Source organism: Channa argus, chromosome 11 (genome assembly GCF_033026475.1).
Source record: "Channa argus isolate prfri chromosome 11, Channa argus male v1.0, whole genome shotgun sequence".
NCBI classification, from domain to species: Eukaryota; Metazoa; Chordata; class Actinopteri; order Anabantiformes; family Channidae; genus Channa; species Channa argus.
Genome location: NC_090207.1, coordinates 23,453,145 through 23,671,507, shown reverse-complemented (window position 1 = coordinate 23,671,507; position 218,363 = coordinate 23,453,145). Strand labels below are relative to the sequence as shown.

The 218,363-nt window shown below is 40.5% G+C and overlaps 10 protein-coding genes across 40 annotated transcripts; 5 read left to right on the top strand and 5 right to left on the bottom strand.

The window, feature by feature from the left end:
- The first annotated feature begins 4,326 nt into the window (after positions 1–4,326).
- On the top strand, positions 4,327–45,601 carry LOC137135678 (citron Rho-interacting kinase). Of its 14 annotated transcripts, none has more exons than XM_067520108.1 (41): positions 4,330–4,689; positions 8,822–8,941; positions 10,882–11,025; positions 11,244–11,363; positions 16,753–16,923; positions 17,502–17,555; positions 17,708–17,761; positions 18,423–18,572; positions 20,844–20,969; positions 22,554–22,649; positions 22,904–23,020; positions 23,238–23,347; positions 23,568–23,742; positions 24,742–24,939; positions 25,045–25,098; positions 27,766–27,963; positions 30,508–30,701; positions 31,367–31,502; positions 31,591–31,695; positions 32,005–32,145; positions 32,486–32,605; positions 32,824–33,049; positions 33,196–33,354; positions 33,548–33,571; positions 35,521–35,691; positions 36,058–36,238; positions 36,872–36,960; positions 37,067–37,171; positions 37,407–37,576; positions 37,968–38,012; positions 39,926–40,006; positions 40,250–40,385; positions 40,688–40,827; positions 40,933–41,025; positions 41,235–41,343; positions 41,733–41,861; positions 42,087–42,167; positions 42,257–42,335; positions 42,427–42,600; positions 42,914–43,202; positions 44,333–45,601. In XM_067520108.1, the coding sequence occupies exons 2-41, from the start codon at positions 8,939–8,941 to the stop codon at positions 44,354–44,356; spliced, it is 4,971 nt and encodes a 1,656-aa protein (XP_067376209.1). In that variant the 5' UTR covers positions 4,330–4,689; positions 8,822–8,938; the 3' UTR covers positions 44,357–45,601. The 14 variants fall into 14 exon arrangements, with proteins under 14 accessions (XP_067376202.1, XP_067376211.1, XP_067376200.1 ...); XM_067520106.1 differs by having other exon boundaries at positions 4,331–4,689; positions 8,822–8,924; XM_067520101.1 differs by lacking the exon at positions 8,822–8,941 and having other exon boundaries at positions 4,327–4,689; positions 32,498–32,605.
- Positions 45,602–45,683: 82 nt separating this feature from the next.
- On the bottom strand, positions 45,684–69,339 carry mtmr3 (myotubularin related protein 3). 3 transcript variants are annotated; one of them, XM_067520114.1, is made up of 21 exons: positions 69,151–69,339; positions 67,081–67,154; positions 66,383–66,439; positions 65,048–65,137; positions 64,267–64,383; positions 61,556–61,638; positions 61,204–61,370; positions 60,993–61,089; positions 60,570–60,683; positions 59,722–59,912; positions 59,238–59,369; positions 58,953–59,064; positions 58,062–58,257; positions 57,659–57,844; positions 57,256–57,426; positions 56,456–56,601; positions 54,533–56,021; positions 54,306–54,416; positions 54,056–54,144; positions 51,852–51,878; positions 45,684–50,029 (listed from the first exon to the last, which is right to left on the bottom strand). In XM_067520114.1, the coding sequence occupies exons 3-21, from the start codon at positions 66,383–66,385 to the stop codon at positions 49,858–49,860; spliced, it is 3,693 nt and encodes a 1,230-aa protein (XP_067376215.1). In that variant the 5' UTR covers positions 66,386–66,439; positions 67,081–67,154; positions 69,151–69,339; the 3' UTR covers positions 45,684–49,857. The 3 variants fall into 3 exon arrangements, with proteins under 3 accessions (XP_067376215.1, XP_067376214.1, XP_067376216.1); XM_067520113.1 differs by lacking the exons at positions 66,383–66,439; positions 67,081–67,154; positions 69,151–69,339 and adding an exon at positions 66,003–66,371; XM_067520115.1 differs by lacking the exons at positions 51,852–51,878; positions 66,383–66,439; positions 67,081–67,154; positions 69,151–69,339 and adding an exon at positions 66,003–66,371.
- A 314-nt stretch (positions 69,340–69,653) lies between these two features.
- On the bottom strand, positions 69,654–154,427 carry cux2b (cut-like homeobox 2b). Of its 10 annotated transcripts, none has more exons than XM_067522106.1 (23): positions 153,356–153,773; positions 153,182–153,261; positions 120,789–120,899; positions 118,892–118,939; positions 97,620–97,698; positions 87,801–87,941; positions 87,491–87,650; positions 86,474–86,562; positions 86,010–86,076; positions 83,151–83,199; positions 82,354–82,443; positions 81,137–81,328; positions 80,948–81,006; positions 80,810–80,858; positions 80,457–80,556; positions 79,457–80,089; positions 77,992–78,093; positions 77,005–77,846; positions 74,834–74,999; positions 74,369–74,671; positions 74,087–74,275; positions 73,708–73,984; positions 69,654–73,541 (listed from the first exon to the last, which is right to left on the bottom strand). In XM_067522106.1, the coding sequence occupies exons 2-23, from the start codon at positions 153,188–153,190 to the stop codon at positions 72,740–72,742; spliced, it is 4,557 nt and encodes a 1,518-aa protein (XP_067378207.1). In that variant the 5' UTR covers positions 153,191–153,261; positions 153,356–153,773; the 3' UTR covers positions 69,654–72,739. The 10 variants fall into 10 exon arrangements, with proteins under 10 accessions (XP_067378207.1, XP_067378204.1, XP_067378205.1 ...); XM_067522103.1 differs by lacking the exons at positions 153,182–153,261; positions 153,356–153,773 and adding exons at positions 150,089–150,170; positions 151,031–152,492; XM_067522104.1 differs by lacking the exons at positions 153,182–153,261; positions 153,356–153,773 and adding exons at positions 139,807–140,292; positions 140,573–140,752.
- Positions 152,640–162,537, top strand: myl2b (myosin, light chain 2b, regulatory, cardiac, slow). Of its 5 annotated transcripts, none has more exons than XM_067522117.1 (9): positions 152,641–152,745; positions 155,669–155,756; positions 159,265–159,308; positions 160,681–160,770; positions 160,881–160,956; positions 161,284–161,388; positions 161,560–161,638; positions 161,716–161,764; positions 161,860–162,537. In XM_067522117.1, the coding sequence occupies exons 3-9, from the start codon at positions 159,306–159,308 to the stop codon at positions 161,962–161,964; spliced, it is 507 nt and encodes a 168-aa protein (XP_067378218.1). In that variant the 5' UTR covers positions 152,641–152,745; positions 155,669–155,756; positions 159,265–159,305; the 3' UTR covers positions 161,965–162,537. The 5 variants fall into 5 exon arrangements, with proteins under 5 accessions (XP_067378220.1, XP_067378218.1, XP_067378217.1 ...); XM_067522116.1 differs by lacking the exon at positions 152,641–152,745 and adding an exon at positions 152,996–153,133; XM_067522119.1 differs by lacking the exon at positions 159,265–159,308 and having other exon boundaries at positions 152,640–152,745.
- A 923-nt stretch (positions 162,538–163,460) lies between these two features.
- Positions 163,461–168,621, top strand: LOC137136598 (serine/threonine-protein phosphatase PP1-gamma catalytic subunit A). The gene is made up of 7 exons (XM_067522113.1): positions 163,461–163,848; positions 164,250–164,381; positions 164,566–164,796; positions 165,009–165,113; positions 165,373–165,596; positions 165,907–166,041; positions 167,950–168,621. The coding sequence occupies exons 1-7, from the start codon at positions 163,794–163,796 to the stop codon at positions 168,037–168,039; spliced, it is 972 nt and encodes a 323-aa protein (XP_067378214.1). The 5' UTR covers positions 163,461–163,793; the 3' UTR covers positions 168,040–168,621.
- Positions 168,622–169,074: 453 nt separating this feature from the next.
- Positions 169,075–177,518, top strand: pptc7a (protein phosphatase targeting COQ7 a). Its single transcript, XM_067522114.1, has 6 exons — positions 169,075–169,624; positions 170,705–170,884; positions 172,870–173,068; positions 174,935–175,058; positions 175,150–175,279; positions 175,412–177,518. Exons 1-6 carry the CDS (start codon positions 169,423–169,425, stop codon positions 175,468–175,470), a joined length of 894 nt encoding a protein of 297 aa, XP_067378215.1. The 5' UTR covers positions 169,075–169,422; the 3' UTR covers positions 175,471–177,518.
- A 158-nt stretch (positions 177,519–177,676) lies between these two features.
- On the bottom strand, positions 177,677–184,292 carry rad9b (RAD9 checkpoint clamp component B). The gene is made up of 11 exons (XM_067522111.1): positions 183,346–184,292; positions 182,891–182,961; positions 182,557–182,694; positions 182,243–182,357; positions 181,784–181,883; positions 181,326–181,432; positions 181,049–181,155; positions 180,163–180,227; positions 179,804–179,917; positions 178,594–178,816; positions 177,677–178,194 (listed from the first exon to the last, which is right to left on the bottom strand). Exons 1-11 carry the CDS (start codon positions 183,377–183,379, stop codon positions 178,069–178,071), a joined length of 1,200 nt encoding a protein of 399 aa, XP_067378212.1. The 5' UTR covers positions 183,380–184,292; the 3' UTR covers positions 177,677–178,068.
- A 391-nt stretch (positions 184,293–184,683) lies between these two features.
- LOC137136600 (ubiquitin-conjugating enzyme E2 G1-like) lies at positions 184,684–189,157 on the bottom strand. Its single transcript, XM_067522115.1, has 6 exons — positions 188,988–189,157; positions 187,393–187,495; positions 187,192–187,289; positions 186,831–187,009; positions 186,633–186,739; positions 184,684–186,542 (listed from the first exon to the last, which is right to left on the bottom strand). Exons 1-5 carry the CDS (start codon positions 189,028–189,030, stop codon positions 186,653–186,655), a joined length of 510 nt encoding a protein of 169 aa, XP_067378216.1. The 5' UTR covers positions 189,031–189,157; the 3' UTR covers positions 184,684–186,542; positions 186,633–186,652.
- A 3,063-nt stretch (positions 189,158–192,220) lies between these two features.
- Positions 192,221–196,922, top strand: anapc7 (anaphase promoting complex subunit 7). Its single transcript, XM_067520233.1, has 11 exons — positions 192,221–192,431; positions 193,186–193,372; positions 193,632–193,751; positions 193,986–194,097; positions 194,266–194,419; positions 194,530–194,672; positions 194,853–194,970; positions 195,140–195,336; positions 195,426–195,650; positions 195,744–195,894; positions 195,984–196,922. The coding sequence occupies exons 1-11, from the start codon at positions 192,331–192,333 to the stop codon at positions 196,171–196,173; spliced, it is 1,698 nt and encodes a 565-aa protein (XP_067376334.1). The 5' UTR covers positions 192,221–192,330; the 3' UTR covers positions 196,174–196,922.
- A 235-nt stretch (positions 196,923–197,157) lies between these two features.
- Positions 197,158–217,737, bottom strand: LOC137135731 (sarcoplasmic/endoplasmic reticulum calcium ATPase 2-like). Of its 3 annotated transcripts, none has more exons than XR_010915484.1 (21): positions 217,225–217,737; positions 216,104–216,121; positions 215,930–216,012; positions 213,222–213,326; positions 211,960–212,098; positions 206,063–206,143; positions 205,577–205,662; positions 204,943–205,407; positions 203,846–203,934; positions 203,655–203,757; positions 203,149–203,280; positions 202,935–203,054; positions 202,620–202,838; positions 202,152–202,487; positions 201,703–201,923; positions 201,322–201,524; positions 201,121–201,206; positions 200,908–201,041; positions 200,679–200,796; positions 198,430–199,873; positions 197,158–197,877 (listed from the first exon to the last, which is right to left on the bottom strand). XR_010915484.1 is itself a non-coding variant. In XM_067520232.1 (21 exons), the coding sequence occupies exons 1-21, from the start codon at positions 217,340–217,342 to the stop codon at positions 197,864–197,866; spliced, it is 2,991 nt and encodes a 996-aa protein (XP_067376333.1). In that variant the 5' UTR covers positions 217,343–217,737; the 3' UTR covers positions 197,158–197,863. The 3 variants fall into 3 exon arrangements, 2 of the variants coding, with proteins under 2 accessions (XP_067376333.1, XP_067376332.1); XM_067520232.1 differs by having other exon boundaries at positions 199,753–199,873; XM_067520231.1 differs by having other exon boundaries at positions 197,158–199,873.
- Positions 217,738–218,363: the final 626 nt, after the last annotated feature.

Sequence of the window (218,363 nt, the reverse complement as noted above, 5' to 3'; positions counted from 1 at the left end):
ACTATAACTCAAAAATGCTAAGTAATGTTAACCGAGCCAATGTGAGTTAAGTTGCTAGCTACACGTAACTGCAATTAATGCTAACTTTACATTCTAATTAGTCGTTTCTTTTTTACGTGTCAAAATGTATTAATTAAACTAGCATCTATTATTATCAGAGACTAATTCAGATGAGTGTAATTGTCAGCATTGTACATAACATAAGAGTCTGTAACTTAATAGTCTGGCGTAGTGTTAAGTACTGTATAAAGAGAAATATTACACTGGCTACTGCTTGGGCTAAACTTGTACTACTAATTTCAAAAGTCCTTTAAAGCATAGTTAAAGGCACTGTTTGTTTGTTTGTTATTTTAAAAATTAAAAATGGTGATGGCACTATCTAGTCAATAAAGTATGAAAATGATCCAGATAGTGTATCAGAATGCTTGATCTCACTCATGATATGTCGAAATGGCAAAATCAAGCGAATACAATAGATGATTACAATAATCAAATGTATAACTATGCCATGTTTGTTTGTTCTTTCTCCTAATTGATTTGTCTATTATTTTTAATAGAGGGAGTACTATTTTTTAACTAAAAGGGTCTGATTTAGGTTAAGCATGTTAAATTCAGGGTTAAGATTACAGTTAGGATTGGGCTTATGAGTAGAGGTTAAAGGTTACAAAATAAATTCACTTAAAAGGAGCACTCACTGAAAGCAGTATGTGTCTATCTGTGTGCAGTGGAGAGGGTGAAGAGTATAAATAAGGTCTAGATGTTGGGGGCTGGGTTTGGTGATGAATGATTACAAACAGTGCCTTTTGAGCTGATAAAGTGATGGCACAAAAGAAGTGGGTCACGGCATGCTGCTCCACTGTACCCCACCCTCAGAGGCCCAGAGGGACACACATTTGATAAAGGGTGATTTCGTCTGAGCACATCAAAATCTCAGTGCTTTGATAAACTGCTAAGCTTTGCTAAACATTGTCCTTATTATGCTGCTGGTTTTGAGTCGCTGGAAAATACAACCAAAACTTAGTCATTTTTTTTAATTCAAGGCAGCTTGAACCTGTGCAATGCAATAAAATCTTATTGGAGAGCTGAAAAAAATATAATGATTAATGTTAAAACACTGCAACATATTTAGTACAATAGTTTGCAACATTACATAAATTATTTATTCATGTTTATTGTTTGTAGAAATAATTTTGACAATGTAAGGAATGCTACTCAAGTAGACATTAGTCGGGCATATTTAGCTACAATTTTGTCTTTGAATGACCGTAAGCATTTAAAACTTGGCATCATTGCTCTTTATTATACAATGTGGCTCCCTCTGTGGAAGAAAGATGATATTACAGTGCATTCACGTAACCCAAAAGGATCAAATGGTGAACCATCAAAAGCCTACTTCAACTGCACAGCTGCACACATCAGATATGAAAGTATTTTTGGCTTTTTGTGCTATGTGTAAATGATGGCCTATGACAAATCTACTGTAGCAGACTTGTACATTGGTTTACAGCATGTCACAAAGTTTCTCTGAGAACAATAATAAGCTTCTTTCCGTGATGGATTGTCAACTAGTCACGACCTTATTTGTATATTTGCAAGTGGCATTTCTCCATACCCTCTTCTATATTGTTTTGTGGGATTTGTGTAAATTGCCAAATAAGTACAAAACCCTCTAACCGCAGTTGTCCTAGTACTTATTGTTCTGTGCTTATGTAACACCATCCCTTAGTAATACAGGACCGAATTTTCCATTTTTTAAATAATGCATGGTTTTGCTGTCTATTATATAACAAAACCAAGCTCTTCCAAGCTCTAGATTGCAGTATTTCCCTCTTTTAGCCATTACCTTACACTGATTTAACAGAATACATCATGTTGGCTTAATGCTATTTCAATGTTTGGCCAGTGGATGGCAGTATTTTTACACTGGTATTTCCTCTGAGTTTTACCCTAGTAGCATGTGCTGAAGAGATACATCTCTGATCATTTAGTGTCCTCCTGTCAGTAGTTTATGCCACTGCTATACCATTTGGCATTTACATTTTTTTGCTTGAAAATATATCATTAATTTGCTTGAAATGAAAAATGCCAAAATAGCCGTGCTATGCTTGCACACTGCAGAAAGATACGTCAACCAAACCTGATGTGTTTTTTAAGTAACTAATTACAGCAGATTATAGTGGATCTCAGCAAAACGCCCAGCATCAGAATCTTTCTTTTTTTATTTCTACATTAAACATGGATTGGCCTTAGAGACATGCAATACCTTGTTGCTAGGTAACATCAGTATGATGCCTTTGCCTCAACTCAATATTCCTAACACTATTAAAATGCAACCCTTTTTCTACTGATGTGAGTAAAACAGAATCACTAAGATATTACATTAAATATACTGTTATTAATTCGCTTTCACATGTAACTTAGCAATGGTAGGTATTCATAATTTACAGAAGAGAATGCATGCAGATATTAAAACGTTTTTTATGTGAGGGGGAGTTCCCTGTAATGGCAGGTCTAGTTTTAATGTATCATTTATTGTAAGTACACAGTTACCACAACATGTTATCCAGTAGCTGCAAAGCCTTGAGAAACTGTCAGGCTACAATGATATACTACCAACATGCTGTAATAGTATGATCATGTAATGGCATAAGCAGAAAGTATGTTATATTTCTAAATGACATATGTTTTTTAATTAAGTATTACATGTCTTTAAAACAAGTGTTAAGTAGGTAAACTGTCATCCTGGAGCCATATGGGGAAGTTTTTAATGTAGGACTCTTCCTGGATGTGTTTGTCTAGATACACACTTCCACTTAGATTACAGTAACAGGGAAGAAAGAAATGTTGGTAAATCACTGGATTTAAAGAGAAAAAAAATTCAAATTCAGAGAATTCTTAGGATGAGAGATGGATGAGAGAAAGTGGAGGGGTGATATGATTACAGGCTAGCATATGAAGCTATGCTTTCTCGGCCCTAGGTACAAAAAACCTAAAAAAAAACTTTTATTCTACAACTAAGCCAAGAATGTGACATGCTTTTGTTAGTACACCAGTCATACAAATCTGATTAGCAGCCTGTAGGGAGCATAAGTGAGTACTGCACTCGTGCACTGTCTGCCACTGATTACTGTAACACTTACTGTTGTTACAGTAATGTGCTTTCACCTTGTGAGCATTTTGTCCCTTCTGTTGCACTAATGTAGTACTACTTGCCAGGTTATGTTCTGCCATCTGTTACTGTGTGTGTGTGTGTGTGTGTGGGTAGCTTGCAAATCAGTAACACAGTGACACGTCACTTGCCTTATATTAGCATACAAACAAGTAAATTAAGGTGAGCCTCATCTAGTGTGTCAGATACTTCAGATCTGACAAGTACCATATTCCTGCTTACTCTTGTACATTAAAACTTAATAAGCTTTTACATTGCTTTCTTTGTACATTCTATCCCAGTACTTTTAAAATATAGTGTTACAGAGCTATAACTTTCCGATATATTGTGTGTGTCATATAGCAGGAATGCAGTGTAATTGCTTGGAATCCAGGCAATGATATAAGAGCAGTTTCTAACATGGTGGGAGAGAGGGGGAAATTTTGTCTGTACAGGTTTATGACTTATTGTTAGAAAGCACCTGTTGTGTCTTGCTGGGCTTTATATGAAAGTACTAAGAATACTTTTATAGCAACACAATGAACTTGACAAGAATTGAAAGTGAAAAGTATGTCTCAAGACTCAAAACTCCATAACTCAGAAAAATGGTTTTCATAATCCAAGTAAATAGGATGATTGATGAATTTATACATTATGTCCTACAGCAATGTCATTACATGTTATGAATCAGACATTTGAAAGTAAATGTTTTTCCTCTTCTGTGAAAGGAGTAAATTGGGCTAAAGTAAAAAACTTATCAAATTTTATTCAGAAATGCTTATAATGTAATTTCTGAAAAAATATTCATGTTGCACTTATGTAGCATCTTTCTTCAAAAAAGAACTGTATCATTTCCTTTCTGTCATTATAGTTTACTTGCACATAAAAGCAGAATTTACTATTTTACTGATTATCTTGTCATTATAACTCAATGCTCCTACTCATTTAAACATGGTTTAGTAGGGGTGTTGTGTTTAGACAATAATGAGCTGCACAACTGAAGGACTATTCGGTAGCTGACTCGAACATACTGTAGTTTACAACTATTGAGAGCAGAATGTTAACGCTCTCTTTCCAGCTGCATACATTAGTGTGATTAGTGATGGCTACTGCAATACAGGGAGAGGAAGAATGAGTTAGGGGATGGTAAGGATACGCGGGTGACTGAGAAGAGAGAGAGAGAGTGAGCGCTTCCGCTCACTCTCTACAGTATGTGATCACTGGTTTACTGCATTACTCTACAATGCAATTTCTCCGTATTCCTCCTCTCCCTCCCTCTCTCTCTCCTTTCTGTTAGCAGTAATATGTAGTCGCTCATGCTGCCTCACACAGCTTTCTGCCCTGCCACAGCACATCTCTCTCTCCCCTCAGCTCCACTTTCTCCCGAGTGAGGATGACATCCCCAAATTTGATGAACCAGCGAAGCTCTCATTCTGGCTGGTGGCTTCCGAGGGAGACCCCGCATGAACGGGCTTACTGGACGAGGAAGTGCCGTGCCTAAGGAGCTTCACAGAAAACCTGTCAACTGTAGCAGTCTCCGAGTAAGTGTTACACTATTTCACTCAGTCCATCAAAGATACAGAAGGGCTTGAGGGCAATGACTTTGTCAGGGAAACAATGAAAACAAGATCTGTACTGTGAATTGCTACAGTGCATTGTATTTTTCCCAGCCTCAGCAACTATCGCCTAATTGATTGACTAACACTACAGCTGAAGAATTATGGAGTGAGTGAGATACACTATTAGCACCGAGCTTATGCAGCATCTGTATCTTGTCTATTATGAGTGCGCGCTATTCTTGGTCACGACACTGAAATGCTATGTCTTTGTTTGCCCATCTCTCTTCATTGCTCTGCTTACTGTAGCATACATTCATACAGATGGCTGTCACTCCCTGGGGTAGAGTTTAAACTCTCCACTGTTTGTATGTATGTATGGTCATAATTAGACCACTCATGATATTAGCAGAAATGAGTTGAATCAATATCAAAAATGGAGAAGTTTGGAGACAAAGTTTATCTATGATGCATTATTTTCCAAATGATCTCAACTCATCATAAGCTAGCTGGAAATGTGCTGGAGAGTTACGGTTGAGATTTAATGCAGAAAGACAGCTGAAATTATAAAGTCTGTGGGAAAAAAGTATGACAACATGAAGATTGTGGTTGGAAAAATATATCTCTATGGTAACACCAGGTTTTACCAAGTGTAGAGGAGATAAAAAGGTTTTGCTGTTTTCTTTCTGCCATCTCTTCAGCTGGATCACAAATTACAATACTGACAGGATGTTTGACCAAAAAATAATAAATACTAAATAATACTAAGATTGTGGGAGACAGAGAAAGAAAATTTATGATAAATATAGATTGATAGATACACTAGATGCTTTATAAGTTCTCAGACTACATATTCTTTTAATGTAATCTTTTAGCTCACTCTATAAGTTAGGTTGACACAGACGATCATGTGGTCTGCATGTTGATTTGGCACAGGTTTTTTATGCTGGATGCCCTTTCTGATGCAAGCCTCCCAAATTTTATCGGGCTTCGGACCCGGACTGTGATATATGCAACCTTGTGCAACATCAACAGCTCATGTTGGGTAGTTTAGGTATGTAATGTCTTGCCTGGGAACACATCGGCATATTGCCAGGTGCCGTCAGGCTGCGAACTGCTGAACCTAAAGTCAGTGGGCGGCCACTCTACCAAATGGGCCACATCCACCCCATCTCAAAATATTCTGAAAAGTCTCTGCCATAATAACTGTGCTGACATGTGTGTTTGTTGGAATGCAGTTACCTGTTTGTAGAAGTAAACCAAACTAATGATAGATGGCACAAAGGGAATGTAAGACACCTGTCCGTAGTCATAAAGAAACCAACTCTCTACAGAACAGCTCTATCAATGTTAATGTGATGAGGTGTAATAAGAGAGAAAGTACTGCTTCATATCCTCAAGTGTCATTTTCCCAAAAGCGTCTTTAAGAAGCCCACACTGATCCTCTTTGTCATTTGGATTTGTGATAATATGATGGTCTAGATTTTTGAAGTGCTTTCCCAAGTGCTCAACATACTTTTATAGATGGTGATATCCAGTGAGTTCGACCACCTTAAATTTCAACTTAAAAAATGACAAATTATAATTGCATTGAATTGCACAGGTGGTGATAAAATTGTGCCTGATCGGTGTATAACTCCAATCAATATGTATAGAATTATAATATCTGCATTTATTCTTTGAACAAGGTTATAGTTCCCTAATCTTTAGGAACCTTATGTTTTTAGTAAATATCTCACTCCATTTTAGACAGCAATATTACTCATTTGTATTCATAATGGCAGTAGGCATAAAATGTACCTTGGGTATATGTGGAGTGCATGGAAAGCTCAAACTAGGAGGCAAAGGATTATGAGCTTTATCTAAGAGGAGAATCTGTGCCACTACAGTGTGGCAACAGGTCCGTGATTCACCCACTGCCTACAGCCCATACAGTAGCACTGGCCCCTGGTCATCCTGCAGACTGAATGTAGAGCAACGCCATGACTGGGATGCAACCTTTCTCTTCTCTCCTCCTCTTCAACAACTCTGACTCATGCCCCAGCACACAATATTCAACCCACAAAAAGAGCTCCTCAACTGAGTTGAAGCTAGGGTTCCACTGTAAATGTTACTGGTCTGTTGTTGGTGAACTCTCATAAACAAGCAGGATTTGCTAAGCATCTCTGAGTGCTGTAAATATAGGTGCTGTAAATATATTGCTTGCATTCATTGTAAAAACAAGCAAAAACGTAGGTTTGTTTTCTGGAGTGTAAAACAAATACATGGAAACAGCATTTGGAAATGCAGCCATAGTGTAGATTGGGCAATTCAGTTGTCAGAATGTCTTGTTGTTGTAAGGAGGTTTTAAATGTATAGTTATTAGTAATTGGTTTCAGGGAGCTAATTATTGCAGAGGAGGAGCCCAGCTGCACAGTCTGTTAGCTCAGCTCATTATGGGCAGTCAGCTAACGCTTCAGTCTGGGAGGAAGACAGCCAAATCCAAGTCCCAGCTGGTGTTTCATGCTAGGATAGTACCCTGTAACCAACAACTTTACCACTGGCTAGCTGATGAAGTTCTTCGCATTGTTAAGAAGTATAAAACACCAAATCATCTAGTGTTGCAAGAGAATGTACAGTTTGAGATTCATTTGTGGATTTCAGGTCTCAGATCTGCCAGGAGATATGAACCAGGGCAAATAAGGCTTTTGAAAATCTCACCTGCAGGGTTAAAATAGGTTCTCTCTATCCACCTAGCACATGCTTTCAGAACAGCAAATACAAATACAATTTTGATATCTTATCCAAACCAGACAACACTATTATGTATCATTGATGCACTGTGCCTACAGGGTAATCAGCAGGTGCTATAGCTCACCTCAAGAAATGTTTTGCTCATGCCATCACTCATTACAAGCCACCTGCTTCTGCATCATGTTGTGCCAATCAAACTGGAAAACCATACAGAATTCTGGTGCAGCTTGAAAACATGCTGTGTGGCCTGTTGTGTGGCTGTACAGCCCACCCCCAAAATTACCCTCAAGGCATAATGATTACATCATTCATATTTCTGGGCAAATATCAGTAAGTACCAGTGTCATCTCTAGAGACTCATAATGTCTGTTCTTCAGCTGCAGTGTCTGTGTAGTTTTGTTTTTTGACACATGTGCCACTGTATATGATCTTCTAGGCAGCTTGGCCTGTCACAGACAGTATAGACAAGGGAGCACACAACAAATGATACAGACAATATACAGTAACTAATGAGAATTCACATCAACACAATCATGGAACAGTAACTACATAGCAATGCACTACAGTCTACATGTTATTTAAGCTTGAGTTGAGCATGTAACTGTAGGGAAGAGTGGGAGGTAAGCCTCTGCTTTTAATAGATATTCTTCCTCTGTCGCTCATTCTTCTGACTGCCTCTTGATCACGAAAGTTGCCAAATATATCCAGTGGTGGTAAAAGAGGCTGTTGTGTGAATATGAGCAGGCTATTTATAGTCATTGTTAAGCTAGAATCAGAGCGCATATTTGGCCAGCACAGTATGGGTCTCCTGTGATATATTCAGTACCAAAACAGTGAACAGCATACTTTATCTGCTAGTGATCTGCATAAACACGTTACTTTATAAACAGAATAAGTGCTAATGTTTAAAGCTGTGGAATGACTATGTGTCATGTGAATTTCTCACGTCTTGTATGCTTGATTGCTAATTGCTGTTCTTGGTATTAGAGCCAATATTAGAGTCTGGTTTTGAAATGTAGGACATATTTGCTTCATTAGCTCTTTATCATCAACCTGACCTATTGAGTTTTGATTACAGTAATTGCAACTGCGATCTAGGGCTTGCTAGTTATTGTTTACAAGTCTGAAAGGTAAAATTTTAGTTAGACAATGATGTGACTTTTTATGAGTGTCAAAGAGCATATAGAAAGAAAATTATTCCAATTAACAGACTGAAAATAGTGGTCTATACTGTATGATTATAACAGAGTTAAGTGTTTTACATAAGTGCACTGACTCAGCCCTTCAGTTTTCAAGAGCGGTTGTGCATAAAGACTATTTTCTGTCATGTTTCTCTCCCCCTTCCCCCTCTCTCATCCTTTCTTCATGCTCTCTTCTTACACAGATTAGTGGCTCCATCCATCAACTCGCTAGATAAGAGAGTTTTCTTTGGAAAAACATCATTACGTCAAAAACACAAAAACAGAATTGCTGGACACATGTCACAGGTATTACTCTTAACATGGTAAGAGCTTGATTCCAAAGCAAGCTAAATCAGCTATCAGTTTGCCTTTATGCTTAACTTTTGCTTTTAAGTCCACGCCTGTGTGTGTGTGTGTGTGGGTGTGTGTGTGTGTGTGTGTTTCTTTTGTTTGTATCTAAGTATGTGAGTCTTACTTTTTTGGAGCATGAGGCTGTCCTTGTGCATTTAAACATGTTAACATCTACAGTATAAAAAATAAGTCATGGGTGTATAATTAAACAGAGAACAACTTATAGTATGTTTGATTTTAAACGTAATGGTGTAATTAAAAGTGAAAAAACCTTCAAATTAAATGACTGCTGCTGTAGGATTATTCCATGGGTTTGACAAAGTATGAGGTACTGAGGCAGTTCCCATAAATGGAAGAACTGTGAAAAGATTAAGGTCAAATTAAGATCATGTAAGCAAAAAGAAACCAATTAAGTTTATTTGTGATTCACCACAACACAATACATATTGTATTCTTTCCCATCTGGAAATTATTTACAAAATCTTCATCATCTTTTCCTATTTAAAAGAAAGAAAATGCTAACTATATCTATTTCCTTTTAATAATGTCATATTGATGCTTGCTTTGCTAAGGAAAATGCAACAAATGATGTGTTAGATGTGTTAGTCCTGGGCGATAAAGCTTTTTCAGTGGATTTGCTAGCAACTCCATTAACTATGACAAATCAATGTTATATATAACATTTTGTCTTGTAATACTAACAAAACACCAAATGTAAAATTTAGCAGCTAATTAATAATGAAATAACTGTAGCTAGGTGGAATGGTTCGTTTAGAGGAATATGGATTTATACACGAGCACTAACGGAACCATTTTACCATCTGGTATACATACCACTATAAAACATAAATGTAAAATCTAAGAACAGCAAACATTGCTGACTTGGAAGCCTGTATGATTCGCAAACATAATCCATCAATGTCATGTGAAATTGTCTGGTTTTGGCTACTTTCCCATGCTTATGTAAGAATGTTAAAGACTGGCCAGTTGCAATGCATTGTATCCTACAAAAATATTCAAACTTGCGCATGTATATACTGAGCTAAATGAGAGTTTGTTTGTATAATAAATCAATACTATATGTTATCAGATTACGATACAACAATTTCGAGCTGTCTCTTAAATGTTTGTAAATGGCACATACATTTTTGATTATATCTGGTCTTTCTGTCAAGTATTGTTGGATTTTTATATAGTGATGAGCCACCGGTTTTACCGGCTGGAGCCCCATGCTGTGACACTGTGTTGTTATGAGCATGTGTCTGCATTCTGACTGTGTGTTAGTGCTGCTATACTCTAAGCACTGTGACTGTGTATCAGTGACTGTGCTGCCAGCCCTGCTGTTTCTCTGGTTTCCAATGTTCCTCAGGCCTTGTAATGCTGTAATGGCACGTCTGATTGTATCATCACTCACTACCAATGCCATGTGCCACCAAACAAGAGCAGTCCTGCACACTTGCATGCACACATACAAACACGTTTGTCTTTCTATAACTGTGAGGACAGCTATTGGCATGTCCCAGCACTTTACTATAACCTTAACCATCACAAATGCCCAACCCCCACCTTTACCTGGCCCTAAACTAAATCAAATTACAGACTTATTCTTAAAACTGTCTTAATCCTCACAAAACACTTTGTGGATCACCAAAATGGTCCACAATAACACAGTCTCTTCACAATATCAGTGAACTAAATACAAAAATCTGTCCACACAACTGTTAAAGACACAAACACACACACACACACTGCAAGTTATATTTTAGACAGTAAGAACGTATGGCCAACAAATCTACACTCAGGGGAAATGCGGTGTACTGTATGCATTCAGATCCTTCAGGGCCACATATTAATTAAATTACACTAAGCTATCATGAAAAAAGCTTGTTTAATTTTATGTTGCTCTTTCCAGGTTGAGCAGGACATTTCACTTGTCCAGAGGAAGATGTCTGACCTTGAGTCAGTGCTGCAGCAGAAGGATATCGAGCTTAAGGCCTCAGAAACTCAGAGGACCATCCTGGAACAGGACCTGGCAACCTACATCACAGAATGCAGTGTGAGTAGCCTTTACTACTGTGTGCATGTGTGTGTGTGTGTCTGTGTGTTTACAAGTCAAAATACATGTGTATTATGTTTCACTTTTACAGATGCAGTATAAATTTGTGATAGCATTTGAGATTTACAGATATAATTTGGATGGATGAAAACATTTCACAAATATGTTCCGTTTGTCATTTTATCAAGAGATCATGTGTTTGCGTGTCTTGGTTGCAGAGCCTAAAGCGTAGTTTAGAACAGGCTCGTATGGAAGTATCACAGGAGGACGATAAAGCACTACAGCTCCTTCATGACATCCGGGAGCAGAGCAACAAGCTTCAAGAGATCAAAGAGCAGGTAGGACAGAACCTTGGATGTCAAATTATGGTTCAGACTATGCTGTGGGCTCAAAACTGAATTAACACACAGTACTTGAACTCGTTAATTTATGAAACATTACAGTTATGTCATTTTATTGATGTTTTACTGTGTAGAAATACTGCCAACTCACCAATTGCAAGGTTGGCAGTCCATGTTGCAGTGTTTTTGAGTAAGACACCTACCGCCAAGTTGAGCCTAGTGTGTGTGTGTGTGTGTGTGTGTGTGTGTGTGTGTGTGTGTGTGTGTGTTTAACATTTGTAATCTACTTAGCATAAAAGTGTCTGCCAAATGAATACATGTAAATGTATTTGAGGGTGTATACTGTGTGTATACTATGCATGCATTAATCAGAAATGTCAAAAGAAATACTTTTTTTTTCAAATTGGCAGTCAGATGAAGCAGGTCAAGTCACAGGGCACAAGTGTGTGAATGTTAATTAGACAGGCAAATGTTGGAACCCTCCCACTTTTTGTAGATGTGCAGCAACCGTAACACTCAACACCTACAGCATGTGCAGTACACCTCGTGTTGCATTATCTTCGAAGGATATATCAGTAATAATAAGGAAATTATTCTCCTTTTTACAAAATGATACACAGCATAAGAATCCAATTCATTTAGTGAATTATTAAAAGTTATTCTTTGTAAAGTAACTTTAAAATAATTGAACAAAAGTTTAATTAAGTTTGGTTGTAAGAAAAGACACCCTACTGCATTTTTCAGACTAAGTTGATTATTGAACATTTGTCAGATTGGGTGACCACATTGTCAGTGTGGTCAGAAATAATTGTGAAAAAGGCAGTGGAGCTTTAATGTACATGTAGTCCTTAATTACTGAAAATGAATGTGGTTGCATGTATGAGTATGTGTAAGTGTGTGTATGTGGCAGCAATAGATTAAGCTGTTACAAGACTGAGGACAACACACAGAAAACATGAGAATTCATAGTCCTGGCATTATGTGCCACTTTTTCTTAAAAAAAGTAATAGAAATGCAACCTGTTTTTCTCAGCCTACACTAGCGCTGGTTACCAAGCACTGAATACATTGTGCAATGGTTGCTATGGTGATGAGAGCCATATACCTACAAGTGAAGAGAGCACTGATGCAGTGGGCAGGCTGTCGTGATGAGGTGCTGGGGCCTTAGCTCATACTGTTTGAGAAACTGAATTTTTGACCATTACTGGATAAAATACATTTAATAATAATATATATATATATATTATTATAAGAGGATTGCACCCTATCCTTCATATATATGTGGGTGTGTGTGTGTGTGTGTGTGTGTGTGTGTGTGTGCGCGCGCATGCCCCTGCGTGTGTGCATGCGTGCATGTATATATATTCAATATTAGTATTTAATATTAGTTATTAGTGCATGCACTTCAAGTTACAAAATTGTAACAACTGTTTTAAATGTATTGTAGTTCAGAAATTACATTAATACAATATAAAACAGTATTTGATTAAAAGAGGTTTGCGCAATTCACCAGGACCTCAGAATAAAAATGCTGCATCTTTGTGAAAACAGTTTGTTTAACTGGTACAGACAGATGCCCCGCTATCCATGATCAGATGTGTTTAAAGCATGACCTCAATGCCTAGGATTTTGGATCTTCCAGCTATCCTGGGAGTTCTTATGGGTTTCCTCAAATTCTACAGGAACTCAAATTGAAGGCCACTAGCTTTTGATTGCTACACTTGAAGGGGAATTTAGAAGCCTGCTGCCTTTGCTGTATCCCACTGTCTCACTGATCTTTCTCCAAAAACTCCATGGCTCTGTGTCATTTTTGTCCTAGTCCAATGAATCATGGAAAAAAGAGAGGCTATCTGACAGTCTATCTTTGAAGGAATTCATAGTGCACATGAACATAGTGACATAGTTGTGTGATAAATAAAGGGAGGCTATAATTGGTTTAATGTGTATTCTGGACCATTTAAAGACTTGTAATAATAGCTTATGGAAGGCCTGAAAACATCTGGATGCTCCCAAAGCATGACTTAATAATGTCTGCATCAGTCATAGACAGAGAAGATCAAATTTTAGCGTTGTTATGAAAAAGGGCAGTGTTGGTGGTATCTTTCTTTGTGTTGTATGGAGAGGCTAAGGTCAAATTTAACACCAAGGTTTTTGGCTGTCAAAAGGTTATTTGCTGTTTTAGAAAACTAAGATTTTAGCCATGCAAGAGCCAATCCAGAGATACCAAACAAGTTGTTTCAGGAGTATAAAGTATTTTATGGTGTCAAAAGCTGCTCTGAGATCCAACAAGAGAAGCACAGAGGTGGAATCTAAGTAGAATATAATTTACCACTTTAGTGAGTGCAGTTTTAGTGGAGTGAAAGGACCTAAAAGCAGACTGAAAAGGTTCAAATATGTTATGTTTAGATATTAGGACTCTAAGCTATTCAGATACATCTCTACATCTCAGAAGAATGTGAGGTTAGAGACTGGTTGATAGTGACTTTGGGTGAAGATGAGATTTCTTCAGAGAGGTTAAACCATAGTAGCTTTAAAACTAGTGTGGACAATGCCAGTGGTAAGAGATAAAGTAAAAATATTCAGTAGTTTAGGTCCCAACACTGGCCAGAAATGTTTAGAAAGTTTAGCTGGTAGAGCGTTAAGAGTGCGTGTAGTAATGTAAATCATTCACTCATTATCACCACCTGGGATATTGTCTTAAATTTTGAAAGACTAGAGACTAATGAGTGTATATCATAATGCTCTAGTAAGTCATCTTACTCCTATTTTGTAAGAAAAAACGAATATGAGGAGCTTATTGTGTAGCTAATATCATCATTTGTACTGCCAAAAACTCAAGAATAGCTTGTGCGCCAAAGGGCAAGGAATTAAGAAATGTATTCTTTTCAGTAAGTCTGACAATGGTTTCAAACAGAAATCTATGATTATGTTTCTTTTTACTATTTAAGTGAGAGAAATATGCTGCTCTTGCAGTGGACAGAGCATGTTTGTAAATCAGCAAAGACTCATGCCAGTGAAGTTAAAGAGATTCAGATTTCCATTTCCACCATTTGCAGCTTCTGCAGGTCTGTTTAAGGATACATCTTTCTTCAGTATACCCAGGTGCAGAGCTTCTTAATTGTATAACTTCTATGGTGAGAGGTGCAACTGAATCCAGGAGATTAGACAAACTTGTGTTTATGTCACTGGTGTTCCTTGTTTGTTTTTGGTTTTTTTTGAAAGGAGCTAGAACTGCCTAAACAGTTTTGTGTTCATAGGGTAGGTATGAATATAGTTATTAGATAGCCAGTTTGACATTTGCGGTGTGATTTGCTGCCAAAGTGACTGCTGGATCTCTGCTCGCCAAGATTAGTTTGCCAGTAGATAGTTTTTGGCACAAGTTAAATGCTATGCTATCAGAACATTCATAACACAATCTTTGTCGGGAAATGTCAGGAATTGTGAGTGAAGTTCATGGTGGTCACTAGCTACAGTATAAAACTATTCTTGTAACTGAGCACCTTGCAACTTGAGACTAAAATCTAAAACCTTCTCAAAAGAAAGCCTTCTCTGTATACATCATGATTAAATTAAAAAACTAGAGTCTGTATCTATAAATTTATAAGGATAGTTTTCTGCTCATGCATATTACATTGCTCTGTAGTGGTGCTGCACAGCAGGGTATTTACGCCAGCTAAATCCAGCACTTCATCTTGAAAAGCATCTGTCTCCCACGCTATGTCATATAACTGCAGTGTTTATCATTTTCACGCAGAACCCATGCAGTGTTGGATCAACAAACAGTAGAGATTGGGGATAGATTCCTGTTCAGAGAAAAGCAATCTGTGCCAAAGCCATTAAGACCTGCAAACATGTGCAAACAGACAATTTTACTAAAGACAGAGCAAAGAGAACACCACACTCTCCTTATCTAAGACAGCAAGAATATTGACAGAGGGAAGGTGCAAATTCATTTATGTTTAAGTGAAACTTAGGGGTTAACCTATTATTTGATAGTTTACCACCTTTGAGGCTGATTAGCCTCAAAACACAAAAGTTGTCGTTTGATATTTCTTTGACATATCCTGTTTTTGAAATAAAAATACTTTTAGTCAGACTCATTTTAAATAAACTCTCATGCACAGTAAATTCATGCATATAAATGTATGTGTTTTATGGTTTATGAATAGAAGATTGTAGAGATTGTAAGGAGCCTCAAGATATAAAAGAAATATGAATTTGAATGTCTCTTCCTGTTCCTGGGGTGTAGTAAATATGTAAAGCATCAAAGTAAATTGATAGTGTTAAGTCTGACTTCCTGTTTTTTGAGGAATTGTGTAAGTTTTCAATCTGCTTTCATGGAAATGTTTTTAATATCAGTAAATGATTCACAATAGCTAAAACAAGTGTTGAATGTATGTTTTATAACATGCCTTTTCAGAAAATATATTGTTTGCTCAGTTTTCTTTGCTTTAATTCCCTTACACAGACATTACACCCCCACCTGACCCACACAAATCAATGCTTACATGTCAAGGACACAATGGTCTAACTAGTAGGGGAGTCCCTTTACCCAATGATCCAGGGGTGCTTCCTTTTCCAATTAAGCATATAACTTATATAACTTAGCCTTGTTGTAATCATGTCTGTTACTGTCTCGGTTGTCTTAATACGTGTCATCTGAGCATCCGCTTCCCTGGATGCAGAAGGATGCTACTTTTATTAGTGTGACAGACAGGCTGATGTGTCCTGCAAGCTGATGAGAACGTTCAAATTAGATCTGTTAAGCAATGACAGATACTGTTAAGCGGACATGTGCATAAAGTGACTCTGGCTGATGCACACACGTTCTCTTCACAGTGCATTCTGTATTTATTGACTTTATTTTTACCATCGGTGTGGTATGCTTGGACCAGATCTTGTGTGTCTTCTCTATTCCTATAAGTGTTAGAGAATTTGACATATATTATATTGGCTTATGCAAGCATTTTAATTACCTTTACTATGCTGAAGTGTTTCCATCCTGGTAAATTTGAGTGTGCTAGCAGCATATCTCAAATACATATCTTATTAATAAGTTTGCTCTTATGAATGATGTAGTGTCTTCTGACAAGAACATTTTCTTCAAACAGCACTGAGGCTGCTGGAGGACTCTTCTTTACATTAGACATAGATTAATCACTCTACTTTCCAAACTTTGCCGTAGCAGTAGAAGGGCACCCTAATGGCTGCTAAACAAATATAGTCAAGCAAATGAAGTACTTATAAGGGGCCAGAATTCAAAAAGGCTCCCAGTCCATGCACATTTAACAGATGTATATACTCTGATACTAAATGGCATCTACTGGTTACCACTATTGTCTCCTTCATTTTCTCGTTCATGCAACTTTTCTGTGGTCTTTGTGCAGGAGTATCATGCTCAGCTGGAAGAGATGCGTGTTTCCATCAGACAACTCGAGGAGGATCTGTCGGCTGCCCGTCGCCGTAGTGATCTGTATGAGGCTGAGCTGAAAGAGTCTCGGCAGGCCAGCGAGGAACTAAAGAGGAAAGCTGCGGACTACCAGCACAGGATGCAGAAGGTCCTCACTGTAAAGCTGTTAATGATTCTGAAATGTTCCACATGCAAGTTCGGTTTTAGAGTAAGGCTCACAGTGTAGCTCATTTTACTAGTGGGATGCTATTGTGATATACATCTATCCATTATCTTTACCTGCTTATACTGTTCAAAATTGTGAGAGACTGGAGCCTTTCCCTGCTGTCACTGGGTGAGAGGCAGGGTCCATCATGGAGAGCCATTCACTCTCAGGGCTAAAACAGAAAGACATACATAAACAGACAAATATAATATATGCTCAAATTCACACCTACGGGCAATTTAGTCATCAATTAACCTAACATGCATGTTTTTGGACTGTGGGAAGAAACGAAAAGGAATACCCAGAGAAAACCCATACAAGCACAAGGAAAACATGCTCAAGAACACAAGCACAAGGAAAAAAGGGCCGCTGCCACGAGGTGAATTGATCTAGCGGCCTTCTCGCCACGAGGAGACAGTACTAACCACTCCATCACTGTGCTGCACAATATTGTGAGATTTACCTGTTAATTATTGATAAAGACAATGCTGTCTGTATCATCATTTCTTTTATCTTTACAGGCCAAAGAGCAAAGCAAAGCAGAAGCAGAGGAGATGATCAGCAAATTAGAGAAGGTAGTTCATAAAGTTCATTAAAATAAGACTCTCAGATTCGTGAGGGTGCCAAAAATATTTCTATGCAAAGACTAGGCAAAGAAAAGTTCATGGACAACAAAACACTAGTAGCCAATATTTTCATACAATAATGACTGTGTATTTTGTTTTAGACCAACAATGAGCAGCAGACAAAGATCCAGGAGCTTCAAGACAAGCTTTCCAAGGTAGACTATTTTTGCCAGCAAGATTAATGAATAATTTATTCTAGTCTGTGCTTCCAAACAAGAGATGTAATACCATTTAGCACTTTCAGATGGGTGTATAAACTCCCCTTTGTCTCTCCCAGGCTCCTTTCTTTTCTTTTTTTTGTTTCCATAAAACGTTTAATTAGTTTCATGACTATGATTTACATTCTGCCAAGATTATATGGGTTTATAGTGCTGATATTCAAGGCTGTCATTCTACATGTAGGATAGGTCTACTTCTAACTTAATTCAGACTAGTTTAAGAAATTCCTTTCTTCATATTTAGTTGAAATTCTTAGTCTCAGTTCTTTTAATTGATATACTGTACACCAAGCACCTGCAACATTAAGTGTACCTAGTGGTTTTAACATTTTGGTGGACACAGGTCAGTAGGGTAACATTTTAATGCTGCCCATGATTGACAGCTATGAATGTAGCTTACTGTGTATAAGAACATGTAGCCAAAGACTAGTCAGAATGCCTCTGGTGACCCCTTTTCATTACAACATGTCACTGATGTATTCAATATTTAATCTCCCATGTCACGTTCTATCTTGGGTTGAACTTTGTAAATTGTAATGTAAATAAAGTAATGTTTGTGTAAAACAGTATGAGCACATGCTTTTTTTTTCATCCTAAGGCATCGAAGGCTAGTGTCGAGGCTACAGATCTCCTTCAGACTATGAGATTAGCCAAAGAGCGCATAGAACGAGATCTAGAGAGGCTACAAAACAGGGAAGACTCAAGTGACAGCCTCCGCCGACGCCTCCGTGAGACTGAGGTACATACAGTTAAGTACAAATCTTTGCATCCCCATATTTTGAAACGGCAAAAAAATTCAAGATTTGTTTTTCGTCAGTAGTATCGAAATGGTCAAGGAGTAAAAGAAAGTTAATATAATGAAAATTATTGCAGTGGAACAGCTTGCATTCCCCTTTATAAAATGTTCTCCAATACTTTGCATGTCCTTGCTTTGCCTTTAAAACAGCCTACAACATTTTTGAGTTTAACAGCATTTGTTTCCTTACAGGTGTAATTTTAATCAATTCTTCATGATATTTTTCCTGGTCCGACAGATTGCTTGGCTGTTTGCCACATACAGCCTTTTCTTTTAATCTGGCTACAGGTTTTTAATGATATTTAGGAGACTGGGAAGGCTATGGGAAAACACTTACCTCAAACCATTTCTCAGTTGACTTTGTGCTTTGGATCATTGTCTTGTTAAAGGATCCACTACATCTTAGCTTTTAGGCTTTTCACTACTTGTAGAAGGCTTCACTTTAAAAGCTTGTGATACTGGGCTTTATTCATTCTCCGATCCACTTTATGCAGAGATCCAGTGCCTGATGCAGGCATACACCCCCAAAACATCAGCAAGCCTCCACCTTGTTGGACTGTGGGAGTGGTGTTTTACTTATTTACTTATTGACAGACTTTTTTCTTGCTACATATGTGTACCAAATAATTAAACTTTAGCCTCATCAAACCACATAATCTTCTTCCTAAACTCATTTGGTTTGTTTTTATGCTCCTTAGTATACTCAGAGCATGCTGCCCTCTGGTCTTCCACTTCTTGGACTTAGTGTGTCCTGCTATCCCTAAACACTTTGAACTATTTCAAAAATCCTCTCCAGCTTTATGAAGGTTAACCAATTTTATTGTGAGGTCTTTTGAAGGCTGTTTTCCTGATCCCGCTGTTTTTGTTGATCAGCAAACTGCTTCACACTTTCCTTGGAGATCTCCCCACTTGCAAATTTATAGTGCAAGCCCAGTTTAACAAGCCTTTTGCCACTTATGAAGCATTAAGTGTTGACAATCCTTTTAAAGGATCAGACACCTGATTTAACATTTTAATTATTACTTTATCAAAGGGGAACCAAAGTTTTGCAGTGATATAATTTTCATTATTTTACTTTAACTTGTTCATGAAAACATTCTTTATTTTACTCTTTTTTTCCATTTCAACATAAAGGGATGCAAACTGTTTTACTCAACTGTCCTTACACACCTCCTGAATACACAGTGCACAAAGACGGCTCTGGATACGTGTTCTGGCCTCCTGCTTGTTGCTTTTCATTATTCCGTGTCTCATATCATTTGTTGCTTTGCAACCCTCTTTGTTAAAAGTGTTGCATAAATAAATCTGGCTTGTGGATCTGTTAAGCAAAAAGAGCCCATATGTTCTCTCATGTTGTTTTTGCACTTTCTGAGGAACACTTGTGCTGTGATGGCATGATAGCATGTCAGATAGCCTGAATGTTTTACACAGTTGATCATAATTTGAACAGCAAAGACACTTGTGTTCCTGTGAATTTTGTACATACTGGTTTGTGAAGCTACCTACTTGTCTCATTTTTGTAGGCACACAGGGAAAAAGTTAACCAAAGTGTTTTTAAGCTATACACAAATGGCCGTGTCAGATGTTCATCTATCACAAGCCAAATGCTGAGGGAATGTAGTGTGTTCAGTTATTTGCATGTACACATATTGCCAAATTGTTAAGAGTACGTGGACAGTTATTGTGAATGGTGATATAAGGCTAACAAGTCTGCATTAATATTTTGCTAATAGATTCTCTATTGACAGTTATTCCTATGGTTCAGTGCTCCGGCTTCTGCTATAATATTGGCAAACTGTTTATGTACCATTTTCATGCAGGCCAAATCACTAAGTAAATTTGAATTCCTTAACAGCTTGGTGGTATATTTTGCTGCAAATCAGGAATTAGAAGAAAGAATGTACATGTGGTCAAATTTGAACAGCTCCAAAGACCTCACACAACATGACACATGAATGCAAATGGGCTTATCATTGTGAGCAACTATGAATAATGAGATATAAACACTCAAAACGAGCCCAGTGGATGTAGCTGATACTATTATATCAATTCTCTCTTAAAGTTAAAATGTTAAGTCTTTATTTGTAGTCTTTCTAATAACCCAAGAGCAAAAAGCACTATTGTGCTCTACAGCTTTTTAATTGCATTTTTAAAAATTAAAGGAATAGGAAACTATTCTGTTAAAGCATGTAGTGTTTACATATCACTGTCCATTGTGTGCAGGATGGTAGGAAGACTCTCGAGAACCAGGTGAAGAGGTTGGAGATTGTTGAGCGGCGAGAAACTAAACTGAAAGATGAGATCCAGAGCAAGGCCCAGCAGATTCAGCAGATGGCAGATAAAATTCTGGTAACCCACCTTTTAACTCCTGTGTAGAGCTAAAATAATAAGAGGAGGTGTGAGATAAACATAGCTCACTGTCATAATTGCAGAGGAAGTGTTTGCATAACATTTATGATTTCAGGTGCATCCTTTAATATCTTAATGAATACAATGAATGTAAACTACATACCACCCAGGATGTACCCAAGACGCAGAAAGCTACCCCATATTTTTATCCCATTAGTTTCACATTATACTGTCTCATTTATCCCTACATAGCCATAATACACCCACAGCAGTGCTTTTAATATTTTTTCTTGTGTGGGCATAAACTGACTGTTTGATTGACATCTCACTTTCCTTCTTCTTTTCGTTTGGTTGCACTTGTCAGGGTGGGACAAAACCCACCTTTATTTTCTTAAAAGTGTAGCATAGCATTTGTTCACATCACCTAATCCCCTTCTTTAGTCTAATTAGCCAGGATAAAAAAAAATAACTGATTATATATGCATTGAAGAAGGTAAGAAGCCCATCTAAATGACTCTAAAGCTTCATAATTTGTGTCCTTTTAAAACTACTTGTTCACACACCTGCAGAGTGGACCTTTTTGGTCGGGTTTAGAAATATTTTACTATAGGAACTGAGCTTTTACAACAGTTAGTTAGATCTAGGGCTAAAGATTCTGTTTTAGTCCTACCTTTTCTTTCTGTAACAAGTTACATTGTATGCTGTGAAAGGTTCATAAAGAGTGTCTGATTACATAATATGCCTACTGTACTTACTAAAACCATATTGACATAGACAAGTGACTGGTTTTAGTATTTATACATACTAAGTCATGAATACATGTGTAATACATTTTATGAAAATGTTTCAATGGTTTTATATAATAAAGTAATATGCTACCTTGATAACGTTCAAAACAAAACCTGTCTGTTGATAAAGTGATTTAATCTCTTATTGACTCCACTAAAGTAGAGACACCAAAGCTAACCAAATCTTCTAAACTCATGCTTTGTAGTTCTCTTTCTTCATTTCAAAACTGGTGACATTTCTATATTTAACAAATGGTGCACCATATGCTCCAATTTGGCACTTCCTCGTACTGTGGCGGTTGAACAGCACATACACAACATTTAAGGTGGAATTATCTAGTCTCCAAAGAGTGTCTACAAAGTGTTTTTGGGAATGAAGAAATATGTCATCCAGTGGAGTGTTAATGCTTTCTGGACAACAGAAAAGGCATGTGGCATCAATGAACAGAGAGAATCCAAGCTGCGGGCTGACAACTAACCAAACGTTAATACAAAATTCAGTGTTGGCTTTAGCATATGAATTGTAAATGTAGAAAATTTTGAAAATGACTGAAGCTAATTAAGTCAGTAATTAAAATTGTTTTTCAAAGCATAGTGAGTAAAATTAAAAACGGCAAATAACAAAAATTATGAATCATTTTGATTTATGACTCCTTTGAATTACCTTTAAATAATTACCAAATGTATAGGTTTTTTTGTGATTACCTTCCCATGAAACTGTTCTTAAGTTATTTCGGCTGCTTTTACGCTTTGTGCATGTGGCTGCTAATTTTAAAATGTTTGCCTTTTTGTGTAGGAGCTGGAAGAAAAACTGCGAGAGACGCAATCTACAGCCCAGCGCTTAGAAACTCATCTGAAGCAAAAAGAGAAGCTCTATGAAGACAAAATCAAGGTAAAATTTCAGAACACATAAAAATACTCATATATATGCAAACCCCATTGGCTCTATGCAAAACAACTTTCAGGTATGTCTTGGTGAATACACAGGAAATGCTCTGTGCTATGTTTAGTGGTCAAGCTTCAGCTGGTTGAGGTGTGGGTGCACTCTATGCTTAATAGATCTACAGTATGTCCTCTTCACACCATTCTCTGTCCTGTTAAGTGATATCCTGGTTATGGTTCTGTGGGCTGCCTGGCATTGAGCAGGTGTTGGAGGCCCAAATGAAGGCGGACATGGCTGATAAGGAGATGCTGGAGTCCAGTCAGAGCAAATATGAGGAGGAGGTGCAGGAGAAGTGCAGCATCATCAGTGAACAGAAGGCGGTAAGAATCGACACCAGCTTGGCAGTGACACTATTCAGGTGTATTTTAACATTTATCATACTGACATAGATTTTTTTTTTTTTTATTAAAATAATTTTGAGTCAGACCTCAAAATAATGAGCATATATACAGTATGTGAGCCAAGTAAAAGATGAAGTGATGTAATGATCTGACTGAATGTTTAATTAAGGTTTTAGTGTCCATAACTTCTATTCAGACCATAAATGCAATGGACTCTAAGATGAACAGCTTGGAGCAGAGAATAGCTGAGTTGTCAGAGGCCAACAAACTGGCAGCTAACAGCAGTATCTACACCCAGAAAAACATGTAAGTACTGTTTACATTTGGCTAATCGTGGTATTGAAAAGTTTTTGCCTATAGAGAAGATACACTAAGGTCCATGCACAATGAGGCATAATATAAGATGAAGGGAAATAACTTAGTTAAAGAGACCATGGCATGTGCAAACTAATATATGTACATTACTTTTATTTTTTTGTTGCCAATATTAATCAATTTTGATCATGTTTATGTGTGGTCATGTCAGGAAAGCCCAGGAAGAGATGATCTCCGAGCTTCGCCAGCAGAAGTTCTACTTGGAGTCTCAGGCCGGGAAGTTGGAGGCCCAGAATGCCAAACTGGAAGAGCATCTAGAGAAAATGAGTCAGCAGGAGCAAAGCAATAAAAGCCGTGTCATGGAGCTGGAAACTAGGCTGCGAGAGGTGAGGAGATATAAGGGGGTGGAGTTGAACACTGTGTTGTGAAGCAGGATTCAATTTCCCACCAGTGTGACAGTTTCACTTTATTGTTGTTTTCCCTTTTCACAATTAATTTCACATTTCATTTCATGTCCTGTCAGTCTCAGATCAATTATTGTTACTTCTTTGATGATGTGCTGTTATGGAGCTTTTACAGGCAGAATCTATACTATGTATACTACCACAGTTTGTATAACAGTTGGACCCAACCACATACAGGCACAGGGAGTGTAATAAATCCAGGGGATTATTGGGCAATAATAAGAAACGAGTAGAGTGCAAGAATAAACTAAAAATCATTCCAGAATGGAGGACATAAACCAGTGTTAACAAAAACAAGGCCAGATAACTTAACATGGGGAAAAACGTGGGAAACTAAGTGAGCCAGAGAAGCTATATAGGAGCTGGAATACCCCCAAGAACATGACAAGGACTGAGAAGAAACCAACCAACACTCAGTCCAAGACTAACTTTCAGAAAACATGTAACAAGAACAACGTGAGGGCTTAAAAAGGTGAAGAGCTGAATGCTGGTGCATCATGACTTCATGTAACAGCGGGGGCAGAATATAAAGCGGTTGTTAAATAATAATACAGTAAAATTATCCTCAGCCACTAAGTTGCTGATTTAAAAAAGACCATTTGATGTACAATACATAAATGTGAAACATGAGAAAATTATGGAATTTAGTAGTGATTTCTTAGGGTTTTACTTTTGAAATGTTCCAAAATATTCCAGAAAGTAAATTAGACAGTCTGATTTTGAGAATTTTGAACTCATTGGTATTGAGTGACTAAGTATTAACTCCATGTAAAATGGACAGGACAGCAAGTCATAGTGGAGCAGGTGAAGCATCCTGTGTAATCTCATTCATGTGGATGTCAGCATATCACTATGGGGTAATTCACCTCTTCGTCCTCCTCCTCTCTGATCCCCAATGCCCCTTTCTGTCTGCGTTCGTAGATTGGTCTGGAGCATGAGGAACAAAAGCTGGAGATTAAGCGTCAGGTGACAGAACTGACCCTGTCCCTGCAAGAGCGCGAATCCCAGATCAGCAACCTGCAGGCAGCTCGCCATGCTCTGGAGAGTCAACTGCAGCAGGCCAAGACTGAGCTGGAGGAGACCACTGCGGAAGCTGAGGAGGAGATCACTGTCCTCAGAGTGAGAGAGAGAGAATGTACAGGAGTACTGAAGATGATGTGTACTTTAATGATTTCTAATTCAGGCAGTAAAATGTGTCCCTCTTGGTCTTGTCATTACTCTTAGGCACATAGAGACGAGTTACAACGCAAGTATGATGCCTTGAGAGACAGTTGTGCGGTAAGCTACTCAGCTTTTCTGGCATTGAACGCTGAATTATCACACATCATCACACACAGCTAACAATGGAAATTAGCTATAATGTTTCAGTCCATATGTGTTTCTGTCCTTCTGGGATAAATTTAAAATAGTCATTTAAATAAAACAGGATATAATGTGATTTTAAACAAGTTCTATCACGTTTTCTTGCTGGTACATTTTTTTGTGTGAATTGAACATTAACTGGCTGCATTTCTATAATCTTTTTGAGCTGCCTCAAAACATTGTGTCTATGGTCAAAGTGTTTCAAATAGGACCAATTTAACCATTAGTGGTAGAGTAATTCTCAATTGAATGGTTGTTTCCACGATGCCACTGTGCACATTAAGAGCTAAGTGAGCTATCAGTACCAAAACTACCCCTGCTGGAACTGTAACAAGAAGATAATGGCAGTTATCTAGCTATCATGGTTGTTTGGAAGATATTTTTTTATTATTATTTGTGTGTGTGTGTGTGTTAGTCAGCTAACAAAGAATCTCTCAGTCTGACTGAATTAGAGGATTTTTAAACATGTAAATGTTTTGATTATTTTCTTTCCCATATCTGCAGAAAATTGTATTTTCTCATATTGCTCTATTTGCAATATCACCATCAGCTTCTGATAATGAGACATCATCTGAAGCCAACCAGCTAATAATACTTCAAGAATCTACTGCTCAGTGTAGCAAGCTGCTTCTTATAATTTAACCTCCCCATATTACTAACAGTTGTTAGCTAGTTAGCTTTTGGTTGCTTTGCATACAATCAGGGCTTTGTTTTGGTAGTGCATGTTAAAGTAACTTTATTCGCCATTTGTATTCTCGGTTGCTTAGTTAATTTTCGCATTGTTTATTTTATTATGTCATAATTTTTATTGGACAACATGTGATTGTATTATTCTGGAGCCGCATTGTCTCTCACCTTGAGAAAAGCATTTGAGAGGCCTTCTTATACTTTGAAAAAACACCATCAAAAAAGACCATCTTTCATCGAATTGCTCAACTTTTGAGATACTCCTACTTACAAACTGCTGGCCAGTGTTCAGTCAGCGAAATTCTGCAACAAGCAGTATTTGAAATGCCACTCTGTTTCTTTATCCTCCTAACATTTGCTGGCCTATATGTTGGACACTTTGGACCCAAGAGAAGAGATCTTGACAACTACAGGCTAAATAATCATTACATTTAGTCTAGTCCCCAGGGGGTGATTCTTAATCATTTTAGCACCCCTTAACATTTCATCTGCATCATTTTCAATGTTCCATCATAATCGTCAGCATTAGCCCCTTTTTATTTTTACAGATATAACAAATTCCAAAGTGCCAAAATCCTTGAAATATTCTGAGAACATTCCTGTTCTTTAAAGAAAAAAGTCTTTTCAGTTTTGTCTTACATTTCACTGTTAGTCTTTCACAGCTGTCAGAAATGTTGTTTCACTATATAATCTTCTCGGTTAAATTACCAGTATTCTGTGTACAGCTTCAACAGAACATGTAACTTTAATATATGGGTTATTGCAGCGTATTATTTTTTACCATTTGTATATGTAGAAATGATTTCACTAAAAAAGTGGTTTAATTTAAAAACCTATGAGTAAGCCAAATCCAGACTGATTCACTGTTTTCTCTGATAAGTGTTTCATAGAAAGAGCAGATGTTCCTTGGTATTTTGTGCCATCAGTGTACATTAAATGTTAAATCAATTTTCGTCTGAGAAATTGTGGGATTGATTTACAGCCTATTTAACTGGGCTTTTTATTGGCTGTACACCCACAATCCTCACAAATAGTAATGAGCAATTTCTATTTAGCAACGTTGAAGACACACAGCTCCCGATGTGATTTCCTTTAGGTTTGCAGGTTGCTCTGTAGATGGGGGTAACAGACAAGTAGAGTAAATATTCAGTAGAGGTTCACTTCTGCATCCACTGCAACGTTGACTCCCTCACCCCGCCTTAAGTATTTAGTAGCTGCTGTCAGTCCCCTGCCTTAGGGGAGCAGAAGTACTGAGTCAGTGTAGAACAGACAGCTAATTTATGTACTTAAAAGCTTTGCCCCCCCCCCACCCCACACTGCCACCTTGAAGCTCTGCGTGGTACACACGTTTCCTTTGAGAGCTGAGAATAAGGCGGTCTTAACAGGCAGCCTCATCAGCCTCTAACCCTCATTTCCCTACAGCATGCAATAGTCATGGTTGATTAAGGGAACAGACTGATGCTGATGAAATGATTAGCCTGCTCCTTTCTCTCAATACTGCCTGGGTTAAACAAGTGGCCTAAATACCAGTTTAAAATGATTACTGCATTATATCACTAACCTAGATATATGCATCATGTAATAGTGTGGCAGTAGTGTTTAAACTGTGTGGGGTGTTGGGTCAAGTTTTTGTGTGGATGTAAAATCGTTTACACTAAGCTATATCTATAAGTGTGATGTAAGCAATAAATGTAATGTATGTAAATTAGGAAATGAATGTACACTACAGTAGGATGCTTGTCTGCACAGTGTAAACTGTGGTCATTCTTAAGAATCTTATTTGGATACAGGTCATGGCCATGTAATTAATCCAAAGCACCTTTCTGTTTGAAGCATATCATACATTAAATTAAGAGTTTTTATTTTATCTTTGCAAATATTGATTATTCTCTGTAGGTGATAACAGATCTGGAGGAGCAGTTGACCACACTGACTCAGGAGAATGCTGAGCTGAACCGCCAGAACTTCTACTTATCGAAGCAGCTGGATGAGGCCTCCGATGAGAGAGAAGATCGCCTTCAGCTCAGCCAGGATGTGGACAGACTGCGTCGAGAGGTGGCTGACCGCGAGATGCACCTTAATAACCAGAAACAGGTAACTGGCTGCTGGCTGCAGAAGAGGTGGTTTTGGCCACCCTATTTAAAATGAATAAGGTGGCCAAAACATTTGAGCCACCTCTTCTTATAATTCACTCCAGTACGAATCTACTACCCACTTATCACCTTTCTGACAGTTTCAACTTAAAAACTGAGACATTATAACCTTGATGGGAGAGCTGCTGTATTGGATTTGCAAAGGTGTACCTAATAAAGTGGCTAGGGAGTGTGCATGTTTATATTGAAATTGGAACTGTGCATTTAACCTGTCCTCCACTGGGGGGAGCAGTGGGCAGCCCCAGGCACCACCCTGGATGGTAGCACTGCGTGTCTCACTCGAGTACACACCTGGTCCTGCATCCCAGCCTAAGGTCCGACATCTATGCAGAACTCATAGCATTTACTTTTTCTGGTAAACAAACTCAAGCTGGTCTACTGAGATTATTTCTTCAGTTTAGTAACTCACTGTGTGCCCCTGTAGAGGGAGCGGTGCATCAGAGTGTGTGGCATCGCCAATCTGGTAGGAAGCTGATTCTTGGTGTCTGTGAGTGACTGCGTTTGTTGTGGTCCATGCTTGCGATCTCAGAGCCAGTTTACAGTTCAGTATTCATCTGTTTTCTAATATTTTGGCAAATGTACTTGGTGAAATTACACAAAAGCGTTTCATGTTTTATTTCTCTAACTATCTAGCTAAATGGCAAACACACAACAAATTGTACCTGGTACTCCACAGTATCCCAGCCTGGCAGGAATAAAAATATTAAAGTATTTTTTTTTCAGTATAAGTAGGTAGATACTGTATATGGTAATAGCTGCATGCATCATGAACTTAATTTCCAAATTATTTTTTAAATTGGGCATGTTTAAATACAACACTGGCCGATGTGTGGATTTGATGGGCAGGTTGTGAGAGACACTGTTTGTATTAATTTTACTTTACCAATATTCCTACCTAGATTATGACTTTTTTGTGAATATGTCAAATCAGTCTGGATTAAAAAAACATTCAAGCATGTGCACATGAACCACTGTGTGTACGCATTTACCCCGTGCCTCCCTCTTTCTGAAAAAACAGTCATGCACCAATGTTATTGTAGGCTGGCACAAAATATCAGCTGTCATTAGTAGATCATTTTGATTAATTAAAAAAACAAGTTTTCTTTTTTATAAGACCGCTGTATTCCTTCGTGTAACTCAGCTTTCTTTCCCCTGCCTCCCTCCCACTCAGACACCAGGTTTTCACTTACTCACATTATGTGATACCTCCACAATAACTGTGACAGGTGACCTAGACATCTCTTGCGTCTCTGACAGTGTTAAGTGTAAATCAGGCAGCTGAAACCCTGGGAATAGTTCAGTATTGTTATGCGCTGTATTCTTGATGCAGCAAGAGAGAGAGCACAAGCGAGGAGGCTGTGTGATGTGTGTGCTGCCCCTGTGGGAGGATATGTGTGTGGGTGTCCAGTAGCGCTCTCGGTCCTGATGGTTGTGTAACCAGCGATGGAAGTCATACACGAAGGATGGGGTGGTGTGTGGGAGGGATGTGTCATCCCCATCACTCCCAGGTTGTGTCAGCTGTGGAAGCGTTGGACTTCAGAGGGCCATGGTGTTGCTGCAGCACCGGCACAGGCTATATTTGTCTCCCTGTGCTTTGTCTAAACCGGTGTGTTGTAAGACATGAAACACAGTGCTTTGTGTAGGCCCTGTGAAAAATGTTATGTGTCCAAACATGTCATGTAAATAACACCACATAAATACGGGTTCGGGGCTTTTATTTCTACATTATTAGTATTGTTAGTATGTGTTTTGTCAAAATTCAGATATGTTGTTTTAAGTTGCTATCAAATGTTCCTTATAAACCCCTCCAGCAATATGATCATGGTATTATTTTAATTGTGTCATGGCTAAATGAAGTCCATATTGGGACGACTGTGGCAAAGGAAGGTAGAGCAGTTGTCCACCAATCTCACAGTTGTTGGTTCAATCTCTGGCTCCTCCAGTTGAAGTGTCCTTGAGCAAGACACTGAACCCCAACTTAGTTGCTCCTGGTGAGTGTTGGTCAGCTACTTTGCAGCTCCCCCATCGGTGTATGAGTGTGTGAGCGAATGGTTTAATAAGAAGCAATGTAAAGTGCTTTGAGTGCCAATAGGTAGAAAAGTGCTATATAAGTGCAGACCATTTACCATATCTGACATGTAAAGTAAGAAGCTACTGTCAAGACAGCTTGATAGCCCCCATCTCTTTTCTATATAATGACTCTTTACCAACAGCTTCTGGTAGGACAAAGACTAGATGGTGGATATACTGTGTTTGTGTATTGTGAGTTTCGATAGAGACTTCACTCGTGCATAATATGCATTGAGCTTGGTGATGCAAAAAACGATGAAAAGCTGAAACACAAGGTTCTTTTGATTTCTCTTCTTATGTGTCTTTCAATAAAACAGCTTTTTTTGTTAAAATGATTAACTTGTTAAGTTGTGTCCCTGGCACAGTTTGACCTTAAAACAGAGGTAATGCTCATCCAAATCCTGTTTTGTCCCAGAACCTTGAGACACTGAAGACCACGTGCACCATGCTGGAAGAACAGGTTATGGAGCTGGAGACGCTGAATGATGAGCTAATGGAGAAGGAGAGACAGTGGGACGCCTGGAGAGCAACACTGGAGGAAGAGAAGAACCAGGCTGAGCGGAGAACCAGGGAGATCCAGAGACTGCTGGACACAGAGAAACAGAGCAGGTGACAGCCAATTATATATAAATGCCATATCCCCATAACTGTTGGACATTTATTGGTTAAACTGACCAAAATTGACTTTGTGTACAGCTTCACTGGCAATTCTATGTCAATTTTTTTTTGCTTGTAGTTTTTGTTATTGTGAGTATTCAAAGATATATTTGGTTCTTTACCCCTCAATATATATAAAATATATACAGTGTATTTTAAATTTTGAGAAATGCTTATCATATGAGAATTAGAACTAGAAACTATGAGAACTAGAGAACTATGAGAACTAGAAAAACCCTGTTTTTGATTTCAATGTTTCTCTTGCCATCACTGTTGGATCTGGCTCACTCCACCTACACACATTGAATGCAACAAGTTTGGGCATATTCTCTAGAGTTTGTTAAAAGGTATTTTGGGAAATATATGAAATTATTTTCTGAGTCGGTGTAGGTGGGGTAGTATGATGAAAATTGGGTACACAAAAAACATATTGAAACAGAATGTCTTAATATGCATTTTCCTTTTACATGAAATTAACCCTATGACAAACTGCAAAGACCTCTGGCTCCCTACTTTGCAGTATTGTAGAAATACAAAAATACACACACGTTACAAGAAACTGGATTTAATAAAAGAAAAATTTTATTGCATTAAAAGTGATTTGCTGAATGTTGTAGGCTGCGTGCAGAGCAGCGCAGCTCTGAGTCTCGCCAGGCTGTGGAACAGGCAGTCAAGGAGCACAAAGCTGAGATCCTGGCCCTGCAGCAGGCCCTCAAAGACCAAAAACTCAAAGCCGAGAGCCTTGCAGACACTGTAAGCATTAGCACACTGTTTAAAAAGCACGTTACTTTTTCTGGTTAGCAGCTGTTACAGCACACTGTTTCTGATTTCACTTTCTTAGTTGAATGATCTGGAAAAGAAGCATGCCATGCTGGAGATGAATGCTCACAGTTTGCAGCAAAAGCTGGAGAGTGAGCGGGATCTGAAGCAGAGACTGCTGGATGAGGTATATTCTGGGATTCCACTGCTCTCTACTATTTTTCATTATGCACTCGGTATACATTTCAAATTTTCATTGTGATTACTGCTGTATGGCTGTTTGTTTGATAATATGATTTATTGCTTTGCTACAAATCACTGGCAAGAAAAAAGTGACTCATTTTTTTTTATAAACTCATATCAGTAACAATTGTTAAAACATGCTGCAAGGCATAGCTTGTGCTATCATTGGAAGCAATCAATTCCAAGAAGCACAAGTGGCAAAGTCACAGGGTCCACTCCAGATGGTGATGTAACAACTGTTTTACCTCCATAGCAAGAAAAGCTGCAGCAGCAGATGGATGCCCAGAAGACCCACATCTTCCGTCTGACCCAAGGGCTACAGGACGCTCTGGACCAAACTGACCTGCTGAAAACTGAGAGGACTGACTTGGAATACCAGCTGGAGAACATCCAGGTGCTGCGACACACAAATACATGTACACCTATCACAATGTATGTATGCAGAAAAGAAAAACACATACTTAGAGAATATGAGTTTCCAGTCACTGCAGGCACATGTGTACATGCTGGACTGAGAGCACATCTTTCTGTCATTTGCCGTCTTGTTTCACCCCCTGTTCTGTCCGTTTGTCTTAACAATGAAAGTCTCATAAACACATACATAAATGCACTCCACACATTGTTTTACCACAAAACATACACCCTCCTCCTCCCTTAGTTCTGTCCCTCTGTCACTCTCTGTGTGAATTGAAGTACTTGAGGAGAAATTCATGGCAGTAGTGATGTTCACTTAGCTCCACCTGCAGGCTGTGTACTCCCATGAGAAGGTGAAAATGGAGGGCACCATCACCCAGCAGACCAAGCTCATAGACTTCCTCCAGGCCCAGGCCCATGGTGGCTCCAAGAAGAAAAAGGTCAGAGGGGATTTTATGTATAACTAGATTGGTATACAATTTGTCATGAGGCTGGAAGGTTTGGGTAAATCAGGAAAAATTAATTCCCACAAGAACTCACAAGAAAGGAGGGTACACAAGTTCCTGCCAATAAAAGTTAAATGCAATCTAGATTTTTAATTCTTAACTCTTGTTACATGTCGTTAATATGTGCACGGTTGCTTCTGTGTGTGTCTCAGGGTCTGTTTGGGCGTCGTCGGGAGGACCTGTTGGCGGCCATGGCTGCTCAGGCCCAGGCTCAGGGTCAGGGCCAAGGCCAGGTTTCCCCTGTGCCCCCCATCCAGCCGGTGCCTCTGCAGTACAGCGATATGAAGACAGCCCTGGACAAAGAGCGTGCTCGTTGTACTGAGCTGGAAGATGCTCTTCAGAAAATGAGGGCAGAGTTGCGATCTCTGAGAGAGGAAGGTCAGCAGTTTACACTGTCCAATTCATCACAACGTACATTTTATCAGAAGCCTAACCTTTTTGAACATCAGAAAAAAGAACTTTACTCTGTATCATAAAAAATATATAAATAATTAAAAATACGCCATCGATTATTTCAAATGCAGCGCTCCAGTATAAAGATCACAGTAACTCAACAAACCCAGCCACAGCACGGCAGCAGATGATTATGTCTGCCATGGTGAAGTCTCCTGAGCATCAGCAGGGGCCCACCAACCTGCCCCCCTCTAATTCTGGACGCAGGAAGGAGACAGCAACTCCTGAGGGTAAGTGAAGTGATATTGTTTACTGAAGTGCAACTTTTTCTTTTTAAAGGAAACATGCATTCATACTTGACCCCCTTTCCTGTAAGCATATAATACATAATAATATGCACATACAGTACACAGTCACACATCTCACTCATGAAGGATCGTTTCTGGAGCTCTTACTATCCTTTCTCTTTCACACACCTTTCAGAGAGAAGGAGGGTCACTTTTGAAAGTAAGTTGTCCAAACTCATGGTTTCTGAAGTTTGGTCTCTTATCTCTCTTCTCCTTTTGTCTCATCCACATCGTTAAAAGCCAGATTTTAAAAGCTCTGCACTTTTATGAAAAAGGTCAAAACCCACCAGGCTGGTCAGGTGAGGCTGAGACAAGTATATTTCCTCTTCAGTGCACAGCTTTAGAAATCTGAAGCATTATACTGTATCTTGGTTGCTGAAGCTTATCCTCTGATTTGCAGAACTCTCTGCTCTGCTCTTTAACTCACTATAATCCCAACTAAACTTAACATCATACACTAACAGAGATGTGCAGTGCACAAAAAACCCACACTCTAAAAAAGACTAAAGGTATTATTCAGTCACTGTATTTCTTACAGAAGAGTCGAGCTTACACAGTAGAGACTGGATGATCACTGTCCTAATCTTATGTCACTAGTATTTTTTGTTCCCAGAAGTAAGAAGTCCAAAAAAAGGGAGAACATAAAAGTTTAAGAGTTAAAGTAGACGTGAATATTAAAACAGCAATACAGTATCATTATTGTTGTTTTAGAACATTTGTTGTTATGGTAAGGAAAGACTAAGAAATTATTTAAGAAAAGATGTACATTTTATTTACGGAGTTGTTTGCTTTTATGAATATACAGTCCTGGCCAAAAATATCGGCCCCTGTGCAATTCTGTCAGAAAATGCAACCCTTCTCTCAGAAAATTGTTGCTTTTGGTATTCACGTTTATTTTTTTGTTTTGTTTTTTGGATTGGAACACACAAAAAAAGAACAGTCAAATCTGATACAGTTTCACACAGAATCCAAAAAATGCACTTGACAAAAGTATTGGAACCCTTAACTTAAAATTTAGTAAAAATAACTGAAATCAATCACATCCTGTAACCATGACTGAGTTTCTTACACCTCTCTATTGGAATTTTCGACCACTTTTCTTTTGCAAACTGTTTCGGGTCATTCAGATTTGAAGGATGCCTTCTCCCAACTGCTTAAGATCTCTGCACAGGTGTTCTATGGGATTCAGATCGTGACTCATTGCTGGACATTTAAGAACTCTCCAGTGCTTTGTTGGGAACCATTTCTGGAACCGATTTTTGAAGTGTGTTTCAGGTCATTGTCTTGCTGGACAGTGACACTGGCCACAGTGTCAAGATCTCTGGAGATGGACTTGTAGCCTTGAGATTTTCCATGTTTACCACATCTTTTTCTCTCAAATCCACAGACGCCTCTTTACACTTCTATTTTCAAAACAAAGGTTGAGTCAACTTTTCTCCAATTTAACTGTTTGCAAGTGTGATTAGTATATTGCACACACCTGTTACTTGTCACAGGTGTGTCTAAATTAAATTACGGGAGCATCACATGCTTGAAAAGTAATTATTTCTTACAATTTTGAAATTAAGTTTAACTTTTCTTCTCTGTTATTTGTGTTGTTCCAGTGCAAAGAAAAAAAATGAACAAATACCAAAAAATGTGCAAATGGAATAATTTTCTGAGAGAATTGCACAGGTGCAGATATTTTTGGCCATGACTGTGCAGATAACAGGTCATTATCCAAAAGTGAATATTTATGTTTACGTGTTATGACTAGTACATCATGTCCAAATGTACCACAGGAGACCAAATGTTGTACAGAAACCAAGATACTGGGCATGCAAAAGGGAAACAGAATTTTGACTGGATAATGCCTTTAAAAAGCAGCAGTGAGTGGGCACAAGCAAAGGGATTGATGAAATCAATATTCTTTTTTTAAGCATTTTTGTCTTCAGAGTTTACTTGCTTATGCATTTTGCTAAACATCTTACAGTTCTTTTGGAGACTTTCTTTTGTTCAACTGATTTCATAACTGTTGCGGCATGTCACGTATTGGAGTGATGGATGTGCCTGACACAGTAAGACATGTTGGAGCTGTCTGCCCTCACTGTGTTTCCTGACTGTGCACAGAGTATAGCCGCCGTTTGAAGGACAGTCAGAGAGACAGAGAAAGGGAGAGAGAGAGGGTGGTGCACCACAACACCCCTCATCGCTTCACAGTAGGACTCAACATGAGAGCTGCCAAGTGTACAGTGTGTCTGGATACTGTGCACTTTGGTCGCCAAGCTGCTACCTGTCTTGGTGAGTTACACGTGTGGTTATTAGATCAAAACTCAAATTGTATGTATGAATGGTACATGTTTGAGCCTGACCTGGCCTATTTGAATATTTTTTGAATATTTGAAGTTTTTTTAAAAACTTATATGAACAACTTCATTTCTAAAGTATAACCAAAAAGTTTTTGTTTGTATGGCTTTGCTGGGGTGAAATACTGTTAATGCTTCTTAAAATTATGACATTAGATAGAATTTTTGTATTTTTGTTCCTTCTAATCTTTGCTAAGATCCCGTTTCTTTTTGTGCTACAGGATGGGACAGTTGAATGCAGGCAGCAGCCAGAACCATGTGTAGCATTTCCTTTCTCTTTAACACTGTTTTTCTTCTTCAGAGTGTCACGCTTTGTGCCACCCAAAATGCTCCCCCTGCCTTCCAGCCACTTGTGGCATGTCCAGCGACTGTTCACTGCATCTGTCTGAGGGCCTGTGTCGGGACAAAGGCACTTCCCCAGGCCAGCAGCTAAAAGAAGCCAGCGGGCACATGCACCTGGAGGGCTGGATGAAACAGCCCAGGTTGGCTACAAACACAGTGTTGGGATTGTTTGTTTGGGATTTTATGTTCCAACGAATGGATTTACTAGAGTCCACTTCATTAATCGTTATCAACAAATCCATTAAGTTGTCTAAAAACATGCATAGCATAGTAACACATGATGGTGTGCTGTGTCTTGGTTTACCCATATGAATGGCTGACAAAATAAAGGTAGAACCTTTGAACAAGTGTAGATGGTTCTATACAGTGCACAAAGAATCACTGAATGGTTGATCATATGTTCTAAAGAGTTTAAAATCTTATCACAAGCAGCGCTGATGCCATTCCGGAGGCCTGTGCTGCCCAACACCTTACTAACACATTCGTCATGTCTTTAACACCGTTAGTTTATTTGTGTTGTGCAATAAAGTTCCTCTTGTGTGCTCTCTCCCTGTGATGCTCCATCACCTCCTCCCACTGATAAGGCCTGATGTTACTGAACACAAACCCTCTTAGGCGCTTTTTATTATTTTCTGTCTGGCAAATTCCACCCATCTGGTACTTAAACCAGTTTAAACAAAGGCGTTGGTTATAAAAGGCAAAGATAATTTCAGTAGGTGTTTAGTGTTCAGTTTCAGTTCTTGTACTTTGTAATGATGCATTTGTGTTTGCAGGAATGGGAAGCGAGGCCAAGGCTGGGAGAGGAAATATGTTGTCCTGGATGGGACCAAAATTTCAGTCTATGAGATCGAGCCCAGAGAAGGTTGTTTTTCTTTTTATGCCTGCCTGAATATTTAATACAGATTCTACTAAAGCTGCCAAGTACTACTACTAGATACACAACAGTTCTCTGTGTGTATTTAACTCAGAGTCAGTGAAGCCCCTGGAGGAGTTTGACCTTTGTCTGTCAGACGGCGAGGTGGTGGTTCATGGAGCAGTCGGAGCATCGGAGTTACCAAACACTGCCAAGTCAGGTAGACAAAAAGTGTGCTGGTCTTTAAGTTCTGTTAGAAAAAAAATCCTTCTTTAAACTTGATCTGTCGTGTCCTAGAATTACGTTGAATTTATTACAAAATATATTGTCATGTCTTTTAATTCATGTCAAAGTTGATTTTGAAAACCCTAACCCTTAGGGGTCATTATCCAGAAATCATTAAATGAACAGAAGAATTGTGCAGTCATAGCTTCACTCTATTCCTTTTGTGTCAGATGTTCCGTATGTCCTGAAGCTGGAGTCCCGTTGTCACACCCCCTGCTGGCCTGGACAAGCCATTTATTTCATGGCTCCGAGTTTCCCAGACAAGCAGCGCTGGGTGGCTGTCATGGAGTCTGTGGTAGCCGGGGGGCGAGCCTCACGGGAGAAGGCTGAGGCCGATGCAGTGAGTATCCCCAGAGCAGGCGAGGGGCAACTCGGGAGTTGGCTCTCTGCATCCTTATCGTCTGAACCATCGCCAACTGTTACGACCACATTCACAGATAACTGTCTTGTCTGCGCCTGTAGTTGTAAACACATTGTATAACTGAGGAAGAGACTTGTTCATTTTTTAAGACAAGATTGAGGTTTAGAGTTTAATGAAAAACCGCCAGTTTCACTTACATGTGTCGTTAATTGTCAACTTCTTCTCTCCTCTTCTCTTTCTCCCCTCTCTTTGTCTTTCTCACTCCTGTGTGTTGCTTTGTCATCACGCCTCATTGTGTGTCCAATATATGGGCATGTTTTATTGATTTGCTCTATTCTGCCCATTCCATTGGGTTTCATTGTACACATAGGCTGCTGTGTCCAAAAGACAAATGGTTCTGTCTCCTCTGGTCCAGGTAAACAGTTACCAAGATATAGACACAAGACATCGCGACACACGCACACACAAACTTGCATATCTTTCATGAGAAGTAGTGCATGTCTCTATCATTTTGTTGGTTGTTCATCCCCTCCTCCCCCTCCTGCTCTCACCTCACCTGCTGCAACCACTGCTCACTCTCACTCTCCTCACGTCTTGTACAAACTCTGTGTGTTGAAGTACTAGTTTGAATGTTGCTCAAGTATTCTTCCCTCTCGTTAAATAATTTAGAACCACAGTACACAAATCATCAAGATGTTTAATCGTCTTTGGGTTGACCCTCCTCAGCTGCCCAGGAATCAGACTGGGGGTCTCTACCTGCTTGTGTACTCGTCTGTATTTTTACTCAGTTCTCCCTCTGCACACACTTGGGACTGGGACTCAAGTCATTAACATTTAGTTTTAAGGATCTGGGATACAGCATATTTAAAACTCATTTAAGTAATTTTTGTGAATGATGCCTCCTGTTGCTGTTGTTTTTTTGTTGGTAAATTACATTCAGTCAGTCAAGACTGAGGTACTTAATGACACTAAACTTCATGACACTAAACTTAATGCGGTTAAACGAAATTGATAATATTGTAATATTCTCTAAAAACAACTGCTAAACCAGAGTGCAAATGGTGATGTCTTCAGTCAAGACAGAGTCACAAGTGCTGTACAGGTGACACTGCTTGTTATACTGGTAATAATGACTTCATCACGACAAACTTAAAAGCAGTAGTGGTCTGGTCTGGGCATCGGTAAAATTCTTTCAATATGTGCGTACTGCTACTTTGGCTTCAATACTGGTTCCTGGCGGATACTTTTTCAATACCAACTTTATGAATCCGTTTTGACAGAAAATGACATTGTGTCTTTGTTTTTAGTATAATTTTTCTGCTCCTTGACATTTTTCTGTGAAAGGGTTTCTCCTTCATAAAGGAGGGTTTAGTGTAGGACTGTTGGATTAGACTGGTTTAGTTTAGTAACTGCATGACAAATAATTTCTAAACTGGGTAAAGTTTAAAGAATGAAGAAATAAGAAATCAGTCACTATCACTCACTGATCATCTGTCCCCTTCTCTCTGATGTAATTCGCTGCTGAGCAGCTTTCTATGTTAACACAGAGCAATGTTAGATGAGAGACCACGAAAAAGTTGAAACTATCCCTTTTCTGCATGTTTGCGCTTGTTTAACAGGGGTTTTATTAAACTACTTTTATTGGCTTGTTAGTTGCAGAGCTTATATTGCATGAGCATAGAAGCTCAGCTGGGCTCTGTCTCTCCTCCTGCAGCTCACCACTTGTTCATCCTCTAGTCGTGCAGCTCTCCAGTCTGTGTGGAGCTCAGCTCTGCCCTCAGCCTCACAGTCACAGAAGACAGACTGCATCATTAACATAAACACTATGTTTTCAGATTGGCTAATCTTTCTCACTGCTTTCTTCAAGTGCTAAAAAAAAACAGCTGCCCAAACTCTTTTACATTCACATTCTTTCATTTTTAGTCGCATATGTGAAATGCTCAAACTGTCCTGCTTACCAATAAAACTTAAATTATAAGGCATTTTTCAATACTTGATAGGATTATAGCATCTCTGTTAGTACTATAAAAGTATCAAAGACCGATACCCAGACCTAGTAATGCTTGTGTGGTTTACCAGCTTCATCACTGAGACATTGCAATATCCTAAAGCCTGTGTTCAGACTGAAGTGCACAGGGAATACTTGAGACTGACTTGTGCCTTGATCCCACCTCTGACACTGTTATCCTGCACACAGTCCTGTAGCTGCCCGGCCCTTTTTGTCCTGCTCCTTTGCTGCCCCCTGCCACCATTCCCCACCACCCCCCTAACCGAGGTCATGTTGAGCTTGTGATGCAACTGACCCCACACTTTTCTCTAATCTTACAGAAGCTACTAGGAAACTCTCTACTGAAGCTGGAGGGAGATGATAGGCTGGATATTAACTGCACCCTCCCTCTCACAGATCAGGTACTGCTATACACCATATGCTATAACATAATTTACCAGTTGTTTCCATGTATTTCAGTCATCCAGAAAAAACATTTATCCACTATAGCAGTTTTCCACAAAACTAGAATGATCTTAATTAATGGAGGAATGTGGAGCACAGAGCAGATGCTTGGGGCTTCCCTGCCAAGGTTTGCCACATAACTGCTCCTGTTTGGGATCTCACCAGAATAATTATGGTTATGTTTTTATGCTGTGCTACAGATCGTGCTGGTGGGCTCTGAAGAGGGTCTTTATGCCCTGAACGTTATCAAGAACTCCCTGACTCACATCCCCGGTTTGGGATCAGTCTTTCAGATCCACATCATCAAAGAGCAGGAGAAGCTGCTGATGATCGTTGGTGAGATGTCCAGATTTGCCGTTTTAAATAGATAAGTGTTCCGAGAGCAGTAAGAGTTGGGTCTTTTAGCTAAATTCATTCGAAATCCATTATCCCCTGCTGTCGCCAGCTGCCACAGTGCTATAAGTAATCAGCACAATTGAAACAATACTGTTAATAATTGCTGTCATTAAGAGGCCACACTGACATTCTCATCGTTTTGGTGAAACTTGTAGGACACGGGGCAGCTTGATGACATAGAAGTAATTTGTCCTCTTGCCCTGGATAACGTGCTGTGTATCATCTGTCTTTGTGTGCTGCAGGAGACGAGAGGGCATTGTGTTTGGTGGAGATTAAGAGAGTCAAGCAGTCTTTGGCCCAGTCCCACCTGCCTAACCAGTCTGATCTGGCTCCCTACATCTTTGAGACAGTGAAGGGCTGCCATCTGTTTGCTGCTGGGAGAGTAGGTATTCTCCTCTGTAAAACTTCAGAAAAAGGAGATGTGTTTCCTGAAAAAAAAAAATCACTGCAAAATAATTTTAGGAAGTAACACATGATCTCTTTACAGATAGACAACAGTCCTTGTATATGTGCTGCGATGCCTAACAAGATAACCATTCTGCGCTACAATGACAATCTCAACAAATACTGCATTCGCAAGGTCAGTATGAAAATAATGTTAATGATTAGAGTTTTGCTGTGTTGTAATAAAAAAGAGACAAATGCGAAAAATAAAGGCAATATGTTTCTTGATACCTGATACCTTAAGTGTCAGGATTGCATAGCCGATACTGGGATGTTTTTTATACTAAAGAGAATAAGATTTCTTTGTGGCATCTTTTAATCTTCACCAAATCCTAAATTTGACAGGAAATTGAAACCCTGGAGCCCTGCAGCTGCATCCATCTGACCAGCTACAGCATCATCATTGGCACCAACAAGTTCTACGAGATCGAAATGAAGCAGTTTGTGCTTGAGGGTAAGGGACTTGTCATATTTGTTTGCTTTCATTTAAAAAAAAAAGCTAAGCAGCAGTTGTGGGTTTGTCTAATCCACCAACAGTACATAGAAACGTTAGCTCCAGTATGACTGCACAATGGGTTCTTACAGAGAGCCAATCATTTTGTCTGCTGGGGAGAATAGTTTTGTCTTTACTGGCCCCTTTGGAACCCAGCATCATACATCAGGAACCAGGTAATCACAGGATAATACTTTAGTGCCGCCTGACAATATTGTCTTCTTCAACAATATAAGACAATATTGTCCCCTCAGGCATCAGGGAGCTGTCTAATGAAGCAAGATTATGTTTGCTTGGTCAGCGTGCACCGTTAAATAGAAACAGTGTTTAAAGCAGCTCCTCTGTTACAGAGTTCTTGGATAAGAACGACGTGTCACTGGCTTCAGCAGTGTTTGCAGCTTCGTCCCACAGTTTCCCCATCGCCATCATGCAGGTGGCCAGCGGCATGCAGAAAGAGGAATACCTGCTGTGTTTCCATGGTGGGTTTCTATATTTTGGCCTTCCAACAGAAAACAGTAAAGTGCTGTCATTGTAGTGGATAAGGTGCCGTTACTATAGCACGGAGCATCACTGTAAGGCAAAAACCACCTGTATTGAAACAAAAGTTTATTTGACGTGTTAATCAAATACTAAAAACATAAAATCCATACTTGTATAGAAAGTATAAGTAAGATGAATGATGATTGCATTTTATTATGTGACAGAGTTCGGAGTGTTTGTGGACATGTACGGACGTAGAAGCCGCCCTGATGAAATTAAGTGGAGCCGTCTGCCTCTGTCCTTCGGTGACTAAACCTAATTCTGCATTACTACAGCAGTGAGAGATTCACCCTTCAATATTAACACGTGCAATGTTTACTCTCCTCTGGTGCAGCTTACAGAGAACCCTACCTGTTTGTCACCTACTTCAATTCCCTGGACGTCATCGAGGTTCAGGGACACACCGCACTGGGGTGAGACAAACCAGCTATGTTGTACTAAACACTTGTAAACATTGCCATTGGCTGTTAGCTGTATCACCCACATCAATGTCCTTCGTCCTAGTCCTACAGTGCTGGCCCACCTGGACATCCCTAACCCTCGCTACCTGGGCCCAGCAATCTCCTCTGGTGCCATTTACTTGGCCTCCTCCTACCAGAACAAACTACGGGTTATCTGCTGCAAGGGAAGTTTGATCAGAGAGTCTGGAGAGCTGCAGAGAACCGGCTCCAGCCGAGGGTCAGTTCTCACCTTCATGTTTGATCTTTTTGGTTTAATTTGAGACGAAAAAAAACAAAACATAATTATACTGTGTAGGAGAGATTAAAAGCACTTGAACACCTCCAAAACACTCACAAAAACAAGGCCTCAAAACACATTTCAGTTCAATTCCACAGGTGGGAAGGTGTTTTTTTGTTTTGCTTTGTTTTTGCTTTTGGCTGAGCCAACAGTGCCACCTGCTGTTCAAATAGGAAATGTCCTTACCTTTTAAGAGACTTGATTTTCCTGATAATGCTGAAAGACACGTTGCTCTCTGCTGTGCTTAATACAGCAGCCCCAGCAAGCGAGGCCCACCCACCTACACAGAGCACATCTCCAAGCGTTTGTCCTCGGGCCCTGGCAGCCACGATGGTCTGCATCGTGAGCCCAGCACCCCGCATAGGTACCGGGAGGGCCGCACTGAATTCAGACGAGACAAGTCTCCTGCCCGACCACTGGACAGAGAGAAGTCACCCGGCAGGGTGCTAGACAGTCGCAGGGAGAGGTCCCCAGGGAGATTTGGTGACAGTACACGACTCCATGCTGGGTCCGTCCGAACACAGCTCGCTCCTGTTAACAAGGTGATGTGGGGGGGGGAGTCCTGGAGGCTGGATACAAAGTGTAACTGGATATATCCACTTTAGTTCTAGCTGTGGTCTTTCCTTATGCCTCTTTCTTCACCTGCTTCTTCACCCTGCCTCATTACCTTTAGCCGTTCCATTAACAATATAAAAAAGAAGGAAATAAATCGAACATTGAGTGTGCGTTTACATTTGAACTAGAGGGAACTATTTCTCAGCCTATGTGCTTTTGAGGCTTTGTAGCCAAGCAGTGTCTACATTGCAACAAACGTTTGAGTAACAGTAGTGTTTTTTTTTTTAATCAGTGTGCAAAGTATTAACCACAATAAAACTAGACAATAAAGGGAAAAAATAAAAGTGCACAAGAACCTGCATAAATAAAAGATGGTTAAACCACAATATACAACAATCCTCAATAGAAAGAGAAATATTAAAATAAAATATGAAGATATAAACAGCATGCAACAAATAAGAAAATATGAGAATATTAGATAGGGACAAAACAAAAACACTGGTATTCTTCTACTTACTGATATAGTAATAATAATAATAATACTTTGCATTCTGGATTTGATTATAGTCCATATTTCTATTCTTCAGGTCACCTTTTAATACAAAGCTTCTAGCTTCTATTTCTGGTCTGTGGTGCGGCTCTGAAGTGATGCATCTTTCTCACAATAAATCTTAACGCTAGGCCCTGAGTTTGTTTATGCAGGTTGAATATTAGATAATTCTGGTATTCTGTTACATACGCCGTACTATCAAAGAATCCCAATAAAAGCCCAACTAGAACCATAACAGATCCTGCTGACTCAGACTACTCTGTACTCGTATACTAATCAATTAAAAACCCATCAGTGAGCTTCAGTGTAGCACAGGATTCCATGTTCTTTCATCAACATCAACACACAAATTGTAGTTTATCCGGAATCAGTCCCACATTCGCCAACCTGCTGGTTTAAATATTTATTACATCAAACGTTTATTTATCTGCCCCTAAATAGTCCCAACAAATGTGAATAAAAGCTACACTACTCAGATGTTTTAGGATGTTATTTAAATGTCTGTATTTTAACTGTGTCTCTTTAGTTGATCAGTTTTGATCCTGTGCCTCTTTTATCATCTTGCAGGTGTGGGATCAGTCATCAGTGTGAATCTAGTTCTGCACTTCTCCTAAACTGGAGGATGAAGAGAAATCCACGGGAAACCCTCAGTCCACACTGAGTGCAAGCACACGCACGCACACACACGCACACCGACACACACGCGCACATCACTCAGGCTGACTGTCGGCCTCATTGCCTGTACATAGTGCAGTCTCAGTTTCTCGTTCAACAACACATAAAGCTGCACTGGGAAAAGTCATCGACGACAATCCTCTCTTTTCTGACACGTGCTTTCATGGGAAAAATCCCACAGTAGATTTGGTGACAGGAGCCCTAAGCTGATCTACAGATCATGAGTATCTACTTTATAATATATACACAGAGTTGTAAATATTGCTGTCTGCATTTTTATAGACAAAGGGAATAGTCGGCTGGTAAAGCCATGTCTATTTTTTTTAAAAATGAGTTTCTAAAGATGTTGCAGGGAGATTAATGATGTTGTTGGTTAAGAGATGCTCTTTCAACATTTCATTAGGATCTGAAATATCACATTAGCTTTTTTCTCTGTTCAGAGAAGCAAACCAACATCTAATTACTCACATTAATCACAAACAAAAAGTCGAAGGAGGAAACACTTTGCACATCAGATTGGATTTGAACAGGAGTTACAAACTTGTTCTTGTTACATGGCCAGTCTTCTCCTTTTGGATCAAGTGTATGGTCCTCCTGACTAAATAGCCTTTGATTGATAACTGCATATGAATGCTTTATTGACAGTCGTCGTCTGGCCATACTTTGTATAACAACTATTAAGCAATGTTTTGCTCCAAGTGTTCCTTGTGTTGTTTTTTTTTGTTTTTTTGTTTTTTTTTATTAGCAAACCTAAGATAAAGAAGCCTGCAGCTCTGCCTCTGATGCGGACATCTTGCAGTCAGGCTGCCTGTCGCTGCCTCAGCTTGCTCTTAGTCCGCCGCCGCTGCTGATTGTGGTACAGGTGTCCTGTTTCTGTGCAGTGATATGAAGTCTAATAGTCATCAGAGGTCATCACTTCCTAGTATTGTTTCTTCAGAGCCAGTAACACCACCTCCATTCGTCACATCAGTGAGCATGACTAACTTAGAGCAGCACTTGTTGCTTTTCGATCTTGATTCTTTCTCTCCGTTGTTCTTTTCTGTCATGTATTCATTTAAATTTGCATTCAGTAAGTAGACATTGATGTTAGACAGTAACTTAAGGTTTTCTTGATTTTTAGAGATGTATAACAGTACATGCATTAAACATGATTGAAGTGTTTGACTGTTTTCTTCTTTGCGTGTTTTCAGCTGCAGAGTTTCTATCATGGTTCAGCTTGTGTCAGTTTGAGCAGACAACACAGTAGGTTTATCTAGTTTATTTTTGACCTTTAATTCTACAACAATGTAATGCTCTTTAAAGTAAATCCAACAAACAAATTCAGACTAAAAAAGGAGCACTTGTTGTTACAGGAAACTGCTATGTACAGCTACACACTCCTCTGACAGACACGAGAAGGTTCAAAGTGCTTATCAAACAGAAGGGAAACAAGGAGGAAAAAAAAAAAATCAAACAAAAGCATGAGTGATCCCTTTGTGAAGAGACCCATAATAAAACTGCTTGGCACCAGTCTCCACTAAAAGAGACACAAACACACACACACACACAAACACACACACACACACACACCGACCAATGCTTGATGCATTGACATGCACACACTCGCATCAAGAGATTACTGGGCCAGAGCAGCAACGCCTCTAAAAGAGTATGTCAGCGTGAGTGAGGAGAAATATAACATATGCAGACCAAGACAACTTCTTGGAAGGGTGAGAGAAAAAACAAAAGAACAGCAAGGGATCATCCTGGCAAATTGTGTATTCTGGTGCTGCCCGTTTACCTCGTTAGACAACCCTCAATATCATAAAACCTGTCTTCATGCTTGTTACAATACTGCAAAGCACAGCACACTTTCAGCTGTTTCAATGCATTCTGTGGCAGTATCTAGGTAATGTGCAAAAGAAAATGTTTTTTAAAATCCTCTGATTTGTTTTTGATATTTCACATTCATGGATTGTTGAGAAAGATTGGTGCCCCACATGCGAGAGAGAGAGAGAATTCCTGCTTCCAGCCATCAGTGTGTCTGCGGGGAGTGTGAAGCTTTGGGATAAATCATCTGTTAGAATCTCAGATCACAGGACCAGGTGTTACATACACACCAGTACAAACTTTACAATTTAAAGTTACACATTCCAGTTTATCTAAGTGTCTGCAGACAAAGAGCTGGATTAGAGAGAGGCTGATCAGGGTCAATCAAAAAAAGGGTTCCTCACAGTTATGTCTAGTAGTACCATCTTCATTAAATTCAAAAAGAAATTTCTGTTTGGTCAGTTAATGCCTCTCTCTTGTTGAAAAAAAAATTTAATTTACAGAAATGACAAACATTATAAGGGCCCAACAACCCCCCGCCCCCCATTTCTATCTGAAGTGCTTCTACAGCAGGGCAATGACAAAAGCACTTTAAGCCTGTTGTTCTGGCCAGTTTCAACAGCGGCTCCACTGCACACTTCCATTACTTCTCATTTTACACCATGTTTGAATCTAAATGGAAATGGTCAGGACACACAGTCAGAGATACAACTCCAGTCCCATGTGGTCACAGACAGTCAAACTGATGCATAATCCATTTAGTTGTCCAGTGTGAAAAGTCTACTGCTAAATGAAGCACAGTGACAAGCTGGATGGTGAGGAATTAAAGATCGGCATGAGAAGATCACCATTAAAATGAAAGCCTGCATCTATGCTGTACCCTTAAATGCTCCTTCTGAACATTGAAGAAAAAAAATGAACACATTTTCAAAAAGTCCAACAAAGGCATTCTTGATTATCTAAATATGGAAAGCAATTCTGCAACTACAAAACTGTGTGAATGTGTGTGTGAACGTGCATGGATGCATGTTTGTGTATAAAGTAGAGGTAGTGTGTTTACAGGGGTTTAAATGGAGTGATGTTTGTGTGAGTCAGGGTGTTTGTATTTCGGGTTCAGGCTTGTTTTGGACCACAGTTCTCTCAGTGCATAGATGTCTCATTGGCTACAGACACTCGTTAGTTCATTTTGACATGTTGTGGTCAGAGGTGTCACAATGCTCAGTGACAACTTCACCCCCATTCTTCCAAGGTGAAATGCTTGAACACGAATGGGGAAGTTCACGCTGTGATGCAAACAAAAGATGACGAGGGTCATCACAGCCACAGATCAGAACCTTCTCTCACTCCCCGTATCATAAACAATGATAATCCTGTGGCAATTTGAATTGTCTGGATCTTTCAAACAGCAATTCAACAAGAAATAAATAAAATCAAGGAAATGGCGCATTTAAAAGGGAAAAACCACTGCAGCATCAAGACAGGACACCCTGCTTTTCTATTTGAAGAAAAAAAAAAAGAAAAAACACCTGGTATATGTTCAACAGGTTGCAAAATATAAGTACTTTTTTCGCAATTTATAACAAAACAAAGAAATAAAAAAAAAAACATTTTGGTGACTAATTAAGTGAGCCACTATTCAAGGATTCTATACATTTTCTTAAATGCTATATAGGTATCTGAATATATTATTTTATTCAATTATTTTACAAAATATGTGTGTCAGTGTGAGTGCAAGGAGGTCAGTGAATAGGTGTTAGGCAGAGTGGGCGTCTCAATGAAGGCTCTAACAGACTTTTAGAGCTCTTCCTGCTGCCACCACTCTTCTCCATGTTTCAGCCAATCAACGCAGAAATCATCAGCATGGCAGTCATTGATCGGCACCTCAAGAATGTAAAAAAAAGGTGTCATCTTCACATTATGAACAAGGACATTTAATTGTCTCATATTCACAATGTCAGGTCTGATTTCTGCTGAAGGACTGAAAAATGAAGCAAGACATTCAGCTCCCAGTGCCTGCTGGGTAAGTTCAGTAAAGGGGAGACGACCCTGTTGTGAGTGAAGGCGCATGACGGAGAGATTACACAGTCAACCTGCAGCTCAATCAATCAACACAGCCATCAAATTGTGCTCCCAGCAGAGGAGTCCTAACAGCCACGAGCTGTTAAAGTCTTCTACAGATCATTGTCACATGGCTGATCTTGCTTATAAATAATTATAACTATGGTATTTAGAGAAGGAAAAAAAGTATGTTTGTGTAAATGACAAACCACAAAAGTAACCTTCAAACAATTCAAACATCTGACTGCGCCTGGGACTGAATCTCAAACTGTATATACACACATTTGCCATTCTGTTGGAAAAGCCGCTAAATCTCAATCAAACCAAAAGTAAACAATTATACAGAGTTGAGATTCAGCCCATTCTGTGTTAAAGGGTCAGTTCACCCAATACACCAAACAGTAGATTAACACAGATCATACCACTGCATGCTGGTGACAATGTTTTAAGACAAAATGATTTTGCACCTAAAAGTGTCTACACCTATCACAGGGAGACCTGGAGGAGAGATGCTTTTTCCAAGTCTGAACAAATGACCCAGATGTTAATATGGTGACAGCATCTCATCTATCATCTTGAGTATTAGGACAAAAAATGTATGTGGACAACAGCATGAAATTTGAAAGATGTACAAGGCTAACAGGTAAAAACATTTTGAGAATCCGACGCCGTTTGGCTCCTGTTTTTACAATTCTTGGATGGAAGTGCAAAACTACATCACTGCTTTTAATGTGACTGTGAAAGCCACACAAACAACTATGTAATAATTAATCAAAAAAAACAAAACAAACCTCTCTCAATTTATGATTCCAGTTTGTTATTAAATGAATATCGAGCTCTAACACATTATAAGTGCTACTGGTACATTTCACAACAAGTAAGGATTTTGGTCATTTACGTGAACTGACCCTTTAAGCTCTTCCTTAAGAAACACTTGTGAGCATCACTATCCAGATATTTTTGATGCTGAGGGACTCTCAAGATTGCCAGGAGATTTTCCCTATCGCTCACATTTTTCCACCCTCCAGGGAAGAAGGACGTCCATGATGTAAAATTCTGATGACGCGTGGATGAGCGGGGAATTAATTTAATAGACCAAAGCCCTCTAAGAAACTTTAGCCCCACAGTGAGACGACCTTCTCTGCCTGCCTGGCTCAAGTCACCAGGATGTCCATTCTTACTTCTCTGGCATCGGAGTGTAGTCCCATCACTGCCACAAACCTTCTGCTTTGTGTGGCCCATGTGCAATTTTCTCTCTCTCTCAAACACACACACACACACACACACACCAGTGCACACCCACTGTTCAGAGCACTCTGCATGTGGACAACACGTCTTTCAGTTCTTCCGACGTATAATCTTCCGTATATACATATAATTCCAAATCTGCAATGCACGAACACACGTGCACACACAAAGTACATGGGACATTCTATGTAGCTCCTGTGCGCTTCTTCAGCGATGCGCCTGTGTCAGTGCCTGTGTCAGTGCCTGTGTCACTGGATGGCAGCTCATTCGAAGTCCCCCCTCCTGTCCCAGGGCACCGAGCCTCAGTTGGAGCTGGCAGCAATGGGTTTTTCCAGCTCTAGGTCCAGGGGGGGTGTGCTAACCTGGAGGTTGCTGTAGCAGGTCTTACAGACACGACTGGGTTCGAACAGCTGCTGGCTTGGCACTGGGATCTTCTGGTCGCAACAGCTGGCGCAGAACACGTTACCGCAGTTCCTGCAGGGGCACACAAACCACTCACTGCTGAATTCTCAGACAGAGCTTCTTTACACCTACATTAACCATGTGTCTCTCTTTCAGCTCATACTTACATATGATTTTACTTCCATCATATTTAAATGAAGGACCTGTTCTTCATACGTGGAAAACGAGTAAGATCAAAATGCTAAAGCCTAGATTTGAGAGTTCCTCAAAGCTGTCCTTAGAGTTTCTCTTTTTAACAATTTTAAAATTAACAAATTTGTCAAATGAGTCAACTTGGGGGTACACACTAATACAATGGATACTTTATATACTGTTGTTCTCTCCATCTTTAAATCAGTGTAGATCACTAAAAGGAAATCGTAGTCAGAATACTGATAGCTGTACTTTTGCTTAACCTGCTCCTTCAGAGGACAACATCTGGTTTCAAAAACTTCTCCATGTGATGTTATCTGGATTTTTTTCCAAACATAAATATAGATATGTTTTAATTTAGACACAGCAGAGGGATGTTTAATATAATTCATGTACATGTATTTATAACAAATTAAGACTAATTATCCAAAAAAATCATCCATCCATTAACAAATCAAATGTCTGTGTTTAAAGATCAGCGTTAGCTGAATGGGTATTAGAAGGAGATTAGAGCCTGAATTAGTGAGCTCACATGTGAAGAACTGGACCCTGATATGAAAATGTGTCTGCTGTGAGCAAACAAACTTTCAGAAGATGGTTTTGGACTTGTATTTGCTGTGTGTGATTCCAATCCGATGATGACACATGATAAACAGGAGTAAAGCAGGTCCGAAAGTCAAACTTAGTGGCTCATCTTGAGCTTTGCACTAGAGGTCTTGACAGGTCCGCTTGGTTCTGTCGAACTAAGAGCTGACAGGGCTCCTTAGTTGGACTGGGTTCAAATTCTATCCAGTCTAAATGGTCAATTAGGGTTTTGTTTTACTGCAGTAGGTCTCCAGAATCCAGATGTTAATGGAGAATAAGATCAGTGTGCTCTGGACCTGTGAAGACCTTTATGTCACACACTGCTCCCGTTTGTAGTCCCACTCTGCTGTAAAGTTTCACTCCATGCTAGGTCAGCAGAGGTGCCCTAACACTAAGTGGTGGTAACTTTATTATTCAGCCCATTAAAAACATGTTACCATCACTGGACAGGAGGCTTTAGATACCCATGCTTAGACTGATATGTAAGGCCATGCTCACACACTTGCACACACAGTGGTCTCTTCTATTTGCCTGTACTCACCATAAACAGGGGGAGACAAATAAATACATATCTAATTCTCTCTAATTCTCAAAGCTTTTGCACCACAAAGTGAAATTAGTTGCTTTCAGTACCATGCTGAGCTCCTGGCAGGTGAGATGCAGGGGGCTGGTTTGGGGCAGCATGCTGCCAGGGTATGTGGTGACAGTGGGTGCTGATGTGCAGCTATGGCAGGAGGAGGGTTGAGCAAGACCACTGTTTATTTTTAAGATTTTCATTATTGTGTTGAGATAATCAGCCCTCGACCAAACACAGCTTGCCCACTGACAGCACTGTGCGTAGGGTCACAGCCAATTTAAAAATGCTAAATGGAAACACAGTGATACTGCAGTCAATACATCCCAGAAATGAAGAAACAGTTCCCTTACAATTTCATGATGTCAGAGGGAAATCAGATGCAAGTGGAGAGGGAAAGGAACGGGAGGGGTGGGAGGGGGGGGGCAGGGAAGGAGGGTAGAGGGGAAGGTGCAGTGATGCCAGGTTAAAAGGGTGGGGGCAACAGGGGTAGGGTGAAGTTGGAACAGGGGATGGGGGGGGAGAGAGGGGGGCAGTTCTCACCAGACCTCCTGGACAGGCTCCCTGCCACTGTAGAGGAGGAGAGGGGTAGACAATGGATAAGATGGAGAGATCCTAACACACTGAAACACACTTCATACTTCGTGTTTCAGCTTTGCAAAGTAAGGTAAATAATACTAGAATCTAACATAGCCATAAGTGTAAGATAGCTGCTTTACAACTCTTTTGTTTCCAGAGTTGTAACTGCAATAAACAGTCCAGACTACACTGGATGAGCACTGAATACTGTCATTGGTGACTCTGATCCGACCCACCAGGTAGAAAAACATACAATAGGGCTATGAAAAATAAAGGAAATGTATAAAATCCTACCAGCCGGTAGAAGACGAAAGACAACTACAATACACCGAATTCATCTGATGTGTTGTGCACAGTGTCAAAACATGTCCTTGAGACTTCCAATATTCTACACTTTGAACACTGATTTGCACATCAACATAGGACAGCAGCAAGTGCCGATATATCACCAAGGCAAGTTTGAATTAAAAACTTCATAAGTGTCTCCCAGTTTATATTTCATGGACACCAGGTACTTACCTTGTGATGCATAATGTTGCATGCAAAACATATTCATAATGACTTTAATGGCTGTAAAAGAACTTTCTAAATTCTGAGAATCTCACCATCATTATGCAACGTTTACCGTATGTTGACTATACCTGGGTAGGTTGATTTATGTGGCCACCTGTTTATTGTCCAGGCCAATAACAGCATCTGTGATAGATTAACTAGGTCTATCTCCCCTCATTCTACTCCTCCTGTAGACGCCTTACTTGCTGCTGAAATTGTCAGCAGCTCAGATCAGCTGTTGCTAATGTTAATTCTAAGATTTAAATTAATGACAGAAAATTACATTATGTCTGTGTATCTGCTTTCGACATATTGGTGATGAAACAGGTTTCAACAGCACTGCGGTGCCTATTTATAATAAGAAGTATTACTCTGTAACACCTCTGAATATTGGACTGAGCATCTTGTTAGTTCCAGAAACTCTCAAAACAGAGTGAGGACTCTTATCTAGTAAAAACACCTGCTGATCAATACATTACTTTTAGAATCTCCTAATTAAAATGTTTATATCATGTCAATAAATCAAATTTTATAGTTTTCAATCCAGGGTAGCAAGTCACTTTTGGAAAAAAAGGCCATTCAGTAGACCGTTGATCTATAAATACATTAAAATACTATACAATCTATATTAAATCTTCTTCTGATATATACAAGCCTGCAGCAATATATGTATTTGCACTACTTTTTGTGAGCAATGCCAAGTACAAATACTAGATAACCCTCTAACCACTTTCATTTTAAATGTGTAACCCAACCACAGTCAGCAGTTACCAGAACGGGTTTGATTCACACATCAAAACTTATTGAGACACTCAAGCTCAACAATGAATTGCACTTACTCACCACAAGAATTGATTTGTGATTTAGCTTATTTGTCTGCGAAAAACAGATCATTTGTTGCCTGCAAACTATTAAAAAGTCATCAGTGAGCCACAGCTTTACACCTCACCTGCTTCTTCATTGCGATAAATATGGGCACTGTAGCTCATCTATACACAGCTCCCCAATCAAATGACCTCTTTCACTATCACAAAATCTCTGGTCACTATGTATAACTCATGATCAAAGTTTATACTGTCAACAATCACCATTTAAATTTTTATTACATCAACTGCAAAAAAAAAAGTTGAAAGGGCATGAAATACTCTGCATCCGGTCTAGATTGCACCACCCCATCTTGCAGCTCCTGCTATATCTGATCAGAATTGTTTCAGTGATTATATCACCTCCGTTACTTACAGTCATACACTCTTTATTTATATAATAATTAACGCACAATAAGCCAATATAAATATTTCTTCATCAGTTAATGAAGTTACTTTTATATTAATTTTAAAAAGGTGATGCAAACTTTTGCACTCTTTAAATTTTCAGCATTATTCTTTTTCTTTTTTTGTATCTTGGTTATATCTGATGGACTCTATCAGTGGAAATGCTAAGAAAAACTACAGTATATTGCCCATATTTTCATAACAAAGATAAAAAAATGGATGTCTACGGCACAACATTTTATTCATATTCTCAGGCATTACGGTGAGGAGATACAATTCAGTGTTGGGTTTAAGTCTCCATTGTAAGTGATTTGATGTTCTGCAGCTCTATTCTTACATGCGTACCTGCAGTGATGTTTTCTAGTGGCAAGCCAGAATCTGCTCTCACACCCATAACACTGGGCTGCCAAATGGTCGGGTAACCAGCGGGTGACCTATAATATACAGAGTGAGAACAGTTAATAGCTCTCACCTATAAACATCAACTTAAGAAATCTGAAGAAAAACGAAACATAAGCTCTCAACAAAAATATCCATTGCCATTGAAGTCAGTTCCTTCTCTTAACAATGCTTTTACTTTTGCCTGGCTCCTCACCTCAGTGTCCTGCTTGTCCACCTGCTCCCAGCTGGTCTCAGAGAAGAGCTCCGTGCTGCACCGTGACAAACAATTTGGGTCCAGGTTGTACTCTGAATCTGTCATTGAGGTCTACATGAAGGGGGACACAGAATCAAGTTCACTCTAACCAGCAAATTTGAAAAATTCCATCTGGCTGCAGTTATAACTTAAAAGTCAGTTTCCTTGTCAACTTGTCAGTATCTCACCACTTCATCTCCCATGTCTCCATTGATCCTGTGGGAGACAGTGTGCTGCTGATTCTCTAGACGGCTCCAGAGCTCCTGCACCTGCTTCTTCAGAGTCTCAACTTCCATCTGGTGCCCAACCTCAATTTGTCTCAACCGCTGCTGGATGGCATCAGTATGCAGCGTGAGCCCGTCATCATCCAGGTGGCTACGGGATGACTGCTCCGAGCTGACATTGACCCGGCTCAGCAGGGCGTGGCACCAGCGATGCTGGGAGCAGCTCCCTCGTGGGTGGAAGATTAGGGAGTTACAGCTCACTAGTGACACCTGTCGACTCAGAGGGACCCGCTCCAGATTCCCTTTCGCCCAGTGAGGGGCTCCACAGGGCTCTGCATCAGAGCTGTCACCGTTAGAAAGTCCATCCCTGCTAATATCAGCACTCACAGACTGAAAGGCACTGACAGAGGGTCTCTTGGTGCCCCCATTTAAAGTCCCGATTAACCCGTGCTCACCGGTCTCCAGCCCTTTCTCTTTCCTGGGGCAGGGCGGGTGGCTCAGACAAACAGATGGCTGTGCTGGCAGCTCCAACCTGCTGCAGGCCTCTTCAGTTAAAGTCTCTGTGGAGCTTTCCATCAGGGAGGCCCTGATATCCACTTGCTCCACTGGCTCAGTCACACTACGGTCAGATTCAGATTCCGGACAGGTCTCTCCATCCACCCCTATTTCTTCAGGTGACTTGTCCACAAACCCGTTAGTCATAGTTCTATGAACTGCGTGCTGCTTTTGCTCGCCTGAGCAAGACTCACTGGGTCCATATAAAAGTTCTTTTGGTGCAGAAGAGTTTTCATCATTCTGCTTCAACAGATCATCTGGTGCCTGAGTGACCTCAGTTGCCTGTTGGTGCAACAGCTCTGCCTTCTCTGTGGGCACAGGGGGAGACTCACCATCCTCCTCAGACACTATTGTATCATTTTCTGTTTGGTGACCATTACCAAGTGCTTTACTGTCCTTCTCAGCCCTGTTGACCTTTGCACACGGATCCTGCTGGTCAACTTTTGCTTCGCTTTCCACCTCCGTGTCAACAATGTTAAAGGCATAAGTGACAGCAGCACTTCCCTCCTTCTGATCTGCTCCTACTTCCTCCTTTGTGGCTTCTTGAAGAATGTTCTCCATTTGGCCCTCAGCCACTCCCACTGCCACAGAGAGCTCTGCCTCCTCTGGTTCCTCTGCCGCTGGGGTCACAGGGGCTCCATGTTCAAGATCGGCAGATGAGCCTATGGGCTGCGGGCTGTTATCCAGCTCAGAGTCCACTCCATCTGGGTAAGCTCCCACTCCACTGGGCCGCACTTCTTGATCTTGGTCCCCTCCTCCCATATTGAGCTCCAAAGAGCGCCGGTGGTCCTGCCACTTTTCATTGAGGCTTGGGTCACTAGAGCGGCGGTTGGGAGCTAACGAGCTTCCTAGCTCACATGCGCTGGGCAAGTTATCAAAGGATCGAGTCTTGGTGCGCCTGGAACAGAAAACAAAAGTATAATTATACATAGAAAACAGTAAGCATTTCCATAACAATGGCTGAGTGGGTAAAATCTTTTGAAACTGCTGCAACCATATTTGTTTAATCCAACATCAGCATCATTAAAAACCAACAAAGATACAGCAAAAACTATAAAGAGAAGCATTCAAACTTGACCTCTATAACTTAGCACTAACTGTCTTAAACTGTGTCAACATTAAATAGAAAATTTTGAAGTCATTATGCATCCAGGTATGAGGATGACCAGAGCATTAAACACTAATAGTGAGTGTGAGGGCTGGAACAGAGCAAAGCATTTAAGCAGACAAGTTGAAAAGTCGGGCCTCTGTGGCTGTGGGAGTCCTCAGCCTGTGTTTATCTTACATGAGGGAGGAAGAAGGGGGGGTCGGGTGCCAGCGCGCCAGGCTCACCTGCCCAGAGGCGCATCCTCCGGGTTGGCACCGGGTACAGGGTAGGGGGCACAGGAGTCATCAGAGGGCGTGGTTGGGGAGGAACTAGGCAGGTAGACTGCCGTCCACAGCATCAGGTTGCGCACATGACACACTGGGTGGAGAACCTGTAACAACAGCTGCCAACTTAACTTGGGATGTAATAAGGACTCGGATCCAAAAAAGGAAAGAGCAAATAACTCAGAAAACAAATCCTCAAGGTATTAAAGACAAAAAATTAACCAAAATATTTGTCTATAGGACTTTCTGATTGAGTTATGACAGGAACATCTGAATGTATTTGTGAGAACATGATTCTCCAATCGTGTTAACTGGAGAATATTTACGGCCATAACACCCACACACAAATGTAACCACAAAAACGCAATTCTCGGGAGGGTGGTGAAAGACTCCTAAATCAAGCCTGAAACAATTAACAATAATTTTAAAGAGACATTGTGAAAAAAAAAAACATAGCTCTGAGGCTCATCTGAAGAATTTGTTGTCTGGACCTACAGGATTTAAAAACCCACAGCTGTTTTCTAAATGAATTCCACTGACACATTTTCTCTAAGATTTACTTGTTATTATATTTTGACTAGCTGAGCTTTAATCATATTTGTTGTGTGCAGAAAACTTTTTGAACTTTCTTCAGGAAATGTTCTGTTGTGTTGATTGAAAGATTATCAAAAATTGAAATATCGGTTTAAATAAAAACAAACACACAAACAAAAATAAACACATCCACAAAAGCAGTACTTAGTACAAGGCAGTGGACATACAGTCTCAGAGTGTGAGGAGTATAGCATGTTCCTCAGTGTGCGATTAGCTGGTCTCAGCAGTGACCAGATTGAACAGGTCCTCTCCTGGACATGGCGGTCCTCCCTCTCTTTCCCACTGTTACACAGGAAAGTGCCAAACAGACAGGAGTAGGTGTGCTGCACTAGTTTTACCTGCATGCAGACACAAACACACGACATGTAGAGGCATGTTTACACATTTCAAGTATGATAATCAAAGCAAAGATCACAGGAGTTTCCTCAAGAAGACACACAACAATAGAAAACTGAACATGAATTAGAGTCATGCCATTCCCACTGCTGTAAATAAAAAAATTCTGCAACATCTAATCTCCAGATGAACACTTTGTTATCACAGCATTTAATTTCCACCACCAGTACGCACCAAGAAGGCTTCATTAAACTCAAAGGAGCATGGGAACTGCCTCTGCAGCTGGTGAACACAGTCCAGCCACTGCAGAAAGACGGGGCAGCGCTCGTTCAAGTCCTCAGAATTTTCTCCATGGCCACAGCGGTCAGCAAACTTATGGCCAAAGTCCAGCCACTCAGTTTCCACCAAAACCTGGAAGCCCTGGATGAAGATTTCCCTCTTTACTTTCAATAACAAAGTTCACCATAGCATATAGCAATATTTAGTCTGTTAAACTAAAAACTAAAACGTCAAGTCCATTGAACGTCAAAATGAATCGATAGCATTTTTCTGGTGTCAAAAGTAGTTATAGAACCACTGATTTATGTCAATGTCAGTGGAGCTGGTTTGAACAAAAAAGAAAAAAGAGTCCTTATACCTCAATGGTGCGGTAGTATGGGTCCAGCAGCAGCTTAGACAAAGCAACAATCTGAGGGGTGCGGTCCCAGCCATCAGAGCAGTGCACCAGAACAGGCCTCTGGTCTCGGTCCACAGCGTTGACAACGAGTAGTGCAGCTTTCAGCAGCAGGGACAGGTGCTGCAGCCATTTTGTGCTCTCCAGTGCAGAAAGCCAGCTGCACACACATATAAACAAACACACACACACACACACAAAATCAGGACCTCACATAATAATACTCCAATATATTACAAGACCATTGTGAAGTATGACACCTTGAACTTCTTCTATTATTATTACACTTCCCTTTCTTATCTAACACTACAGAGTCCAGCAGAGACCGTTTTTGACTTTTGAAAGACAAGTTCAGCAGCAACCATATGACTAAATACTTGAAAAATAACAAAACACTTGAGAAATTGCCATAACCAAGTGCACTTGTATAAACATAAAGAAGCAAAAAAACACTCAAATAATGAAGCTCACATCCATGACAGCATAGGAAGATGAGTTGTATAAACCATGGATAGAGTCTATGGATGATTATTCTGAAGTTGTTTTTTCTTTTAACCACTTTCAACTACATTCCCTTAATCTTGCATGATTCAGTTACACATCATAATGGAAAAAGTACAGATGGAAAGAGGTCCACTTGGGTTTAGGCCAGACTTTCAAAATCAGGTACAGATGTACGGCCAAAGCCAAAAGCACAGCTGTAATTACTAGTTACCTTCAGTTACTACAGAATAGCTTAAGAGTTTTGGGTTTATTCGTTTTGTTTCTGTTTATTAGTGTTGTGGAGTTACAAGTAGTATAAGCTGGAGGCACAGCTGGAGGCACTGTTGGAGGCATAAAAAAAAAAACCCTCACTTGGCTGGATCAGGCATCTGAGTGCAGAGGAACCGCAGTGCCTGGAAACTTTTGCGGATGGAGTGGATGTTGGCCATGCCCATAAACACGACCTCACAATTGGGATAGTACTCTGGAACAAAGTGAAAACAACGGCTTGGGAAAAAAAAGAACAAAAAGTGGTGGGGGCTTTAATTTTAGCACAAAGAACAATCACATTTGTGGCTAACTGAGCAACTGAATCCATTAACAGAACACATTGACCTAATAGTGTTCTTAAGCTGGGACAGCGCTGAGAGCACCTACCTGGGCATTCGCAGCCTCCCCCCTTGGCTCTGTTAGCTACGGCTGCTGCATAGGACCTAGCATCCAGGATAAGCAACTTGTGGGGTTGGATGGCTAGAGTCTCCACCTCTGAGCTATTGGTCATGGAGGATTCTGATACGGACACAAAATACTGCAACGTTACAACTGAGGATGAGGGAGATAGTAGAAGCGTCCAAATAAACTATGATGATGTGATTTTGCAGCATCCAGACACATCCGTCAGAGTGAGTTTAACATAAGAAGCTACTGTGCGTGTGCTTGTGTAAAGCTGCTGCTCCAGACAAGCGCTGACAGGTGAGATTGCACAACAGTCTGTTTTACATTTAAGACTGAAATATCTGTCTTTGTGTGGTGGTACAGTAGTGTGTGTTCAGCTGGAAGCAGGTGATTGTTTATGGATGAATACAGTGTGCCAGTGACTGAGTGAAAGGGTAAGAGAGGGGGACTGGGTGGGAGCTCTCACCAAAATCAGTGTCAGGCAGGTCTGAGCCATTGGTGTAGCTGCCGTTGGGAAAGTGTTTGCGGGAGCTGCCATCCACAGCACAGGCCTTGGCGATAGACTGGACAAGGTGCTCATCATCAGCGTTCCTCCAGCCCCACCAGCTGACCTCTGGTTGACCACATCGGGCAATCACAGCCCCTGTGCTCTGGTGCCTATGTGAGCATTCAAAAATCTAGTCTGTGTTCTGCCATAAACAAAGAATATTAAGGAAGCAGGAAGCAGGAAGCAACAGTATAGTCCATACACTAATACAGAGATGGAGGTTATGTGCTAACTACACTAGCACATCAATTTCCATTAGCCATTAATCTGACAATTAATTTTAAGTAAAAAAAAATGAAATGCAATTCATGGGTTAAGCTGCTCATAAATCATTTGATCTATGATTACTCAAAAGTTGACCTTTTGTTTTCATAATCTACAATAAGTTAAAAGAATCAAAGCAAATTATGCTTCATATAAACTGTTTCCATGCACAAAACACTGCCATTTTGAAGTAATTTTCCAAAACCGCATAACAGATCAAAGGCTCTGAAGTGCTTCACTGAAGCCATTATGCTTTGTAAAGTCAGTAGTTGCAGTGACAGTGACACATTTTAAATAGAAAAAAAAAAAGAAATGTAGTCTGGAGGCAGTTTTCTAGGCAAAGTACAGTCTTTCTACAGTGGCACTAATATAAAAGTCTAAAGATATGATCTGAACAAACAAAGCTAAATAATCAGCTCCAAAGGAAGCTTTTCATTTCTATGTGGTGGTACACACATTAACCCTCTGGTTTGAAGAGCTCGGGGAAAAACAAACACACCAACCTATAAACCACGGCAGGAAATCTCTTCCAGGAACGGAAGGCTGCCACATTTTCCAGCTCCTTGTCAGTGATCCAGGCTGGCACCAGGAGCTGTTGAGGATAGCTGGGGCAAAGCCTGGGAGAGCAGAGGGACAGAGAGAGCAATGGCTAAACAAGGAGAGAAAGAGAGAGCACCAAAGGATGGCTCAACTAAAGTCTCTGTCAACTGATACCTAATCTTGGGCTGGGCCCTTATCTGCCCAGGTAGCACAACCACCTACTGTCTAACACACACAGACACACACACATGCATGCACAAACACAGACACACAGGAAGACTTGTGCTGCATGCCAATGAAAGCAAAGGACGGCTCTATCCTCAGCTGGGAGTGATGGAAATCAACACAGGAGCAGGTTATGTATGCTGAATAAAAACCACTATTACCTGAACTTGCTGTTGATGTCAGATATCCTCCAGGCATTTTGAGTGTCAAAGCCCATCCTCTCCACCTCGTTCTTGAACCAGGAGGTCACATGTTCACCTACAAAAAAAAAAAAAAACAACAACACAGAGATGTCTGATAAGGTCAGTGATGAACGGAGAGGGGAGCTGCTCTGATAGATCTGATAAGAAAACATGAAACACAGTAGTGCACCTGGCCTACACAGTTCCCCATGCTGCTCCTTCTCCCCAGCATACACATCCATGCACCAGGCATGGAAGGCGAAAGAGAAAAGGTCCTCCAGGCGAGAGGGAGGGCGCACTACCATGGTGAGGCGTTTCATCCATTCCTGACACTGCTCAACAGTGGAGAATTGACACCTGGAATCAAATGCAGAAGCCAATATTACACTTTCACTAATTTACAAACATTTTAAGGTTGGTATTTTAAACTGTGGTTTAGACAGAGTATCATGTTTTCAGCGGCTAGATTCTACATGCAATTCCTACACCTTTAACATGAGTAAGCGTTAGACTTAGATGTAGGTGTATGTTGCGGGCAATACCTGACAACTTTGCAGTCCTTACAGGTGACATGAAGCTGGAACATATCCCGACTCTCCATGCTCTCTATGAGCTGAAGAGGCACCTGCAAAGGAAAAGAAAGAAAATCAGGCATAGACCAACTCTGACTTCATCACTTTTAACGCTGGTATTGCAATAGGATGTCTGAAAAAAGAAGTATATCTAAAATGTACAAACCTAAAAACATGCAGTCAGTACAAGTAGTTTGGCAAAATGAAACTGATTAGTGGTGCCCAACACAGTGACACTTTCATGCCAATACCTAAATATGGCTCCTACATTTATTTAACCAAACTACATAGATTACTCGCCCTGGTGTGTTTACAATCACATCACATCTCCCTGAGCACTGTTCATTTTGAATGCAGAAGCACTCATAACACTCAATATTAGATCCTTAAGTGCTTGTGCCTGCATTTCCCTTCTGGCACGGAACTACAGTCTTATCTTTTTTAGGAAAACACCATCCAACGTACAGAACTGTCATGTGCTTACAGCTGAAAAACGTACTTAGAACACTGCAGGGAAATACCTATGCTGTAGCTACATTCTGTTTCAGCAGTGCAGTGGGCTTTCATAGAAGGTGTGGCTCAAGCTGCTGTCCAGACACAGTCCAGAGCCATGCATGATCAGCAGCCAGTCATTAGCAAGTCAAACTCCCAATACATGAGTACAATGACAGGGATGCTGCCTGATGTATTACAGAACCGTCAGCTTGAATGCTTTGTGTGAATACATTCCCAACATATTTTTCATAAAAGATATATTCATATTTTAGTCCAGCACCTGGTCTTAAACAATATGAACAAGCAAAATTCTACTCCTCTAGGCATCAGCTGGTTAACAGACAGGCACACACACAGTCAAGTTAACCACTCCATGCCGTGCAACTCTGCTGGGTACTTACTGACACCTCACAACAACAGCTCTATCCAAAACAAAACAGAAGAGAACAATAGTAAAAGTCATGCATGTCAATGTGTAACTACTTTCTGTCTGGGCTGGCATACCATCGCAGCACATTCTGGATGTTTGTGCATCCTGATGCCACAACATAATTGCTGCGCTCTAATCTACATCACTAATCTGGCCAACATCAAAATTCCTCGGCTGCTTGTTAACAATCTCTCACTCAATTCTAGCACCACCCACACTTATTTGCGAGCTCTTAAAACTGTGCTATGTGACGTAAATGCCTCATCAAGTCATCCAAATATGTGTGAGGAGAATATTGAATGTGTCTAATGTGAGCACAGAAAGTTTGTCGGCTAGAAACCAGAGTGTCTGAGGCAACTCATGACAAGCAACTACTAGCAACAGAAAACAAAAAAATACACTCACCAGAATTACTGAAATCACTTACAATACTACTGTCATAAGATTATTAGGATCAATTCATTTTGTAAGATCGCCAAGATTTGGCCTCAATAGTACAAAGACAATACTCTGACCTGACTCTTGGTACCAAAAAAATGAGTGAAATGTTGCCTAAATTCTTGGAGCTATGATACTTTATGATACTCAATGATAGTTTAGCTATTCCGTTTTTAGAAACATCAGCAAAAAAGGAGCTGAAATTTAACTTTTTTTAAAATAAAATGCTAGATATGTATCCAAAACATTTGGGAACTGTAAAAGAGTAAAAAAAGTTGTGAGATTTATAAAACCTTTCATCTGCAGATTTTGTAAACATTTTTAGTGGCAGGATTGGAATATATAACTGATTCTGAAAACACTACAATGTCCCATGTCTACGGTAATGAAAGAACATGTCTGCACATGAGCCTGTACAAAACTGGGTACTGATGTATTCTGAAGAACTAATAGCTGGTGACAGCATAATATACACAATATATAGAAGATTACACCATTATTATCATTTAAAACACTTAGGGAAGATCACTTGCACTTTCACAGTTTTTAAAAAAGGATGTGAAACAACCAAAGTGTTTTGTTTGTTTCTGCAACACATGATTTGGCTTCGCACAACTTTTCTGCTCTCACATGTCAGCAACAGAGCGCATTGGTGATCTGAATACAGCATATTATTTCCCTAGGGACTGGAAACGGTTTCATCAACAAATGATGGCAAATGCTTAATTTGGGAGGAGAAACATTCAAAGAATTGCATGTTAACAGAACTACAGATAACAGAGACAAACAGACAATATGTGGTTTAAATGTGTGTGAGTGTGTGTGTATATCTTTTAAAAAACTTTAAGTTAAAAAACATGTAATCCAATGAGAACTTTTTTTTAAAGTGACCACACTAAGTCACAAAGCTAGTCTCTCTCTCCTGACATGGTGAAAAAAAAAACAGAGAGAGCAAGGGGGAAAGAGAGAGAAAGAGCAATAGAGAGAGCGAGACTGTTATGCATCCCCTCTGGAACCACTGCAACCATGGAAACGGCAAGTGCAAAAAGAAAGCAGAGTGGGCAGGCCAATGTAGAAACAAAGGTGATGAAGAGTCACACAGCACTGCTTGCCAGTGCAGATCAGCGATGAATAGCCGGGTACTACAGCATTGGCACAATAGCCCTGGCTCTGTCCATTCAAAAAAACATTAATACCTTCACACAGGCTCGGGGAGAGACAATGCTGTTCATTCTCCAGCTGTTCAGAACTGTGTGAAAGACTTTCTCTAATTGACTCTGACCTTGAAATCCATCAGTCACTTTGCTAAAATACTTACGTTGACAAAGGACTCTTTAAACTTGATGTGCAGCCTGTAGTTAGACATAGCAATGATGGCATCCTCTGCTCTCCCCACATACTCTGTAAACTCCCCATGCAGCTCAGGAAAGGGCACCTAGCAACAGCAGGGGATAAAACATTTCAAACAGCAGCACTACACAGACAACCAGTGATTATGCTGTAAGAGGGTTGTGATAAGATTATTTTACTAGATATGGTCACTATAACTAGCTACTATTTTACAACTTGCATTTTACCACAGCAGTCAGGCAAAGGAAACTCTAGCAGGTAATGTAAATAATCATGTAAAGTTCAAACTGTACACCAAGATGTCACAGCAAAAACTTTTTAACAAACAAAACTTATTGTGACCTTTGTGTTGAAGTTACAAACCTTTGATATTTGAATTTATTTTATACAAAAAGCACTGCTCAAATAATCGCTCATTTTCAGTGGAATACAGTCTTTGCAACAGTGCAAAACAGACAAACACTAATAAGCAGAAAAGATAAACAAGAAAACAAAAACCACATAAATGCCTGGAATGACCAACTGACCAATGACAAATGCTTGATTTAAATATCACCTGACTTTTAACACTTCTGCTTCAGAGACTGCAAAGACTGAAAGTGATCTTAAGTCACATGTGTCATGGTGGTTATGCAACTGATTACACAGAAGAAAGGGACTTGTTACTGTTACTTATCGTTATTATCTTTACCTTTTTCCCCCTTTAAAAACACCAAAAGCTAAGCAGCAAAGAGTATCCACTTCCTCACCTGCATGTTTTCCTCCTCCAGGACAGGGGACTTCTTGGGGAAGATCTGATTGGCCTGGATGCACTCCAAGCCCTGCTGCCCCTCCTCCTCCTGCAGAGAAAAGGCTCATTATCGATTTACTAAACCAGTATCAACACTAACAACCACAACTTTCTTTCACTCATATGTTTATGTAGTTATAATATGGCCAGAGAAGGCTGACTGACTACAATTACATGTGCATTCACTACTCCGCAGACATTTTCTGGGTAGTTAAGAGGCCTTGCACAAGACCAATGTAGCCCTGGTTTACCCAGCCACAGCATCTGATTGGCTATCATGTTATTGGGTAGCGGTGAATGTGTCACAACATTGGTTATGATAGAGAACTAATTTATAATCTACTTGACAGTGCTGCATTTATGTTGGATTGCCTGACTGTCTTCTCCTCCTCGCCCACAGTGCAATGTGCCACCCAGGTTAATTAATTATAATCGTGCCTTGTACAACAGCATTACAAATGCCAGTAACAGATAGTGCTTTCTAGAAATTGGACAATTTCCTTAATCTTAAATAAACATGAACAGACATGAAAAAAAGTGTCCAAATAATAACTGAATGGCAAAGTTCGGGAACGTTTTTAATTAAAAGTAGTTTTCTTCAGTAGTCTGCATAATTTCATGAAGGCTGAATGTTTGAGGTCCCACTAGTCTTGTACAAAACAAACAGAAGTTGGCTATTAATAGGGAATGCAAGGTATGGACGTACAAGCAGACTCAGGAATTTTGTTCCTCAAGGGCACATAGGTGGCTAACAAATGTCTGGCCTTGTGCTGATTAAGATGGACGGGGAATCTGTCGCCTGTGTTTGGGGAGGACCCGAACATTGTGCAAATAAAGATTAAAGCGTTTGAAAAGGATGGCAGCTAACAGATCCTGTGGGAAGCTGACCCAGCATGAACCAAGCTAACACATACAGTCACCATGCTTGGAGGAGCAGTGTGATGAGGGCAGCCAGGGGGCGACCACTGACCAGACACATGCAAAGAATAGAAAAAACAAAAACAAAACAAAACAAACAAAAATCACGCATTTACACACTGTTCAGTAGGTAACACATCATCATCACTGACATCCAGTACATAAATTTCTGAAATGAAAACCGAAAGCTGGCCTGCTTTGACAGCAACCTTTGACACTGCTGCAGCTGATATAACTGGCTGCTTCCTGGTTAACAGGGGTGATTGAGTAAAACAAAATAAAATCAATCAAGATTTTCCGATCCTGCAGACTGTACCCGGGCCATGGAGAGACAGCCAATACTGTCAAAAGCGTGCACCAAAGGTAGATACTTTACCATGGCCCCTGTGAAGGAGTGTGGGTCACCTAATGAGGAACTCTGGCCTGGATCAGTCTGTTAAAAAAAGATCATAGAATGCTGATAAATAAAAAGTGATAAAAATTATGTGAATCAGATATGGTCTCTTGTATAATGTTTAACATGTGTCATATAAAAAAGGGATCCAACTATTTACACAGTCAAATCGTATTTAAAAGGTTTTCTTATCTATTTTAGAGATCTACTTTTCCCTCCTCCATTCTGAAGTGAGCCATTATGCAGCAAATTCCATTGGGATCATTATTGTAAAGTAGGGAGCAACACTTAACAACATAATTCATTATGAGTGTTGACAATGACGACCCAGGTAAGTCTAGGGTGTTGTGAAATTGCTATTTGTTCCGGCCTCAATTACTTTTGGAGAAATGTGGTGATCTGGTACAAAAGACTCAACATTTCGTTTAGATAATATGGATCAATACGCAGTGCAACTTTTGGGTTTATTATGATTACATGTAGACATATTTTAAGTAGCTCACCAAATTTGGCTTTATTTTAAGGCTAGACAAACTGCTGACTACCTGTGTTGGAGCATCACAATGAGTAAATACTATAAACAAAAACTGTAGCCCATAAATGACCTGGAGACTGTAAGTACCTGGTAGGGCAGTGAAATGGCACAATATTGCGTCAAGTAATATATCTTTTATGCTTACCACAATCAGTAATGGAGAGAATGAGCAGTCCTGGTAATCCTGCTTGGAAATTCTCACATATAAGACATGGAAATCTGAGGAAATTAAGGCAATTATGCAAGTGAAAATGGGGAAATGCTGTTCCCTGCAAACATATTTATATTTTGCAAAAACAGACTTTTTTCACTGAGACATGTAAGAAACAGAAGCTCTTTTGATTCCCTGGCAAATATAGCTGTACTGGTGGTCACAGTGGCTTACATGTGAGCTCAGAGATACCACTTAAATTCAGTTGTGGAGTGCAAAAAAGGCAGCAGGATCTTCAATCACTACACAGTCTACCCCAGCAAAAAGACAGTCATGTGAACTGAACAATGTTTTTTAAGGTTCACCTCGACACACAATATAAAATTAAAACTTATTCCACCTATTTTAAGTGCCATGCAGTTGAATGGAAAGCACTATATCGGTGTGACGAGCTGGTAAAGTGTGGAGAGTTCGATTTCAACAGTGAATGGAAAGTAGAGCAGATGCAAAACTGTAAAAGAGCTTTGTGGTCATTTTTGTGGTCAAAAACTCCCAACAATGGCTGGTTAACTGCCCAAAAGGCTGGTTAGGCACACATACTCTTCAGAGCCAACACTTTAAACCAGCTTGTGGCTGTATTAACTGCTTGCACGACGTACAATTAAGAAAATTGAATATTGGCCAAGTACAGAAAAGACACCAACTTCTTGTTCAGGTAACATTATGTGATATCACCTAAAATCTCTTTTCAAATATGGCAATCTGTTATGGATCTCTAAGTATATGGTCCTACAAAGGTCAACATGCAAAGACTGAAATCAACACACCCTCTCACAATAATTTAACATGTCTGAAGGCAGAACCAAGACAGAAATCCTATTGCCCGGTCAGCAGGTGAGGTCCTCAGCAACTACTGGTTGTCAACAGTGAAGTAGCCAAAGGAAGCGGTGTCATTAATTCACTAACAGAGGACACTAAGTTTTACTGCTGGTGCTACCTGATAAAAGCATATCTACCACACGCACGCGCACACACAGTTTATCGCAAAGGGCTTATGACTCGTGGCTACGGCTCAGTCTGGCCCACAGAAAAGTCTAAGCCCCTTAGAGCCTTAACGTTACTCCTATCCCGTGACAGGTCACCATGCATCACAAGCTGCAACATCACTGAACTAATAGAGTCAATTTCCAACCTGACAGGTAGCAAGCTTGAAAACGAAATACTGAGTGAGGCGATAAACTGTTATCCCCGACAGGTAGAAAGCCAAAAATAACAGACAGGTATTAATACTGAAACTAAAAGCGGCACTCAAGTGTCAAAAAAATAACGTTATGTTTGACGTAATTAACATTAGGGTTTCATTGTGCAAAGAAAGCAAAGCGTTACTCCACGCTTCGTAGCTAAAATTGTGAAATATGGTTATTTGAAGTTTCTTAGCGTTTGCCGAGATAAATGGTGCTAAACACAGCAGACTAAGCAAGTTATTCCTCCACTCGAAAAAGTACCCAAACACGTCTGAACCGTAAGCTTGTTGAGTGCAAGCTACGTTATCTAAAACTTATCGAAAAAGTTTAACATCTAAGTTAACTATGGGGAAACTACTGACAGGGAAAAAGTCAGTGGTTAACGTTACTGACGCTAACGTTAACCACTGACTGGCCAGACAACTATCCATGTAAATGCACAAAAGAAACTAGCTACCAAGCGGTAACATTGACGTACAGCTGCTCTTCTCGTTCGGCAACGTTAGGCTACATTTTCTGCAGCTAGCTAGCTTTAACACAAATACTTAATGACGCTTACTACGTCCGTAAAGTAAGAGTAACAAGTAAATGTGTAAAGAGGTTGTTTCGACGTTAGACAGTGTGCATTCCCATTTAGTTAGCGTTGCTAGTAAGGAAGGCGTTGTTATAGACCAGACAGTAAGCGGGCTAGCTAACCTCACCTAGCTGAGCTAGCGCAGCTCCCTGCAACTGTTTTTGTTGTTATGAGATGGAGGGCGGACCCCAAAAAGGAGGCCTCTGTCAAAACACACAGATGAACGACCACAACCGGCGTACTCACCAGTGAAAGGGATGGCGAGAAGTTACAAGCCAAAGATTCATCCGAAACGCTTGCAGTTGTTCAGCAGCAAATAAACCCTGATCAAATACACATTAGTCATTTCCGAGCAGAGGCCAGTATTACTGCGTCCCTTTCGAGCAAAGAGTCGTCGTCGCCATCGCCGCGAATTCTCCAGCCCAACAACTTACGTGTTTGTGACGTCATTGCGTCAGAGCACTGCTCTGGGAGGGGGGAGGGGCTCAGACACACCACGCGGTACTATCATGTAAACACTGAGCCGTAGACCGCCCGTATAATTACTGATACTGTAGGTGAAAAATACTAACGTTAACTATAATAATCACAAATATTCAAAAAGTTCCAGATTTTTAGATATAAATGTTGTTTTAGATTCATACATGTTACCGTATGCTTGCCATTAATCTGTATTGCTTTTAAATGTGCCAGACTTTTAAGGATGGTTAATTATCATCATTTAGAAATAAAACACAACACACACAGGCTCTTAAACAATTATGTATTGAATGATGGCTTACATATGCAAATTCAATCCAAGCTTGGCATACCTTTATCCATTCTTTAACATTAAAAAGCCTGACATGAGGCATTAGATAGTTATTCAAGCCTGCAGGACACTTCTCTTTATTGGCTCACAGCTGACTTTCAAATGAAATATTTTCATTGTGAGGAACCTGCAGTGTCAGAGTTGTTAATAATTCTATTCTTAACACCCCTGAATGCAATGCTTCCTATTTTGTTGACCAATAATCCCATTATTTAGTGACCAGTGTCAATTATAAAATAAAACCCATCTAATGTGTAGGGCCTTTACAAATAAGCTTTGCTTTTTTTGAACTGGGTAACGAAAAGCCCTACGCTTAGATCACAAGTCACTTCTCCTGTGAGGATAATGCATAAGGCGTATGATATGGCACAAACTAATCTTGATTTAAATATTTATCAGGAAATAATGTTTACGGTTCAATTTTGTATTCTGATTTGACTGAGTTCATGAATTTATCAGCTGCATCATGCATGAACTTCACTAATGTAAAAATATTTTAAGTGCTGATTCCATGTCCCTGTGCAAGAACAACAACACAAAAACACAGTCTATCCCTTGTCATGTGACTAGAATGGATTTGCATGCAAAACAATGAGATGAGCTTTACATGAGGAGATAATGGTCTGGGTAAATAGATTTCTTTTCCATCATATGCCCATGTTACCATGAAAGACAATGAAATTTCCACATAGGAAATGACACTTCTAATCATACAGTATATTATGCACAAAACATGGTGGTACAAAAACCAAAGAACAATCTTCTGTGGCTCGAAGAGAAAACAAGAACAGTATTTTAGAGAGCAAAGTCTACTGATCTTAAAAATGCAACCCATTAGCCTCATCCTGGTAGTTCCAGTCTACATTGTACTTTGACACATCTGTGTAATGAATTACAAAACAGCAACGACTTTCCAACAAGCCACTGTTTTCGGTGAAAGTTGTAAATCCCATATACAAACAACTTTCACGGGTCCATTTAATATGTAACAGAATCATTCTCTACTCCACATAATGTTTATCATAGTCACTACCACGGATGAGAGCAACCGTTTCAGTAAAGCTTTAAAAAGCAAGACTACCCTGAGAGAAGGTCTAAAATGTGGGCAAGCTTGCCAGACCAGCACTGGCTTGAATGGGTTTGGTTTATTAAATCTGTACACTCTTATTTCAATATAATCAGCACATTTTGTTCCAAGGTTGTAAGATATTTTTTAGTAATTGCGTAATATATATCTCTACATAATACAATCCAAGTCCTCTGAACTATGTAGACGTGTGCAAGTGTTTACTACCAACTTCAACGATACAGTAAAGGCAAAGACTCGTGGACACTAAGTTAGGATAATGTTGATATTTAAAATTTTCTTGAGTCCTCACAATTATCAAAATCTAAGTGCTGTAAGTAGTTCATACACGAGGTATTGAATATCTAGTTAACTGTTCTGAGTATAAAATAGAGGCAAAATACATAAAGAACATCTTGCAAGCATGACAAAGAAACCTCTACAGACACAATACACAAGTGGTCAAAGATAATATGAGGGGATACCTGTAAAAATTAGCGTCCCTAAATATAATGTACTTACAGATGGACGGTTTCCATGTTGATGAGGGGTCATACTGTACGCCTCATGCTCTCAAACACTGTAAGCTTCAGCCCCAATTATTCCCCAAGCTCAATTCACATCGCTGACTTGTGGTTTATCAAAAATTGCTGAATGCCTTCCTAATGTCTAGACATTAGTGTGTTGTATTAACATTTTAGCTACATCAAATGACCCATATTGAGAAAGTGCACTCAAGCAGGTGTTACCTGTGAGGATAAGCATTATATACAATTGTTATTACCTCTGAATCTCTTCAAACAGCAGCTTATTTTTCTGCAAAAGTCTTATTAAAACTTATGTTTGATCTCTGAATGTCTGAGGCGTGACACATACTTTCCCTCCATTGATTCAAATAAGTGTGGCTTATGTTTATGTATAAAAATGAAATGCAAGGTGATAGCATGATGTGCATCAACATAATCTGAGGTAAACCAGGTGTCCTGTGTCTTGGCCCATTACAGTCTGGGAACCAGTGCCTTAGAGGGTAAGAGAGGTAAGTCTGAAAGAAATCATGTAAACTGTGCTCGAGTGTAGTAATGTTTCACTTACTACAAAAAGCACAAGGGCCCTAAACTGTAAACCTCGAGGATTATCCAAAGAAAACTAAAAGAAAACGAAACACTAAAAGTACTCTACTCATTAAATTTAACATTTCCATTTTTCTTATTTTTTGCAGGGTTTTTACCTTTTTTTCCTCTTGTTTTTGATCAAGTATAATCACAGGTGACTAACTACAGAGAATAACAGGGTCAGGTGAGTACCATGCTACATCAGGTTTAAAGAGGGCTATTGCAGACAATTCTACAACATGTACAACCACATTTTATACGTGTGAGTTACAAATATTTCAAAACATATCACCAAGAAACTAATTACATACAAGATGTTGAATATTTAGAGTCTTAAAGGACTATCCCTCAGTCAGTAATAGGATTTTACGTTACTTGACTTAAACTGTTCAGTCTTACAGACAAAATCTGAAAAATTGCTATTCAAAAAGTAGCAAATTTGGTCAATGTCTCTTTTCAAATAGTTATAGTGCTTTAATGGCTTAAGACAGGGGTCTTTTTTTAATCTCACCCAGTGGCAATCTACAGAACTTCAGTGTACATTTTATGACACCATAGCTGCAAAAGTCTTTATGTCAAGTCCAGTAGGTAAAACAACAGCTAGTGCTGTCACATATATTTCAAAGTAGTATGCATTATCAAAAAAACAAATAACATTTATAAATTTTTTTCCAACTCTAAGTTTTTGCAGGGAATTCAGCCTCATGTTTAGCTCTGTGTTGCTGTTCCCAATAAGTTATCAGTTTGAGGGGACATGCCTTCTGAAGCTGTCTGTTCATAGTCTTCAGGAAGCATCTGTCTGAGACTCTCCTGTGTGCTGTGAGGGTCGTCATTAAAATGAGAGGCTTAAAACTCCCATTCCAGTGTTTCTTCTCGATTGGCTGCTCTCTCTAGCCTGTGGATGATGTTATTGAGGTTGGCCATTTTCTCATTGCGTCTCTGAGTGCTTCTGTTGAGTTTGGGGCTTTGGAAGTGAGGGATCTGGTTAGGGTCCAGGCTGTGATTGGTGCTTGTTGCAGGTGGGTTTGGTAGCGAGGGCGATATTGGAGCGGAAGAGGAAGGGATGGGGGAGACTGACATCATGAGGCCGGGTGACGATGCAGCAGAGGGGGAGTTAAGGGAGACCTCCAGGCTGCTGCGGCAGGGCTCTGACGAAGCCTTGAAGCTAACCGGGTCTACAGGTGACTTTCCGGCGTCATCCCCTTCATGCCTGGACTGACTGGCTCTCTGTGGGCCATCTACAGACACTGTTCCAGGGTACAGCCCTTGAGCCTGGCTGCCCATACCATCTTCCTGTCTCAGGCTCTGACCAGCCAAATGGGGCTCACGACAGCCAGTAACGGAGTCGTCGTTATTCAACTGAGGGAAAGGTGCTGCTGTGGAAAAACAATGAGCTCTCAACTGTTTTATGGAGCTCTCCCTTCCCTCCTCACCCTCATCTTCCCTGTCTATTGCCTCCATTTTGACATGAGGCAGTGCGGTATTAAGAGGAAGGCTGGAGTGGATGTGTCCTGAGGGCTGCTGCAGCCTCCTCTCCTCTCCATCAGAGTTAGGGCTTCGCGTCACAGAAGGAGAGTAGCTGCGATGCTCAGCATCTGTGTCATTGTCTGGTAGGCCCTCCATTAGCACCTCCCGTCGCATTCTAGACCTGCACACAAACACTATTACTTAGAGTCATACTCAGTGTCAGGGTTTTTACATTTACATTTCTAATTTATATTTCAGATTATCAGTTGCAGCCAATGGAAAATAAATATCTAAAAAAAATAACAGAAGCAGCAATTAACAAAAGTCATAAATGTCAATGGACTGGCCTGTAGTTGTGGAACCAGTTGATGACAGTGTTGGTTTTAAGGTTGAGCTGGGAGGCCAGCATCTCAATGGTGTTCTGAGAGGGGTAGGGTTCCAGGAGGTAGGCCTTCCTCAGCGCTTCTTTCTCCTCGGCTCCCAGGACAACCCGAGGCTTCTTCACCTGACTGTAAGGGCACAACTCCAGGGAGGCCAAGGCTGGACTCACACACTCAGAACGAGTGCTTGGTGAGTCGCTGTCTGAGCCAGTGCTCAGCAGCCCATACCGCCTTTTTAAATACGCTGGAAAGAACACATTGACATTTACAGTACATTAAATATACAAAACACAAAAAATTCTCTTATGTGTACTAAAAGATATTAGACAATACACTCTGTCCCCACCTTTCTTCTCCATCTTCTTCATAGCCCTCAACTTGTCTATATTGTGAGGATCATTGAGCCATAGCTGCATGCGGACAAATGGCTCCCTTCCTTTCAGGCTTAGTTTGTGCCATGGTTTGGGCCTGGAGAGTAGGTCAGACACTGAGCCTTGAGTCAGACCCAGTATGGTCTCCCCAAAAAGACGCTGGCCTGTGAGGAGACAAACATGCATGGCATGCCCAACTTGTGTCTGCATTCTTAAGGAGTGTCAGCTTAATCCCCACAGCGTAAACTCAGACCCACCTAAATTGTTGTCTGTTAGCACCTCTTTGACCTTCTTTGTGATGACGTAGGTGTCCAGCTCTGGAGACATCGCCACCAGCTCCTGGATACCGAGTGGGTTTGTGGACTGGTGCAGTGTCATGAGGCTGGGAGTTGACTTGCCACCTTCTGTGTGGGGGGGCAGCCCTAGCCCGAGGCTTTCAGGTTGCTGGTTCTCTTTGCTGCTTTCCAAGGAGAGGCTGACAGGCTCTACCAGTGGACTTGGGTGGCTCTCTGGGCTAGGCGGTGGAGAGGGCGAGGACTGGGCTGTCACTGGGCTTTTATCTGGAACCGGGAGGAATTACAAAAATGTTATTAGAAAAATCCCTATTTAATGTGGGGTGAAATACTGCAGAGAAAAATTTTGTCAAATCTAACTTATCAATCATCATGAGTAGGATTCTTTGTTCATTTATTCCTACGGCATGAGTGCAACCATAGCCTTACCCTGAGCATGGACCTGGTTGGGGGGCTGGCTGAGACTCTGGCCAAGCTGGTCCAGTAGCCACAGCTGCATGCGGATGAAGGGCTCCCTGCCTTTCTGAGTTAGCTTGCTCCAGGGTTTAGGCCGAGACAACATGTCGCTCACGCTGCCTTGAGAAAGCCCCAGCACCTGTTCCACAAAACTGCAGGTTAATGTTTTGTGATAACAAAAACTACATATAATATGAATAGAACCATTGGTATTGATGTAACTGATTTTCACAAATTATTATCTTGCAAGAAGGATATATTTCTGCTCACAACTTTGAGCAACAGTAACACACTTCCAGCAAACATCCACTAGAGGGAAGCAAAACACCTTAGATTTCTGTTGCAGCAACTCTATTTGATAGAATTAATTCAGTTAGACAAGTAGCACAATTTATTAAAGTGAAAAGAAAACCTACCCACTGATTATTATGAACTGCTACATTATGATTTGTATAGTTCAGTGAGAAAATATGTGTGCTCATATATCAGCAGGGAACAATTAAAAAGGATACGTTCTTGTTTTTCATTTTTTGCTGTTATATTTTTATCAACACATACCTGAAAGTGCCAAAAAACAAGCTCATATAAAAGTGCAGACCTATATTATATATATATATATATATACAGACCTAAGTGTAACTGAGTTTAATATTATCTTTCAATATCTCAAAGGTTAATTGTTTAGACAATGGATTTTTAGAGAATCACGATTTAACATTACCAAATCTGCACTTTTGGAACTTCCATTTTATCAAAACAAACTCTGACAAATCACAGACATACCGAAGAAAACACCCTGAGGAATTTGCTGAAAATAAAGTCATATTTGCTGAAATTGAACTAACAAAACATAATAGAACATTGAGGATGCATTCCTTGCGTTGAGCAAGTGAAATGCAAATGAAATGCAGTTATCTTTTTACACTTCTTCTGTTACCATCTATAGTATCTATAACATAAAATGGTTCAATGTTTTACAGAATTTTTAAAAAATAAATAATAACACTTAATAATACACTTTTTTATTCCTTCATTAAAAAGTTCCTCAGTTGACTGATAAGTAGATTTTGATGAGGAAGAAGAAACCTATAATGAAAATTGCAATTAGAGTCACAGGAGACAACTAATTCATACAAGCAAAATGCACCACAAAGAAAATTCCAGAGGAGAGGTGAGGCTTACAAAAATCACCAAAGCACAGTAAGTACTATGTATTATGCATGGTAGTAGTACGTGGTACAATATTGTAGTGGGATAAAATGCAGGTCCAGACTCTCCCAGGGAGCATCCAGGAAGTCTTAAAAGATCACAGCCTCTCAGCTAAGGACTGTTAATTCCTGTCAACAATGGGAAACACGTGGGAAAATAAGATTGAAAAGAAAGTAGCAGACAACCTTTTGTATTCGCACTTGAAGGCTTTTCAGATTTTTTGCTATGGAGAGATTAGTAAAATATGTGACTTTAAAGATGACACTAGTTCCAGAATTTCTGGGGTAAGGGAAATAGTGCCTTAGTCTAAAAGCAAAGATCTATAGGGCTGAAATAGCTGTGCAGAGCTGTAGATGAAGAAAACATTGATACCATTATCACACCATCCAGTCAGACAGGTGCTTGTAGTGTGGAGGGAGTGGGGGTGTTGGGAGTGGGGGTGTTATCATTAGTTATTATGGGTAGCATGAACCTTGCTCAGTGCCAAACAATTTTTAAAGAAAAATCTGCCCACGAGCTGTGGAAAATGATCCAAACCGAAAAAAGCATCTATTCTCAAAGGGGGAAAAAGTCAGGGAGTGGCCTTGTCAGTGCCTTGTCCTGAACTCAATAGAAATGCACTAGTTGGACTGAAGCAGTTCTTGCTTAAAAACCTACAGATTTGTTTTTCTATAAAAGCAGGCTGAAATTATGTCAATGTAAAATATTATTAAATTACAAAAAGCTTTGCAATAAATCCTGCTAAGTGGGGGAACCTGATATTACATTTAAAAGAGGAAATTAATTTTTCACATGGATGATTTGAGGGTTTGTTTACATTGTTGGGTAAAATAATAAAGACGTGTTTTGTGTATACTTATTGGTTATTTTTGTGTAATATTTCATGCCATCTGAAACCACACACCTCTCTCCTTGCATGAAAGACCAAATCTGACCTTTTCACCGAAGATCCTCTGACAGATGCCGTTCTTTGCCAGCTTCTCCTTCACCTGCCTGGTCAGCTCAATGGTGTCCACCTCCCGGTACATGTACATTTCATACTGCTCTGGAGTCAGCGGTGGCACAGTGGGCTTTAGGGCACGTGGGATGTACGCAGGGTAGTAGGAAAGGCGTCCTGGACTGGGCCCTGGGGACTCACCGCTTACAGATGTGTCTGACTCCAACTTCACTTCCACTGGCCGGCCCAGCCCCAGCTCATCCTCAGCTGCAGAGGCCTCCTCACTGTTTGAATGACCCTCACCGTTCTCTAGGCGAGGCCACATTCTGGGCAAGGCAGAGGAGGGCCCAGAGGAAGAGGAAGACAAGGAAGGGGAAACTGAATTAAAGGGCCGAACGTTACCTCCACCACCAAGCCCAATGGGTCCCCGCTCTTGAGACCAGTGTTGGTCAAAGTAGGTGCCTGCTTCACCAATCTCTGATTTGACTTTACGTATGATGTTTTGGACAAAGGCAGCTGGGGACAGCACACTGAGGGGCGTTTGGGGGCTACTGATGTGGTTGGCTGTGCACACAGTAACACAGCCCCCTTCCTCCTGTTTGATGGAGATGGGTAAAGGTAGGCCTCTGGAGCGCTCCGGTGGTCCTAGGCGTTCTACCTGAGCTCCTGAGCTAGCTGTGGAGGCCCTTCCGCATACCTCCATCTCCATCAGGGCCTGCTGCTGGGCCTCCATCTCCCTCCTGGCCTGTTCTAGGATACTTTTTATGGTTTCATCAGAGCTGTTGCCTGCTCCATTACTGCTTCTGCCTGATGAACTGTTCAGTGATGGCTTTCCATCACCTAAACAAGAAAAACCCACATGATGATGGTGATGCACACTTAAATCACCTTTCCAATTTAGATACAATAAAGTAGTCATAAAATGGTAAAATAAAAATCAATATGGTTTTTAGTTGTGATTTGTGACTTGCAGCTCCATCCTCACCTCCCCTCTGAGACTGGATCTCCTTCTTGGCCTGCTCTAGGATATTCCTAATAGCGTCGTCTGACCCAGTTTCAGGAGTTCGGATGCGCGGAGTGATGCTCCCTGCCACAGAGGGTAATGGAGAGAGAGAGAGAGAGGAGGGAGGTGGGGGGTGAGTGGGATGGTTGATCAGAGAGCAGTTCCAAAGCTTTGCTTTTGAGTGGAAGATCAATGGCTGCCTTTGAGCATGTGCTGTCTGAGGTTGCAGTATACGGGAAACTCAACTTTCAAAAGCTGTGAAACTAGGGAGAAAACAAAGTTTAAAAGTAACACTACAAACATGGCAGAGGAAGCCTGAAGAAGTCAAGGATGAGGTCCAAGTAGATTAGAAGCTTTTAACGTACACAGGTCCAGCTAAGCCACCAAAACAAGAGTGTGATGATGTGCTCAAAAGACGTAATAGTACATCACAGCTCTATACACTCCCAAATCCTTTAAACACACTTAAAACAACTTTCCTAAAATAATCAAATTCTCAGCCCATGTGGTGAAAAAACAAAAGTAAAGGCAAACGTAACACGAACTGCTGGTTGTTAAAAACCACTGGCTTATGCAGAACCACTTGTGTACAGTAAGTTTAAGCCGACGTTACTCAAACCGCGTAAAACTATTTTTAGTTGTGGACTAATACACATTTGGCACTTTAGTTACAGCAGCAGGACTGTGTACTCTATGTCCAATTGATCTAAAATACAGTGTGTGATTTAACATGTCACCTGGTGTACCACTGTTTGCAGCACCTACGTGTGTTACTTGTGTGTTACCTAAATGATCACATGAAGCAAATTCTAGTATATATTATGGACTGTGTTTATTAAACTTTATATATATGTATTTTATACATATATATACATATATATGAATAATACACACACACACATATATATACATATATATATATGTCACATAAAATACATATATATGTATGTATAAATAAAGCAAACTACTAGTATTTTCTATCACAGCTAGTAGAAACCCTTTTCGTTCCAACTCAATGGTCTCTTTGATGATTCGATCCAATTATCTGCTGCAGGTGGATCACAACAAACAATTTACAAGTGATCACTGATGTGTTTATGAGAAACAATGGAGCTTTGGCACAGAGAAGTATGACATACTATATTTTGGCTACAAACTATACTTGCTAGCTGGATTCATTGCATTTTAGGTTTTCTCTCTTTCGAGTGGATTTATTGACAACAAGATTGAAAACTAGTACCGTTTGCTTTAATTATATTTGTACACTGCAGTGGATAAATATGAATGACACTTCAGACACTTCACTCACACTCGCTGATTCCACTGTAAAGCTGTATTTTTTGGTGTCGAAAGAAAAAAAACAAAAAGAAAAACAAGTGCTCTATCCTGTTTGTTCTCACCAGAGACATCATGTATGCAGTGATCTGCTGCTGTCTTTTCAACTCACCTCTTTGGCGGACCTGGATGGTCCTAAGTGCTAGGATGTTCTGTTCATCTGAGAGGAATTGCTTCATCTTAATAAAAGGTTCTTTGCCTTTCACAGTCAGTTTCCTCCAGGGTTTGGGTCTTGCTAGAATCTCACTAACTGAGCCCTGGGAGAGGCCTAGCACATAGTGGCCAAACACACGCTGGCCAATGTTATGCTTCAGCAGCTGCTCCTTCACCTGGAAGGCGATCTCGGCCGTATCGAGTTGGTCCTCGTCTCCTGCAGTCGAGCTGCCACTTTCTGACTGGTCACTGGGTAAGCCAGTGTCAACGCTGCCAGCCCCCACAGACCCTTGATTGGCCGACATGAGGGCAACTTTGGCTGCATAGAGGGCAGTGGGAAAAGCCATGAGCCCCTCCTTTTTAAAGTGAGGGGACAGGAGCTGCTTGTGAAGAATGTGGTCTCCTGACAGTCGGTCCCCGGAGCTCGGTGACACAGAAAAGGGACGGGGAACATCATGACTAGAAGAGGATCCATCCAGTGTGGGTGGGGCAGGGCTTGGAGAGGCATGACCATCCACCTGAGAAGAAGATGAGTGGGAGCCAGGCGGCCTGCCTGACTCCCTTCCTGCATCCTCAGGGGGATCATCATCTGCTGTCAGAAAACAAATTCTAAACATGGAGTTTGTGATGGATACATAAAAACAGCTGCATGGACTTGGATTATTTAGAACAAGCAGCTGTCTAGCTGATAACAAAATATGTCATAAATCAACTCATTTGCTTTTTAGCCTTGAAAACTCAGGCTACTGTACATCTTGCAGGCTCATGTGAAGAAATTTAAGTCTGAAAAGTACTGACTCCAGAAATTACTGAGCCTAACCAATGAGCACCAGTGAACTATGGAGCTTTTAGAAAGTGACAAAACTCACTGCTTCTTCAAACTCCTCAACATTGCATTATAATCTATTTGAAATCAGACGTATTGACAGAAAACAAAGCATGAGGAACATTTATTTTACCATTGCTGTGCAAAATTCGGACCTTTTCCTCCAAGTACTTGTGAGATGGAAGAAAGGCTTCTTTACCCAGCATAAGAGCCTCTGCAGCCTTGGCAGAATCCTGTACACACACACACACACAAATTCAAACAGACACGAACAGACGCACAGACACACACACACAAGCTGTTAATTTTCAGTTAATCAATCATAGTGGCTGTAGATATCCTTATAATGGATGAGGATCAGTGAAACATTCATTGCCACTGCTGTAGTTTATTTTTCAAAACCAAGGGAATATTAAGAAGGTCTACTTTGGTAAAAAGTGATCTAAATCTTCTGCATGAACAGTACAAAAATAGGAACATATATACCTGAGATGAGCTGCCATTTGCTGAAGCCAGCTTCATGACCTTAAGGATACTACAGACAGAGAGAAATGTGGAAAAAGGTTTTTTGACTTGAGTTCACACTATTGTGAGCAACTTATACAGTTTGTCTAAAAGCTTTACCTGAGTTCAGTTTTAATCTCTTCATAGTCCATTTGGGATTGCAGTTTAGCTTCTAATCTCTGAGATAGGAAAAGAGGAGAAACATGTTTAATTTCATATTAATAATCATGTTGTTAATTATCAGACCCACTGAGGACTGAAGAGGCGTTGGTCATGTTCTGTCACTTCTCATGTGTTGGAGCCACTCACCTCGATAGCTTCTGTTTTATAGGCCAGCTGGCGTTCCAGCTCTAGGATCTGATTGGCGGATGTCTCCTGAACTTCCTGTAGTGTGAATTGCAGCCGCTGAATGTTTTCAAGAAGACGGAGGATTTCGCGGTCTTTAGCCAGCAAGGCGGCCTCCAGCTGGGAGGGTAACACCTCGCCCTTCTCGTTCTTCTCCTGACAGGGCGAGAAGGAGATGTGGTGGAGGGTGTGAGAAGAAATGAAGAAAGTGATAAAAAAAAAGTGAGGAGGAGAGAAAATGTAAGAGGGCAGCCAGTGAATCACATCCTATGCAGTGTTGATCTTACTGTGATAAGTGCAAAGTGAGATAATTGAACTTTGGCAAAGTTATTGTTTAGTAGTCAATAATAGATTCAATCGAGAAATCACTGATTATTTGTAAGTGTTTGTTAATTGTTATTTTAATTTCCTCCTATTTTGTTGTGTTTGTCCAATACAGAGCAATGGGTGTGTCTAATAATGTATTTTACATTTTCTGTCAATGTGGAATGAGGTTTATATTCGGCCTTAATATACATTTGTATTATATAGGAAAAAGTGAACCACCTACAGCACTTTAATCAAAAATTAATCCAGAGATAAACTCAGGAGTTGCAAAAGCAATAATAACTCTGTATCCTAAAAGCTGCTAGTAAGAAAGGGATGCAGATCATTTAATAAAAATTCTCCATTTATTTTAGGAAGACGTGGTTCTAATGCTTTGGCCACCCTATTTAAAATGAATGAGGTGGCCAAAACATTAGAACCACATCTTGTTATTACGCACTCCAGCATGACTCCACTAACCTCAATAATAAACAGTGAGTAGAATTATCACCTTTCTGACAGTTTTAACTTAAAAACTAAGAAATTGTACCATTGAAAAAGTACACATGGACCTAATAAAGTGGGCAGTGTGTATATATAAGCACGGCTAACTTAATACGTTATTTGATGACCATTTATTTTGATTCAAGTACTTATAATTTATATACTGTTGGACACCTCGTAAATTTAAAAGCAGAACCAGAAGTCTAATCAATGTTTTTTTATATTATTAATCTGAATCTGAAAAATAACAGTTTTAAATATTAAAATTGTAGTTAAATAACTGTACTTAAGTAAATGTACTTACATTTCATCACTGCCAAGAGAAAAAAAAAAAAACTGACATTTTACAAGTGCTATCACACTGTTCTTACCCTGCTAGTGCCCTCTGCTGGATGGCAGTTTCCTGTTGTGGCTAACTGCTCCTTTAGCCTTTCCACTTCCCTCTGAGCCATTTCTGCTCTCTGTGTGCAGACATAGTATCACAGCATTACAGTCCTCATACAGCAGCCACATCAATTGGATAATGAGTTGATCAAGGTGAGAGCATATACATAAATCAAAGGAGGCACCCTTCCTATGAAATTTCCGAGCCGAGTGAAAATCTGAGCAGGGACTTGGGAAGACGAGTGCAGCCACTGGTTTATTCTGCTGAGGGGGCTGTTTAGTCAGCCTACTTTATTCCCCAAACTGTTTACCTGCTCTGTCACACCCGGTCTGCTAATTAATGATTCATTTTGAGGACATTTATCTAGGAGCGGCTGGCAGAGAGCAGCAGAGTGCGAAAAAGAGTGTGAGAGAGAAAAGCAGAGTAAAGAAGAAAGAAACACAAGAAAAGAGGTATCACCAGGATAGGAAGCAATCAAGGCAATGAGATAACTAAGAACCCTGGCGTTCAGCACACTGGCATCAATCGCACACGGCAGTCTGCTGTTCTCTGCTGAGTGGAGCCGTGCTGCTACAGCGCGCCCACCGACGGAGGCTCGGGTTTACACTCGCTAATCACACACTCGAGGGAGGGGGGGTTGGAAGGGGGTGGATTGGGGCTTGTGGTGGAGGGGGAGACACAGGACGGAGGGTGTCTAATTAAAGCCAAGTCTTGATTACAGAAGTGATTACCTTAACGAAGGAGCATCTCAATCAGACAAATGCAGAGGAAGACTGTACTCACCTGGTTTGCTTTTTCAAGATTTGCCATGATGGCATCGACCTCCTCTGCCCTGGAACACACAGATCCAGACAGAGGAACACAGGATTACTAAGAAGATATTCTTCCTTGCACAGCAATCACACAAACATAACTAAATTATTACTACACATCTCCTTAATTATATAATTCACTCTCAGGTGAAGTGAAAATATGACCACTGGTTCAATGACCAAATGTTGGTTCTAGAACATAAGATACAGGAAATCCAATGTATAATTAGACTGTCAAGTTCTAACTATGTGCTACACTTTTCTTCATTTTCTACCTTTATAGTCAGTATAACGTGCAGGTATTTTGGCATAAAATGGGAAGTTATAAAGGACAGTACAATTTGTTATAGTGCCCAAGTTTGGCAAGCACAGTGCAGCGCTGCCAGTTCCTCAAATTGCTCCATAAATTAAACAGAAACAAGAACACCAAAGTAGGTAATCCTGTAATTTCCTAACTAATATATTTTCCATTTTCACAAAATCTTCAAAATAAGAGACAATTTCTTGAAATCAAATTTATTATGACAATGAATGCACATATGCAAATATACTCATAGCAATACCTTATGGAGATTTCCCATGATTTTAACCCTCAAGTCGTGATGTTTCAGCCATATTCACAACTTACATATTATGCTATGTCATATATTACATTTTTATGAAATTACGTTATTGCTACTGTTACACAACTCACAGCCACGCAATCCAAAATCTCATGCACTGAATGTGTTTCTAAAATTTTATCACATTTATATCAATCATGCTAGAATAAATATAAAACCGTGCAACATCAACAGTCTCCAAAATGGCCATACAGTTGCATCAACACTTCCGTAAGTCTGAACAAAAACCAAACCTTTGTAAAGTTAGTTTGTTGCATTAGATAGTTTTAGCAAGGTGTACCTACAGTAATAGGCTGACAAATGACTACCCCTCTGCTGACCCCTCAGCACCATAAATGCATAACTTTAGTCAGAGTTTAAGAAATAATGAGGTCAAGAGTCCATATTCCTGCTGTGTAATCAGAGCTTTATAAGAAATATTTCACCAAACCCCAAACACCCACATCCAATTTTAATTTATTCATTCAATTAGCAAAAAGAAAAATTCTGTAAATTGCATCCCCTGACAGGATGCCCTTCACTTAAGGTGTCCACTCTACCAAATCTAAAACTGTTAGTTTCCTAGCACCTTTATCAGGATATTGAGTGTAACAACTGTCATTATTGTTAAAAACCAAATATAATGCAAGTGCATCTAAATGTGACTATGAAAAATCCTACATCAACTGATGACATGACCTCCGGGTGCTCAATTGTTTCTCTGGCTTAATATGCTTATATTGATTTGCATCATCAGAACTCTTATGAGTCTGAATCCCAGCTTCTCTCCATATAGCCAACATTCAGAAAAGTCTAATTTAAACAGAAACTCTGCAAGATTATTCATGAGGTTTGTTTGAAGTTCAACAGTTTCATTTTGCACACATGGGACCTGATTTTCAAAAGGTAGATAAAGATGAAATAACGAGGATGCTGTGATTGATTTAAATACGCACAGAGGTTTCACAAGTTTCGGGACACAGTAGACTTTTTTTTTTTACCAAAAGAAAAACTGTTCAAAGAACATATTAAGACTGTTTTTAGTCACATTAAACTAACTACATTCTGCCAAATCTTAAAGCTCTTTGATGTGTTAACCTAACTTCTCCCATTGTCTCTGATCATGCTACATGATTACCTAAAATATCCAATAGAATCTTCCTGGCTTAAGTGTTTGTGGCATAAGAAAGCAAAATGCACTATTGAAATATTTGTAGGGTCATTAATGATCAGCTGTATTGTGTGGTGCAGTTCTGGCTTTAAAGGGTCTTGGTCCTATCAATAAAACCAGGATAGATGGCGTCCTGCTGACAGCAAACACTAACAGGTGTCAGCTTCACGTTTAATGAACTTGTGCAGTACGGAAAATGTTTTGTATTGATTACCTGCTCAGCTCCTCAAGCTGAGGCTGACAAATAGTATTTATTATCAACATTGAGGAAACAGTCAGTGAGAGTAATCGAGGCCGGCACAGTCTACAGAGGTTTGGGGTCAGTGGTGCTAGTGTCAGCCCAGAGAAATGTGACCAGGACAACACACACACACACTCACACAATATGACAAACCAAATAACGGAGACAGTCTTTCAACCTGCTGCTGTATGCGAAAGGTAAGGCCAAACTGAAAATATGTCCAATCCAACAAAATGGATGGCAGTGGGTCTAGAAACATCAGTTCAATTGTGCCATGGATTAAGCCTGGGAGAAAATCCATTAGCAGCGGCTGACTGTGCTCTGGAGCACAACCCAAACAAAGGAGTGTTTACTTTGAATGTCTATCGACATCCTTCATACAAGCTCAGATTCATTTCAGGCGTGCGGTGGATACATGGCGCTCAAAGACCAGGACAAGGTAGAGTGTTTTCTGAAGCAATTTTTAAATGGAGCAATTCTTCTTGAGGGCTGTCAAGGCCCAGCTGCCAGTGAAGGCAAACACAGACCTCTCTCATCGACCTGCATTAGTGGCTGAGTCGCTCTCACTCTCCGCCTTTACAGTGGCATTCCTCTGCTCTACTCTGGACAAGAGTTTATGTAGGCAAAATGAAGAAGAGCGGCTTCAGCACTTGAAATGCCACAATGAGCACTTTTGAAGAAGGCGACAGAGATGACAGCATATAACAACCACAACTGAATGGAGGGAGTTGTGGGGGGTCTAGAGAATTTTTTTAGAAATATGTCATAAAGTAAAAAAAAAAATCAAATACAATAAAATCTGAGGCTGACTCTTACTTGTTCGTCATCTCCTGGTTGTATTTACATCGCAGGTCCAGCAGCTCTGTCTGTGCAGTATTTAAAGCTGGTGAGACGCAGAAAGAGGGAGGTGAGATATTAACTTAAAAAACACACACACATGAACTTTGAACTTAAAGCTACATAACTGAAATTATGTACTCAATATATTTACAAATTCATTTTATGGATACGTTAATATCATTTCTATATTTAAAACACGGTGCAGCTCTGATTAAAATACAACCACTGAAGGGACACAACAGTCAAAGAGTTCATTGAAAGCATATATTAAAAACAAACTCCATCAGTAAAATATTAGTTTTTACTTTTAGTTATGTAAACAAAGTACCAGTGGGACAGCCATGTTTCAGCAGGGGGCACCATGCAGCAATTATTTACATATTGCCTTGTTGAAATTAAATTTAACAGCTCCAGTGGGTGCTAGTGTTTAAACCACTTACACGAATGCAGAACTTTGATCTTCTCCTTGGCCTTTGACAGTCTGTCAGCCAAACTAACATCCGCGCTCTCCTCCTCCTCCCCCTTCTCCCTATGAGAAGAAACTCTGTCAGATCCTTCACTACGTTGGGTCCACACATTAAAAGCTACAATATGCAACTTCATGCTTAAAGACAGAAATAATATGTTAATCCAAACCTCTTCCCAGCTAGAGATGGCATGTGTGTCAGAGCTCACAAAGAAATAAAGACGAAATGAAATTTTAATAAAGCAATGTTGATGTGTTAGAAGCCATGTGGAACCGCGTTGGATACATGTTAAATTTACATCACTTTTAATCATTTTACAACATTACGCTTGTCGACTTCTCAATACATTCCCAAATATCCGCACTTTAAGTCAATATCGGCCTTTTCAGTGGGTTTACAAACAGAACACGTTATGACATTTATATATTTAACTGTTTTTAAAGGCCCCAATATTGTACCTTTTTTTTAAGATTACATATTGTACTATAGGTCTCAAATGTCCTGAAAATGTATTATAAACTTTCCAGCTAAAATATTTTCAAAAATATAATTTGCATGTCTGACAAGGGTAGGTTTTAACTGTGCAGCTTTTAAGTTGAGCTGGAGGAGTCACTACTACTTTATGACCTCAAAAAAAAAGATAATCTGACTAGCTGGTTCAGCACACTTTTCTGCAAAGAAGCAAAAAAGCAAGGGGGAGGACTTTCCTCATGTTTTGTGCATGTACACACACACAAACACACACACAGACACACTAACCATACAAATGTAGAAAATTTTTCAAAGTAGTTTGATATTTTTGCTTTATTAAATATAAAAAAAAAAAACAATAAACAAGTAATGGTCAGAAGAGGGAAAGGTTAAAAAATTCAAAGGTCATCATCTTTAATGTCCAAAAAGACCTAAAAGTGAATCAGGAGGGTTATACCTCTTTTTTTAAGTGTATAGTTTATAATGAATAAATATAAAACAACATTCACTGGCTCTTACTCTCTGTCCTCAGCTCGGCCCTGGTGGCTCTGCTGTGGAGAGCCTGGGGCCCGGGCAGCCGGTGTGGTGTTGGGCGTCATCAGGGTGGCTGGAAAACTGGATTCTGGCGCGTCTTCTGTCAATGTTGCCCCAGAGACTGCTGGACAGTCCTCAGTGGGCTCTGTGTGGTATTATAGATATTTAGAAAGCCAGCTATATTTGAAGCAACCACCCAGCACCACCATACTACAGTAGTAACCTCAGCGGCACTCGCAGTACACATTATCAAAAAAATGGTATTGCTCGCTAATGGGTACGACTTTTGCCTGACCTCTCTTTTCAAGGCACTCCAGGTGTTTCTTCCAGTGCCCGCTGATCTCTCGTACCAGGGCCTCGCTGTCTGGGGCCAAACTCTGAAGTTGCTGCAGCCTTTCCTCCAGGGTGTGTGAGGCCTCTAGCACAGGAGCTGGATCTGTGAGGGGGGAGGACAGACAAACAAATCTCTGTAAAAAGAACTACTAAGATCTACATGATATCCAGAAACTCGTACTTTTCCAAAAAAAGCAAAATAGCTGCTTTACTCTGTGTGCTGTCTGTAAAGCACATTACAGAGTTTTCTGCATCGCACTTTCAACAGAAGCAGACTATTCCACTGAGACTTGTTTCCAAAGAGTGACTCTTAGACTTTCCACATTCAGGCGCCTTTGAAATTTTTCACAGGCTGGACCTAATGACACTAGTGCTGTTCTAACCCTTCGTATGTACCGAAATCAAATCTAATGAGTCCACTCACTTGCTGATGAATGGCAATGAAGAAAAAAAAAGATTGCCATGAAAGTGTGACAGAGTCTTAAGTCTTAAGTCCCTAGTATACACCTAGGCAAAGTGTAAAAAAAGTCTGCTCCTGAAAAGGGGTTTATAAAAAAAAAAAAAAAAGCGGGATTCTTTAGCACAACAGAGAAGCTGTTTTGCAATGCATGCGCGGCAGCACCGGGCCCATGGGGCCAACTAGGAGGCTGTTTCTCAGCTAACAAGTCTCCTCTGTATCATTTGATCATTTAAATTATTATGCCAGGAATTCTCAGGAGGCAGCTTGGCACTCCACATCACAGGGCTGTTTTTAATCTTCCCCTTCCCTTTCTTCCCCTCCCGAAAAGTTCAACAGCTCAGAGAGAGAGAGCTGCTCCTGTTGTGTACCTGCCTGCCGAACACCAAAGGAGGTGACTTCTAGTGCCAAAGCACAGAGAGGGAAGCTCAGGGGAGCTCCTTGACAAGGGGGGAGGTAAGATGTAGAGCCATACGCACACACTCTCTCACTCTCTCTTTCTCGCTCTCTCTCTCTCACACACGCACACGCACACACCCCATCCCTTCAAAACTCTAAAAGAGGAGGAAAATCGCTGCTTTGCTGCACAAACTTTTCTCCCACAGCTTTCATCCACTCATCTTAGACTTCTGTGTGGAACCCAATTGGATCCCTTCTTCAGTATGGGCACTGACTGAAGTGACTCTTCATAAGAAGTTGGAGCCACAGCCATTTAAACTTTGCCAGATGCCAGTGAGTGAATGCAAAGTCTGAGTTGACAAGCCACAAAAATAAATGCTCATCAGAGAGCCCCAACTTCTGCAATGTGCAATTTGTTGAAATCTTGGACATACATTGCAGCTTGCCATATCTGCATTTTCATCAGACAAACATTTTGGGCCATTTAATTGATTGAGCTATTTTTCCCAAGACCGTTTACAGTCAAACATTGTCTGCATTCATTGTTACACCAACAGTGGAGATATTGCATCAGTCACAAGGGACATCACTATTAAGAGCACAGCTCTTCTAAGACAAACTGGATGACTTAAAGCACCGCTATTCCATCGACCCACTGTCACAGAAATCACTTTATCAGCCTCTTTCCCATATATCCTTTCAACTTTTAATGATCAAAGGACAGAGATTATAGTAAGGAATCTCTCACACATGGACAAGTCAGGATTATCAATCAGTGGCAGGGGAGTAAAGTAAAGTCAATTTAAAGTAAAGGGATATAACTTAAGTCTGTACACAAAATTAACCCCCGTCAAAGTAGAGCATCAGGGATTCTCTCCAAGGGCCTGGGATCTAAGCTTGCTTGAAGGAGAGTCCAGTAAGAGTGCTGATAACTTTGGAAAATAGAGTTACTAATTGAAGTAGCTAATAAGCAGCACTAGAGCTTCTTTATACGGCAGCTCTGAGAGTAAATCCACCAAATAAAACCTGGAATGGACAAGGAATTCAACACTAACCCCACCGTTCACATTCCTATTCATTATGAAACATAGTACAGCTGACAAGGCATTATGCGTGTAACGGATGAGTCACATCACTCTTGGTACAAATTAATGGTTCAATTTGTTATTCATCTCTTATCTAAATTATGGATGATTAGATATCTGTTTTGAGGTCATGATAACTAATCGGGCAACAGAGGCTTGTTTAAGCTAATACATTTCAGAAAACATGATTTTGTCTGGTAAAACACAAGTCCAACTGTAGAAGAATGGTACAGGGAGGTATAATGATGTCTATGTAAACATAAACAGGTTTATTAACTCACAGTTAGAACTGGTCTGTTATTAAATTACAATTGAGGTAGTGTTATATCTTTGTATATGTTTAATAATGATTTCTAACAGGTATTGTAACAGTTATTGTAATTGCACTCACCAAACTACTACTAATGCTAAGAGAACGTCCAACGGAACAAGAAACCCAAGCAGTAAGAGGCTCAGACAGCTTGGAAAAGAGCCAACAGTTTATACAGATTTACAAGTCTAAACATCTCTAATTACTTTAATGTAATCCCTGAGTGCACAGAAAAACTGTAAAAAATCTTTTACCCAGAGGTGTAAAAAGTATGGTTACAATGGGTTTACAATGAGCAGGGTTTCCTTCTCCACCTGACCTATGTTTCCCAGACCTCAAAGTAATTGACAGAGTTATACATTACAACCTGAAAACTGATGCATTACAATAGATTTTGAAACTAATTTGGGTTATCAACAAATGGTCAGAAATGGAACAGATCTGAATATACTGTGCTTTGAATAAAGATATTAAAAAAGTATGGAGTTTGCAGCATTTTACATTTAGCATTACCCCTTGAAAATATATCTACATAGAATGTAGTAAAATGTGGTTAAAAAGTCCTAATATTATAATAATAAAGGGATGCCAGCTAAACAAGTGAGGCAAAAATACACTTAATTGATACATTCATTCATTGTGGAAAAGAATTCAGTCATAAATATTTGTCTGTGGTAAAATGTTGTGCTTTCAGTAACTGGTGTGGCGTCTTTCTGCAGCAATCATTTAATTTACTTTTGGTCAATTCCTCCATACAGATCTTAGTGATGTTGGTTGGCCTCCTTGCATAAACTGCCTGCTTCAGATTCTTCCACAGCATTTCTATAGGATTAAGCTTTACTCAGCCATTTATTTTCAGCTTTAATCATTCTTTGGTAGAACAAGTTGTGTGTAGGGTCTTGCCACGTTCTATTGAACTTCATTTCACTGATAGATATCAAATGTTTTCCTGTAAAATTTGTTTGCACAACTGAGAATTCATAACTCCTTTCAGACTGGCTGTCCAGGTTAGAGACAACAAAAAAGGTCAGATCATAATGCTCCACCACCAGGTTTACAGAGTTTGGTCGTCACCAAACAACACACTTCTTATTTAAGACAAAAAGTTCTACTTTGTTCAGTCTGCAGAACATTTTTTCAACAGCCTTCTTGCATATCGGCATGGCACTGAGCAAACTGTAGACAGCAGCATAGACATATTTATTAGTAGTGGTATTCCCCTTACTGACATTTACACCATTGTTGTTTAGTGTTCCTCTGATGGTGGACTCATAAACAATAGTATTAGCCCCTGCTAATCCTTTCCAGCCTGGTGAGTATCATAAATTCCCTTTATTCAAGCCATGACACATTTCTACACATGTGTTGTTGGGATCAGACTTTTCTCTTCTTTGAATAATAGACAGGCTCCAAGACTTACAGTTGATTGTCACCCTATTTGACTGACATACCTGACTTCAATTTCCCCTTCTAATAAACTGATAACCCTACAACTTTACATAATATAGCTACACACAAAATATCTGGATCTCTTCTCAGAATAAATAAATTGATATAAAAACCTTTTGTGTCATTTGTTAAATTGGGTTCCTTATAACTAGTTTTAAGACTGGGGAAAATGTATTCATGATTTAGATTATATTTACACCGAAAGAGGACATTCTAAATGATTCATAAACTTCCGAGCACCACTCTACATGTGAAAAGATTGTGCGAATAAAGCATAATGTTGTAAAGGGCTTTTTATTTTTATTCCTAACCTGTGTGCACCTGGCTGTGTGTGTGTTCAGTGTTATTAATAGCATGACATTAAAGGTACAAACCAAGTTGTTCTACAGTAAACCGTAACCTTGCTGAAAACCAACTGCGTTAGCATGATCTAACTGTTTTGCACAATCTCAGCTGCATTGATATTGAGTTTCATCACTTTGGCTGTGTGATAATGAGGCTGCCACCCTGTAGCTACTTCCTTTGGTCAATGCATTGCTGTTTCTGTGATATTACACATCTAGAAAGCGAGAGGTAGTTGCTGTATCTGGGTGGATCTTCAGTCCAGTGTGCACAAAAGCTAAAGCCTGTCAAAAGCCGGATGGTTCGGCAGAGTGCAGCGTGGGGAAGGACAGCGTACAGGTTCAGGATGTGTGTGAAGGTAGGTGGGGGTGGACTAGGGTGGTGTGCGCCAAGACAAGCAGGTGTGTCGGGGCGGTCCGTCTTGGCTCTGTCAGCGATACACCATCATTAGGCGGTGTGGGCGCAGCAGGGTGCACCATTATGTCTCCCTGGGCCCTGTGTAATTACGCTCTGACATAATTAACCCAGCAAGCCCATTAGCCAAGCATTGGCTGGCTGAAGAGAGAAAAAAATGCTATAATTATTTGTTGTGTGCATGTTAATGAGGCCAGCTGTGTTCCCATCATACAACACGAACAAATTAATTTACAAGGCTGTGCTCCAAGGTTTTTTCTTTTCATTCAAAACAGTCTTGTTTTTTTTCCTCTGAGTGGACTTCAAGGTCCATAAACATGCTCTGCTGCTGCTGCAACAAACAGTAACACTGCTGTAATATTGTTGTCAAGGACCAAAACTAGGTTGACACAAGTCTTTACTTTCACCTCTACAGACAATCTAAATTGATATAGTGTATGTAGGTTAAATTGTTGCCTCTTTTCTTCTGCCTGTCAAGGATTAGTTCCAATTGGAAATAAAATGCTTGCAACAAATTCATAAACATGACTTTTCTGTTTGTGGTGCATCTTAAACCAACGAGCATTTGATATTCAGATAGCAAACTGAAGTCTCACTTTACCTTGAAGTGGTAGAAGAAGTGAGAAAACTAAAATAAAAAAATAGGTGGAATGAAAAAAAAAAAAGATTGTGGGAAGCGGCAGCTTTTGTGTGTGAACAAAACAAAACTCAAAAGAAACTTCTTAACTGCTTCTTTTTTATGGCTGTTCCATGTCTTTGTTTGACAGACTGAAGGACGTAGATGGAATGACATCAGTACCTAGACATTTTAAAGCTAAGAACAAAGAGTGAAGCCAGACCTAGCTATCATTTCAAATTAACATGAGATCCTGCAGTGAAAAATACAAGTGCCGACAACGTTTAAACCGAACTTGCCAAAATAAAAATCCCTACCCCGTATTCTTATCTGTGAAACATGTAAGATAAACCACAATTAATTAACATCATCATATATACTAATATATAGTTTCTGAGTTTTTTAGATCCCATGTTTCCATCATATCTTCTCTCAGGTGTATACACACATTCCTGCACACACACACACAAACACACACAAACACACAAAGCTACTGTCTTTTAACAGCACACACTCTTCTGGTCCCTCTGGGGTCTCCTTCTCCACAGGGATCAGTTGGAGAGGCCCAGCTCTTTTATGAACATAATGCATTATTAAGCACCTCAAACATCTCCTGGGCCTTTGTTTATTACTGCTCTTATTAATCACTTGTGCATAATCTCATCCTGCCCAGAGAGCTTTCATTTTCCATCAGCTTTTATACGCCCTTATTTTCCGACAGACTGCCACAAACACACATGGCACTCCTCCTACATTCGCATCCTGGCTGCAGGTACTTAGCTGCACAGAGACAATAAAGCGGCCTCACTGTGCCTTGCAGGCCTCTCTTGCTGGTGCTTTTTTATGCATATGGAGAGTTGAAGAAGGACAACTATTCTTTATGCATGTGAATTACTCTGAATTACTAAGGTCAGTGCATTCTGTTCGGATAATCTCATAGCCGAGGGAAACTTGTGATGTGAATATGTGAGGCACTTATAACCAGCTCATAACACAAGATGACATGCTATTTTATGTGACAAAAAGCTACTTGTATTTGCACTCTGCTCTGCAATACCGGTATTCACCACTAGCAAGCACTGTTGCCATAACATTTCCACTGTTGCACACATACACAGACCTCAGACATGCCCTAGGCCTGACGCAAGCACCCACATGCACACATGCACACACACACACACACACACACACACACACACACACACACACACAAACACACACACACACACACACACACACACTTATTCAGATCAGAATCTTCACAAACTCTTAGTGAGCTCCCTGCTCAGATAAAAGAAGCTGTGTTCTAAAGGAGAGAGGGAGCGGGGTGGATCCTGAGGGATGAGTGTGTGTACTGAGTGGAGGCGAGAAAGAGCAAACACCTGGAGCGTCAGTCTCAGGGCTACGCCCCTGGCGACAGGGCCTCACTTCTCTCACAGAGGTGGCAACAAACGCAGACGTTCAAACACCTCTCACGCGCACAGACACACATAAACTCCAGAAAAGAGCAGAGGGAGATGGTGTAAAGGAGAGGAAGAAAAAGACACAGGAAGTTAGATGCATCTTTGGGAAACCAATGAATTCGGGCAGAAACTGCCACTGTTTTTCACATTCAGTGATCAGGATGTGTTTATCTGCACTGATCAAAACTATGCGGAGGTGATATAAACATTGTTAGGGAAACACTGTTAACAGGCCTCTTTCAAGCCCCAGACTGGGTAGGAGTTGCAGTGCACAGCATGGGGAGATGTCACAGGCAAATCAAAACATTGAACGCTAATGAAACACTCCAGTGGATTGACATCTCGGCTTAGGGGCCTCATAAAAGGCAAGAGGAGAGAGTGGGGAAAAAAACTTCAATCACATGCATCAAGAAGTTATTTCTGTTCTGAGTTGACTGTTGCATTCTAGCTGCCATTGAACAGGAGCATTATCTTGCATTAAAAAAGCGTAACATTATCATGCTGGAATCTCACAAAGGTAATTGATAGGGTATTTGTATTCAATAGTCGGCATGGCAAAGTGGATAACTGATATGTGACCAGATGTTAATGATAGCTAAATACAACAGGTCACATATTGAGCTGCTGCCATGTAATCCCCCTCCCCCATTTCCTTCCTTACTTCTAGCATTCATTACCTTTTTCATTGGCCTGCTCTGATTGGACCGATGGCCCTACTGAGAGCATGTGCATGCACATGCGTACGCACACACGCACGCACGCACGCACGCACGCACGCACACACACTCAAAAACACACACACACACACACACACACACACAGAGGCACTATCAAATAAAATAATAGGACGGAAAAATGTCCTGCAATGAATAGTAATAACTGCATTAAGATTAATGAGCACAGCATGTAAAGAATAATTGCATCTGTCAAAAGATTAAAAATACATGAGCTGTAGCGTTTGTTGGGGGAATGGTAAGAAAAGCTCACTGTTGTGTTTGAGGGGCAGAGAGAAATGAAGTGGGGCCACAGCCAAATGACTGTCCTCCGCTGTACCTGGAGTCATCCATTCTATCAAGGGGTGGGCAGGGGAGGGGGGGAGCTGTGACCTTGGACACCAGCAGCAAGATGTACAGTGACAAACAGGCACAGGATACTGTAGGCTCTCCTCACAGTTGGCAGATACTGCTAAGGGCCTGACAAACAAATACTCTCAATGCTCTGATCTCTGGTTGGCTGCAGCCTTATAAGTAAAGAGATAATTGACAAGGAAGGCAGGTAATGTCAGGAGTAATCTAAAGTATATTTTTGCCTTTCAAGATCAGGTAATGGAAGAGTTGTTCTGGAAACCTGACTTAAACTTGACTAGTTAGTAAGCAATGACAGTATGTATGATATGTAATGATGAACCTAAACCAGAGATAACACTAAGTTTTTAATGTGTCAGTTACATTGTTTTTGTATTGAATTAAATTTAAAAAGCCCACCTAGAAATACGTACCACCATTTAACCCTAAAACAAAATGTCAACACAGCCTTTTTTGATATTGTACTTAAAAGGGGGACTTCCCAGGTTTTCAACTTGCTGCTTCAGGGAGTATATGAGGGATAGTAGAACTTCCTTTTGCTTTCCATATATTCAAATATCTCTACTTCTAGGCAAAAGACTCATGACATCATAAGAGCTGTTCTGAAGATGTCATCTACAGTGTTTCCACCAGTTGGTTGACCTACCTCTGTGGTATGAGCAGCAGAATCATAGGACTCACTCAGATAATGTCATACAGAGGTGTTTTACAGAAAGAAGCAAAGAGATATTGTAATCTATGGAAAGCAGATGGAAGTTTAATACTATTTACTCTATATACCTGTGCTCCACAGACTACAACCATAGAAGACTCACTTTAGGTGGAGCAAATCTAAACGTAATGGCATCACCAAACTATCATTTTAAAAAGTAAACCAGAGACATTTAAGCACTGGAGGAACCTTAAGAGTGGTTTTCCACTTTGCTTGACAATGTGGGGTGAGTTAACTTGGCACAGTAGCTAGAAATGTAAGGGGGAAGCTGTAACAATTAAACAAATATAATTTTGTATGACTAGTGTTACAATCAAAGTAAGGTCAAGTGGAGAAAGGAAACTGGCCTTGCTACATCACTTGATGGTAGCGAAGATGGTAGGCATCTTGAAAACAAAAACTACTGCAGATTTTTTCTCACATAAGACGGTTGATGTTAGGTGACAGTGGCTTTTTTTAAAAGCTTTGTTTTTTAACATATCGACTCCTAGTTGACTGTATTCTATACTTTAGAAGGGTTTGTGACAAAATATATCCCACAAAACACTCCTGAGCTTGAATTAAGGCCTTGATATAAAAACTATAGGTCAGAATATCAAACTGAATACATCTTCAAAGACCGGTATTTCTTATCAAGGAAATAACGCCATTCAAAGTGTGTGTGTGTGTGTGTGTGTGTGTGTGTGTGTGTGTTTGTGTGTGTGTGTGGTGGCGCAATATCAAGCAGGGGGACTTCAAGGAAAAATGGAGACCTTTAAAAGTCAGTTGCTGCTGTCGCTTTTTCTCTGACGCAGACTTTTATCTTGTATTCATTGAATCTGTAAACAGCATTCTCTACTTCTGCCACAAGTGTTTCTCTGATCTAGACGGAGATTGGGCTGCGTTTTGCTGCCGTCTCCTGCAACAAAAAGCAACACAGCCCATGTGCCCTGGCACTGAAATAACAACTGAATAAACACACAATAATTTTTTTCTCAGTTCTTACTTACTGTCTTTGCTTCTCTCTCCCTTTTTCCCCCTGTTGGCCTCATCAGGCCTGCGTTCCACACGAAACCAAACTTCAGTTGGGATTTTAATTGGCCCTTCACAATCAACAGCAGAGCTCCTCAAGGATGTGTTCACTCCTTAGCCAGGCTACACTCAAGGACCAGTGCTGGGTTTTGAAGTGGCCTCACGCTGAGTTTTTGGAAACCACTCTGACAGCACTGACTTTGAAAAATGAATAAGAGCTACAGGGTATAGGGTTTTATGCATCTTATGTCCATGTACATTTGCACCATATTCATATATGGCAACAACATTACTTATTGGGTTGTCCATGTTGCCACATTTACCTCCAGGGAGTGATCTTTGAGAGGACAAAGACATTTCTACAAGAAAGGTTGGTGAGTATGTTGTTTTGCTGCTGCTGTTGTTTGTGGACATCTATGGTCTATGGAGTAAACTCACCTGGGGCCTCAATAAGCTGTTTGTAGATTCCCAGGAATGCAGACTCTGCCTCCTTACTGCGCTTGTTCAGAGCAACCACCTGCAGGGGAAAAGATGCCATTAAGGTAAACATGGACTTATCATCATGGCATACGTCTAACTTACAATCCACAGGATAGTTTTTTCATTTCTGGTATTAAACCAATGCTTTCACACTGAGCAGAACACTTAAAATCTTAAAGAGCTAACACTTAATCAATAGTAACAAGAGCAAAGGTCAACTTCACAGCGTCCTGCCAATAAATGAAACAAACACTCCTGTATACTTGCATACAGTATATACTGTATGTTCAATATGTATATCAGAGAGTTCCAGTGCAATACATAGCTTGCACACAGATTAACAAATTCAAAAAACAAAGAAACAACCCATAAACTGTGACACCATTTTCCCTGTTTTGCTGCCAAGCTGCTGAATGTTGCGAAGTGACATTTGGCCTGTTAAATGTAGGTGCCAGAGTGCACGAGGAACCTCGCCATTGACAGTGGCCTCCATCACCAGCAGCACTTGGCACCTGCTATCCTCATCTCAGCAGGCGACGCAAACCAATTAACGATTCATTAGGAGGGACAAAGAAAGCGAATTAGCCACCACCTGGCCCCATGGAGCGGGCACCTGCACTAGTGGGTATGTGGGTTACCCAGCTCCCAGCTCCTGATAAGACCTCAGGCTTGTTTGTAAGTCAGAGGACAGGCTTTGGCAGCCTCTCGACATCCTCTGCTCTGCAACAGTAAATCAGATCAGGCTTGTCAAAATGACCCCCCACTCCACTAGCAGACGGAATTCAAATTATTGTCATCTATTGTCTATGTCATTTCTGTCACTGTTGATTACAGCCTCTGTCATATGAGCTCAATGGACTCCACAACGAAGGGTCAAGTGTGCGGTATGGCTAAGCCGAGCTGCTCCTCATCATTATGACTGCACTTGAAAACATTCATTTTGCAAAGGCTGAAAACACTTATGAGAATGGCAGTGGAGGTTGTGGTGTATTTGGGTTGTTTAGTCGGGTTATAAATAAGGTGTGTAGAAAACAGTGAGGTGCAGAGAGCCTTTGATTTACTGGAAATGGCTGGCATCTTCCCCAGGGAGGCATAACGACAGCATCATGTTTAAAGAAATATCATAAGGATCAAGCAAATCCCCCCCCCCATCACTCCCACTTGGAGCAGCTCAGAGGAGTTCATGGAAAATGGAAAAGGCAGGAGCCCAATCAATACAGATGCAATAGTCTGCAGCTCTCAGCCAGCTCCCTGAATCACTATGCTGTTGTTGCACTCCACTATACCCCCCAATTTAAACCTCCTCCCACCCACCTCCCTTCTCCTTCTAAGACATGTTGTTAATGTTGGCATGGTTCATAGTGAAAATGTTTGATGCATGCAGGCCACCTAAACAGTGTTCCCTGCTTTACGTGTGGTGTTATGAGTGCATTAAAAACTAGTGTTGGTTCGGCTAAGATTTGCTTTAACTCTGTGTAAGAGAAACCGTTTTTTATGTTTGCCTTCTTTTCACTGTTAAGAGGAGCAATTTGGTGACCCAGAGCTCATTTTCAGCCAATAACAAAATTCAAAACCTCTAGCACCACTCTGTGACACCAAAACAATCTACTACCAACCTGAGTTTACACCTGAACTACATGGCCACTACAGCAGGGCGGCTGAACCTGCTGCTAGTCATCAACTTTTCACTGACAGTCTGCTGGCTGGCCCTGCTTCCACTGAAGCATATACATCAAATGAGGTGGCCAATTGCATATGCAAAAAGGCTGAGATCCTTTGAAGGCTACAGCTATGGCTCCATCTTCCAGGGACATGTGAGGTCTCCTGGCCCTCCATCATCCTTTAACGAGAGAACACGGAGATTACCTCCACAATCACACCATTAACCTGCCTACAGACGCCAGCAGAGACATCAATCACACCCCTGCCTGATGCCTTCTCACGTTAGTACACGCTATGTATATAGATCTCCCCCCCCCCCTTCCTCCATCAATGCTTTCATGAGAGCACTCTGTGGTGTTGTGCATGTTATGGGCAGATGAGGGAGTCATCTTCATCTTCATGCGAATCCACCTCCAGCAAAGCACATCGGGACTTGAGAGCCAGACATCTCAAGCTAACAGACATGTCTAACAGACCAGGCTTTTGTACAATAAGGTACACCTTTAGTAAGGGCTACAACTAGCAAATCTCTTCTCCTTTGGCTGTAAGATACAGCATGGCTATCGCCTTGGCTCACAGCGCATTCTTTGTTTTCACCCATTTTTTGATAAAGGATATGGCTACCGAGGGAACGGGCTTGGCTGCAGGTTGGTTTTACAAGCAGGAATAAAGCCTGGGGCAGAGAAGCAAGCGAGAGACAAAGGAAACCTGCAAGCACCTCTCCATAACTCTTCATGCAGCCTCTGGGACAAGGCTGCTGGGAAATACTTACTGATAAGCCTTTGAGAATACTTACAGTACTCACTAGTGGGTTTCTGTGTGTGTGTGTGTGTGTGTCTGAGTGTGTGTGAGTACAAGGAGGAGAGAGAAATAAATGAAGGAGGTGAGAACCAATCTAGAATGAAGTAGAGGAAGAAGACTGAAGGGCTACTGAGTGACATACAGAGAGAGACAGAGAGACAACAGAAAAGAGAGGTTCCCATAAAGAGTGCAATTAGCAATTATGCAGTCATCAATTACAATTATCACAACTGGTGATTATGCAATTATCACTCTAAATCATCGTTTTCCCGCTTAGTCTTACCAGTTTGCCACCCCCTGTGATTTGGTTGTTTGAGGATGGGTTGTGATGATGCAGGTGATTAGAGTGTGTGACGATGATAGGGGTGTTGGGTGGGTGTCAAGGCAGATCCTTGCACTGTGTGTGCAAATAAGTGTGTGAATGCTTGAAGAATATGCATCTGTGCGTAGGTTTACACAGCATGTGATTTAATTCTGTTTTTTTCACGTGCACGCACAGTGTGCATGAATACACTGCTTCTCTCTCAAGGTGAATGTGGTTTGGTGCTGTGGGTGGTTTGGGGACAGCAAATGTATGGTTCCACAGTCCCTGAGGCCTCTAAATTACCTGTCATCTTCCCCATGATGCAAAGGTCAGTGCACAATCATAGGGAGTCCATCCTACTGTGCTGCTCACTGAGAGCCAGTCCAGCCCACAGGCTGACAGGATGTCACAACAACCCTGGTACCGCTCCATGCTTATTAGAACAAAACAGTGGGAAGTCCACTAGCAACGCAATACTGCTTGTCACAACACCTTCCAGAAGAATCCACTGGATCCTGACAAATGTTCCGTCCTAGGTGTTAAAATAGGTGTTGGGAAAATAAGGCAAAATGTTGTCAACACTCCACTTTTATGCTTGTTAAGATACACTAAAACATAAAGCTAGGCAGTGTTTCTTCATTTAAATTCTAATTAGTCAAACATTTTCAACAAATAATAATAACACCATCATTCATGCAGCCCTGTTGGTGATTTTAACTGTCTTTCCATTTTTAATGTTTTCATTACCTCTACCTTTGTTTCTAGCAGAAATGATCTTTATCCCTTTCTAGACAAATGTGCTTTGTAAATTCCTTTAAGGATAAAGTAACACACAAGCTCAAAGTGGACTCCTATCCCAGCATCTGTTTTTAAATCTTAAATATCAATTAAAATAATGGACATTCACAGCTAGGGCTTATTTTGATCATAGATTCTTCAGTGTAACGCTCAATGAGTGAAAGATATTTAATTACAGTACATTCAATTGCATAACTGGCTTTTACCTTCTACCTAATGAATTCTTCTTATTAGTAGTAGTAATTGTATTATCTACTATGAAGGCAGGAGCTTCACAGTAATGATATTCTAATTTTTATCTACTGTGAATGATATTCTAATCTTTATTATTATTATTATTTTCTGACTTCTATCTGTATATGGCTTTTTAATATATTTTATACTTAGAGATAGAGATATATATAGATATATATATAGAGAGATATTTTTATGCTTTTAGAGTTTTGAAAATCGATGACATCATCAGTGACATCACATAATTGCCTTGAAAGTTTCTGCCTAAGGCTAACTAAATAGCTTCAGCTATTTCATCTTTGCTTGGAAAATTTCAGCACCAAAGCATTCACAGTGCATTTACTGTTTGGAAATGTTTCTCAAGTTATTCATGATACGTCTTATAGTGTGACATAATTTACAAAAAGCTAAATCTTGCAGGTAAACATTTTTTTGGTTAATATTTAGAATATTAGTATTTGTATTTCATGTTGCTGCCTCACAGCTAGCAGGTTGTGGGTTCGCATCCCTGGTCGACACTGAACTTTCTGTGTGGATTTCGGATGCTCTCTCCATGCTTGCCTGTATGTAATGGATGAATGGGTATGTTCATAACCGGCTAACCATGTTTTCCGTTCTGAGCATAGTAAAAAATGTTCAAATTTAAAAAATGTTTTAGAACCTTAGAACTCTGAATGAAATGTGTTTATTATTGTATTATTTAACAGCATACCGAACAATCATAAGTGGTGACATGAAAATGGTAAAAATAAATTGCTTTGCCATTGCAATGTTACAAATATTATATTGACGTAGCATTGAAATTGACCAAGGCAATAGTCACCATCTTTTCCTGCTGCTTTCAAGAGTTAACTTAAAGAAAAGTTGTCTAATGGAGTCAATGTTTATATGCTAATATTACCATAATAATATTATTCTTTATGTAATATATTATATTTACTTCTACAAAAAAACATATAAATGTATTATGTTTTGGGAAAAACATGTGTTCAGTGTTTGTGGTTACTTGTAGAACTTTTAAACTATTTTTAAAAGAATTTCCCAAAACCCCACATCTTTAAAAGTCTTGTTTTGAGCCTTAAAGGTGAGATGTGTTAAAAGCTTAATGGAGAAAGATGTCAACACAGTGTAACCAAAACTGATTGGAAAACAAAATAAAAAAGCATACAACCCTACAGTTATGTGGTTGTTACCTTGACATGTGATCAGTATGTTCGAAAAAGCAAACCCAAAACCAAACTGTCCCTCCAGAAGTAGGATAAAGACAATATTTTAGACATGCCACCTAGTACTTGTGTAGCTGTCACTGCAGGCATTCGCTTTTGTGTTGAGTGCAGGTTCAGAGGAAGGGCGGGAGGATGGAGATGAGTTGGTGTGGAGTGACTTATGAGTAGGTGGAGGAGAGGGGCAGAGGTAAACACAAGTGCAATACAGTCTAGATGGTAAGAGAACCATATGTGCCCACACACGCACACCCACATACACACACTTAAAATGGGGAGCTGGCAAACACAAGTCAAACTGAACTCATGAAGACGCACACTACATATAGACAGTGTTTGAGGACGAATGTAATCATGATGACACCCATCTCAGAGCAGTGGTAGCAGCATGGCGGTGGCTGTGGCCATCTCTGGATGCCCAGCAAGATGAGCAGTCAAAGCATTGACACACATCTCGTCGCCACGTCAATTCCAATCAGCGGTGCCTGTCAATCAACATGCCACGCTCACAACAGACTGTATGCCACCTCCACTCTGCTGCTACAGAGCTGCTATCTCAGACAAAAACATTTCAAAGCTGACCACACCAATATTCCGCTGCACCACTTATCCATTCCTGATGTTTGGCAACGATGTAGTGGCAATATGAGAGCAAAAAGACATTTATAAAAATGTACATTTATAGAAGAGGCTCACCTGCATTGGAAAGTAGAATGTGGTGCAGTAGAACATACAGCAGAACATTTCCAAAAGGTTTCAATCCCCTAGTAATTAAGTTCATCTTTGTTTAATCAAATAATCTTATTGAGATCAAGTTTTTTTTGCAAGAAAGACTTTAGAACTTAAGAATCCAAAATACAATAGACTACATACTGCATATACAAAGTAGGAGCACAACAATACAATTCATTCAGTCAAAGAATTATCAAAAGATTCACGATTTTGCCTCAACGGGTTTTACAAACGTACTGTAAACATCTGTAAAACGTTATCCGCTCTCCTGAGCCGTTCAAATTCGATAAACAAAATTTCCAAACAATCCTTTAATGGGGGAAAATTTTGAAGAACACTCAGTAAGAGCAACAGAGGAGGGATCCCTCCTCCAGGCTGGACAGACAGAAAACAGATGTGTGTAAAGACCAGAGCAACTAAAAATATTATAGACAAAGAGATATATATCCAGAAGAGTTAGGAAAGGTTTTCATATTATGTTTTTACAGGCACTATTGCACTGCCAGTCCAAAAACAAAACAAATATTTTACAGCCTTACCAACTGCTTTGTAATGTTGCAATTTCTCTCAAACAAAGTGGCGTTTTGAAATAAATGCTAACTTCAAGATGAAGATTTGTTCATACTGACAGTGATAAAATGCTAATATTTATCCGGTATATAGTACAGTTGCCCACGTTCAAAATTTAGATTAGCATCTTTGCATTCAGTAATTACTACTAAACCTAGGTAAGAGGAGGCTCATGGGAATTACATTAGTTTTCTATCCAAAGTTTGGACAAATTTGTAATTTTGCTTTACTAATGTTGTCATGATTTATCCGGATGGGGACATTATTGAAACACAACAAATGCCAACCTAATGATGGTGCAAGACAAATGCCTGGGTAAAATAATATCAGTATATTTCTGTGATGTCCCATTTTTAAAATGCTGATATATTTCAGCCTAAACCAAAGCAGTGGACAAGACGTCTGACCTGCCATTAGCAGGTACAAGTGTTAACTTGAATATGAGACAAGATAAAACCTGCAAGACTGTGGGTCAATGCTCCAGTGGAAAGTGCCAATAATGACCCAGGCTGAAAAGCGAGCAGATCTCGAAAGATGTAGTTAGAGCTGACGTAATCCCGATGGACGTGACATACGGAGCAACATGAGAGACAGAACATGACACAACATTAAACCCAGATCAAACAGCCTGCTGTCTCCACCGCACAGCAGGTGCCTTTTGGGTCCCCCCTCACTATCAACAGGCAGCAGAACTACTGTGCTACCCATCCTCCCGATAAAACTCAAAAACACCAGTCACTGCGTTTACACCTCAAAGTCACAGCAAAGTCAAAGTCAAGAGCTACTGAGAGAAAAACGAAGGGAAGAAAACAAATCTTTTCTGAATGTCTTTGTAGTTCAAAAGATTGGAGTTGTCATTTTCTTTGAGCTCACACTTTTAAATGTTTGATGCCTTGAATGACCTAAACCTTGAGGAAAGTATGTCTGCTGAAAAAGTATCTTTCATGACATGATGGGAGGGAGCAGGGCCGTGCTGAGGGTAAGATGAAGGCACCGGATGATGTGTTGAAGGGGAGGGCTGTGAAAAGTAGTGATGAGTGCACCTGGACTAGATTTCCGTGCTGGGAGAACTGTTAAGAGGAGAGAAGAGAGGAGAAGTGTAGGTAAGGGCTAATTATAAAAATAAAGTGCCCCCATTATCGCGGCGCTGTACTGCCCTAGTGAACAAAGCTACAACAGATGGGGTGCCATGGGTAACTGTGCCAATGTGAGCCAAAGCCCTGGAGTGGATGGACCCTGGCAGGCCGCTGGTGAAGGAGCCCTGGCAAAGGGGAGGCGCAGCTGCATATCTCACCCTCAGACTCATGTTGACAGTGTTTCTCTAGCCCTGCCTACACTAGTCAAGGTGAGACAGCATGACACGAGGGGAGAGCGAGGGAAAGAGCAAGGGAGAGAGCGCTCCACTATGATGGATAGCGCTCTCCATCCACCTCTCCCCTCTCTACCTCTTAGAAGGCTGGTGACTTTCCAGTGAGGCAATTATCATTGCGGAATGCATAATAGCCTAATTAATTACAGGTGTCAGTGCTGCCTTTGTTTCAGCACAGGGAAACATCATGCCAAAGCTGCATCCACTAAAATGAACAGTGCTGATGAACGAGCCTAGAATCAGAACTAGAGGAGCGCAGCTGATGGAGGAACGAAACATTGTTAAGATGACTTGAAGTCTGCCAAACAATCCTGCATCTGGTGTTAACTGAAGATGGATTGGAAACACATGGTGTAGAAATTAGGTCCATTATTCGCCTGATAAATCTGCCATTGTCAAGCGCAGCGCCCTGTAGATCTCAGGTAGGCCCTGCATAGAATGACTCTGTGGGTAATTTGGTTCCAAGTAGCAGAGACCAGCACAGTTTTGGTGACAGCACTATCAACAATCAAACAGACCCTTTACCTGGTGCTCCTGAGAAGCATGGTATATCGTTTGTCCTGTCAGATTTGCCTACTTTAATCGTTGTAGAGAAGGAAAGCTGACAATTGCCAAGGGGAGAGAAAAAACAGTCAGCAGGACATGCGAAGCAGAGACTTGAATGATGGGGTGACTAGGGAAGACAGACAGCACAGAGGTTCCTGTTATTCCCTTCCCCAGCTATACAAAAGAAAACAGTGGTGCAGAACTTAATAGAACGTCACATTCAGTGTGTGGAAGTGTGCACTGTGGAGCATGTGTGTCTTTCTATGGGGGGTCGTGGCGGTAGGCTGATAATCCCTCCACACCCCCAGGCAGTGGGGGCTCATTGTGAAGTACATTGAGTCTAATAGGAGCAGGCGCTGCAGCTGTATGCAGCTCTCCCTGCTCCTACTGTGAGAAGAGTTTTACATAATTAATGACTGTTGATGTTTCTCAGGTAGTCGCCCGGCAAATACACTCCAGACTCGGCTGCCACTGTCGTTGCTTCCACAGAGAATGAGCGACACCAGAACAGACAGCTTACATTACAGGCATAAATAAGGCAATTTTGTACAGTGTCTTCAGACATTACTGTGAAGAGGGTTCAGGGCCAATGATTCGACTTGCTTCAGAGAAAGACTCAGAAAGAGCTTTTCTGTGTCTTGGAGTCTACAGAGAATTTGTGCTTGATGCGAGTAAAACTGCTTCCTTTAGTGTTTTTATAATTCTGTAAGCTGTGTAGATAGAAGCATCGTGCCTTCTAAAGATAACAGTTGACTGCTCCAGACGGATGATGATTCCATGTCTGCGTGAAACAGCCTAATCTGCATGTCAATCCTAACACATGACTCTGGCAGTGTGGGCATGTATGTTCTAGACCACTTACAGTCGGCTGAGGCCTTGGGGCCCTGTGCATATTGCTGGGAGGCAGTCCACATTTATACTGGAGCGTGTTAAATTAAACATTTAAACACGACACCAAGGGAAGGCTATTTTTTACTGCTCTTGGCCCACTACTCATTATTAATTTGTAATAACCTTTAAGGCTTTTTGATGTCATACATATTTTACAGAAAGATATCACTCCCAGCCAGACTGCAGAGTGCCTGTCAATGACAGATCACCAGACTGTCACCAAAATGTGCCTTCATTTGCTATAATTAGGACCAGGTGAAGGTTAAGAGTGATCTCAGGACTGTGCGTGTATGCATTTGTCTGTACGCGACCTCACACGCTAATGCGTCAGCATGATGACATGTCAACACCTAAAGATGCCAAACAGAAATAAGGGAAGACAAGAAATGGAAGAATAGACCACACACAAGGGCAAGGACTTTACCAAAATTCTTTTGAACTTTTTATTCGCATCATTCTGGCAGTGACCTGACATTTTTAGGCATTTATGCAAGCCCAGTGTAAAGGAGCTCATTTCGGATGCATAAATCAGCTGAGTGGCTGAACACTGGGGGGGGGGAGGACACATTAACACCCCGCTCACTGTCTCCTTCATATTCCTCTGTTACAGTGCTGGCCCAACCCTGTCTTGCTCTCGCACTGCTGGGAGGCCCTCCATGCCCGCTGGATGCCAGCCTAAAACTCATGTACACTGGTGCCAACACGACGCTAAAAGCTGTAAAACAAATGAGCTCTGTTTGGTTAATGTACACTGATTGACCTCTGCTGCCAGGCATTTGATGTCATGATTGTAATGACTAGCATTTCTGCCTGATCACTCATATACAATGTGACAGCCATGAGGTGGCATTTCAATTTAAACGAGTGAGGGCTAATCAGATAAGATAAGGCATATCCCAGCAGCTGTCAATAAAAACTAAACCTTCTGTGCTGGTAGTGATTCCCAACCTTTTGTGCTTGTGACTCTCTAATAAAAAGCTATTTCTACTTGTGACATATTGCCACATTCCTATTTCATGCCATCTAAGATTGCTATATATAAGAGACATTAAGAGGTAAAGCTAAACAGTATTTAGAACGATACAAGAGAAAGACAAAAGTAACAAGAGAAGTCTTGTTTTTTCTTGTTTCCTACCCCTTGAGCATGTCTTGACCCATAAGATTCATCTTGCAACCCCTTTTGGGGGCCAGTCAGCCACAAAACACCAAGTCAACAGTTTTCATAGTAGCTTTTTCAGGTAGTTACAGTTTATCTCTTTTTTCAGTAAAGGTTATGTAAAGTAAATTTCAAGAACAAACAAAACCAACTCTGCATGGTAAAATACCGAGATGTGAGTAAATCAACCCTTCGAAAGAATTACCAAGGATCTCATAGTAATATAATTTTTATTATATATAATAAGAATTTTAAATTTAATGATAATTAATCTTTTAATTCAAATATTGTAGCACTGGAGTGCTAAATCAATCTTTAGCAGCCTCAGTCTACACACACACATACACACACACACACACACACACACACACACACACACACACATATATATATATATATATATATATATATATAAATGAGGGCCTGTGTGTTTTTTCTATTGGATGCTGAGTGTTGCATAACCCTCCATATGCTCAGCAGAGTGTAGGACAATTCCGTACGGGTTATAAATAAAGAAACCTGACGCACGGCTACAGCCGCTGTGATTTGGGCAAGTTCTCACATGGGAAGTCATAGTTCTGCAGTGCTAGCCCCACTGCTATTTCAGGCTCTGCCTCATTAGAACATCCACCATACGTGGGGAAAAAATGGATTGAACAAAAGGCATTTCATTAGGGAAGAGAACACATGAAGGAGAACATTCACCCTCCCATTCACGGTGCAGTCTGGGGTAAAGCTCAATGCATTTGCTATTGCAAATGTAGATGCACTGTGAAGGCACGCGTGCACACACAAACAGTGAAGTGTGATCTCTAGGTACACTAGAGTGCTGACATCTGTGTCACATGGTCCCACAAGGAGGAGATCTGCCGGCCTCGTTGACAGGGGCACAAACACGCAACCTGCCACAATGACTGCAATTATCCCACATCCACTGCCTTCAACGGGGGGAAGAGAGAGCAAGAGAGAGAGAGAGAGAGGGAGTGAGTGTGTGTGTGTATGTGTCTGTGTGAGTGTGAAATAGAGCAAAATGAGGGATGAGACAGGCGTTTACGTTTGTAAATGTGAGTACTTGCATGAAAGGTGGAGGTGAAAAAAACCCCAACATACATTGCTACAAGAGTGCCTGTACCTGCCTCTGATTGTGAACATGTGTGTGTAAGAGTGCATTTCTGTGTGCCTGTGGAGGCCCTCTCACACCACAGCGGCTGGCTAATTTAGTTAGGGAATAGCTGGCTGTCCTTCAGGTGAATGGACAGAGATTGGTCTCAATATGAGATGTAATAAAACAAGCCCATCACTGGATCTCACCACACCTTCAGCTGTCCTTCACATGTCTCACCAGAGGAAGACACATGTCTGCAAGAACACACATACAATATGGGGTACACACACACACACACACACACACACCCCAAGGAGCTCTCCAAAGAGACAACCACAAAACAAGCTTTACCAGTTATCTTAGAAAGCCTATATTTTATTCTTAAAAGTTTTGATCAAACTAGTAACTATTGCTGATAATAAAAGCACTAGAATAAAAGGTTGAATATTTTTCTCTGATATGTTCTACAGTGAAAATATAGTGGCACAGAACACTGTAGAAACACTTAAGTGCAGAACAACTAAAGTAACTATAGTAAATGTTACTTTCAACCACATATTCTGTGAAATCCTGCATGTAATTGTTTTAAACAGAGAGCTCCTGTCTTGGCGTGTCTTTACGGTAACTGTGGCTCAGGAGGTTGAAGAACTTTCCACCACTCCCAGGGTTGTTGGTTCAATGCCCAACTCCTCCAGTCACATTTCAAATTGTCCTTGAGCGAGACACTGAACCCCAACTTAGTTGCTCCCAGTGAGTGTAGGCGAGCTGCACAGCAGCTCTCCCATCGGTGTGTGAGTGCGAAAGGGTGAATGAGAAGCAATGAAATGTGCTTTGGGTACCAATAAGGTAGAAAAGTGCTATATAAGTGCAGACCATTTCCCATCTCTGTGAGGACATGCATGGTTGAGCACCCTCACTCCACCTGTCATCCTGTTTGGCTCCAGCCAACTCCTACTTATTTCTGCCAGCTGCTCGCATCCAGGATCTGGCAACCGGCGTGCTCCCCCCCAATGGCCGTTACCACTCCAGACTGGGTCCTTTACTCCAGAAGAAGAGCTGGAGCTCTCCCACTAAATCCACTGAGACCCAATTACAGGGACAGCATGAGAAATCACAAGGAGATGCAACGTTACTTTGCTTTAATTGAGGATGTGTTTAACACTCTCCTCAGGCCATCGGGGCCACTTTATGTCTCTGATGAAACAGAGAGCCTTGCAGTGGGACTTTAAAACATATATCTGTTTGTGACAATGGCAAAGAACACTCTGATCTGTGGCTTAGATATTTAAGGGGCGTCGGGTGATTTAAGACGTCATATTTCCAGTAAAATAAGAATAGAAGAAGCACATCTCTAAAAAGTGCAAAAACACATTTGATTTGTGGTAAAAAAAAAAACACTTTAATGTGGGTGTACATCAGGAGAGTAGTTCTCCATGTGAAGAAAGTTACTTCACTTGCAGCTGCTTGTTTTAATAGAGCCACATGTTAATTAGTGTTGTAGTTAATCCCATATTAAAGAGACCCAAACTGTCAGGTCATATTATAAACAATCGGTCCTAATGTTCGTGCATGTGACATTTGGAACTGCTATCTCTTCTAGCAAAATGTTCCCTAGGTACTAATTGGCCTACTTTACGCTGTCTTTCTTCGAAATGCTACTTTCTTTATCATTTAGGATATTAGCCTTGACAAGCATCATCCTATAAACTATAGGGCAACTCAACGTGTAGAGGAGCTTCATCTTTTTTTTTGGTTGGGGACAGCAAAAATGGGAATAAATAATTTACACTAGCATGTAATACTGCAATATCTACCTTCATGGGATATTAAATACTATTTGAAAAAAAAAAAAAAGAATAAAAGTTCAAACACTTAGCCAGCAGCAAAGTAAGTGCAACTTTTCTCTGCTTGCATTATTTAAGATAGGCTCCATCATTTTATCAATCTATCGATCTCTCACTAGAAAGATGAAAATGGAAAAATAATGAGGCCGATGAATGCTGTGTAAAGAACATCAATGTGCAAAATTTAATTATCTGTACTGGAAAGAGAAGGAAAATGTGTCGGCTGTTTTCTAAAACAAAAAGAAAGTGAAAAAAGGAGCAGTTAATATTTTTCCCCCCTCTGCATATTTTAATTACCAGATCAATCATAACTACGTACTGCAGTACTGCAGAGAAAAGAAAATTGCAAGTCTAAATGAAAAACAATAGATTTGCTTTAAAGTCTTTGCTCTTTTGAAGTCTAAATTAAAATTTCAGGTGCCTTTACAAGTGCCTTCTTCAGAAAGTTATGATATTTAATTAGCATGTTTAGATTTTGCTGAAATTAAACTTCACAGCTGAGCATCATTTGAAATGAAGACTGCTATTCCCAGGTTTCACTGTGGGGGGTGGGGGGACAACCCAGATGAACAGAGGGAATTAAATAACTTCACACATAAGGGCTGTGCATCCTCTGACAGAAGCTCATGTTCTTTTGACTTGTGCTGCCACTGGCTTGATCTAAGGCTGGGTCTTGGTGTTCAGTGGAGTGGAGCAACAACGTTGCACTGTGACTATGTCTGTGCGAATCTGACTCTGCGCCTGAAATTCAGAGAATCGCGCCGTAGAATTGCTGGAGCAGCTCTCCCGTTCCGCCTTTTCCTCCTCACATAAGCGTTTCCTGGTTGTACGAGCGCTGATGTTTATTTCTCCTGGCATGTCCTTGCCGGCACTGAGCCACCGATTTCACACATTTTTATTGGCTAATTTGACTGTGCTCTTGCCAGCAGCTGAGAGTGAGCCAGGAATCGGAGAATTTTAGAGACAGAGCTACTGCTAGTGTTGCTGTTCTCTGATTTGGGGAGCCTGAAGGGAGCAGAGAAAGGCTTTCACCTGTCTCATAACAAGTAGATGACCATGTTACACTGAGGCGAGCTGGGTCTTCAAAAATGCTGCTTAGATTAGTTCCTATGTGCTGCTGGTGAGTGTCTGTTTGGTGAGGGGTCAGGAGGGGAATGTGATTGCCTGTCTCTTTAGGTGACAGCGGTTTAGAGGAATGGATGTACACCCAGTCATCCACCCAATAGGAGCAGTGAAGCTGGTGCTATGCGTGCGTCCATCCTCAAACATGGCTAACATTTGCACAGCAGCGGCAGTCAGGCGTGACGTCTCTGGGCTCTAAGGTTTGTGCTGTCAGGACGGTAGAAATTAAACCTGGCACTGCAGAGCAGAATGTGCTGAAACTCATCAATTCCACATGGCTAGAGAGCCAAGTGCCTATTTATAACATTCCCTCCACCCCCCTTCCTTACCTGGTGTGCATCCCTGGCTCTAAACACACATCCATAATGATGAATACACCCAACTGGGACGCTCCGACAGGGCATCAGTCAGGACAGGAAAACAAACACGCCAACACACACACACCATCAGATCACAGCACAGCAGAGGAGGGATAAGGCTGACACTGGGATCGCTGATGGAAAGGTTCAGGCATCTCAGCATAAAAACACCCAGCAGAATCACAACAATCAGTCACCACATAGGAAACAAACAAGGGCAGTCAGATATATTAAACTTCTTCAAAAGGCCCAATCCGAAGCTGAAATATGGTGCGCTACCTATGAAACACTACCACCCAACTACTGGAATTGTTTATGTAGTCATTTACTGAATTGATGACATTTCATGTTAAGTTACTGTCTGAGCTACTGACAATCAGACTGATGGCATTTTGCAGGAATTCTTGAGTTATACATTTCTGTTTGAGTAGAAAAATGCATTTAATTCTATAAAGTCTCCAAACACTGCAGACCAAAGAAACAGTATTTTCTTTGTAAATATGCTAGCATTTCATACATGTGCCTTATTGCATTTCCATGTAAAGAACTGAAGCAAGGATATGACCAGTGAAAAATGAAGAAGGCATTCAAATTCATGATAAAAAAAACTAAAAACACACCCTATTATAATTTTAATACATTGGAGGATTTCTTTACTACAGCCTTGTTTGCTATGACCAGTAGTGAATCCCACTTTTGTTATTTAAAGCTTAAACACAATCACTTAAAGTACAATGCTTTTGGCAGGCTATAAACGAACTACACCACAGTCATCAATGTCATCACCACTAATCTTCCAATTTCTTATTTGATTTAGTTTACCTTCCTTGTCTACAAATGCCTTTTTTTTTGTAGTGACCTGATAAAGCTAGTAATCGTGAGTTATAAACTGAACGAGGCTGTAAAGGCGGATGAGTGAGTAGATGAGTTTCAGTGTTCAGCATGACGGTGTTAAATGTTCCAGACAACCTCTGTAGTGTCATTTAATCATTTAGCAACCACCTTTGTTGCCAAAAAAACAAGGAAAGGAATTTACTGAGGACTTTCATGTCGGAGAATAAAACATGGCAATGTCTTGACCTTATGGTAATTACAACCTTATTTTAACCTTCTTAACAGAGATCCATTACCCCCCCACCCAAAAAAAAAAAAAGAAAAACTAAAAACAACTAACTAATTTCAAGGTTTTGGCACTCGTTCTTGCAGCACTCCATTACCTTATGATATTTTGACTTTACTGTTTGCTGTCATTATGATTCTGTTAAGTCCTGCTCAAACTAAACATAGGGCCCGTTTTGCCTAAAAAAGAAAAACGGACAGACTGTGCAATCTGCGTTTACTTGCCAAAACAGGCAATGTGCTATCTATTTACAACATATGCACTGACTGTTTGGCTGGGTCTAAAATCACTCACAATGGCTGTGTTACCCACTGGAATCACCACAGGAAGCTGAGTGCATGCCTCTCAAGATGGCACCCCATTTGCCAACAGTTACCAAACTTTAAAGATATGCACCATATGTAATGAACTGATTGGAACACATTGAAATGCATTTTGGCATAGAAAACACTAATGGCAGGATCAATCCAAAGCTGATATGAACAGAAAGAATAGTGACAGCAAAAAAAACATCTTTCACTGTTCATACTAGCACCTATGTAAATAGGTAATATAAGACAGACTTAAAAAAGTAAATAAACTCTATCTAGCATAGGTGAAAAAACAACAAATAAATATAAAAACATTAATAATAATAGTAGTAATGAATATGTAATAAAGTGTTTTTCTGATGTTAAAATAACTTGCAGAGAGAGCAGAGAGAGACTTTACAATTAGACTAAAAAAGTCCTTGACAGGGTCAGTTCTTCATTTGTGAATAAGTGAGCTTTGGTATTAAATGAGAACAAGTATCAGAGGTAAGTTTGACGCCATTTAATTCAATAACTGTATATGAGCTAAGTCATCTTTAATTATAATAATTAAGGTAAACTTTAAAGTAAGTAGTAAGTATGTGAAGAGAAGCACATCAAGTCTTGGTCAAACCCGCTTTTCTGTACTGATGCTGAGAACAACTAAGGACATTGACCCTCTGGAGATGTAGAGGACGTAAAAGACTCAAGGAAGGTATTATCTAATGTCCAATTACACTCCCACGCCCCCCATGTCCCTCCCACTCCACTCTGTCTCTTTCTGCTCTCCCTACCTTTCTGCCTCCCACCTTTCTTTCCTCTGCTTAGTATGAAGAGGACACAAGTGATAAACCAAGAGCAGAGAGCCTGTGGTTTACATGGCCCTGGAGCCCATTATGTTCCCCACAATAGGCTGGAGGCCTGGACGTGCTGTGAATAGGTAATGGCCTGGAGATCCTTCGCTGGCCTGGCCTGCTGCTCAATGAGCCTGAGACATTTGAGCAGGAGACTGGCATTAGAGATACCTCGTCAGTCTAGTATGAAGTAGTGTGGTTGTAGCCAGGGGGAGGCAGGGGATGATGGGAGAGTGGGAGTGAGTGAGAAAAGTAGGAGGGTGTCATAAATGCCCCTTATGTAAGGCAGGGCATGAGTAATAACACAAAGGGAATATTAAGAGGAATCTGTAAGGCAGCGTTCTGGTTTATTGTCACAGAAATATGGCCATATATTGTACAATATACATGGAAAACAACACAAGCTTCCTTTTAAGCCTGTATGAAGTCTATGAGCTTTGTATCAGACTTTAGCTCACTTATTCCAGCTCCACCTTCCCAAGTTAGCCATCCACTCAAGCAATCTGTACCTAATAACCGCAAGGTTTAGCCCATGATGAAGATCTGTCTTCATTGAGCTGGAAAAGCTGTAGCGTTGCTGAGCATTTTTCCTAACGGCGTAGTCCCTCATCTATGAAAGTGCCATAGAGCCCCTCAGACAATTAGGCAGGGAAAAGCTTTATGACCGTTAGACTCACTCAGTGAGCGGCACTCTCACCGCCAGCAGCGCCAGGAGCGCTGGCTCGTGCAGAAAGGTAATTACGAAGCCTCTCATAATGACACGGAGGAAGCTTGCGTCATAACACCCACAGCCTTTTATCATAGCGCTGTAATTAATTATCATCCTTTACTCTTTGATTCATTCCACTATTCATAACATATTCATACATTCAAGAGAAATTATCATTTCCTTCAGGAATTAATCAAAAGGAGGAAGAACTGGTCGTCTCTCGATGGATGATCAAAGACTGTGTTTGTCTACCTCTCTGCACAACGGACTAGCTGAGGGTAAGGCACTATGGGCAACACTGAAACACTGCTCTTTAACTCATCGACTGTGGTCAATTGGATTCAGGTTGTAACCACAGCTGCATGTGTTTGATAAATGACAGTTAACGGATATGACAATCCAAAAACCTGTTATGGCTTATGTTGCACATTAACCTGTATTTCTACTGCCATTCTCCAACATTCTACCTGACAAGGTAGATTATGACAAAGCATGACAATTACATGATCACCTCTGCCCATAAAAAACGATTCACAAATCAAAATTGTACAACATAACTAAATTTGGTTTTGAATTTCCCTCATTCTTAACAGGAACTTTCGTGAAGGTCGGACACAGCAGTCATTTAAAATCTCTTTACTTATGGAGTTCGCGGAGTTGAAAAACTGTCGTACAATCAAAATGCCTCCCATGCCCAAATACCAAACAAGCAACAACAACAACATACAAAAAAAACACTGTCTTCCCCCACATCATCACTTTTCAACCTCAGGGGAAGAAATGGCACAGTTAGACTCATAAACAGGTGTCCACCGGCCCCCAGTTTGCAGCGCTTTAATAGCTGTTTGATGTTTTTGATGTCTAGTCAGCTTGATCGTACCTTGCTGCTTGATAATGAGGGCCAATAATGATTCCTGAGCTTGAGGGGTTAATGGTATGTAACCGGCAGAGCTGCTAATTACACGTTACAAACTATTTATCAGAATCTCCATCTGCGCAAGCACCACAACTCTCATTGTGCACGCTAAATTACTCCACGGATTATCATTGTAAAGCAAGTTTCAGTAATTAGGGACCCATACTGCTGTTTTCTTTTTCTGAGAGCACCAAATGACATCAAGAGGAGAGGAGAAAAATAGAATGACTGGTTAATTTGTGCCTGATATTCAGATCAGTACAGGCCGGATGTGAAGGGGAATGTGCCTCTCCAGGAGAAAAAAAAAAAGAAAGACTACAAACACACAAGAAATCTGTCACTGTTCTTTTTTTCCACCTCACAAAGGTTTATCCTGAGGGGAGTTTACACTCTAAAGTGAGAGGGAGGTGTAAATTGCATTGAGAAGCCCACATAGTCTTGGTGAGACTTGGTGAAGACTGCTTTCTGTATGTTCAGATGGCAGCGAGAGCTTGTGTGAAAGTTGTGTGAACAGTGTGGTCCAACAGGCCCTCGTCTCCAGTGATCGGTTATTTGAGAAATAACTGTCATATCTCCCAGCCCCAAAGGTGTGCCTAAGACCATGGAGACATGTACCATCTCTTCTTCTCTGCCGTAAATTTTTATTTAAATTACCTTCATTATAAGACAGTGTTCATTATAAACCCAAAAAACGCTGGTCTCCCAGGGCCCTGTGGATTAATAAGGACAGCGGTGTATTTTAAGCCGTAAACTCAGCTCCTCACTGTCCTTAATCTCCTTCCTACTTCACAAGGCCAAATTAACACCTCTCCTCAGCTCTGACGGGACCTCATTAGCAAACTTCCAGGGAAAGAAAGAGGAGAGCAGAACGAAAAAGAGGAGAAGAAGGAGGGAAGCGACCAATGACAGCCACCAGCTCTGGGATTAACCCTTTCTCCTCCTCCAGCGCTGCAGAAAAACTAGGTCGGCAACGTGTTTCTAATCAGTCGCCTGGTTAGCGATAATTAGAAGGCGAGATTGGACGGGAGAAGAGAGAGAAAGTGGGTGGGGAACACTGAAATGAAAAAGAAAAGAAAGAGAACCTGTCATGTCGCAAACACTTCAAAGCAGCCGGCTTCTCCTTTAGAAGTGGCATGATGAGGGTCCAAATACCATGAGGCACTCCTCTGGGCCTGCAAACTAGGAGGTGGTGATGGTGGTGGAAGCAAGGACCCAGTTCTTTCTCACTTACTGTACATGCGCACACACACATACACACACGCACACACAACCTACCATTCACCACCTGTACAGGGCAGCTGCAGGGGAGCTTTCGTCTATCCCAAATCACACAGCGAAACAAGCAAATCCAGCTCCACCTTCTCCCCACAGCCTCCCCCTGCAGCAGCAGGTCGAGGTCCCACAGCTTACACCGAGGTCATACAGTCTACTGCTGGGTAAAGTTCACAAGCCTCCGCAAGCTGTTTGACATTACCAATAAGGTCAAAGTGTATCAGAAAACACCAGAGGATTATATTATTATGGTGTGCCAAGTCGTTTGTGCACCTCACGATCAAAAAATAGCCAAGGCTTGTTCCACAGCAAACGAGCATACTTGTCAATGTGCAAAACACATGCCTGTAGAAGTTACACAAGAGAGACCAGGAGGTAGCAGATAGGCCTGCAGCTAAGAAGAAGAAAAAAAAATTTGCTCATTATCAGCCATCTATTTTATCTACTATGAAACATCTCTTGACTCCCAGTTGTCAGACATCAATGGTGGTTAAATTAATCCCGTGGGTTCCTGTTTGCACAATAAAGATATGGAAGGATGCTTCTGATATCTGTGCGACTTTACAGTTAGAGTAATTGAATTAGCACACAAATCAAGTAGCACACAATCAAGTATTGCTGAGTGTAGTATTGAATGTGATAGCTCCTGCCAGGGAGCGCAGTAGCTTGAGCATAGTCAATTATAAAGCATTAAAAAGAAGCTGCCAATAATCACTTCCAAGAGGACTGAACAATCCATGCTGAGTGTTCTCATGTTTACCGATGATAGGGCTTTCAGGTTAGCATTGAGCGGGAGTTTTAGAAGGGAGAGCGAGACTGGAAACATATTTGTGGTATCATTTCCATAAGCCTCTGCTTTGCGGACCATAACGCAGCTCACAAATGTGATTTATGACCTTGGTTTAATGGCTGAAGCAGAGTCTTGGTAGATATCAGATGACTTTTTCAATATGGCGACGTCAGAGGGGGCACAGTGAATGCACCATCACAACAGGAAATGAGGGCTTGTCTCAGCCAAGAAAATATGAGAAGCCAGATATCTGATCATCTAATGGCAGATAGATGCTACTTCACTTTGACAGAAAAGCCATCAGTCAATAAACACTAGATGAGCAGCAACATGAAAACTGTGCTGTGGATTCCTCGCCCCATCTTTCAAATCATTCATTCCAGGAGCACAGCGGTCAATGCACTTACAATCTCCAGCAGGACTGTCTCTTGTTTCGGTAAAATATAATGTGGAAATCATCAATATAAATGCTACAACTACATTGCAGTTTCATACATATTGTATGTTCTTCTGCAGAATCTGTAGATGCTTCATATCTGTACAGTGCAAAGCATGTGACTCACCTGGGCTTGGAAACTCTTGAGAACAGGTGCCACCATCTCCCGGACTTCCTATGTACAGACAAAAAAAGTAAACTCTGTCTCAGCATTTTTCATTTTGCAGATGGTCCACCTGTTTAGAAATCAGATTGGCCCCAGAGAGGCACAAATAACTCCATAAGAAAGAGAACTGAAAAATCTTTAATGTTAATGGATTCTCTCCATAGCTCCTCTTACACTGCATATATGTGGTGGTGTGTGTGTGTGTGTGTGTGTTTTAGTGTAAGAGAGAGAGTGAGATTGAGAGAGAGGTATGTTGTTCTAGGGGTAGGTATTAGTGGTTAAACCTAAAGGGTTTGAGTGGGCATGTTTGAAAAGTGGGGCTTTCCAGTAGCTCGCGTTAGAGCTCAGAGATCCAGACTTGTGTGAGCTCCCACAGCCTCAGGTAAGGGGATTGTGCTGCCAGTGGTGACAGCCTGATCCTGTCTTAAACGCCTGTATTATACTGACAAGATTACAGCACTAAAGTACATACTGAGATAGGCAGGCAGCACAGCCACAGCAAGTAGCCTCAGGGCTCATTTATAAAATTTGAAAATATTCTCTTTGACCTCACTCTGGACATAAGTGGATGATCATTTCAAACAAGATAAAAAAAAATCTGTACCATTCATAGTGTTAGCTTTTAAGGGATTCAGCTCAATACCCTAATGTCATTTTGCTTTACAATAGTGAGGTAGAATGAGGACATCACTCAATAAAAATATAATGCAAACATAACATAGCAATGCACAAGCTGCAAACCTAAAATAAAATCTCTAATATAGTATTTGTTCAGGAGAGCTTTAAAACTAATGACAAAGATGTTGGGTGAGTGATGCAATTACAGGACGGTATTAATAAGAGAACTTCTTCAAGTTGAGTAAAAACCTGCTCAGTGAGGTGGAGTGCAGAAACATAACATTCTAGCAGCACCACCACTTGGATATCTACAAAAAAAATTTTAATCTATATTATTTAAGTTTTTATTATAACTTTATGATGGATAAGACTACTGTAGGTTTTAGGACTGGATTGTGTGAAAAGTAAATACATTAGCATATCACATTTTTTCTCTGGTGTAAAACTGTATGTGTGCATTGTAAGAGTTAGAGGTTGCCGCAATTCACTTTACAGTTCAAACTGGCACACACAAACAGAAGATATTGAAGAATAAATTCTACAGTCCTCGTTCTTAATGCATTCTAAGGAAGCATGAATAACATTTTACAGATGGATTTGTGATCACTGAGAAGTATCCTTTAAATTTAAAAAAATACTATTTTCTTTGTCCTCATATTCTTGTTTTAATTAACCTTTCTTCAGACATAACACCAAAAAGTCTCTTAATTATAGTCATGTTGAAGGGCTGGTGCAGTGCGTTGTCTTTAGTATTCATCAGATTGTTTTTAGTGAGTTCTGTTCTTTGCAGGTTTGGTGAAACACCTGTTCTGTCACATCACAGAAATTTGGAGAAAGTCAATATCAGATAATCATATAAAACCCAAATCTGATACAAAGGTAACTTTTTTATAAGCTGGTTCTTTAACTTTGGAGTTGATGGTAAGCAGCAAAGTTTTGCTTACCTTTTGTAAATGAACCCCCTGGCCTCTCATCACACCAAGCCAGAGGCTAACATTATTGCAAGGCCTCAGCATTTAAATATTAACTGAGCTAATGCAAGGGGGGGAGGGACTCACTCTGACTTGAATATGAATGCCATTAATAAATATACTAATGCAGATTTTATAAAGAAATAAATTATTTCCTGTTCAAAAGGTACATGCGGGGGCTTGAGCAGCGGCTATGACGCAGACAGTCAGTACCTGCTGAAGTGAAGATGAGCAAAATGACTGGGGGGGGCTCGGGGTGCTGGACTCACCTCTGGGACATTTCTCTTGAACTCCCTGCTCAGTTCTACCAGGTGCTTGTGGGAATGTTCACTCTCCTCTTGTCGACCCGCCAGCTCAGATGCTACAGAGTTTAGCTCCCTCTACGAACACACAAAAGAGAGAGAAACGGTAAGAGGAAGAGAGCAGAGAAGAGACGGCACTTTAGGGAGCCTGCCAACGCTCATCCAGTAAAGCTTAGAGTGTACATAAATAAAAATACACTGCTGAATATTAACAATGTAATCCTTCATGATCTCACAGCAGTAATACTTACAGCTAGCCCTGGCCCATAAATAATTAAGCCAAAATAAATCCAATGCCTACAGTAGCAGAAGGCCCTTTAGATAATCAGTATTTGAAATAATCAATACGCTTGCAACGGCTATAGAGCACCAGTGAGAGAGAGGGAGGGGGTAGAATGAGAGAGAGCTGGGAGAGTGAGGGAGTGGGGGCATGTGTAGATGCCCATTAACCTGACAACACCCTTACAAACAAATGAGAGATTCCTTCTGAAATGAAGGACTGGTTTTTCAGCCTGAACAAAACCTGATACAGACATACAAACGCTTGCTGTTACTTGCTTTCATAATTACCACAGGTAAGACGTATTTTCAGCCTGTTTTCAGTCTCTCTCCCTTTGCCTGCAATCTTTATATTGATCCTACACAGATATTCAATACCTAACAGCAGCCATCATAGCTTCAACCAAATTACCCTTTTGGTAAAACAACAGCACTGACGGCTATTCCATTATTGTCTCCACACATCATTTGTTTACATGTCTGTGTTATACAGAATAAGAGCTCCACCCCGGCAACATGTCTGAACCACTATTCAGAGCTGTCTGTGTACCAGGCCCCTCATCAGAACCTAGCATTCATGCTGGACTCAGCTGCACCACATGCCATCCACAAATCCAATATTATCGATCCGTCATCCAATTCCCGGCTCTTTCAGCAAACAGAAAAAAAAAAGAAAACAGATTCTTACTCTCTCCTGTACTGAGCAGCGCTGGAAAAGACAGCTGTACACTGTACATTCACCTCCTCTTCGTTTTGACTGTGAATCTCGCTAATTGATGAGAATCTTCTGTTGGAACTGCTGGGCTACAATATAAAAAGTGGAGTAGGGGATTCAATTACCACTGTGAATTTATATATGACGCCGGGAAATTAAATTGACTGTGTTTTAATTAATCTGCAGTTTTACTTAAAGGCAATTTAATAAATCATCACACAAGAAAAAAAAGAAAATGGAAGAGTGAAGCTTCAACAGCAGTGGCCTCATGGGATGGTGGCAGGCTGTTGGTCAGAGAAATAGGCCAGTAATTGAAGAACCTCTGGTTAAGGTCCCTGTACTGACAAATCCGAAAGTGGCAAAAGTTGAACTGATTGTACATTCTGCTGCACAGCTACAAGCTGAAATTTTACCATGCAAGATAACAACTTGCCCATGTGTCCATGAACGGTCTCAAAGCCAATAGACTGCATTTCTTGTCATTATTTTTCTTTTTCATAACAAAGAGGGAAAATCGTTTTAAAGTATAACTTTTATTTTCTAGATTTACTGTATTTTTAATACAAACATTCCTCTACTCACATGTCCTACTCACACCAGGATCAGCCAGATTCACTGCTTCACTGGGTGACGTGTTTTTTTAGTTCCAAACAATTTTATCGCATATAACCCTGAATGCTCTAAATAGCCATAACTTTGTACAGTAGTCTAAAGCCAAAGTCAGATGAAATTGTGAAATTTCAGCACAAGATCTCCTCTTTTTCAGCACAAATATCTTAACATTTATCAAATAATTCTGAGAGCAAAAGTTTGGAACCAAGAAGCATACCACTCGGTGGAGCTATGTGTCTGGCTGATGTGTTCTTAATCATGTTTGGACATGATCATCAAATCATTGTTTGTTTTCTTGTATGTATGAGCATTGGTTAAGACATGATTACTTTAAAATGACCAAAGTTAGCCTTTTTCCTGCATCTGGTTACCACCAGTGCTCTTCTCATTCAAAGTTCTACACATGAAGTATCTGAATATTTAGAAGATAACTGGTTTGTGGGAAATTTGTTTTTCCTAGTAAATCACAATTCCACTGAAAAAGGCCGTGGCTCTAAAGGAAAAGGAGACAGGACTTTATAAATTCCTGTTAGTCTTTAGAGTCCATCTGGGATGAGCCATCCTGGAGATTAGAGAGTGGGCTTTCAGAAGCCGGCCAACCTCCACTAGATTCAAATGGCCTCAGACCGGCTAATCTTGCCAAAAGAAAATGACTATGAAAGTGACTATTAGTGGATTTTATAAGTACTTAAGATATAACCATGTGGTGATTCTAAGTCCGCCAGTGCTTCAGTGTCCTCACTGTAAAGCTGGGTTCACTTTTTACTCGGCTGGAAATAGTGAATACTCATGCTGCAAGCCAAACAGTGCAATCATAATGCCGTGGTTATTTTGAAAGCACCCCCACAGTTCCTAGACCATTATGAGGGAGGGAAGCCTGGGCAACAGCCCATCAAATGAAACCAACTCTCCGTCTTTCTGGAACGAAGTGAAGCAGAACAGACTGTTTGCTACTCTGGTTGTCTTTCCCAGATTGATGATGGAAGAAACTCACAATGTAGTGTTTTGAATGCCTTCGCAGGAGACAAAAGATACTAAAAGACAATTTTCTCCCTCTGCCTTCTAATCAGATGTGATCCATTTCACCCTACCACCAGGGTACCTTTGAGATCCCTGATAAAACTCACTCATCTCCCGCCATTATGTTGAAGTTTCATCCTTCATGAAATCATTTACATGAACATGTAGATGATTCTGATGTTGCCAACATTTAAAAGGGGGGGAAAGGTAACTTTACCCTCGCTGTGCAAAGAGGAGTTTCCTGGTAATCATTTGACAGATTTTAGAAAGGACAGTTGGGACCAAAATTTCAGTTTGTGGCAGTTAGGTCAATACAGAGCTCCTGTCATTAAGCCTCTGCCAGTCAAACATCCAGCCATAATTGATGAGTTTCCCCTGGGGAGGGTGGAGCTGTCACTGGGGCAGGAAAGGAGGATTTTGAGCATGTAACCAATCCTAGTGTTCAAGTCAATCTGAAAGGTGTAAGCAATGTTGGGTGACTTCTGACTCAAAAACAAAGAGCACAAAAACAAGATGCTTGTTGTCTTTTAACAGGATAGATCTTGCGTCCCACTGGCAGTCAGTAAATGGACTTAGAGCTCCATGAACTTTACAAAACCAGAAAAATACTGTGAGACCATTACTCATTTGTACTAAACAGACAAAACATGGACCAAAGTAGCATTTGTAGAAGAGACTCATATGGTCTTATATGCAACTATGTGCTGCTTTTAGAGGCATGTGTGTTGCAGCAAAGTCTGCAGGGAGTGGTCGCTTCTGACTCTACTGGCTAAGGAATAAACTGGACAAGAAAAATGGAGGCTGGCAGAGATAACACTGAGAATTATGACATAAACTAAAGCCATAAGGCTGTCCATTATGTAGTTTCATTTAAATATTATGCACGTTATATCTATTTAAGAAAATAGTAGAAGGGAAAAAGTCTAATAATCAAATCCATTAAAGATCTAAAGAGCAAACAATGCAGCAAAGCAATGCTCTTGACAAAAATCTGAACAGAAAGATGTACTGCAAAACTGCGCAACTATGAATGTTTTTGGAAAAATGCAGAGCTCACTAATGTATTGTGTTGGAGTAGATTTGACATTGATTCATTAAACTTAGCTTGTCTTGATTACATCTGTAGTGGTAAGCTATTTTCTGGCCTTTTACAAAGACAACCCATGCTAGAAAATGTTGACAACTGGGGAAAAAACTACCAAGGTACTGCAATGAGGTAGAGTGAGTCAAAATCACTATTGTGTGCACTGGGCTTGGACAGCACAAATTAAAAAGGAAAAAATAGGGAGGAGGAGGAGAGAGGGGAAAATGCAGATGGGGTATTATTTTTCTTTTTGTATCCCATCTAATTGCAATCATAGGCAGATGTCTGAAAGTGTGACAGCATCAGCAGAATTGCTGCTGAGAGCACAGAATCTTTGTCTAAAAATAATCAGACATTCTGTGTGCTGCTGTTTGTTATAACGGTAATCGATGCTGGAGGCTTTGAATTCCATCAATTTATAGATCCACTCTGTTCTGCCTGGTGACTGTACTGCTTCACAACCCCCACTGCATATGCACTCCGACGCAAAACACACACACACACACTTGCACGCAAGGTCTTGCACAAAAGAGAGGGTGGGCATACATGCATGTGCAGAGACACATGTGCACTGACATCCACACAAGAGGGCTGCAGCAAGGCGGAGCAGGGACCAGTGTGTGATTAAGATAAGTGTAGTTTCCTTTCATACATTCCTTATCGCCTTGCATTCTCTGTGAGGCACAAGATTGTCCATAGCTGCCTCAGATTAGCCCCACATCTCAGACGCCACATTTGAGAGGTTGGACTGATCAATAAATCAAATCACCACAATCAATGCAGTCTCATCTGCCCTCAACATTATTACTGGCAGGCCACCCCAAGCCACTGAAGAGGAAGGGGACAGTTTGGTAGGGGGATATAGCAGTGAGTAGAAGAGAATAGTTTGGCGCCTGTCTTTTTGAAGAATCCAAAATAAACTGTTATCTAGCCTCCTTGGGCTGAGAATCAGTTAAGAGGAGAATGAGCAGACCGGGTGTGTGTGCGCGCGCGTATGTTTGCACATTTATTTTGGGTGGCAGGAGTTTCTGACCTTAGCGACCCAGCACTAGGAACGGGAGCTGAGCATGCAGCATCTGACAAGGAAACACTGAGGGAATTGCTATGACCTGGCTACTTCTTCAATCTGTTTACCACCGACTGCTGCACTCTTACTTTTGCTTTGCTGCTTGAATTCACACCACCAGACTACTGTTAGACCACACCACACCTGGATCGTGTACTGTCTGCATGGAAATCTGAAAATTTGTTTTAACCTGCTGTGAGTGTCACATGGTTGGAGTTTTCCTCCATTAAGAGTATTCGGAAAAGGTCAGTTGGCAAGTACACTTTCAAGCACACACAAAAAACAACACTACAAAAGTAACACCAAAATAAGGTTATGAATTTAATATAAAATTGATAATAAATAAAGTATCCTTTGTGCAAATTTTCATAAGCTTACTAACATGCATTAACTGTTAAGCTAATGTTGGAAGTCTCCCGGATGTAGACAGTGACGTCTATATTTATAGGGGTAGAGTGTCCCCCCCAGGAGTGGAAGGACTATACTTTTGGCTGTAGCACCATCTCCAGTGTTTCTCTGTCTCTCTCTCTCTCTCTCTCTCTCTCTCTCTCTCACTACACCTGGACAGCCACCAAGTATATTTATGGCAGCCCAAGTATATTTGAATCCCAATATATGTATTTGCCTTAATCACAGCATCTTGTTGGCTGATCGCTAATTACTATGAATGCTGACTGTATGTAGTCTACTGTACAGCAAGTAATTATCCAAATTTAGTACAAATTTTAAAGCTGAGCAAGTTTTGGTAGACTTCATGTCTAACAGCAGCCCAAACTCCCAAACCCACCCCTCGTCATGCCAGGAGGAAGCCGAAGACAGAACATGTTAAGAGATGTTGGTAATGACTGATTCCTATGTTCTTTATTCTGTTTACTTTATTCTATGTTGCAGAAACAAATGAGCTATTACTCAATTGTCCATTTCTTTTTTCGGGATACCAAAGCTGTAAGTCAGTATTTTCCAACAGTCCTACAACTTAAATCACTTGAAAATTTTGTTTGAAACTGTTTTACAGGAGTGGATTCAGTTGCTGCTGATGTTTCTGGACTTAGCATATAGTTTCATTGAATTAGATGAGGTAAAAAGAAATAAAAGAAACTCCTGTTATTAGAACTGAAAACTCAACAGCTTCAAACACTACAGCCCCCAAAGCTATCATACAGGTGAATTAACACAGATGAAATGGTTAGAAATTGGATATTGTAACTTTCATGAACTGAGGACTTATCATTGGATTAGTTTCAGCCATGTGTACCCAATTGAGTGTTTATGTTTTGATAATACAGTAGTTTTAATAGTTATTCTTGTTGCTGCTGTACAATGCACAAATGCAGTGCAATAATATTTTAAAAATAGAAATTATTTCTAATCTGATTCTAAGTTTATGTAGTTTGCTTAATGCTAATTGTTCATTTGAAATTACTAATTCGGATATTTTGCATATTCATCATATCCATTTAAATTGGGCATATGTCTCATTTGTTTAAAAAGGACCAGAACTAAATTCATTATTTTCACTATGAAGCATTAAAATATTGTACAAATTTCCAGCTCCCACCACCACAAGTATATTCAAATTCTGTAGAAAACAATGATCGCTAAAACTCAACATGCAGTAATTGCTAAGTTAATGCTTTAGGCAAACTTCTCCCATCTGTAGACTTATATATGACTGTGTCAAACTATATATTTCTACTTACAAAATGATGCAAAGTCTATACCTGCAACCAAATCTTAGTTGTTTTAATTAATCAACCTACAATCAGTTAAGCCTCTTTCACAACATGACCTGGCTCCCTGAAATTCTCCAGAATTTACACAGAGGTGGTATGTGAAACCGCAAATGTCTGAGTGAGACGCCCTTGGAATTACCCAGAGTTTATCCTGGGTGCCCCCTAGTCCAAAGTCCAGATTATGTGCATGAGCCTGTGCGTGGACTATGTTGCTTTGTTCTGAATTGTTGGGAGTGTTTAAAGTGAGCGAATGTTGCAAATAGGGTGGTTTTCCATCAAGCGATTACCACAATGGTCTTTTTTTTGGGTGGACGTCGTGGCTTCGATGTTTTGTTAATGAAACATGTGTCAAGCAGCATTATTATTCCACGATGTTGTGTCTATTGTATTCACTGACCCCTTAGTGAAATGAAGTCGAGTTTTTTTCTGTGAGAATGCTTTTCACTCAGACAATCTCCTGTTGTGTGTTTCATGTTTGAAACAACAACTCTGAACAGTGGCTAGAGTGACTAGATTCTCCAGACATTGTCTGCACTGTGCAGAAGTATGTAGGTAGTGTATAGATTGTGAGGACTTACCAACGAGGAAAATCACATTTCATTTTGACACCTCTCTAAACTCTGGACTGGTAAGTCTGATAAATCATCCAAAATAATTAATCCCCAGTCAGTCAGGCTGTCTTCAAACAGCATGCTAAATCTTACAAAAGGAAGGAGAAGCGTGTGAGCGTTACAACCATCAGCAAAAGGTGTGACTGGTGTTGTCAGCCATTATTCGTCATACCCTGCTTCATTTAGAGAGTTTTTGGCGCCTGATTCACCAGAGCACAGCCTACTTGTCAACACTTCTCTCTCTTTAATTTCAACATGCACACTTGGACACACACACGCACACACAAACTTCTTATTTCTCATTGATATACTGGTAACACATCTTAGTATGATCAGGGAGGCTCTAATTCCATTTATTGTGAAGTCTTATTCAAAATAGTATCAAGAGTTATCATGAAAACATCTTATTACAACCCTTTCAAACAATCCTGTATGCACTCTGAATCCAATGAATAACTTTAAATGTCCTCCAATTAGAAACTTCAAATTGCAATCTATGACTGAATACTCCAAACGAAGACCAATTACTACAGCTTATTTATCATCATTAAGGCCAAGCATTGTTATGCTCCTTTCAAACTCTGTGGTTACAATCAGGGTGTCTATTGTCATTGTGTGGTACATGCAGGGTGACTAATTACACAGTCCTATGATTCATTAGCAGACTAGTGGGTTGAAACCTGAGGGAAGACATGATAACCTCAGTCGGCAGAATGATCGGAGATGTGGATTTAGAGGGGCGACAAGGAGGTTTTACAATACTCAAGACCATATAAAGCAGCCAGTGCTCCAAAGTCTTCCCAGCTGAAGTTTAAGGGGGGTGCAAAAAAAAAAAAAAAAACGCAACAGTTTTTAACTTGAAACATAAAACTGGGGACAAGGGTTGTTTTGCTGCTACTTTTATAGTTGGAAAAGTGCAATGCTGGTGACTTGATTCTGTAAAACTTCACCATTGAGGTCAGTTAGTGGGAGAGGAGGACGGCTCTGCTGATGCAGCTATCACCAGGATGACCCACTTTCACCTGAAACGACGAGCTGCAGCCACACAACACAGCTAACCTGCGATTGTTTATTCTCTCTTAAGAAATGTCAATCTGTTCGCTCTCAGGTGTGCTGCTCTTCCTCTTGTTTTTGTTGTTTTCTCCCCCCTACTCCCTCCGTTTTCCCTTGTCGATTGCAGCAAGATCAAAGCGACGCTGCTGGAAGAATCTGAATATTTCAGGTGTGGAGAGAGGGCTGTGTTTCACACCACCTGTGTAGCGCTGAGAGATGGATCCCTCCTCTCACTCAGACTCAGTTAGCGGGGCCCCTGGGGCCTGGCGACATAAACCGGGGCCACCTGTCTGAGAGAGAGGGGGAACACTCCCTTACCCTCCTTCTCTCCATCGCACTTTCATTTTACAGCATTTGAACCAAAAATAAATGAATCTAAATAGAGCGGTGAGAGTGGGAATAAAACCGGTGCTGACAACAAGCAGCTAAGAGCTTTGAGCGTCGTCACAAAGGCTTGAAGATCTGCCAGACGAGTTCTGTTGCCGCAGAATGGGAGCAGGCACTTGAAAGGACAGTTTATACATGAATCATTTTATAATTTGCCCTGTACTGCAGCAGAAGGTAGCTCTTATATATTAAAGGATGAGCCTGGTCAAGAGATTCACCAGGATTATTTTTTTCCCGTTACATAGCACAGAGTGTGAAGCGGGTCTGTGAGATGATTCTCAGCACATCATCAGGGCCGCCATTTCTGACCCAAAGCAAATAAAAAGTGTCCCTGATGTCCACACTAGTCTTAACAGTTTGATGTAGCTGCTCTCCTTGGAGGGCTGTGTGTCTTGACATGTGTGCATGTGTAAGCACTTGTGCAAAGTGTGTGTGTGAACGTGTGTTCAGATGGGCATGGAGCAGGTTCCACACTACCAGTTCCCAGCCATGTCTCTCAAAAGGGCCGTAAAGTCTTTACAGCAAATTCCTTACATTCATCTGTGTCAGAGCACTCGGCACACATTAGGCGTTTACACGGGAGGAAACACAATCTATTTGATGCTACACTGCCCACACGTCCAGAGCCCTCCTCCCTACACTCGAGATTCACAGTGTTTAACTTCCATTTCATATTCTGAACAGGCAGGCAGACAGGCAGCGAGTGCAGGGAATGGACTCCATCTTGTTGTAAATCAGCGTTTAAACACCTAGCTAAATGTAATCTGGAAAGAGTCAACAAGAGGCCCTTGCATTATGCTGCTCAAAATGTTTTTATTTATTCTGGAATTTGCAATAGATTTTTGTTGTTCCCCCTAACAATGTATGCAAACAGTGAACCGAAAAAAAGTCACACTTCATTTTTCCCAGCCTGCCGTAGCTCCCTATCTTTTAATATCAACGGTGCTTATGAGAACATGTGGAGGTTAATCTAAGGAGCAGGTCATTGCCAGCTGGCTCTTTGTAAATGTCAGCTGGGAGATCCAGGCCTTTCTTATCACTACACTAAACCAACAAGGGTGATGGATCCAAAACGGATGTATGACTTGGAGGTGTCTTTCCCCACCACTTCTCACAATCTTCATAGACCAACCCCATTGCAGAAAACCCTATTAATCAATCGATTTATCACCATACTGTAAATCAGGCCAAGCTTTGATTGTATCAGCAAGTCATGCAATCAATCAATTAGTCGGGACCTTGCGGCCCAATTTGCCTAAAGAAAGATTCATGCTCCCCCACATCATCCATTTGGTTGTCCGTTTACCCATCAAACACGGCTGCTGTTGACTCCCAAGCCCAACATGCATCCTTTTATCGATTTCTGCAGATTAAATGTGCAAAGGAATCAAAGGACGCTTAACTGACTGGGATAAATTCTGGGATAAATTCTGCTTTTTTCATTTATAGTGAAGTGTGTTATGTGCTGTCCTTTGATAGTGTTGTCTCATATCATCAAAACAATAAACCACCAACATTAAAATCTGAATACAGAGGGCTTCTGCATAGTGAAGTGTGAGTTACACAGGATCACACTTATAAGTGAGTTAAGCTACTCAGAAAAAAACGGGGCAGTCAACCCAACCCAGCTTTATATGGCAATGCAAGGGGAGCTGAGCAAAGAAACAGCTGGATGAACAAACTGTGGAAAACATATGTATAATGACATATTTGTTTCATATTTTATCCCAACTGTGAATTCCAATCCACATTGTGACACCAGCTGCCTCGGTCCAGTGCTTCCCATCTGCAATTCGGTGTCAGGATGTCTCCCAGGACAGGCTGGGAAACTTTAGGGACGACAAACACCGACAGGAGCAAGTAGAGCACGACAGAGTGGGTTGCTGGAGCCGCGGTCTGCTTCTCCCACAGTGGCGGTATGGAATGTGGCAGACTGCGGATCTGACGTGGACAGGAAAGAACACCGAGGGCTCCCCGGGGAGAATGTCTGCAGTGGGATTAGAGACCCACCAGACCTGGTTCTGCTTCACACACCTTAGACCCTGCTGTGATACAGCTAGGGGGGCTGCTGAGCTACCTGTGGGGGCTTTACAGTTCTGCCGAATCTCCCCAAGCCTCACCATGTAATTAGAGATAAAGACACAGAGCTTGGCTACTCAACCTCAATTTTCCTGGCTTCACACAAGGCTGCACACCCACAGCCCACAACGGAACCCCACAACACTGCCACTCCACCATCCCCTGTGCACAATAGCTAGCTACAAATCTTATCATCGCTCAACCAACAGTTTCACATACTTATATGCTGTATTAGATACTATAAGACAAATGATCATGAATGATTGGTGTTCAAATATGGAGTGTCCTGAAGTTACAAAACCATAATTGTCAACAGCATTGTGTTTCTTTGATGCTATATACTACATATTATGCATGTCGAAGTGGCTTTATATTGTAAAGATTCTCAGGTAAACTATAACCACAGTAAATAAGTAATTTTTCTTCATATCTCCCTCCTCTAAAACTTCATCCAGGCAGGAGGGTAAAATTTAGAGGATAAGACTGAGGAGGAACTACCGACTATATTCAAGAAACACAAAATTATACTATGGAAGGATCCATTATTCATCTCAGATACATTTTTCATTTAAGAGTGGGCTGGGTATGAGCAATGATGAATGCATCGCCGGGGATGCAATTTGTATGTAAAATAACACAAGATTACAGAATATGTTTTAAGTGCAAATGCAGTTTGTTGCCATCTAAGTAGAAAAATGCATTCCTACAAAAAGGAATAAGACCTGAGCCCCATGATGCTGCTCATAAAATCACTTAGCCCATAGCTAGTATTCTCTGTAGTCCTTATAAAGGGTCACAATTAGAGGCCCAAGTGATGAATGAGCCAAGCAGAGTAGATTTTCAGAATGTAATAAGCACTATCTCTTGGCAGGCCGTTTGAAAATGTGGGATAAGTAAACTGAATAACTAAGGCTAATTTAACTCACGTCCAACTCAGAGAGTCGCTTGCCTGAAATCTGCCCTTCTTGCAAGGAACACACAGAGAGAATTTGCAGACACACTGTTAGATACATGTCTACACACAAGGGCACACAAACATACCACAGCGTTTCACTGCCTGCCAGGCATCCACATGTTCCTCTCAGGACTCACTCTCCCCTCATCAGCTTCACTCGGTGCACACCGTTTCAATTCAGTGCCTCTCAAAGACACACAAAGAGCCTGGCATCCCCAGTATTCACAGTACAAAGATTGAATACAGCCGCTGAATACAAGACATGCCCACCACAGAGCATGTAATACAAATCATTACTGGGCGTGCAGGGTGCAGAGGGCTGTGATGAGAGAGACAAGCACAGTGGGGTGAGAACAGGGGTCCTCACACCAACATCTCCATTTCCTTCATAACTATAAGAGCTACAAAGCCGGCCTTGAAAACTAAAGCAATTTCTTTTGTTTTGTTTTGTTATGTTTTTTTTATTCAGTGAAGTATAGCATTGGTGGAATTAAGGGGAAATACTGTTTATACATAAGGTGCCACAGAGTTTTCAGGCCCTTGGACATCATTAGATAAATGAATTTGGAGGTTAATTCAGGTCTGAACTGCATCCTTACCTCATACCTCTTTAGAACTGTGGTTGACCCACAAGCAAACAGTGTCCAATCACAAAGAGGCATGGGGACAGTGTATCTGGGTCAGTCACATTGATCTCACCCCTGCACTGCATAGCTCTGGGGTCAGATTTTTGTGTGGTGACAAGAGGGTGTTAGGTTTGGTTAACGTGGAGGCAGAGAGGGAAAAACTGTGCTTTTATACTACAGTACAGAAAAGGGGAAGGATGGCAAATGAGCTAATCCACCGCTGCACACGCCCTCATGAACCTTCCTTAACCTCAGGGCAATCGCATGACCCGAGGCAAAGCATTACACACATTAAAAAGACATGAACTTCAGAGCGCTGGACTTTCAAGCATGCAATCAATGGGGCCACAGGTGCAAACATTTTCTGCACTGCCAGTGGAATGCCCTGCTTTTTTCTCCCAACTCCCAGCATTACAAAAGAACCAGTTTTTGCACTGTGTTCATGTTAATGTCAGTAATAATAAAGACCTGCAGCACAAGAAACAATAAAAAATGAGGGCAAGCTGAAGACTGTGCAATGAAAATGGTGCAGGGAGTTGAGGAGAAAGGGCAAGATGTGAGGAGTCTGTCAACTTCTCCCTGTCTGCTCCTGTGTTCGCTCGCTTCAGACTGAGGGGAGCAAATGGGCCTAATTCGCACTGGCTGTGTGTGAGTGTCTCTGCTGTCTAGCAGCGTGAGCGGGAATTAGATATATGGTTTGTAGCCTTCATCCCTTCCCAGACAGACTTGTTCCGGCTCAGAGGCGCTGCCTAATCCGCACCTCTCTCCCGCTTGCACTCCCGGAAAATGACTTCACACAGCTGCCTCAAACACCCAACGCAGCAATTCTCGTCTGACTGAACTCCCCCCTACTCCAAAAAAAAAAAAAAAAAAAAACCTCAGCAGACCTCCCATAGCTCATTTAACATACCAATTCCTCCCCAAAGCCCATCCTAACCCCCTCCTAAGAGATGAAAAACAACAAGAAAAACAACTAGAGCCCCACTTGATAATTGAAGGGCTTTTTCTCCAGAGAGCTGTCAAAATTGGCAAAACAATAGGACAAATTCAAACAGCAAAGACGTGAGTGGTTGGCTTCGATGTATGGTCGAATGTTACTATCCATATATGACACTAATGAAGCTGTCGAGGTATGTAAGACACCTAAGCTTGTCATCTTGTCCTTGCAACTCTTAAACGATACTCTCCCTGCATCTACATATGAACACATGCCACCAAGTAAATTAAAACTTCAAATGTCAATTCCAAGCAAGAAAGATGGGAAAACTAAGGTAAGTGAGTTCTCACATTAAAACCCAGATCTTAGCCAGGTGGTTTCCTCAAGGATGTGATCCTACTAGACAGATCAGGCAGCAAGAGGGCTGGTCCAAGGCACAGCTTGGCCATAGAGAGTCACTTTGTATAATTGCAAGGCCACTCAGACACATTCTCCAGCCTCGAGGACAGGAAATGAGGAGGTTCTTCTTTTAAACCATGGTCCACCTAACCTATCTGTTTTTTATTAATACTCCACCTAATCAGACTTCACCTGCTTTTCTCCTTTCTTCGAGCCACAATGGAAGAATGATGCTTATGGTACCAAAGTGATTTCCAGATTGTTCAGGGAATGTTACATTGTCTTCATTTAAAGAAGGAAAACTTGAAACATTTATAAGCAGTAGACTGGTGTGTGGAATACAGTGAAGTTCTCAAAAACTCCTTAGGCAGCAGTGAGAAACAAGTCATATTACAAGAAAAGGAGAATGATTAAAGCCTAATATGGCATAGTAGAGAGGGGAGAGAGAGGTGATTTATCCCTTCACGGCCTTTTGACACTAAATTAAACTGTTGAGTCCATTCCCCCGTGCCAGCTAGTTATCTTTCCAGGCTAATTTAACACTATAATTTACATTCCATATAAAATACATCCTGATGTGGTGCTGTCAAGGCCGTACATCATTTGCAGAGAGTGCTCCAGTTTCAGTGAAAAGGACAGAATTAGATCATATTCATGATGCAATTAAACACTTCAGTGGGAATCGATGTAAAACCGATGAGCCCTGAAAACAATGCATATGGCTGAGAACATTAGAACACATTACCTACCCTTGGATCCCTCGCTCCACAGACGCAATTTAAAATCTTCCACCACTTCACTCTCCGTCTCTCCAGATTCATAACGCACAGCGATAATAAATGAATTTTTCACAAAATTATTCAACTACTAAATTGCCCATGGTAACTGAGTATCAGATGAAAGTGATGTGAATTATTAAGTAGGGAAACTGTTTGTTCTCACCATGGGTGTAATAATCGGCCAAATGAGGATGAGAAGGGGTGCAAGAGGGGCAGGTTACAGTAAAGGCAGATAATAAACATTGGTGTTGATGTAAAAATGGGAAAAACTCCGCTGTCTGCTGCCTGGGCCTCCAGCTGGGTTGATGGTATCGACCAATTTCCCTAGGGCGGTAGTGTTGGTTTTCTTATGGATACAGAGAGGAGAACATTACGAGGCATTGCTGCACATTCTCATGTAAAACTGGCAACAGGCCGTCTGGAGCTGGCAAACCACTGCAACAGTCAGCCAGTGTTACACCACCTCACTACATTTTACATAATCAGAGAGACAGCACAGCAGACCACACACTCACACCACTACACTCCAGATCACATCAACTACTTCTCCACAGCCATCACACTCACTTTGATTGGCTTGGAGCCACAGATTAACAACTACTTTCTGCAAAGCATCTACATAAATATATTTTCGGCAAAATTTGAAGTCTGTTTTCCATTAATCACTTTTATCTTTCCAATTCTCCAAGTGTCAAATCCCAAACTTGTTGATAGTAAGAAATGCAATGAAATTCTGAATTTAAGAGCTGTACAGGGGGCAGAGGTACAGCAATTTGTAACCATTTTTGACAGGATGAGTTGGCCTCTCCGACTGAAACAGTAATTATGCTTAATGGTCCTTTAATCTGTCCATCAGGCAGGAGGTGAGCAGCCGGGTCAGCCTAAAGTGCTCCAGGCGTCACTGTGTGTCAGGGTACAGTCAGACGGGTGAAGTGCTCCACTAGGAATGCCAGGGCCGTTTGCTTCAGCACACAACATCAGCAGACTGCAGGACCCAGGCCTCCCCTCCAACATGCACATTAGTCAACACATCATACACCTACTGGACACCTCCTGCATAAAAATGCTTACAACCGGACTACAGAGCTGTGGCAAGAGAGAAACATGCTCCCTGGGTAAGCATGAGGTGAACAAATGAGCCAGGAAGCGTGTGGGCACCTGACAGCTTTAATCTAATTTGATAAAATCCTAATCATGCAGGAATGGATGACTGATGTTAAACTCTGTATTGTAGTGAAAGTTTGGAACCCTCATGTCCAGCTGGTGCCCTGGCACTCTGCCATCCCCATTAATCTGAGAGTCTGAAAAGAGCTTGTTTTTTTAAGGTCTTCACAGACGCTCAAAATTGAGGAAAGTGGAAGCTAAGCTAATTCCAGATCGCATTAGAAATCCCAGGTCTCCCCGTACATACCTCAAATATCTTGTATTTCTGATTACACACACAATGTCCAGGCAGAGGGAGCATTCCAAGCAGAGAGATGGCCTTAGGTCAATCCCAATAGTAAAAGCAAAGACACAGGACCCATACCAAAAAAAGGGTGAACAAATAGTACCTTTGTACCCAGAGTCATTTGTACCCTGCTCAGGCACCCGGCTATCTGAGAGCCTGGCAGATAGAGCTCCTAGTCCCAGCTATGCATCTGCAGTTGGTGTATTTGTTATCTTGGACAAGCATTCTCCCTTACTGTTTCACTGGCCAAATAGAGAGTGGGGAAGAAAACGAATCACTCCTAGACCTACTCCTGTTGTTCCCTCAGCTGTCAACAGTTCTCACAGGCTTCACCCCCGCCTAGCCACGTCGATACAGAGAAGTGACTGCAGTTTGCTTTATGATTGCCTTGTTTTATTCTCTCAGCCGGGCTTTTTCTCAGCCCTCACAGCTCTAATCAGACTGCCTTTCCTGGACAACAGAGCCATTGTCTCTTTAAGTGAAAGAGGCAGTGGATCAGTGAATCCCCTTCCATTTTCCCGCTTTATTAGCCCAGCGGCACACTACTGTTTATACTAGTGGGTATTCTGTGTTTGCTGAGAACAATTACAGTATGACAAATGATCCATCAATGCCATCTATCAAGCAAGAGCTGACAGGAATCCTATAGACAGGGCAACCATTCGTCCCTCGCTCCCCATCTCTGGGGTCCCATGCTTTAGTATCCATGACAACGTGCAAGCCACTTGCCACGCTTGCCACTTCACAGTGAGAGATGAGCGCCCGTGAGTGGCTTTGAAAATTAGCCTTTGACACCCCATGTTCCATTGTGCTCCCACCCTCCTAGTCTACAGTCCGGCCCCTTTGGGGAGCCTCGAAATAGCCCCATCTCTTTTTCAAATCAAGCTAACATACACACACACAGGCAGACCCATAGAAGCCACTACCGTAAACATACCTCTCTAGGTCTCAATGTCAATTTTATTGTGCCTGAGCTATATGATTCTCAACATTAACCTCACAGCTACATTACCTATCCAGCAATGGAGAGAAAAAGAAGCACCAACATGGTCAATGTCCATAAAATAGGATGCAAAATAAAATGGGTGAAACAAAAAAAAAGGTGAGAGGTGCCTGAATGCACATGAGCTGCCATCACATTATCAGGCTGTGTGATCCATTCTTCTCACATATCATGAATGTCTTTCAGGAAATGTATTGTGCTTTAAAAAAATAAAAATAAAATAAAACTTCATTAAATACTGGAATACATAGATAACTGTTTTTAGTTAAATAGCAGGGTCAAGTTTAAAGTGAATTCAGGAATTCAGGTGTAGTGGGTAGGGATGTAAATGTGCATGCAGTTCATATCAGACTGTAATGAATGCAAAAAAGAAGTCTGTTTAAAATACTCTTAATATAAATCCCCAAACTGTTGCAGAATTACTAAATCAGAAGTAAAGGATGAGAGATGTTGTGGGCCAAGCTATGTTTCCCATTTGACTCTCAGACACACCTCTTTGGGGTTGTGTTTATGCCATAAACTACACTTGGCAGCTAAGGATCAAATTACTACCGTGAAAGAAACAAACAAAGCTGTGCAAACGTGGTGCACTGTCAGAAGCAATGGTTTTACGGCTTGTGATTAATCATATTTGGAGAAACATTAAAGGGAAAGGAGGAAACTGGCTCCAGCACTAGGAGGTAAGGGTGTCAACTGATATAACCCACCACTGACATCAAGCAGAGCCAGCTAGCTCATTGATGTGGCAGCGTCTCATTTTCACCAGTTTGGAAGCAGACAGTTTTGCAGCGCCTTGCGGTTCTTAATTATCTTCCGACTTTGTCTAATTCAATCAACACAACTCAGATCTGGCTGCGAAATGGCACTCACATCCCCTCAAGCTCAGCAAGTCAAAAAACACTGAATAAGTGGAACAGTCAAACTGACAAAATGGCATAGCACATGAGAAATAACTGCTATTTTATCTCCCGGGCTGAGACCTCATCCACAGCAGAGGGGATGAGGGGAGGCTGAGAGAGCAGCCAATCAGCTTTTTGTTTTAAGTTACAAAACTGCATTGGAAGGGTTGGGGGGGGCACATGAGTCAAGCGCTTTGATGACGCAGCAGATGCTGCCTTGCCGAGCAGCGTGAGGTCACTCTGTTAGCGGAGACTCTTTAGGTCCCTTGCTCAGATGCCTCCTGGCGAACTTAATATCCTGCGAACACAATGACATCCAACTACAAAGCCAGATGTCATGATGTTACAGTGTGTCACACAACTTACAATTTTTAAAATAACACATTTTCTAAAAAAAAAAAAAAAAAAAAAAAAAAAACACACACAGAGTATTTAAAGGTAATTAGGGATTAAACATTTTGCCAGTTTGTAGTTAAAAAGTGGGTGGCATGATGAGGATGTGGAATTTTTGAACCAATCCCCGCCAAAAATCCTTTTCCACACCACCACTGTTCCCACCCATCTAATTCACCGGGCCACAGCATTATTACATTTTGACATTATTAGCTCAAATAGCAAAGAGGCCCTGCTGTCATTATAAAGCCTTTACTTTAGCGCTGACTGCCAAATCTGTTTTGCACTAGCTACAGACTGCCAAACCCAACAATGGCAGATTAGTGAAGCCCTTCTCCTGTTGCAGCAGAGGTTAATATAAACTGACAGGGCTAAGTCCGCTCCGATTAAGTATGCTGTGAGATATTACAGCAGTTTGTTACATCAGATCGTTATTGGATTAAACAGCATGCACAACAATGAAAGTTTAATTTTAATTTTCGGCAGGAATATAAAACAGGCTCTGAGAGCTCTCCTGTCAGAACAAAGGCAGTATTACAATACCTTCTTGTTTTTGCTACCACCTTTGCCATTACTGGAGTGGCAGACATGTGAAAAAATGATGGTAAGTGAAGATGTCAACTTTTAGGTTTTTTTTCTCCCTGAAGTTAATACATTATTTATAAACTAACAAAATTCAACTGCACTTTACAAATAAGGATTTGGTGTGCTGAAACACAAGTCAAGACAGTAGGTATCAAAAACTACGAGAGCCAATTTATTTTCCCTGGTTCCTCCAAAAACTTTTGTTTTGTTTTTTTGGCATGGTCATCTACCACTCTGCTGCATGCAGCGCGAGCCCAGACACCCAGTGCATTCTGTAAGAGGTCACTGCACCTGACCAATAAGCTGTTATTAATCCTTACAGAGTCATCCATTAGTCAATCCAATTTTTATGGCCGTCTTCTTTATTAGATGAGCTATCAGTTGTCCATATCAGTCAGAAATAGACTTCCTCCTGTGGGCTCCAACAGTCCCCTCTTCCCAGAAGGTTCTGACGTGCATGGTAGGTAGAGTGAACCTGAAGCTCAGCCAGGGGTGCAGGGTGGAGTGAGCTGAATGTGCCAGTCTCCTGGGGTATTCCCCACTGTCCCGTTACCTCCGATAAATCTCAATGCTTTACGATTAGGGACATAAAATGAGCCATAGATCTGGACGGTAAATAAGAGCTTGTCAGTGGGGCTGTCGCCAGGCTCAGCTCCTCCTCCACCCTCCTCCTCTGCCAAATAGTCCCTCTGTACCCTGGCCATCAGGCTGCTGCTATTGAGCTGGGGCTAAAAAGGCTCCAATAAATAAGCCTGATATTTCCCTCAGGATGTCTATGGTGCCACCCTGAAGCATGCTTGCATACACTGGGGGAAAAAAAAAAAAAAAGTCCAGCATCAGAAACAACATATCTGTAGGCTAACAGTTTTATTTCTTGTTTTCCCAAATCATTTTCAAAATGATATTATGCTCTTTGTTTCTAATTACTTCTCTCAGATAGAAAGCCAGGAAGTCAATGGATCAATCCATTTCAAGTATATTCAAACTGTATGCTGGACTTGAAGACACTGATGTCTTTTAATGGACCTTCAATCCATACTTGCAATTAAGCATGCAAAATCTCTCCCATTAAGTAACCCCACTTACTGTGTATTTACTCTGGTGCTGTTTGGGTGTTTTTCAGTGTGTCTTCCACAAGGCTGAGAGAGCCATGGCGTGATGGTCTCCAAATGCACTAACATAATGATGGACATATCCTCTGCAGTGCCAGCTAATCATTGTTGCCGATTCGTTTACACTGGTCCAAAATGACTCCCTGAATGACCGCCTTTGCATATTAAACAGACAAACAGACAATAGGGACACACTGTTGGAGGACATGAGAGCAGCTAAACACCAGCAATGTCATGATAGTCTGGGGAACACTAGACTCATAATACTGTATGTACAAATGGGAATTCACAGGCTGATTGATAGCATATTAAACAGAATAGTGTTACTGCCTATCCACTGCAGATTTTGACAGGGCAGCTGCAAAACTGATTTCAACATACATCAGCACCTATTCAGCATAACTGCATATAAAGTGCACTGCATTTCTCTGTACCAGAAAAAAAGGAGGCTATCAGGAGAAAGAGGTCTGGAGAGAAAAGCGGAGAAAGTGCATGGCTACAGGCATGCAACCAGCTAAGAATTCAAACTCTCGCCCAGTTTATACAGTTCTATAATCAGAGAGCAAAAAAGAAAAACAACGCCATTGGCACCACAGCAAAGAAATTCAAAAGATTTTCATTAGTGAGCAAAAAATAAGTACTCTTTAATGAAAGCATTGCTTCTTTTTGCATAAGTTCGATGTTAGAGGACTGGTATTTATGTCATGACTGTTGTGTGCGTAAAGCTTTTCAAACTAGTTACATTAAGAGCTTCACTCATTGTCACTAAGAAACTGGAGCCACAAAAATATAAATAAAGGTAAAGCTAAAATAAATCATTTTAATTTACCTCAGTGATTAGATTTGTGACAGTCTGATTCAAAACAAGTTTATTTTTTGTTGATTTCTTTATATACAGAAAATATGGTCATTGTCATTCATGAGTTTTTGATTTTATCAGACCTTTATTCAACTGAGGTTAGGACACATATAGGACACAAAGGAATATAACTACTCTGTGTGAAGGAGCAGCATGCCAACTTATAGTTATGTGATGTGTCAATATGCAATTCTGAATTCATACAATTATGCTTATGGTATGTCACGTTTATGTCTCCATGTTAATATGCATGCCACTTTAGAGTTAACAATTACATTGTGCCAGTGTAATTGACATAATAACATATTGGCAAGTATGTCATTATTTTATGCACTGCATTCAATATGCCATTATAGAAATACCTTTATATGAGTGTGTGAGATCATGTCAACGGGTTATTGCAATAGTTCATGATGCAAACTAGACATCATAACATACCAGTGTACATTCTGTTAATATCTCATAATACTCTGTCGATATGTGATCATGTCAATTTGTAGTAAAACCAATAGGTGAGTGTGGCATGATGGTCCCATCTTTAACCACAGTGTGTATTTATGTTTTTACTGTTCAAGCCCGGTAGAAATTGGGGAGGGTTGCGTCAGGAAGGACATCCGGTGTAAAAACTGTGCCAAATAAACATGCGGACAATAATCCGCTGTGGCGACCCTGAACTCGCAGGATAAGCCGAAAGGTCAAAAAAAAAAAAAAAAAACTGTCAACCTCTTTCTATGGATATGTTAGTATATAAAAGAATCACAATATTTCTTCTCTTTGGACTTTTTATAATCATCAGAAGTCTCAAACCATAACCCTCAATGACAAGTCTGTCATTGACGGTTATAAGTGTGGTTATAAGTGACATGCAGTATAAGTGACATGTGCACAAGGTCATAAGATCTCAATTGCTTTTTGTCACCCACTTACTCCCCATCCTTACAATCTGTGTTCATGCATTTTAAAGACAATATGTTCCTCCTGAATATTATCTATTGTTTTTGTGCCACTGTAGTAGAAAACCAACTTTTTCTTCCTAGTTTTCAAATCGCTGTCTCGCTGTCCTTCTGTTTTATTGCTCAGTGTCATCTGTTCTTCCTTTTATTTATAACAACTACAAACTACATAATACTATATTATACTATTGTTATTATAATTAGATCTCTCTCTTTAATGTGTCAGGAACTTTTATATGATCTTTCTAAACAAGTTTAAGCTAACAATATTCACTCAGTGAAAACAATACTAAATGATCTGAACACTGTATAACAGATGCTTTTACACGTGGCCAATAAATTCTAAACTCTTTAAACTATCATACAAATATTTTTAAATGATTTTCATTTTAAAGAGACAAATCATGTGCACACAATGGCCTATTTTCAGTGCATCATATACATTGGCTTAGCATAAGGCCACTACCAGCTAGATGCTTTCAGACAATCATAGATGTGGCACATGTACTGACACATAAGAATGGTTAAACAAATGTTACCCCATAAAGTGCACAATAATACAAAAATTTACCCAACCTGACACCATATTGCCCAAACTTTTTCCTGGTAAAATTACAAATGTAGGCAGCACTAGCAATCAATAGCTTCATGACAGTTTTCTTGTATTGACAGCCTTTGCTTTTAGTTGTTGTAATTATTGTCATTATTTTTATTATACACCTGCAGTGGGAAGCAAAGAAAGCTGGAATAAAATATAGAGTTTAAATAGTTAAGCTTGTGCTGTCAACTGTGAGAAGTGAATGACATGAACATATTTTTAAGCAGCACACTTTTAAGTACATGTTTAACAACTCCCACAAGAGAGAACATTATTTATTATACCTAAATAATGCACCTGTTGATCTTGCTTGCTGAAACATTGTACTGTTTTAAGGGGACAATGTGCACACAATATTATTATAAATCAATATTTTTGGGGGATTATTTTGTAAGTGTGTATGCAATTGATTTTGCCTGTACAGTTGCCAGAGCATTCCTGCTACTTTGAATATGTTATGTCATTTACATTGAAGTCCAGTGTAACAATACTTTGTTTGGAGAAACAAAAGACAAATGCAACATGTCCACCATAATTATCGTGTTAAGGTGCTCCTAATTATCCCACACTGGAGGTACGGTATTCATATTACATCAAAATGTCACCTGTGAATGAGCTTTGGTTTTAACAATCTCAAAGATCCTTCACACAAAGACTACTTGGTTGGGTGTTTAAGAACCAGATCGTACTAAAATGAACACTCTGAAGAAGGATTATCTCCTCATAATTCTGCCTCTGTATTGAGTCATAACTAGACGTTGTCAGCAGTTGCAGAGAGGTTCTGAACATTAAGTTTATGGGCAACTCATTATTTAACATGTTAGGGTCTCCCCACAGCCCAATGAAATTTTGATGGCAGTATTACAGCTAGTTTGTTGTCTCCTCACTCCTACTCCCTACTTATGCAGATGCAAATGGGTAAGAGAAGTCTCTTTGGACAGTCCCACACTTTGCACAGAAAAAGATAATGGACTAATCCACCACTCTGCTCAGATGTGAATTAATATTTACAATAGATCTTCCAAGCATGATCAGAGAGCATTGAATTTGATGTGGCCTTGACAGTGGTACTTGTCTTTGCAGACATACATGCAGAGGCCAGACCGCTGCCTGAACAAGACAGGGACTGCTGTGGTGCAGTGATCTGAGCTAGCCAGTTTCTTATCTCTCCATCTGCATACAGTAAAAAACAAACATTCCTGTAAATAAAGACGGCTGTCCAGCAACTGTCTTCCCGGCGACAATTGTATTGACCGTAGTCAGATGCTCTGCTGATTAAAAATTGATCCATTGTGAAAAATCTAATCAACTGAATAGGATTCTTTCATAGGTGGGGTGGAGTTGGGTGTGTTTGTTGGGGGTGGAGGGGGTTGAGCTTCTGCTGACACAGAGACGCAGACCTGTTATTAACCCCTGCACCTCCACACAGCTCCCTGCACCCTGATCCCCGGTTCATATCCCCCTGTGCCCCGGGACTAGACATGGCCCAGACGGTCTGAATTATTCAGCAGTCTGAGAGAGGCTCCGGCCACTTGGTCTATTAATGCCTGCCAGTAGAGGCTAGTGGCTCTAATGGCCAGTCCAGAGGAGCCCCAGTTCCCAGTGGATGGGAGGAGGGCTGCAAATTCTAGGCTGCAGGGGGATGTGAGAGTGAATTCATCAGGGGTTGAGGTCGTGGCAGGTTAATGATGCTGCACGTCTAGACGGATGCTGGACCCACACCCTGCCCGAAAGGCTGAGGGGGATGGGGTGCAATAATATTTTTATCTTTAAAGAAGACCCAGTACTGCAATATGAAGTCTAGTAGCTTATTTATGAAGAGCAACATTGTTGACTTTGACCATGATCTACAGTTGACCTGAGGTTCCCCCTATAAAATCAACAGAGCACAATGAATATCTCCATTACTATCAATATGACCTGTCAATTATTTAAAAAAAATAAAGCAAAAATGAAAAGTGGTTCTTAAAATTCATTACAAATGGATAAAATGTACAGACATTCATAATAGAGAGATTGAAGGACTGTCTACACAACCCAACTCTGATTACTCACAACTCCTTATCATTGCACAAACAATCCCAACAGCTGGAGAGGGCCCTCAACTACAAGCACAAAGTCACTCAGTAATCAGGGCATCTCCCCTAGAGAGATAGGGGCTGAAGCACAGGGTGCGATTCATTTGGGAGCAGCTCAGTTGCCATGTGGTCTATTGCCTTGGTGATCATATGCAACTGCTAGGTGTCTCAGAGGGTGCAAACGCAATAGTAAACACAGGCGTTAGGAAAAAAATGACCCTCTGGATGTAGCACAGATGAACCAGTCGACAACAGCCAAACACATGATTTGCGTGGCATGTGCCTGGAGGATTCCTAATAGAGAAAGCTCTCACACAAAAAGTAATCATTGTTGCACCAGAACACTCAGTCATCACTCACTGTGAGGACAAACACATTATAAAGTCCAGGCAGAGAGGCAGAGGAAGGTATTCTTATTATCATCCACTGGAGATTTATGCACTTCAAGGTTGAGTTCTTTGAGTGAGTGGGCTTGATAAGTCTGATGAAGCGGAATGAGCTTATCCTTCAATAGGTACTATCTGCACTGGTCTGCACTGCCATGATGCACACTCTTCCCCAATCTGGGATCTGATGCCAAGCACATTTACTGTTGAGGTCAACATCATTGCCATGATTGGACAAAACCAAGGGCATTGTAAAAGGCTACAGAGGGGACACAGACACCACCCTGTGCCCATTTACACAAATGTAATTTCCTCAGCTCCCCTTACTCAAGGTGACCAAGCACATAATTCAGAGATCCACACAAGATGATCTTGATGGCCTCATCACAGCAGCATTGCGACACATTTATAACAGGTCAGGAAAATATGCAGAAAGAGAAGTTCCTTTGAGAATGTAACACATCCATTCAGACAGCTAAGAGAAAATGAAACTTGTGGGGTTCAGCAGAAAACCAAATGCAGAACTTTTTTTGTTTGGCTTTAGCTAAAAACCATATACTTGCTTATCGTAAAGAAATACAGAATTGCAGTCTAAATGTTAGTGATGCATTAATAGTTAAGACTGTTTCTTTACGGTATCATGCTGAAATTAAATACATGATAAACATGCCTGTAAGGTCTGCGAAGATATCACAAGATATCAGATGCTGAGGAGAATCCATAAAACCTGTCTACATCACATGACAATCCCTAATCTGTCATACAAGCTGACCCCCCACCCCACTCCACCTCAACCAAATTTCAGATCCTTAGGCATACTCTTCCTCCCGCCGCATACAGTAGAAGCCTGGAGCAATGTTTAGCTAAACTTGCTGGCCTACGTAGGCAGGGAGAGTCCCCAGAGGGCTGAACAATCAGACAATTTCAAGATCATGAAGCATTAAACCAATCCCGGCAGGGTACACTAATTAAACAGCCGAGCCCAGCACAGCCAACCAATCCCCACAGAGCAATTAAATCCATCCCCTCTAAAACACTGTGGAACCTGTCTGGGGAAAACTGCTGAGGAGTGAGAGAAAGAGAGGGAAGAGACAGAGAGGGGAGGGAAGGAAATATCATAAAATTCATATGGAAAAAAGGGAAAAAAACTGTAGGGGGGACGCAGCAGGAAGCTAACAAGGGAAACTAAAAAAAAAAGGAGAAACTCAATTTAGTTCTTTGTTCTTTTAGCCTTTTTGTGCATTAGGATTCAAAATGTCTGTCTTTCCGTCAGCCGATGAGGTGGCAGTGGTGGCGGTGAGTCTGTGACCACATTTAAATGCAAAAATAGTGACCCTGTTGCGATCAAAGTTGCATATTTAATTAAGATTACAAGGTCTGGAAAGCACTCGTGAGACTGAACAAAAAGACAGAATAGCCTCAAGGCCTATATTACACACCGGCAGAGCTGCTAACACAGTTGCAAACCTTAATCAATACCCTGATGCCCTCCACTACGAAAGTAAATGAACAGGTGACAACAGAGGCATGACATCACCATACTTTTCAGGAAACAACAAAACAAGAACATGGAGGATGCCGACAGATTTTGGGATGATACTGAATCTCCTACTATAAATACCTGAACTATCTAAATTGCATATGTATATGTTAATATATAATTGCTAATAGCACATAATAAATGAATATGGCAGAACTTTTTCCAAAACTGTATGGTTAGGTAGGCAAATTCACTTGTGTAATTGCCCTGGAGAGACTCTGACAAAGTGCAAGTGTATTTTGATGGTGTTGAAGAGCAGCTGAGGCTGCCAAGAGGGGTATGATTCGAGCAGCGGCGGCTGCAAACCAAAGGTGTGGACAGGGAGATAGACTTGCTCTTTTCTCCCCCAACTGACTGAGCCGGTGTATAAATCACAGAGCCCAGCTTCATGTCTCCACTTCCTGTTCCTCTCCATTAAAAATGATAAACTGTACCTCTTGAAGCCACTTGCTCGCTTTAAGGTCCCAGTCTGCACCTTCCTGGTGAAGGAGCGAGAGTGCGTGGCTCAGATTTATTCTATCCCCTTCCCATTGTTGGGGATGAATAAGAGAGTAATTAACTGTGCGTGTGTGGCAGCAGCTGCACAAAGACAAGGCCAGCTAACACAACAAGCCTGATCCATCTGCTTTTGCTATAACACACCTTTTGTAATATTTTGATAAATAAGAACACATCTGCTTGGTAATAACAAATGCTGGTTTAAAAAGCCCGCTTGTTAAAGACCCGTCTTTCGCAGGTCTTCCCACTTAAATGAGGACAAATGGTCCTCATGAATGGGTGGCATGCACAAGACTACTCTTCCTCCTGTCTAGTAAATATACTCTGAGCAGTGGCATATAATGAGAGCATCTGAGATCCCCAAAGACAACCTGGAGAAGGTTAGTGAAGCATTGATCTCATGAGTGTGCTGGGCCCAGGAGCACCCTTCACACCATGCTAACCCACACTACATGAAACGAACCTCAGAATATCTCACACACACACAAACACACACACCAAAAGTCTGACACTCGCACATCTGTGAGAGAAAAGAATGTTTTTTTAAAGTCATGAGGGACAAAATGGGCAACAGAGAAATGGGATACAGCAAGTGAAACCATGCCACATACAGCTGAAACATGCCTTGTAGAGAGAGACAGACAGCAAAACTGAGAGAGACAGGGCAGGGAGATTCATTGCAAGACTAGTATAATGAACAAGAAAGGACTGGTGTTCAATATGTCTGTGGCATCAGACAGTCAAAACAAATAAAGCCAAGGCCACAGTGGAGAAATGCAGCTCAAAATGGACTTACTGGGACAGGGGACTAGTTGTCGGCAGGGAGAGAGGACACAGTCTATTCCCATGCCAATGAGCCATTACCTCGCTCCTCTTGATGCTTCCACCTCGCCTCACTGTGAAGGAAGAAAAGGCTGCCCTGCCGCCATGGAGCTATCCTCCAGCAGACTAATGTGTCCCTAAAGTTTTGTTAAAGCTGGTTATTTACTCCTGCAAAGCAAATGCTCTAGCCTACAGGCAGCAGAACCAAGAACGCGCTGCTATGAAAAATCTGGCATCTCTTGCAATGAAGCACTGTCAACTACCAAGGGGGCGTTCCTGCTGAAACATTGGGGATAGTGCTTTTTTTGCACATACCACACAACAGAAAAGCTGCGAGCGTCCTTTGTTTGAATTTTTCTCTGTATGTATAAGTATTTTTGCTTTTATAAAGCAAAAAGAGCATAATGACAGAATAGTTAGTAAAAACATTTTTTGAGGTGGTTGCAGCATGACCCTGATCCATTACTATCATACATGCTACTGTACATCATCATTTACTTTTAGAACTTTCACATCATTTTAGTTACGGACCAGCTCATAAAATCTTATGTACATATTGCCGCATAGTACGCAATTTAAGTTGCAAACTACAGAGGTAGAGAAATAATACATGAAGAACTTGCCATAAAAAAGTCATAAAAATTATATACAATAAAGGCATCTTCCATTATGATCAGTTAAAAACAATGGATGTTGTTTTTCCATTTATTTCTGGAGCAATGTCTGAAGCAACTCGCTCAGTGCTGCAACTGGTATATTTCACTACAGACTACAACAGCCTTTAAACAAAATCCACCCTCAATTGGTACATGGTGTACAATGTTGGAGTAAGGTGGAAGACCTGCTTTACATCTTTGCTGTCGCTGCTGACACAGTAGTAGCTACATGGCAGAGCCTTACAGAGCCCATTAATAATAAACGTTGAAGAATGTTGGTTACAAATGATTGATTAAAAAATAAATGGTAGTTTCAAAATTGTTCATATCAATAGATGTTTCGAAAATAAATTTCAAAAACCACACATCGTTGAAACTGCACTTACCAGAGATCACAGCTGTACGTCAAAACCTAAAAAAATGAAACAAAACTATCTGCATGACTAGATGCCATTAGTGGTAAGTAAAAATAAAAGGTGTTTTACTAGTTTGCATAATCTCAACATTTAAAATTACAACTTTCTGGGCATTTCAAGTCTGCAATTACAGATATAGACAGTAACATCATTCCACTAGGGCTTATCAAACAGTGGCAAATACAGCCGTCTTGCAAACAGCAACACAAGCAAGGCAAAATGATTGGATAGGTATGGAAATCTGCTTGAAGGAAGGTCAAAGTGATTAAGCTGACATTAATGACAGGCCTAGTCTTCCTGTGAGAATGCTCACCGTAGCTGTCTCTAAACCCATTTGTCATTCTGCTTCCAACGCTGAAGCATCTGCTTTGAAGTCTCTACTACTAATGCTACACTGAGAGGTTAAACAGCTTAATGCTGAAGTCTGCTTCACTTCTCTCGCTCTCTAATGTTCCCTACATTTTATGTACTGGGGTTATGGCTCCTGGATTTCACATCTCAATTTGCACCACATAGTCCTGTAAAAGCTACCCCCTTTTTCTTATTTGCTTTGTTGTCACTGTCAAAGTAAGAAGGGGGCAACCCGAAAGATGTGGTACCATAACAGACATGCCCCACCCATTCAATTCACAGAAGTGGTAACGAAAGCATGTTGAGAAATGTTTATACAGAAGAAATGCATACCTTAAGCCGGTCCTTATTTTGATGGTGGGGCAGCTTTGCCATTTAACAGTAGCACTTACATCTGCTGAAGATTTGTAAAAATCTGAAAACAAAAGGCTTTCTTTAAGTAAGCACATGTGGCACCCTCTGTGGAGGTCATCTTTAAACCCTTTTATATCAATCCTAGCATATGAATTAAATGATACAGTCATTATAATAAATAATATAAGATGTGAGGCACTATGGACTTACTTACTCTCCACTACAATGAGATTATACTGATGCATGTGACATTAACAATATCAGCAAACAAATATATGAAAGCATGAATGAAAGGGAAGACACAGACCGATTTTCACAGCCAATTTGAGATTGCAGGGTTGGTGTGTGTGTGTGTGTGTGTGTGGGAGCTACTGGCAAACAGCACACAGAGCAGGCTGGCAGCGGAGGCAGCCAGGCTCACAGGCTGCAAAGCAATTTCACTGTTTGGCAATACTGTTGTCTCTGTGTGTGGATTAGAGCTGACACCAGAGCAACTGAGTCATGCTAAATGTAGTACAATCACAAGCTTTTGTTCCTGATCTAAAACCCCACTGTCTTTTAGATTCATGGAAGAGAGGATGGAAACAAGGCTAAGAAATGGTAACAAATAAGTGGAGCATTATTTCGCCATATGAGCACAGCATTGCGACATTGCTAAAAACAACAAAGGGATTAAAGTAAGTGGTAGTAAAGGCGCGGTGCCCAAGTTTTTCTGAAGTAAAATCAAAAATGAGTCTTGTTGGTGGGCTATGATGATATCCATATAAATCCATTTTCTGTGTGCTTGAAGGCCAATTAAAGGCAGCAAAATGTGTAATGAATTAACTAGATAAAACACTAATTCTGCCAACAAGATAAAACAAAAACCACAACTGTGATCAAATTTCATTTCCACCTGGTCTCACCACACCTTGTCCTCACCTGGCTCTGCAAAATCTTTCTACAGCCTCACTGCTCTCTCCCCTAGTTCTGCACTGGAGTTGTTTCTGGGCCTGGCAGGACCTGGCAGAACAGACCCTGACCCGTCCTTTTGATGCTCGCCCACGGAAATGCCATCTGGCTGGTGTGAATGATTACCACAGCAACGGCCGGGTGACCTGCAGCCAGCAGGAACCAAGGTCACTCCACCTCAGTGCTTCGCACTTTCCTTGCCCTCTTTTCATCAGCCTGCAGGTGAATTATTCATCCTGGACAACTCGGGAGACACAAATCTATTGCACAAACACTAAAAAACCTGCAATCTCAGTTTACTGATATAATAACTTGTAATGAGAAAGCAGATGTTCCAGCATAACCTGCTAATATAGGTAGGCTGTAGCTAGCGAAAATATGTTCCAACATTGACTGGATGGTGAAGGTGTAATGGTTTTTACACTGCTAAAAAAAAAACTATGACTAACTGAGAGATATTGTAAGTAATTGATTAATTACACATGTAGCAGAGGATGTCACAGTCAAAGCTACAGGCATGTTTGCAGCCAGAAGAATGTTTACCACACAGCTGCTGTCAATGAGACAATGTCACCAAATCCATGCTAGTCCTGTGAAATAATAATAGTTTCAGTGTTAAATGAACTCACTTTCAGTTAAAAAAGAGGAAATAACTTTTTATCACAAGCCACCACTTTTAACACATGCATGTGTCTAATGTGCTATAACACGTCTGCAACACATGTAAAATTACCATTGACAACACTTTGATAAAACCTTGCAATTGGGTTCAAAAAATCATCATCATCAAAAAACGACTGTCAAAGCAGACGTGCACTTGGAAAAGCTAAAGTTAAAAAATGATGATGCTAAAGCCAATTTATATAGATGTGAATTTTGGCTCGTAGAGGTATTACTACTAATACATTTGAGGTGGTTAGCAGGGTTGTCCTTATACTTTACAGTATAATATGGGCTGTATACTATAGAAATATGCAAAGCCCCAGAACAGGGAGGCAATGTTATTTTCATTCACCTTCCACCTCTTACTTATCAGTGGAATTATGTGTCGATTCTCATAAGCTGACAATAATCCATCTGCAGAAAATCTACTACTGTGAGTAGCAAGTGAGTCATTTTACACAAGGATAAGGTCATTCAAGGGAACATAAGCATGAATGAACACTTTCTGTAGGTATCATGAATTTTTTTCTTAATATTAGTAGTTGTGTGTCTTATAAAGATCAGTGGCTGGAGGCTACCCTTTTTAATATAAACCACTACATCACTGCTCATGACACTAGGCAACGGCTTGGACATCCTTAAGGGCCAGTTCAGATTTAGCTCCCAGGCTACTCAGTCACATTTAATGAAAAACCCTAAATGTACACATCTGTCATGAATGTTACTCTCCCCCGTGAAGCCGGGGTGAATCAAGATGAGAGCCTGCACAGAGGACGCTACATGAAGCTCCAACAACAATAGCTCCCTAGCCCCCTTTGGATCCCAGCGTGGATGTGTGTGTGTGTGTGTGTGTGTGTGTGTGTGTGTGTGTGTGTGTGTGTGTGTGTGTGTGTGTGTGTGTGTGTGTGAGAGTGAGAGGAGACTGAGAGAGAGAGTGAGAGGGGTGCAGAGGCTGGGAGCTGGAATAACACTCGACCAACACAAGAGAACCGAGAGCCACCAGATCTGATTTCTCCTCCTCGGTAGGCTTTTCCGAGGGACCCGGACTGCCATGCTCCTGTCATTTCTCATATTACAGAACATCAGTCAAACGGCACATGCGGTGCCCTTGCGCCGGCCGAGGCTGATTTACAAACATTAGCGGGGAATACAATTACACAGCCCCCACGGCCGATCAGCCCTATGCGGCTTCAGGAGAGAGGAAAGGAGGGGAGAGAGGAAGGGGAAGGAGGGGGGGAGGAGAAGGGGAGGAAGGGGCGAGTGGACAGTGATAACAGCGTTTAGCTTTTCCTACCTTATTTCAACGTTTGCTTTCAGGAATACAAGCATGTAGCCTGTCAGGATTATGGTTTATAATTCAACTTTCAGCTCAGCGGGTTGAGCTAGAGGCTACGGACTTGCCATTTAACGGTAATATATATGTTCGTGTTACGGCTGGGATTCAAATAAACTGCTCACCTGACACATTCTCCACGCTAGCAGCAAACATTTTGTGCCAGCGACATATTGTACCCGTCCAGCGTTTACTCACTTAAAATCTGCATTAAAAAAACCCCAAAAAATAACTATGGTCGGTTAATATGTGACGACTTGTGTTTCTAAATGTCGTTACATGTAGAAAATATTTTTCACCATAAAATGTCCGACCACAATCGCTAAGGTCCGCAAAATAAAACTTTCCCAATTACAAAGAAAACTTCCCAGCATGCTATTTGCTAAAGCTACCAAAATGTAAAATCCCATCAGAAAATTGTTCCTCCAGCCTACTGAAAGATGCAGCAGCAACGCGACGGCTCGTCGACACAAACCGCATAAAACATTAGGCTGGGTGAAAAAGTTAGAGCCTACGTCCAGGAACCGAGATTCGGGGGCGCATTAAAAGTTTCCGTACATGTAAGTACGGCGGAGGTTGTCGCGGGCAATAAAGAGTAAAAAAAAAAAAAAAGCAGAAAAGCTAATGCATGTAAACAGCAGTGCTGTCCGCGGTGCTGATCCCAGATCGGTGTGGCTAACAGAGGCTGTGCTGCTCTACGGTCGCTCCACCGCTGATCAATGATTGAACTGAACAAAGGCAGAAGAGGGATCAATTTCTAATAACTATCAATGCAAACACCGCCAGCTTTCGCCTTGCATTCACCTAAAACGAGATAGCACACGCCGGAGTACAGTAACAAGACATACCGCTGCAAAAATAAGCCAAGAAAGGTGAGAATAGCACTAACCTGAAGCCGCCGTAGATCAAATTTCTTCCAATATTGAAACATCGATCCTACATCGGCGGCCATCTTGGGGGATATTGAGGAGATTTTTTTCAGCGGCTGCAATAAATATGTGGGCTGGATTCCCCCTCGTTAAACAACGTTTCCGATCACAGGTCCCACTTTGAGAAAAAAAAGTAACGAACAGACTTAACACGAGAGTCCAACGATATGTTTGACAGGTCTGCCAGCATGTTTTTTTTTATACAAGTAAGAAGGGAGGAAAAAAGTAGACGATATTTTTTTGGCCAGGTGCCCGACTCTGTGAAAAGTAAAGAGCAAGTGTATCCGAGCCTCCGTCCTCAACATTAACTGGACAATTGCACTTGATTTTGCTTTGGCAAAGTTATCAATACTGACGTAAAGCCCGGGCTTGATCAATACCGTCTGGAAAAGGGAAGGAGATGATGTGTAGATTAGTGGAGTTCAGGGAATTTAGCCAAGCCTACTTTTTTGGCGTGTTTATGACAGGAGCACATGGGACAGTGTAATTAGAGGCGGCGTTGGAAATTAAAATAAGCTACATTATCGACAGACTTAGTCTATTATTAGAACTTCACTTAGTTCACGTGTCGTTTTACGCACATTAGATAAAAATACAGCATTTTAAGCTAAAATGTTAAAGGAAATGTAACATAAAAGTAATAAATCGTATTATTCAATAATCACTTTTAAGTGCTATGCATAGATTTTTAATTATAAAGTTGTAATAGTGGGTTTATATTGTTTATAAAATTCATTTCAGTTAGACATTTTTACTAAGAAATAATAGTCAAAGTGTAACATTTTATATGATAGAATATTTAATATATTTTTTTCTATTAGTAGCTGGTCAAAGCCACTTTCACTGTAATTATTTTTTCATCCATAATTATGCATTCATAATTAAAATGAATAACAGTGTAAAATGATGCATGCACGCAAAATAATATCATATTTGTATTTTATATTGGACCACAAATAGTCTAAGTGTTATAACAGTGTTCAAGATTGTGCTAATTATTTAATGGCAGCAACATATTATGCGAATGAAGACGGTCACACACGTTACTTTATCTCACTTAATACAGAATGAGGGTGTTCTTTGTCTACTTTAAATAACTCGCTCCTCTGGTCAGGGAGCTCAGGTACAGGGTACTGTACTGCTTCAACACTGGGGCAAGGGGCTCCCCCTGCTGACACGACAGTGTTAGAAGCAAGGTTATGTGCAGTTGGGCATTGTGTGATTTCCTCCATTAATTATACCATTATAACCAGGTGAAGGCATCTATCGAAAGTAATGGTGTAATGCATGTTCCACCTTCTGATTGCCGTGCACCAGCTTCACAGTGTACAGTAGCTCCTATAGCCAATATCCTTTATGAAAATCAGTCCAAGGTAGAAAATAATATGCTCATGAGTCATATTCTTAGCACCCTGGGGGACAATGACATATTTCTCTGTCATAGACAAAAACCTAAAAGGAAACTGAAGGAAGATTATTAAAAGTTTTGCTTATTGCATTTTATTTGTGGCTTCAGGGATAAGCATAAATGTTGAAATCAAATATGATAAAGAAGGTAGTGAGTAAAATGGTTTTGACTGTTTCTATAGAAGATTTTTGTCTAAATGTAATGAAGTAATTAAGTAAACATATGCTCACTATACAACACATTTTGCTATTAACTAATGCTTTCTTTATATACAGTAACTGAGATACACATTTCAGTAACAGAGGTGAAAGGGACAACGGACAGCTGGAGGAACGACACGTGTTGGAGATTCGGGACACTTCAGTAAGTAAAGATGTACATATTTCTCTGTTAAATCTTCAACCTTGTCTCTATGACCAATAGTACACCTTGCTCACATCATAAAACCTGTTTTTTTTTTTCCCACCAGCAGAACAAGCAAGGTGTTTGTAATCACTGACATTTTCAGATTCCAGATAGGAACACTCTGTTCTGGCTTAACAAAAATGTAGAGCACTCAGACTGTGTGCGGACCCAGGTGGGACTTAAACCCACAATCTCCACCTCCAGACTCTGATTCTTTTTCTGACAGGCCCCCGAATACACATTCATCCATTATGAAAAATTGCCGAATATCTTGGCCTCAATCAGGTCTGTACTTCTGAATATAGTCTTGACCCCACATTCACCGCCGTCATCAACAATGCACTGAGGGCCTCTTCCACTAACCTTGTCACCCCCTTCAAATTAATACATCATTGTGAAAAAGCTTAATCTAAAAAGTAACACACGGTTACTTAAAATGAGGACTGTACGCACAGAGGGGAAATTATCCAAGAGCAAGAAAATGATTGTTTTGATGAGGTCACTGAATGAGGGAATTGAAATGACTGTGTTTCTTTGAAATATGCTGACATATTTAATGAAATTGCATATTGTTGATGAGCGATAGCAGAGCTCTTTTGAAGATTTTATGGTGGGAAAAGAAGCACCTAAACCGCAGTGCTTCAGAAGAAAGTGTGCTGTGCTTTGCATAGTTTAATGTCGGCAGCAATAGCTACAATAAGTACATATAGTGTTGTCTAAGATTCGCTATGATATTCTTTAGTAGGACAGTCTGACAGCATCTACAGAATTTCTAACAGCTGCTTAACAGTTCTACCTCTAGGTTTTTGGTGAATATAATGCGTGTGTAAATCATTGACCATCTTTGATTACTTTTTACCTTGGTTACAAATTCATCTAATCAATAATTGACTTAAAACAAAGCAGAATCATAACCTGATAAAATGTGAAAGGTCTCTAAGCTGAAAAAACTTACATATAACAGTATGATTTTAAATCGGTAAGCAGAAGCAAGGCTCAATCTCAAAATCAGCAATATGTGCAATTCTGTATTTTTTTTATTAATCACACTTTAACCTGATAAAACAAGTATTGACAATGAGACATGGCTCCCTTCTTTTTTCTAGCGCCATATTAACAGCAGAGGTAATACGCAGTATGTTATACAGGACATTCTTTCAAAATGTTGCCCTCCCAAATGAATGTCCTACAAATCGGACACACCACAACGTAACTATGCATCTCCACTGATTTTAGTAAAAAATTATATTTCACTGAGTGGCTGACTAGTGTGACATATAAAGTTTTTTTACAGTATTAATTTTAAAATGTAATAATGTCCTGCACTTTTTATGAAAAAAAAAAACATAGACATACATAATTTCATACCTCATTTGGTGCATGATGCAGATGAGTTCCCAAGTAATTTAAATGGAACTAAAAGTACGCCACACAAACGGAATTATTTGTAGCAATATCGAAACAACTAGGTATTTATTTAAAATCAGATGGCACCACAAATGTATACACAGCAGGGAGCTAATTGAGTGCTACTAAGCAGGAGTTAACTTCAGCTCAATGTGGTGGGATGGGCGCTGAATGCTGTGGGTTTCTAGCAGCACCTACTGGACAGCATGTGTAAGTGACTGATCAGGGAAATAAAGTCGGCATCTGCAGTGTGACAAAACATCCAACTCCACTTCACATGTCCTGACCATGTAATCCCTACTGTTAAACATTCTCTGTGCTCTCAAGTTTCAGTTGTCAAGCTTCAGTGCAGGTTTAAACTCTGTGTCTGTTTGCTAGTTGTGAGAAGCATTTAAAGCATTTGTTTCAGATGGCTATAGCTCAAAGTCCCTTCACATCAAAGCAGGAAAAGCACATCGGGGACTTATAACACTAATGATGCAGGTACTCCAGCAGTCATGCCTGTGGACCATTACGCACAAATAGGGCCTAGTACCTGGAACATGTACTTGCAGCACAGGCTTAATTGAGGTTATTAATTACACATGTGCTTTTAATGCCAAAATATCTACTGTGAAAGAGCGGTTGCAAAAAGCATATGGCTGACATTTGTAATTTTCAGGATAATATTAGGAAAAAAAAATCTTAATAAATCACAACACAACATTGTAATTACCAATGAATAAAAGCTCAGCCACTAATCATTCTGGGGAGGATGGAGAAGTAGCTAGTTTGTGTCAGAAGTCCTCTAAATGCCCAAAGGAGTTGGTTCATCCAAAACTATTGTCAGAAGTCCTATGGCATTCGGCTAAACCGACCCAAATAATTTGATTCCATTTATAAACAATTAAATACTGTTCATTTCTAAATTGTAATTGGTGTCTGTGTGAAGCCAATTCTCAGTAACCGTGTACTCCGGACATTTTAAATTTCCCCCTCACACTTATGTGATAAACCACTGTCTGCTTCCTCACTAACTGCAATGTCACAAAATGATGCCCTCACATGCTGTAGATGTGTTAAACTGAGATTTGAGGCAAGTACAGATAAATCTCTCCTCCTTCAGCATGTGACGGTGGAAACAGTCTAGTGTTAAACTCAGCACAAACACCATTCTGCACAATGAAGCTTGAACATCCAGTAACAATAAGCAAAACACATTATCAAAGAAGAGGGGAACTTTAATGCGTTACTTATGAGTGTGATACTGATATAGTTTTATGTTTGAGGCTGTGAAATTGCATTATATTACTTTACATATTATGCCAGTGTGACATTAACTCTATATCAAGTAAAACAATAAATATTATGTACCTGATCACAAAGTAATATTTTGGATTGGACATTCATATATGTAGACTTTTGTTTTCATTTTAAATCATCTAAATATTGCTTCTACAATTCTACAATTTTAATTTTATGTCTATTAAGTTGTTAGTAAAACAAAAGCTAGATTTGTGGCACTGTGCAACCTTTTCTAACTCACTGTTATGAATCGAGAACTGTCACTGCTGTAAGAAAAAAACCAAACAGCATTGTTGGTGAAACATGTCATATGAACAATGATTCCCACTAACGTTTTCCACAGCTTGGCAAGCCGTTTATGATTGATACTTACTGGGGCTCACAAAGCTTTAGCTAACAGTTCCGTTTATTGTGCTACCAAGAAACAGCTCCCATCTGAGCATAGCTTCGCTCCCTGTGGGGCACTAACAGGACAGCTGGATGATAGATCCCATCAAGTATTACTGTCAGTCACAAACACAACAGTCCATCCTCAGCCAAAGCTATGTCCTGTTGTTATTCTTGGGTCACAGTAGTGGGGTATGTGTTTGGCTATTGTCCCTAAATCTCATGAACTCTGACAATGGTGGCTGTGGGTGGTGAGGGAATAACCCATTTTACCTGGGTCTCTGCCTAAAGAAGGAATGAAGTATTTATAGCCCTTAAGCATGCACTGTTATAGAGGAGAGGGGTCAGTATATTTACCCCTTGTTTTGTGTGCTGCTCCATCATAAAGCCAAGGATACTGCTTGGTCCTCTTTCAGCTACCACTGAAATATGGTGAGTGGACACAGATTTCATTGCTGTTGTATTTAATCTTGTTTAGAGTCTCATTAGACTGAAAGACGACATTCTGTTTCTGCTGCATGGCTGCTAGATTTATGCAGTATATTATATAAGTAATATATTTGTATAGTCTACTGTTATTCATTGATGAATTATACATCTCGCTCTACTCACACCAATAATAACCAATCAATACACTTCATGTCAATATGCTTAATGGTACTGAATAAAGATTAAAAAAGCATCAATAGGACAGTGCTCCGGTTGTCCTATTGATGACTTATGGATTTTGTCTACTCACAATAATGGGATTCCTTCTAAAAACTATATGTGTTGGTTTTACCATGGAGAGTGGAAGAAAGAAGAGGAGGGGAGAAAGAGAGAAAAAAGAGGAGTGAGGGAGATGAGAAGAGGAGACAGGAGGAAGGAAGGAGGAGAGGAGAGAAACCAGAGACATTTGAGGGAACAAGGAGACCATTAAACAGTGTAAGAAAAGGGAAAACAAGCCAGGACAAAGAGAATAGTAGCGGTAATGAGATGGGCAGAAAGGACAGGAAAGAGGAGACAAATGAGAGTAGAGGAGACAAGGCGAGGAAAAGAGCAACAGGTGCAGATGACAAACAAGTCAAGAATAACTTAATGTATAATTCTGAACAATAGCGTCTCTGTTGGCCCGTCTCCAGCTCTACTGGGCAGCAACAGCAGCAAGTCTCCTTTATGTCCCCCAATTGTATGAGTCCTGTTACAACAAAATAAAGAAGCAAATAAAGCTGAGTACAAGAGGTCCCGTCCGTGATATATGCAAGTTCTCAAGAGCTAATCCACAACAAGGGTTAGACAGCAGCTGTCGAGAGGCCCGTGATTTCAAGCAGTGTGATGTCATCACGCCGCATCCCCTTACAGTGTTTTTCACATTTCCTCGGCAGTCATGTAAATAGCTCGACATAATCCTTGCCTCTGAGGGATTTCTGATCAAACAGGACTGTGTACCATTCTGTCATTGCCTGGTCCTTACAGAAATAATCCCTCATGTGATCTGGGGACTGTGGGAGTGTGGGCAGTGGACCACACCCTCCCCAGGCTTTAGTCTGCATTCTCACAAAACTGGAGTCTTGAGTAAATATTTCCATAACAAACTGACAGTGTTTGTAATCCGTTCTAATGAAATGCATGCCCCGCTATAAACCGTGCCTGTTGGTCCAATTAATGCCCCCACACACTCTGAAGTTTGCTGATCATTGACTTGTTATTATAAGCGCATGTGTCACAGTAAAACCAATAATGAGAGAAACTGAAGCAGAGAGCCAGGTGATGAGTGTGCCATTAGTATTGGATCTAATTAGAGTGTCATTGTCGAATCCTGCAGGCACCCAAGAAAGCAAAGAGGAGAGCAGAGGGAGCCAGCTCCAATGTGTTCTCCATGTTTGAACAGGCCCAGATCCAGGAGTTTAAAGAAGTCAGTGCTTTGGCAAATATTTTCTTTTACATTGAGTTTGAGCACTTTATTCTGTGGTGAATGTTAACTGTGCATACTTGGAGAAACAGCATGCAAAAAATCCTCTGCAGGCTTTCACCATCATGGACCAAAACAGAGATGGTTTCATTGACAAGAACGACCTGAGAGACACATTTGCAGCTTTAGGTAGGACCGTCTGTGCATCTGCTATATGTGCACGTGTTTCCTTTGTGCTGATTGACAGAAGTTGTTTTTGTTTTGAATTAAATTCCCAAGTAAACATGCTTGAGAATTAACACTAACATTTTTCAGTTTCACTGAGTTGCATATTTGCATTTGCTGCTTTTCATATGTCAAGTCAAAAGGTTTAGTCCTGCCATCATGGGTTTCTGGGATATTGTGATGGTTCTTTTTTCAAAATTTTGTTAGATGTTTTAGTGAACAGTCCATATATCAATTAATCAAGAAGCACAATACACAGTAGAGTAAAGCCTTAATGCCATCCTTCCCTAGGCCGTTTAAATGTCAAGCAAGAGGAGATTGATGAGATGCTGAAAGAGGCACCAGGACCGATTAATTTCACAGTCTTTCTCACCATGTTTGGAGAGAAACTAAAAGGTGAGGAGGGGTTGTCTATAGTACAGAGCCTGATTATATAAAGTGTGTGATTAACAAGTTACAAATGTTCAGGATGATGGCAATTTTTGTTAAAAAAAAAGTTTTACTATTTTATTTAATATTGTATTAATTTGTTTTACATTTATTGGAGTTACCACTGTTTATCTTCAGGTGCTGACCCAGAGGAGACAATCCTCAATGCTTTCAAAGTGTTTGATCCTGAGGGAAAGGGAACATTAAAGAAAGACTTGTGAGTAACTGCTCAGTTTGCTGATGTTTAATGAGGTGAATGTCTATGCTGCTCATCCTCACGGCTTCTCCTTACAGTGTGACAGAGATGCTCACAACCCAGGCAGACAGGTTCTCCCCTGAAGAGGTCAGATCGCCACCTCTCCCAGTGTTACATCCAATTTTTGCTTTCTCTGTATTCACTCAAAAATGTAATCATTTGTTTATACTTCTTGCCCTTAGATGCAACAGATGTTTGCAGCGTTCCCTCCAGATGTAGCTGGAAACTTAGACTACAAGAACTTGGTGCACATCATCACACACGGTGAAGAAAAAGACCAGGAATAGCTCCATTATCCCAGAGATTTCTGTTGTTAATGTGTGCACAGAGATGTTAACAAGTCATTATTATTATTACATCTATATAAAAGAATTTTATTGCATCTGACATGTAATATGTAATATGTATGTGACGCCAGAAAAGGAATTATGCATTATGTTTTGAAATATTTTTGCTGAAGGAATAAAGGAAGTGAGGTTTAGTAGAACTGGTATTTCAACGAAGAAGAAAATCTATGCATATGCCTACTCACATTTACATATTTTTGCACATAATGAAAATTTTGAAACGAATGAGATTTGCAGTGGCGAAAACACAAAGGCCTGCGATAAACTTAGCCAATACCATTGGGAAAAACAACAATAACAATGTTTTCACAAAGGTAAGATTTGTGTGTGTGGATTTGTTCCACAGTTGCACCGCAAAAGCTGTTTGTGTAGTGACAGTTAATTAGCTGTTCATAGTAATTTGAGTCCTAGTCCACTGTGGACTGCAGTGGATTGGTGGAGCTCAGCTGCTATATGTGTCACTGTCCCCTGTGTAAATTTCTGTATTTGTGTATAAATAAAAAGTAGAGCATTGTTTGAGTGTTTCCTTGATTTGTTCATAGAAAGTTAAAAAAAAATACGATACCCATATCTCAAGTCAAAAAGGCTAAAATCTTGCAAATCAAAGATAATATAAAATATACTCGCTCAAGATTAATAAAATGCATGTATTCAGCTGGTTTTAGTGAGATTCTTGGACACAGTTTAATTATTCTACATTTGTTAAAGAGAACTGTTGTTAAACCATTTGTAGCTTTAGGGTTTAATTAAAACTGCCTTTTCATGTTTTAGATGTTTGTTCAACCTAATAGGTTTAAGTCTCATAGCTGTTCCCTACCATAAAAACTAAATGTAACAACCAAAATATAAAGGAAAGTGCATATATATTATAAATTGATATTATATCCGTTAAAACATTTCATTTTGGAAAACATATATATGTAGAGATAGATAGATAGACTTACAGTATTTATGTATATGCGTGGTGTATTTATGATTGAAATTATGGTTTTAGCATTATGTTACGACTGTATATTTACCCAGATAACAAGTAAAATTGTAAAATACTTTAAGTTTAGTATACATTTTAATTTATTATTGATAATGTAATTTTTGTGCTTTAGAGTAGTGCACAGACTATAGTCTGTAATTTTGACTATTATTCACTACTATTATATTTATTATTTTTTTCATCTACTTGGGAAAAACATTTTTATCCCTTGATTGCCATGTCTTTGGTTTAATTGTTAAACAGACAAAAGTTCAGGTTCCCATTAAAGTAGTTGGTTTCCTGAAATTGCAGATCTTGATGATGATTTGATAAATTAAGCTGATGAATTGTTCTTGTGTTGTAAAAGTCCTCAAACTCATCTCTACGTAAATGGGTTAAAGAGGCGTTCTCCATCCAGAACAGTAGGGGGCAGCATCGGAGCAGCTGCAGCAGTCTCCTTGAAGCAGCTGGCTAGCGCTACAAGGTGCGGCAGAGGAAAATAGGGACGGGACCAACGCTAGCTATTGGGGTTGACGTTTATTTTTTTAGTCCCCGTTTTTCAGTAACTAAAGCCAACCTTGAATGTAGAATTTTTTAAACTGCGATGTTTAAGTAGCTTATTAGAGTGTCTCAAGTGTCAAAGAGCAGCTCAACAAAAGCAGGGTCACATTAACATCTTTACCTTCAGCCGGAAAATCAACGAAGCTAACATTAGGTAGCTAATGCTAGGGTAGCTAGCGGGCTAGCTTTCACAAGCCAAGACCTAGATTTGAGTCGATTTACTAACGCCAACCTTGCAATGGCTGATGTTGACAAGCTTAACATAGACAGTATCATCCAGCGTCTTTTAGAAGGTAAGGTCATTCTGAAATATTATTAATAAAAGGCTGGTTTGATGATTTAGCTGAATACTGTTGTGACAGGCTGTAAGTTCACAGTAGAGACGGGGCTCTGTGTATCGTATGCTTATCCACATCTTGTAAAATAATTAGTAGGCAATTTAACCTCGAGCCAACTAAGTTACGGTATTTTTCGGTGGGGTCAACTTCCTCTTTTTGGCTAATTTGTTTCTTGATATGATATGTATTAGTAAATAATACCGGGTATTTCACATAAACACTGCGCATTTAGTGTACTGTATGTTCCCCTTTTGTCCCACTCAGCTTCTGAACTTGGATGTAACCGTGTCATCCTGTGTTTTTTTTGTTTGTTTGGTTTTTTTTGATGACTTTTGTTGTATGTTGTTGTGTTTCAGTCAGAGGAGCAAAGCCTGGCAAGAACGTGCAGCTGCAGGAGAATGAAATTCGTGGATTATGCCTGAAATCCAGGGAAATTTTTCTCAGTCAACCTATTCTTCTGGAGTTGGAGGCCCCTCTCAAGATTTGTGGTGAGTAAGACTTGCATGGATCAATGGCTCACAATTAAATGTAATAACACAGACCGATGAGATCATTTGTGGTTTAATTTATGACTACACCCAGTAGACAATAACTAATCGCAACTAATTCCCAAGAATATTTTGCGTAGTTCAGTTTAGTCTTGTTGGTGCATTAATTAAATCTTGTTTGTAGGTGACATCCATGGGCAATATTATGACCTACTGAGGCTCTTTGAGTATGGGGGTTTCCCTCCAGAGAGCAACTACCTGTTTCTGGGAGACTATGTGGACAGGGGGAAGCAGTCTCTGGAAACCATCTGTCTTTTGCTGGCCTACAAAATCAAATACCCAGAGAATTTCTTCCTTCTGAGGGGAAACCATGAGTGTGCTTCAATCAACAGAATATACGGTTTCTACGATGAGTGTAAGTAATGTTTCCTCAGTGTAATAACTAAAAGTATATTTTTTTCTATTTTCTTGCTACCAAGTACATCAAGCACACGCAAAACATAAATTGTGTGGTCTTCACACCAGGTCATTGCTGATTGAACTTTTTGGAGGAGGTTTACACATGTGCCTCTCCAGTGGGAAAAGTGTTCTTATAATTAATTGAAGTTTGTTCTTTTAATGTTGTAGGCAAAAGAAGGTACAACATCAAACTCTGGAAGACCTTCACAGATTGTTTTAACTGCCTCCCCATTGCTGCAATTGTTGATGAAAAGATCTTTTGCTGCCATGGCGGTGAGTACTGGTTTTCTTTAAGATTAAATGTACAGTTTTAAAGTGCAGTATTTATGTTTTATTCTTTTGTGTTTCACTTTTCCAATTGTTGTTTTGGTTTATGCAGAATGTCGAAAGTAGTCTAACTTTGACGTCAGCGACTCTTGTTTGTCATTGCGTAATCCTGTCTTGTTTGCCAGCTGACGTAGGCTTCAACCATGAGTGCAAGGTATCCTAAATATCAGTGTGTTTAGTTGTACTTTTTTGCCATTATGTGCAGGACTGTCACCTGACCTTCAGTCCATGGAGCAGATTAGACGCATCATGCGCCCCACTGATGTGCCCGACCAGGGTCTGCTGTGTGATTTGCTGTGGTCTGATCCAGACAAGGATGTTTTGGGCTGGGGTGAGAACGACAGAGGTGTATCATTTACCTTTGGCTCAGAGGTGGTGGCAAAGTTCCTGCACAAGCATGACCTTGATCTCATCTGTCGTGCCCATCAGGTAAAATCCACCAATGTAGAGAGAGTTATAACTGTCTAACATGTCTCTTTCTTTTAATTAAGAGAAAAACTGCTATCCAAGGAGAGATTACATCAGGATTTATTAGAGCAGATTAAAAACAATATATAGGATTTTTTTTTTTTTTTTGTGGTAGAAATACTGCGTGTTTTTATCATTTTGAAACCCCTCGAACCTTTTATCTGCACAAGACTTAAATGTCACTTCTCACATTCAGAGGGAAACTGTTACAACTATTTCAAAGTAAGTATTAAATGTGTAATGTTTTTCTACTCTTATTACCTCATACCAGGTTGTCGAGGATGGCTATGAATTTTTTGCAAAGAGACAACTTGTCACTTTGTTCTCAGCACCTAACTATTGTGGGGAGTTTGACAATGCTGGTGCCATGATGAGCGTGGATGAGACCCTTATGTGCTCTTTTCAGGTAAGCTGTCATTGCCTCAGTTAGTATTTCAGGATTGCTCTGCCAATGTGGCATATTGTAAAATATTACACAATCAAACAATAAGGAACTACATGCAGATTATTGGTACCTTGTACTAGTATTATCCAGTGTGCTTACAATGTCTTAGCATTGTACCCACTGTATATATAGACTACAGTAAGGTTGCCTTACAAATTGAAATCAAACTGCAGTTTCTTTTAAAAAAAATCTATCTTTCGCCATTAATTTACTTTTGCTTTTTGTCATATAATGTATTTTTAAAGCAAGAGCATTGTATAAAGATATACATTCAAATTTTTACAATAAAATGCTCATTGGATTTTAATTTATTTTTTGTTCTTGTTATAACACTTCACATACAGTGCTTCCAGAAAGTACTTTTAAATCTTTGCAAATTTATTAAAAATAAAAAACAAAACAATGCATGTCAGAGTGCAAAACAAGCCATGAAGTCCGAGGGACAGAATTTTATCAATGCAAAGATCTGGGAAAGGGTACAGAAACATTTCTGCAGCATTGAAGGTCCAATTGAGCACAGTGGCCTCCATTATCCGTAAATGGATAAGTTTGGAACCACCAGGACTCTTTCTAGAGTGGACCAGTCAGCCAAACTGAGCAATCGAGAGGGAAGGGCCTTAGTCAGGGAGGTGACCAAGAACCTGATGGTCACTCTGAAAGGGCTCCAGCATTTCTCTGTGGAGAGAGGAGAACCATACAGAAGAACAGTAGTCTCTGCTGCACTCCTCCAACCAGGCCTGTATGGTAGATGGAAACCACTCCTCAGTAAAAGGCACGTGACAGTCTGAGTGTCCTTCAGGCAGGGTCTGAGAAACAAAATTCTCTAGTCCGATGAAACAAAGATCGAACTCTTTGGCCTGAATGCCAAGAGTGTCATGTCTGGAGGAAACCAGTCACTGCTCACCACCTGGCCAATACCATCCCTACAGTAGAGCATGGTGGTGGCAGCATCATGCTGTGGGGTTGTTTTTCAGCAACAGGAACTGGGAGACTAGTCAGGATCGAGGGAAAGATGAATGCAGCAATGTACAGCTACATCCTTGATGAAAGCGATCTGGACCTCAGACTGGGGTGACGGTTCATCTTTCAACAGAACAACAACCCTAAGCACGCAGCCAAGATTTACATTTACATTTACATTTAGTCATTTAGGCTTTTATCCAAAGCGACTTACAAGTGAGGTACAAGGCAAGCAAAAATCTTAGTCAAGGAGAAGATAACAAAGGAGCGGCTACAGAAAAACTCTCCCCCTGGAGTGGCCCAGCCAGAGCCCACACCAACAAGAGTGAACATCTCGACACTTTCCATCCAACTTGATGGAGCTTGAGAGGTACTACATAGAAGAATGGGAGAAACTCCCTAAAAATAGGTTTGCCAAGCTTGTAGCATCAGCCTCAAAATGTCTTGAGGCTGTAATTGGTGCTAAATGTGCTTCAACAAAGTATTAAGTTAAGCCGGTGAATATTTATGTACATGTTTTATTTGTTTGCTTGTTCTTAAAAAAAATAAATTTGCAAAAATTCAAAACTCTTTTTTTTTTGACACTGTCATTATGGGTATTGTTTGTAGAATTTTCAGGAAAATAATGAATCCATTTTGGAATAAGGCTCTAACATAATAAAATGTAAATACTTTCTGGATGCACTGTAGCTGATTAATCAAAGAAATGGTCAAAAGTTGAATTCATTATTAAAATAGATGTTAGTTGCAGCCCTAGTTTTAATTGAACAAAATTGCTAAACAATCAAAAATGCCCATTGTAAGTGGTTGCAGTGTATTTTTAGAGGTAGTGTCTGCTTTAACATTTGTTCACCTGCAAAAAGAACATTTGTAACAATGCATTACTAGCGCTCTGTATATCTTTGGCAGATTTTAAAACCAGCTGAAAAGAAGAAGCCCAATGGCAGCCGTCCTGTGACTCCTCCCCGCAACATGGTCACCAAGCAAGCCAAGAAATGAGAGGACAGGTTGGGGGCAAATGATCAGAGTTTCTCTCCTCTGCTTTGCTTTCATCTTCTGCATTTGAAGGATTGGTTATCCTTTATGCTGCCAATAATGAAAAGATATCCACTCCTACCCGATGAAAGCAAAATAATTTGTTGTTTTGTCCACAGGGGTAAATTGATATGTCACCATGAAAACCTCAGGTGTTTTGCACTCCATTTTGCAGCTAGTCTTTGCCACATATGACTGTTCAATCAGGAAAATGTAACAATATGGCTAATTATGCAGATGAATGCCTTGTTTGAAGCTGTGCACAACTTTTCGGGTTTGTTTCATGTTTTTTTTCATTTATCCATCTTTTTCTCACTGTCAGTAATTGTTATAATATAATGGCTATGAAACTGAGGAAAGTCACAAACACCTGTTTACTTCTGTAAACCTTAATTTACAGTTAATTTACAGTCGGTGTCAAAGAACATTGGCTCTCCACTGCATTGTCACCTTTTTAAATAAGTCTTGTGCTAAATTAAACAAATAAGGAAGCACTCTTGTAATGTCTAAATCTTTCTAATAAACTTTGAGTGTATTTTAGGCGGACTTTTGTATCTTGGTGTCACTTGTTTTAAAACAATACTACAGATTAAAATACTAAGTTGTTGCCTAGGAACATTTAATGAACAGAGGGGTTCCCACCAATCAATATCCACAAGGGGGAGACAATATAGAACAATATATAATTCAGACAGGGAGAGGAACGAGTTTAGGCTTTTATCTTGTATATAAACAGTGGTAGAAGGAAATATGTTTTATCATTTCTCAGAAACTAGTTGCTTACTTGTAAAACTTTGCTTCCCAGCGCTATTTATCTTATTTATTGTCATGTTTATGCTTATTTTTCAGGTAATTTTTTTAAGTTAATTTGTCCAAATTATACTCGTAAAACATTCAACCACGTGTGTCTACTACTAAAAGTTGCGAGAGCGATATTTCCTTATTAGGGCATGCGTAGATTGCGTAATGTCTGACGTCAGAGCAGTCACAAGACCTTGCTAACGCACGACAGTGTACGAGGCCACGGCACAGTTTGTCCGCATTCTGTCTGTGTAGTGGCTCAAAGGAAGAACTGACACAATGGCCGCGTCGAACCAACACTTACTGGTTTTTTGCAGCGGCGATTGCTTTCTGTGAATTTGTTTCATTTTTCTCGGTGTTGCAGTTTAAGCCTTCCGAGGCTCTAGTCATTGAATCGGTGGAAGAAACTGCGAGTGCGTTGTCGTCGGGTCTCGTTAGCTCAGCCTCGCATCTCCAGACTCAGAAGCGGTTAGCAAGTCAGCATTGTGTACATACGTCAAGCTGCTAGCTTGGCCGGCTCGTGCGGTGGGAGCTGGTGTGTAGGTGATGTTGTCCGTGCTGTCGTACGGTAGACTGGTTGCCAGAGCTGTCATCGGCGGACTTTCTCAGACAGACAGCCGCGACTACAGCCTGGTGACAGCGAGCTGCGGCTTCGGCAAGGATTTCCGCAAAGGCATTTTGAAGAAAGGGATGTGCTATGGAGACGACGCGTGCTTCATTGCCCGACACAGATCTGCCGATGTATTGGGTGAGTGTCAGATCTGTTTGCTGTTGAAACTTTAGGCATTACGGTGCTTTGTGTAAGGCAGCCCCCTTTATTTGAAGTGTTAAATACCTTATATGAAGCACTGCATTTGTTATCAGATATTGTTAAAAAATATATAATGCTCAAAAGGTTCACAATAATGCTCACTGAGAGGTAAGACATGGAGTTATCCACTGCTTGCATTACACTGTAATACACTAGTATTAGTTTTCTCTTCCATAATTACCTGCAACTCAGTGTAATCAGGATGCCTCAAACTAAGGTCGTGGGATCATATTATCTGAAGAGATATTTCGTCACACCATCAGTGAATAGAGTCTACATATGTATATAAACAATGTAGCCCCGTAAACTCCGCTATATTGCGAGCTGAATGGAATCAACTTTTATTTAACACCTGCAGGACAGTGGAACTAAAATGAAGTATACGCATAATGAATTGATATAGACAAGGACAGAGAAATGAGGACATCCCTTCACCATGTCAGGTTATATTTGGAAGTTCTGATTAGTTGCAAAGTCTCCTGTCTACTATGAGCAGGCCTGTTTCTCTTCTGGCTCGGGCTGAGGAGACGCTGAGGGCCATCCATGTATGGTCAGTGGAGCAGATGCTGGTGTCCTGGGAGTAACAAGACTAGAGTTTCCTTTCTAGGAAAAATGTTGGCCTAAACTAAATTCTGCGATACCCACAATTATTAACTTACAAAGCACTGCCCCAGAAAGTTTAATCATAACTTAAAATATGGGTAATTCATAAACGAAGGGTACTTCTTGTTAGGAGAGTTAGAGAAAAAGACAAACAAAAAAAAAAAATGTATATACCAAAAAAACATTGAAGTTACCTCTGTAGCAGATGAAAGTAGAGCTGAACTTCACCATGTCATTGTAAGATCTTGTGTCTCTACCCTGAACTATGTGAAAAAAAAATTTGTCTTAATAGGAAAACATAACCGCATTATGTGTCATACAGAATACATACTTAGGATGGAAGATGCCTTGTTTAAGTAAGGTAAATGGGAAAATATTGATTCTGCTCTTTAAATCAACACCTTTCTGTTTTAGGTGTGGCAGATGGGGTAGGAGGCTGGCGAGACTATGGCGTGGACCCGTCCCAGTTTTCAGGTACACTGATGAAGACGTGTGAGCGGCTGGTGAAGGAAGGACTCTTTGTTCCCAGCAACCCTGTGGGAGTCCTCACAACCAGCTACTATGAGCTACTGCAGAACAAAGTGCCACTACTGGGTGGGTCAAGCCATTAGAAACAGGATTTCAGTTCTTACAGTTGTGTACAATTGATTTAACAATTATGTTTAGTTCAATAAGTAAAACAAGGTTAGAAGATTGCATAGGTCTCCTTTTTAAAACCATCTGTATCAAACATTTCTTCCTACGTCTGGAGACACTGGTACTGCTCGTTATCGTTCTTAGTGCCTCTCACCTTGTTAAAAGGAGCACTAAACTAATTTAGAGCTCGTAAGCCATGCACCTTGCTGTAGAATGCAAATGAATGAATGTTTTATAAATGCAAAATGTGTGTACTAGTACAATGACTGTGTATTGTGGTGGCTGGATCGAGATTTTTGCAATATGACTCGGAACAGCCTGATCCCATTAAGAACTCCCGGGAATGTCCCGACCTGCCCTGTGTAGTTCACTTCCAGAGTTCTTTTCCTTCTTTGCACCACTTCCGCACAGCTGATTGTGCCCAAATATGTAGCATCGATGAACGAATGTAAGTACAGATTTGTGCCTCTGCGAGTGTCAGTAATTTTCCACCCTGTTATCACATGTGCAGCAGGGGGAACAACACTGCATTGTGCTGTTCCTTCACAGCAGAGGGACGGTTCTTGAGGCCGGCAGCATGTGTAATTTTACCACTGGAGAAAAAAACAGAGAAGAAAGGGAGAGAGTCAAAGTGCGTAAGGGGTTTGATGGCTGATGCTTGGGAGCATGCTCAGATGAATCACTACAAGGGTGTGGCTGTACATGTCTGCCTGCTCCACCAAGCTCATGTTTCCTCCCTGATGTCCCTGATAATGTAAAATTTAAAAAAAATGCTACGATTCAGTTTTAGTTTAATTTAGTTTTGTTTTGGTTAGTTTTACCCGAGATGTCATCCTGTGCAGTTTAGTTTTCATTGTATGGACTTTTTGGGGTTTAATTTTGTTTCGTTTTTGTTTTTTTTTTTTGTTTTTGTTTTTTTAAGAATTAAACTTATCAATGACCAGTTTGGTGGGTCAGTTTGCTAAGCAAAAACTGCTATTACCAGACTGATGTCTGATTCTTTGTATTTTCAGTACAAATGGTTAATTATTTGAGCTGTCCCCAGAGTAATCTGGGGTCAAAATAATCTGGTTGATATACTGTTTTAAATAACAAGGTTTTACCATAAATATCTATTTTTTAATTTATTGGGGATTAAAGTGGTCATCCACTTTGATCTTTTCAGTGCATTAGTGTCTGCTGCTACTGGATGCTGACATTGCCCTTGTTCTTCTATTTGGTACATTCTGCCAACACCCTAGAACATTATATTTCTATTTTTTAGTTGGATTTCAGCAACTGACTTTCTTACTTTACTATTTTCTTTCATTTAACTTTTTTATTTTCTGTGGATTAATTGTTTTATTTTAGTTTTAAGACACAGACTTTTCATGTTAGGTTTTGTCTTGGGGAAAAATAATCACTCAAATACAGTAATTTTCTTTGTATATCATAGCTTCAATTTTGCCAAAGTATTTTTATGTAAATTGTTTATTTAAATAGGAAATATAAATGTCCAATTTCCGGGCATTTCCTTTCATTATGGCCCTTCTTTCACAGGGGACGTTTTGATGTGTCATAGTAGGAAAAGCACAGGTGTAAATAATTACATGAATGATGGCTGAATTCCATTTAGCTTCTTTGGTTACAGAGCCCAAGCATTGTGTGTGTGCTGGCTCTCTGTCGATCTGGAACAATTGAGTACAACACAGCCATTGTTAATGTTATTAGAAGGACCCGGCTTTTGCTAAAATTCAGTACAGTTCTCTGATAAAGCCATGTTTGTTGTTAAACCTTATTTGCATACATATTATAAATTAATATATACTGACAGTTCCTTATACAACAGCTTGATGTGGTCTTAGACTGCAGTGAGTATATAAAAATATTGCAAAACTCAAAGACGCAGCTTTTAGTTTTGAAAATATTTCCAACCTTTTCTTTCTCTGGCACATGTTTTGCAGGTAGCAGCACGGCCTGCATTGTCATTTTAGACCGTCAGAGACATCGGCTGCACACAGCCAACTTGGGAGACTCAGGCTTCCTGGTGGTCCGGGAAGGGGAGGTGGTTCACCGTTCAGATGAGCAACAACACTACTTCAACACACCCTTCCAGCTGTCCATTGCACCTCCAGGAGCTGAGGGGGCGGTCCTTAGTGACAGGTGAGACACCCGCAGGCAGTTCCTCCTGCGTCTGTGGCCCTACGGACATCTGAGTTGGTCTGTTGAAGCTACAAGAGTATGGGGAATTGTACTTAATTGTTGATAGACCAGTTGATAGAGAGGAGCCCATACATGTGTTCAGTACTGTCCGAACACATACTGGTATCAATACTGATCACATGCAGACTTAATAAAAGCACTTGGCTGTAACAAACTGTACTGCAGAATGTGCTGCTTTGAGGGACACAATATACAGCAATGTTCAGTGCAAGTAGTGCACGTGCTATGTTGAGCTGTAGTGTAATAGTGCGTTCCGGGGGCATGTGCTTCTGTGTCTCGTTGCTGTGGCGTGCCAAGCAGCCGCACAGTAAATGTCAGTAGAGCGCAGGACAGGTGTTGGATGGTTGCCAGACTTTCCCTCTTTCCCAGGTCAAAGTCTGTGTGGGCTGATGGTTAAACCAAAGAGTCCGCAGTCAATCCTGCTCCAGAAGGCTCAGCAACCTTTTCACTTGCTCAGTCTTGAATCAAGCAGATTATTTTGAGCCTCTTAAAAGCCTTGCTGAAAACCGGATGAAAGATGAACCATGGAGGAGTCTTAACTGTATGTCTGGGGAGTTTTTATATTTTTATTTTAAACAACCTCAGTTAAATTTTAACAAAGGACACTTTCTTCCTATTTGTGCGTCCTTAAATAATTTTGTTGAAGGCTTTATTCAGAGTGCAACAATAAATTAAGCTTCCTGTCCTGCAGTAGATGACTAACCAACGCACAGAAAAGAGTACAAGGGTCAGAACGGAAGTGCAATTACAGCAGAATGTAGAAAGTACTTGGAAAATACACCTTTTGTGTTATATGTGTTGTGGTAGAAGCAGATTCTCACGTAATGTCTAAACACAAAGCCTTTCAACATGCAGTGGAATATTTATTTCAGTGCTTTGTGGGCAATTTACTCTTGCATTAATGGCTTTGTATAAATAGTAAGGCTGTGGTTTTATAATCAATTATATTATGTAGTAGTTGTCCTGCAATATTGTATGCAACTATTAGGAACACTGCATTCATACAACACTGCTGGAGAACTAGATTCATAATTGAATATTAGATGTTTCAGAGCTATCAAGTGTGTGTCTTTGGCATTTGATGATGGATTTTGGCTCAAGGATGTGTTAAACAATGGTTGATGAATTCAAACATGGCACCTCTCTTATTCCAGTTACAGCTGCACATGAATATGCAGAAACAGTTTCTCACAGTTTCACATGCACTTCTCACTCTGTGTTTCCATATTGAATGTGCAATATTCTATACATGTTAAGCCAGGAGAAATGCATTTCATGTATATCAGAATCACAGCACAGGACGGGCTGTTCCGGGGGCCTTTGACTCTGTGTGTCATGATGCATTCCAGAAGGTTTGTAATGAATAACATTCATGACTGTCTAGGGGGTGTGCAGCAGGGTAAGGGCATCTTCTAAGAAGTGAACTCGACACTGGCACTGCAGACTAACTTTGTTCCTGCCAATGTGTATTTGAAGCACCCACGGTCGTAATAGTTGCAGCTTTTAATGGCCCAGAGTGTCCTTTCCAAAAGTACCATGTGATGATTCTTAGAATTTGTCTTCATCTAGCACATGTGATTAAGTTTGTGTAGCAAAGGTGAAATATCATTAGCAATTGGAGTCTAGCTTTGTCCATTTGACCCTGGATAGAGGTTTAACTTGGTCTATTAGATTTCCTGTAAAAGGGTGCACAAGATGGTGCGTGAGGAAGGAGAAGAGGAAAAACAAGACAAATCAATGTAGTTGCAGCCTCTTGATGCATCGCACACTGTGTTCTCTCTGACATTATGGTATCTACACCTTCAGCCCTGATGCTGCAGACAGCTCCTCCTTCGACGTCCAGCTGGGTGACATCATCCTCACTGCTACTGATGGGCTTTTTGACAACATGCCTGACTACATGATCCTGCAGGAGCTAAAGAAACTCAAGGCAAGTCTGAAACAGGTTTGCTGGTCGAAGTGGAATCAGAAAGACTATCTTGAAGACAAACTTCATGTTTTGCTTTGTTTTTGTTTCTCAGAACACAAACTATGAGAGCATCCAGCAGACTGCTCGGAGCATTGCAGAGCAGGCCCACGTTCTGGCGTATGACCCCACCTACATGTCACCTTTTGCACAGTTTGCCTGTGACAATGGATTGAATGTAAGAGGTAAGTGTCTCAGTTCTATGTGACTTATTGCTCTTCAAAGCTTAATTAAATCAATGGAAAGTTTCTCATGATTTAAATATACCAGAATTTGGACCACCACCTTTCTAAAAAAGAACTGTTCCTTTTGTCCAGGAGGAAAGCCAGATGATATCACAGTGCTGTTGTCCATAGTGGCAGAATACACCGACTAAAGTGTCTGTGGAGCTGTGGACTGCTTTGATTCCTGCTGGACAGGATGAAGGACTGATGTCAGATGCTTTCCCTGCATCCACTGGCTCTGCCTCAACACCCAGCTGATCACCCCCTTCTCCCTGTTAAGAGGACTTGATGCCTGACACATCCTCTTGGCAATGCTGCAGTATTGGCATCTTTGCAGTGTTCCAGTGTTCACTGTATAATCCCATTGGCCAGGATAAGCAGTCATTTGGTATCTTGGAGATGAGGATCCTGTCTCACAAGCATAAGTCGTCTTTCTCTCTTGGATGGTTTGGACACGGACGCAGTTGATATTCAGAGACGGGCAGATTTAGGCAGACAGGAGGTGTTAGACTGTTAAAGTGGCACCATGCTGGGCCGCAAGAAGGGAAATATACAGACCCATCAGTAATCTCAAAAAGGGAACTGCACAGAGAATGTCAGCAATAGGAATCAATAAATGGGCTGACGTGTGCACACAGATGTTCCTAGTGATGGTAGTTAGAAAACCTCAGGTAAAGGGCCTGGAACCTTGTTTTTGGGTGCAGGGAGCACATGTTCGATAAGATTCAGCTGGTGTGCTGTTCTGTTTTGTTATTGTTAGCGAGAAAACGTAGTGTATGTGGCATTCATACATCAGTGGGTAGTTTGTTGGGGTAGGCAAGTTCAGTAAGATTACATGAAGTGCGGCAGCTGCCTTTTACAAACCCGTGCAATTCAAGTCTTGCACAAATTTTGTTACTTTTAATGGGAAGAGTATGTTCTAGTTCAAATGCCTGTTGAGACAAATATTGTAAAACTGAAGCCCTCCCTTTAATCTCACAGCTGCTGCTGAAGTGTTGACCGTGATATGTGTCTGAACATGTATGTGTGAGTATGTGTATCTGTAATGAACGCACTTGTATTGGTCAGTGTGTGTATTGATATGTGTAGTTAATATGTATGAAATGGATGTGAAGGCTACAGACTTCTTCACATCCACTGTGCTGAATTGGGTCTCACAGCCTTAAACGCACAAAGTGTTGGAAGCATATCTGAAAAAGCTAAATACAATGAAAGTTGGTCAGGTGACCAAATGTATTTTTGTAACTTTGTTCATTGGGATTATTTAATTCTTTGGACCGATCACCGCGTTAGATTAGCTTTAAAATCCATTGCTCACAGTCACCATTTCCTTTCCTCCTTTGGTTTCCTCCTCCTGTAGACCTCCAATGGCACATTTGTGTGCAGGTTTCAAGTAAAAAAAAGTGTCTGTGTTTCCACATCACTACAGATTTTCACTTTGCATTTTAACTCTGTTAAAATATTTTAGTACAATTTGGATTTAGTGTCATGTCATGATTATGTGCCTTGTATCAGACGTGGTTGATACTCAAAAACATTTCCCTAATTCCAGAAATGTCCGACTATGTGCCAGATACTGAGCACAAAGCTTGAAACTGTTAAATAGCCATAAGCATTTCTCCCATTGTGCCCTGCTGTCTTAAGACTAGGTTTTCAAACCTAAAGCATATTCAACCTTTTTTTCTCCTGAAATTTGCTTTTCAGCATTCAGTCTGCATTTACATCTTAGGAATAGTGATAAAACTATCTACGCTTCCCTCCCCGTGGATATGTGAGTCACTGTTTACAATCTGTGGTATGTTTCCTGACTTCTTTCCCTTTATAATCTGACGTCAAACAGGACGACTGCAGCAGGTGTTTTAAACTGATGTGGACGTGCATGGAAGAGTAGCTTTAGGCAGAGCGGTGACTGGTCAAAATGTGTGTTGTTAAATGTTATAGCACCAAGGACAATCTGAAGCAGCCTTAAAGCAATTGCCCCCAGTCAGGTGGTACTACCATCGTTTCCTTTGTGGTTCCCTTTTGTTTTTTCATACCTGCCTACACTCTGTTTCCCATCAAGTTCATGTTCCTCCTTCAGATTTTGTCACAACCAGAGCACATGAATATATAAAAGGTGTAAAGATAAGTGGAGATCTAAGCTCTGTGAAAACATTTTTAAATCTGTACAATATTTAAATAAAGACTATAGTATTTATTATCCTGCTGTATCTGATGATTGTGATATAAGCGTAGGCCTGCATTCGATTTTAGATCAGAACTACCTGCCATGTTTTTGAGTATAGACTACGTACGTTTTCTACGTACGATTTTCTTCACAGGTGTAGGCTACATCCTCCTTGAGCTTTATTTTCCCATCAAGACATTAGCACTACAGCCAGTGTGTTTACATAAATAAACTCAGGTTCGTAATATTTTTGTGTACTTTTACATTGCTCACACATCAGACATACAAGTAACCATCAACAGATAGATGTTGCATATTTAAGCTTAGGTAATGGCTTTCACAGATAACACCAAACAATATTTTGGTTATGACAAATTGTTTCAGACAATGAAAGTGCCAAAACAAACTATCTGCAGTTTGATAACAGAATTTTAACTGAACACAGTGGGGAAAAAAATTAAAGGCTGAAACAGCTAAATGTCCACAAACAGCTTTAAATTGGTCTCAGGTCTAAAGCACATTAAATATTAATTTAGATCTACAGTTGAATGTTGTGGCCTTTTTATGTCACCAAGATAAGTTCTTAGAGTGAAGGGCTTTTAGTATAGTCTTCTTCTATATCCTCTTCCATGTCACTGTAACAGGCCAGAACAGGCAGTCTATCATCATCATGCTCTGAGGACAAAGCCCTAAACAGGAGGGAGCAGATCTACAGGGAAAAGCATACAGATAACATGCCAGTGTACACTTTTAATCCAAACAAGTATTTTTAAATTAAAACATTTTAAATTAAAATTCCAACAATGGAAAATATTAGTGATGCATTAGGTCACTAGAAACTGGTCATAAGGCAGAAACAAGTTTTATTAAGAAAACAGGGTTTAAGGTTTGATTATTCTAATTGTTGCAGTGACAAAAAAAAAAACTTCATTCACTGGTCACTATGCTTATCTTCTTCAATCATACATTGAGGCCTCATGCAGTCTGTGCATACTTGCCAGTAAAGAATTTGGCACTTCAAGCTCCATAAAGACAGTAAGGTACTCCATCCCCAGGTAGGAGTCAGAGGACATATGGAGATTAAAAACCAGCAGGAAGCTCTCGTTACCTTATTGGAAGCAGGAGTTGTGTTGGCACTGTCACAGCCCTTGTCAGGAGCAGCAAGTCTGTTAGGGTCATAAATCTGAGGTAGAAGCTGCATCAGAGCAGGTGGACTGACTATAGGGCTGCCCTGGCTGGACGCGATCCACTCAGTCATATCAGGAAAATCCTGGGGCCTGCTGCTGTCTGCATCATATGAACCTGGAGGTACAACAGCAGCATCTGTACACCTGGGGGAACACACACACACGCACAAAACATATTAATGATTTCATTATCCAGAACTAATGATTTAAGTGTAAATAACATTGTGTCCAAGATTGGGGTGTACAGTGGTATGTTTCAATTCGATTCAATCTTGAAGAGTCCTTATATTATAGTATTACCAGATTAAGTTTTAAAAATTCTACGTTCAGATTTCAAAATATTATTAAGAAATGCATCTTGTATAGCAAATGTATCGCTTAAAAAAAAAAAAAAAAAAGATCTCTAGACCACCTCAGGCTTCATAGTTTGAAGCAGCAGTAAGTGTTGCTACAAGCATACCTAACAGCAGAAATGCACCACCTATGCATGTTCCATAACTGCCTGAATGAGTCATGTCAAAACACAAAGCAGCCTGTCCCTGAATACCTGAATACCTGAGCAGTGAAAAATTGCCTGTTCATCTGGTTAAAAACTGTTTCTGTAGACTCTCACCCCAAGCAAACCAAACTACAATTGACCCAGAAGTCAAGATCACCCAGAAGTGGGACTGGTGGGACAAGATCCACCAAAGTACAGCAAAACAGACAGTGAGAGAGAATTAACACAGTAGGACAATGACACTGGCAGAGCACCCAAACAGACTCACATAGAGGAGATGAGAGGATTACATGCCGTCACACTGTCAGGGTTCTAACCTAACCCCACGTGTCCTGGGCTTGCCCTATTTATCTCTGCTACAGACAGGCTGGTTGCTGTAACACTTTGTGCTATTAGGAAGCTAAAAACAACCAATGAGGGCACACTGCCTGGACTGAGTCCCTGGAGAGAGGCTCAGGTAGTGGCCTGTGGGAGGACTACATTATTCTCTCTTATACAGGGTCACTGTAGAGCTGAGACACTAGGCCTTCCAATACTTTAGCTGAATAATAATAATAATAATAATAATAATAATAATAATAATAATAATAATAATAATAATAATAATAATAAGACAACATAGTGTTTGTTACCTGGATGTAGTAGGGGCCGGGGTCCCCGTAGGCTGAGAATTTTCCGATTCAAACAAAGTGGCCAGCACCACAGTGGCCTCCAGGACCATGTCCTCCACAGAGAAGCACACAGGCCTGCAAAGAACAACAATAACTCCCTGATGGACATCTGCCAGTTATGCATCTAAAAACTACATCTTTCCTTTTTAAATCCACCTGTGTGGTTTATGGAAACTCTCAGCATTACCAGCAGTTTGGTAATATGGTTGGTACTGTCAGGCTCAATTTGAGTGCCTACAGCACCACACAGACTGACGCTGGTCTCTGTAACTTGAGATATGAATGTTACTTGTGCTGATCACGAAAGCAAAGACACTTACTTTCCCACAGCACTGAAGTGCACTGAAACTGGAAGGCAATGTGTCTCTGCAAAGGACAGAAAACCCTGGGAAACACAACAGCAACAATTTACTTGCTAAAACTAAGTCTGAGTGCATGTTTGAGTGCACCCATGTCATGACAATAACATTATAAAATGCTGATCACCTTGGGGACAGGGCTGTGGCTTGTTTACAATGATCAGGCCTAACAAAAATGGCAACGCTTCAGGAAAGTGAGACAGACTGGTTTCTAATCCAACCAGACTTGATTTTTTTAATATTGACAGGCCCAAGGTGGCTGGGCTGGTTAATGAGGAGCCTCACAGCGGGGAGTACAAGAAACATTCCAAGACATTAGGGACAGGGATTGCAGGTGTTAATACAGGTCAAGTCTCATTAACTGGACTAACACAAAAACTGTTTATCCAAATTTCCAAATGGCCAAGCAAGTTCTTTAAATTATTGAGCACACTACTCTGGTAATAAAAGATCTAATGCTTTGCAGTCATCAAAGTATAAATAGTTTAGGGTTGATGTAATTTGAGCCAGCCCTTAAATATGCATTTAATAACAAACTGTTTATTGCGTAGCCTGCAATTTAATTGCAGTTACTTTTCCTCAGTAGTGGTTCAGATATGCCTCATTTGGGTCACACTGTCTTCGCTGTGATGAGTCAGAGGGCTTAGGCGAAAGATCTTAAAACCCATACAAAGAGCTGTATGGCTTTAGTACACTTGAGTAATCTAGACTCGGGGACCAGAAAGATGACCTCTTAGACATGAAATGCTCCAATCATCCCACACACACACACACTCACACACAGAGACACACACATATGATATTATCGTGTGACAGGATAATGGGAACCTCCAAAAATAACCATTACCCTTAACTCCTTTAGACAGAAGGTTATGTCCGAGTTCACTCCAACCTGAAAGTAGTCAAACTCGTCCGGGTGTAAGGACATCTCCGTGTACATCACCTTTATGAGATCTGTGACCGAAGAACTTCAAAGTCAAAACAGATTCTGTACATTTCTAGTGTATGTCTTAATGTCTCATGGTGTTAAAAATCTATCTCAAAGCTTGTGCAACAGCAACCTTTAGACAGTTTATGATCTCTGTCATGGGCTTGAACCAAATCAAAGTGCAACAATAGCTCACCCTTTTCCCCCTCAAAGTAATTTCTCAGACTGACTCTCAGAGGAGTTATGGACAGAGTGATTTCCTCTTGGGACACTGGGAAATGCAACACCATATCACCAAGGAGCCTGCAGCAAAGGAGAGAGCAAAACAAATTGAAGCCTTAGCAGAGACAGTCCAAGCAATGAGCAGAGAACCGTGTTATATTTTTGTGCTACTTATGAATATTGTGACTATTGTACTGTACATACTTGCCAGTTTGGTTGATTAAACTAAATTGCACTGAATCAGAGCTGAGATGAGACTACAATACATAATGAACGACCATTTTTGCTCACGAAAAGTCGAGGTTAAAGATGAACTTCTAGGAAATGTAAGATTTTATTTGCATAAAAAAGTCCAATTAAATAACTAAATCATGGCTTTGAAGTTTATGTGCATTAGGATGTTTGCATTAGGAAGAATTCTTAGGCGCTAACCTGGCAGGTGCCTTCAGTACATTTGGACAGAGGTGTGAGGCAAACAGTGCCCGCAAAGCCTCACTTTCTTGGAAATGAAGGTTGTGGGTCTTGGTGATGCCTATTACCAAAGCAGACAGGATAGATGGAGCACACTGCCTCCAAGTGTTGACAATATGCAACATAGCATTTGCAGCACAGCATTAAAAGAAACAAAAACAAGGCCTGTTCACTTTAGGGGAATAGGTTCAATCTAATGGAATCAAATACAGCAGCTCTGCCATGAATTCTACTTTTACAAGGTTAAATTTCTCTCTAACTTGAAACTGTCAGCAAGGTGATGATTGTGCTATGTTTGTATTGTCGGCGTCGTAGTGGGTAGTGGAGTCCACCTGGAGTGGATTATATTAAGAGCTGGTTCTAATGTTTTGGCCCAGTTTTACCCCTTTATCATATGATGTAAAATGAAACATTACCCACCATGCCTGCAGAAGAATTGGAAGATTACTCCGTCACTGGGATTGCTGATTGATATCTGACATTTTTCCACTTTACGCTCAATGGAAGTCAAACACCGGAAAATTGGTAGCAATGACTTAAAAAAAAATAAATAAATAAAAAGCACATTTACTTTAGACACAAATATTATCACTATTTCAACATTTTTATGAAAAAACTCTGAACATCTTGTCCCTATTTGTGCGTTAGTTCAGTGCTGTATCATTAAAATGTTTAGCATTTGTCCTGTGCAATGAACTCTGATGTCACATGTCCAGAAGAAATGACAAACATACCTTCATTAGCAGTTTGCATTTGATTGTTCCACTGTCCTGCTCTGAGCCTGAACCCAGGCTGTAGTGTTGGAAGAACAGTGGCCTGAACAGGAAGCAGGAATAGGCAGAATGAACGGCGTTCACGGATCTGAGGGCCAGCTATAGCACAGAGAGAGATACTCAGTTAGGATGCAGCTGGCGTGAATGCCCCGCTGAGAGATGGTGACAGGGATCCACAAGCTGGAAAGGCCTTATATACAATATGCATCCAATTTAAAAAGGCAACATTATCCCTGTGATAGGCTCAGAATCCTGTGCTACTCTTCTGATGATGGACCTGGTGGTCATTGCTCACCCCTTTGACCGTGGGATCCAGCCACAGCTCTTCTCCAATGCGTGACAGCGCATGAACAGCTTTTCCAAATACTGCAACACAAGGCGCCGTCAGAATCCAGACATTCACTAATATCAAGCAAACTTTTTACTTCCTGCAGTGCATCAAACGCCAGTGGAAGTATTGTTTAATGCATAATGATAAATAATATAAGAAACTTTTACTTATTATAGTAATATTTATATAAAAGTACTGCGTTTGTCTGCTTTTACCCGGCTTTTAACTTGCAAATAGCTATTTTAAATTCTAGAGTAAGCTAACGCTAAGTTAGCATTAAATACTACAGTTATCGCTACATTTAAACATATATGAATACGTTATTTTGACAAACCTCAGGTACAACTTATAAACACATTTTTCCCCCCAGCAAGTTTAACCTGGTAACACCTGGACACACTAGTTTCGTTTATTATTACCTTTAACACCGTTTCCTGCGAGGATGCAGTTCATATTTGCGCGGCGGCAAACGCGAACAGGAAGAGCGCCACCGTGCGACGGTTGATGATAATTACAGGCAGCAGTTGGGGGCTGCGATGGGATCCTGCTGCTCCGCCCATTGAGCCACCAGGCCGCCAGATTAATGCAAAACAAATCCTGACTGACAGAACTCAGGTACAACCCAATATGTACTGTATTTGTTATTGTATTTTATAACATTTTTAGGAACACAATGACTCTTTAGAACAGCTATTACAACAGAACATGCAAATACAGTATGTCACGCTGGTAATAAGTGCATTTCTTGATCATATTTGAGCATTGTTTCAGTTATATAACCGGCGTTGGTAGAACATCAGCATCACTATAAGGGCATTAAATCCTTTACATTAAAAAAATGCATCTTACTCACCTGTTGACCATTTTTGATTTTGCTATACTGCAAAGATGGCATCGCTGTCCAGCTGTAAGGGCAGGATGCTGAGGCTGAGGAGAAGAAGCAAGAGTGAATGTTAGTAATCTTGTCATATTTGACAAATCTTCACAATTATCTTTTTTTTATGAAAACCACCTCAAACCTCTTTAACATAAAAAATAAAATTGAGCATTGAGGCCCTATAAAAGGGGTGCAGAGATAGATTTGGGAGTATGTATTGTCTGCATATGCTGATAACCTGCAGACATATTTCTGTGTTTTTCATTGTACACCTCCCTCACTTATTTGGGATTATAAGACATAATCACAAATAATGTCTTATAATCATAATTTGTAGACACTTAAGTCTACAAATTATCTAGACATTATAAGACAATTACACCTTGTTTTGTTTAGTGACCAAAGAGAAAACCTGTTAAAAAGTAAACTGTAGACACATTTATATTCAAACCATCTATTTTGAATTCAAGAACAAAGAAAAACGGTATCTGACTCACCATCTTTGCATCCCTTAAGATTCTGCAAACCTATAAATTAAGAATTTCTACATTTAATCAGAATCCATTAACATTCAAACATTAACAAGACTTTACAATCTTACCTCATTAAGATCAGAACTTTCATTTTTTAAACACTTTTTTTTTTTTTTTTTTGCATTCGCCATGTCACCCACTTCCTCATGGTTTACAGTCACAATATTTACTGGCAACTTTATCTGCTCAGTGTGTTGCAGCCAGCATAGCCTGTAAGTGTGAAATGAAGCCACTGCTGAAATCAGACTCTATTCCTGGGGTTCCAGTTACAGAGCAGAGGTCTAATACACTTGAACTCAGAGCTTGTTTCTATCCACAATGTACAACACAAATGGAATTACAAGCCATTCTGTTTACACACTTTATTGAGCATCATGTTCAATATACATTGCATTGACACAAAAATGGAAAATAAAAGAAAACAAAGAAAACAAAACAAAAAACCCAGAACAGATTATGGCATTAGGGTGGATTACCTGGACACACCATTTCAGAGCGTATTGCTTAATGACATTTCAAACGCACCAAATCTGTGCAAATACAGTGAACACCGGTCAGAGGAGGTCATGGTAAGTTAGAAAATTCTGACTTTAAAAGGTAATGTCAACAGCAGTTATGTGATCTTTAAGTCTACAGAATCTACTCACTGTACATATCCCATTTACCCAGAATGTACTACTTAAACACACCCAACTCCTTCAAACCTGATTGCATGCGCCAAACAATGGTTAGCAATTTTTTTCCCCAATGTCACCCATAGAACAATTATCCAGAATTCAAATGACATAATGGCTTAATAGTCAGCAACACCATCAAAGTGAACAAAAGCCAACGGTTTCCAGACTCCACCCAAACACAACTGTGTATATTCCTGAAAATTAAACCTACATACAGATTTAGTTCACTTCCCACCAGAACACTTGCTTCGCAAAATGAGTTATCTTCAAGTCTATCAAGTATTACAACCCAAAGTCAACTGATTAAGTAAGGTGATAGATATCTACATATGCACCCTGCACCCCCCAAAAAGTCTAAACCCATTAGTAAATGTAATTTAAATATCATTTACCCACACACACTGATCAAAAGTCAAATGTGCCACAACAAAGTAAGAACTAGCCTAATTCTTCTACAAAGCCCCTAAAATCCCCCATGTCAATAGATTTAAAATTCAAACCATAAAGCTTGTCAAATGTGTTATCCTTTTGAGGTAAACTCAGATGCCAGTTAATCAGTACGCACGTGAATAATCACAGCTTAGGCTATTTTCACAGGCTGTTTTTGGTTGTCCTTGTTTTATAATAATATTGTTAAACGACATCAGATTGATAATTAACAGACATCTTCACTGACCATGATGGCCAATCGTTAAGGGAAAGGTTCAGGAATATCACAGGCTCATCTTACTGACAGCAAACTGAGACCCTAGTCAGATCCTGAGACGCTGGCACACCACTTCTGTTAGCATTAGCAATCCTTGTGTTAGACAACAATAACTCCCGAAAATCACTGAGTAAGCCACTCCATTTACATCAGTGGTTAGCAGTGATACACAGCAGAGCTATTTGAGGGGGGGGGGGGGGGGGATCATGCAGGTTTGAGAATCATGGTTCTATACCTCCCAGACTTACACTGGCATGGGAAGAAAATGCAAACAGGTGACCAAAAACATAAATAAATACATAAATAAAACCACCTGTGTGAAAAATCTGTCTGAAAGTTCTCAAACAGTGAAGCCAACATAAAGGCAACAGTAATTCAGTGACAATGTTGAAAAATAACCACATCTATCAACAGAGATTTCTTGGGCTGACATTAATCTGGTGGCAAGTACACAGCAGGGAGGACAAGTGATGACCGAACAGTAACGGGCTTTTGTTTTGTTTTACACAATCTTGACCCCTAAATTGCATAAGAAACCTGGTATAAAGTAGAAATTGTTCAGCAGCAGATAAAAAAGCAAGTTAATTTACAGTAGTGACATATCTTACATCATTAAATTTTCAAAATAAATAAAATTAAATATACAATTCCAGGTAGGAAACAGGTTAATTTCGCTGGTAGGGTTTTCAAATTGGCTCATCTTGCGAAAAATGACAACCTTTTCACAGAAATGTGGTTGAAGCCAACCAATTCCTTTGACTGGCAAAACAAGGGGTGCAAAAGCCTTTTGCTGAAACTTTCCCTCTGAAGGCATTTCCTTTAACTAGGGAAAAAAATAAAAAGCATCATAATTACTATTACTTCCAGAAACAAGGTGTCACACATAAGTCTTAACTAAAACAAACTTACTTACCCTGGAATTACAATTGACTCTTAATCAAATGCCATCTCTTGACTTTTTCTTACACAGCGGGCCACCTTTCTCTTGAATTCACCATTAGGGTCCTCCCTCCACTCTTTCTGTGGGGGCAATGTCGCATTACTTAAACTGCCATAATTACAAAAAAAAAAGGGGGATTTTTTTGTTTTTAGTTTTTAGAGTCTAACTCACCGCAGCATCAACATTAGCTGGTGAATCGCTGTTGGGGTCTGCCAGCATTGAGATAACACTAATCATGATTGTCTCTACTGTGTGGATCGGAAGCCAACGCTCTTCAGGCTTTTCATAACCAAACTTATCTTCTCCAGGCTCATGCAGAATTGAAATGCAAACATCTCCATTCTTTGCCACTGGGAATAAACAGTGCAAACAATTAGCAACTAATATGATGCAAAGAAGACTTTCATTACATTTAAAAACAAGAAATCAGTTATGTTTAGTGCTCAATTACAAAGTGTGCGAAAAATCCATTTTACATTACAGAGCAGATTTTAAGCGAGCAAACATCAAAGGGGATACTAAATGCGTTTACCATTTGGGTGCCAGATTTCAGTGATGAACTTCATCTTCGGTGGCCGTAGCGGATAATCATAGGGAAAGGTTAAGTACGCTTTAAAAAACCCTCCTTCACTGCAATTGCGACAGAACAAGGACAAGGACAAATGAGAAATGATGAGATTGAAAATATATTTATCCTTCAACCATCATATTCCCCAGAAGATTTCACACTTACAAAAGGGTATCTTGTGGACCAATGATCACAACTTCCCATTTGTATATGTCATCATCATCAATCAGACCAGCTGAAAAACCCTCCACAGGATTCTTGTTGAGCTCTGGGAAAACAAACATTTTGAATACAATGAATGAGCTGGAAATCAAACAATTACAGTAATTTCACAAAACAGGTCCAGGTCCATATGTGTGAGCACGTAAGTAGGCATGTGCTGTCAGAGGGTTTTTGAGAGAAGGTAACATCCGCAGTTGCTCATTATGTTGAAAATCCTTTGTAAAGCCAGAAACAGGAGAGAGTGCACGAAGTAGTGACAGCATTAAAACTAAACTAGTATCATTCGCCCTTTTACCTCTTCTTTTTACCCATTACTGGTTAAAAGTTCAATAAAAAGAGAGGGCATTTAAAACATCTTTACTAATGATCTGGTAAATACAAGAACATTGTTTTGGAAGCAAAACTCAATCTAAACTCAAGAGGAATCATTTACTGGGCAAAGTACAACTCAAACATGTGATTTATTTTAATAGAGCAATGACATGATGGTGTGTATGATTACAAAAACTGCTTTCAGACAATAATCACAACATTGGCACAGCCAAAATTAATTCACGTTGGAGTCACGGACCTTAATGAACTGTGTTTATGTCTTATTTTAATGTTTATTAGTTACTTTTTGTTAAAAAGTATACACATTTCTGGTGGTAAAATCGTGCCTAAAATAACCCTCCCAACATTAATATACACTAATGAGCTTCAAGCAGTTTTCTAATCACTTTGTACAAGAATAAGTGGTAGTGTCATAATATTTCTTTACCAAACAATAAATACAAAGTTTCAATCAAATCATGGCTTCCAAAAATAAGTGAAGTGATTCACCTACTTGAAGAAATGAATCGATTCAAAGCAAGTGATTCGCGGTTACATCACCTTGGTTACAGTTTAGCTGAGAAAAATCTTCAGTCTGGGGACAGAACCTCCCTAAAACCACTAAGAATATTGTTGAATTAAACAATAAGAGAGAACAATAAAGACTTTAATCACTGAGATGCGCATTCTTATTAAAAACCGCTAACGGAACAACGCGTGAGTCAGACTTGACACCAGAAACATTAAATATTACCTTAGCATTATTTAGTTGATAATGAGTAATTTTAGTAAAGCTGCCGATGATATGGAGTCATATTTGTGTATACAGCTATCATTTGCAAAGCTTTAGTAAACAGAGCAGATGAGCCCCTGGATTGATTATTCCTTTGTTCCATCAGCTAACGTAACTAATGTCGAACTTGCTAGCCCGCTAACAATGTTGGCGTTCACTGTTGGGTCAGATATTTGGTTATTTAAACCACGTATGCCTTTAAATATAAGTGTTATGCCTTTATTTCCACCAGAGACCAGCTAATCATTGCCACTCAACCGCATACTGAATTGGAAGAAACCCCTTTATACTGCTTAGTGATCTTTCTGAGCTTACTCCTATGGCGTAAACACGGCTTTGCGTAGCGTTAGCTAAAAAGGCTAATGCTAGCTACCCACTGGGTAGTTAGCAGTTAAATTGACTAAATTTGCTTACATTTTTGTGTTCATGTTACCTGCCAGTTGTTTTCGAAGAAGTAATGCTGATTGTTCGGTCATGGTACGCTGGCGCAAATGAAAAACACTTAAAGCCAATAAGTGAGGCTCGGGCTGAAATCGAGAAGAAATCTTCCTCTGCCTGCTGCTAGCGTTAATTTTCTTCTGTGTTTTGACACAAGGTTCAGCTGCTTGCTTTGGCTTTGCGCATGCGCAGTTGACTCTCTCTGTGCGTGTGTGTGTGTGTGTGTGTGTGTGTGTGTGTGTGTGTGTGTGTGTGTGTGTGTGTGTGTGTGTTTGTGTGTGTTTGTGTGCGCGTGCGTTTCTTCAAAGAGCAGATTATGGTTCAAATCGACGGTTTTTAAGAAATCAACGGGGTATAATCTGGAATACATTCTTTCCAACCTTCATCACCTCCGTTCCTAACCTGTAGGAAAGAAGGTTTAGGACTGACATGTTATTCACAACATTTAAGTATAATTAGTTCCATTTGGTGCATGAATTTTGCAATGTGTCTTTAGGGATCATCTGACATCTGAATCGTAGGTGGTCTGGCTTGGTCTGAGGTCTTATGATGCTGATGCTTGACTGATTATATAGTTGTTGTTTATTGTGATTTAGTTTGAACAAATGTATGGCCTTATTAATAATTTAAAAGCTTAATTTTCTATTAGGTTAGGTTTTCTACAGAAAAACAAGATATTATTAGTATAAGATACGTTGATAAGAAATATCTTCCACTATGCCATGCACAATTTTAATATAATTTAACATTTACTTTCTATAAAAAAAAATGTCTTTGTTGTGTTTTCGGCATGAAAAAGGACGTGGCACCCCAAGAACATCATGAGTCGTGTTGAGATCCACCAAGGGATGGATCATGAGCCTCCTTTCTCCGATGACACACAGAATTGATGTGCAGGTGAGAAAACCATTGCTGAGAGGAACCACCATGCCATGCCTGGCTAATAGTTCTGAAGTTGGGCGAGACTTGGCTCTAATAGGAACTGGAGGAAACCTGTTGCTGGTGAGATGCTTTACCTTGGTGATGGTAACGAAGGTCGACACTGGTTCCTTGAGTTTGGCAGGGTCCTCTACTGATCCTGAAAGGTAAGAGGCATAGTGAAACTCTGGCTCTTAATCATGCCACAGGTGAAAGGCTTGATAAATCCAGCATGACAAATCTTGTGGACTCTCACTCTGCTGGTGTAGTGTCAACAGCTATAGAAAACATTCTGTGCTCCCAAGGTATCTATTCAGAAGTCGGCTGAAAGTCTGATGCTACGTGCTCAGGGATTGGTTCATAATGCTACAGTCAGAGGGCAAGCAACACAGAAAATAGAAAAATGGTTAATTATTGTAACCTTAGCTTCTATGACTGTGTTGCTCAGCCCTCGGGCTGCAGTATAATGTACCAGTCTCTGTGCAGCATGGTCCACTCCTACCGGTGAGTCGGCCAAAAGTTGCAACTTTATCGCTCTCATGCTGTGTCAATTATGTCTGCAGTCACACCATAAATGAGTGGCGATCATAGCACTTCCCTCAAACTGACCTTTTTCCTTCAGCAAGCAAGAGGTACTGCAAAATGTAGGGCTGCGAAATATAGTCATAAAACCTAGGGTTACAATATCTAACCATCATTCTTTTTCCTATGTTTCAGCGTATCTGCCGGGGAGAGTGTCAGGTAGCATAGCCAGCTCTGAGACGGCATTGTCCAGAATAAAGATGGTGTTAGGTGCTGCCGTGGACTGAAATGTGCACTTATGTGAGCAGTCAGTGAGGTGGGTTGTCAAGGCATCCTTAGGAGAGGGCAGGGTGGGCCGTCGGCTGGTTCTAAAGTTGTTTTTTGAGGCAAAGAGGGCACCTAGGCTCGGTTCCAAGGTCGGGACTGCCGGAAACCTGTCGTCCATGACATTCTTCACCTTGGTGATGTGGGAGAAGGTGGGAAACTCTGCCTTGAATTTAGCTGGCTTGTTGGCACACCCGTGAAGGTTTGGGGCCATCGCAGGGAATAACGTCCCCAGGCAGACCAGGGTAGCACATGCCAGGGGACAGGGGGAGCCCAAGGGTTTGCCTTGAGAAACAGAGGTGGCTCCTGATGATGTTGCTCAGCAGGCGGACAGTTGGGAGGCTCTATGTTAGGCACGTTGTGGAGAACCCAATGAAAATGCAGGAAACCCACTCAGTAAAAGCAGGCTCGCAGGTTCCACTCCAAAGCAGCCAAGGCAGTGGGGGTGAAGGTCGATGTAGCCCATGAGCTCTTTTTCACTTTGCTGCTGCCGCCGTGACTGAAGAGTTGCTACCACTGTTCTTGCTGCTGACATATGTGCTCTTTAGCAAGGAATTGTACTTTAGTCAGTGCAAGGCTGAAGGAACTCTTTTGTGCTGCCCCTGTAGTCTTAATTAACCGCACCACGATATCTATAAAGTAGCAACCTTTTGGCCCACTCACTGGTGGGCGTAGACCATGCTGCTTCAGTCAGCGCAACACGCACAGGGATTGGTTCATAGTGATTCATTTAGAGGGCCAGCACCATAGAAAATAAAACTGTATATTCTCATTTATAAATACAATTGGGTTACTTTGGCAGAATAAACAGTTAGTTTGGGGCATGAAATAAAAAAGTGGTGGTGGGACAAGATATGGACGGTAGCAGTTGTTAGAGCACAAACATGGTTCACAGGAGACTTTTGTTATGTAAATGTGCAAATTACAGCATCTGATGATGACCAATTCGTTAATGTTAGTCATCATTAACAAATAATGCTGTTAAAATATTAGGGACAGTATATAATACGAAATAGAGATATGCAAATTGTTTGTAAAGGACTATATTTATGTCATGTATTTTTATAATTCAAGTAGGACCTGGGAATGAGTTGTTTAACACGTTTGCTGACCTTTTCTTTATTCTTATTTCCTTTATTCAGTTTAATAGATAAAAGTGAAATCAGTTGGATTTACGTTAATTTATACCTACAGCAGAAGAAACAAACACAAGATGCGTTTAGATGTATCAGAAATATGCGCGCAACATAAACCTATCTGTTGTGGCGAGTAAGACGAATTACCAATCTGTTTCCTTTGAAGTTTTCAAAAAATCAAATCGAAACAAATAAAATACTGTAAATAAACTACGATGGTGGTCAACCAAAGCTGCCTATTTCTTTAAGGTGTCACATTCGCGAGCATTGTAACTGTAAAAACGAACTTATGCATCGCACCTAAAGGCAGCAATGTGCGGAAGGAAGGATGTTCGGCGCCATATTTAATACTTCAGTAGCTAGCTAGAGTGTTAGCTGTTTACAAGCCCAAACTTTTAACTTAACGGAACCTAAAGCAAGGCCTCTACGTAACCAAGAATGAATGTAATAGACCATGTACGGGATATGGCTGCCGCTGGCCTTCACTCTAATGTCCGGATATTGAGCAGTTTGTTGCTGACTATGAGTAATAACAATCCGTAAGTAATATCCGAGCGGGGTCCGTCTATTTTCTGGATTACTTACCTAGCTACACCAGCGTATTATCTATATTGGTATAATTAACCACCAGCTAGCAGTCAACAACATCTAACGCTAACTTTACTGGTAATAACTGTAAATCATTTAAGGCTTCTAAATGAAAATAAACGCCTGTAAAACGTAGTATTTGCATCAAAAATGTTGAATTAACGTCAGTATTGGGGCTGGCGTCCAAGAAATAGTCTACTACCTGCATATGAGTGGTTACCTGGTATTAGCAAATAGCTTGAAGTTTTACAACCAACTATTGAATATACTGTTGAATGACGTTTCAGAGATTGATTTTCTCTGTCTTCACCATCCCGACAGTACGATATCCTTCAGCCTATTATGATCTGACTTGCTGTCACAGTTGTAGTACATTGTTTTTGTTGTGATGTAAAGTAGCCCAACATCAGTTACTAGAGGGTGAGGATGAGGGAGGTTGTCGATACTCTACACACGTATTTAAAAAATAAATAAAACGTCCTCAGTGTCTTTGTCTTTTTTAGTGGTTTTCATTGCAAGAATATTCCTCAGTGTCATTACCTTTTGTTAGAGTTGTAACAATGCTTTAAATCATATTTTTATAATCATCAAGATAATGTATGAATACTTTTGCTTGTCATCTTGTCAACTAGCATTTGACCAATAAATGCTGCTTTGTGTTCTGATTACTTTATTACTTTGTCTGCATCTTTTAAATTTTTGTAGGGAGCTGTTCTCACCAGCCCAAAAATACCAGCTGTTGGTTTACCATGCTGACGCCATCTTCCATGATAAGGAATATCGTAACGCTGCCTGCAAATACAGTATGGCACTGCAGCAGAAGAAGGTGCTCAGCAAAACCTCTAAAGTTCGTACTTCTACTGGTGGAGCAGCATCCAACATACAGGCACAGGTGTGTTGTAATGCATCTCAATGTGCTAAAAGGACACAGTAGTTATGGAAATGTTTATCATTTGCTATTTTGATGATACTATCATACTGTATTTTGCAATAAAATCTTTTTGTTATGGGACACCATTTCTCACTTCTAAACATGTCCATCTCACCTGCGCCTCTGTTCTTGACAAAATATCAATCCCACCAACGTGGTCAATTATTGGCGCAAATGCTAACGTTAAAATGTACAGCTTATGTGTTCTGTTGTATTTCAGAGCTTGCCATCAGAAATTGAGGTGAAGTACAAGATAGCGGAATGTTACACCATATTGAAACTGGACAAAGATGCCATAGCAGTGCTTGATGGGATTCCATCTAGACAAAGGACTCCAAAGGTAGGCTGCTGCTCTCTTAGTATTCATATTTTAAAATTTTAATAAAGAAAACTTCTCACCTTGAGTAATAGCAGAAGAACAAAAGACTTTATTCTTCTGCGGTTGTCATATTTTTATTGTTTTTACAAATGAAGGCAAATCATCAGAAGTAGTGCCACTATCATGATTATCATTATTATCAAAACCTTTATTTTTGGATTATGGTGATTCAATTAATTGTCTTTCTTGTCACAGATCAATATGATGTTGGCAAACTTGTATAGGAAAGCAGGTCAGGAGCGTTCTGCAGTGACGAGCTACAAAGAAGTTCTCAGACAGTGTCCCCTCGCTCTGGATGCAATTATTGGTATGCAAGGTCACAGAGATATCTTATATCTCTCCAACACACTAGGCTTTTCCTGCTTAGTCTGTCTGCTTTCTATACACTTCTTTATCTTTGTGTATATTCTGTGCATCATACTTTGATTAACTTGCAAAAAGCTTTTTTAAGGTAAACTTTACTTTGTTTTGTTAGGACTTCTCTCTCTGTCAGTCAAGGGAGCTGAAGTGGCATCCATGACTATGGATGTGATCCAGAGCATCCCCAATCTGGACTGGCTCTCAGTTTGGATCAAAGCTTATGCCTTCATACATGCAGGGGACAATCAAAGAGCCATCAACACCATTTGGTGAGCCGAGCCCTAATTTAGACACCAATTGGTTGAATGTGCCATTTGTTTCTCACAGATCACTAATTATTTGATTTGTGTACGTCTGTTTCAAACTCGTCCTTTTTCAGCTCTCTGGAGAAGAAGTCTCTGCTGCGGGACAACGTGGACCTTCTAGTGAACCTGGCAGATGTTTACTTCAGGGCAGGGGACACCAAAAATGCCATCCTCAAATTTGAACAAGCACAGATGCTGGACCCATATCTCATAAAAGGTGGGCTGCAGCACAAGTGTTCCATTTATTTATTGATGCTAGCCTCTGTCAGAAACTGGTAGATGCATTTTTGTATGGTTTATTTTCATGTTCTTATTGGCATCCAATATCATTGCTGTAGCACTAGTCTTAAGGGACCGTGAATGAGAAATGGGATGTAACTGTTGATCTAACTTGCAGGAATGGATGTTTATGGCTACCTTATGGCTCGTGAGGGACACCTGGAAGATGTAGAGGTCCTGGGAGGACGATTATTTAATATTTCAGATCAGCATGCTGAACCCTGGGTGATCTCTGGGTGAGTTGACTGAGTGGACAGTGTTTTTTTGGGACAGATGTCAGAGCATTTCAAATGCCCCGTGCAATAATTGAACAATTGTATTTTGAAAAATTACAAATCTGCTAATTTTCCTACTCTTTTTTTTTTTTTTTTTTTTTTTTTTTTTTGTGAATTTGTGATTATTCAGGTGTCACAGCTTTTATAGCAAGCGTTACTCCAGAGCTCTCTACCTGGGAGCTAAGGCCATCCAGCTTAACAGCAACAGTGTGCAGGCGCTCCTTTTGAAGGGGGCAGCATTGAGAAACATGGGTCGAGTTCAGGAGGCCATCATTCATTTTCGAGAGGCCATGCGCTTAGCACCATGCCGACTTGACTGCTACGAAGGCATGTTTGGTTATTTGCATAGTGTCTTTTTACATGCAGTACATTTCTGTTTTGCTTGTGATGACAGTAATAAAACCATCTCTTTCTAGGTCTCATCGACTGTTACCTGGCATCCAATGGGATCCGAGAGGCAATGGGGATGGCTAATAACATTTATAAAACCCTGGGGGCCAATGCACAGACTCTGACCATCCTTGCCACGGTGTGTCTTGAAGACCCTGTGACTCAGGAAAAAGCCAAAACCCTGTTGGACAAAGCACTTGCCCAGAGACCTGACTACACTAAGGCTGTGGTCAAAAAAGCTGAACTGTTGAGTAAGTACTAGCATTAAATAGTTGAATAGTAACTACTAGCATTAAAAAGTGTCCTTTTTAATAAAAAAAAAAAACAAATGTGTTCTTGTGAAGGCCGGGAGCAGAAATACGAAGAAGGGATCGCACTCCTCCGCAATGCTCTGGCCAATCAGAGTGATTGTGTCTTACACAGAATGTTGGGAGATTTTCTGGTGGCTGTTAATGATTACCAAGAAGCTATGGATCAGTACAGCATAGCCCTAAGGTAACATTAATTTGGTTTTACTTCTTATCTTAAATACAAAGTTGTACATATTGCTATGAGACCACATCTTTTATTCATTCCTTCTTAAGCCTGGATCCCAATGACCAGAAATCTTTAGAAGGCATGCAGAAGATGGAGAAGGAGGAGAGTCCCACCGATGCCACGGTGGAGCTGGATGGAGACGACATGGAGGGCAGTGGAGAGGACGGAGACCTGGAGGGCAGTGACAGTGAGGCAGCACAGTGGGCTGATCAGGAACAGTGGTTTGGTATGCAGTGACCCTTGGTTACTGAAAGGCTCTTTGTCAGTACCCTCTTCTGACACACAGCAGCATGTAGGAGGCCTTCAGCCATTAGGGTCACCTAACAGGATGGGGGCGGGGTACTGCTCCACACACCTCCCATGATTACTGAGGTTAGCACCAAGTGATGTTGCCAACTTATAAGAGAATGCAGCTCTGAGTGATGCCCAGGTTTGTAGTGCAGATACAGACATCAGTGCTAATGGAAATGCAGTTTAGTGCAGAACACCAGCCATTTCTGACCAGTTGTTTTCCTATCACACTTCAGTGTGTCCTTCATTGAGCTTTGTTAGCTTGTCCATTCAGCTGTGCATAACCGTCTGACCGTGTCAGTAATTAAGTAATACATCTGTTGCTACAGTGGCCATTTTTTCATCAGTTCATCTTTGTTGATGTTATGTGGCTTCCTGGATAAATACTCATTACCACCTGAATCAGTCAGTGTAATAAAAAGGATTTGCTTTGGGTAATTATTTAGATTCAATTCAGTGTACAGGACTATTCCCAGGCATGATGAATGCTGGGAAATGTACAAAGTTATTATAAGAATCAAGTGGTGTGATAGGAAAATTTGTTCAGGTCATAAGTGGCTTGAGGTATCTGACACTATATCACGATAGAGATGTGCAATCTTGTTTCTAAAAATGTTAGTGTACCCTTTTTTTCCCCGAAGCTCTTTAAAATTTATCGTGTTTTATTTTGTCACATAAAAAATTGTCAAATAGTGTATATGCTTTTTATTTTGTGTCTGAGTCTGCCTTTATGTCAAAAATGATCCTATGTTTTATTCATTCTTAAGTTGGGAAAAAGTGTTAAACTATTTCAAGACAGATGTTTATAGTATTTTGTACATATTTTAAAAGTGTATAATAAAATTATTAAACATTTAGTTGACATGAGTGTAGATCTGCGGTAGACGACACATTACATTATTGTTTAAATGAGACCAGGAAAACTTTCAGTAAACTCAATGTATGACAGTTTTATTTACCTGAAACCAAAGTTCATGTGATACCATTGTACAATCATCTCTGAAAATACAGTACAGCAGTTTGGCAAAAAAAATGCCAGTGGAGGGACTGTCTGCCACTCTCATGGTAAAACCTATGCGTCACTGTGCAGCTGCATGTCCGACTTCACAGATATGGCAAAATCTGCTCCAAATGTTGCACATCTCAGTGCAAAGCAAGAAGAAAGTCTGTTTGGTTTTTAAATATTCCATAAAGTATTTCCTTAGGAAAGATGAGCTGTTTTTGAGCTTATTTAATATTTGTACTAATCTGATGAATGTCTAGTCTATTTTATGAATACTATACATTGTCTATTACACAGGTCTGGTAAAACATTGCTGATTCAGCGGACATGCACCACAGAATAATGGACATTTTACTGTACATAGTACTAAGATCTTAGTCTAAAAAGATGAGAATTGTATTAGAATCTAAGGCTCTTCATGCGGGAGAATGGAAGGACTAATTAAATGGGATTGGCTAGTTTTCATCAGACATTTATTTACGGCCATTCTATAAAAAAGGATTTATGAATTTTATGAACCCCTGTCTTCATATTATTTAACTGGCATGCAGCTCTCATAAGATGTGCTGCACAAAACACACATGCACAACACAAAACAAACCTAAAGTTCCTGCAAGGAATTTAGAGGTGGCCTTAGTTTGCCCTTGCTGCAAAGAAAAAGAGAAAAAAAATCAAATCAGTCGACAGAAACCACAGATCTTAGGCAGAGGCATCTGGGCAATAATTTAAATCCATAAATACTTATTTTTAATAGGCAGAGTAATAAAGGCCATGCTATGGGTAAGCAGAGGACAAATGCAACTGAAGAAATGTAGATAAACAATAACACTGTGTCCTGTAATGTTGGGGCCATTAAATCAGTCAATGGTCAGTCTACCATTGTCACAACATGCCAGTCTACAATCAAATATAACCAGCACCAGTGACACTGTGCCAGTTTAAGAAAAAATTGGCTCCTATTTTAACTCAGCATGTACTTGGCACTTTGTGACATTCAAGCTATTATTACACCAACTCTAAAATACTTAAATTATCAGAGTATCTCATGTTTTGTACCATTGAAAGGATATTTTAAAAACTTATAGTTCTATCAAAAATACAAGAAGCTGTTATTGCTGTGATTTTCATGTGAGCAATGACTGCAAAGCTGCAAAATGAGGGAGTGCCAGTAGTAGTCATGCAGATCAAAATGTACTCACTCTGCAGATAAACAGGTGGAAAGCATTGGAAGAAACAACAGTTAGCTTAAAAACTAAATCTAAGCACTCACTGGCTTGGTATTACTGGAGCCGGCATGCAGAAAGGCTAAGATCATGCTTTAGTTTGAGACAGTATGGAGCATTTTGACAGCAACAAAATCTATACAGAGATTCTACCTGGTGTGCTATGTACACATATACAGACTCTTTCAATGACTAGTAGTTTCACCCTTTCAGAGGTCTCAGTCCATGTTGTGCTCAGTTGATAAGACTAACAGCTTCTTGGTGTAGTTTTTACAGATTCAAGTACAGTATGTGCACATTTTACATACAATACATATAAGATTATTGGAATTAAAATGCAAAATTAAGACTGACCGTATAAACCAAATCTCAAAAATGTAACTTAAGAAAAAAAAACAAAAACAAAGACAAACGTGTTTTCTTCAAGTAAACAAATTTAACAACAGGTTTTATCAAAATTACTCTGAATCAAAATATAACAAAAAAAAAATGTGTGAGGGCTTTGTCTGTACTGCAAAACAAATTGGTGCTCACCTCAACACTTCATCTATGAAATGGTTGTTAAGACAGGTGGGTAGTAATGGTCATATTAACAGCATTGAGGTAGCTGTGCTCTGCCTAATACAGAAAATAATGAATGAACAAGATGCATGGAGCATAAAGATCACTAAAGAGATGCATGCTTGTGCAAATAAACTGAACTATTTGCCCACATAATATACAGTCCTAACAATTACATCCTCTCTGTACCCAGAAACCTCTCAGACTTCCAAATAATTACAAAATATTATTAATTATTATAAAATAGTGTAAATTCTCTGTACAGCTCAACACACCGACACAATATGCATCTCTAACCGTTCAAAACAAGGGATCAAAAGAGAAAAAGCATAATTGTAAAATAAAACATGGATTTAATACCATTAAAATATGACTAATGTCCCCGACCTACCAGCCCATTCATAAATGTGTAAGGGTGAAAATGTCTTACATACAAAAAATAAAATAAAATAAAAAATCGAGACAGTACTTAGGCTATCAGAGCAGGTGCAAGTGTCGACTGTAAATTGTTCTGATGTGACTCTGTTAGATATGTGTGTTAATGTCCACTTCACACTGGTGCACAGGGAGGATAGTGTACTACAGTCAGTCAGTGCCACAACACAGAGGACACGTTAGAATCGGTGCTGTAGATCCACAGCACCAGAGGCAGGGAGATGGCCACGAAGGGCCAGGAGATACCCTTGGCACATGCACACAGAGAGCAGCCTTTGCTGGCTGGCTTCTCCTGCCGTTTACCAAATTCCATGTGATTCCTGGCCATAAACTTTAGCAGCTCATCCAGCAGGATGACAGGTATGGAGATTTTCAGCACCATCAACCACTGGTTAGTATCCAGAGGTGTGATCTGGAAGATGACCTAGGAGAGAGCATGACAACAATAGTCATTTATCTTTACAGCTACTTTTATATTATGGTAAGGAGCAGGATTATAACTGCATTGGATCTCTTATTTGAAGAGATCACCCTCCACCTCTATAATATTACATAATGGGAGAAGTGAACAGTTTAGGGCATCAGGTGGCCCACTCCAAAATTTGGGGACTTAGTCATTTTTTTCTCACAAGTGACAAGAGAACAGTCATGTACACCTATAACTGCATGAAACTACTGCCAGGAAATAGTTTATCATGGGATAAAGAAACTGGGAAACTGGGACAGTGTCCAAAGGTAGAAATGTGCACCGATGCAGAACTCTAAAGTGACAAAGCCTGGCCTGAATTTGCCCTTTTTATCCAATGTCTAACATAAGCTCAATAAGCAGTCGCTGCAGCTTCACATTTTACATACACACATGGGTTTTTGACACTGTCATCTCACTCTCAGCAATTAAGCATTTTTAAAAAATGTCAAAACATTATTTTAGGACACAAACCAATTACTCAGAATTACTTGGGGTTTAATTCCAGCCAAATACATTTGTGGCATGGCAGACCCCTTCTCTCTGTCACCATTAACCACCATTTCCTCTAAGAGTATTTTTCTTTACAAACAATACAGTTGTGTATTGAAACATTACAAACACTAGGGGGCAGAAAGCATCACATAACCTTCAAAACTCCATACTGCAGTTAGCAGTCGAATCACCAGACAGCAAGTCAATTTCTTAGTTTTACTTTTCAATCATTTCGAATCATTGAATAAAATGGGTGCGTAAAACTCACAGGTAGAGGTTCCACATAGATGATTAGGAAGTGAAGAGACATGGAGAGGCAGATGGCCCCAAGCAGCCAAATGTTCTCCCAGGGAGGCATGCGCAGCAGGGACTGATTCTCCGACAGACTGGACAAAGATAATACAGTGGGTGTTTCAGTGAGCCTGCCCTTCATCTTTTTAGGGCAAATAATCCTTTTAGAACTTCTCTGTCTTTTCTCATGTCTAAAAGGCACTTACCTGTTCAGCGCATTGCACATCTCAATGGTCACAAGCACTGACAGGGCCATGGTCATGGGGTAGGGTGACTCGAACACTTGGCAGTCCAGGCCCTCAAACTCTGGGTTATCTGGGCCACACTGGAGGAAGTGGCTCTGTGGAGAGGAAGGAAGACGACTGAAGTGGTTGCAGAGAGCTGAGGGAGGCTAAATGAATTTGCAATGGCAAACTTACCAGCTGATACAGAGTGACCTGAGGTCCATCCTCAGAAATTGTGAACCACCAGGCAGCAGCTCCCACTGTGGCTGCACCCACATACCCTAGGAGCAAAGATACCAAAATAGTATCATGATCATCCACATCTCAATCAAACACAGATTTGTTGTAGACACCTCAGAAATTGATTTTATTTTAGATTCTATATCATGAACTGACCTCCAATGGCTAAGTATCTGAAGAAGAGCCATCCAGAAATGAGAGGCTCCTTGGCATTGCGAGGAGGCTTCTCCATGATGTCCAGATCTGGCGGGTTGAAGCCAAGAGCAGTTGCAGGGAGGCCGTCTGTCACCAGATTGACCCAGAGAAGTTGAACAGGGATCAGGGCCTCAGGAAAACCCAGCGCAGCAGTAAGAAAAATGCTAACAGGAAAAATGAATCCAAAAGCAAATGCATTGACACACTGGAGCAAGTCTGAACATTGCATGGTGGATAGCAATTATTAAATTGGTCTTTTATTAATCGGTCCTCCTATGAAAGTGTCAAATTATAGGAAACGTATTAAATTCTAATGTCATTTGCCACTGGGAAGAGACTCACCAAACGACCTCGCCTACATTGGAGGAGATAAGATATCTGATGAACTGCTTCATGTTATTGTAAATAGCTCTGCCTTCTTCAACGGCTGCCACAATAGAAGAGAAGTTGTCATCGGCAAGGACCATCTCAGAGGCTGACTTTGCGACAGCAGTGCCAGAACCCATGGCGATGCCAATCTCTGCCTTCTTCAAGGCAGGGGCATCGTTCACGCCATCACCAGTCTGTGGAAAACATGGAGAAGATTGTTTACTCTGTAAGACCAGCAAATCAACACAGCATCAATATGCTTACATGACCGACAAAAACACAATATCCACGGGTATGAGTACAAGTTTACTATCCTGACTATACAGAGATAACTAAACATTACAGCTAAAGGAAAAGACATAATGCTTTATATTTCAAATGAATTGTTAACCACCCGCAGAATTACTTTTTACACTTCATACCATAGCTGTGATCTCATCATGTCCTTGGAGATACTCGACAATCTTGGACTTATGGGAAGGCTCGACACGGGCGAAACAACGAGCATGAGTCACAGCCTCCCTCTGGGCATTGGGAGACAGTTCGTCAAACTCTCGTCCTGTAAAGGCCATGCCCTCAACGTCATCATCCTCTGCGAAGATGCCAATGCGGCGGCAAATAGCAACAGCTGTGCCCTTGTTGTCCCCGGTGATCATGATGACACGGATGCCGGCCTGGCGGCACAGCTGGATGGAGGCAGCCACTTCCTGTCTGGGAGGGTCCAGCATGCCGACACAGCCGACAAAGGTCAGGTCGGACTGGACGCAGAAAATCAAAGATGCGACATTTTGTGGTAATTCATAAAAGTATACATGTAGGCATTAAATGCAGCAGATTTGATTAAACCATCCAATAACTTACTAGAAATTTGCTATTTAGGTAAAACCTACCTCGTACTCCGAAAATTTCGACGTGTCAGACAGTATCATATCCTCCATTTTGGGTGGGCTGTCTCGTGTGGCTAAAGCCAGGCACCTTAGGGTGTCATGACCCGTCCCGTACTCACGGATCACAGACATGATCTTTTCCTTGATACCTTTGCTGAGTGGAACTTTCATGTTGCCAACTCTGACATGAGTGCATCTGTCAATAACTCCCTCAGGGGCTCCCTGTGGGGTTCAACAGAGGAGTAAAATATTTATAACAATGCAGAAGATTGACAACAATCAAAAGTATAGCCATCAACAATGTTTCTCTCTGTGTACCTTGATAAACATTTTGCCCATAGAAGACCGGGATTTGTTGGGGGTGCAATAGACAGACATAGACTTCCTGTCTCTGGTGAACTCTAGAGTAAACTCCTTCCTCATCAGCTGCTTGATAACCTGATCGGACAAAAGGAGAGAGTGAGAAAAAGCTGCTGAGTGGGAACATTGGAAGTGTGCAGCGTGAGCAGGTGAGGGAGTTGGTGCCACTCACTGAGTTGCAAGCGTTAGCTCTGTCAATCTTCGACAGGTTGTGGACTTCATTGTCAAACACGTTCATCTTCTCCACCAGGCAGGTCAGTGCAGTCTCTGTGGCCTCACCGACCTTCTCGTAGACACCCTTCATCTGGGATCAAAAACAGGAACATTTTTTCCTTTTTAAAAACTCCAAGATGCCAATGCAGGTATTTTTGTAATCATGTAAGTAGGCTTATAGCTCACTCTTAACAAAAACACCAATTTGATGAAGCATTATAGTAAGTGTGTATATGTAGACTGTTGTTGAAAGGTTCACAGCCCTCTTCATAATATGCACACTATTTTTTAGATTTTATTTTAATGGGATAAATTTGTTTTTTAATGCAAGTGCGCAAAATAATTTTACCACCCATCTACATGGTATATTGAAATGCTGTGAATCCTTATGACATGCAATTAAAAGTCGGAAAAAACAAACCCGTGTTACACTTGATGTACATTTAAAACAGAAAGGGTTCAGACCTCATTAAAGTCCAAAGAGGAGTCATTACACAAGGCACAGATGGTGGCTAGTTCAACCAAGGCATCATACTGGGAGCAGTTCACTGGTTTACCATCCTGGAACCTGAGGGCAAGTATAGAGTTTTAGAGTACCTGTAAGTATTTATATACATTAATATAGCAACAGGAAAATTTTTTTGTTTTCTACTCACATTTCTCCCTCTGGGGCATACGTAGACCCTGTGACTGTGAACTCTGACAGAGAGCAGCTGTCACCTTCAGCTTTGTTGATAATGAACACCTGGAGATCAAAAGAGCAGATAGCAAAAAACAGTCAGTTTTGTCCAAAGCAGACACAATTTATTGTCACGCCAGTGTTGCCAATACAGCAGGTGGCAGCACAAACCACAGAAATCCCAAGAGGACTGAAAAGGGTTGAGGGCTCTAGGCTGCAGTGATATCGCGTGTGTCACTGTGAGGGGCTTGGCTGGGTGGCCTGCTGCCTAATGAAACAAAAAGGTGTTTAGTTTCTCTTCACAAGCAAACAGACAAGACTGCCAGGGAGCAGGAGTAAAGAGAGAAGCTGTGGTGGACGAAGGTCAAAAGGAAGAAGCTGCAGTGCCAGCCCTGCTTCCAGAAGAAGCTTAAGCACACACACACATATAAAAGCACGATCAAATCAAATCCAAATTTTAAATTGTGTTGTGTTTGTCTGATGATTAGATCAGATGGGCACATTGAAACTCCATTTTCTAAACATGAACAGTGAGATTGGAGGTCAAGAGTACATACCATCAGCTAACAAAACTCAGTGGGAAGGTTTTTACTTTTTTAGCTATTAACTTTTTATCAAACATGTGTTAGATGTTTTACTTTAAAATTAGTTATATTATTTAATGCATTCAAAGTAGATGTGTACAACAACAAACAACGTGCGTCTTCAAAGGCTTTTATCTACATATCCTGAGTGCAATTTAGTGTTTTGATGTATGGCCAACTGTAAATCATTATACATTACTAAAAACAGCCCTAATTGCAGATATGTTAGGGTATGTAATCACGTCCTGTACAACTTAGACCCAAACAACAGAAACTCAGTGATAATGCAAGGTCAGTTATGCAACAGCAGCACTGCAAGTCACCTAACAATTGAACAACAATTTAAGTTACATCTTGTCAAGTAATTTGGATACCTGCTGAGGAGAAATGCACAGTTTCTCTGCAGTCACCTGATCTAAGCAACGACAACAAAGATAACACGTGTGCGTGCACGTGTGTGTGTGTGTGTGTGCACACGTGTGTGACTCACTCTGTGAACAGACATTTGGTTAGTTGTCAGAGTTCCTGTCTTGTCAGAGCAGATGACGGAGGTGCAGCCCAGGGTCTCAACAGATGGCAGGCTGCGGACGATGGCATTCTTTTTGGCCATGCGGCGAGTGCCAAGGGCCAGGCAGGTAGTGATGACTGCAGGAAGACCCTCAGGGATGGCAGCAACGGCCAGCGCCACAGCAATCTTAAAGTAGTAGACAGCCCCACGAATCCAGGAGCCTCCGTGGACGGGGTCATTGAAGTGTCCAATGTTAATGATCCACACAGCAATGCATATGAGGGAGATGACCTTGGACAGTTGCTCACCAAACTCGTCCAACTTCTGCTGCAGAGGAGTCTTCTCCTGCTCAGTGGCTGCCATCTCATCACGAATCTTACCAATCTCTGTATTTACACCGGTGGCCACAACCACACCCACGGCCTTCCCAGATGCAATGTTGGTACCCTGAAATGACAAGCATATAGACATGTTGGCTCACGTTCATCTGTTAACACTTCATACTGGCAAACAATTACAGAAGCCAGTTTTTCTGGGAAGCTGACATAAATTACACAAACAAGACATTGAGTGCCATCAACAAGATGTGTGAGAACTTGTACAGAGCAGAGCTTACAGAGAAAAGCATGTTCTTCTTGTCTTGATTTACCGCACGTGGGTCAGGCACAGGGTCAGTGTGTTTGATGACAGAGACAGACTCACCTACAAAAACAAATCAGGGTATTAGGTAAAATCAGTTTGCATTTGTCTCTGCAAATGATCCTAGCAATGAAGCACAGTCAGTTATGTCTACAGAGAGACCTATGCTGCTGATTTTTTTTTTCCAGCAACACTGATCTTTCACATGCTTAAATTTCAGTTCAGAAGCAAACATGCCAATTGTATAGAGTGTCATAATGCAGTTCTGTGATCATTCTGCAGCCAGTACAAATGATCTGGTTCACTGTCATCCGGCTATTCTGGTTCAAACGTGAACAAACCTGCAGAACAGAATTATGATTATGGTATACAAAAGAAAGGAATTAACTTTCAGTGCTTCAGTATATAAAAAGAACCTCGAAAATTCATGTGATAGCTGTGATACCACCAGCAAACCTCTTACCGGTCAGAATGGACTGGTCTACTCGTAGTGTTGTTGATTTGATTGAACAGATACGGATGTCGGCAGGTACCTTGTCTCCAACTAAAACCCAACAAATACACAATTAGAGCTAAAAACACATAAAAAACAATGACAAAAAAACCTAAGCACAAAGGTAAAATAAATTGGTGATAGAACTTTAATAAGGATTTTAATTTTAGTCTGAGACTGAAAACTCAAGTTAATGACAATATGTTTTCAAGGTCATACTGTTACATGATCAGAGCAAGCAGTCTTGTACACTACATAAACGCACAACACCAACACTGGAGGTCCACCAGCGTTCACAGTGCACTGCGTGCGCAGAGCACCTAGATGAAGATTTAACAGATGAGATGTCTATTTTCTGCCGGCAGTAAACTCATCATTAGTATAAACTAAACTCATTACAGGGTGGTCACTGTGCCACACAGCAGGCAGAGCACTGCTGCCATCACTGTAGGGAAAGAGAAAGAGAGCCAAAGAAAGGGAAGGAAATGAAGGACTTGTGTGCCTTAAAAGGCTCGTCTCAAAGGAAAAGGCCAGTTTGGGTGCACTGCAATTGCAGTGACCCAATTCAGCTTCCTAATGGTACATAAAGGCAATGGAAAGTGGGGAAATGGCACAGGCTATGGCACAGTTCCATGGGTGTAGTTTACATATAGGCCTACTTAGTTAAAATTGTGTCAAACTGTTTCTAAAGACTGCAACCAAGAATGTGGTATAGCTGGAATCTAATCTGTAAACAAGTCTAAGAATTCAATCTAAGAATTGAACAAACAAACAAAAAAATGAAAGTACCAAAAAAGATTTGATAATACATTTACCACTGTCAAGATTCTGATTTGAGGGGAAAGACATACCGTAATCCAAAACCCCCTATGCCCTTCAGAGAAGGGCAGGGAAAATAGCAATGGCACGAACAATACATGCAGCCAAAAATGGGAAAAGCATTTCAGTATGTTCCCCAATGCACTGATCAGGTTTAAATGTGGCCGTGTGATGGCAGCTGTTTTCTCACCACTGTCACAGGAAGAGACAAAGGGACAAAGACTGGGCCTGAGTCTCTTAATGTACTGACACTTTAAGTACAACCATTCATAATGCTTTCTCACCTTACTGTTGGATTAATGAGACGTCCACAATTTTACTTGTTTCCAACTACTGCCCTGTTACACAGGAATGCCTTTCAACAGTTCTACTTCATTAATAATGACTTCTAACTGGGAGACGTGACCCTGTGAGAAGTTGAAGGACTCATTAGATGTCCTGACAGCAGTGCCAGAAACTCCTACCTGTCAGCAGGCACTGGCCAATCATGACAAACAGTAACAGGTTTTCTGAGAAGGACAAATATTGAGCTCTGCTGCATCTTTAAACTATCTGAACTTTGAACAATGGGCACAGTTGTGGGTTCATGTCTGAGATGCTCACACAACCCAACTCTCAGGTGGGGTAATGCATTGCTAGGGTTATCTTGAGATACAAATCAAGACAACATTTGGTTTATTATATATGGGACAACAGTCATGCTGTACATTCAAGAAAATAACCTGTTTTCAAGCCACACCCTAATTTCATTAGTTTTGAAAAAATACAACTTCTAAGATGAGTGCTGAGGCAAAGAAAACAAGGCCAGAGAGATAGGCTTTTAACAATGGTGCTTGCTGATGTTCTCATGAAAAGAAAACGGCACTGGGTGTTCAGACTCAGTGACACTGAGAAGCACTGGAAGTGTCCTCTGGCTGTGTTACACTGCAGACTTGCTCTCATGAAGTGTGTGTGTATATTATTGTCCCTTTGTATCAACATCCTACTTGATAACAGTCCAAGCATCCCCTCAGGCATGACCACTTTTTCACCTCTGTGTTTGCCAACAGGTCATACAGCCTTAAATTTTACAGTGACAAAAGCTTAGCCCTGGTGATTCACTGAATCCAGTATGTCTCCCAAAGGTGACTTTTAAAACATAGCAGGCACGGCAGAGACTGTCCCCCAAATGCCAGCTTTGACAGGCAGTCACCCTGCTGTGTATTAGGGAATAGTGTGTTGTTTGGCAGGCCAGGTTTCTTCATGGCCAGCCAGGAGGCTGCATGTGCTGATGGCAGTTGAACAAAACACTGACCCCCTGTCATTTTAAGAAGCCATTTCAGAACGGTCAACAGGTGAAACGTCCTGCAGCCTTCCAACACAGCTGCTACTGACACACTCACCAGCTGCAGTTGTAATTGCAAATGCTTATTTAAACAAATATGTGAATTTAATTTAGAAGTCTAAATTAAATAACATCTAACCTGTAGTCAGATGCACTAGAGAGGCAATGTTACTGTGACTCAGTAAAACTAAATATTGTAAAAAGGAAATAACAAATTGTTAAGTCTTGTTTCTGCAAATGTGGGGTTAAAATGGACCCTATCTACCACACAAAATGTACAGGTGGACATTGCAATGGGTACTGTTCAGTTAAGAAATCTTTTTTGCACACTGGCCACTGTGCTAGCATGTAGCCAAAGTCACAAGTGCGTTTCACTATTTTGGCTGGACAGAGAGAGATAAAACAAATATTTACCAAGAGCTGACTAATTTCTTCTTGACTGCTGTTACACTGTCACAATGAACACACGGTAGGTGGAGCTGATCCTTAGCTATGACCTCAGTTCTGTAAGCAACAACTCTATACTGTCTCCTTGAGATCTTTGCTTTGCTGTCTTTGTTATGAATCCTAAGCAGCAGCAGACTGAGCATCCACATAGCATGCGACTAATTCTTATTAATCAACTGGTGTTGCCATAGTAACAAAACTTACCCCAGGACTGCGAGCGCTGAAATTCTTGTCAAATTTAACTGGGGGGCTAGTAGAGTGTGGCAGAAACTGCATGTACATTAAGCATGACACAATTCATTATGAAAAGAAATTAGTATCAAGATTGCAACCACGACACTAACGTTTGTTTTCATAATGCAAACAATATAACATTCTGAACCTCTGACTTTGAACTTTCTAATGTTTTTAGTTGCACTTAAAAAAATTCTGAAAGCAGCAGGGAGGCATTACAGAAAAAATATCAGCAAACCAAAATTACTGTGTATATCACCCAAGTTGGCCTTGCCATAAAGCACCATTGCAGTACAATTGCGGTTCTTAACTGCAGCAAGTCAAGGGTTAGATTTTGACCTCCCACTATCCCATCTATGCCTAGTAACCACTGCATGGACTTTCAGCCACCAGTGCGGTGGCAGAGTGGGTCAGTTCAGTTTAATGCTTAACCGTACATGCATATTCTCCATTGGCAGCATCAACCTGCAGAGTTGGGTTTCAGTTAGAACCTCTCCGCCCCTCTGCAGGCCTTCCCTGACTCCCTGCTTGGAAAGATGAGACAGTTTCTCTATATCTTGCTGACAAGTCAGGAACCTTTGCCAAAAGACAGTCCTTCAGTAACAACAGACACTTGCCAGACCACATTAAATGCCACATACTATGCATGGTGTCTGGAATCTCAGTGGAGGGTGCGGGTGCTGATGGGTAGGGTCACTGTGCATTGAGCATGGTGGGGTGGGACAGTTATCCACAAAGTGCTTCCCTATAAGGTCATCTCTCTCCCACACAAGCAGATGCAGATGAGAAATCCTCCCTCTATACTGCCCCCTACATTAGCCCCCCGTCACTATGATACTCCACAACTTCACAGCAAAGAACAATCCCGCTGAGCTCTGCTGCTCTGAATAAAGGCCAACATTCAAATCTGCAAGCCAATGTGTAAACTAGCAAGATACAATGTGTCGCCTGTTATGACAAGACCTTAAATCCACTGGAAGGAACTACAGAACTACACATTAGTTTGCCTTAGTAAATGTTGGCTGTTGACACCAGCTCGTCCTAAAACTAGTGCAAACATAGATTTGATTACAAACCCTGAAAGTCATCTTCACCGGATGGTTCCAAGATCTAGGTACATAATTTTTTGACTCATTTTGTTTAAAACTGCATTGTTTGGCTTAGCCATGTTGTCATTAACAAGCCTCATCAGGTAGCAGACTGCACAGAAAAGATGACATTAGTCGTCAATTATGTAAAACAAATAAACAAAAAAGAAAGAAACAAACAAAAAAACAAGCATTAAATAATTGTGTAATGCATTACACAGAAGGTTATTTCCATGACATGAAACACATTTCAGTGAGAATGCAACTGTGAAGCCGATGAGTGATGATGTGCGAGTAGGAGGCACTGTTCAAACCAACAGCAGGGTCCTCACAGAGAGCAGCACAGATAGGCTGCAGGCTATTCTTCTTAGCGGAGACGGTTTGTCTCTGTGTCCTCTACCTTAGCTCGGCAGCCAGCCAACCAGCCAGCATCTGCGTCATCACACTCCTCCGTACATTAGGGGTCACTTTGTAGCTTCAGGAAAATATTATTCATAAGAAAAAAGGAAGCCTGCACAGGAACCACTGTAAAATATATGCAGCTAAAATTTATGCAATCTAACAAGTCAGCTACATTGAGCGCTACAAAAACCCTGAAAAACCACTGAAACTTTAGAAAGTACTATCACCAAGCTAAGGAATTTCAGGGGGTAGAACTATGACTTAGAATTAGACAATTTAAACCCCAGTTACTCTGTGGAAATACGGGTAGAAGAACTAACTTCCACAAATGGCTCTGGCCCTGCTTGTCTGGACTGCAGGATAAAGTGCTTCTGCTGGGCTGCAATTTTAAGTAAGCCTCAGGCTGCTGACGGCAAAAAGCCCCGACCAACCTTCATCAGGGGTTTTTAAATAACTAGGTCTCTTATATGCAAAATGAGAGTTTGTCTCACTCCCAAATTCCTCTTTAAACTTGCACCAAATAATTAAGCTCTCAATGCTCCACTTATTTGCAACTCTGACTCTAAAGTTATGATTAGCCGTGCAAACCAGAAACTAATTTTATATACAAAAATAAAGGAGTAGATTTTAAATTCCCTGTACACCACTGCTTCATTTGCCCTTGGCAAGGTTACTGAAGAGTCCTACTGAACACAGTCCCACATCACCCACTGTAGCAACGTACCCAAAGCAGGAAAGGAGGGGCACGCACAGGGTAGGACCAGACACCTGTCATCTTTACGACTGTCACTGCCTCTATAAATACTGCATTCCCTAATCTTAATGGCCTATGACAGCTAAAAGCTACTAGTATGATAAAACAAAAAACTAACAATGCATCAGTACAGTAGCTCAGAGAATCAAGATAACGCCAAAGTCTTTTGAGGACTTGAGCATTCCTCAGCACATCTTTTCATCCCCCTGCAGAATTGTGTGTGTGTCTCTGTGTATGTGTAAGATCAAAGCTTTACATTCTTAGGGTTTCAGCTGCTGAAATACGCTGAATGGACCTCAGCAGCATGAATCACTCCAGTGCTCACACCACAAACTGCATAAGAGGGTGGGGGGAGAACATGGGGCTGCAAAGATGCAGTAGCAGCATGTTACCTGTGTGACCTTAAATTAGTGAGTGTGGACACACACAAACACAAACACACACACTGTCTACAACTGGACCCATTGGATCGGTGTGGGCTTTATTTGAGGTTGGAGTTTAACCTGGTAGGGTGCTATAAGCTCTCATTTTTCACTATCATTGGAAAAAGAAGAAAGAACACTTTGATCTCAAGCAAAGCTGCATATTGAAAACTAGACTCTTTCAGAGCAGAATAAACAATTGTTAATATAAGCTTAAGTGGCACTGCCAATTTCCAATGACTTTCAAGCTTTGATACTGTCATGTTCTCCAGAAACTTCCTTTGAGAGAGAATGAAGCAATATCTTTTTTACATTTGTGCTGGCAGATGTGCCAGTGTAACAATAGCATCAATAAAATCAATAGCAACTCGACCTACCAGCAATCTCCACTATGTCACCAGGCACAATGTCTCTGGCCTTGATCCTTTGCACCGTTTTTCTGTCCTGTCGGTACACTTTCCCCATCTCAGGTTCATACTCCTTAAGTGCCTCAATAGCATCCTCAGCATTGCGTTCCTGGTGAAGTCAAAAAGAGATTTATTGCCAAGAGTTCTTAGATAATACCACAAAAACTAAACGTGCATGTTCTTGACTCTGCTGGACTAAATGGAGTGAGAGCAGTTCTCTTTAAAGTTGGATATTAATTTCATTAAAGGCTGGTTGGGGACATTTAGGTGTGAAGTGGGCATATAAATCACATAATTAGCAGCTTCTTGACATTTTCCAATTTTATCCTTCACAAGCATCTTCATCCGTCATCAGCCAGAACAACACATCACTCAGAACAGACCTCCCACACATTTTTAAATAAATAAGCCAGCCTCATATGTAAGCACTAAACAGAAAGCCTGCTGATGGCAAATGACAGACTGGTCCTTTTCAACACAAATTTGACAAACATTTCAAGTACACAGTGTTCATCTACAGTGCCAGCAAAGTATAACAAATCTAAAAACCTCCAAATCACATCCATCTTGTTATGGACTTCTATTCTCCTCCTATAATGAGCTGTGTATTAAACATCAGATCACTAAAAGCTCTGGCACAATGACTAGATCTCTGTTCTGTGTGATGACTACATTTCTGAGCCACATATACACTTCACTGTACGTAGGATAGGTTTGATTTTTGTTATGCAATCCAAGTGTGTCAGAGATGTGTTGTATTGAACACTTTGCACAGTGCAGTTAACAATAATGTCATACATGATTAGATTGCATTGGATGCATGTGCAACTTGATAAAATTGCGATCATTTTAAGAAGACTACCATACTGTAGTGCATTGGATTTGGCTAGAAGAGTGTAATATCTCTGTTTCCATTTTAGCACAGGCTCACAATGACAACAAACAACTTTCAGTTGGATTCTAACTAAAAGGTAATCCTGGTATGTCATCTTATTATATTATCCTAAACTCTTTAATTATACTGGTGAAATCAACAATCCATGGTTTCATTTATTGTACAATCATTTTAACTAAAAAAAATCTGCTGCAAATTAAATGTGATTTATATTTTTAAAATGATAACATTTAGGTGAATCTAATCTAGAATGAAAGATCCCAGTAGTTTCCAAAGCTATTCCACAGATACAAAGGAGATATAGTGGCATTTCAAATACAGTCACTTCTCTTCTTACCTGCCACACTCCGACGATGGCATTAGCTATAAGAATGAGTAGAATCACAAAAGGCTCCACAAAGGCTGTGATGCTTTCTTCTCCCTCCTCAAACCAGGCTAGGACCTGAAAACAGCACAAAAACATGAAACCTTTTTACAGATCAAGCAGCTAGAAGCTTATGATAAGAATAAAAGATAACAATTTAACAAAAACTGTACAGTAACATGCTGTACAGTTACAAATTAAGCTTTTAAATAAATGGTTTTATATTTGAAAGACATTATATGACAGCTGTGTTTTCATCTTAGTAACATGGAGGTTTGACATCAAAACCAGACATTAATAGCTAAGGATCATCCCACACATTACTCCCATTAAAAACTTCATTTACTGTCAAATGGTTCTACCAAAACCCATATATATATATGACATATGAACTCAACACCTCCTCTCCACCAACCCAAATTTCTGAAAAACACACACACACACAAAAAGAATCAAGCCTCTTAACTTTACAAGTGAACAACTACTTACAGCAGCAAGCAGTGCATTTATTCTGTTCACTGTGGGCAATTTTAGCTAATCAATCCAACAGTTCTTGGTTTATTCCCAATCTCCTTCGGTCACATGTCGAGGTGTCCTTGAGCAAGACACTGAACCGCAACTTAGTTGCTCCCGGTGAGCGTTGGCCAGCTGCATAGCATCTTCCCCGTTGTTGTGCAATTGTGAGGGCGAATGGGTGAATGAGAAGTAGTGTAAACCGCTCTGAGGCCAAATAGTTAGAAAAGCGCTATATAAATGCAGACCATTTAACATTTTTAAGTGCTGCAATGTATAAAAAGTCCTATATACTATAAATCTGAAAATAAAGTTATGATGTTAATGATGTAGTCTGTCCTCCTCTCGCACAGCTTTAACGCTTGTGCAAAATAAGCTTCGCAAGTAACAGGCCAATAAATGTAGTTTAATAAAACACCTGTTAAACAAGCACAAGCATGCAGCAAAGGGATAATATCAGCTTTAATGTGGTCTCTCATCCTCCATCGCTTTGTATTAACAAAGCTTGTATGCTAATCCCTATGAACATGCTAAAATGAGAGCTTCTGGATGAGAGCTTCTACATTTCTGGACATCTTTCTCTATGACAGAGTGCTCTGAGATACAGTCTCCCACTCCTAAACAGCCCCTCTCTCTACCAGCAGAACCTGCTCAGCAGTGAATCACATGAGAGAGAACTAGATGGGATCAGTGAGTGATTTCTTTATCTTTTAAAACTTGTGACAAAATAGGACCAGTTTGCATTTCATGCAGATTTTAATTTAAGGGAAATACTTTTCATTTAGTTTTCAGTTTATTAGGTTCACAAAACTCAAATTATGTCAATCCAGCTGCAGCTAGCAAATCTATTTATTATGGCTAAATTTTGTTTTTTTTTCTTATTAAGCAAACATTTGTTTACACTATAACCTCATTAGGTAATGCATTTTATATCAGAAGATGGCTCTAAACACCAAACTGAACCATTCATATTAAACTGTTGAGAGAAACTGCTTCAGTAGTTAAAACATTTTGAAGGTGAACAGAAGGTGAAGGCTTTTTTAATTGGATTCCTAATTTTAATTTGCACCTTAGGTACACTTTACAGAATGGGAGAGGTTGCATTTATGTTGAAATGGGTGTGTATGTTTATTCATCCTGAACCCTCCCACTGATGGGTGAGGGCCCAAATTTGGTCTTGAGTGGTGCTCTGTTCCCCTGTCAGACGGCAGCCACTGACACCTCTGTATCACCTGACTTGGCACTGGACACTACATACCAGCTCACACACTGATACGCACACAACCTCTCACGCACACAGCAGGCCCACGTTATCGAAATGTTCTCCAGACATCTATAAATGTTATGTGCATTCAAGTACAAAAAAAAAATAAAAAAGTGAAAAAAAGCAAAAATAAATTATTAATACACTACATAGCGACAAAGAGTAATTCTAGTTATTCACCCATCACAGACACTCACATTTAGCCTCAAATGTGCCTAAGAATCTGAGCTTTTTAAATTAATTGAGACAAATGTAGCAAATTGCATAACGGCACACATAATGGCGGTCCACTCATTGAACATTTACCTGCAGACCAGCATTGCACAGCAGCCATGCTTGATGACTCAAATGTCTTACTTGGCATGTGGTGATGGCAACTCAATGCTGCTACTGCTGTTGTCACCATTCCTGAGATGGGTCGCTAGCCTTCTCAGCTGTTTAGCCCCTCAATATGTGAATGTAACCCCAACTAGGTTACACAAACTGTAAGTGTTCACACTTCTGCACTATGCAATGCATAAATAGTCCCCTCGTTTTCATCACACCGGGCTTAATAATAATCCTGTCTGCCATTTTAACTGCACGTAAACACACTTTCAGTCAGAGGGGGGAAGAAAAAGCTATGTAAAGGATGCAGTGACTTGTCCTGAGACTCCCTTTAGTTTTTGGATTGTATGTTTATATTACTCTTTTACTGGAGACAGCATGAATTAGGTAACCGGATAGTGAATAACTGTGTATTTGTAATTTTGTAATTTGTTAATTCAGTTCTATTACATAAGGTCAGAATGAAATAAAATCCTGTGGCACGAACTGAAATGAAATTCTACAAATCTACATTGGGTGCAAAAGAATCATGAATCAAGCATTGTGCACAGCACAAAACAACTAGAGGTATACTTACAAAAGATATACATGCAGCCAGGAGAAGAATTCGAACAAGTAAATCTTCAAACTGCTCAAGGACAAGCTCCCATAAAGATTTCCCTGTAGAGTAAGGAGCTGGTTAAAAGCAACCCCGCACAGAAATCTGTTATCATAAATTGACAGTAACAATATCAGTGACAGTAATGATTACCTTCTTCTGCTGGTAACTCTGAGTGTAGTGCACGTTGAGAGTTGATACAGTTGAGGCGCAAGAAACAGAAAAGAAAATGAAGGTAAGTTGTAAAAAGACACTGGCAGATTCCATGTATACACATGACTTGCTTCCTGTTTCTAAATAGGGAGCAGACTATTAAAACAGAGTTCAGTATGTTCTATCAAGGAGCATTACACTGGCTTGAAGGTGGTAAATGTGACACTGGAACTAGTTGATGTGAAAAAAAGCCACCATATTTTAATTTTCAATTCAGATTTTGCTAAGTGATTATTTAGTCATACACATTAACCAAAGGGGAGTGTTTCCCCTTTATTCTTCAGGCGATGTAGTGAATCAAGTGTTGATCCGTTTGATCATTAAATCCCAGTATAAACAAGAGGCAGACACACTGAAATAATGCAATTTGTTAGTAAGTTCTGAATCAGATATCAGATTTACAGTTCCAACTATGGCCTTATTTCTTATTGAAGATCATTTACATAACAGAAAAAATCCAATGACGTAAAGGCCTGAGGATACCCTTCATAATCGCCCAGGTAATTTTAAAATAATAACAGTTGCCTGGGACAATAGAGATTAATTTAGCCTGATAATGTTATTCCAGCGATGCTTTGGCCACTGGTCAGTGGCAACTGCCAGCTGGATCTCCAGGCACATGGACAGGTGTGTGAACTGGTTTTGCTTTAAGTAACACTCACCAAGGTAAAGTGTTCAACGCGGACAGTGTGTTCACCAATGTCACCATCTTTCACAACCACTGGCATTAACTAAATGACAATCAGGTGTGACCATGAAACGTTACACATTGATACACTGTTATAACCGCTAAAAATTGCCCCATGTTTAACAACGATCCATTGTCCTCTAAGTAATGATTCATTTGTTGCTATGTAAGAGATGGGAAAGCCTCGAGGTCACCAGTGATGACGTCAGCTAAATGACTTTGTGGGGCCGGGTAACACCGGACAGCGGATGAAAATGATGACTTTTAACCCACATACTGAACACTGAGCTCCCACTGCCCGTGTAATTAACGGCAAGACATTTCTGAAGCGTGTCTCCTTCACAGCAGTGGCCTATGCTTTAAATTGTCGTACCGTTCAGGCCCCATTTCTCCCTCTGTCGTTTCACCTCGTCCAGGGAAAGTCCTGTGCTATCATTGACGCAGAAATAACTGTAAACTTCTTCCACGCTCTTTGTGTGCGCGTTCTCCATGGTGGACAGACGAATCCTTCCCACACCACTTTCCCTTTCGGCTCTTAAAAACTGTCAACACTTTCGAAGCAATAAGGAGTTTGCCAACTGCACGCTGTACATTTACACTCCAATAGCTATCGACAGCTATTGACCGCGTTCTACTGTGTCCCCTTGGCTCCCGTTTTCCTGATTTTCTTCGCGCGGAATTACAAATATTGGAGTGACTCAAATTCCTCTTCCCTGTATGGTTGAATATTACTCTTAGCGTTGTCTTATCTCCGGAAATCTTGAGAAGTGTCTGCAGCAGTGTGTTGAGGACCGCATTCACCCAGTCCCGTCTTCCCGTGTGCTGCCGTGCGGTGCCGAGCCCTGCCTGTCTCACCGTGGCGCAGCTCTCTGTGGCTCCACACGGTACTGACACTGTGGTTTTATCAAAGCGCCTCGCTGCTGCCCCTCATGCCTACGCTGCATGTGGACTAATATCATTGGACGAACGGTGTGAGCAACGTTCAAACCATGGAGACACGGACAACACAGGAAGTAACCAGGAAATGCGACCTGGATCACACGCTTGAATATCCCATTCAAATCTTGGTGTTTCCGTTGTCTGTAGCGTAGTCCATTTGCATTAATGGCAGCCCACCATGTGGGGTTAAGCGTGGCTAGCTGGCGGCACTGCCATTATGTGACTCTAAAAAGGGTTGAATACCGAGGGCCATCTGTTATAACGCAGTGGGGACGTGGACAGTAAGAAGATGCACGGACAGAATAAATATGTAAACACACAACTGTGATCCTGAGATTGCGCATTATGCACTAGACATTATACGGGTTAAGTATTTCCTGCTTCTATAGATTCTCCGAGGACTTTACACAATTCCCCAGGACTGCAGGCATCTCATTACAGAAACCCAATGTCTTAGGGTATTATAAACTCATTTACACTTGACTAGGGGCCCGTTTCTCTCCTAGGATTTCACGCTCAAGTCTCAGCCATATCAAACATACCAGCACACATGATTTACACTAGCAAGAACCT

Excerpts from the sequence above, each read along its gene's own strand:
- rad9b (XM_067522111.1), bottom strand. The coding sequence starts at position 183,379 with ATGAACTGCATCCTCGCAGGAAACGGTGTTAAAG. Across the intron at positions 182,358-182,556 it reads AATGCAAACTGCTAATGAAG|TCATTGCTACCAATTTTCCG; the intron begins GTATGTTTGTCA and ends TTTTTTTTTAAG. Across the intron at positions 180,228-181,048 it reads TCTGTCTAAAGGAGTTAAGG|GGTTTTCTGTCCTTTGCAGA; the intron begins GTAATGGTTATT and ends TGTGTTTCCCAG.
- LOC137135731 (XM_067520231.1), bottom strand. The coding sequence starts at position 217,342 with ATGGAGAACGCGCACACAAAGAGCGTGGAAGAAGTTTACAGTTATTTC. Across the intron at positions 201,042-201,120 it reads AGGTCACTCTGTATCAGCTG|AGCCACTTCCTCCAGTGTGG; the intron begins GTAAGTTTGCCA and ends TCCTCTCCACAG. Across the intron at positions 200,797-200,907 it reads ATGTGCAATGCGCTGAACAG|TCTGTCGGAGAATCAGTCCC; the intron begins GTAAGTGCCTTT and ends ATCTTTGTCCAG.
- myl2b (XM_067522117.1), top strand. Across the intron at positions 160,957-161,283 it reads AGACACATTTGCAGCTTTAG|GCCGTTTAAATGTCAAGCAA; the intron begins GTAGGACCGTCT and ends ATCCTTCCCTAG. Across the intron at positions 161,389-161,559 it reads GTTTGGAGAGAAACTAAAAG|GTGCTGACCCAGAGGAGACA; the intron begins GTGAGGAGGGGT and ends GTTTATCTTCAG.
- cux2b (XM_067522100.1), bottom strand. The coding sequence starts at position 154,008 with ATGGCCGCCGATGTAGGATCGATGTTTCAATATTGGAAGAAATTTGAT. Across the intron at positions 87,651-87,800 it reads GGAGTGCCTTGAAAAGAGAG|AGCCCACTGAGGACTGTCCA; the intron begins GTCAGGCAAAAG and ends AATACCACACAG. Across the intron at positions 78,094-79,456 it reads CATCCAGGTCCGCCAAAGAG|GGAGCATCACTCCGCGCATC; the intron begins GTGAGTTGAAAA and ends CCTCTGTGGCAG.
- LOC137136598 (XM_067522113.1), top strand. The coding sequence starts at position 163,794 with ATGGCTGATGTTGACAAGCTTAACATAGACAGTATCATCCAGCGTCTT. Across the intron at positions 164,382-164,565 it reads GGCCCCTCTCAAGATTTGTG|GTGACATCCATGGGCAATAT; the intron begins GTGAGTAAGACT and ends TCTTGTTTGTAG. Across the intron at positions 166,042-167,949 it reads CCCTTATGTGCTCTTTTCAG|ATTTTAAAACCAGCTGAAAA; the intron begins GTAAGCTGTCAT and ends TATCTTTGGCAG.
- LOC137136600 (XM_067522115.1), bottom strand. The coding sequence starts at position 189,030 with ATGACCGAACAATCAGCATTACTTCTTCGAAAACAACTGGCAG. Across the intron at positions 187,010-187,191 it reads TGAAATCTGGCACCCAAATG|TGGCAAAGAATGGAGATGTT; the intron begins GTAAACGCATTT and ends GTTTATTCCCAG. Across the intron at positions 186,740-186,830 it reads CAGCTAATGTTGATGCTGCG|AAAGAGTGGAGGGAGGACCC; the intron begins GTGAGTTAGACT and ends TTGCCCCCACAG.
- LOC137135678 (XM_067520099.1), top strand. The coding sequence starts at position 4,612 with ATGAACGGGCTTACTGGACGAGGAAGTGCCGTGCCTAAGGAGCTTCAC. Across the intron at positions 42,168-42,256 it reads CCGTCTGCCTCTGTCCTTCG|CTTACAGAGAACCCTACCTG; the intron begins GTGACTAAACCT and ends CCTCTGGTGCAG. Across the intron at positions 42,336-42,426 it reads CAGGGACACACCGCACTGGG|TCCTACAGTGCTGGCCCACC; the intron begins GTGAGACAAACC and ends CCTTCGTCCTAG.
- pptc7a (XM_067522114.1), top strand. The coding sequence starts at position 169,423 with ATGTTGTCCGTGCTGTCGTACGGTAGACTGGTTGCCAGAGCTGTCATC. Across the intron at positions 173,069-174,934 it reads GGGGCGGTCCTTAGTGACAG|CCCTGATGCTGCAGACAGCT; the intron begins GTGAGACACCCG and ends CTACACCTTCAG. Across the intron at positions 175,059-175,149 it reads AGGAGCTAAAGAAACTCAAG|AACACAAACTATGAGAGCAT; the intron begins GCAAGTCTGAAA and ends TTTGTTTCTCAG.
- anapc7 (XM_067520233.1), top strand. The coding sequence starts at position 192,331 with ATGAATGTAATAGACCATGTACGGGATATGGCTGCCGCTGGCCTTCAC. Across the intron at positions 193,752-193,985 it reads CTAGACAAAGGACTCCAAAG|ATCAATATGATGTTGGCAAA; the intron begins GTAGGCTGCTGC and ends TTCTTGTCACAG. Across the intron at positions 194,673-194,852 it reads GGACCCATATCTCATAAAAG|GAATGGATGTTTATGGCTAC; the intron begins GTGGGCTGCAGC and ends TCTAACTTGCAG.
- mtmr3 (XM_067520113.1), bottom strand. Across the intron at positions 57,427-57,658 it reads AGTTTAATGAAGCCTTCTTG|GTAAAACTAGTGCAGCACAC; the intron begins GTGCGTACTGGT and ends GTCTGCATGCAG. Across the intron at positions 51,879-54,055 it reads ACTAGAAAACATCACTGCAG|TGGCAGGGAGCCTGTCCAGG; the intron begins GTACGCATGTAA and ends CCTCCTCTACAG.